The sequence below is a fragment of the Thalassophryne amazonica genome, chromosome 1, assembly GCF_902500255.1.
Source record: "Thalassophryne amazonica chromosome 1, fThaAma1.1, whole genome shotgun sequence".
In the NCBI taxonomy this organism is placed as follows: domain Eukaryota; kingdom Metazoa; phylum Chordata; class Actinopteri; order Batrachoidiformes; family Batrachoididae; genus Thalassophryne; species Thalassophryne amazonica.
In genome coordinates this window covers 134,803,385-135,091,742 of record NC_047103.1, presented here as the reverse complement: position 1 = coordinate 135,091,742, position 288,358 = coordinate 134,803,385, and the positions used below count along the sequence as shown (strand labels likewise).

At 42.3% G+C, this 288,358-nt stretch overlaps 3 protein-coding genes across 5 annotated transcripts; 2 read left to right on the top strand and 1 right to left on the bottom strand.

The window, feature by feature from the left end:
* Positions 1-69,247: 69,247 nt before the first annotated feature.
* Positions 69,248-99,446, top strand: stoml2 (stomatin (EPB72)-like 2). The gene is made up of 10 exons (XM_034175171.1): positions 69,248-69,415; positions 74,300-74,449; positions 74,579-74,678; positions 74,795-74,853; positions 85,185-85,286; positions 85,594-85,728; positions 87,027-87,171; positions 89,969-90,048; positions 90,142-90,270; positions 98,974-99,446. Exons 1-10 carry the CDS (start codon positions 69,374-69,376, stop codon positions 99,061-99,063), a joined length of 1,032 nt encoding a protein of 343 aa, XP_034031062.1. The 5' UTR covers positions 69,248-69,373; the 3' UTR covers positions 99,064-99,446.
* A 25,210-nt stretch (positions 99,447-124,656) lies between these two features.
* On the top strand, positions 124,657-191,621 carry LOC117514608 (vascular endothelial growth factor C-like). Of its 2 annotated transcripts, none has more exons than XM_034175159.1 (8): positions 124,657-125,509; positions 151,549-151,777; positions 156,094-156,275; positions 160,572-160,702; positions 160,775-160,884; positions 161,044-161,178; positions 168,917-169,118; positions 190,843-191,621. In XM_034175159.1, exons 1-8 carry the CDS (start codon positions 125,408-125,410, stop codon positions 190,952-190,954), a joined length of 1,203 nt encoding a protein of 400 aa, XP_034031050.1. In that variant the 5' UTR covers positions 124,657-125,407; the 3' UTR covers positions 190,955-191,621. The 2 variants fall into 2 exon arrangements, with proteins under 2 accessions (XP_034031050.1, XP_034031041.1); XM_034175150.1 differs by having other exon boundaries at positions 160,772-160,884.
* Positions 191,622-195,084: 3,463 nt separating this feature from the next.
* Positions 195,085-267,046, bottom strand: LOC117514596. 2 transcript variants are annotated; one of them, XM_034175137.1, is made up of 11 exons: positions 266,873-267,046; positions 259,337-259,482; positions 232,716-232,797; positions 232,350-232,485; positions 213,941-214,143; positions 213,671-213,807; positions 211,993-212,134; positions 210,355-210,636; positions 202,619-204,031; positions 198,847-202,549; positions 195,085-196,278 (listed from the first exon to the last, which is right to left on the bottom strand). In XM_034175137.1, exons 1-11 carry the CDS (start codon positions 267,038-267,040, stop codon positions 196,268-196,270), a joined length of 6,423 nt encoding a protein of 2,140 aa, XP_034031028.1. In that variant the 5' UTR covers positions 267,041-267,046; the 3' UTR covers positions 195,085-196,267. The 2 variants fall into 2 exon arrangements, with proteins under 2 accessions (XP_034031028.1, XP_034031021.1); XM_034175130.1 differs by having other exon boundaries at positions 198,847-204,031.
* Positions 267,047-288,358: the final 21,312 nt, after the last annotated feature.

Sequence of the window (288,358 nt, the reverse complement as noted above, 5' to 3'; positions counted from 1 at the left end):
GCGTCTTCCTCCACCCCGCCAGGCTGTTAATTCACTTTTTGTTTATATTTGCACTTGAAATAAATCTGTTATGTTCTTTGGAACCACTCTCTGTTTCTTTAGCGCTGGGTCCTTGTCAGACCCTGGTTCGCTCCTCTAACCTGCGTCCCAACATAACAAAAACTACAGAGTCCGACATTGTTTTTGCAAAGTTACACACCGATTCAATATTAATTTTAGTGATCTCCGATTGGCGTAACCGGGTGTCATTACTGCCGACATGAATTACAATCTTACCAAATTTACGCTTAGCCTTAGCCAGCAGTTTCAAATTTACTTCAGTGTCGCCTGCTCTGGCCCCCGGAAGACATTTGACTATGGTTGCTGGTGTCGCTAACATCACATTTCTCAAAACAGAGTCGCCAATAACCAGAGTTTGATCCTCGGGGGGGGGGGGGGGGGTCGCCGAGTGGGGAAAAATGGTTAGAGATGTGAACGGGTTGGTAGTGTACAGGGGGCTTGTGTTTAGGACTACACTTCCTCCTCACAGTCACCCAGCCGGCTCTCCACAAGTTATTTTATACTCACTCGACTGGTAAGCACTGAAAGCCGAGATAGACATGTCCCAACTTGTCCTCTAACACTCCGAAACGGAGGTGTTCCTTTGTCTCGCTTCATCAGCGAATCGGTCGTGACGCGCGAAGCCTCCGCGTGGCTTTCCATGACAGAATCTCTTGTTAAAAGTGAAATCTGTCGGAAAATGGCTGATGTCCAGGTCTTGTGATAACCAGAGAAAGAGCACACGACGGTCTCGTATCCACAGAGCCATCAGCTTAGAAATGATCCAGTGGTTTGTGCCACATCGTCGCATCATCGCAGCTCGCAGCGCGGCGCACCGACCGTCCTTAAAGGGGTCCTTAAAGCTGTAGTTAAAGTCCTTATTCTCTGTGAAGCCCGTAAAATTTTCACTGAAAGCCAGATAAATTTTTCCAATGGTTTCCAGGTGCCAGTCTCTAACAGCTTCTGAAAAAATTCTGATGGAAAAAAAGTCCTTTTCATTCCGCCATTTCCAGACAATGAAAATCCGATGAGGGGGTGGGACCACTCCTTCCACAAGGCGTGCTCACAGGCGAATGACGTCACCGACAGGCGTGGAAAAACTCACGCATGCGCACGAAGGTTCAAGCAGGTCTGACGTAAAAGCATATGAATGAAATCCACATAGTTTTAAAAAAAATAAAAAGGACCGTTAACTTATTGACAGACCACGTATTTCCACTTAGTTTGGGGAGTCCATCTCTTATAGTTCTGCTGGACAAACTTTATCCCATTAACTATTATATTTATAAGACATCAGCATTACAACAACAAATGTTGGGCAATTATTTTGATTAATATTATTGGCATTTGACTTATGTCTAAAACAGGTTAACTTGTTTATGTTCATAATGATTAGACATACCGGTAAAATGCACTGTATTGCAAATGCATACAGGGTCATTTACATTGATCTGAACAATATTTACGCCTTTATGGTGCCAAATCGTAATCACATTCTCGTGGGAGAGGCCGAGATTTTGTTGTCAGTGTAAACAAGCGTTTGCCGGTGATGGAGTGGACAAGCAACAAGCAACTTGTTTGCAACATTGCATCATTATGGAGGTGATTTCAACCGAAATATGTATTTTGGTGTTTAACGAAGATAATTGTGAGTCTTTAATGTGAGTTTTATAAAAAAAAAAAAAAAGCATGTTGCTGTTAGGGTTGCGTGTCGCGAACCAGTTCTTGTCAGGTCCCTGTTGTGTGGGCCGCCAGAAGAGGAGGTACTGCTGGCCCACCACCAGAGGGCGCCCTGCCTGAAGTGCGGGCTTCAGGCACGAGAGGGCGCTGCCGCCATGGACACAGCCGGGGGTGACAGCTGTCGCTCATTACCTCTTGACAGCTGTCACCCATCTACTCAACATCATCTCACTCCATAAAGACCAGACGTCATCTCCACCTCGTTGCCAAGATATCATACTTCATTGGAGGTAATATCCTCAGCCGTTTTGTAATTGTAATATTTGTATATTGTGAGTGTTTGCAGGAGTACCAGTTCCTCCGTCGGTGGAAGCTGTGAGAGCGCTGAAGGCACTCTTTTCCCCTGAAGAATCCACAGTACTCTGCAAGTTATTGAGTGAGAGGTGGAGGTGGCATTCCCACCGTTGTTGTTACTGGGTGTACACACACCCACACTTGACTGTCTTTGTTCTTCGCCAGCAGTACCAGATCCGACAGTCGGGGACGGTGATCACCTGGGAATTCGGGACTTGGCGGCTCCAGTATTCACCAGGTTCTGGGGCGGCGGAAATCGTGTGGTTCCGGCTCTTCTTAGGACAGACGTCTTCTATCCTCGAGCCTGCCCACACGTCACCTTTGTGTATTGACTGTTATGATATTCTGAGATTGTCTGTATGTTCGTTGTGCACATTCACAACATTAAATTGTTATATTTTGGCTCATCTATTGACCGTTCATTTGCGCCCCCTGTTGTGGGTCCGTGTCACTACACTTTCCCAACAGGATATCTCGGCCAGCGTCATGGACTCCGAGGGGCGTCACCCGGTTGTTGAACGACCAATGGGAGAGCAGGGAGCGCAGGCGTCTGCAGGAGACGTGATTGGTGAGCTGCAGCACATTCTCACCGCCTTTACGGCTCGGTTGGATCAAATGACTGAGCAAAACATCCTCCTGAACCGCAGGGTGGAGGCTCTCTCCGCACAGATGGCGGCGAGCGCTCAGGGCGCTGCTGCAGCTCGTCCTCCTGCCGACCCTGTGCGGGATATGAACGTTCCAGTGGTGGTTCAACAACCCCTCCCACCATCCCCTGAAGCATACATAAGCCCTCCTGAGCCGTAAGGAGGTTGTGTGGAGACGTGCGCGGATTTTCTTATGCAGTGTTCGCTCGTCTTCGCACAACGTCCCGTCATGTACACGTCAGATGCTAGTAAAATAGCTTATGTGATTGCTCTGCTTCGGGGTAAAGCACGCGCCTGGGCTACGGCGCTCTGGGAACAGAACTCACGGTTGTTATCAGCATACACTGGGTTTGTGGGGGAGTTCAGAACAGTGTTTGATCACCCTAACAGAGGAGAGACCGCTTCAACCGTGCTGCTGTCAATGAGACAGGGACGCGAGAGCGCAGCCGCTTATGCAGTCAACTTCCGCATCGCGGCTGCGAGGTCCGGCTGGAATAACGTTGCGCTCCGCGCCGCCTTCATAAACGGACTGTCGTTGGTTCTGAAGGAGCAGCTGGTAGCTAAGGAGGAACCGCGGGATTTAGATGGGCTTATCGATCTCGTTATACGGTTAGACAATCGGTTGGAGGAACGCCGTCGGGAGCGAGGCGAAGGACGTGACCGGATACGCGCCGCCCCTCTCCCTTCCGGGTTCGAAAAGGGGCCGCCCTCCCCACGCTCCACAGCCGCAGCGCTTTGTGGGGCAACAGCTCCCCCTGCTGACGTTGTTAGGGAAACGCACAGGGCCAAAATGGGGAGGCTGATCCGTGGAGAGTGTTTTCTCTGCAGCTCAACTGAGCACACACAGAGAAACTGCCCCAAACGGCCAAAACGACAACACTCGCCCTTAGAGACTGGGCTAAGGGGGGGTCAAAACATTCAAGTGAGACACACACAAATTGCCACACGACTCCCAGTCACAATCCTGAGTGGGGATTTAACCCTTCAAGCCCGAGCACTGGTGGACACGGGGTCAGAAGGGAATCTGCTAGACAGCAGATGGGCAAGGGAGGTAGGGCTCCCTCTGGTGGTGCTTCCTTCGCCGTTGCAGGTGCGGGCACTAGATGGCACCCTCCTCCCTTTACTCACACACAAGACACAACCAGTAACTCTGGTGGTGTCTGGAAACCACCGGGAGGAGATTGAGTTTTTTGTAACTCCTTCTACCTCCCGCGTGATTTTGGGCATCCCATGGATGTTGAAGCACAATCCCCGGATTGATTGGCCATCTGGGGTGGTGGTTCAGTGGAGCGAAACCTGCCATCGGGGGTGTTTAGCATCCTCGGTTCCTCCCGGTTCACAGGCTAAGGAGGAGGTCAAAGTCCCTCCCAATCTGACGGCAGTGCCGGTTGAGTACCACGATCTTGCTGACGTCTTCAGTAAGGATCTGGCACTCACCCTTCCCCCGCACCGTCCGTACGATTGTGCCATTGATTTGGTTCCAGGCGCTGAGTTCCCGTCCAGCAGGCTGTACAACCTCTCACGACCTGAGCGCGAATCAATGGAGACCTACATCCGGGACTCATTAGCTGCCGGGCTGATCCGGAACTCCACCTCCCCGATGGGGGCAGGTTTCTTTTTTGTGGGCAAGAAAGATGGCGGACTTCGTCCATGTATTGATTACAGGGGGCTGAATGAGATTACGGTTCGCAACCAATACCCGTTGCCATTGTTAGATTCCGTGTTCACCCCCCTGCATGGAGCCAAAATCTTTACTAAGCTGGATCTTAGAAATGCGTATCACCTGGTTCGGATCCGGAAGGGAGACGAATGGAAGACGGCATTTAACACCCCATTAGGTCACTTTGAGTACCTGGTCATGCCGTTCGGCCTCACCAACGCCCCCGTGACGTTCCAAGCCTTGGTTAACGACGTCTTGCGGGACTTCCAGCACCGATTCATCTTCGTATATCTGGACGATATTCTCATCTTTTCTCCGGATCCTGAGACCCATGTCCAGCATGTACGTCAGGTCCCGCAGCGGTTGTTAGAGAACCGACTGTTTGTGAAGGGCGAGAAGTGCGAGTTTCACCGCACGTCTTTGTCCTTCCTGGGGTTTATCATCTCCTCTAACTCCGTCGCCCCTGATCCGGCCAAGGTTGCGGCGGTGAGAGAATGGCCCCAACCAACAAGCCGTAGGAAGCTGCAACAGTTCCTCGGCTTCGCTAATTTCTATAGGAGGTTCATTAAGGGCTACAGTCAGGTAGTTAGCCCCCTGACAGCCCTGACCTCTCCAAAAGTCCCCTTCACCTGGTCGGATCGGTGCGAAGCCGCGTTCAAGGAGTTGAAACGACGGTTCTCTACTGCGCCAGTTTTGGTGCAGCCCGACCCTAGCCGCCAGTTCATGGTTGAAGTGGACGCCTCTGACTCAGGGATAGGAGCCGTGCTGTCCCAGAGCGGAGAGACCGATAAGGTACTTCACCCGTGTGCCTACTTTTCACGCAGGTTGACCCCGGCTGAACGGAACTATGACGTTGGCAATCGAGAACTCCTTGCGGTGAAAGAGGCTCTTGAGGAGTGGAGACACCTGTTGGAGGGAGCGTCTGTGCCATTCACGGTTTTCACTGACCATCAGAACCTGGAGTATATCAGGACCGCCAAGCGGCTGAACCCCAGGCAAGCCCGCTGGTCACTGTTCTTCGGGCGTTTTGACTTCCGGATCACCTATCGCCCCGGGACCAAGAACCAGAGGTCGGATGCCTTGTCCCGGGTACACAAAGAGGAGGTCAAAACTGCACTGTCGGATCCACCGGAGCCCATCCTGCCTGAGTCCACTATCGTGGCCACCCTCACCTGGGACGTGGAGAAGACCGTCCGGGAGGCCCTGGCACGGAGCCCGGACCCAGGAACAGGTCCGAAGAACCGTCTGTACGTCCCACCAGAGGCCAGAGCTGCAGTCTTGGACTTCTGTCACGGTTCCAAGCTCTCCTGTCATCCAGGGGTGCGAAGGACCGTGGCAGTTGTCTGGCAGCGCTTCTGGTGGGCGTCTATGGAGGCAGACGTCCGGGAATATATCCAGGCCTGCACCACCTGTGCCAGGGGCAAGGCAGTACACACAAAGGCCCAAGGACTCCTCCAGCCGCTGCCAGTGCCTCATCGCCCCTGGTCCCACATCGGCCTGGATTTCGTCACGGGCCTCCCGCCATCCCAGGGCAACACCACCATCTTCACGATAGTGGACCGTTTCTCCAAGGCGGCCCACTTCGTGGCCCTCCCGAAGCTCCCAACAGCCCAGGAGACAGCAGACCTCCTGGTCCACCACGTTGTCCGTCTGCATGGGATACCCTCCGACATCGTCTCAGATCGTGGTCCCCAGTTCTCCTCACACGTCTGGAGGAGCTTCTGCAGGGAACTGGGGGCCACCGTGAGCCTCTCGTCCGGGTACCATCCACAGACGAACGGACAGGCAGAGCGGGTCAACCAGGAACTGGAACAGACCCTCCGCTGCGTCACATCTGCGCACCCGACGGCCTGGAGTAACCATCTGGCCTGGATTGAGTATGCGCATAACAGCCAGGTGTCTTCGGCCACCGGCCTCTCCCCATTTGAGGTGTGTTTGGGGTATCAGCCCCCGTTGTTTCCCGTGGTGGAGGGAGAGGTCGGTGTGCCCTCGGTCCAGGCCCACCTGCGGAAGTGCCGTCGGGTGTGGCGCTCCGCCCGCTCTGCCTTATTGAAGGCCCGGACGAGGGCGAAGACCCATGCAGACCGCCGGCGATCCCCGGCCCCTGCTTACCAGCCCGGGCAGGAGGTGTGGCTTTCCACGAAGGACATTCCCCTCCAGGTGGACTCCCCGAAACTCCAGGACAGGTACATTGGCCCCTTCAAGATCCTCAAAGTCCTCAGTCCTGCAGCAGTGAAGCTCCAACTCCCGGCTTCACTGCGGATCCATCCGGTTTTCCACGTGTCACGTATCACACCTCACCCCTCTGTGCTCCCGGACCGGCGCCCCCTCCTGCTCGGATCATCGACGGGGGGCCGGCTTGGACGGTGTGCCGGCTCCTGGACGTCCGTCGGATGGGTCGGGGGTTCCAGTACTTGGTGGACTGGGAGGGGTATGGACCCGAAGAATGCTCCTGGGTGAAGAGGAGCTTCATCCTGGATCCGGCCCTCCTGGCCGACTTTTACCGCCGACACCCCGACAAACCTGGTCGGGCGCCAGGAGGCGCCCGTTGAGGGGGGGGTCCTGTTGTGTGGGCCGCCAGAAGAGGAGGTACTGCTGGCCCACCACCAGAGGGCGCCCTGCCTGAAGTGCGGGCTTCAGGCACGAGAGGGCGCTGCCGCCATGGACACAGCCGGGGGTGACAGCTGTCGCTCATTACCTCTTGACAGCTGTCACCCATCTACTCAACATCATCTCACTCCATAAAGACCAGACGTCATCTCCACCTCGTTGCCGAGATATCATACTTCATTGGAGGTAATATCCTCAGCCGTTTTGTAATTGTAATATTTGTATATTGTGAGTGTTTGCAGGAGTACCAGTTCCTCCGTCGGTGGAAGCTGTGAGAGCGCTGAAGGCACTCTTTTCCCCTGAGGAATCCACAGTACTCTGCAAGTTATTGAGTGAGAGGTGGAGGTGGCATTCCCACCATTGTTGTTACTGGGTGTACACACACCCACACTTGACTGTCTTTGTTCTTCGCCAGCAGTACCAGATCCGACAGTCGGTGACGGTGATCACCTGGGAATTCGGGACTTGGCGGCTCCAGTATTCACCAGGTTCTGGGGCGGCGGAAATCGTGTGGTTCCGGCTCTTCTTAGGACAGACGTCTTCTATCCTTGAGCCTGCCCACACGTCACCTTTGTGTATTGACTGTTATGATATTCTGAGATTGTCTGTATGTTCGTTGTGCACATTCACAACATTAAATTGTTATATTTTGGCTCATCTATTGACCGTTCATTTGCGCCCCCTGTTGTGGGTCCGTGTCACTACACTTTCCCAACAGTCCCCTTAAGAAATTATTTGATCCATCGACATCAATAGCCTTTTTGCTTAACAATTCAGACGAGATCCCATGGAATCTCGCAGGAACTCAGTGGCAAGCTCACACTCAAATAGTAAGTGCCAATGTATCAGTCACAGTGAAACAGGAAATGTTCAAATGTCAAACACTTCCTGGCATGGGTGGAGCTAGAGCAGAGGCCGGGGTTTCACTGGACTTTCCTGAAATCTGATTGGACACATATGATTGACATGTCACAACACCACACATCTGGTTGAAAGAGCTGCATTTTCAAATCAGTGAGTCACATTGACTGCTAGGTTCCTCCTGTCCAGTAGTTTGTGCTGTGTACCACAAAAAAGTTCTAATCCACCTTAGAAGAAAAATGTTTGCTCGATTTGAACTGAACACGTCGTTTGAACTATGGACGTCTAATCACACCAAACTTATATTGGTGAGTAAACGTACGTATTTTATGCCAGAAATGAGGTCCAGGTGTTGGGTAAGTGTAGGGACATGGACCCACAACAGGGGGCGTAAAGGAACTGGACAATGGATGAGCCAATAAATAACAATTTACTGTTGTAAATGTGCACAACGGAATACAGACAGAACCAGAATTTGGATTACAGAAAATTACACGAAGGTGACGTGTGGGCAGGCTCGAGGATAGGAGAGCACCGTCCAGAGAAGAGCCGGACCCCACACGATTTCCACTGGCACCGGATCTGGAAACACACTGGAGACGCCAAGTCCTGAGTCCCCAGGTGGCCACCGTCTTCAGCTGCCGGATCTGGTACTGCTGGCAGGATACAGAGAAAACAGCTTGAGGTGAGTGTGTGAAGACACACCCAGTAAACAGTCAGCACACAGAAATATTTCTCTCCAGGTGGGCACGACACCTCCACCTCCAACACAGTAAGAGACTGAGGGCTACTTAGTTTGACGTGCGTCACTCGTCACGTTTCCCCAAACTTAGCGTCCCGCTATCAGTAGGCTCCTCAGGAACTCCTGCAACAACTCAGAGAGTTACGTGTTTTCTTTAACAGAACAACAACGGCTGAGAGTTTACCTATAGGTAGACGGTATCTCGGCAGTGAGGTGGAGATGTCTGGCTTTTATGGGATGGTTGATGATGATGAGTAGTGATGAGTGACAGCTGTCACTCCGGTGGCTCCTGCGTGGCGGCAGCGCCCTCTCGTGCCCGAAGCCCGCACTTCGGACAGGGCGCCCTCTGGTGGTGGGCCAGCAGTACCTCCTCTTCTGGCGGCCCACACAACACCAGGTTGTTAAAAGCAGCATTTCTCCTTTAATTCAGGTTGGCTTATGTACACATCTTTAAACTAACATGCTCTGTTGGCTTATTAGTGCAGCAGATAACTGAAACAATCCTTCAAATGGTGATGCAAGTGTCATATTCAGCACAAATACAGCTGGAGCAAAATTAATGGTGCAGTTTTAACTTTTGACCCCTGTAAAAACTGAAACCGACCTTTGTCACCATTCTTGCTGCTTTTACCTCATAACTCCATAACATTCAGTCACAGATTGTCCAAACTGTACCTTTTTTGGAATCTTTATGATCAGGCAAATAAAGTGGTGTAGTTTTCTATGATTGGAGCATCTTTTTGACCCCTGTGTAATTCTTCAATTGACCCCTACCTGGCTGTCTATTGAAAATTCAAGTGGCCAATCAGTTGTTTTTTTTTATTTTTTTATAAGAGTTCATGTCTGTGGATTATTTGTGCCAAATTTGATGTTTGTATCACCATTTGAGGATTCCACTCTAAATATTCTCTTATCTGCTGCACTATATATGAGATTTAAGATGCTGCTCCTCAGTGTTTCTCAATTGCCCTCAAAAGTATTGGAACACTTGGTATTTCACACATTTTGTTTATTCCATTTCAAACACGTTTTTTTTTTTTTTTTCTCAAAAATTATCTTCCTTAACTCAAACTGAAAGCAAATCTCTACAACTTGATATAAATGAATAAAAAATATGAAATCCAGCTTCCTGATGAAGTGGTGCAGAGGAGGATTTTCTTAAAAAAGACCTGAAAGTTCAGCTACAATTTGCCAGAATGTACATTTGAGATGGAAGCCTAGATTTGATGTTTTGGTGAAATAAACTTTTGTATTTCTTCATAATTGATGTAAATAAAGTCCAAGACATATTCAGTGACTTGGAAATGTTCATGTTTCCATCCCCTGACTTGTCTAAAGAAAACTGGCAATAAAACTGATTATTATTTACAGGTTTTATCAAGTTTTAGAGATTTGCTTTCAGTTTGAGTTTGAGGAAGAAAATTTTAGAATTTTTTTTTCTTGTATTTAAAATGGCATAAACAAATTAAAATGTGTGAAATTCCAAGTGTTCCAATACTTTTGGAGGGTACAGTATCCTAACCTTATGATGAGTGCAACATGAGTGTGGTATTATTACTGTTTTGTTAAAGAATGTTTAATTTTCACTGTTGCTGCACTTTGTGTCAAATCATAGTCATGTCATATATCAAATCGATATGAAAATTCAGTAAGGTATATATATTTAAAAAAAAAAAAAGAGAGAGAGAGAGAGAGCGAGAGAAAGAGAGAGAGAAGAGCCACTTAGGTGCCTGGTCTTGAGAACCAGGGATGGTAGTTGAAAAGCTTTTTTATCCCATGGGAACTCTCCCTACCCACCTAAGCGGCTGAAGAATATGGACAGCATGTATATAAGTGACGTTTACATGACAATTTATATGACAATATTGAGATACGATAATTTGGCCATATTGTACAGCCCTACTGTCAGCTAACTGAAAACTTTGAGTATTAATTTACATCTACATTAAAAAAATGCTTAAAGTGGCAGGGGGTTTAGAGGGCTGTAATTAGGGGGGGTCAGCTGAAAAGCAAAAAAAGAAAAATGCTTAAAAAGGTGGAGAGTATGGGGGGCAGAGCCCCTCCAGAAACTAAAAGGTTTTAGTCATGCTCATGCTCCCAAGAACCATTTTACTGAAAAAAGTCTGAAGGACCTAAAGGACATGGTTAGATGGCGAGGAGCTTTTCCAAGTATGTGAGAAGCAAATAAAGAAAAATGCTTAAAAAGGTGAGGGGTCTGGGGTGGTGGAGGTTTTGCTGTACTAATGCTCCCCGAAGTATTTACTCAAAATAAGTCTGAAGAACGTAAATGACATGGTGAGATGCTGATGAGCTTCACTCGTTCATGTCCGCAACATATGCATATTAATTAAAAACAGGACAGATGCTAATGTGTTAGCCTGTCTATGGCATTTTCAATGGTAAAGTTAGCATTAAGCTGAGCCATTATCAAGCCTCCCTCCCCAGCGCGCAAAGGATTCTGGGATACTCTAAACCCGTGAATATATCCTACATCTGGTTATATTTATGAAGATATTCAGAGTGAAAAGTAGAAGTAGTGTGATGTGATATGACTGAACAAAGAGTAATGGTTATGTTTTCTACACTCTATGTGTAGACCTTTTTTGTTTGTTTGTTTTGTTTTGTTGCTGGATGAGGATGTGATTCAGATTCTGAACCCTGGAGGTTCAAACCCAGACATCATCTTTCTTCACTCTGACACAGGAAAGAACCAAACATAAAAAACTACCCGGGTAGTCGTAGTGATCACACAGATGCATGAAGCACAACTGAACTGAACCCTGAGGAAGGGACACTTATTTTTTTATATATTTTATTTTTCTGTGAAAGAGCTCTATAATGTGTTTTACACTGGAAAGGTTCTATTGTTGTGGGACAATAAATTGTCAATTTCCAACTCCATGATCTCTTATCGACTAAATTAGGGATCAATCTCTCCAAACCTAGAAAGAATGTAGAGATCCATAGTGTGTCACTTCTAGGCAGACCAGACGCTACACTATATTAGTCGAAAACACTGAATTTGACATTGGAAGAACGACAGGTTACTGGAGCAGGAAGACAAGAGGAGGAAATTTAGGTGGAAAACCAAGCAAAAGTTAGCATTAGCCTTGGAGTGGGAGCATACCCCCATTGTCAGTTCATATATTTAAATAATTCTATAGCAGTAGCCTGACCAACACGAGATGCTCCTCACTGTCCTATACACAAATGCAAAACATGTTTCAAAAATAGTTATTATTCAAAACATAATTTTGTCAGACTGGCAGTCTAACATGGCAGGCGTTACTGGGTACGGGTGGGGGAGCATAAGGTGTGCCATGTGTGGGCATTACACCTCTATACTCCCCCCAAGCGAGGAGTCCACCAAAGTAACTGTTTTGGAGGGTCTGCAGGGAGCACAGCCTCGGGGCTGCTGCAGTCTCTCCAGTCACAGCCGCCTCCTTCTGCATCAGCGGTGAGTTCATGTGTCCCTCTGCAGCCGCCACCTGAAGAAGGAACGAGTGAGAGAAAAGAAAGGAGAAAGAACAGGACAGAGGGTGAGGGATCACTGCTCAGACAATGATCTCAGACGTAGCTAAAAAGAACTGAGTAAGAATAAAACATAAAACACAAACACGCAGGAATGTTGTGATATTTGATGAGACTTGAACACTTTACCTTGTCTGCCACAGAGTTGTGCAGCTGCTGGGGACAGTTGGACATTCTGATCTCCACCTGCTGGATCTGGATCCCCCAGTCCTCTGTGGTGGCCTCCAGAGTGGACTGAGAAGACACAACAACATGTCCATGTTTACATGCAGGAGACACGCCCACTAATGGAGTCGTACTACCAACACTACAGTATAGAGAAGAATGAGAGGGGAGCTGATTCTAGACCACTAGATCCTGAACAAGACGTCTGACAGCAGAACCTCCTCACACTGGTTCATCATCAGAGAGTCTAAAAGCTGGTGTACCTGTATGATGGAGGTGACCTCTTCCTGCTCTGACAGGATGTCACGCAGGCTCACTGTGCTCAGGACCTTCCTCACAGCAGTCTGAGCCAACAGCCGGATCGCCACGTGCACGTCGCTGACGTTAGTCACACACCTGGCAGCGTTCTGGACCCGGTAGCAGATCACACCATCAGTCCACACCCGGACAAGATCTTCAGTCACAACCTGAAAGCAGCAGAGCAACAACAGCTGTTTTCTTCATGATCTGGACGTGAATCGAGGAAACAATTATTTTCTTTAACAATATGAAACAAAATGTTTTGAATTTTACTGTCAAAAGTCACAAACTGATGCATATATTTTGAAAGAAAAATGTGTTTGACGTGAGAAATTGTAAAGACGTCCAGCTGAGATCCAGATGTGGTTAACTGTTGTATGTGCAGGTGCACTGTGCGCTCTAATGAGTGCTGCTCTAGTTTGAATGTGCTTTAAAAGTCTCAGACTGTGACACACACACTATGTTGAGTGTAAGTGGACGTGTGTGTCGTACCTCCTGTGGTGGGATGTTGAAGGTGATGGTGCGGACGTCGACTCTCATCAACGTGTCCGTCCACGGCAGGACGAAGACCAACCCTGTGACATCACAAGAAGACAAACTAAAGCCGCCGCAAACAAACACAGTAATGATGAAGCTTCTGCATGAATGTTTAAGAAACACTTCCAACCTGGTCCTCTGTTTCCTCCTCGCCAAACGCGTCCCAGGCGATAGATCACGGCCCGCTCATACATGTGAATGACCTGTGCACAGAGAGAAACCACATCAGTGCTCACAAGTCAGTCTGTTCTTTATCTACGTTTATCCTGGAAGTGGACAGTGAGAGATGTTCAATCAGCTCATTTTCATAAAAAAAAAAAAAAAAAGCTTTGATCACTTACAATCTTTATTATTAAAATACATTTAATCAAACACAAAAACATATAAGTAAAGAAACTATAGAGGATTAATGTGCAGAGCTGTAGAATTTAAAAAAACAGAATAAATATGAAGTCAGCCTCAATAAGTGACGTGATCAGACCAGCAGTTTGTCCTGCAGCCTGACGACTGCTTATTGACTGTCAATAATCTAAATATCAGCTGCAAATGATCAACAACTGACCTTAAAGCACCTCCATATGGAGAGGGGCAGAGTGAACAGCAACATGAGGTAGGAGAGAAACACCAAGAACCAATCACAGCAGCTCAAGACGCCATCAGGACTCTGCAAGACTGAAGGAAGGAAAATTCATTGACAGAACAAAATTAGTTCAACTCATTCAGCTCATCTGTGGAAATCAATTCAAGGAGTGATTTCATTAAAGACAATTAGAAACAGCAGCACACAAAACACATTCACTTTATTATTCAAGAAAAATAAACATTTTGACACTGCCTTCTTTTTGGGGGGGAGGTGGGGTAAAGAAAACTATATTTTTGAAAAGTTTATTCTGTAAGCATTCATGTTATGGAGGTTTACTACTGTGTCTGGTTCAGTAGAGGTGTGATCACGGAGTGTGCAACAGTCAGAATGCAAGGATGAAGCTGGATGACTCTTGACTGTATTTATTGTAGTTTGTTACAGGATATATGCGTGTGTATGTGTGTGGTTCTGTAAACAAAGAAATAAACAGAATATTAGAAATATAATATAAACTAGGACTGCAAGCAGTCATATATGGGCCCTCATTCCGCGCAACCGCCTACCCAGGCCAGTGGGTGCCATTGTGACTACATGTGGGCATGTGCATGCAGGGGCAACCAGTCATCACACAGTTAAAATTTTAAACAAATCACACAATGCATCAAGGAGTTATGACATGTTGATTGTTCATCCACTAGGGGGCGCTCAGTGTACAAACAGAGGGGCTGGGTGTGTTCAGGGGCCAACCGTCATCATACATGTGAAGTTTCAAGTCAATCAGGCAAAGCATGAAGGAGTTATCATGACTTGATGTTTAATGGCATGTTTTAGAAGTGGAAGGAAGTTGATGGTGTTAAGTATGTGACATCAGTACCTGTTTAAGTATAATGTTCCATGGCGAAGGGTCAAAATGGCGGCGCCATAGCGGCCACACCCTTCGACATTAAAGAAAAACTTTCGATAACTTTTGGTCAGTATCGTCTGTGGGTGATGTGGAAGAAATTTGAAGTGCACTGGACAAAATCCCTCGGAGGAGTTCCTTCAAATACAACATGTGGAAATCACGCCAAAATGACAGGAAAATTCAAAATGGCCGACTTCCTGTTTGGAGCAGACCCATGGTGCAAGAGACTTTTTTGTACGTCTATGCAAGTCACACGTGTACCAATTTTCATCTCCCTACTCCAAAAAAACCCCTATGTGGAGGGGTTTTTGAAAGATTCAAGGGGGCGCTATTGAGACATTTTGCCCTGCCCATGGGCGACGTCCCTATGACGTGTAAGAGGTTGTCGTGCTCGACCTGTGTATCAATTTTCATGATGATGTGACAAAATTAAAGCTGTCAAAAGGAAGAACGTAATTTCATGGTGAATGGTCAATATTCGGCACGCCGCCACACGGACACCGTTACTCGTAACTTCACGGCGTTCATCGCCTACATTCACCAATTTGTTCTGCATGTTTTAGAAGTGGAATGAAGTTGATTGGGTTAAGTATGTGACATCAGGACCTCTTAAAGTAAAAATAGGACCTTTCCCACCACCACCGGGGGGTGCTATGTCGCAGATGGGAACTTAAGATATGTAGACGTTCGGGGCAGAGCCCTCATCATGTCCAGCAAGTTTGAAGGATCTACGATGAAGTATGTGGGTGTGACAGCCGTTCGAAGTGAAATGGCGTGCTCCGAAAAGCTCGCCAAAGTTTGACGACCCCTAGCAGTCACACCTTTTGACTTAATTAGAATCTTTTGCTAACTTTTGATCACCATTGTGTTGTGATGATTTTGACCAAATTTGAAGACGATAGGATGAAATTCCTAGGACGAGTTCGTTCAAATGTAAGTAGTGGAAAAGGTAAAAAATGGCAAACATTTGCTCAAAATCGAAAATTAAATCAAAATGGCCGACTTCCTGTCGCTATTTCACCATGACAGTAAGAGACTTTTTCGTGCTTCCTGGCATGGTAAATATGTGTACCGAATTTCGTGAGGCTACGACGAAAAAAGCCCAATGCGGAGGGGTTTTTGAACATTTCTAGGGGGCGCTATTTCGCTATTTTTCTGCAACCATGTGCGACGCCCCCAAAATATCGAATTTCGGATCCGGCCGAACGACTTTGGAAAGTTTGGTGAGTTTTTGAGCATGGAAAGAGCCCAAAATTTCGATTTCAAAAGTGGCAATAATAATAATAATAATAATAATAATAATAATAATAATAATAATAATAAACAGCGCAATTACTATAGGGTCCTCATAGAACGTTGCCTACTCTGGCCCTAATTACAATCTGTACATAAATGATATAACATCACAAAACGTTCTAATGGTAATGCAAGAATATAATAATAAAACTCTAAACCAATAATAATAAAGTTCAGCCACTTTACGGCCACTTGAAAAGGGGGTAGGCCTCAAAGTCTCCACTACTAATGGGCTATTAGCTAATAATAAAACAAACAACACTCATATACATCCCAAAACACTCATAAACGTACATAATTACTACTTCTATACATAAATCAACTTTACACGTCAGAAACCCCCAAAACTATGTCTAAATAATATTAAAAGGCACACGGAGAAAACGGAGAATAGCTTAGCATTAGCGCTAAAGCTAACATAGGTATAAACACAGATTACACACCCCAGAATGACCTAAACCGTTCACATAGCACACTGAACCCAACAAAGACACCCACCTATCTCAAGGACGCACACAATAACATACAACTTCTTGCTGAGGAGACATGCAACCACCTCTGATGCACAGGTAACACTGAATAACTCCGTGCACTGTTCTCTGCTCTTAAAACGGCCACGCCACCTAGTGATCAGACTAAGTACTGCATCCTAATATAACTGCAATGCAGTCCTGCCTTCATAACACAGCCGCCCCCAAATTTGTGCCAGCAAGTTTGAAGCATGAAGAGTCACTGTCCATCTTGCTCTGGCACCGCAGGGAGTCAAATGAGGCGACTCACGGGTCTTACATAAGTCCAGTCTCTCACTTTGATCTCGGCCGAGCGGATCAATCCATCAGCACCTGAAAAAACTTTGCTGATCTGTCCCACAGGCCACGATGCTCTGGGGAGTTGAGGGTCCACTATCATTACCACCATACCAACTTGAAGAGATGATGTGTCCTTCTGCCACTTGGACCTAGTCTGTAGAGTGGGCAGGTAGTGGTGCACAAATTGTGTCCAAAAACGGTCTGCTAGAACTTGGCAGGTCCTCCCGTGTCGAAGTCCGATCAACTCCGAATCATGGTACATCACTTGCAGAAGAGAAGGGTCTAGCCGCCCCATCAGCAGCAAATTTGGGGTGACGGGGTCTGGGTCTGCCAGGTCGGAAGATACATATCCCAAAGGTTTCAAGTTGAGGACTCCTTCAACCTCGATCAGCACAGTTTTGAGAACTTCAGAGCTAACAACTTGGGAGCCCAGGCTGGATGATAAAGCAACCTTTACAGAACGGATCTCCCGGTCCCAGGACCCACCGAAGTGGGGAGCACTAGGTGGATTGTACCAAAATTTAATCTGGTACTCTGCTAGCTGGGCCTGTAAAGAAAGATGCAGGGCATTGAAAGCCTCCTGTAGTTCTCGATGACCACCCCGAAAGTTGGTGCCCTGGTCGCAAAGTATCTCTGCAGGTTTTCCATGGCGTGACACAAATCTTCTCAAGGCCATCAGAAAGGAGTCAGAGTTGATGCTGGACATCACCTCGATATGGACAGCTTGAGTTGTTAAGCATTTGAAGAGCAGGCCCCAGCGCTTCTCATGTCTCCGTCCAACTTTCACCTGCATGGGGCCGAAACAATCAGTGCCAGTAGAGTAAAATGGTGGTTGTTGTAATCGGAGGTGGGAGAGAGGGAGGTCAGCCATCTTCAGGTTGACTGGCTGGGCTCTTCACCTCTGGCACTCTGGACAAGAGCGTTATTCTCTCCTAATGGCTTCATGGCCTCATAGAATCCAAAATCTCCTTCTCAGCTCTGCAAATACTCTTTCTGCCCCTGGATGTTTCAGTTCGTAGTCTGTATGCTTGATAAGTAGCCGGGTCACAGGATGTTTGGGCTCCAGAACTACAGGGTACTTGACATCAGCTTCCAGGCCCTGGCAGCGTTTGAGTTTGCCACCTACTCTCAGGAGTTGTATAGATTGGTCGAACTCAGGGGCCAATGTGTAAAGGCGACTGTTTGCAGACACAGGATTCCCTACTGAGAGGCACTCGATTTCTTTGGGGAAACTATCTCTCTGGGCAGCTCTGAGGATGCAAAGTTCTGCCTCTTTATAATCGTCTGATGAGGGGCTGTCTCCATAAGCACCGGCCGCCCCGTGAAAGCACCTGGCTGTCTCTTGCAGAAGGTCACCAAAGCTATCAAACTGACTGACGTCCGGCATGGGGTCAGTGCTCAGGGATATGGCCAGGCAGGTTGTAGACTTTCGATGTTCTTCTCTGAAGTCTTTACACAGGAGAACTGGGTGTTCTGGCCATTGTTGTGGTGGCAGATGTAGGAATGGTGGTCCACAGGCCCACCGGGACTGACTGGTGAGCTCTTGTTGAAGACACGTATCTCCAGGCATGACTGTCTGTAAGCTCTTGGATCTCTGCAATCCGAGTACCCATGAACACCTTGAACTGGCAGGAATCTGACTGGATCCAAGTCAGAACTGTCGTGGAGTCAGTCCACAGCACAACTCTGCACAGCGGGAGTGTGAGCTCTCTGGTAAGCACACTGGCAAGTTGTGCTCCAGTTAAAGCTGCACATAGCTCTAGTCGGGGCATGGATAGTTGACGTTTGGGAGCCACTCTGGAACGTGCTGTTAAGAATGTTACTTCCACATGCCCTTCAGAATTTTCTGTGCGTACGTATCCTACGCTGCCATATGCTGATTGAGAGGCGTCACAAAATATGTGCACCTCTCTCTTGGATTCAGAACTGTCCAGGGCTGGGCTGACATAGCAACGTGACAGACTGATCTTGTCCATTCGTTGCAGCTCTGCTTCCCACTGTTTCCAAGAATTGAGAAGGTCACCTGGCAGCAAGGGGTTGTCCCACTCACGTTTCTTGTCCCACAGCTACTGGATGAGTACTTTGGCTCTTGCGGTGAATGGGATGAGGAACCCTAGGGGGTCGTATTGCCTGGCCAATACTCTGTAAATGTTCCTCATGGTGGGAGGGCTGCTCTCAAAGTGCTTGGACTTATAGTGCAGGGTGTCGGAGTGGCACAACCAGCAGAGACCCAAAGTGAGCTCTTGAGGGTCCATGTCAGTGTGGTTGAGCCATTGCTCGCTGCTCTCTGATCACAGCTCCTTAGGGAAATGGCTGACAAGGTCTGGTTTGCTGCTGGCCCACTGTCGCAGCTCAAATCCTCCATCTTTCAACAGCTCACTTAGCTTGTCCATAGTGTCTTTGACCACGTCTGTGGAGGAGAAGCTCTGCAACCAATTATCCACATAGAAATGCTGCTCAATGGGGGAGCACAGGTCATTCCCCACTTGACTGTGGTCATGGACATGTGTCTGGAGGGCGTAGATGGTGCAGCATGGTGAACATGTAGTCCCAAACGGAAGCACTTGCCACTCATATACTTTGGGGGGAGTGTCTCTCTTGAGGTCGCGCCAGAGGAAGCGCAACAGGGGGCGATCTTTGGGCAGCAGTCTCACTTGGTGGAACATCCCCTTGATGTCGCTGGTGACGAGAATGGCGTGCTCTCTAAAATGAAGCAGGACACCAAGAAGGGAGGCGCCTAGATTGGGGCCGGGCAGCAGCAGCTCGTTTTGTAAGTGAAGGAGCAATTAAACACAATGCGGTTCTTTCCATTGTGTGTGACAATATGGTGAGGGATGAACCAGGATTCAGTAGAGGCCCTCACCTGCTCATCACCGACTTCTGTAACATAGCCTGCTGCCACCAATTTAGTCATCTCTGCCCTGTAAGCTGCTGCTCTCTCTGGATCTTTAATGAGGCATCTCTCAGTACTGCGCAGACTGGGGAGGACTGCTTCCGGTGTCACGGACAGTGTAGGCATATTGTTGACTCGAAGAAGGGGAGTGGCATATCTGTTCACACCGTTTACTTGCACTCGGGTGGTCTTGGCTTCTAAAAGACTCATAGCGTGCTTCTCTTCCAGGGACCGCGTGACCACCTTCTCATTTCTGTAAGGCAGAACGTCAAGTTGCCATAACTTCTCCTCATGACTGAAGAACTCTGTCTGGGGGGAGGCAGTGGAGAGAAACAAGCATTGCTGAGGCTGGCTATGCTGCCGAATAGAAGTGACAGGTCCGGTTTTAACTGCAGCAGGGCCTCCTGGTGGACCCAGAAGCACGGGTTGGATGGGTGTGATTAAGTGGGGACAGTCAGAGCCAATTAACAGCAGTGGCTGGGCATTAGTGAATGACTGTAGCGGTAGCTTTCTCAAATGTCTATACTTCTGCTGAAGTGCTGCCACAGGGTAAGAGTGCTCAGCTAAGCCTAGGTCATCTGCAGTGAAGGCATGTTCAACGGTGAATGTCTTACTTGGCTGATTAGCTGGCAAAACCTTAACTTTAACTGATGCACCATGTAATGTTCTCACTCCTTGTCTCACAGTGCGCAGTGAGAGACTCTCAGGGGTCCCCTTTAACTGTAGTCTCTGGGTGGCTTCTTGGAGCAGGATAGTCCTCTCAGATCCGTCGTCAAGTATAGCGAATGTCTCGAGAGTGTGCTCACCATTCCGCAGCAGGACTTTGCTAATCTTAAGGAGGACCTGGTTGCACCCTGTTCTCCGATCTAGATATAGAACATCTGTGGACGCCTTGGGTTCAAGCTCAGCAGGCCTCTGGTTAACTGGTGGGGCTGCGGCAGCTCTCATATTGACTTCATGCAGGGCTTCAAGATGCTTACCTCTGCATGTCTTGCATTGCACTTTAAGTCGACACTGAGCAGCTTGATGGCCCCGCCCGCAACGCCAGCAGCGGTTGTTCGACTTAATCCAGCTGGTCTTCTGCTCCTTAGACAGCTGCTTGAAGTTGACACACTGATCTAGGAAGTGCAGGGTGTTAGTGCAGTAAGGGCAGTATGCTCTGGGCTTGTCTTGACCCTCTGGAGTGGGAGGGACCAGTGTCTCGTGGGGAGTGTTGTCTGTTGTCGCACCAAGCAGTACTGTAGTCGACCTCTTGGTAGCTCTCTTATCTCTCTTAGGGTTACTTCTGTCTCTTGTGCTCTCCTCAGCTCTATCCAATCTATCTCCACCCTCTTGAATGACCAGCTCATACTCCAGCCACTCTGCAAAGTGTCTCAATGAAGGCACACCACTATGCTGGGGATAGAGGTAGCGACGGAAGGCGGCACGTACGTCAGAAACCCCCAAAACTATGTCTAAATAATATTAAAAGGCACATGGAGAAAACGGAGAATAGCTTAGCATTAGCGCTAAAGCTAACATAGGTATAAACACAGAATACACACCCCAGAATGACCTAAACCGTTCACATAGCACACTGAACCCAACAATGACACCCACCTGTCTCAAGGACGCACACAATAACATACAACTTCTTGCTGAGGGGACATGCAACCACCTCTGATGCACAGGTAACACTGAATAACTCCGTGCACTGTTCTCTGCTCTTAAAACGGCCAAGCCACTAAGTGGTCAGACTAAGTACTTCATCCTAATATAACTACAATGCAGTCCTGCCTTCATAACAATTCAGAAAACCAGTGTTTTCATTTACCTTGATAACTATCTGGCCACCATGTTGGATGTTCAAAATGGTGACAACTGAAGTGGTTGGAGGTTTTGTGATCACTGCTGTGTGTTTGCATGTTTGTATACATGATTACTCAAAATATAGATCACAAAGATGTTCACAAGTCATGTTTTGCAAGTCCAAGTCAAGTCTCAAGTCTCTGACCATCTGGTGGGTCCTGAACACCACATTATTAAATCTTATTAAAATTCTGAATTCAAACCTGTATGATTGTGCATCCACCTACGGAGGTCTTGACCCCCTGTAATGGTTCAATCTGACTCTGTATTTGGACCATTTTTTGTGACTGTTCATGATCAAATTTTATTTCAGTATTTTTCAAGTAAGACACTTGTTTGTTTAACCTGAACATGACCAGCAGAACTGGTACCTTCATCATCATCATCATCATCATAACCTTCATTAATGTTATGACTTTTTCTTGTTGTCCATTAAAGGTGCACTCTGATTGGCTAGTGGTTCCTCCTGTTTGACCTTAATGATGGGCAGAGGACAGGTTTTCTGTGTGTCCAAGTGAACCTCGTTATCTCACGCAAGTCGGGGTCCACAAAATTGATCTACAATTTATCTGAAACCGCGAGTTAATGAGGTTGACAAAAACATACAGTAGTGTTTATACAGTAGACTAAATTTTTGGGGTCTACAAATCGACCGTGAGTAAAGCCAAAACCCGAGTAACGGAGTTCACCTGTATTCATCTATGTACAATGACAAAAAATACATTTTTTATTATTGTTTAAATTATCATTATTATTATTTAATAGAATCAGCGTGCTGTTTTTTGCTTACATTTGGATTATATCTTAATTTCATGTTCTAACCAATAGGCTTCCGGCCCCACAGGGCTTGGACCCCTAAATTTCATCTGTGTTGTCGGGACAGACAACACTGGACACTTTTCATGAAAATTATGTTAAAGCTGTTCCACACACCCAGTATAATGATGTTTGTAGTTTTACCAAACGGAGCAGACATTTACAGGCTTTATGGCTTCGACAGTCTAAATAAAAAGGATCTGACCAGGGGCGGTCCTGGAGGCGGGCCGTCCAGGCAGCTGCCCGGGGCGGCATCGCGGAGGGGGGGGGGGGGGGGGGGTGGGGCGGCACGACCGTGCTGAAAAAAAAAAAAAACGGTCAAAAAAAAAAAACCCGGGGTGGGGGGGTTGTCATGACGGGGGAGGGGGTTCGTGGTTACGTTATGGCAGAGCGGCACCCCCACCTTCCCCCCCCCGTCCCATGGTGGCTTTCCTCTCACTCATTCCCGCAGCTTCACGGTGCTTTAAACAGTGTGGACACAGAGTTCAATAGTGAAGCAAAGACTGCAGCGAAACGAGACGAGTCATTGGAGAAATGCTGGGCTTTGTCCCGCCCATCGGACGCTCAGCGTGTCTGGGGGTCTATGGGGCAGTGGGCTGGCCTCGGCTGGCCTGGACGCTCAGCTTCTGCATGATGATTGGATGATCTGTCTGAGGCTGAATCCCTTTTGATTGACAGCGAAAGGAGCGAATCAGTGATCTTTTGGTGTAAACATCCGTGGGAGCATTTTTGAATTTTCATTCTGTTCTGAGTTGAACCGGAGACTTTCCTAATTCTCTTTCTTTGTTAAAAACGACTAGCGACAAATCGAGCTTCTATTTCTGGTGGGGTTTTTTGTAGCTGCTTGTGTTTGGAGACTGACTTCTATCACTCTTTCTGACATCTATCACAGTTTCTGTCCCTACCGAGCAGCGGGTGCTACTGAGCTCCTCCACCGTCACAAAGCACTCACAGGCGGACACAGTTCACACTAGCCTCGCGCCAGTCCCAGCTAGCGAGCTAGCTAGGTAGCAAGCTGCACATAATGGCAGACAATTTGAATGTTGTGGACCGGATTTTGGTGAAGCCATTTGATAGTCTTCCTTACGAAGAAGCCATGGCTGCTGTCATGGCTTCAGCTCTCAATGGTTTGCAGGCCAAAGTTAAAGCAATTGCCCCCAGTGCAATGTTTGTGTATTGCTATGCACACAGACTGAATCTGGTTCTGTCTCAGGGGGCTAAATGCTTATCTGAGTGCACAATATTTTTTGCATCACTCTCTGGGTTTGCCACATTTTTCTCAAAATCCACAAAGAGGATGTCTTTTCTTGAGTCTGCAGGCTGCTCAAGGTTGCCCAGAAATGCTCCTACTCGATGGAATTTCACATCACGGATAGTGAGCACTGTGGCAAACAATTATGATGCCCTCCTGCAAACTTTTGAGATGATCATTGCAGATAAGTCCATGGATGATGACACATTAGACAGTGCCAATTTCTTTTTGTTTGTTATTGCAGTAGTCATTAAAACCGGAAATTTGTTCTTGAAAATAGCTGTTGTGAGTTCATTTGTGGGATTGTGGGTGTTCTGGACGAAGTTAGTGTTTTCATGGGTGGTGGGGCGGAGGTGGTGGCCACGTTAGTGTGTGTGTGTGGGGGGGGGGGGGGAGGCGGGCACGCAGGGGGTTTCGCCCAGGGAGTAAATCTCTAAAACTCTATGACCGCCACTGGATCTGACACAGCTCTGAGACTTTACTCTCTGCTGTAAAAGAGGCGAAGCGAAATGAAGCAATGCTTCATATGTGCCGGACTCAGCTAATACACACTTCATATACCGAGCTGCGAATCAGTTTCTGCTGCAGCAGAGAGACTTGACAGACAGCAATTCTAAATAGAAGGAAATCAATCTATAAACTCATATTGAGCACATAAGGTTTATATGTGCAGTCATTTTTCATCAAAGGAGTCACTGATGCTGTTCACGAGTTTCGAACCTTGAGTGCGAGTCAAGTCTCAAGACATTAAGGGCGAGTTGCAAGTCAAAGTCAGAAACTCGAGTCCCTATTTCTGAGACAGACAGACAGACAGACAGACAGACAGGTTAATAACGAGCTACACAGCTGTTGGTTCAAAAACTTGCAATAACTCCACTTATCTTGGTCATCATCAATAAGAAGACATACACACATTACATACATAGATTACTATGTAAATTACTATGTAATCTATGTATGTAATGTGTAGGTAGGTAGGTAGGTATTATACACTCAACAAAAATATAAATGCAACACTTTTGGTTTTGCACACCTTTCAGAGTGGCCTTTTATTGTGGACAGTCTAAGGCACACCTGTGCACTAATCATGGTGTCTAATCAGCATCTTGATATGGCACACCTGTGAGGTGGGATGGATTATCTCAGCAAAGGAGAAGTGCTCACTATCACAGATTTAGACTGGTTTGTGAACAATATTTGAGGGAAATGGTGATATTGTGTATGTGGAAAAAGTTTTAGATCTTTGAGTTCATCTCATACAAAATGGGAGCAAAACCAAAAGTGTTGCGTTTATATTTTTGTTGAGTGTATTACAATACATACTACATATTATATACATGGTTATTAGTTTCATATTACATTACATACTTACATATCACAATACATACATATTACATTTAAGAGTTACATATTACAGTACATATTACATTGCTAGTTACATATTACAATACATACTACATATTACATTTAAGAGTTACATATTACAATACATATTACATTGCTAGTTACATATTACAATACATACTACATATTATATACATGGTTATTAGTTTCATATTACATTACATACTTACATATCACAATACATAATACATATTACATTTAAGAGTTACATATTACATTGCTAGTTACATATTACAATACATTCTACATATACACAAGTACAATACATGTTACATTGCATAGTTACATGTTACAATACCTACTACATATTACATTACCTACTTACATATTACAATACATGTTAATATTACATTACAAAGTTACATATTACAATACATACTACATGTTACTTTATGTAGCTTTATGTTTACTACTTTATGTAACTTTATGTAGCTATATATGACAATACATACTACATACTACTGCCGATCGTGACTCTGCCATCGTTCACCCTGTGGGGTGATCGGCGGTGGTCAGTTCCATTTGGATGACACAGGATTGCTGCCAACAGCTGAGGGTGATCAGGCCTGACTGCTTCATATTTGGACCGGTGTCATCATCCAGGGCCAAGACTCGGCAGTGGGAGATCTACTGACAAATGAAATGAAGTTGACCACACAAGATAAAATTTGTTGGGTTCATCCTGTGTGCAATGAAACAGAAGTCAAAGTAAATGTCAGGATCACTGCGTTTGTTTTCTTTTTGCTATTTTCCATATCATCTCAACTTTTTCTACTTTGGGGTTTTATGGGCTAATATTCTTTTTTCTGAATAGAATGGCTTGTTTTAAATTTAAAAAGTGAAATGTTGCCTGTATATATGTGATGATGCAATCTGAACATTTGATCTCAACATCATCTTATTTTTGTCTTTCCCTTTGTCCGTCTGTGATGCCACACTGGGACATGCTGAGGAACGCTTCTCCTTCACAGACCACCTCGTCAGCTCCATCTTGCTGCAGCGTGAACAGTTTTGTTGAGGACAACCTGGTGTTCCATGAGGATGCACTGAGCAGCATCTGGAAAGTGACTCCGAGACTCAGAGTTTAGTCTTATTGACAGCAAGGAAGACTTCATATCCTGCGGTGGTGCTGTGGATCTGTTTCAGCTGTTCATGGACAAGAGACTGTCCAAACATCAAAACAATCCAAACATTTTGGAGAAACACTGTGACCCAGGAGAGGCTGAAGAGACAAAAAGCTGCTGACTGAGACGACTGACTTCAGTCAGAAAGTCAGTGAAAAGTTTCCCAGAAAAAAAGAAAGGAGATCAAAGTTCCAGCAGCCAGTGAACAAATGTCCCAGTTGTTGTATTTGTGCTTATTTAAGATTTGTGTTGCAGAATGTTTCAGCAGCATTAAAGTATTTATGTTGATTTTACATTTGTGTGTGTGTGTGTGTGTGTGTGTGTGTGTGTGTGTGTGTGTGTGTGTGTGTGTGTGTGTGTGTGTGTGTGTGTGTGTGTGTTTGGCTTCTGTCCCGTGAAGTTCTTCAGATAGTTTGATTTGTTGCTCAAGGTGGAGAAAAACTGTCTGTATTATTTTGTGCTCTGGCTGAAAGTGCTGAAAATGATAAACCAGCTGCCCTTGTTTTCAGTCCCTGATGAATGTCTGTATTGTAATATGGACTATTGATGACAGAAGCATCATGGATCATCTCTTTTGAATGTGCATTTTAATGTTTTGCATCTCAGGTTTCTTTATATCAAAGATTTTCTTCTTATTTGTCTCAAAAGATGAGCAGGTGTGGCCCAGTGGGAGGGGCTTAGCTCCTCCAAAGGTTCCTGCTGTGAAGGCTTCATGCTGTGAGACTCAGAGGCTGAAAATGTAAAGTCACACTGTTTTTCTGTTTGTTTGTTTGTTTGTTTGTTTACACTAATGGATCTGAACTGGCTTGTCGTCTTTGTACAGCTACGTTTTAACCCACACACAGTCCAGTGTTTTTTTCAGCTTTGTTACGCTGACTCAAGGACAGAGTGTGACACTGACCCTCACAGAACCAGACAATAACTCCACATGTTCCATCAGAGTAAATCTTGTTCCTTGATGATCTTGACTGCTTAGATCATATCAGATGTTTATCTTGTCTGGTCAAGAGTTTTAAGTTTACAGGAGACAGACGATCTGGATCAGGGAGATGAGGACATGAACCAGTCTCATAGCCCGGTGTTGCTTTGATCTGTGACAGAAGATCTCAATCCTTGACACTGGGTGACCAGAAGATCGAAGCCTAATGTGGAAACCTTGATCCAGAACCAGGAGTGTGTTTCATGGCTCCTACTGTAATATTGGTCTCACTAACCTGTGTCTGGATATGTTATGCTAAACCTAAACACATGCTATTTATTTATTTGTTTTCTGAAGCTTTATGCAAGTTTAATGAACACTCTGATCCAGCAGGTGGCAGTATACATCTTGAATCCTTCATGAATCCAAGATACAGTGCCCTCTCTGGGAAGTACACTGAGCAAACCGCTGATCCACAATGAACAAAACCATGCTGAGTGATTGTTTCTCAAATTTCTGTAAAATTAAGAAAAAGTCATATTTTATTGAACTAATTAATTTTCGTACAACAGAGCATTTCAACTTTATATGACCTTTGAATTAAAATCAAACTTTTCACTTGTGTCTTTGTTAATTATGATTTGAATTAACAAAAGCATCCAAGTCACTGGTTTCCACAACCCAACACACAGTGCAAAGAAATTCTTATTTGAATGTCTTCTTCACAAACAAGATGAATAACAAGCAGCACAGCATCACAGTAAGGTCAATAATTCTGTCTGCTGGCATGAAAGTGACCATAAAGTGAAAAAGTGGAGTGCAGAGGGATTGTGCAGACTGCTGTGAGTTTGTTGGGAGGGAACAAAGTATAAAAGCAATATTGCGTCTAATTGTGTGAAATACTTTGTACACTGTATTGGTCTTACTTCATTATCAAATATTTAATTTCTCAAAGTGATTCACAGACATGAACATTCTGCAACTGTTTGTCATGAAAAATCAATGATAGTTATTTCAGCACTTTTGATAATGTAAATTAAAATGTTGAGCAGTAATTTAATGTCCTAGCAGAAATGGAGAGTTCAGATATATCTGAGGTCTGTTTGACTTTATTTTGCAAAGCGTGTTTATAAAGGCTTCAATCTTTACTAAAGAACTGAATTACATTTGTAAATATGAATGAATTTGACTTTAGGTTTGTTTTGTAATTATCTACATCTGTATGTGTTTCAACAGAACAGTATGGCATCACAGCACGACCAAGGTACCTTACCAATATGGCCGCCAATCTCGCGCTGGCTCCTGGGTCCCTCTCTGGAAAACAAAAAACAAAAAAACGTTTGGGTGTCTTACGTCATCGCGTCGTATCATAGCAACAGCGCCACATCGTGTTTGGATCAAGGATCTGCAGGAGACGTTAGTTGAGGGAAAGTTGGTCTTAAATTCAGTCTGAAATTGTTTTTGAGAAGTAGACAGCTTTATTTCTGTGACCTGATCAGGTAAGAACATTTGTATGTTTTTATGTATCTATTTTTAGCTAACTGCTTTTAAGATAACATCACTTGTAAGTTAATCTTTAAAGTTCAGAAAACTTCACTTTGCCCAAATCATGGCTTTGCTGAACTAATAAATGTTTTAAAGCAGTTCATTGTAGATCTGCATGCTAAATGTCTGTGACAAATGTGACAAGTTTGTCTGTGACAAACTCTTTAACAACGGTTAGCAGAAGTGTTTGTTTTAATATAGTTAAGGGTTTTTTGTTTGCTTGTCTGCTTGTTTTAGCAATACATACTACATATTACATTACATAGTTACATATTACAATACATACTACATATTACATGACATAGTTACATATTACAATACAACATATTACATTACATAGTTACATATTACAATACATACAACATATTACATTACATAGTTACATATTACAATACATACTACATATTACATTACATAGTTACATATTACAATACATACAACATATTACATTACATAGTTACATATTACAATACTACATATTACATTGCATAGTTACATATTACATTACATAGTTACATACGAGGTCTTTTAGAAAAGTATCCGACCTTATTATTTTTTTCAAAAACCATATGGATTTGAATCACGTGTGATTACATCAGACATGCTTGAACCCTCGTGGGTATGCGAGAGTTTTTTCACGCCTGTCGGTTACGTCATTCGCCTGTGGGCAGTCTTGGAGTGAGGAGTCACCCACCCTCTCGTCGTTTTTTTCATTGTTTAGGAATGGCTCAGAGACTGCTGCTTTGTTTGATCAAAATTTTTTCAAAACTGTAAGGCACAACTGAGTGGACACCATTCGATAAATTCAGCTGGTTTTCGGTAAAAATTTTAACGGCTGATGAGAGATTTTGGTCTGGTAGTGTCGCTTTAAGGACGGTCCACGGTGCCTGACGGCGATCTGCGCTGCGAGGCGGCAGCGTCTCACCGTTTCAAGTTGAAAACTTCCACATTTCAGGCTCTGTTGATCCAGGAAGTCATCAGAGAACAGAGAACTTTCAGAAGAAGTCGGCATGAGGAGTTTATTCGGACATTCCATTGTTAACAGACATTTTGTAATGAAAGAACGTGCGGGCAGAGTCGCATGTCGGGCCGGACCCGACCGCGGGGGGTCGTGACAGGAAAAACACCTCCGTTGGAAACCTTAACGGGCAAGTTCGAACATGCCCAAGCTGTTAAACAATTTCTCAGTTACTCACTTGTTGAAAGCCATCAAAAGCCGCCTGAATTTTACAAATGGTTTTCAACACGGAGGTGTTTTTCCTGTCGCGGCGCACACAGATTCGTAGAGTCATTGTTGTGTGGGCCGCTGAAGAGGAGGTACTGCTGGCCCACCACCACCAGAGGGCGCCCTGCCTGGAGTGCGGGCTCCAGGCACCAGAGGGCGCTGCCGCCTCACAGGAGCAGCCAGGGTGACAGCTGTCACCCATCACCTGCGACAGCTGTCATCAATCACCGGATCTGCAGGGATATATCAGCAGGACGGCATCTCCACCTCATTGCCGAGATATCGCACTACCAAGGAGGTAACGAACTCAGCCAATCATTCTGTTGATTAAAACCTTAATACCTTGTTGCTTGTGTATAGGACAGCTGAAGACTGTGTTGGACGTTATTGGATAAGTACTCACATTCCTACACTGCAGTATTGTATCTGACGAGAGGTGGAGGTGGTGTTTCCACCCTACGTGTTGCTGGGTGCAGCCGCACCCACATCTGACTGTTTCTGTTCCTTGCCAGCAGTACCGGATCCGACGAGCGGAGGCAGTGGCCACCTGGGAGTTCGGGACTTGGCGGCTCCAGTATTCCCGGGGTTCGGTGGCGGTGGAAATCGGGTGGTTCCGGTTCGACTTGGACAGACGTCTCCTACCTTCGAGCCTGCCCACACGACACCATTGGAATTCGGCTTGTTCCCGAAATTGTAATCAGTTGTGTTTGTTGTGCAAGTTTCACAACAGTAAAGCTTTGTTATTTGACTTTCTTCATTGTCCGTTCATTTGCGCCCCCTGTTGTGGGTCCGTGTTCCTACACTTTCACAACAGTCATCACGGAAACGACTCGGCGAATTTGCGCACACGTCTTTCATTAAAAAATGTCCTTAAACAGTGGAATGTCCGCATAAAGTCCTCATGCCGGCCTCTTCTGAATCTTCTCTGTTCTCTCACAACGTCCTGGGTGAATGTTTTCAGGTTGAAACAGGCCGACGACGGCGCCTGGAAGCACTGCACGACGTCCTGCTCCGTGGGAAGTCCTTACAGCGACAGAAACACCCCATAATCTCTCATCAGCCGTTAAACTTTTCACCGAAAACCAGCTTAATTTCTCGAATAGTGTCCACTCGGATATTCCTTACAGGTCCAGAAAAAATTTTGATAAAGCAACGCGCCGTCTCGAGAAGCGTGTGAAACAAAGGAATTCAGCCGAGAGGGCGGGACCACATCTCGCTCAAGGCCTGCCCACAGGGAAATGACGTCACCGACACACGTGAAAAAACTCACGCATGCGCACGAGGGTTCAAGCATGATTGGTGTAATCGCATGTCATTCAAATCCATATAGTTAAAAAAAATAATAAAAGGGTCGGTTTATTATCTAAGAGACCTCGTATTACATTACATACGACATATTACATTGCACAGTTACATATTACCTTACATAGTTACATATTACATTACATACTACATATTACATTGCATAGTTACATATTACATTACATAGTTACATCTTACATTACATACGACATATTGCATTGCATAGTTACATGTTACCATGCATACTACATATTACATTACATAGTTACATATTACATTGCATACGACACATTACATAGTTACATATTACAATACATACTGCATATTACCATACATAGTACATATTACATTACATACTTTGTTTGTTTTAGCTTGTTCACTGTTAAAGAATAAGAATTATTTTTAAAAAAATCCTGGCTTGATTAGTCGTTAGTCCTGAAGATGTGCACTAGGAATTTATGCCCAAAATATTCAGTTTCTCCACATGAAAAAAATGTTTTTAAGACTTCTTGTTTTTTGTTTTTTTTTAGATTTGGACAATGCTACCAGGCAACTGTTGTAAAATACACATTTGATCCAGAGCTTCTGAAAATACATTAATTCTGTGATTCAAGAGATTCCCAGAAAGCAATCTGTTTATTTTATGATGTAAACCAAATCTCTGTTGCTTTGATTCTGTAAAATAAAGTAATCTGGCAAAGATTAATCATACTGTGACAGATGTCGCAGATAAATTCTACCGCTGGAGAAAATCACTGTTATAAATAGGACAAATTCTGGAAGCTCTGGAAACCAATAAGCACAAACAAAATTGTTATGGACTAATTGTATATTTCTATCTAAAGACACTTTACTATCTCAAAGGCCCAGGATTACAGCTATATTTAAAAGACAAAGAACTCTTAAGCAGCATGAAAGTGTCTTCATCACAGACACCACTTTAATTAAATTGATAAACATTTTTGAAAATACTCTGTAGTGCCATAATAAATCATTTAGTCAAATCAAGTCAAATCAAAAGCAGTATTTTTGCAATGTTCAGAGATTGCAACACTTCATTTTTATACATTAAATCATTTCTGTAATTGCTTTTAATAATAAATAAATATTTGCACGCTGTTTTCACTTTGCAATTTGAGGAGTGACATTTACAAAAAAATAAATCATACATGTGATTAATTTAGATTAATTAATCACAATGCTTATAATTGATTACAATATTTTTAAAATTATATAAACCTGTGTAACTAATGAAGTTGCTGTTAAGTCAGTGTTTGTGGAAATCATTTCACAGAATTAACTTTTAGTTTGATGATAGCTGTGTTGTGTGGGCCGCTGAAGAGGAGGTACTGCTGGCCCACCACCACCAGAGGGCGCCCCGCCTGGAGTGCGGGCTCCAGGCACCAGAGGGCGCTGCCGCCTCACAGGAGCAGCCAAGGTGACAGCCGTCACCTATCAACTGAGACAGCTGACATCCATCAGCGGAGGGGTATATCAGCTGGACGGCATCTCCACCTCATTGCCGAGATATCGCTCTACCAAGGAGGTAATATACTCAGCCAATTGTGTTGTCTTCTTGACATAATACCTTGTTGCTTTTGCGCAGATAGCGAGTGGAACAGCAGGAGACTGTATTGGACCTTATTGATAAGTACACACATTCCTGCACTAACTAGTGTTTTCCTGACGAGAGGTGAAGGTGGTTTTTCCACCCTACGTGTTGCTGGGTGCAGCCGCACCCACATCTGACTGTTTCTGTTCCTCGCCAGCAGTACTGGATCCGACGAGCGGAGGCAGTGGCCACCTGGGAGTTCGGGACTTGGCGGCTCCAGTATTCCCAGGGTTCGGTGGCAGAGGAAATCGGGTGGTTCCGGTTCGACTCGGACAGACGTCTCCTATCGTCGAGCCTGCCCACACGACACCATTGGAATTGGTTTATTTCCACAATTGTGATCTGTTGTGTTTGTTGTGCGTGTTCACAACAGTAAAGCCTTGTTATTTGACTTTCTTCATTGTCCGTTCATTTGCGCCCCCTGTTGTGGGTCCGTGTTCCTCACTTTCCCCAACAGGATATCTCGGCCAGCGTCATGGATCCCGAGGGGCGTCAACCGGCTGTTGAACGGCCAGTGGAAGAACAGGGCGCACAGGCGTCCGCGGGAGGGGTGATCGGTGAGTTGCAGCGGATCCTCACCGCTTTCACGACTCGGTTGGATTTGATGACCGAGCAGAACGTCCTCCTGAACCGCAGGGTGGAGGCTCTCGCCGCGCAGGTAGAAGCGCGCCCTCCGGGCGCCGCTGCGGCTCTCCCTCCCGTCGACCCTGTGCGTAACAGTGACGTTCCACTGGTCGTTCAACGACCCCTCCCACCTTCCCCTGAAGCATACATAAGCCCCCCAGAGCCGTACGGAGGCTGTGTGGAGATGTGCGCGGATTTCCTTATGCAATGTTCGCTTGTCTTCGCACAGCGTCCCGTCATGTACGCGACTGACGCTAGCAAAGTAGCTTATGTGATAAATCTGCTTCGTGGTGAGGCACGCGCTTGGGCTACAGCGCTCTGGGAGCAAAATTCACGGCTCCTTCAGACATATGATGGGTTTGTGAGGGAGTTCAGAACAGTGTTCGATCACCCTAATAGAGGAGAGACCGCTTCAGCCGTGCTGCTGTCAATGAGACAGGGGTGCCGGAGCGCAGCTGCCTATGCAGTCGACTTCCGCATCGCGGCTGCGAGGTCCGGCTGGAATAGCACTGCCCTCCGCGCCGCCTTTGTAAACGGACTGTCGTTGGTCCTCAAGGAGCACCTGGTGGCTAAGGACGAACCGCGGGATTTAGATGGGCTCATCGATCTTGTCATACGATTAGACAATCGGTTAGAAGAGCGCCGTCGGGAACGAGACGAAGGGCGTGGCCGGGCACGCGTCGTCCCTCTCCCTTCCGGTTCCGACCGCATTCCGCCCTCCCCACGCTCCACGGCCCCTGCGCTCCGTGCGGTTACAGCCCCCCCTGCTGATGAAGCTATGGACACGAGTAGGGCAACATTTAGGGCACCGGTTACACAAAGGAGGCTGGCCCACGGGGCGTGTTTTGTTTGTGGCTCGATTGAGCATCAATTAAGAGACTGCCCCGAGCGGTTAAACACCAACGCCCGCCCCTAGAAACTGGGCTAGGGGTGGGCCGAGACATTCACGTGGGACACACCCACATCGCCACACGACTCCCAGTTACCATCCTGTATGAGGATTTAACCCTGAAGGCCCCAGCACTGGTGGACACGGGCTCAGAAGGGAATTTGCTAGACAGCAAATGGGCCAGGGAGATAGGGTTCCCTCTGGTGGCGCTTACCTCGCCTGTGCAGGTACGGGCGCTAGATGGCTCCCTACTCCCTCCAATCACTCACAAGACACCACCAGTAACTCTGGTGGTGTCGGGGAATCACCGGGAGGAGATCGAGTTTTTTGTGACTCCGGCCACCTCCCGTGTGATTTTAGGGTTCCCTTGGATGTTGAAACACAATCCCCGGATCGATTGGCCGTCCGGGGTAGTGGTTCAGTGGAGCGAGACCTGCCATCGGGTATGTTTAGGTTCCTCGGTTCCTCCCGGTTCCCAGGCCAGGGAGGAGGTCAGAGCCCCGCCCAATCTAGGGACGGTTCCGGTGCAGTACCATGACCTTGCGGAGGTGTTCAGCAAGGATCTGGCGCTCACCCTTCCCCCGCACCTCCCGTATGATTGTGCCATTGATTTGGTTCCAGGTGTTGAGTTCCCGTCCAGTAGGCTGTACAACCTCTCACGACCTGAACGCGAATCAATGGAGACCTACATCCGGGACTCTTTGGCTGCCGGGTTGATCCGGAATTCCACCTCCCCGATGGGTGCGGGTTTCTTTTTTGTGGGGAAAAAGGATGGCGGATTACGTCCATGCATCGATTACAGGGGGCTGAACGAAATCACGGTTCGTAACCGATACCCCTTACCATTGTTGGATTCGGTGTTCACGCCCCTGCATGGAGCTAAGATATTCACCAAGCTTGATCTTAGGAATGCGTATCATCTGGTTCGGATCTGGAAGGGAGACGAGTGGAAGACGGCATTTAACACCCCGTTAGGTCATTTTGAGTACCTGGTCATGCCGTTCGGTCTTACAAACACTCCCGCGACGTTCCAAGCATTGGTTAATGATGTCTTGCGGGATTTCCTGCACCGATTCGTCTTTGTATATCTTGACGACATACTCATCTTTTCTCCGGATCCTGAGACCCATGTTCGACATGTACGTCAGGTCCTGCAGCGGTTATTGGAGAACCGGCTGTTTGTTAAGGGCGAGAAGTGTGAGTTTCACCGCACCTCTTTGTCCTTCCTGGGGTTCATCATCTCCCCCAACTCCGTCGCTCCTGATCCGGCCAAGGTTGCGGCGGTGAGAGACTGGCCCCAACCCACAAGCCGTAGGAAGCTGCAACAGTTCCTCGGCTTCGCTAATTTCTACAGGAGGTTCATTAAGGGCTACAGTCAGGTAGCTAGCCCCCTGACAGCCCTGACCTCGCCAAAAGTTCCCTTCACCTGGTCGGATCGTTGCGATGCCGCGTTCAAGGAGTTGAAACGGCGCTTCTCGTCTGCACCCGTTCTGGTGCAGCCCGATCCTAGTCGCCAGTTAGTGGTTGAAGTGGACGCCTCGGACTCAGGGATAGGAGCCGTGCTGTCCCAGAGCGGGAAGACCGATAAGGTCCTTCACCCGTGTGCCTATTTTTCCCGCAGGTTGACCCCGGCCGAACGGAACTATGACATCGGCAATCGAGAACTCCTTGCGGTGAAAGAGGCTCTTGAGGAGTGGAGACATCTGTTGGAGGGAACGTCCGTGCCGTTCACGGTTTTCACTGACCACCGGAACCTGGAGTATATCAGGACCGCCAAGCGGCTGAATCCCAGGCAAGCCCGCTGGTCACTGTTCTTCTGCCGTTTTGACTTCTGGATCACCTACCGTCCCCGGACCAAAAATCAAAGATCGGATGCTTTGTCCCGGGTACATGAAGACGAAGTCAGAACGGAGTCGTCGGATCCCCCGGATCCCATCATCCCGGAGTCCACTATCGTGGCCACCCTCACCTGGGACGTGGAGAAGACCGTCCGGGAGGCCCTGGCATGAAGCCCGGACCCCGGAACCGGGCCGAAGAACAGGCTCTACGTCCCACCAGAAGCAAGGGCTGCGGTCCTGGACTTCTGTCACGGTTCTAAGCTCTCCTGTCATCCTGGGGTGCGAAGAACCGTGGCAGTCATCCGGCAGCGCTTCTGGTGGGCATCCCTGGAGACCGACGTCCGGGATTATATCCAGGCCTGTACCACCTGCGCCAGGGGCAAAGCTGACCACCGCAAGTCCTCGGGATTGCTACAGCCGTTGCCCGTGCCTCATCGCCCCTGGTCTCACATCGGCCTGGATTTTGTCACGGGCCTCCCGCTGTCCCAGGGAAACACCGTCATCCTCACGATAGTGGACCGATTCTCCAAGGCGGCCCACTTCGTGGCCCTCCCGAAGCTCCCAACGGCCCAGGAGACAGCGGACCTCCTGGTCCACCACGTCGTCCAGCTGCATGGGATACCATCAGACATCGTCTCCGATCACGGTCCCCAGTTCTCCTCGCACGTCTGGAGGAGCTTTTGCCGGGAACTGGGGGCCACGGTCAGTCTCTCGTCCGGGTATCACCCCCAAACCAACGGACAAGCAGAACGGGCCAATCAAGAGATGGAGCAGACACTACGTTGTGTGACAGCCGCGCACCCGGCGGCCTGGAGTACTCATCTGGCCTGGATCGAGTACGCCCACAACAGTCAAGTGTCGTCAGCCACCGGCCTCTCCCCTTTTGAGGTGTGTTTGGGGTATCAGCCCCCATTGTTTCCGGTGGTTGAGCGAGAGGTCGGTGTGCCCTCGGTCCAGGCCCACCTGCAGAAGTGCCGTCGGGTGTGGCGTGCCGCCCGTTCTGCTTTGTTGAGGGCCCGGACGAGGGCTAAGACCCATGCAGACCGACGGCGGACCCCGGCCCCTACGTATCGTCCCGGGCAGGAAGTGTGGTTGTCCACCAAGGACATTCCACTGCAAGTGGCCTCCCCAAAATTGAAAGATCAATACATAGGACCATACAAAATCCTCAAAATCGTCAATCCCGCCACAGTGAGGCTTCAGCTTCCGGCCTCACTGCGGATCCATCCTGTGTTCCATGTGTCAAAACTCAAACTGCATCACACCTCGCCCCTCTGTACTCCCGGTCCGGCACCACCTCCTGCCCGGATCATCGATGGCGAGCCGGCTTGGACTGTGCGCCGGCTTCTGGATGTCCGACGGATGGGCCGGGGCTTTCAATACCTGGTGGACTGGGAGGGGTACGGCCTCGAAGAACGCTCCTGGGTGAAGAAGAGCTTCATCCTGGACCCGGCCCTCCTGGCTGACTTCTACCGCCGCCACCCGGACAAGCCCGGTCGGGCGCCAGGAGGCGCCCGTTGAGGGGGGGGTCCTGTTGTGTGGGCCGCTGAAGAGGAGGTACTGCTGGCCCACCACCACCAGAGGGCGCCCCGCCTGGAGTGCGGGCTCCAGGCACCAGAGGGCGCTGCCGCCTCACAGGAGCAGCCAAGGTGACAGCCGTCACCTATCAACTGAGACAGCTGACATCCATCAGCGGAGGGGTATATCAGCTGGACGGCATCTCCACCTCATTGCCGAGATATCGCTCTACCAAGGAGGTAATATACTCAGCCAATTGTGTTGTCTTCTTGACATAATACCTTGTTGCTTTTGCGCAGATAGCGAGTGGAACAGCAGGAGACTGTATTGGACCTTATTGATAAGTACACACATTCCTGCACTAACTAGTGTTTTCCTGACGAGAGGTGGAGGTGGTTTTTCCACCCTACGTGTTGCTGGGTGCAGCCGCACCCACATCTGACTGTTTCTGTTCCTTGCCAGCAGTACCGGATCCGACGAGCGGAGGCAGTGGCCACCTGGGAGTTCGGGACTTGGCGGCTCCAGTATTCCCGGGGTTTGGTGGCAGAGGAAATCGGGTGGTTCCGGTTCGACTCGGACAGACGGCTCCTATCGTCGAGCCTGCCCACACGACACCATTGGAATTGGTTTATTTCCACAATTGTGATCTGTTGTGTTTGTTGTGCGTGTTCACAACAGTAAAGCCTTGTTATTTGACTTTCTTCATTGTCCGTTCATTTGCGCCCCCTGTTGTGGGTCCGTGTTCCTCACTTTCCCCAACAAGCTGGGGGATCTCATGTTATAATTACAATAATGTTTTACAGCGAACTGATCCACTGAATAATATCATCCCTAAATGCACACCAAACGGCAAATGTCAGCTCTCCGCGGTTTTGCTGTGATCAAAGTCGTACACATGCATGCACACAGATGCCACTTGGCTATTATAATACAGATATGATGCACACTTCATATTTCATCATTATTTTTTTACATTTAATGCAATTTCTTACATATCAACATACAGTATATCTTGTTATATGTTATTTGGGAGGTGATGGTCTTCAGTTAACTGTTGGGCTTCAGACCAGAGGATCCGTGGTTCAAAACCCGGCCAGACCAGAAAATCACTAAGGTCTCTTGGGTAAGGTTCTTAATTGCTCGTTGCTCCCGGTGCATCGTGACCCCCTTGCATGGCAGCACTCTGACATTGTTGTGTGAGTGCATATGTGTGAATTGGTGAATGTAAGGCATCATTGTAAAAGTGCTTTGATCTTCTGATGCAGATGGAAAAGCACCATATAAATGCAGTCCATTTTCTGTATTAGTCATAAATAATGTTAAAAAATAATTCATATGGGATGGATGCAGCGTTTGCTGCTGTGCTGAAAAATCTGTTCACAGTTTCTTTAATCTGAGCCTCAGTGAGCTGATCAGACACTTTAACACCGTGAGGCAGAGTGTAAATGTAAACTAACACACAGTAACTTTAATCTGAGCCTCATCGAGCTGATCAGACACTTTAACACCGTGAGACCGCGTGTAAATGTAAACTAACACACAGTAACTTTAATCTGAGCCTCATCGAGCTGATCAGACACTTTAACACAGGGGAATTCATGGTTTCAGCCATAGATGCGTGAGTGACGACAAAAGAGTCAGGATGTGTGTTTGTGTGTGCAAATCACTGTTTCTTCTGTTTGATGGAAAACTTCCTGGAGCTGAAAGAATTTGTCAAACAACATAAAAACAGTCACTGACTGTTTTGTTAATTGATGAATTATTTATTCAGAAATAATTCCAAACGGTTAAATGTTCCTTCATGTGAGCATTTGTTCATTTTTGTTTGATTTGAAATGGTTGGAGCAGATTTAATTTGTTCACACTGACGACAGACAGATTTAAACTCTAAAACAGCAGCAGAATGTCTTCAAGGGGCTTTAATGTGCTCCTTTATCTGCTTTCTGGAGACCAGAGACCCAGATGTTTGTCAGCAGTCAGTAGTTCTGCTCTGATTCTGCACAAACACACAGACAGAAATCGTCGAGGTCGTCACATCAAATGTCACGTGTTCGCTCGTCGTCACATTCAGTCAAACCATCATCTGATGCTATGAAAGTGGATCTGATGACGAGTGTGGGATAAAACGTGTGTGTGTGTGTGTCTGCAGTGAGGCGTACAGATGTAAGAAGGAGAGGCCCCCGTTCCTTCCACAGGAACCACCCACCACCAAAAAGAAGGAGGAGCCGATACCTGAGGTCGTCTGTTGTCCCGTCTGTCAGGAGCTGCTTCGAGAGGCCGTGATCGCTCCGTGCTGTGGAAACAGCTTCTGTGACCAATGTGAGTGTGTGCAGCACAACACACTGGTCCTCATGCACGCACACACACACGCACACACACACACGCACACACACACACACACACACGTTCACAGTGAAACACAAACAAGCACCTCGATCTCTGTCTCATAAAAGTTGATTTCCTTCGCTCTCTTTGCTGTTATTCCAGTGAACAACACAAACAAAGTTTTCTTTGGTGAAGTTACTTTTATAATGTACCCACGTTCACACTGTCTGTTTTTTTCATATGAACCTCCGTCTCTGTGTGATTTTTCTTTTTTTACCCCTTTATTTGTGTCTTGGACTTGAGGTTTTGTGTCTTGATTCCAACCATCGATTTTGATTTCATCCACTCGATGGCGGATGATTTATTTCTTGTGTTGATCTTTATTCTGTAAAGTAGTGACTTCAGTTTTACTGCCTCAAGATGGTGTAGAACTACAAATATTTGGGTGTGGTCTTTGATAATAAACTTTGCTTTGAACCTCATGTTGATCTTATCTCCAAAAAGGTTGAGCAAAGATTGTTCTTTTTAAGGAAGATGAGAACCTTCCAGGTTTCTTCTGAGATGATGACTTTTATAGAAGTTTTATTGCATCGGTTTTGACTTTTTGTATTGTTGCATGGTTTGGAAATTTGAATTGTTCCAATAAGAGTCGTCTTGGCAGTCTTGTCAAAACTGCTGGAAAAATCTCAGGAAGTCAGCAGGCCGGGGTAATGTCTGTTTATAACAGACAGGTCCTCAGAAAGGCTAATGCTATTCTGGATTGTCCTAATCACCCACTGAAAAAAGAGTTTGCGCTTCTGCCCTCAGGCCGTTGTTTTAGGGCTCCTATGAGGAGGACTAAAAGATTTTAGGTCTCGTTTATCCCCAGTGCAATTTCATTACTTAATGGCAATTAGCCTTTGATGTTCTTGTATGTTGTACTACTATTGCTTATTTGCCCATCCACATATTGCACTTTTGCAATACTTTGTTTTGGCATGGATTCTGGATTGAATATTTGACATTGTATGGGTATTGTTTTTATTATTTTTATTATGTTTGATTTTAGACTTTTAATTGGGTCTTATTTTCACTGTTAATATTGTTATCTTTGTGTACCTTGTCCTTTGTGTGCTCCTGCTGCAACACTAATTTCCCTTTACGGGACAATAAAGAAATTCTGATTCTGATTCAATGTTTTGTCGTGATAAATATCTCACTATTTGTTTGTGATTTAATTAGATTTCTCACTTTAATAAGTCTCAATTTGTCACTTTTTAATTTGCCTGTTTTTTTTATTCACATCAGGTTTTCCATCCTGAGATATTCTGTCAGAACAAATTCATAGTATGGAAATGTTTTTTTTTTCTCTCAATTTGGTAGGTCACATGACAGTCGCTTTGGCATTGTATACTCTACTAATTTAAGAATATAGATGAATGAGATTAATTTCTCTGCGATATATTTCAGATTTCTTTCAACTTGGTCCAGAAATTATTGAATAATTTTACTTTAACCCTGGCTAGTGGCTGTTTAATATAATTTGATATTTTCGCAGAGAAGCGCTCCATAAAAGTGGAGTCACAGGTGTGTTAAGAGGAGTCTTTAATATTAATATTTTTAATATGATGCGAGCGTACGAAGCTCTTTTACCCCTGATTATTTCCCATCTTTAACTTCATAATGAAATGAATTAAGGATCAGACTAGTATCTGGTATCGTGACAGACAGTGTGTTTGACAAACTGATGGTATTATTTTCTGTCTGCACTGGGATGAACAAATTCATTCAAATCTATTATATAAATAGTCTGACCTTCTGTATTTGTTTTGACAAATATTGGTTGTACAAATGTGGGACTGAGTTTAAATAAATGTAACAGCACAGTCACAGCACGGAAAATACAGATTTATGGTGACCCTCTCTCTTGTAAACATTGATCATGTCCATTGATTTTTATTTATGTCTGGTTATTAAATGCTAACCAAGACGGCGGCGCTCTGGGAATAGCCAGTGAATGAGCAGATCACCCCGGTCCGCCATCTAGTGAGTAAATAGAAATCGATGATTCCAACACTGGAGCTCAAACACACACAACATACGAATTCATCATCATTTTCTGCCGAGTCATTGAAAGTCACCAAACCAAAAACAGTTTGCATGAAAATAATCAATCAATCAATCAATCAATTTTTTTTATATAGCGCCAAATCACAACAAACAGTTGCCCCAAGGCGCTTTATATTGTAAGGCAAGGCCATACAATAATTATGTAAAACCCCAACGGTCAAAACGACCCCCTGTGAGCAAGCACAAATACCGGCATCACTGAAAGCAGCCAAAGATAACGATACGTCTTTGGGATGGTTATGAGTAATTTTTTCTCTAATAGTTAAAATTTTGTTAGCAAAGAAAGTCATGAAGTCATTACTAGTTAAAGTTAATGGAATACTCAGCTCAATAGAGCTCTGACTCTTTGTCAGCCTGGCTACAGTGCTGAAAAGAAACCTGGGGTTGTTCTTATTTTCTTCAATTAGTGATGAGTAGAAAGATGTCCTAGCTTTACGGAGGGCTTTTTTATAGAGCAACAGACTCTTTTTCCAGGCTAAGTGAAGATCTTCTAAATTAGTGAGACGCCATTTCCTCTCCAACTTACGGGTTATCTGCTTTAAGCTACGAGTTTGTGAGTTATACCACGGAGTCAGACACTTCTGATTTAAAGCTCTCTTTTTCAGAGGAGCTACAGCATCCAAAGTTGTCTTCAATGAGGATGTAAAACTATTGACAAGATACTCTATCTCCCTTACAGAGTTTAGGTAGCTACTCTGCACTGTGTTGGTATATGGCATTAGAGAACATAAAGAAGGAATCATATCCTTAAACCTAGTTACAGCGCTTTCTGAAAGACTTCTAGTGTAATGAAACTTATTCCCCACTGCTGGGTAGTCCATCAGAGTAAATGTAAATGTTATTAAGAAATGATCAGACAGAAGGGAGTTTTCAGGGAATACTGTTAAGTCTTCTATTTCCATACCATAAGTCAGAACAAGATCTAAGATATGATTAAAGTGGTGGGTGGACTCATTTACTTTTTGAGCAAAGCCAATAGAGTCTAATAATAGATTAAATGCAGTGTTGAGGCTGTCATTCTCAGCATCTGTGTGGATGTTAAAATCGCCCACTATAATTATCTTATCTGAGCTAAGCACTAAGTCAGACAAAAGGTCTGAAAATTCACAGAGAAACTCACAGTAACGACCAGGTGGACGATAGATAATAACAAATAAAACTGGTTTTTGGGACTTCCAATTTGGATGGACAAGACTAAGAGACAAGCTTTCAAATGAATTAAAGCTCTGTCTGGGTTTTTGATTAATTAATAAGCTGGAATGGAAGATTGCTGCTAATCCTCCGCCCCGGCCCGTGCTACGAGCATTCTGACAGTTAGTGTGACTCGGGGGTGTTGACTCATTTAAACTAACATATTCATCCTGCTGTAACCAGGTTTCTGTAAGGCAGAATAAATCAATATGTTGATCAATTATTATATCATTTACTAACAGGGACTTAGAAGAGAGAGACCTAATGTTTAACAGACCACATTTAACTGTTTTAGTCTGTGGTGCAGTTGAAGGTGCTATATTATTTTTTCTTTTTGAATTTTTATGCTTAAATAGATTTTTGCTGGTTATTGGTAGTCTGGGAGCAGGCACCGTCTCTACGGGGATGGGGTAATGAGGGGATGGCAGGGGGAGAGAAGCTGCAGAGAGGTGTGTAAGACTACAACTCTGCTTCCTGGTCCCAACCCTGGATAGTCACGGTTTGGAGGATTTAAGAAAATTGGCCAGATTTCTAGAAATGAGAGCTGCTCCATCCAAAGTGGGATGGATGCCGTCTCTCCTAACAAGACCAGGTTTTCCCCAGAAGCTTTGCCAATTATCTATGAAGCCCACCTCATTTTTTGGACACCACTCAGACAGCCAGCAATTCAAGGAGAACATGCGGCTAAACATGTCACTCCCGGTCCGATTGGGGAGGGGCCCAGAGAAAACTACAGAGTCCGACATTGTTTTTGCAAAGTTACACACCGATTTAATGTTAATTTTAGTGACCTCCGATTGGCATAACCGGGTATCATTACTGCCGACGTGAATTACAATCTTACCAAATTTACGCTTAGCCTTAGCCAGCAGTTTCAAATTTCCTTCAATGTCGCCTGCTCTGGCCCCCGGAAGACAATTGACTATGGTTGCTGGTGTCGCTAACTTCACATTTCTCAAAACAGAGTCACCAATAACCAGAGTTTGATCCTCGGCGGGTGTGTCGTCGAGTGGGGAAAAACGGTTAGAGATGTGAACGGGTTGACGGTGTACACAGGGCTTCTGTTTAGAGCTACGCTTCCTCCTCACAGTCACCCAGTCGGCCTGCTTTCCCGGCTGCTCGGGATCTGCCAGGGGGGAACTAACGGAGCAATAATGGAGCAGTAAAAGCTGCTGATGTCATGTGTGGTGTGAAAATCAGCACTTTGATGTGTCTTTGACTTCAGACACTCTTTGATCCTCAGTGTACTCAAGAGTCGTCACACTTGAGACTTCAGCTGGAACTTTTTCTTTTTCCTCCTTTGCAGGTATCAGTGACATTCTCCTTGATTCGGAGCAGCATGAGTGTCCAGCCTGTCACACGTCGGTCTCTCCCCTTGACTTGAAGGTGAACGTGTGCGTGCGAGAGGTGAGTGCTCGATGTATCCACAGGCACTTTCTGTCTGTGTTTACATGATGCTTTTAATGTGATTCTGAATCTGAAATCAGACTTTGGGTTTCCCATGGACACATCTGTTCTCTGTGTGCACGCGTGACAACACGTGTTATTAGTGCGATTAGATCTCATTTGGGATGTTTTTATTCCACATGATATAAAAACAAAAAGAAGTGAACATTCTCAAGCTTTAAAAATGCTGTTTAGTAAAAATGTTCTTTGAAATATACATCCATGTGTTTGAGTCAAACATTAACATCTGATGTTTGCAGTTTGACAAACATTAATGATCTTAATTTATCTTGAATGAATGATAATGAATAAGATGCAGGAGTTTGCTGAAGTGAGCTGCTTCGTCACACTGACAGTGATTCCAGTTTGTCAGCGACGTGCACACTGAGTCACTTCAGGCAGTCTGAGCAGACAGAATAGAATCAACTTTATTGTGTTGTGAAAGTGCAGTGACACGGACCCACAACAGGGGGCGCAAATGAACGGTCAATAGATGAGCCAAAAAAGTAACAATTTAATGTTGTGAAGGTGCACAACGAATACACAGACAATCTCAGAATCTGATAACAGTCAATCCACAAAGGTGTCGTGTGGGCAGGCTCGAGGATAGAAGACGTCTGTCCTGAGAAGAGCCGAAACCACACGATTTCCGCCGCCACCGAACCTGGCGAATACTGGAGCCGCCAAGTCCCGAATTCCCAGGTGATCACCGTCCCCGACTGTCGGATCTGGTACTGCTGGCGAAGAGCAAAGACAGTCAAGTGTGGGTGTGTGTACACCCCGTAACAACAACGGTGGGAATGCCACCTCCACCTCTAACACACTCGTGCAGCTCCTGTCTCAAACACTTATCTGACGGGACGTAGGACGAAACAGTCGCGACCCACGCCGGTCCTCTGGTTGACAGCTGCAACACAATAGCTCTTGGAATCAATTAATACAGGCAGAGAAAGTTACCTCCATAGAAGTACGATATCTCGGCGATGAGGTGGAGATGACGTCTGGGTTTTATGGAGTGAGATGATGAAGAATGAGTGACAGCTGTCAGGAAATAATGAGAGACAGCTGTCACTCCCGGCTGTGTCCGTGGCGGCAGCGCCCTCTCGTGCCTGAAGCCCGCACTTCAGGCAGGGCGCCCTCTGGTGGTGGGCCAGCAGTACCTCCTCTTCTGGCGGCCCACACAACATATTGTCTGTGTCAAAAAGGTCACAGAAATTCTTCTTCAACTGGCTCATAAAAACACGTAAAATACTCATACAAAAATTCACTGTACACTGTAAAAATAATAATTAAAAAAAAGATCAGATGTGACAGATGTGGTGTGGTGGAACCAGGGCCTGTTAGCGCTTTTTACTGCACCTGATTGTTCATGTGAAGCTTCATTTGTCTGATCAGTGTTTCAGCTTCATTATAGAAATGCACTGACACCTTTCTCTTTGTTGTCCTTCTGTCTCCTCACAGCTCGTGAACAGTTACATTAGTGGCGCAGGATATTTCAAACGCTACACCTCCATGACAACATGAACCATCAAAAAAAAAAAAAAAAAAAAAAACTATTTTATGATTGTTTTTATATAAATAGTATATGAATAATGTGTACATATAAGAAAAGCACTTTTATAACTTTATGATGTGTGTTTCACTGTTGTTTTCTAATAAATTTTAAGAAATAACTAAAATGTGTTTTTTTTTTTCATCTGATTCAAATACATCTGCAGCTAAGTGGATTTTTTTTTTTTTTTTTTTAACAAAATGTCACAGTGACCTTTGACTAGGGCTTAAAGACCATAGATTTAGGCTTCAGCAGACGCTGACCAGGAAACTGTCACAAACACAGTTTGCAGAGTTTGGTCATCTTTGTGCCAGGTACCATCCTGACACCCACAGACGTCTACAATGTGACACAATGTTAGAATGACATCAGTTTAAAATCAGGCTTCTGTATGTAAAAAAAAATCTCAAAGAATGACCTTTAAAATCAGTGAAAACTCATTTCTACAATGTGACTTGAATTAAATTAAAATATCAAAGCCAAAATTATGGATTGCATAAGTAATCACAAAAAATAAATCTTCACTTTGACAGCCAGTTTTCTTCAGACAAGTAGGGATGAATATAAGAACCTTTCCAAGTCACTGAATGTGTCTTGAACTTCATTTCCATCAGTCATTAAGAAATACAAACAGGGTGGTACTGTGTGGTAATTCTGTGTCAAGTAGGTAGTTCACAAAAACTGAGTGACTGCAGGAAGGAGATGAGTGAGGAAAGCCAGCAAGACACCCAGACAAATGAAGAAGTTCTGGGCTTCTGTCACTGCAACTGGAAAAACTGTACCGTGCAAGTTTGCATTTTTTGCATCAGCACACTCAGCTCCATAGTGGAGAGGAGCAGAGAAGAAGGATTTTCATTCAACAAAACAGATCAAATCTGGGCTCACAGTTCCCATGTGCCTTCTGCCACAGTGGAGCTGAACTTTCAAGTCTTTTTTTTCAAGAAAATCCTCAAACTGCTTCATCATGATGTATAATTGGTGGTGCACAATGCAAGTTGAGTTCTCACAGCTGTGTTGTGATGCAGAACACCATCATCATCCAGTGTAAGTCTCCCTCAGTCACATAACAGTTTTCTGGTTTACACACAGAATGATGTCAGCTGGAGGCGTCAGGGTTTGTCACCAGACACCAAACATTCAGTCACAACACACTGATCCTCTGTTTGGACCAGACGGATCTCTACAGGAGGGACGGGCTGATGTTCTAATTTAATCACTGCACACGGGGTCAACAGAACCATGGACCAGGTGATGTTGGAGTTGTGCACCTCCACAGACTATACTGTAGCGCACAGATCCAGAAGAAAGTTCTTCTCTACACGGCTTCATTATCGTCTCAATATCAGCAGGCGTTCAGGAATAGACTTCCAACGTCCACATTCTCTCTGCCTGGATGCTCCTTAACAGTGATGTGAAAATCTGACAGTTTGCACACAAGTGAGCTGATTATTGTCCGTGTTCACAGTGCAAGAGGAGCCAAACAGATCCTCTAAAGGTTTCACATATAGCCTGCTTAAGAGTGAGGAATTCTTATTTACCAGAATGAAAGCGGGAGTTCTACCAAGAAGACACAGTGACACTTTATTATTTTTTGAGAGATCTGCTGAAAAAAGTTATGATCTATGTTACAGGAGTGAACTGTAAACTTCTGTTAAAAAAAAGTTAATGTTGCTTCAAATGTACTAGAAAGCTGGTTTATTGGGGAAATATTGAAGTACAAATTGTCAGTGTGTCATCTGTTAAAGTACCTTGTGGGTCCAGGACCATAGTGTGTCTGCTGACCCCTCAAACTTAGAAACTGGTCATAAACACAACTGAGTGTAATGTTCATCTGAAGTGGGTCATAATCTTTAATGAAAATTCATTACAATCTAATGCTGAATTCTGGTTTCAGCATCCATGTGCATACAGTTGTGCTCAAAAAGTTTACATACCCTGACAGTTTTTTTTTTTGTTGTTGTTTGTTTTTTTTGTGGGTCGGGGCATTTTTAAGAGAATATGAATATCACATTCATGCTCTGCTTTTATTGAACTTGCTGTCTGCTTCACTTGGAACGGACGGGGCACAGGTGTCTTTGTCTTCACTCCTGAGGAAAAAAGACGCCAAAGGAAAGACACCATAATATTTTGAAATGTAACTGAAATTAACATCCTTTGATGACATGAACAGGATGCCTGCAGTTCAACAGATGTACCAGGAGGGGGCGTGGACAGCGCCACAGACAGAATGACTGCAGACGTACGTAATAAATCTGTCTTTCAGAATAAACCATCTCACACTTTCAGGTGAGGCACTGCATTGTGGGAGAGGTGAGAGGTCGTCTGACCCAAACACAGCGTGAGCAGCGCTATTTAAATCCAAGTAATTTCTCTCTGTTTATCAGTATTTTGTTGCAATTCCAGATCCAATAGCGTATCTTGAAGTTGCTGCATTTAAAACGCTCGTAGTTGGATCTCGGTGCTTTTAACTGAGTGTACCACGGGGACCTGTTAGGGAAAAATAACCTTTTCTCAAAACACAGAAAATCTCAGGTTTCCCCCATGAGTCTGTGGGCAGTGCAAGAGAACACAGAACAGCAATAATTTGAATTCAAGTTAATCCTACCAGTTTATGTCATCAAAAATCATTCATCTTTGCGCAAAAATGGGTTCAGAATGCATACACATCTTTAATAACGCCACAAAACTGATACCTACAGCACTGCGCAGCAAAATGAACACTTCTTTTCAAACTCGCAGTCCAGAAATCTGTCTGGGCGGGGCACCCAGTCCCACACATCCTCGGTCTGAGCACAAACATGTAATAATGTAACTCCATGGTAGAAATTAAGTCCATAAAGCAGGCGTTGCTAATCCTTAATCATCCAACATTGTGATGGACACTGATCAGATCATCACCCTGGGTGCAGAGGTTGCCAGCACATACACCCCCACTCTGCCTTTGCGGCGAGTGTAACTAATTAATGTAGATCAGTTGTTAAAGAATCACACTCTTCTTGTTACTTTTAGCTTCGTATGAGCACTGGTCCATGTTCAGTTCAGTTCACAGAGACGTAATTATGTTTCTCCAAACACTTTTAAGGTTTGCTTCAGATAAGAAATAACCCAGTCATTGTTTTCTCTCTGGAAGTAAAATTCTTTCACACAGTCAAAGTATGAAATCACTCACATTTTACAGAAGCAGCAATTAATTTTGAACAATACAGTCATTCAACTGTACATTACTGATCAGCATAGTTCAAAGATAAATGTACAAACCATTTGATTATAAACAGAGGCAACAGCAATATTATTTGCAGTACACATCTTGACCTCATGACCTTTGAACATATCATGAAACATCATGTCAGGCATTAGTCATGACTTTATTAAAAATGGTCAATGTCTGACATGTTTTAAACCAACATGTTACACCCTAGTAAGCATATGTTATTTATGAAAACCTTAAAACAAAACACTTTACTGATTTGAGAGTCAACACATCTGTCAGCAGTTCAACATGTTCAATACAACTGATCATAAGCACATCATTCAATCATTAATCATTAAACTGTATAATACTGTATCATTTCAAAACCATCATAAATCAATTGAACACCTATCAAAGCACAGGCATACACATTTTCATTCATTTGACATCATGATAAAACCCTTAAACACATTATGGCACAAGAATACACTCTATTCAACTTCATTCAATACAATATCTAGTTCATTTAAACCTGCATGGTGTACATACTTCTAAACATTTGTTACTTTTTGAAAATACTGAATACAAAACCTTTTATTCAGTTTGGTAACTTTTAGCATTGTTAGCATGCAAAGCTAATTATGAGTAAAATAGCATATATTTTAATTTATTCTTTACAATCCAAAGCATTTTTTAGGGCTTTATTAGAGCAAAACAGAACAACGGAATACAGTGACAACTCTCAGTATCTATAACAATGAATCAGGTGTAATAATGAAGTGATTATGAACCTCCAAAGAAAATACAGTCATTTCCTCAATGAGTTGGGTGGATTGTATAAATTATAATGCAGTCTGAAGCGTTTATTTTGAAAATGACAGTGTTTAAAGTGGGTCACCTGGATATCCCAGCCAGGAATAATGGAATAGGATTGTGGTTCTATTTTGTGGGTTTTCTTCTCTTAACTGGGGTCATCGTTAAGAGGGACGGCCGGGGGCTAGAGGTGAAATTATTGGACCAAGAATGTTTTCATTAATCAGGAACAAAAGTCGGAGGTTCGAAGACGAGCAGATACCGTCGTAGTTCCCATTATAAGGGATGACAACTAGCGATCCTGCGATGTTGTTCCCAGGACCCGTGGGCAGCGTCCTCGAAGACGGGTGGAAACGGAAGGACACCACCAGGAGCCTGCGGATTAAATCAAATCAAATCAATTTTATTTATATAGTGCCAAATCACAACAAACAGTTGCCCCAAGGCGCTTTATATTGTAAGGCAAGGCCATACAATAATTACAGAAAAACCCCAACAGTCAAAACGACCCCCTGTGAGCAAGCACTTGGCAACAGTGGGAAGGAAAAACTCCCTTTTAACAGGAAGAAACCTCCAGCAGAACCAGGCTCAGGGAGGGGCAGTCTTCTGCTGGGACTGGTTGGGGCTGAGGGAGAGAACCAGGAAAAAGACATGCTGTGGAGGGGAGCAGAGATCAATCACTAATGATTAAATGCAGAGTGGTGCATACAGAGCAAAAAGAGAAAGAAACACTCAGTGCATCATGGGAACCCCCCAGCAGTCTAAGTCTATAGCAGCATAACTAAGGGATGGTTCAAGGTCACCCGATCCAGCCCTAACTATAAGCTTTAGCAAAAAGGAAAGTTTTAAGTCTAATCTTAAAAGTAGAGAGGGTGTCTGTCTCCCTGATCCGAATTGGGAGCTGGTTCCACAGGAGAGGAGCCTGAAAGCTGAAGGCTCTGCCTCCCATTCTACTCTTACAAACCCTAGGAACTACAAGTAAGCCTGCAGTCTGAGAGCGAAGCGCTCTATTGGGGTGATGTGGTACTATGAGGTCCCTAAGATAAGATGGGACCTGATTATTCAAAACCTTATAAGTAAGAAGAAGAATTTTAAATTCTATTCTAGAATTAACAGGAAGCCAATGAAGAGAGGCCAATATGGGTGAGATATGCTCTCTCCTTCTAGTCCCCATTAGTACTCTAGCTGCAGCATTTTGAATTAACTGAAGGCTTTTCAGGGAACTTTTAGGACAACCTGATAATAATGAATTACAATAGTCCAGCCTAGAGGAAATAAATGCATGAATTAGTTTTTCAGCATCACTCTGAGACAAGACCTTTCTAATTTTAGAGATATTGCATAAATGCAAAAAAGCAGTCCTACATATTTGTTTAATATGCGCATTGAATGACATATCCTGATCAAAAATGACTCCAAGATTTCTCACAGTATTACTAGAGGTCAGGGTAATGCCATCCAGAGTAAGGATCTGGTTAGACACCATGTTTCTACGATTTGTGGGGCCAAGTACAATAACTTCAGTTTTATCTGAGTTTAAAAGCAGGAAATTAGAGGTCATCCATGTCTTTATGTCTGTAAGACAATCCTGCAGTTTAGCTAATTGGTGTGTGTCCTCTGGCTTCATGGATAGATAAAGCTGGGTATCATCTGCGTAACAATGAAAATTTAAGCAATGCCGTCTAATAATATTGCCTAAGGGAAGCATGTATAAAGTGAATAAAATTGGTCCTAGCACAGAACCTTGTGGAACTCCATAATTAACCTTAGTCTGTGAAGAAGATTCCCCATTTACATGAACAAATTGTAATCTATTAGATAAATATGATTCAAACCACCGCAGCGCAGTGCCTTTAATACCTATGGCATGCTCTAATCTCTGTAATAAAATTTTATGGTCAACAGTATCAAAAGCAGCACTGAGGTCTAACAGAACACGCACAGAGATGAGTCCACTGTCTGAGGCCATAAGAAGATTATTTGTAACCTTCACTAATGCTGTTTCTGTACTATGATGAAGTCTAAAACCTGACTGAAACTCTTCAAATAGACCATTCCTCTGCAGATGATCAGTTAGCTGTTTTACAACTACCCTTTCAAGAATTTTTGAGAGAAAAGGAAGGTTGGAGATTGGCCTATAATTAGCTAAGATAGCTGGGTCAAGTGATGGCTTTTTAAGTAATGGTTTAATTACTGCCACCTTAAAAGCCTGTGGTACATAGCCAACTAATAAAGATAGATTGATCATATTTAAGATCGAAGCATTAAATAATGGTAGGGCTTCCTTGAGCAGCCTGGTAGGAATGGGGTCTAATAGACATGTTGATGGTTTGGATGAAGTAACTAATGAAAATAACTCAGACAGAACAATTGGAGAGAAAGAGTCTAACCAAATACCGGCATCACTGAAAGCAGGCAAAGATAACGATACGTTTTTGGGATGGTTATGAGTAATTTTTTCTCTAATAGTTAAAATTTTATTAGCAAAGAAAGTCATGAAGTCATTACTAGTTAAAGTTAAAGGAATACTCGGCTCAATAGACCTCTGACTCTTTGTCAGCCTGGCTACAGTGCTGAAAAGAAACCTGGGGTTCTTATTTTCTTCAATTAGTGATGAGTAGTAAGATGTCCTAGCTTTATGGAGGGCTTTTTTATAGAGCAACAGACTCTTTTTCCAGGCTAAGTGAAGATCTTCTAAATTAGTGAGACGCCATTTCCTCTCCAACTTACGGGTTATCTGCTTTAAGCTACGAGTTTGTGAGTTATACCATGGAGTCAGACACTTCTGATTTAAAGCTCTCTTTTTCAGAGGAGCTACAGCATCCAAAGTTGTCTTCAATGAGGATGTAAAACTATTGACAAGATACTCTATCTCCCTTACAGAGTTTAGGTAGCTACTCTGCACTGTGTTGGTATATGGCATTAGAGAACATAAAGAAGGAATCATATCCTTAAACCTAGTTACAGCGCTTTCTGAAAGACTTCTAGTGTAATGAAACTTATTCCCCACTGCTGGGTAGTCCATCAGAGTAAATGTAAATGTTATTAAGAAATGATCAGACAGAAGGGAGTTTTCAGGGAATACTGTTAAGTCTTCTATTTCCATACCATAAGTCAGAACAAGATCTAAGATATGATTAAAGTGGTTATCTGCTTTAAGCTGCGAGTTTGTGAGTTATACCACGGAGTCAGGCACTTCTGATTTAAAGCTCTCTTTTTCAGAGGAGCTACAGCATCCAAAGTTGTCTTCAATGAGGATGTAAAACTATTGACGAGATACTCTATCTCACTTACAGAGTTTAGGTAGCTACTCTGCACTGTGTTGGCCCTTACCAAAAAATTGTACTGATAAGTATATAAAAAGTAAACTGGAAGTATACTTGAAACATACTTGCATGTACTACTTTTTGGTAAGGGGGTATATGGCATTAGAGAACATAAAGAAGGAATCATATCCTTAAACCTAGTTACAGCGCTTTTTGAAAGACTTCTAGTGTAATGAAACTTGTTCCCCACTGCTGGGTAGTCCATCAGAGTAAATGTAAATGTTATTAAGAAATGATCAGACAGAAGGGAGTTTTCAGGGAATACTATTAAGTCTTCAATTTCCATACCATAAGTCAGAACAAGATCTAAGATATGATTAAATTCGGACCATAAATGTTGACAATTGTGATTGGGTTATTGTTAATGGAAATGTTGAAGATAATGAAATGCCCTTCTGGATCTGTAATTGTTGTGTTAAGACTAAAATGAATTTTTTTATTTAGTAGGATACATACTCCTCTTTGTTTTGAATTACATGGAGAAGAAAAGGAATTGGTAAATTATGAGTTTTTTAAACTATGTTGATTTGAATGGGTGAGGTGTGTTTCTTGTAAGAGACAGATGTCTGCATGAATGCTGTATAAATAATTTAGAACTTTAATTTTCTTTGCCGGAGAGCCAACCCCCCGAATGTTCCATGTTACAAATTTAAGCTGCATAATTTATTTTTATGGTAATCTGGAATGCTATGTGTGTGTGAGGGAGAAAAAAAATGGAGATATCCACAGACATACAACAACAAAAACAATAACATGAACAAATAAAACAAGAGAAACGACATAAGCGAGCAATGAGATACGTGCATGGTATATACAGTGTGATAAGCGTGGTGCAAATAGATTTAGCTTCTGGGTAGAAAGAGTACGAAAGAAAACACAGGTGGTAATGTAATGTTAGTAAAGCCAGGGTGTAATGTTTTTGTCTCTAAACAGTTGTCCGTCAATGTACAATTTGTCAACTGTGATGACTGCTTTTTTACCTTGCTTCATCATGTCCCTGCGTATGGGAAATAACTGCTTGCGTCTGCGAATGATCTCTTGCGGGTATTGGTCATTAAGTCCGTAATGGGTCCCGTTCAGCTGTCTGCCTTGCCTTTGGACTAATTCTTTTTGTTTGAAATGTTCAAACTTCACGATAATGGGCCGGGGTCGGGTGGAGTTGGGGAGCTTGTGTCCTAAACGGTGCACACGGTGGAAAGTGATGTTGTTGACAGTATCTAGTGGGAGTTTGAGTTCTTTAATCATGAAGTCTTTTACTAGTTTTTCGGGGTCGTCGATGTGTGGGTCCTGAATGCCCGTGAAAATCAAGTTGTCCCTCATACTGCGTGCTTGTAGATCCAGGACAGTTTCATTCATAGTTTTATTTTCGGTCGTGAGAGTTGCGAGCTGGGTTGAAACAGTGGAGAGTTGGTTTGTGAGCGAGGTGACGGTGGTTTGTAGTGATGCATTTTCCTTAGTGAGAGATTCAATTTGATGTTGACTGTATTCTAAACTGCGGCGAAGTTCTTGGAACTCTTTATGTAGGAGTTCAATCAGCTCGACTCTTGAGTCCAGAGAAGATAATCGCTCCTTTATAGATAGTAAAAGGTTCGTCATTTCTGGGCTGTCCGATGGTTTAGCAGGAGAACACTGAGGTGAAAGATCAGATAATGATGAAGCGGATTCTACCGTGCGTGGTTTTTTAGCCTTTTGAGTACGTCCCATGATGCAGAGTTTGTTGAAATATTCGTCAATGTAATCCTCCAGGTGCTCTAGTCCTGTATTGTAATCCAGATTGTGTAAAATGGTACAGAATCGGATGAAAAGAAGAGAATAAGAACTTGATGGGAGAAAAAAAGTTTGTTGCTGTTTAGCTAGCAGCAGCGCACCGCTCGTTGTTTAGCTAGCAGCAGTGCTGTTTCATTTCAGCGCCGAAACACCTAATTTCTGCTTCAAACTGCACTCCAGTAATCATCTATCTCAGTGACAGATATCTGAAGCCTCTGTACAACAATCACCTCCTCATAGAATCAGCCTTATTTCATCATAAAAGGTGGCAGAAGCAATCGGAGCGCCGCGGCTAAACAAGCTTCTAGCTGATGTTTTTATTAGTTTTTATTCAAAACATAATTTTGTCAGACTGGCAGTCTAACATGGCAGGCGTTACTGGGTACGGGTGGGGGAGCATAAGGTGTGCCATGTGTGGGCATTGCACCTCTATACTCCCCCCGAGCAAGGAGTCCACCAAAGAAACTGTTTTGGAGGGTCTGCAGGTAGCGCAGCCTCGGGGCTGCTGCAGTCTCTCCAGTCACAGCCGCCTCCTTCTGCATCAGCGGTGAGTTCATGTGTCCCTCTGCAGCTGCCACCTGAAGAAGAGGTGAATGAGAGAAAAGAAAGGAGAAAGAACAGGACAGAGGGTGAGGGATCACTGCTCAGACAATGATCTCAGACATGTGGCTAAAAAGAACTGAGTAAGAATAAAACATAAAACACAAACCTATACGGCCGCATCTTCAATGTTCAAAATGGAGACTCCTAAAATAGGTGGAGATTTTGTGATCACTGCTGTTGTCTGCATGTTTGTTTGTTTGTATACATGATTACTCAAAATCAAGGTCACTGCAGGGATTTTGGACCCCATAAAAAGAAATCTTACTGGGCCGCTCCCCATATTATTTTGTCAGTATTATAATTGTATTAGGGGACTCTCTGGGCCCCTGTGTTATGAGTCGACGCGGGTTGAGGAGCGGACCTGCGTCAGACAGGACCCAGCGCTAAAAATAACCAGAAAGCGGTTCCAAACAGAAACTATTTATTATTCACCTGTGCTTAAAAGTGTAAAAACATAAAAACAACGTCCCTCTGGTGGAGTGATTCGTGGCTCGCTCTCCAGCGCCCGCAAGGATTAAAGCCGGCGCTGCTGGACTTCCTACCACCGCCAAACACCCCCCAGGTGGACACGACAAACTGATTCTCTGTGAAGCAAAGAGAAGGTGAGGTAAGTCAACAGATACAACTATATCTTCCAATAAACACACGCTATCAGCAACACACTCAGGTCAGTGTCCTTTTTTTACTTTATGCAAATGAGCAGCTTCTCACAACAAGTGGAGGATCACTTATCCTTCACGCCACAGCAGTGAGAAGCAAACTGCACAATTCTCTTCACAATTCCAGTATACTGTGTAACAAAACACCAAGTTACTATCAACAATTACTTAAACACTTAATTACCTTTAGTGTGTGCTGACAGCATGTGTCCTCACCCCTCCCTGCCTCACGGGCTCGATGTGTCAAAACCCAGGCGCGGTCCTCAGCGTCTCACAAACGAACGTCACAAGGTCGAGTTCCCGGCAGTTCTGCTCAAATCACACATGACTTAAATGCAGAACGCCATCCAATTATCTGCTTCAGCTGCAAGTCGTCCAGGTTGCACGTGAGCACCAATCACAGGTGCTTTCCATGATGTTGATGAGGGTGAAGACTCTTCAGCCAGCACCTTCTTCACAGACAAATCAGCCCTCATGCCACCTGGAGAGCAAAGAAAAGAAAAGAACACCAAAACATCCAACCACGCCCCCCCAACACACAACACCCTGTCAATCATGGGCACGAAGAATTCTTCTTATTCTTCTCTCTTCAGCACCCCTGCTCAAAATATAGGTCACAACGAAAGAATGACAGCCAGATAGACCAGAGATGTTCACAAGTCCAAGTCGAGTCTCAAGTTTCTTGCCATCTGGGATGTGCTGAACACGACCTTGTTAAATCTTATTAAAATTCTGAATTCAAACCTGTACGATTGCACATTTATCTCGGGAGGTAAGACACTTGTTTGTTTAACCTGAACATGACCAGCAGAACTGGTACCTTCATCAACATCATCATCATCATCATCATAACCTTCAGATTAATAATGTTATGACTTTTTCTTGTTGTCCATTAAAGGTTCACTCTGATTGGCTAGTGGTTCCTTCTGTTTGACCTTCATGATGGGCAGAGGACAGGTTTTGTGTTGTGTCCAGGTGAACATCGTTAACTCACGTAAGTTGGGGTCCACAAAATTGATCTGCGATTTATCTGAAACCGCGAGTTAATGAGGTTGACCAAAACCATACAGGAGTGTTTAAACAAATCGACCGTGAGTAAAGCCAAAACACGAGATAATGGAGTTCACCTGTATTCATCTATGTACCATGACAACAAATTAAATTCCCATTATTGTTTTAATTGTCATCAATATTATTATTATTATTATTATTATTATAAATTAATTAGAATCAGCGTGCTGTTTTTGTTACATTTGGATTATCTCTTTATTTCATGTTCTAACCAATAGGCTTCCAACTGCACAGGGCTTGGACCCCTAAATTTCGTCTGCGCCCCCGCGACAGACAACACTGGACACTTTTAATGAAAATTATGTTAAAGCTGTTCCACACACCCAGTATAACGACACTCAGAATTTGTAGCGTTACCAAAAGGAGCAGATGGTTACAGGCTTTATGGCTTCGACAGTCTAAATAAAAATGATCTGACACAGCTCTGAGACTTTACTCTCTGCTGAAAGTGAAATGAAGCGAAATGAAGCAATGCTTCATATGAGCCGGACTCGGCTAATAAACGCTTCATATACCGAGCTGCAAATCATTTTCTTTTGCAGCAGAAGGACTTGTTGGAAAGCAATTCTAAATTGACGGAAATCAATCTATAAACTGAGATCGAGCACATAAGGTTTATATGTACAGTTGTTTTTAATCAAAGGAGTCGCTAATGCTGTTCATTAAGAGACATTAAGAGTGAGTCGCAAGTCAAGTTTGAAGTCACTATTTGTGTGACTTAAATGGAAGTCTGAAATCGAGTCCTCTGTGAGACAGACAGACAGACAGACAGACAGGTTAATAACTGGAGCTCCACACCTGTTGATTGAAAAACTTGCAATACCTCCACTTATCCAGCAGATGGTCTCCACAAGCACTATGAACCGTCACATGGTGAACCCAAAATAACTGTCAAACTTCTAGAAAGCCTAAAATATGACCATTTTATACATTGTGAACCAGTCTCACTAAACTGGCCTCTGCTCAGGTTAAATGTGTGGATTACCTGTCTGATGTTTTTGTCGTCTCATTTTTTCACTTTCTTCTGTGTCGTAGAGTTCCACAACTGTAAACATTTTTGCTGAAAGTGAACCTCCTGCTTCCTGCTGACAGAATGAACTCCTTTCCCTGATCTTACATCTGATGTCAAGTCTTCAGCAGCTTTGACAACTGAGCAAGCTTTGTGCTTTATGTCACAAAGCTATGATGTCATAAAGCTTTGATGTTTGAAACATTTTGCTGCTTCACTCAGATTGTAGTTGACAGGGTTTATCTTTGCCTCAGGATAAGTTTTAGTGTTTTGCAAGCACACATGAACATAATCCTGAACACAATCCATCAATGAAGGAAAAAAAATGTTTTCATGAATTTGGAAACATTGGGTTTTCTGATTACTTTCACAATAAACTTTCACAAAATTAATGCTTTTCTTAATCCCCCAAAAAGCAAATGAAATTATCAGGAAATTTGAGAAATGTTTGCCTGTTTGTTCCCTTCCCCCTCCCAAGTCCTTTGGACAAACCACCAAACATATGTAGAGAACAGTTACAACCAGAATTACGCTTCAAGTGTTTGTTTTGGCAAAGGTCACGGATATTTGCTTAAAAAGTCAAAAATATGATTTTCAATCCCATGTCCACCAACCGGGGCACACAAACAGAGCTGTTATAAAATTGCCCCGGCAACACCAGAATCACCAAGAAGTGCCATTTAACTTGCAGTACCTCCACTTATCCAACAGATGGTGTCCACAAGCACCATGAACCCTCAACCACTCACTCATCCTCAACAGCTCAACAGCTTACTCTGATTAAGGGTTGCGGGGGGGGGGCTAGAGCCTATCCCAGCAGTCATGGTGCGTGAGGTGAGGTACACCCTGGACAGGACGTCAGTCTGTCACAGGGCCACATATAGACAAACAAACACATTCACAGCTGCACACACACCTACAGACAATTTCAAAGTACAAGTATCCAATGCACCTAACCTGCATGTGTTTGGATGTGAGAGGAAGCAGGGGGAACATGCAAACGCTACACAGAAAGGCTACACAGATAAGGGATTCTATCACCCGCAAAGTTAGGTTACAGGTGCCGGCTGATGTTAAATGTATTCCTGGGGCCAGAGCTCCCGACATTGCTTCCCATCTTAGGGTGCTGACACTGCAGAAGGGTAGACAGACTAAGGAACATGACATGAGATACAGTCACATAGTTATTCACGTTGGCACCAATGATGTCAGGATGAAGCACTCAGAGATCACAAAAATGGACATAAAGAGGACTTGTGACCTTGCCAGAAAGATGTGTCGGCATTGATTAATCGTCTCTGGTCCCCTCTCCTCCCAGACTAAGGATGAGGTGTTTAGCAGGCTGACATCCTTAAATAGGTGGCTGGTGCAATTTTGTAGACACCGAGGCTTTGGTTTTATTGATAACTAGCTGGGGTACCGGGCGCTGCCTGGGTTAACCTGTTTTAGACATAAGCCAAGTGCCAATCATTTTAATCAAAACAATTACCCAACATTTGTTTTTGTAATGCTGATGTCTTATAAATATAATAGTTAATGGACTAAAGTTTGTCCAGCAGAACTATAAGAGGTGGACTCCCCAAACTAAGTGGAAATACTTGGTTAAAAGACAAACACATTTGAAGTCCTTCATGCAGACTTTGTTTTGCAATCAAATTCATAACAAAATTACACACAAAAGGTAAGTAACAGTAAATGTAAATATCAATGAATCACAATTGAGGTAGTGGTGTATTTCACTGTTTTTACATTGCAATTTTACAAACATAAAATGAATGTATTCAGACAGGAAGGCAAACTGGGTTGTACAGGACAGTCAGGTGCTTAACAGTTGAGAACATAAAGTAGCTGAAAAAAGGGATTAAATAAACAGAGATGGCCAACACATATACAGGGCTGGAAAAATTTGAATATGGGTGGTCATACCCACAGCCGACTATTTTGGTGTAATTTTCAATTCAACTTTTTAAAAAATGGTACCAGTTTGTTCCCCATGTCATGAGGATACAGAATATATATAGTTTATAGGGCTACATATTATAGTTTGGGAGTTTATCCCGGACAGAGAGACAGTTGTAGCCCTTTATGTATACTCAACAAAAATATAAACGCAACACTTTTGGTTTTGCTCCCATTTTGTATGAGATGAACTCAAAGATCTAAAACTTTTTCCACATACACAATATCACCATTTCCCTCAAATATTGTTCACAAACCAGTCGAAATCTGTGATAGTGAGCACTTCTCCTTTGCTGAGATAATCCATCCCACCTCACAGGTGTGCCATATCAGGATGCTGATTAGACACCATGATTAGTGCACAGGTGTGTCTTAGACTGCCCACAATAAAAGGCCACTCTGAAAGGTGCAGTTTTGTTTTATTGGGGGGGATACCAGTCAGTATCTGGTGTGACCACCATTTGCCTCATGCAGTGCAACACATCTCCTTCGCATAGAGTTGATCAGGTTGTCAATTGTGGCCTGTGGAATGTTGGTCCACTCCTCTTCAATGGCTGTGCGAAGTTGCTGCATATTGGCAGGAACTGGTACACACTGTCGTATACGCCGGTCCAGAGCATCCCAAACATGCTCAATGGGTGACATGTCCGGTGAGTATGCCGGCCATGCAAGAACTGGGACATTTTCAGCTTCCAAGAATTGTGTACAGATCCTTGCAACATGGGGCCGTGCATTATCCTGCTGCAACATGAGGTGATATTCTTGGATGTATGGCACAACAATGGGCCTCAGGATCTCGTCACGGTATCTCTGTGCATTCACAATGCCATCAATAAAATGCACCTGTGTTCTTCGTCCATAACAGACGCCTGCCCATACCATAACCCCACCGCCACCATGGGCCACTCGATCCACAACATTGACATCAGAAAATCGCTCACCCACACGACGCCACACATGCTGTCTGCCATCTGCCCTGAACAGTGTGAACCGGGATTCATCCGTGAAGAGAACACCTCTCCAACGTGCCAAACACCAGCAAATGTGAGCATTTGCCCACTCAAGTCGGTTACGACGACAAACTGGAGTCAGGTCGAGACCCCGATGAGGACGACGAGCATGCAGATGAGCTTCCCTGAGACAGTTTCTGACAGTTTGTGCAGAAATTCTTTGGTTATGCAAACCGATTGTTTCAGCAGCTGTCCGAGTGGCTGGTCTCAGACGATCTTGGAGGTGAACATGCTGGATGTGGAGGTCCTGGGCTGGTGTGGTTACACGTGGTCTGCGGTTGTGAGGCTGGTTGGATGTACTGCCAAATTCTCTGAAACGCCTTTGGAGATGGCTTATGGTAGAGAAATTAACATTCAATACACGAGTAACAGCTCTGGTTGACATTCCTGCTGTCAGCATGCCAATTGCACGCTCCCTCAAATCTTGCGACATCTGTGGCATTGTGCTGTGTGATAAAACTGCACCTTTCAAAGTGGCCTTTTATTGTGGGCAGTCTAAGGCACACCTGTGCACTAATCATGGTGTCTAATCAGCATCTTGATATGGCACACCTGTGAGGTGGGATGGATTATCTCAGCAAAGGAGAAGTGCTCACTATCACAGATTTAGACTGGTTTGTGAACAATATTTGAGGGAAATGGTGATATTGTGTATGTGGAAAAAGTTTTAGATCTTTGAGTTCATCTCATACGAAATGGGAGCAAAACCAAAAGTGTTGCGTTTATATTTTTGTTGAGTGTACTTCCAGGCATCTTATATATGCTACTCTGGAATCACCCCTGAATCCAAACAGTCCAACTCTCAACCCCACTGAGGTTCTTAGTCTGGGTCTCATAAGATCACTGTCCCCAAAATCATTGTTGATTAATGAGGACGGCCCACCGGCATACACATTTAGTCACATCCCTCGTTATGAGAAGCAAGGCGGGGGTTTTGCTTTTATTTATAAATCTAGGTTTAGCATATTAGCTGTTGGGGATCACAAATATAACTCGTTTGAGCATCTGATTCTCCGCTCTGTCCACAATGCTTCGTATTGGCAAGGTCGGAAGAATAAAAATCAGCAGTATTATTTTGTCACAGATCCACCTCGACCCCAAGTGTAAAACAAGGGAGCAGTCAAAGGGACTTACTGTAAAGGCCCCCCGGCCCATACTCTGAATTCTTAGATGAATTTGGTGTGTCCATCTCTAACGTGTCAACTAGTGCAGATAGGCATGCTAACGAAACTTGTAACATCTACAAAAAGCACAACCTGCTTATTTGATTCTATATCAACAGAACTGTTTAAGGACCTGTGGCCCACTATTGGTCTGACTGTGCTGGAAATTATTAATCTCTCATTAACTTCTGGATCTGTTCCTAAATGTTTCAAATTTGCAGTAATTAAACCATTACTTAAGAAATCTAATCTTGACCCTCGTGTATTGAAGAACTATAGACCAACATCAAATTGATCATTTTGCTCTAAAATTCTGGAAAAAAGTGGTTTCATGGCAGCTCGTGGACCACCTTACTTAGAATAGTCTTTTTGAGCCGCTGCAGTCTGCTTTTAGAAAATGTCATTCCACAGAGACAGCTCTCACTAAAGTGGTGAATGATCTTCTGCTTGCAATGGATTCGGACACCACTACGGTTCTGATGCTGTTTGATCTCAGTGCTGTGTTTGATACCGTGGATCATCATATTCTACTCAATAGGCTGCAGAATCATTTTGGGATTACTGAGAGTGCCCTTGTGTTGACGCCATACCTGACCAGTCATTCTCACTGTGTTTTATACAGTAACACTACCTCTAACCTTAGTGACATGAAATTTGGGGTTCCACAGGGGTCTGTCTTAGGCTTCCTGCTTTTCTCCCTTTATATAGCACCCCTTGGGCGCATATTGCGGCGTTTTGGAATTACCTTTCACTGCTATGCTGATGATACTCAGTTATGCATGCCGATAACTGCTGGTAATCTCATGCACATAAAATTCTTAGAAGATTTCCTTGCATCAGTGAGAAGCTGGATGTCTAGTAACTTCCTATTTTTAAACTTTGATAAGACTGAAATGATGGTTCTTGGTCCATTGAGACATCTGCATCAATTTGACCAGTTAATGCTTAGCTGAGGCCTGTGTGTCATACATCACACTGACAAAGGGAGGAACTTTGGGGTAATTTTTGATCCTACATTGCCCTTTGACCTCCACATTCGAGATATTACGAGGACTGCTTTCTTCCACCTGCTAAATATAACAAAGATTCATCCCATCCTGTCTATGGCTGATGTTGAGACCCTGATTCATGCATTTGTCTCTTCTCGATTGGACGACTGCAATGTTCTATTTTCTGGTTTTCCGCGGTCCAGCATTAGGGGTCTCCAAATGGTTCAAAATGCTGCTGCCAGACTTTCGACACAAAACAGAAAGTTTGACCACATTCCACCCATTTTTGCATCTCTTCACTGGCTTCCTGTCCCTGTGAGATCAGATTTTAAGCTTCTGCTACTAGCCTATAAAATTGTTCATGGACTGGCACCTCCCTACTTAGCTGACTTAATTAAACCCTATGTACCAGCCTGGGCTTTGTGTTCTCAGGGTGCAGGATTACTTTGTGTCCCTTGGATGAATAAACAGTCTGCAGGTCAAACAGCTTTCTCTTATCGTGCCCCTGTTCTGTGAAATGATCTCCCTGAGTCAATTTCAAGTTCAGACTTAAGACACACTTATTTTCCCTTTTGCATGGCTTTTATTCGTAAAGAGAATGGACTGCGGCCTCAACTTTATCTAAATTATGGGTCTTTTAGTGAAGCTTATAGGGCTCGTGGCCAGCAATCACCTTAGTATTTCTTTTTTTTCTTCCTGTTGCTTCGTGCTGACAAATTGTACTGTATTTCTCTGATTCTGATTCTTTGCCTGATTCTTTTTTTCTCTCTGTTTGAGGTGCGGCTCCATCCAGAGATGGGTGTGGTGTCTGTTTCTGAAACCCTCCTGTCCTGTGCACCGGCAACATTTCCTGTATATTCGTTTTGTAAATTGTTTTGGAATTTGTGTCGGGAGCATGGCCCAAGCAGAGGGTCACCCCTTTGAATCTGGTCTGCTTGACGTTTCTTTCCCAGAAGGAGTTTTTCTTTACCGCTGTTGCCTGTGTGCTTGCTCTGGGGGTTGGTACCTTACTTGTGTGACGCGCCTTGAGGCAACTTTGTTGTGATTTGGCACTATATAAATGAAATAAATTGAATTAAATTGAAATTGAATTTGATGTCATAATGCTTTGATGTTTGAACCGCTTTACTACTTCATTGAATTTATAATCTCATCACTCACTCATCTTCAACCGCTTATCCAGGATTGGGTCACAGGGGCAACAGCTGCAGTAGTGGACACCAGACTTCCCTTTCCGAGGGCACATTGACCACCTCTGACTGGGGGATCCTGAGGCAATTCCAGGCCAGTGTGAAGATATAATCTCTCAACCTAGTCCTGGGTCTTGCCCGGGGTCAGCTGTATATATTAGATCATAACCAGCTCCGCTATGTACAGCTACAGTCATTAAGCAATCAACACCAAACTTGCTATGCTGACTGTGGGCACCAAGGGGGAGGTCACTGGGGCCTTTAGGTTGAAAGCATACGTACGCAAACACACACACACGGTCAGCCTTATTTATTTGTTCAAAACCTGCTCCACTATGCACAGCCACAGTAATTAAGCAAGCAACACCAAACTTGCTATTGTGACTGGGGCACCAAGGGGGAGCTCACTGGGGCCCTTAGGTTGAAAGCATACATGCGCGAACACACACACACACACACACACACACACACACACACACACACACACACACACACACACACACACACACACACACACACACATACTTATATATTAGATCACAACCTGTTCACTGGAGCCCTTATTTTCATAGTTCATGTGGTACTCAGGTCAGGTAGCAAGCATTACACTTTACTTACTCAGGGTTGTCAACTTTGGGAATTTGGCTGGAGGGAAACTCTGTGCGCACATAGTGTGCATGAAAATTTTTAGTAACCCAAATAAAAGAAAAACAAAAACAGTTCTCGTTTCTTAATAAAAATAATAATAGAAGGGATATTCTGTTTGATTTTTCTCTCCATCCTCCTTCCTTTTTCTGAAATGTTTCAACAAGCTTATCTGCAGGCATGGGAGAGACAAATAAAGAAAATGCTTAAAATGGCTGGAGGTGAAGAGGGCCATGACTGGGGGGTCTGGGGGTTTTGCCTCCCAGAAGCTGAAGGGTTTTAGCCATGCTAATGCTCCCCAGAACCATTTTCTGCAGTGAATTTGCAAGGAGAGATAGGCAGGGTTTGCCTTTTAGAATAAATAGTTGTGTGCCTTAAGGGCACCAAAATCTGAAGAGTTTGGTACCCCTCAGAAAAGTTCGGTACCAAACCTACCGCTACGCAGCATAGCGGCAAAGCAACTAGGGGGGTCTGAGGGTATGCCCCCCACAAAATTTTGATATAAAAGGATGCAAATTGTGCATTCTGGTGATATCTGGGGCAGATTTGGCTTGAAATTATGGAAGAACAAAAAACAAAAGAGATCCGCACAGCCAGTTAGCTCCCAAACAAGCCTTTAATAACACACCAAAGGTGACGTTTCGGGCCTCGCCCTTCATCAGACAGGATGAAATTATGGAAGGGAATTTTTGTGTTTTTGGAGTAATATTTTCTGAAATTTCGAAATTTTCTAACCTTGTCAGAAGCTGAGATGACCCCATGCCAATATGCACAGGCAGATTGGCATGGGGTCATCTCAGCTGCCGATGTTTTATTAAACATCCAGCCCATTAACAATCATGGCTGCCATGAGTGTTGATTACACTTGTTGTGATTACAGAAAATCTATTAGCAGTCATCATGGTTATCTGCCATTCTCTGCAGCACTTCAAGGTGTTCTTCCTCAGAATCAGAATTAAGCTCAGAATCTAAGGCAGCTCTTCCCTCAAAAACTCTGTCGTAATTGTGTTTATAAACCATTCACCATTTGCTTTTATTATACATCTGTGTAGTTAATAAATAAAATAATCTTCACGGATGATTTGCTTGCGCGCGCACGTAGAGAAATATAAACAACTCTCCGCTGGCTGCTGTTCGCTCTTCCCTCAAAAACGCTCCATTTGATCTGTGTATAATAAAATGCGGCATTACAAACAGAGAACATTTTTTGATGACGTTTTGTGTATGTGTCAGTCTCAGAAAGTCAAATTCTGCACAAATTTTGTCCAAATTTGATAGATTTCTGTACAGTTATGAAATAAAAAAGGTGGATTCCAGTCGGGAATGCAAGTCTAAAGAGTTGTGTGCCAGCCCCCAAAGTAGGGTGCCACGGGTTCCCGGGTAACCGCTAAAATCGAACCCTGGAGATAGGGAAGATGGAGGCAGCGGATTATCTAAGTCTTTGCAAGCTGGGCAAAATCTGTCTTCATATGACGCCAACGTCTGTGCCGTGTGAGTCTTCTCTCCAAAACTGAAGAGAAGGAACAGACTCAAGCCTAACACCACTGAAATGACCTTGTTTTTAAATAAAAAAAAACCTTTTTAGTAGGGGTGGTGGCCAAGTGGTTAATGCGCTTGGTTTCAGTTCAGAAGGCTCTGGGTTAAAATCCCACCCCTGCCACATTTCTCCATGTAATGTGGAGTTGTGTCAGGAAGGGCATCCAGCATAAAAACCTGTGCCAATTCAACATGCAGATCCACCTTGGATTTGCTGTGGCAACCCCGAGTGCAAACAAGGGAGCAGCCGAAGGGACTTACTTTACTTTTTTGTCCCCAAATCCCCTTTAATTTGTACAACTATGGTCATAACATTTTGTGCTAGTTGCACAAGCATTTCTCAGTTCATATCTCTATTGCATACAGTATTTTATGATGGCACAATCAAATTATAACACAAATATTTATTGTCTTTAAACAAAAATATAGTCAAAAATTTCAAGTTGCACATAGAGCCTTTATTATTTAACATACATAACAGTGCCTGTTTCATTCTTCCATAAGTGCGATGTTAAAGATTGGCCAGCAGATGTCATCATATTTAATTGTATCTGACGCTTCACTGAACCATTATAGTACAATTGCTTCATATTGATTCAGGGGTTCAAAACGCTTCGGTTTCAGATAGACTTAAAATCATGAATACTTGCTAACCAGGCCATTAATGTACAACATGCCCCCCCGCCACCTCAACATGAAAATGATAAGCCGTTTTGCCAGTACTCACTTTATAGTCACCTTTTCTTGACTTCACTGAACAGAAATACTTGTTTCATAAAAAATTTAATAAAAACATCTTTCTTGACCTCATATTTAACTGGCAGCACTGTAACGGTAAAACTTACAATTTCTGACCAACACTGTTTATGAATGTAACTACTAAATTCCTTCTAACATTTAAATTCTTTCTAAACATTTTACTTGTTAAAATTATTATAATAATAACTATTATTGGTAATAGTAATGGCAATAGTATGAAAAAATGTCTTCAAAAGTGGACTTTTAATCTAGAGCTGTTGTGGGGACAGCCCCCCCCCCGCCGCCACACCATACCCCTTTTCTGGCTGGATTCCCATATGGTTTGTTGTCTGAGAAAGATGAATGGATAACATTCATTTATTCAGAAAACATGGCCAGATTGACCAGCGTTTTTTTTTTGTTTTTTTTTTACGTTATGTCATCCTCAGAAAGAGACTTTAGGTACATTTGGGTGGTTAAAAAAAAAAAAGCATTAGTATTTATAATGCGTCGCAGATCAGCTGTTTTTAGTGAGGAGACATAACGGCACAGTTTTAAAGAAAAAAAAAGCGTAAAAATGTCTTTGTAAAACTATAGCTTTGAGCGTCACCGCGCTTTGACAGACAATTGCGCTGCTGAACAGCAGATGAAAAGCTGGCAGCTCACTGAAAGTGGGCCGATTTTAATGCTGCGATCGACTCAATACAAATCGTAACACACAGTGACTTGGAGAAGTAATTTTAATCTGATTAGGGTTAGTCTCCTCTCTTTTCATTAATTAACAATGCACTGTGGTCTGGTCAAATCTCGTCATCAACAGAAAATTAATGGGAGAAATTTTTATTTTGGCATGATATTTCTTGCTTCTGCATAAGAGCATGAGATTGATGCTGAAAGTGAGTGTCACGCTAGATGCATGAGAGTTGGCAACCCTGGAACTTACTAGGTAGTAACTGCTGGCTAGGGTGCACTTTAATTGCAATCCGAATGGGCCAGCGCACGCCGCATGCAAGTTAAGGTGCGTGTTTTTCAATTAAAATGTACTTGCTGTGTACGCCATGCCAGAGCATTGCAGTGATATGACATGCTATCACCTTTTATCATCATAAACCTGTCTCATGAATGTCAGAAATTGCTCTATGAAAATGAATGACAGCATATACACAAAGTGAAATATACAAGGACATGGCCAAAATTCTTCTTTATTACCAGTGCGTAGAACGAGTAACTCAGCTAATATTTTATAATTTGAGAAAAGCAAGCACCATTCGAAGCTGTGGTAATTTATTCACCAAACATAAAAAAGACACTTTAAGAATGAAAGAAAAAGGTACAAGTTAAATTTATGTGTCCATCTTTGCTCTTGGGTGAAGCAACATGGCGGGCAAGTACTTCCGGTGACTTCAAGTCAATGCGGATTGTTATCGATTCAGTATCCGCGGTGGAACCTTTTCGAACACATTCCAAACGTATCGGTCTTGTGTGTTAAGATTGCTGTTTGTGCATCCTGTCAGTAACTCAGATTAGTGTATAATTTAAAAACGTTTTGTCAGAAAACATGCTGAGAACGTTGTGTCGGGCTGGCGGCTCCCTTTTGCAGGTAAATGCTGTGGTTATCGAAGCGTTAGCGTTCACATTTATTTTTCTATGCTAGTTTAGCTTAGCAACATGTTTAGGGAGCACAAGGCAGGTAACGAGACAAATTTATTTACGTTATTGAACTATTACTCGTAAAACTGTCACCAGTTTTCGGTATTTGTATTTGTAAATTAGTAAATGTTACTTGTTGAAGCCAAACACTTGGTCATTTTTTTTAATGAATGAGTTGATTACAAACTGACTAATGAAGGTGACTTTTACAAATGTGATGACAGTTAGTGAAGTTTAATGTAACTGCTAACTATAACGGTGTTCTTGTAATGTTGATAAAATTGCGCATAATATTTCAGTGTTGCTACATACTTATGGGTTGGGGCGGACTTTACATCGAGCGCCCTCTGGTGGCCATTTGTGGCCAATGAGAACATAGCCGAGCTCAATACAAATACATGTAACTTGATCACTTTTCAAAGGGGTCAGACTCGTCAATAAAGTCAATTTAATGTACAATGGTTCATTTCAGATCAGCTTGGTGTATAAATCTCATTGTTCCAGGCAGTGATAGCTGTCGGGCTGGCTGTTAGCAACAAAACAAAACCAGCTTCTTTCAATAGACAGTCAGTGTAACCCGAACTTGTTTTCATCAGGCGGCGAGTTGCGAAAGTACGAATTCTCGCCTTCAGATTTGCCACTTCGCCGGAAGTGACTGCATCTGCTCCAAGACATAGATACATAATCTTCAAGTGCTTATCTGGATTCGGTCACGGGGGCAACTAGCCTTTCCTGGGCCACATTAACCATCTCTGATGGGGGGATACCGAGGAGTTCCCAGACTAGTTTGGAGAAATAATCTCTCCACCTAGTCCTTGGTCTTCCCCAGGATCTCCTACCAGATGGACATGCCTGGAACACCTCCCTAGGGATATGCCCAGGGGGCATCCTTACTAGATGCCCGAAGAACCTCAGCCAGCTCCTTTTAATGCGAAGGAGCAGCGGCTGTACTCCGAGCTGCACTGGGATGACCGAGCTTCTCACCTTATCTCTAAGGGAGACACCAGCCACCCTCCTGAGGAAACCCATTTCAGCCGCTTGTATCCGCTGTCGCAGGATTTCTTTCTTGCATTTTTAGGCCTCTCAGAAATCAACATTAGGTCATCACATTGTGCATGATATTTTTTAGTAATTGAGCATTTACAATTACAAATGTATGGCCTTTGGGTTTTTTAAGATTTAAGTTATAAAAGAGTTTTCTTTGGCACACTATAATGTTATTTATTTACCGTTAAATAGCGGATTCACAATAAAACATTGCCATTATTATTAAAATTTGCATGGTTAGGAAAAAATTAATAAGTAGTTCTCCTGAAGGGAAACAGAAGGCCTAGCGACCCATACAGTCTATGATAGCGACCATAGTGATGTCAAAAAGAATATAGTGCCAAGAGATGACACTGTGATGTATTTTACACAATAGCCAGTGGCAGCACTATGGAACCTCTGCCACCATTTGGGCTGCTGATGATAACACCAGCGTTCAGTACACTGTAATTTAACATACATTTTTTTTGTTTTGATGGATCATTGTTGGGGTTTGTTTTCATCAGAAGCAGAATCCTGAAGACACAATGGATAGCCATGGTGAACGCTGTAATCATTGGGAGTAATTAAATAGTTACAGAAAAGAGTTTCAGCTCTTAAAATAAGTGATTTATTTTCTGCTTGTTGGCGGCAGAGATATGCACCCGGAGCAAACACAGAGCAACTTCTTTAAAAACACTGCGGTTATTCATAAGCAATTCCACGTTAAGGAATGAAAGTACTTCCAGACATCTTATTTGGATAAGGTTTTGTCAAACTGTGGTTTTACTCAGAGAAACAACACCAACAGGTCAGATTACAAAACTTAATTTACTCTGTGTGCTGCCAACAGGTCTGCTTCACATGATGTAAACTTTGTTTTTGTTCATATATATATAAAATCTAACAGCAATTCTTCCTGTTTGCTGGCCAGGGATTGCTTAGAATCGAAATAAAGACAATGTCAGGTTGACAGAAATAACTGCAGTTCAGAAAACGCGCAGTAATGACCAACGCGAAGCAATGCAAAATAAAGCTTTAGTAGTTTGTGAAACCATATAACACCTCTGAAGTGATATGAGACATCTTATGGATGTTAACGTGCATGCCCCGTGTACGCATATCATGCGAGGTCAAAGGTAATTTCCGATAAATTCAAAACCTCATGCATGCGCACACATACACACACACACACACTTCCTTCTGGAGATGGTGTTAAAAGGAAAATAAAATGATCATTCATGGAATCCCCAAGGCAAGCCGTTACAAAAAATTATAATGTGCAAACTAAATTTTGCCAGTTTTGTGAAAATATGAAAAGCCATTTAGCTTTAAATTTGTTAATTTTTAGGTTGAATGTTCCTTTCGCACCATACCTTTGTGACTACATGCAGAAATTGTTCTGCTATAAACAAAATTTACATTCATTTTACACTTCTGTGACATGTTTCACATTTTTATTGGAAAATAACAGCATTGCAAGCTATTTTAAATTATTCCCATAAAATTTATTTTGCACAATTAACTGCATCCTTCTGCATGATGAAGTTCTCGCTGTAGTTCCCTGTCACTACTTTTACCTTAATTTGAAGGCTGGTTCATGCATTTCCAAGATTTATCACCAGTCAACAAGTCGATTTATTTCTCTTGCACAGCCACACTGAGCAGTTCAACTTAACAAAATATTTTCAGAAAGGAGTTGCATCATCTGCAAAGGGGCAAAGAGGAGAATTGTTGATGCCATTTTTCTCTGCATTTGGTCAAACACCCGTTGCTGACTGCATTAAGAGCCACAACATTCAACCAAAACAATTGGATGCAAGCGTATGACAAATTAAACAGTTTTTGCTCTTGTAGACATATTGTATTTGACCATAATGCCTCCAAAAATGTTTTTGCTCTGCAGACATTTGTTGATGAGACACTCTCCATTCTCAATGCATTTGTTTAGTTAAAACTCAGTTTATTAAAATTCCTCAATAAAATTAAATTTAACATTTTCCCTGGTGTATTTGTGTTGGTGAGATTTATTTTTTATTATCTCATCAGAATATATATATATATATATAATCAGAAAACTCATTGAACCATGGGTAGATGAGAACACCCCTCCCCCCGCCCATGTTGCATGTATACAGCACCACTATGAAGTTTAAATTAAACAATCATTTTGCTTGCAATGGTTATTAATATATCCCATGAATCTTTCAGGAATCTTCCAGCCATTTACAGCATGTTGTACTGTTTCTCCGGTCACAGCCAGAGAAGCCTGTAACTCTTTCAGAGTTGTTTAATGGTCTTGGTGGCTTCCCTTGTTAGTCTCCTTCACATACATTCAGTCTGTAAAGACTTAGTGAACTTTTGTGTTAATAATCTGATATTGTATGAGTCACAAAGAGCTAGAGTAAACTGCTTCCTGTCACCACTGAACAGAGAAAAATCTCTGTTCACCGTGCCCCTTTTTCTCTGAGCAGAGAAAAATATCTGTTCAGACCTAAATGTATGCATGTTTACCTCGCTAAATGCAATTGAACACCTTAAAACTCCTAAACATTTTTTTTAAATATAATAGTTAAGCTTACCTTAGCCTAGCTATCTTCCTTCTTGCTGTTGTGGTTGGCCCATGCATTCCAAAGAAGTGGTGCGCTGAGTAGTGTGAAACTTAGGTTATTTCCTCTCATTATTCAAGAGTGTGGTGTTTCAGTTTGGGAGTATGATTTATTCATTTCACTCATTTTCTAACATCCTGATCCTTATTGAGATCTTTTTTCTTTTTTTCCCTCTGTTTTGTCATCCAACTTAATTACTGCCACCTTCTGCTAAAGGGTCTGACAGTACCTATTTCAGATCATTTATACGGGAACATCTTGTCACATGTACAGACATTACCATCTTGTGGCCCTAGATAATAATGCAGTATTTATTCATACGCAAGTTGCTTCAAAATATAAGTTGCAGGACCAGTGAAACAAGTTTTTTTTTTTTTTTTAAAGACGTTACTTTTAGTCCAGAAAATACAGTAACCTCCCTTCTTCCAAGTAACAGAAGTATTCCTTAAATTTCACAGTTTAACATGGGTTATATTTTCTTAGTTTGCATATTATTTTATTTTTGTACACTTTCTTCCAAACAAGGTTCCCAGGTTCAAGAGCACCCATGCCCATGTAGTGTGGAGTTGAATCAGGAAAAGCATGTGATGGAAAATTTGTGCCAAATCAACATACAGATCCAAAGGATAACATTTAACTTTATTACAGAATTTAAAATGAAAGATGTTTTTGTTTATTTTTGACCTCTCACAGCCCACCTGCTGTGGCCCACACTTTGGGAATCACTGTTGTAGAGATTTATTTGAAGTCATAAAGTCATTATTTCTGAAAGGATTAAGTGCTGATAGTTTCTTTGAGCACCGACAATATCATTTAATTTAAACTTAAATTCTGTTATTTGACATTAAAATAATAAATATAAGGCTTGTCAGTTCATCTACAACATTATGAATTTTATATGCACAGCATAATATCCAGCCATGTATTTTCTAGACCTGCTTACTTCAGTCAAGAGTCAGAGAGCCTCTCCCAGCAATAGGGTGTGAGGCATGGTACACCCTAGACAGGACGCCAGTGTGTTGTAGGGCCGTACACAGTATTATATTAAAAAAAAAAAAAAAGTGAACTTGATCCTTGAACACTGTTCAGTTTCCAGAAGTCACTTTTTTGGCAAACGTCTATACATGCATTGGTGGTGTTTTACAGCCATTCATTTCAAACCATCACACCTAAAAACAGTGTGATTTGTTTGTGCACAGTCTCAGCGTGCCATGCCCAGGTTGTGGATGACACCTTGCCAGCAGCGGTGGGCTTCCCGCTTACCCATGAACACCGTGATCCTGTTCGTACCACAGCAGGAAGCCTGGGTGGTTGAGAGAATGGGTCGCTTTCACCGCATCTTAGAACCGGTAAAATTTTTCAACCTTTGGAGGCTACAAATGCTCTTTCTGAAATTCTGGCAGGAAAACAGGAAGTAGTACTCCTGACATAATTGAATTCTACACATTTACATTCTGTTTTTAACCATTTTTTCATAGGGGCTGAACATCCTTATTCCCCTTCTGGACCGAATTCGATATGTGCAAAGCCTTAAGGAGATTGTCATCGACATCCCTGAGCAGTCAGCAGTGTCTCTCGGTCAGTGCCCTTAACTATTGTTGCATTTGAAGAAAAAGTTGGACGCCTGAATTCCTAGTTTACTTTTATTGAAGTAATAATCTTCAGAGACTCACAGATGTTTGTGGTTTGTTCAGATAATGTGACCCTGCAAATTGATGGAGTCCTTTATTTGAGAATCCTGAATCCTTTTAAGGTATGTGGTTCATAATTGTATCTATTTTAAGTTGCAGTGTGCATTTAGGGGTATTTCTTTGCAGAAACAAATTGATGACGGAGCCACCGTGTTGATACAGCAGCCCAACAGAGGCTCCGTCTCTCACATTTTCCAGCACAACCAAAAACTGAAGATGAAAGAAGAGGAATCGGTTGTTGATCCTCTAAACACTGTCTCCTGGTTGGATGTTAAACAGCTTGAGAACCCTCTTTAATGAGGGCTTATGCATGTTGCTTATCATAAGAGAAGGCAAGGGAGCATGAATCCCTGTCACCAGAGAAGTGAAAACGTGAAAGGAAACTAAATTATGAAGGACGCTGTCATAATGCAATCTGTAGCCTCACATCCAAATGACACTAAATTCTACCAACTGTAGCTGCTCATCATTTGCTTTCCCTCGTTAATAGTACTAGGACCATTATAACACAGATAACACATACACTGGTGACATTTTGTTTCATAATTGGGTCTTTTTTTGGACCTTTAACTACAGTCGGCACCAATCAAGACCTGGAGCTGAGATTGTTCTGCGCTTGTGATTTTCACATTTCACAGCGCTTCACTTTTTCCACATTTTGTTATGTTACAGCCTTATTCCAAAATAGATTAAATTAATTTTTTCCCTCAAAATTCTACACACAGTCCTCCATAGTGACAGTATGAAAAACGTTTTTTAAGATTTTTGCATATTTGTGTCAGCCGGATCCCGTCAGATCTCAGAAGCTAAGCAGTGTTCGGCCTGGTTAGTACTTGGATGGTGTTCTTCAGAACACCAAGGGCTGTGTGTGTTTCTCCATGTAAAAACTGGAGTTGCATCAGGAAGGCCATTTGGTGTAAAGCTTGTGCCAAATACCAATGCAGATCTGGCTGTATCCACTGTGGTGACTCCGAACAACTGGGAGCAGCCAAAAGGACTAATTGGAGTCTACCTGGAGTAAATTCAGTTGATTGGACATGATTTGGAAAGACACATACCTGTCTACATATAAGGTCCCACAGTTGACATTACATGTCGGAGCACAAACCAAGTATGAAGTCAAAGGAATTGTGTGTAGACCTCCAAGACAGGATTGTCTTGCGGCACAAATCTGGGGAAGGATACAGAAACATTTCTGCTGCTTTGAAGGTCCCAATGATCACAGTGGTCTCCATCATCCATAAATGGAAGAAGTTTGGATCCACCAGGACTCTTTCTAGAGGTGGCCCATCTCTTTAAACGCGATCGGGGAGAAGGGCCTTAGTCAGGGAGGTGACCAAGAACCCAGTGGCCACTCTGTCAGAGTTCCAGCATTCCTCTGTGGAGAGAGGAGAAACTTCCAGAAGCAGAACCATCTCTGCAGCAATCCACCAATCAGGCCTTTATGGTAGAGTGGCCAGACAGAAGCCACTCCTTAGTAAAAGGCAAATGGCAGCCCACCTGGAGTTTGCCAAAAGACACCTGAAGGACTCTGACCATGAGAAGCAAAATTCTCTGGTCTGATGAGACAAAGATTGAACTCTCTGATGGAATGTGAGGCATCATTTTTGGGGGAAAGCAGGCACCATTCCTACAGTGAAGCATGGTGATGGCAGCATCATGCTGTGGGGATGTTTTTCAGGAGCAGGACCTGGGAGACTACTCCGGATTAGGGATGGGTATCGAGAACCGGTTCCTTTCGGGTATCGTTAAGAAATGATTCAATCCACCGACATCAATAACCTTTTTACTTAACGATTCCCTTATCAGTCCTTCAGAGTGGCCGTTATTTTTGGGAGTGTTTGTCAGGAAAATTATAATTTCTCTACATTGTAATCAACTTTTCTGCAGCGCGGCTTTGCTTTGAACCTTGAACCAATCGAAGCAGTGATTCGCAGATCGAAGCAGGGCTTCGATCATTGCTTCGTTGATTCATTTTTTCTTACGCTCCCCCCCCCCCCCCCCCCCCAAAAAAAAAACCCTACCTGTTATGGTCTTCTGAAACAGTTGATAGATGTATTTTATAACTTAAAAACGGGACCGATGCTAACACGTTAGCATGTCTATGGCATTTTTAATGTTAAAGTTAGCATTAAGCAGTTGCATCTGTCAAGTGTTTGTTGTCGTAAGAGTCAAATGTATTACAAATTGTAATATTTTTTTTAAATTTATTTTTGTTTATAATTAATAGCAAGCACAACAATAATAGTAATAACTAATCTAATGATTATATACAATTTCAGAGAAAGAGGCAAAAAGAACCTGAATAAAAACACAACAGAAAATATAAAACCAACTAACAATGAACATACATAAATAAATAAATACATACATACAGAAAGAAAGAAATAAGTGTTTCCTGTGAACACCTAATGACTCTTACACCTCCACTTCATCCCTGTCTTATTTAAGTTTAATGACAGTTTGTTTCGGTCAAACCATATTTTCAATTTGTTAATTTCTTCATTGATTTCCTCCAGAACTATCTGCCAAACTAGAAAACTGCTGCATCCTAGTAAGAGCAGAATACTACTGGAATGAATTTGAATAAGGAAAGTTGGGGTTTTTTTTTCTCACCAAAATGAATGCTGCACTCACTGCAGTTTATTGTCTGGAATAGTCCCAGATTGCATTTCAGAGCTTCTAGAATTCAAACATTTTTGTGCACGTGGTGTTGGGGGGTAATTTTGATTTTGTACACTTTTTGATCATGTATGGCCGAGGGTGCAGCTCCTTTCTTTTGTTTTCGGGTGGGTTGCCAGGTCTGCACTTTATAGGACAGCTTGTTATGAACAGTGTTGCCACAGTTACTCTGAAAAAGTAATCCAGTTACTTATAAAAAGTAAAATAAAGACATCTTTCTTGACCTCATGCTTAACTGTTGATAGCACTGAAACAGTAAAACTTGCAATTTCGAACTTACATTGTTTATAAATATAATTATTAAATTCTTTCTAGCATTTTTCTAATATTTAAATTCTCTCTAAATATTTTAGTTGTTGAGATTATCATTATTATTATTATAAGCAGTGATGCCGGTTACTTTAATCTGGCCGCTTTTTTCAGTAATGAGTTATCTAACGCGTTAATCTTTCCAAATCAGTAATCAGATTAAAATTACTTCTCCATGTCACTGTGCGTTACTATTATTTTTGCATTGTGGGTCGATCGCAGCATTTAAACCTGGTCTGTGGGCAGGGGGTCGGAGTTAGACTGAACTGCTCACTTTCAGCAAGCAGCGAGCTTTTCAGCCGCTGTTTTCTGCAGCAGCTACAACTTGTCCTCATTTCTCAAAGCGCGGTGACAATAGCACACCTGCACTGAGATTTACAAAGGTGTTTTTATGGTTTTCTCCCCTTTATTTAGAACTCTGAGCTGAGCCTCTCCATGTCTGCTCGCTAAAAACAGTTGATCCACCGTGATGCGGCAACACTCACACTTTTTCCCCTCAAATGCGCATAAACTCTCTTTCTGAGGGTGACGTAAAAACATGATAAAACGTTCTTACTTGTAAATCTGGTCATGTTTTATGCATAAATAAACATTATCCATTCTCTGTGCTCAAACGCCAGACCAGGGGTGAATCCAGGCAGAAAGGGGGTTTGGGGCGGGGCAGGGGTGCCTCCCCCCACCACACACACACACAACACCCATAGATTAAAGGTCCAGTTTTTAAGCCTTTTTTTACTACTAAAAATAATAATTTCTTCAACAAATAAAATGTTTTGACAGAATTTAAATGTTAGAAAGAATTTAATAGTTACATTCATTAACAATGTAGGTTAGAAATTGTTTTACTGTTACAGTGCTGTCAGTAGTTAAATATGAGGACAAGAACAATGTCCTTTTCTTTTTATAAAACAAGGGTTTATTTTCATTGAAGTCAAGAAAGGGTGACTACAAAGTGAGTATTGGCAAAACAGGTTTTCATTTTCATGTTGAGGTAGCAGAGGGTTGTTGTCGGTAGCTGCTGAAAGTAACTAAAAAGTAACTTGTAATCTAATTTAGTTACTTTTACAATTGAGTAATCAATCAATCAATCAATTTTTTTATATAGCGCCAAATCACAACAAACAGTTGCCCCAAGGCGCTTTATATTGTAAGGCAAGGCCATACAATAATTATGTAAAACCCCAACGGTCAAAACGACCCCCTGTGAGCAAGCACTTGGCTACAGTGGGAAGGAAAAACTCCCTTTTAACAGGAAGAAACCTCCAGCAGAACCAGGATCAGGGAGGGGCAGTCTTCTGCTGGGACTGGTTGGGGCTGAGGGAGAGAACCAGGAAAAAGACATGCTGTGGAGGGGAGCAGAGATCGATCACTAATGATTAAATGCAGAGTGGTGCATACAGAGCAAAAAGAGAAAGAAACAGTGCATCATGGGAACCCCCAGGCAGTCTACATCTATAGCAGCATAACTAAGGGATGGTTCAGGGTAACCTGATCCAGCCCTAACTATAAGCTTTAGCAAAAAGGAAAGTTTTAAGCCTAATCTTAAAAGTAGAGAGGGTGTCTGTCTCCCTGATCTGAATTGGGAGCTGGTTCCACAGGAGAGGAGCCTGAAAGCTGAAGGCTCTGCCTCCCATTCTACTCTTACAAACCCTAGGAACTACAAGTAAGCCTGCAGTCTGAGAGCGAAGCGCTCTATTGGGGTGATATGGTACTACGAGGTCCCTAAGATAAGATGGGACCTGGTTATTCAAAACCTTATAAGTAAGAAGAAGAATTTTAAATTCTATTCTAGAATTAACAGGAAGCCAATGAAGAGAGGCCAATATGGGTGAGATATGCTCTCTCCTTCTAGTCCCCGTCAGTACTCTAGCTGCAGCATTTTGAATTAACTGAAGGCTTTTCAGGGAACTTTTAGGACAACCTGATAATAATGAATTACAATAGTCCAGCCTAGAGGAAATAAATGCATGAATTAGTTTTTCAGCATCACTCTGAGACAAGACCTTTCTGATTTTAGAGATATTGCATCAATGCAAAAAAGCAGTCCTACATATTTGTTTAATATGCGCTTTGAATGACATATCCTGATCAAAAATGACTCCAAGATTTCTCACAGTATTACTAGAGGTCAGGGTAATGCCATCCAGAGTAAGGATCTGGTTAGACACCATGTTTCTAAGATTTGTGGGGCCAAGTACAATAACTTCAGTTTTGTCTGAGTTTAAAAGCAGGAAATTAGAGGTCATCCATGTCTTTATGTCTGTAAGACAATCCTGCAGTTTAGCTAATTGGTGTGTGTCCTCTGGCTTCATGGATAGATAAAGCTGGGTATCATCTGCGTAACAATGAAAATTTAAGCAATACCATCTAATAATACTGCCTAAGGGAAGCATGTATAAAGTGAATAAAATTGGTCCTAGCACAGAACCTTGTGGAACTCCATAATTAACTTTAGTCTGTGAAGAAGATTCCCCATTTACATGAACAAATTGTAATCTATTAGACAAATATGATTCAAACCACCGCAGCGCAGCGCAGTGCCTTTAATACCTATGGCATGCTCTAATCTCTGTAATAAAATTTTATGGTCAACAGTATCAAAAGCAGCACTGAGGTCTAACAGAACAAGCACAGAGATGAGTCCACTGTCCGAGGCCATAAGAAGATCATTTGTAACCTTCACTAATGCTGTTTCTGTACTATGATGAATTCTAAAACCTGACTGAAACTCTTCAAATAGACCATTCCTCTGCAGATGATCAGTTAGCTGTTTTACAACTACCCTTTCAAGAATTCTTGAGAGAAAAGGAAGGTTGGAGATTGGCCTATAATTAGCTAAGATAGCTGGGTCAAGTGATGGCTTTTTAAGTAATGGTTTAATTACTGCCACCTTAAAAGCCTGTGGTACATAGCCAACTAACAAAGATAGATTGATCATATTTAAGATTGAAGCATTAAATAATGGTAGGGCTTCCTTGAGCAGCCTGGTAGGAATGGGGTCTAATAAACATGTTGATGGTTTGGATGAAGTAACTAATGAAGATAACTCAGACAGAACAATCAGAGAGAAAGAGTCTATCAAATACCGGCATCACTGAAAGCAGCCAAAGATAACGATACGTCTTTGGGATGGTTATGAGTAATTTTTTCTCTAATAGTTAAAATTTTGTTAGCAAAGAAAGTCATGAAGTCATTGCTAGTTAAAGTTAATGGAATACTCAGCTCAATAGAGCTCTGACTCTTTGTCAGCATGGCTACAGTGCTGAAAAGAAACCTGGGGTTGTTCTTATTTTCTTCAATTAGTGATGAGTAGAAAGATGTCCTAGCTTTACGGAGGGCTTTTTTATAGAGCAACAGACTCTTTTTCCAGGCTAAGTGAAGATCTTCTAAATTAGTGAGACGCCATTTCCTCTCCAACTTACGGGTTATCTGCTTTAAGCTACGAGTTTGTGAGTTATACCACGGAGTCAGGCACTTCTGATTTAAAGCTCTCTTTTTTAGAGGAGCTACAGCATCCAAAGTTGTCTTCAATGAGGATGTAAAACTATTGACGAGATACTCTATCTCACTTACAGAGTTTAGGTAGCTACTCTGCACTGTGTTGGTATATGGCATTAGAGAACATAAAGAAGGAATCATATCCTTAAACCTAGTTACAGCGCTTTCTGAAAGACTTCTAGTGTAATGAAACTTATTCCCCACTGCTGGGTAGTCCATCAGAGTAAATGTAAATGTTATTAAGAAATGATCAGACAGAAGGGAGTTTTCAGGGAATACTGTTAAGTCTTCTATTTCCATACCATAATTCAGAACAAGATCTAAGATATGATTAAAGTGGTGGGTGGACTCATTTACTTTTTGAGCAAAGCCAATAGAGTCTAATAATAGATTAAATGCAGTGTTGAGGCTGTCATTCTCAGCATCTGTGTGGATGTTAAAATCGCCCACTATAATTATCTTATCTGAGCTAAGCACCAAGTCAGACAAAAGGTCTGAAAATTCACAGAGAAACTCACAGTAACGACCAGGTGGACGATAGATAATAACAAATAAAACTGGTTTTTGGGACTTCCAATTTGGATGGACAAGACTAAGAGTCAAGCTTTCAAATGAATTAAAGCTCTGTCTGGGTTTTTGATTAATTAATAAGCTGGAATGGAAGATTGCTGCCAATCCTCCGCCTCGGCCCGTGCTACGAGCATTCTGACAGTTAGTGTGACTCGGGGGTGTTGACTCATTTAAACTAACATATACATCCTGCTGTAACCAGGTTTCTGTAAGGCAGAATAAATCAATATGTTGATCAATTATTATATCATTTACCAACAGGGACTTAGAAGAGAGAGACCTAATGTTTAATAGACCACATTTAACTGTTTTAGTCTGTGGTGCAGTTGAAGGTGCTATATTATTTTTTCTTTTTTAATTTTTATGCTTAAATAGATTTTTGCTGGTTATTGGTAGTCTGGGAGCAGGCACCGTCTCTACGGGGATGGGGTAATGAGGGGATGGCAGGGGGAGAGAAGCTGCAGAGAGGTGTGTAAGACTACAACTCTGCTTCCTGGTCCCAACCCTGGATAGTCACGGTTTGGAGGATTTAAGAAAATTGGCCAGATTTCTAGAAATGAGAGCTGCTCCATCCAAAGTGGGATGGATGCCGTCTCTCCTAACAAGACCAGGTTTTCCCCAGAAGCTTTGCCAATTATCTATGAAGCCCACCTCATTTTTTGGACACCACTCAGACAGCCAGCAATTCAAGGAGAACATGCGGCTAAACATGTCACTCCCGGTCTGATTGGGGAGGGGCCCAGAGAAAACTACAGAGTCCGACATTGTTTTTGCAAAGTTACACACCGATTTAATGTTAATTTTAGTGACCTCCGATTGGCGTAACCGGGTGTCATTACTGCCGGCGTGAATTACAATCTTACCAAATTTACGCTTAGCCTTAGCCAGCAGTTTCAAATTTCCTTCAATGTCGCCTGCTCTGGCCCCCGGAAGACAATTGACTATGGTTGCTGGTGTCGCTAACTTCACATTTCTCAAAACAGAGTCGCCAATAACCAGAGTTTCATCCTCAGCGGGTGTGTCGTCGAGTGGGGAAAAACGGTTAGAGATGTGAACAGGTTGGCGGTGTACACGGGGCTTCTGTTTAGGGCTACGCTTCCTCCTCACAGTCACCCAGTCGGCCTGCTTTCCCGGCTGCTCGGGATCTGCCAGAGGGAAACTAACGGTGCCTAAGCTACCATGGTCCGCACCGACTACAGGGGCCTGGCTAGCTGTAGAATTTTCCACGGTGCGGAGCTGAGTCTCCAATTCGCCCAGCCTGGCCTCCAAAGCTACGAATAAGCTACACTTATTACAAGTACCGTTACTGCTAAAGGAGGCAGAGGAATAACTAAACATTTCACACCCAGAGCAGAAAAGTGCGGGAGAGACAGGAGAAGCCGCCATGCTAAATCGGCTAAGAGCTAGTAGCTACGCTAAGCTAGCGGATTCCTAAAAACACGCAAAGTGAATAATGTGTAAATAATTTAGAGGTGATTCAGCAGGAGTGCTTTAGTTAAGGCACGTAAAGATTATACTGGGAAACAAATCGTAATCTAGATAACTAGATCAATCTAACTGCGCAGATTAAACAGCTAACAGATACAGAAAAACACCGCTGTGCTCCGGAACAGGAAGTGATACAATACCGCAGTGAGAGCCAACCACCAGTAGAGCAGTAATTGGATTACTTTTTCAAAGTAACTGTGTCAACACTGATTATAAGTAGTATTAGTAGTTGTAGTAAGAAAAAAAAAAGGCTTAAAAACTGGACCTATGGGTGTTGTGTGGGAGGCGCATCCCTTCCCCGCCCCACACCCCCTGTCCACCTGGATTTGCCCCTGATTTGGCGTTTGAGCACAAAAAATAGCTACCGTTTATTTATGCAGAAAACGAGCAGATTTACAGGTAAGAAAGTTTTATCGCGTTTTTATGTCATGTCATCGTCAGAAAGAATGCAGTGCGCGTTTAACATGTCCGCATCTGCTGGCCTGGGGTGTCCAGCTGGCCCCGCGTGCATATCCGGCCCAACTCATTCTGTGAGCATTGCGCAGCAGGACAGACACCACTTCATGTGGAACATGGCTGACGTGGGTGATGTGACATTCAGATCACCTGCTGTGTGTTCACATGATCTGATGGTCCATTTCACCTGGGACAGCCTGTCATTGTGCATGCTGTGCGCTTGCTCCAGCCTGTTGCAAGAGCGCTATATGTTTTTATGTATTTCCGTGTGAGGACAGCAAGCATGCACTCATGTCATTGTGGACAGTTGTAAGGTCATGTTCTTCAAAACACAGTACATGTTCTGCAGCTGTGACGTCCAGCAACAGAGATCTCAACAGCTGCTGTTGTTGGCAGACACACCCCCCTGTCCGTTCAGCGCACAGACCAAAGTGTCACACTCTGTTTCTGTGTTATGTAGTCATTCAATTTAGTTATTTAGCATGTAATTGTGTATGTAGTTATTGTAGTACTTATTTATATACCTACACCACATTTTCTAAGTGCTCTGCAAGTGGTATTGTATGTTCGTGTGTAGTGCCTGGAATTTGGCCAACACCTGCTCGAATGGGCTCTCACGGGGCACTCTCTGTCTTTCGGCCACTGGTGTATACGAATGGTTGTAGCGGCAGGTGTACAAGGCCTTAAAGGCGACTCAGATTTTTCATGAATGGCATGCAATTCCTCCTTCGTGCGCTAGTCGGCTTCAATCGGGTTATGTCTGAAGGGGCCCTTAGGGAAAATCCCACTCTTTAAAAAAAAAAAAACACTTTTGAAATTCATACCATTAGTGTCATGCCTGAATTTGAATTGGGCAAAAGCAGTTAATTGCCACTGCATGTTCTGTGTGAAAAATAAATTGATAAATAATTTAAAAAGTGTTGTTGCTGTTAAAAAATAATGTAGCACCTATATTTAAATAATGTGTCAACCAGTTGTCACAGGATTTGCATTGAAGAAAGGTAATGAAAAATTGTCGACAAAATATGAGGATAAAAACTAAAATTGGATACGTTGTAGTTTACCACTGTTGCCTACGTGCTTGCTCATGGCAGTGGGTAAGGTTAGAATTTTACCCTTCTGAAGTGCATTGGGGCACCTTATGTTGTGATTTTGTGCTATAAAAAGATTTCATTAAAATTCAGTTTGTTTGTGACTGAAATCAGTTTGTTGTGGGGGAGCAGGGGCTCCAAGATACAGCGTGTGTATTGATCATAGTGAAACTGAAAACAAAGTTTATAAATGAATCCTTCTATAAATCATGTACAATCATTATTCTGTCATATGTTAACCAGAAGGTGGCGCCAAGCACAGTATTGTTGGGAAAACCTCCTCAGTTGTGTCTCTGCAGGCCAGTTATGGGGTAGAGGATCCAGAATATGCTGTGACCCAGCTGGCACAAACCACAATGCGCTCAGAACTTGGCAAACTGACGCTGGATAAAGTGTTCAGGGTAAGTACCCACGTGTGACAGAGTAATGTAACTAGAGCGGCACTGAAAGTGCACTTTTCTCTGCCAACTGATTGAATTCTGACAGTTTACCTGAAACCTTTGTGATGTCATGCAGTAAGAAAGTTGCACAAAGATATCAACTTTTTTTAGGCAACTGTTCCCTGATATATCGCCACTGAATGTGATTTCAGTCAATCCATGAATGTTTGAAATTCTGTTTGAAGACAAATGAATATCATCTGCCTTTGTGTGTCAATGGAATTAATGACAAATCCCCTATAAACATCTGTCCTCTGTCCTTTTGCAGGAAAGGGAGTCTCTTAATTCCAATATTGTCCATGCCATCAATCAGGCATCAGACGACTGGGGAATTCGCTGCCTGCGCTACGAAATTAAAGATATACAAGTTCCTCCTCGAGTTAAAGAATCGATGCAGATGCAGGTAAAGACGCAAGTCTGACTGTGAGCAACACATCAGTACTCAGAAGTGTTGGAAACAAATCTGTAAACAGAAAAAATTAGAGAACAAACCTTCATTAGCCGAGTCCGACATGCACCATTACGAAGAAACACGTAATTTAGCAGCAAATGGAAAGCTCTCACGAATGAGTGACACCACCCCTTTTTGCATGACAAGATTTCAGTGTCAGGCAGGCAGCTCGTAATCACTGTCTGTCACAGAGGAAAGTGCAGGATGTTGAAATAAAGACAATCTGTGACACAAATGCAAGGTCTGTCCACCCCTCTCGTCGCATTTTTATTGCAAATAAATGTCTGAATGATTTGGAGCTTTGCTGCAACAAATTTTTCCAGAAACTGTGAGAGACCTCCAGGTGGACACCATTCGGAAAATTCATATGGCTTTCAGCGATGATTTTATGGGGATTACACAGATTAAGGAGTGCTCCAGCCGGTTTAAAGACCGCCCACAGCGTCTGAGAGCGCGGCCCACTCCAAGCGCCGATTGACAGGCTGACACCTCGCTGAAACAACCAGATCATTTCCAACGTGAAGGCTTTATTGATCCGGGACATCGTCTGACTTCCACAAAAAAAGGCAGAAGGCGTGGACATCAGCACTTTTTCGGCACATTCCACTGTTACAGGAGTTTTTTCATGGAAAAAGGAGCGGAGGGATGCGCCACGGAACCGCTCATGGCGTGGGACAAAAGCACCTCCGTGTTGGTCTCACAGGACGGCTTTCAGATGGCTTTCGGTGGCTTTTCAGTCGTGTGACTATCCGAGAAATTGTGCATGAGCTGGACATGCCAGAACATGCCGAATGGTGTCTCTCACAGTTTCTGGAAAAATTTGATGCAGCAAAGCTCCAAATCGTTCAGACATTTATTCGCAATAAAAATCTCACGAGGGGGGTGGACCACTGCTCACACAAAGCCTGCTCACAGGCGAATGACGCAACCGACAGGCGTGAAAAAACTCACGCATGCGCACGAAGGTTCAAGCTTGGCTGATGCAATCACGTGATTCAAATCCATATAGTTTTTGCAAAAAATAAAAAGGTCATATACTTTTCTAACAGACCTCGTACATGTGAAGTGGAATAAAAATGAAAAAAAAACACACCTCCTACCTGCAGTGCAAACACTGAGCTCCACACACACGCGCTATTAAAAAAATAAAAAGCCTACAATCTGACAAAGAATAAATGAGTGCTCCCCAAATATGGAACGTTGTTCTGTTTCCATCTTGTGATGTAAAACTTTTTTGATTTCCCTGGTAGGTGGAGGCAGAGCGTAAGAAGAGAGCCACCGTTCTGGAGTCTGAGGGTTCTCGGGAAGCAGCAATCAATGTCGCAGAGGGTCGCAAGCAGTCGCAAATCCTGGCTTCAGAGGGCCAGAAAGCTGAGCAGATAAACAAAGCAGCAGGTCAGATCCGTTTTTCACTTAATTGTTACATCACCCGCAATTTGAAGTCTGGTTGTGTTGCTGAAGAGGAGTTGGCAGGTCGTCATAACACCATATCCACATCGAACACAGTGTCTCAGCTCATCTGGTCCGGTCACACAAGTGCACCTGTCATCCATGAAGGTAGCAACTTTCAGAGATGTTCACGGTGGGGATCGAACACATCGAATGTGGGATTGGGTCATGCCAGCTTCATGGGAAAACTATGATGTTGACAGTAAAACATCGCAATGAACTTTGCAGTCTTTAAAATGTCTTCTCATAAATTAAATAATTAATATGCATTTACAGTGCGTCCAGAGAGTATTCACAGCGGTTCACTTTATCCACATTTTGTTATGTTAGAGCCTTATTCCATAATGGATTAAATTCATTTTTTTTTTTCCTCAAAATTCTACACTCAACACCCCATAATGAAAATGTGATCCTTTATTTATTTATTTAGATTTTTGCAAATTCATTTAAAAAAAAAAACTCCAAGATATCATATGTACGTAAGTATTCACAGCATTTGACATGAAGCTCAAAATTGAGCTCAGGTGCATCATGTTTCAACTGATCATCCTTGAGATGTTTTTTGCAGCTTAATTGGAGTCCACCTGGTGAAAATTCAGTTAATTGGACATGATTTGGAAAAGCACACACCTGTCTACATATAAGGTCCCACAGTTGACTGTGCATGTCAAAACACAAATCAAGCATGAAGTCACAGGAATTCTCTGTAGACTTCTGAGACAGGATTGTCTTGAGGCACAAATCTGGGGAAGGCTACAGAAATATTTTTGCTGCTTTGAAGGCTCCAGTGAGCACAGTGGCCTCCATCATCTGTAAATGAAAGAAGTTCGGATCCACCAGGACTCTTGCTAGAGCTGACCACCTATCTAAACTGAGCAATCGGGGGAGAAGGGCCGTAGTCAGGGAGGTGACCATAAATCTGATGGTCACTCTGTCAGAGCTCCGGCATTCCTCTGTGGAGAGAGAAGAACCTTCCAGAAGGACCACCATCTCTGCAGCAATCCACCAATCAGGCCTGTATGTGGCCAGACAGAAGACACTCCTTTGTAAAAGGCACATGCAGCCCACCTGGAGTTTTCCAAAAGGCACCTGAAGGACTCTCAGACCATGAGAAACAAAGTTCTCTGGTCTGGTGAGACAAAGATTGAAGTCTTGAGCATGAATGCTAGGTGTCATGTTTGGAGAAAACCAGGCACCATCCCTACAGTGAAGCGTGGTGGCAGCATCATGCTGTCTGGATGTTTTTCAGTGGCAGGAACTGGGAGACTAGTCTGGATTGAGGGAAAGATGAATGCAGCAATGTGCAGAGACATCAAATCAAATCAATTTTATTTATATAGCGCCAAATCACAACAACAGTTGCCCCAAGGCGCTTTATATTGCAAGGCAAAAGCCATACAATAATTACAGAAAAAACCCCCATGGTCAAAACGACCCCCTATGAGCAAGCACTTGGCGACAGTGGGAAGGAAAAACTCCCTTTTAACAGGAAGAAACCTCCAGCAGAACCAGGCTCAGGGAGGGGCAGTCTTCTGCTGGGACTGGTTGAGGCTGAGGGGAGAGAATCAGGAAAAAGACATGCTATGGAAGAGAGCAGAAATGAATCACTAGTGATTAAATGCAGAGTGGTGCATACAGAGCAAAAAGAGAAAGAAACAGTGCATCATGGGAACCCCCCAGCAGTCTAAGTCTATAGCAGCATAACTAAGGGATGGTTCAGGGTCACCTGATCCAGCTCTAAGTATAGATGGATGGATGAAAACATGCTCCAGAGCACTCTTGACCTCAGACTGGGGTGACGGTTCATCTTTCAGGAGGACATGGACCCGAGGCACACAGCCAAGATATCAAAGGAGTGGCTTCAAGACAACTCTGTCTTTGCGTGGCCCAGCGTGAGCCCAGACCTGAATCAGATTGATCATCCCTGGAGAGATCTGAAAATGGCTGTGCACCGATGCTCCCCATCCAACCTGATGGAGCATGAGATGTGCTGCAATAGGTGCACCAAGCTTGTGGCATCATATTCAAGAAAACATGAGGCTGTAGTTGTGATTCTTAGTTTTTTATTTTTAACAAATTTGCAAAAATAATAAAAGTATTTCATGTTGTCATTATGGGGTTCTGTGAGTGGAATGTTGAGGGGGAAACAATGAATTTACTCCATTTTGGAATAAGGCTGTAACATAACAAAATGTGGAAAAGTTAAGCGCTATGAATATTTTACAGATGCATTTGCCAATACTCATGTAATAATTTCCTTTAATGGGCCAAATAACTGCATGTCCGCTGATTTTAACAAGCAGCTATCACCTGATTGTGTTGTGAACGCCTAATCACCGTTCATCAAGTTAGGAAAAGTCCAAATAGGTGCTGTCTTGTGTGCGTGTGTGTGTATATATATATGTATATATATATATATAATAAGCCTAATTGGTGCTGGGGATTCCCTGTAGGTCATTTGGCGCCTCCTGGCTGTAAGTAGTCTGTTACATACATGTAATGGATTTTTTCAGTTTATACATATAGCAGATTTAAATTATAGCAGACAAAATTCACTAGTCCACCAGAATCCATTATATGCGAGTTTTACTGTGTGTGTGTGTGTGTGTGTGTGTTCAGTCAGCCAGCGATAATGGACAATAAATTCATCCAACTGCCAACCCGAATCTAAAGTGTGTGTGTCACAGGTGTGAAAGTGTAAAATATTGTCATCTGATTGTTCAGGTGGTTTTGTGTTGTCCAGGTGAGGCCCAGGCTGTGCTGGCTGTAGCCGAGGCCAAAGCCAAGGCCATTCGTCTGTTGTCTGAAGCTCTGACTGAAAAGGTATAAAGTAGATTTTATCGTCTGATCTCATCACTCTCCTGTTGTTGACACTAAACAGTGTGTGGGGGATTTTTATTTTTTTTTTCCTGACAGAATGGTAACGCTGCAGCTTCCCTGAGTGTTGCTGAACAGTACGTGTCTGCTTTTTCCAACCTTGCTAAAGAGTCCAACACGGTCATCCTGCCCTCCAACACTGGAGACATTAGTGGAATGGTCACACAGGTGAGTGTCCTGGCTGATAATTTGTCTCAGTGTGAGTGGCAGCATCGTGAGTCTGACGAATCGTAAGCTGTCATAGAAATCTCACGCTGTGTGATCAGCTCGACTGGTTTGTGCTATGTGCTGCATCCACAAGACCATGGTGGGGCCACGCACTAAGACATGAAATTATGAAAGTGACAGATGTCCAGATCGGGTATTTTTGCCCCCAGTCCCAATTGGAGTCATTCAGTATTGAGTGTCTGCCGATATGGAGTCCCGATCTGATAACTTGTATTTTCCATTGTTGTTGTCGAGCCCACCTCCCCCATGTCAGACTCCTGGGTCTCTGAGTCCGCGTCACAACAACTCGAAGGCTAAAGCCTAGTTTACACATAGACGGTTTTGTCGGCGGGCAGTACGTAGACCGAAGTTCGCTGTAGTGCCGGCTGTTTTCGCGGTGGAAAGGAGCGAAGCATTTCGCAGGCGCTTTGGCCGCCGTACTATCTGCAAATACGCTGATAAAACACCGCTAAATCTGCCGAATAAAGCGGCGTTTTGACGCTGTAGCATCCGGCACACGTCAGGCATCGGGGGTTAATACCCATTTCTATCCTTTACAATCGCAGGTTAAAGCCTAGTTTACACATAGACGGTTTTGTCGGCGGGTAGTACGTAGACTGAAGTTCGTGGTAGTTCCAGCTGTTTTCGCGGTGGAAAGGGGCGGAGCATTTCGCCGGCATTTTGGCCGCCGTACTATCCGCAAATACGCGGATAAAACGCTGCTAAATCCGCCGAATAAAGCAGCGTTTCGACGCCGTAGCATCCGGCACATGTCAGGCAATGGGGGTTAATACCCAGTTCTGTCCTTTACAATCGCAGGTAATGTCGCGCGTGAGAATGGCGGTGTTCTGCTGACGCCGATAATGCCCTGTGTACCACTGGATTTATCCAGGCAAATCCTGCATTACTCCAGGAACTTTTGCATATAGGCACCGCCCCAGAGTATAATAGGCTGAAGCAGCAGGAATACATGCCTCTGTCACTGCAGGGGGAGGGAGATCATCCTCAGCCTTTTATTCTCCTTCCTTTTACCCTCCTCAACGTTTTGCTCCATCTCCACCACAGGGCTACCCTCTGCTTCTGAACCAGACCTCTTGGTAAGTCCTTGCCGCTGCCAATTTTCTTTTAGGAGTCATACTGGAGCTTCTCTACAAAAATATCTGGAGCTGGCTGCGAGTGAGAGGCCTGCATGCAGCGCGCTAGTGTTTTTATATTGACCACTGCCTATCGGCCGTTTGGAACACCGTTAACCGGGAGGTGGCGTTTAGAACGGCGTACTGTCCGCTAGCGCCGCCGTTTTGTCTGCATCTGTCGCCGGTGAGGACGCCGATGTGGGCTCTATCGCCGTTTTACATGCCGTTGATTAGGGATACAACTCCAGCCACCAATTACGGAGATGTAAACTGGCACTACAGGAAGGGGCAGGATGAAACGGCGATTAAAAAGTATCAAACGCCGTTGTTCGCATTGTCTCCGTCGTCACGCGAATTCTCCGGGAGCGCTTCTGGAATTATTAGACATGTTGAATAATTTTTTTTCAACGTTTCCCAGTAAAGCCGGAACTAAGCCACGCTCCCTAGTGCCGGCGTTAACGGCGTGTGATCCTTAAGACAGCCAAAAACTCTTCCGGGACGCTTCCGGGAGCTCTTACCGTCTATGTGTAAATGGGGCTTAAGGCCACAGCGGCCGAGGCTAAGTATTCTACAAAAAACATCGTTGTTGCTGCGGCCCGTTCCCATAGACTAATGCGTAATTTCAAAACACAGCCAAGTGAGTTGGATGCGGCCTTATAAAGTCTGTAGCGTACTTCTGTGACAATGTGTTGGCATCACAGACATTAATACATTACCCGGGCAAACGAATATAATAATGCTTGCCTAGTGATCAATTTTTGCCTCATCAGACCAGAGAAGTTTGTTTCTTGTGGTCTGAGAGTCCTTCAGGTGCCTTTTGGCAAACGCCAGGCAGGCTGCCATGTGCCTTTTACAAAGGAGTTGCTTCCGTCTGGCCACTCTATCATACAGGCCTGATTGGTGGATTCCTGCAGAGATAGTTGTCCTTCTGGAAGGTTCTCCTCTCTCCACAGAGGAATGCTGGAGCTCTGACAGAGTGACCATCAGGTCCTTGGTCATCTCCCTGACTAAGGCCCTTCTCTCCCAATTGCCAAGTTTAGATTGGCGGCCAGGTGGCTCCCAATTTCTTCCATTTATGGATGATGGAGGCCACTGTGCTCATTGGGACAGCAGAAATGTTTCATGTAACCTTCCCCAAATTTGTGCCTCCAGACAATCCTGTTTCGGAGGTCGACAGCACTGTCAACTGTGGGACCCTATACGTAGACAGGTGTGTGTCCTTCCAAATCATGTCCAGTCAACTGAATTTACCCCAGGTGGACTCCAGTTAAGCTGTAGAAACATCTCAAAGATGATCAGTGGAAACAAGGATGCACCTGAGCTCAATTTTGATCTTCGTGGCAAAGACTGAATTCTTACGTACATGAGATTTTATTTTTTTTTTAATGGATTTGTGAAAATCTCAAACTTTTTTCACTTGGTCATTGTGGGGTATTGTGTGTAGAATTCTGAGGGGAACAAATAGGGTTGGGTATCGAGAACCGGTTCTTTCCGGGTATTAAGAAATTATTCGATCCACCAATATCAATAGTCTTTTTGCTCAACAATTCCCTTATTGGTTCTTCAGAGCGGCCGTTGTTTTTGAGGGTGTTTGTTGGGAAAATGATCATTCCTGTACATTGATTACAGACTCTGGAGTGCCTCTGTAATCAACCATTTCTGCAGCACGACCCCACTTTGAAGCGTGAACCAATGAAGCAATGCTTCGATCCACTGGCTTGTTGGTTCGTTGATTCGCTGCTCTTCAGAAGCCATAAGTCCGCTTCTTAACCCCTCTCAAAGCCATTAAAATATGTTAATCGTGACTTTTGTGTGGATTAATGTTACTCACTGGGACTCTTGTCTTGTTGCAGTCAAGAAACAAGAATCGTCCTCCATTCTGTTTGCACAGCTCCAAATGCTGTGCGGCTCTCTGCCGAGACAGAATCCGGTCAGAATTAATAACTTCAAAATGAATTCCAAACGCTGTAATGCAGACAATAAACTACAATAGACTAAAACTTTTTTTCTTCCCAAAATGAGACGTCCTGCATTCTTTCTGAATTACATCCCGACATGCAGCACAGCCAGCTGCAAGAGTTCAGCTCAGTATGGAAAGGCATTCATGCCAATAATGTTTGAAAGGAAATGCTTTTGACAATAACTACAGATTTTGTTTATTTCTATTTATGTCCAGAGATCAAGGATCCACCTTGTAGAGTTTATTATGTCCACAGTTTAAGGATCCAGTGACCATTTTCACATTTATTTACTTTAGGACTCAATAAAATGTTGTTGACATAGAAAACCTGTAAAGCCTATTTAGTACACATAAAATTGACAAAAGGTATCAATAAGCGGAATCAATAATGGTATCGATAAAGTCTTGTCAGTAGCCATCCCTCGGAACAAATGAATTTTATCCATTTTGGAACTGTAACATAACAAAAGGTGGAAAAAGTAAAGTGCTGTGAATACTTTCCAGATGCACGGTACGTGTAAAAGTATTCTGACAGACACTTTTTTTGTTTGGTGTAAGATTTGTTAAGTATGTAAGATTTATTTATATAGCACTCTGCATCATACTGGGGAGTTTGTCTGTGTAAGGCCCTAAAAGTTAAAACTAAAATTTTAAAATGAATTCTAAAATTTACCGTCAGCCAAAGATGAGAGGCCAAAACTGGAGTGATGCGAGCTCTTCTGTTCATACCAGTTAAGTCTCCCAGCAGCATTCTGCACAGTCTGAAGCCATTCCAAAGCTGATTTGTTCAGACAAGTAAAAGGTTCATTACAATATTCAGCATGTGAAGAGACAAAAGCATGAATAATCATCTCCAGTTCAGTCTTTGGCACCAGCAGTCTGAGTTTTGAAATATTCCTCAATTGAACAAAGCTGTTTTGAATGATGTTCAAAGGACATTGAACAGTCAAAACAACACCCAAATTTCTAACCCCCTAAGATGATGGTAAAATGCTTGATCTGATGGCTGCAACCTTGTTGACAAAAAAGTGCAGAAAGTCATTGGATTGCATTTTTGTGTACACAATAAATAACTGGAAAAACAATACTATTAATTGTATCAAACAAGACTGTAGGGTTTTTCTTAATTAAAGTGATAATGCAGCAGTTCTGGCATTTTTATGTAATTTTTAGTGAAGTGATAAATTCTTTAAGATGCAACTTATGAACCTCAAGCTTGGTATCCGACCTCGATTTCTATTTACTCACTAGATGGAGGACCAGGGCGATCTGCTCATTCACTAGCTATTGCCAGAGCGCCGCCATCTTGGTTAGTGTCTGACAACCAGACATAAATAGAAATCAATGTGGACATGATCAATGTTTTCAAGAGAGTTTCACCATAAATCTGTTACTGTGCCATTACATTTATTCAAACTCCATCCCATATTTGTACAGCCAATTGTTAAAACATAGAAATACAGAAGAGAATCAGACTATTTATATAATAGACTTGAATGAATCTTAGTCCCAGTCCAGATGTTGTGAAGCAAAATAGAAAATTATACCATCAGTTTGTCAAACACACTGCCGCAACACGAGATACTAGTCTGATTCTTAATTAATTTCATTATGAAGTTAAGTTAAAGATGGGAAATAATCAGGAGTAAAAGTAAGAGCTTCGCACGCTCGCATCATACCGATCATTGTCAATCCATTTTATTTTTCAGTGTCAATCCATTTTCTTTCTGGTGTAAGTTTTGTTTGTTGTTGTTTTGTGTGTGTGTGTGTGTGTGCTGAATAAACTCATTCATTCATTCATATATTTTCAGTTAAGTAATTTATGGATTTCAGTTTCATTCATACATCAAGCAAGAATGGGAAAGAATTCCACCTACAAAGCTTCAACAATTAGTGTCCTCTGTTCCCAAACACTTATTGAGTGTTGTTAGAAGGAAAGGTGATGTAACACAGTGGTAAACATACTACTGTCCCAGCTTTTTTGAAATGTGTTGCAGGCATCCATTTCAAAATGAGCAAATATTTGCACAAAAACAGTAAAGTTTATCAGTTTGAAGTGATACATTCACCTCTGTATGTTTATATTGATGTTGCAGAATAAACTCAATTACTCAACACAAAAAAAATCATTTTTAACCTTTTATTCAGAGATTTTAGTAATTTCCCCAGATCATTAATCTTACATATAATACACACTTTTGAAAGCTCACTCCACAATTCATTATTATTTATTTTTTATTTATTTAACCAGCTGATAATCTTTTGTCAGCTTGTCTCAGCACCTGAACGCTGAAGAAAACAGCATTTTCGGATCACTTTAACCCAAGTTTAAGTCAGTGCATCATAGATTTCTATTTAATGTCTGATGACGGGAAATAACACAAAGCAAGATGGCGGCTGCTGGCAACAGCTCACAGGCTGCATCCGCCATCTAGTGGATTAAACAGAAATTGATGGTAGCTGTTCATTTTTACAGCATTTTCCCCTAAAATTACAAATATTTCTATTTATACAAGGACAAAGCTTTGTTTCAAAACTGCTACTATATCCGTGATAGCTTTTTAAGTTTTCCCACTGATTGTTGAAGGACATAAGTATCAACATCATTATATTTTAATAAAGCAAAGCAGAACTGTCTATCTAGGAGGAAGGGGATCCAAATACAGTGAGTGACAAATTAAAAAAAAAATGTAGCTGTGATCACTTACATGTACATCCTCCACTCATATTATTTCTATTTAAATCCAGGGAAAACACAAGATCCAAAGTGTGACCCTTCATATGTGAGGCCCCAAAACATGCTGCCTGAAGTTCAAAGACACGCTTAATCATGAGGAGCTCAGCAGCCATAACACAGGACGCATCATCAATGTGAAACTTAAAAACGCCAAATATTAAAACCTTCTCCAGTTTAATAATTAAAGACTAAAGTTGATCAATTCAGCTTAATAAGATTCTGGCCAGGCCAGGAGGATAGTAAAATAAAATGCTGTTGCAACACCTCTGAAGTGGTTTACAATATGTCTTACGGAGATGTGAGCATGCACGCTCCGGGAACGCCCATCAAGGGACAAAGCCAAGTGCTCGTCACCCTTGTTTGTAGTTAATGTGACCGTAGTTTTAATGATTTATATGAATTAAAATATAGGCTTGTTGCGTGTTTAAAGAGTATTTAGTTGCTTGTAAAACGTGCACTGTGGCTCTGTGGTGAAACAGGAGGCAGGAGTCTGTTGGGCACGCTGGCACCGTGCATCTAAAGTGGAGCAGACGTAGTGCGCATGCACTTGTTTAATGATTCTGATGCCTTGATTAGGTTTGTACTGATCAGATCTGGGCGTCCCTTTTTAATAAAATAAAAATAAAAAGTGTCTAAAATACAGTCATGTATGTTAATTTTATAGTAACAGCATACGTTTAGTAGATGGATTACAGTGAGGAAAATAAGTATTTGAACATCCTGCGATTTTGCAAGTTCTCCCACTTAGAAGTCATGGAGGGTTCTGAAATTTTCGTCTTAGGTGCATGTCCACTGTGAGAGACATACGGTAATCTTAAAAAAAATCCAGAAATCACAATGTATGATTTTTTTATTTTTATTTATTTATTTATTTTTTAATAATTTATTTGTATGTTACTGCTGCAAATAAGTATTTGAACACCTGTGAAAATCAATGTTAATATTTGGTACCGTAGCCTTTGTTTGCAATTACAGAGGTCAAATGTTTCCTGTAGTTTTTCACCAGGTTTTCACACACTGCAGCAGGGATTTGGGTCCACTCCACCATACTGATATTCTTCAAATCTTTCAGGTTTGGAGTTTCAGCTCCCTCCACAGATTTTCTATTGAGTTCAGGTCTGGAGACTGGCCAGGCCACTCCAGGACCTTGAAATGCTTCTTACGGAGCCCCTCCTTAAATGCCCTGGCTGTGTGTTTGGGGTCATTGTCATGCTGGAAGACCCAGCCATGACCCATCTTCAATGCTCTTACTGAGGGAAGGAGGTTGTTTGCCAAAATCTCACAATACATGACCCCATCCATCATCCCTTCAATACGGTGCAGTCGTCCTGTCCCCTTTGCAGAAGAGCACCCCCAGAGTATGACGTTTCCACCCCTATGCTTCACGGTTGGGATGGTTTTCTTGGGGTTGTTCTCATCCTCTAAACATGGTAAGTGGCATTGATTCCAAAAAGCTCTGTGGAAAAACTACAGGAAACTTTTGACCTCTGTAATTACAAACAAAGGCTACTGTACCAAATATTAACATTAATTTTCACAGGTGTTCAAATACTTATTTGCAGCAGTAACATACAAATAAATTATTAAAAAATCATACATTGTGATTTCCGGATTTTTTTTTTTTTTTTTTTTTTTTTTTTTTATAGATTATGTCTCTCACAGTGGACATGCACCTAAGATGAAAATTTCAGACCCCTCCATGATTTCTAAGTGGGAGAACTTGCAAAACCACAGGGTGTTCAAATACGTATTTTCCTCACTGTATGTTTAAATTGTGCTGATTAGAAGATGATGATGAGGATGTCTTCAGCTCTTATACAAGACTCTCAGGGTTAATAGAGTGTTGACATTTTCGCATGACTAAGCGTGAGTTCCCACCTACAGTGTGGGCATGGCAGCGTGAATTGCCTATATGTCCAAAAGCATGCGAGGAGCGGTGGTGGCAGGTTATTCCACAGGGCGCTGTTGTACTATGATCGCCCACGATCCAAAAAAGTGCTCAAACAGGATGAAACGCCTTAATCTGTCTTGCCTCCTAACAGGCTGCTTAATAAAGTTCAGATGTGGCAACGCGCCTGAAAACGAAAAAGAACTGCGCCCTCGGACAGAAGTTCAGCTGCTTTCACTGCGAATTTTACAGTTTCTAAACAATTGAAAAATACTGAGTTGGTGTTTTCTTTTCATGACGATTGGAGCAGGACACTTTCATGTGTTTGATGCATGAACGGAACATCATGTTTTTATAGCGTTCTGCAATCTCCTTGCAATCTCCTTGACAGCGCTGCTGTGATTTTTTTTTTTTTTTTTTTTTTTGAGCTTTCATCCCCAAACAGCGATCATTTGTGTGATGGTCACATCTGGGACACATTTAAGGGACTTTGTCCACCTTTCTTTGGGCAAGTTACAGGCATTTGTGGCACTATTATCCATGGATTTAGTCATATTTGTGTATTTACACAGGTTGCACGCCCTCCTTAGCGACACGTTCCACTGAATCCCATGCATGTTGCCCTTCTTTGTTCCACTGCAGCATACGTCTGTTTATTCCACAGCAAAGACACACACAGTGAATTCCTGCTGTGGACACGCATGACTGTGAGAGAAAAGAAATCTTGATATGTGATGATCAGCAGTGATTGCAGCACGTGGAATCATTATGCAACATCCACCCAGATAACTCGCAGTGTGAAAGCCTCATCTGCAATTTCTTTTACGATTGTGGTCATTATTTTGGCAGTGTTCAGTAAAACTGTAATATTTCTAATGTTTCAATTTGTAACATGAGACTAGCAGAGACTGTTTGATGTCTTGTTGTGTTTTTTTTCTGTCCTCAGGCCATGACCATTTACAACACGCTGTCCAAGCAGAAGCCCAAAGCTGAAAGCGTGATGACGCACGAACCCGACGAATTTTCAGCACAGTAACTCTGAGTGTCCTTACTGCTCTGAACTCCAGCAGACCATAAATAGATGATTTCTGCGTCAAGAGTTTTACCCCGTTACTGTCTGGCACAAAAGACACTATCTCCTGCAGAGCGTCCAGACAGAAGGACAGACTGAGACAAAACTTGATAACTGGCAGAGACGCTGAGAGTGGAACTGGATCTGGTGTCAGGCTGGCATCGTTCTTGACCTAAATCCACAGTCCTCTAAATGTTATCTGTGAAAACTGACATTTGTCCTCAGCGTGTTGTGCTAAAATATTAAAGGACTGTTCAGCTCCTGAAAACTGTCACCTTCCTTCACTCTGAAGTTTCATGGCTGAACATTTAAAACCCACCTCTGCATCATTTTACCATTATTTTGTCAGAAAGGGCCTTCATTAAATCAAAACACACTAAGTACATTATTATTCAACATTATTTGTAACTTTATAAATGGTGTCTGCTTCAGGTTATACGATGCTATGCAAACGTTTTAGGCACCGTCAAGTTTTGATCCCTGTTTTTTCTTTTCTTCAAGGAATCAACAGAAGTGTACATGAACGTTAAAATGTACACGCTTTGATATTTAAAAAAAATTTTTAAAAATTAAGTGGCAAAGATCCTTTTTTAAACAAATCTTGGAATTTATTTTTATATTAATTGTACAACACAAGACAGTTGCCAGTGATCTGTGATGCCGTGCTACTTGTCAGGTGATTCAAAATTGTGTCACGTCTGAGTAATTTACATTGTGCGTATCACCAGCACACCAGCATCACACAGAACCAGACAGGAAGTAACGCTGGCTTGATGGTAAATCTGATATGGATGTGTGGTTCAGGACTTGTCAGTAACAAAAGCCTTCCTGATGCAATACCAAGCCTTTGTGCGCTGTTATGGAATCTTGGGAATGTTTAAAACCGCAAAGTTGCCATGTTGATGAAGCTCACATTTTTCCCAAGGAAATGGGTACACTTTAAGTTGTAGCTCGGGATGGCCTCTTTTTCTAACTCTTCTATCAAATGTTGCAAATGCCCGTAGTCCACATGTCCAGAAATCCACAATCGTGTTCGCCCTGGACAGGTCGGCAGTCTGTTGCAGAGCAGAGAGAAAACTTCACAGCTCGCCTATGGTCTATTTCAGAGTTTCCATTTCACCTAACCTTCATGTGCGTAGAATCTGGAGCACCTGGAGGGAACCCACCTAAAATGGGGAGAATGTGCAACCTCCATACAGAAAGGACCGGATCAGATTCAAACCTGAAACCTCCTCACTGTGAGCTTCAGAAAACTGCAGCTAAATTTATCACTTCAAATACTTGTTTGTGCCACTGATATCAATCGGTTACTGTTGAAGCAACAGATAATTACTGCTCTGGCTGTTTAGTTTTACCAATTACATCCGCAGGTGCTTGGGACACCTTCAGAATTTTCATGGGCTCTCGGAAGCTTCCCTGTATACAGTCCTGTAGTTATGACTAAATAAGAGATTGGAGGCCTCATCTACATAGACTTGTGTGGATTTCTTGAAACATGGCATATGCTAAAACCCAGAAACTCGTACGCACAAAAAATCTGTGCGTACGCATGTTTCCAAGCACGTTCCTGTTGTACATCCCAATCAACATGAAATTGAGTGCACATGCAGAAGATCACACCTCCATTAAATATGCAAATTTATTTAAATAGACCCTGGGACCTGGGATTCCCCTCTCTGTCAGATCCACATCAGCAAAGAAAAATCATACCAAGTGTGAGATATAGATGAATGGAAAGGAAGTAGAGACATGCAGAGATGTTTTATTTGGTACCCTGTCAACTGGAATAAACATCAATTGGAAAAGAAGGGACTGGGAGCGTGTGTGTGAGGTCGTAAATGTGTGGGCTCACAGCAGTGCACACGCAGTGAAGTTAAATAAAGCAAGAGCAATCAGATTTCTGATGTCTACCAATACAAATCTGGATCACCTCCAAAATTCAGTGGGGTCTTCCATGCTCCAATATCTGTGTTGCAAATTTTGTCAGAATCTGTGAAGTAGTTTGAAGTAATCCTTCAAAGCCTATGTAAAGGGAAATCTTGATCCTGATCCAGATACAGAGCATCTCCAAAATTAAGTGGAGCCTTCCATGGCCTAATATCTATCTGTGGTGCAAAATTGGTGAGAATCCGTGAAGTAGTTTTGACATCCTGCTAACTAATCCTTCAGCCTATATAAATTGAAACTTGATGCAGAATCCAAATCTGGATCCAGATTCTTCTTTGTCTTTCGGCTGTTCCCGTTAGGGGTCGCCACAGCAGATCAATAGTTTCCATCTCACCCTGTCCTCTGTATCTTCCTCTGTCACACCAACCACCTGCATGTCCTCCTTCAACACATCCATAAACCTCCTCTTTGGCCTCCCTCATCTCCTGCCTGGTGGCTCCATCCTCAGCATCCTTCTCCCTATATACCCTGGGTCCCTCCTCTGCACATGTCCAAACCATCTCAATCGCGCCTCTCTGGCTTTGTCTCCAAACCGTCCCACCTGAGCTGTCCCTCTATGTTCATTCCTAATCTTGTCCATTCTTGTTACTCCCAAAGAGAATCTCGACATCTTCAGCTCTGCCACCTCCAGCTCTGCCTCCTGTCTTTTTGTTAGTGCCACTGTCTCTAAACCATACAACATAGCTGGTCTCACTACTGTCTTGTAAACTTTGCCCTTCACTCTTGCTGATATTCTTCGGTCGCAAATCACTCCTTTCTCCACCCACACCACCCTGCCTGCACTCTCTTCTTCACCTCTTTACCACACTCTCCATTACTTTGAACAGTTGACCCCAAATATTTAAACTCATCTACTTTCACCACTTCTCCTTGTAACCGCACTATTCCACTGGGCTCCCTCCCATTCACACACATGTACTCAGTCTTGCTTCTACTGACTTTCATTCCCTTCTCTCCAAAGCATATCTCCACCTCTCCAGACTAGACTCAACTTGCTCTCTACTCTCACTACAGATCACAATGTCATCTGCAAACATCATAGTCCATGGGGACTCCTGTCTGATCTCATCTGTCAACCTGTCCATAACCACTGCAAACAAGAAAGGACTCAGAGCTGATCCTTAGTGTAATCCCACCTCCACCTTGAATGAGTGTCATTCCAACTGCGCATCTCACCGCTGTCACACTATTCTTGTACATGTCCTGCACTACCCTAACATACTTCTCTGCCACTCCAGACTTCCTCATACAATACCACAGCTCTTCTCTTGGCACCCTGTCGTAAGCTTTTTCTGAGTCCACAAACACACAATGTAACTCTTTCTGGCCTTCTCTGTACTTCTCCAACAGTATTCTCAGAGCAAACATTGCATCTGTAGTGCTTTTTCTCGGCATGAAACCATATTGCTTTCTAAGCCTAGCTTCTACTACTCTTTCCCATAATTTCATGCTGTGGCTGATCAACTTTATGCCTCTGTAGTTACTGCAGCTCTGCACATCACCTTTGTTCTTGAAAATAGGAATCAGCACACTTCATCTCCACTCCTCAGGCATCCTCTCACTTTCCAACATTTTATTAAACAATCTGGTTAGAAACTCTACTGCCATCTCTCCTAGACATTTCCATGCCTCCACTGGAATGTCATCTGGACCAACTGCCTTTCCACTCTTCATCCTCTTCATAGCAGCCCTCACTTCTTCCTTACTAATCTCTTGTACTTCCTGATTTACTCTCACCACATCATCCAGCCTTTTCTCTCGCTCATTTTCTTTATTCATCAGCTCTTCAAAATATTCCCTCCACCTTCTCAGCACACACTCCTCACTTGTCAGCACATTACCATGTGCATCTTTTACCACCCTAACCTGCTGCACATCCTTTCCAGCTCTGTCCCTTTGTCTGGCCAATCGGTACAAGTCCTTTTCTCCTTCCTTACTATTCAACTTCTTGTACAGCTCGCAATATGCCTTTTCCTTTGCTTTTGCCACTTCTCTTTTCACCTTACACCGCATCTCCTTGTACTCCCGTCTACTTTCTTCATCTCTACGACTATCCCAAAACTTTTTCGCCAACCTTTTTCTCCTTATGCTTTCCTGGACCTCTTCATTCCACCACCAAGTCTCCTTGTCTTCCTTCCACTGTCCAGATGTCATACCCAGTACTGTCCTAGCTGTCTCCCTCACCACATCTGCAGTACTTTTCCAGTTGTCCAAAATTGCTTCCCCTCCAACCAGTACTTCTCTCACCTGCTCGCTAAATTTCACACAACGGTCTTCCTCCTTCAGCTCCCACCATCTGATCCTTTGTTGAGCTCTCACTCTCTTCTTCTTCTTTACCTCTAAATTCATCCTACAAACAACCATCCTATGCTGTCTAACGACACTCTCTCCTGCCACCACCTTACAGTCTCTGATTTCCTTTAGCTTGCATCTCCTATAAAGAATGTAGTCTACCTGTGTGCACCTTCCTCTACTCTTATGTTACCCTGTGCTCCTCCCTTTTCTTAAAGTAGGTATTCACCACAGCCATTTCCATCCTTTTTGCAAAATCAACTACAATCTATCCTTCCCCAGTCCTATCCTTGATACCATATCTACCCATTACTTCCTCATCACCTCTGTTCCCTTCACCAACATGGCCATTGAAGTCCACTCTTATCACCACTCTTTCATGCTTGGGCACACTCTTCACCACCTCATCTAACACACTCCATAAATCGTCTTTCTCCATCTCACAACCTACCTGTGGGGCATATGCACTGATGATATTCATCATCACCCCTTCAATTTCCAACTTCACACTCATCACCCTGTCAGACACTCGCTTAACCTCCAACACACTTTTAACATACTCTTCCTTTAAAATGACCCCAACACCATTTCTCTTCCTGTCCTCACCATTGGTACAACAACTTGTACCCACCGCCGATGCTCCTGCTCTTACTTCCCTTCCACTTGGTCTCTTGCACACACAGTATGTCTACCTTTCTCCTCTCCATCATGTCAGCCAGCTCTCTCCCTTTATCAGTCATACTACCAACATTCAAAGTCCCTACTCTCATTTCCACCCTTCTAGTTTTCTTCTTCTCCCGTTGTTTGTGGAAACGTTCTCCTCCTCTTCTTCGTCATCTTCGCCCAGCAGTAGCCCAATTTCCACCGGCACCCTGTTGGGGATCAGCACCAGTGGCGGACGTTGTTAACCCAGGCCGCAACCGATCCGGTATGGAAATTCGATTCTTAGTCTGCATAGTTGGGTTGGCTTGTTTTACGCCAGATGCCCTTCCTGACGCAACCCTCCTCATTTATCCGGGTTTGGGACCGGCACTCAGAATGTACTGGCTGCACACCCCATGTGGCTGAGTTAAATCTGGATCCAGATCACCGCCAAAATTTAATGGGTTCTTCCATGGCCTAATGTGCATCCGTGGTGAAAATTCTGTCACAATTTGTGCAGTAGTTTGGATGTAATCCTGCTAACAGACAAATAAATAAACGCTGATAATTTTATTGCATCCTTGGCAGACATAATGAGTTGTGCCGCGGTCGATAGTACGTGACATTCACATCTTTACACACGTGTTTATTGACAAATACTGAACACGGAGACAATTGGGTCCTTCTTAAGAAGCACTGCAACTCTAGTTTCACCATCTAGAAACAAGAAATAATAATAACAAAAACATATCTGAATGTGTATATGCCCAAATGTCCCTGTGCTGGTTTTCAGTCAGAAGAGTTACATGAACAAACTTTTTACTCACCAAACAGCCACCCATTGCGCACCGTGCCAGCCTCTGTTCCCAACCCAGTGCATTTGCGCATCACATATGATTTGAACATTGATGGAATGAAAATGTTCCCTTTTAACAAAAACAAATTCATCATGTGATGGTGCCTTTATAGGACTATGTGTGCAGTCAATAGGTCCGATTATATTGGGGAACTCAGCTCTCACTGAAAATTGCTTTTTAATGTTGGGATGTGATGTACCTGGATAACGTTCAGATGATTGCGTTACACACAGGGTTCCACACACTCCTGACAGATCAGCTAGCTCCCACTGGAATGCCCCTCTTGCCAGGATGCCCAGCGTGGTCAGCACCTCTGTGGGCACAGACAACCCCTGGCTCCTCAGCATATTGACTCTGCACTGGCCAGTAACAGTGGCCTTGGTAAACGAAATCAGCTTATAAGCCAATTATCCTCATTTGCATGTAAACTCTCGCGTTCCCTGAATACTCACTCACTTTGGATGGACACCATTTGCAAGGTCGTCCAACAATGCTAATGCAGCTATTGCTAATACAATTTTCTTTATCGCTTTGCGCATGCCTTTATATCCACCCATATAATTGTGGGTGTGTTACATGTGGGTGCGTTAATTGTTCATAAGTGTGTCTCTGATGTGCACATCACTTTGATGACTTCTTGTTTTCACGTTGTTAATAGTTTCTCAGCATCACCTCTACGTGTCTGCAGTGAACAATAGCTGTAGAAACGTGCATACGCCAGCCATGAACTTGGCGTGGGGCACCACACATTTTCACGGTCATTTCATGTTTGATGCATCTGAACGTTAGCGTACAGATGGATATATGCCACGTTTTTGCACGTGCGCAGGCTTTGTACTTGAGGCCCCTGAAGCTTTCATTTTGTAATCTTCAGGGATCAACACTGGGTTTAGGATTGTGTAAAATTTGTAAGTTTGAATCAGTTTTCTGGATTTCTTTTAGAAACAGTACAACTGTCTGGTTTCTCCAGTGTAATAATTGTAATTCAAGTTGGCTTCAGATAGAAAATTAAAACACACACTCACCTTCAACTGCTTAGTCCAATTAAGGGTCGCGGGAGGCTGGAGCCTATCCCAGCAGTCACAGTGCATGAGGCGGGGTACACCCAGGAAAATTACCCCCAAAATAACCGTTTATGTAAGAAATAGCCTTTTATGTCAGACCATAAGGTGTTGTACCATGTGGTTACCTATCTTTTGTGTGTAACTTTGTTATAAATGGGTGATTCTTTAACTACGGGCACTATTGGCCTTGTAAATGTAATTTCCACCACACCATTGCCTTACAATATAAGCGCCTTGGGGCAACTGTTTGTTGTGATTTGGCGCTATATACATGTGCTCTGATGTCACTGTTTATCTCCATAGAAACTACCCAAACAATCTTTCATACAAACTGTTTAAAGGGACATTACAGTGTTGTGGTGGAAATTACGGCAATAGTGTGGGACAACTACATTTGTTTAAAAAAATCACAACAGTTGTATGACATTGAATACCCCAATTATGTTTTGATTGTTTTACTGATATTTTATTCAGAGATATTTTAAAACATTAGAAAAAATGTTTCTTTACCATTCATTTTTATCATTGAAGATCAAAAGTCTAGGTGTGGGACAAGCACAAAATGGCAATATTTGCATATAATGATGCTGAAAAAGTCATCATAGACTACTAGAACAAATTTCTTAACACACTTTCATTGTAAAGATAACTATAAAAGTGTGAAATTTCCCCATTTTTCTGTTTTTTATACAATATGATCAAAGGACATAAGTGCCCGTAGTCTAAGAATCACCCAAATTTGATTGCAAAACAAATTCTGCATGAAGGACTTCAAATGTGTTTGTCTATTAACCAAGTATTTCCACTTAGTTTGGGGAGTCCACCTCTTATTCTTCTGCTGGACAAAATTTAGCCCATTAAATATTACATTTGTAAAACATCAGCATTACTAAAACAAATGTTGGGCAATTGTTTTGATTAAAATATTGGCATTTGGCTTATGTCTAAAGCAGGTTAACCTGGGCAGCGCCGGGTACCCCAGCTAGTACAATTATAAAACTGACAAAATATATAGGGGAGCCCAGTAAGATTTCTTTTCATGGGGCCCAAAATCCGTGGCGGCGCCCCTGACTACAGCTACAGGTTGTGTGGTGGAGAATGTATTTGGAATCTTGTCTCAAAGGTAATTATATATATATATATATATATATATATATATATATATATATATATATAATTTTTATTACAGAAACAAGACAACTCCAAAAGGATGGGATGGATTTTCCTCAAACTTGATGTGAATATTACTTGGACAGATATCTAAATGTGACTAGATTTTGGTGTATGTAGGTCAAAGGTCAAGGAAAACATGGTCAAAATGTATATATCTCAACAACCAAAAATCCCAGATGGATGAGCCAAAGCATATATTGATCAGCAAAATATTTGTGGTTGGTATGAATAACTTAATGAAACTCATACACTGTGAAAATTATTGACATATGTATATATTTACTTGTCGATTTATATCATGGTTTCCATGTGCATGGTATGCATCAGACCTGTGATGCCTTTCATTTTTCCCAGTAACATATTATTGATCCTGTTCCAAGTACATCGATCCTGATGGTTGACCTTTGATCTTAATAGATGATCCTTGATCCTTGGTCACAGTAGTAGTTTTGGGTAAGCGTACAGTACCACCCACCTCTAATCCACCCTTACAGTCATTCCTACTGTACTCTTACCCAAAACTATAAATATGACTAAATAAGCTCAAAAGTACCAGCGCAAGTGGACCAGTGTACAAACGGATTCTAATTAATTAATCACCATCTTTAGGGCTGCATGAGTTGATGACAAAGTCATTGTAATTGCAAAAAGGTAAAGGGACGGTCTTATTCTGTTTCTGCAACTGTCAAAGCACGATGAGCAAAAGTACTGGGAACTGCATCTGAATGTTTATTCAGCAACTAAAATCAGAAAACAAATTGATGGTATTGCTCTGTGTTGTGGCAATTTTCACTTTGCACTGAAGGATTGATGCTATAATTTTGTAAGAGGGATAATCCTGGACCAGTGAGTGGGAGTGGTTATGTGGGGTAAAATGAACATCTTTTTAAGTAATTAGAGTGGGTAAAATAGGTCTTAAACACGTCACCATTTTTCTCAGTAAACATATTTCTAAAGGTGCTATTGACATGAAATTTTCACCAGATGTCAGTAACAATGCATGTATTCCACACATACAAGAATCCAAAACAAATAAGCACAGGAATTAAGTTATGTGTAATAAAAGGGAATGACACAGGAAAAAGTATTGAACACACTTACTGAAGTTTATTTAATATTTTGTACAAAAGTTTGAGTGTGTGAATAGGTGTTTTATACAGGTAACAAGTTCAAACAGGTGCAATTAATACAGGTAAAGAGTGCAGAATAAGAGGACTTCTTAAAAATTAACAGGTCTGTGAGATCCAGAATTCTTGCTGCTTGGTAGGGGGTCAAATACTTATTTTATGCAATAAAATTCAAAGTAATTATTTAAAAATCATACAATGTGATTTTCTGGATTTTTTTTTTTTTTTTTTAGATTCTGTCTCTCACAGTTGAAGTGTACCTGTGATAAAAAATTACAGACCTCTCCATTCTTTGTAGATGGGAAAACGTGCAAAACTGACAGGGGGTCAAATACTTATTTTCCCCACTGTATGTATATGAAGTTTCTCCATGCCGTATGCTGAAAAACAGCTCCACAACATAATGTTCTCACCTCTTCACTGTTGGTTTGGTGTTTTGTGACTGATGTACAGTGCCCTTTATGGTGTGTATTATAACATCTAAAGTGTTCAGTTTTGGTCTCATCTGACCAGATTATATTCTCCCAGTATTTCACAGGCTTGTCTAAATATTGTGCAGTAAACTTTAAATGTGCTTCAACATGGTTTTTCTCCAGTAATGGAGTCTTGTGTGGTGAGCGTGCATATAGGCCATAGCGGTTCAGTGCATTGCTTATTGTTTTCTTTGAAACAATTGTTCATTTGCTCTCCACAAGTGTTCTTGGCTCTTGGACAACTCTTCTGATAATTCTTTTCGCTGCTCTGTCAGAAATCTTGTGAGGAGCACCTGGCCATGGCCCGCTTATGGTGAAATAATGTTATTTCCACTTGTGGATTATGACCCCACAGTGCTCACTGAAACATTCAGAAGTTTAGGAATCATTCTGTAACCAATGACATCAGTGCGTTTGCAACAATAAGGTTGCGAAGATCTTGAGACAGTCCTTTGCTTTTTGTCATAAGATGTTTCTTGTGTGACTCCTTGGTAATGAGAACTATTTTTATAGGCACAGCAGTGTGTGTGGATGAACCAGCTGCATGCACGTGCAGCACTTTGATCAGCTGTTATCCCGGCTGGATTGAAAGGTGCAGGAAGCAATCAGATCACTGGAGGCCTGTAAAAGCATCAGACACATCACTGTATTATGTTACTGATTCATATGTAATGATTTCTGACACATATCTGTTAAAAAGGGAAATAAATAAACCACCTCATGTGTCAGAGGATGTATCTGTAATATCATGTTGTCATGGCTGTTAGTCCCCGTCCAGACGGCCACACTGCACGTAACTGTGGCTCTGAGATGCACTGACTCGCTATGACACACTGTGTATTCGGTTTGAATGTGCAATGTTCACATCTCGTGCACATAATAATTGCATGCCACAGACTTTGCACATTACAGTATTTCCTTTGCGCGCCCTGAACAGGATGCATGGGGGGAGGGGAGTCCTACTCGTTGGGGGCACAATCGAGCATGCTGGCAGGATTTGACATGCCTGATCCATTTCGAGGTTCACTTGAATGCGATCAGAATGCCCCGAATACAGTCAGACTGCGGTATGACTGCCCTTCAACAGCTGTTCAAATATTCCCCATTTTGAATGCAGAGTCGTGTGCATGTTCTCTAGATTTGTGTTGGCTGTGCAAATTTGGCCAATTTTGTTAAGTGCCACACGAATGCTGTACAAGGAATTTGAATGCAGCTTGATTACAGCTCGATACACATGAATGACGTTCGAATGTCCATTCGTGCTCATTCGTGTTCTTGTGTGACGGGGAGGATGGCCAAAAACTTCAGCCAGGATTCGTCGTGCTCGAACAATGTGTACGGTCCCTCAAACGCAGTCCAAATGGTTTGAATTGTGTACAAACTGCTGGACGTATGTCATACCACATTCGTACAGCAATGAGAATGCGGTACGACTGCAACTCCACCGCCATTCAAATGTTTTCCAACATGAGCGCAACACAAATGTAGAGTGTATGTGCCGACTGCTGTAAGAATGCTGTACGAGGTGTTCGAGTGTAGCTCGAATCTTCATTTGTACAGCATTTGGGCTCATTCGTGCTCCAGTGTGACAGGGGTATAATTGATGTTTATGGCAGGATCATTTCTGGACACATTCATACAGTTATGAGACTTCAAGAATTTGTAGCATGAAATAAACACTGAACTGTAATTTAAGGAACATTAAAAAATAATTTTTCCAAAATCTGACCTTTTAATAATTGATCAAGATTCCAGTATGGACTATGATCAGTTGGAAGTTAAAGCTTGAATTAAAAACCCCATTAATCATTATGATTAAAACTATAATTTCTGTCACATTTAGCTGCCACCTCTCTTCCTTTAGTGCTTGTTGCTGCACACTGACAACTACTGCAGATGACATTGAGGCTGTTGTAGCCCAAACAGCAAACATATCAGGTATTTTGACATATTTGGTGACCTTGAATTTTAATCCTTTTAGCCTGTAATTTGGCCACACCTCCTTGAGGTCTGGTTTGTACTTTCTGACACCGGCCAACCTGATTCATGCCTAGACGTCTATGTCTGAGTCAGTCACAATGGCACCTGGCACAAGAAACAATGCAGAAGGGTTGGGACCTTGTAGGCTAACTCCTCGGCCCCACAGACTCCGGTTTTGTTACAGTGTCATTGCAGTCAATCGGATCCGCTATAACATGGTAGCTACAGGACCCCATAAAGAGAACTGCAGTCTTTCCGGCCTAGTTATTGGTCTTGGGCAGGAGTGGGCAATAGCTCAGCAGGTGGTTTTACCGATGAGCTCCTCCCCTCAATCTAATAATCAAGTTTTGATCATCTCTGAAATCACCTACTAAGTAGCAAGGAAAACCTGCCCCCTTTGGTCATTCATGTGCTTTTTCTTGCAGATTCAACTTGGGCCTGCAAGGATTTCAACATGTTAAAAATCCCCATTTCCACAAGGAAGTGCATTGCCAATGGTTCAATGGGTGTGGCTTCCACACAACAGGTAAGCAAAGAAAGACAAGGAATTTCACTATAAAGCTAATATTTCAAGATAGCAGCCAAAACAAAGGAGCACTTGAAACTGTCACAGGAGAAAGCAAGACATTGCTCAGTGCATCCAGAAAATACAGTTTTATGACAAAACACCACAGGACGACGGAAATAGGAGAAGTTAGTTGAGTTCAATGGGAATGGCTTGAGAGGTTTCTGGAACTATTTCCTGATGGTACATTTGTCCACATGGAAAGCAAACATGGTGTTCACATGATCTGATCTGATCTTTGGTGGAGAATAGCTGGTCTCCAGTTGGTATTCCACCTTTCAATCATTGTGCAACCAGACTGAGTGGTTACTGCAATAATTCTGGAAGCATCCTTTGAAAAACAAAGTACCTTACTCAAACTTCTTGGACAAATTCCTGAATTAGAGTTTCATAGTAGCCATATATAGAGCTCTGAACATTCATGTCCTGACCCATAATCTTCTTGTCATCTGCTTCTGCGCATGATGATTGTTCCGCCTCTGGCTGAGGAGAACTCCCATACGAGCAAGAGCCATACTCATCACACTCTTCAGCTTGATTTTTATTGTCAAAGATTTGTTAATCTGGGTCCTGGGTCTGATTGCGGTCTCAGTCTTCCTGCACTTCCATATCAACAATGTGATGGTCTTCTTTGTCTAAAGGTGCCCTGACACTTGCAGTTCGTCGTGATGATCCCAAACCACTATGTTCCCAGCTGGACGCTGTGCTTTGTTCCACTGGATGCCACGTGTTGTGCGCTGGACGCTGTGTAAATAAAATAATTATTTCGTAGTGGATTAATCATTTTTTCTCAGAGTTTGATGTTGAAAACACCTCTAATGGCTTCCAGAATCACAGAGGAGCGCTCCAGCAGCAGCTTTTTTTCCCCTCTATCTCTCATGCACTGAACGAGGTGGAGAAAGCATTTGGAATGGTCTAAAAAGGTAATTATTTGCCATGTTTATATTGTAATAGCTTGGTAAAACAGTTGCACGTTCGTTCGTTCTTGTGAGCAGCTGTAAAAGTACATTTATGATAGAATTTAACATCTTGTTATAATCATTCAGACAAGCTGCGCTCTGATGTGATGCGCTGATGCAATCACTCGCATTCACACACTGTGTTTTTTAATTGTGTAATATTCATGTAAAGTTCACATACGAGGTCTGTTAGAAAAGTATCCGACCTTATTATTCTTTTGAAAAACCATATGGATTTGAATCACGTGTGATTGCGTCAGACAAGCTTGAACCCTCATGCGCATGCGTGAGTTTTTTCATGCCTGTTGGTTGCGTCATTCGCCTGTGAGCAGGCTTTGAGTGAGGTGTGGGCCACCCCTTTCGTCTATTTTTTATTGCAAATAAATGTCTGAATGATTTACAGCTTTGCTGCATCAATTTTTTTCCAGAAACTGTGAGAGACCTCCAGGTAGACACCGTGGACATTCCTGTGCTAGTCAGACGACATACCGGATCAAGACAGCGTCCAGTTTAAAAATGAACGGCACATTTCACTGTTACAGGAGTTTTTGTCATGGAAAGAGAAGCTGCTCCACCACGCGTCACGGTGCAGCCGCTCGGCGCAAAGCAACGCCGTGATGAAGCCTCACGGGACATGTTCTGGCATGTCCAGCTCATGCACAATCACAATCGGATATTCACACGACTGGAAAGCCAGAATCCGTCTGAAATCCACCTGAAAGCTGTCCTGAGAGACCAACACCGAGGTGGTTTTGTCCCGCGTAATGAATGGAGCCGTGGCGCGTCCCTCCGCTTTTCTTTCCATGAAAAAAACTCCTGTAACAGTGGAATGTGCCGGAAAAAGTGCTGATGTCCACATCTTCTGCCTTTTTGTGAAAGTCAGACGAGGTCCCGGATCAACAAAGCTTTCACGTTGGAAATGATGTGGTTGTTCCAGCGGGGTGTCAGCCTGTCGATGGGGGCTGGGAGCGCGCCGCAGTTGTGGGCAGTCCTTAAAGCGGCAGTAACACCCCGTAATCTGTTTAATCCCCATAAAATTGTCCCTGAAAGCCATATTAATGCGTGATGGAGATTTTGAACATTTCAAAATTTTCTTTGCGCACTTGCACAAAGCTGCACACAGTTTACAATGGTTTACAATGAGTTTGAGATGAGTTTACACTCGTGCACGTCAGAGTGTGTGCAAGTGCACAGTGTCAGGGGGCCTTAACCCTACAATCACATTAACTACAAACAATGGAGACAAGCAGCTGGCTTTGTCTCTTGATGGGCGTTGTTAGGGCGTGCATGCTACATCTCTGTAAAATGTCTGGTAAATCACTTCAGAGGTGTTATCTGGTTACAAAAACTCCGGCTACAGAAAGTTAAAGCACTACCATGTGTTGCTTCTACCTGTGGACCTACGTAAAACAGGTGATCTCAATAATGAGCTCATGAACCTGCCTGAAGAGTGGAACTAATTACAATCAGCTGGTTTATAGATGGAACAAATTTGTGTTTGGACTTTTACTTTCTGAAGCCGGCGTTTTCCACCTCTGCATAAACAGCAGTTTAAGGTTTAAAAGTGTTTATTTCTCACTATCTTTTATAAAATATATGAGAAACCGATTTATGCAGAAATGGAGCTGTTTTGGAGCATTTTTCGCCATTTTGGATAAATTTGTTCACGCAAACAACCAACCATTGTAACGCTGTCTATATACTCGAATTGGCAGTCACATGTTGCATTGCTCAGTGTCTGCATAAAATAGACTTCAAGTCTATTTTCCCACCTAGCTGGTGGCCGAGTGAGTTTCTTGCCGCTGCAAAACGTTTCACTCTCATTGAAAATGAATGGCAAGTTCCTTGCCAAGGGGTCTTTAATTGTTTTGAGGCTGTGACTTTGTCACCGTTAGAGGATGTGGTGGTCCATATAAAACCATCAGGTTCCCCTCGTGATGTGGTTCCTCCCCACTTCTTTAAAGACATTTTTCCTACCTGAGGGCAATCGGTTCTGACCATTATAAATAGCATCCTGTCCTGTGGTGTTGTCCCTGTAAACTTCAATCACACTGTAATTCAACCTCTGGTCTTGATAGCACAGTTTTAGCAAATTTCAGACCAATCTCCAAGCTGCCATTTGCCTCTAAAATGTCTATGCACAACTAAAAACTTTCCTTGATGAACACAACATCATGGAGGTTTTTCAGTCTAGTTTTAAAACACTGCATAGCACAGAAACTGCCCTTTTAAAAAAATTTCATGACATTTTAATGGAAAATGATAGTGGCAACTATGTTGTTCTTGTCTTGCCTGACTTGACTGCTGCCTTTGACACTGTAGACCAAAGTATTTTGTTACATCATCTGTAGCAGCTAGTGGGCATTGGTGGTAGTGCTCTGGACTGGTTCAGGTCCTTCTTAGCAGATGGTCTGGGGGTTTGTGAATCCTCCTCCACTCCACTCTTACACCGGGTCCCACAGGGTTCAATTTTAGGACATTTGCTTTTCTCCCCTGTATACGAGTATCCCTCGTATGCTTCCCCTCGGCTCTATCCTCAGAAGACATGGTGTCATGTTTCATTCTTATGCTGATGACAGGCAGATATGTCTCCCTGAGGAAAAGTGATGCCTTTTCTCTCAAACCACTGCTGTCATGTCTTGAGGATATTAAGGCCTGCATGGCCCTAAATTTCCTAAAATTTAATGATAAGAAAACAGAGGTGAATGTGTTTGGCCCTAGTGGCTCCTGTGTACCCTCCCCTGTTGATTTGGGTCCTTTGGCAGCTTATGCAAAGAGTACTGTTACTAATTTAGGTTTTAAGATGGACAGCGATTTTAAATTGGGTCGCCAAATTAGTGCAGTAGTTAGGTCAAGTTTCTTTCACCTTAGGCAGCTTAGGCTACTGCAATGCACTTTATTTTGGAGTTAGTCAGTCCTCCCTTGCACGTCTCCAGTTGGTTCAGAACGCTGCCGCTCGTCTGCTAACTGGCGTACAAAAGAGGGAGCACATTACACCTTTCCTTGCCTCCTTCCACTGGCTACCTGTGCACTTTTTAGTTCATTTTAAGATTCTTTTATTTGTTTATAAATCTTTAAATGGCCTTGCTCCACCCTACCTCTCTGAGCTTCTTCACCCCTACGCCCTGCACGGTGCCTCCGGTCAGCTGATCAGCTGCCAAGCAAATGCTCAGAGGGGATTGATCATTTTCTGTTGCAGCTCCAATAATTTGGAATGATCTGCCTTATATTTAAATTCCGTTTTTATTCACTGGCTTTTAACACAATATGAGACTTGCTCTGTTTTAGTTGTTTTTGGTTTATTGCTGTTTTTATTGTTGTTGGGTTCCTTTGTTGTTTTTATGACCTTCATGTACAGCACTTTGTTTCAGTTTTGACTGTTCGAAAGTGCTCTATAAATAAAGTTAAGTCAAGTTGAGTTGAGTTGAGTTTCTCTCTGTTGCTTGTAATGTGACTGTACCTTTAGCTTTCCCTATCAAGATCTTGAGACTACTTTAAGTCAGTATTGAACACACTGAGCTGACTTGGGTCATTGACTCGTCTGATGGTTGACCGTTGGCTCGGTGTGTCTCCTTTTAACTCTATAATTCCGTATGTATCATGTTTTATACTGTACATACATGTCATGGATCAGGCACTATAGGGTTAAAAATTTGGACAGCTTTCATGTTGATAATGTTTTGATTCTAAGTGTTGCCACCAGGGGGCTGAGTCTCTGAAACATTGTATATGCAATAACTTGACAAAGACTGTATCTAGGTGAAACTTTGTACACACAGTCCCCCTCACTAAGACCACAGACAAGTTCAACATTGGGCATGTTTCGGGTCTAATTATGGTCACCAGAGGGCTGAGTCCCTGACACCTGCCATAGGTGATTGTACCACAAGGACTTCATAGAGCCTAGTAAAACTTGTTGTAGATTATAGCTTGTTAAATCCTTGCACAAGGTCAAGCTTGGTCTCAACAACACAGGTTGGTATCAGTATTACCCTTGTTCCCCCAGAATTTAGCACAAGATCAGATCTGATTTTCTTTGATTATCAGTGGATAAAATTATCCTCAGACTGTGAATGAATCTTATTTATCTTTCATTTTTCCTTGGTTTTTTTTTCTCATTAGTGTGACCGTAGGACCTTTGTGGCTGGGACGGCGATAGGATCGAACCCGGACGGCTCGCACTAAAGACCATTCCTCTACCAGGTCAGCCAAAGGGGAATTCCCCGTTAGCCAAGCTAGGGGGAACATCTTTTCAATCAGGACCTGGGACCTTCATCCCACTACATATCTCCCCACGATTTTTGACTTTGTCCCGAAGTCACAGGTGCATTTAAGCATGTTCTGTGACTACCCACATCCTGTTCATAACGCCAGATTGTGACCGTAGGACCTTTATGGCCAGGACGGCAGTGGGTTCGAACCCGGACGGCTCACACTAAAGACCATTCCTCTACCAGATCAGCCAAAGGGGAATTCCCCGTTAGCCAAGCTAGCGGGAACGTCTTTTCAATCAGGTGATAGCTGCTTGTAAAAATCAGTGGGCATGCACAGTTACTTGGCCCATTAAAGGAAATTTTTACATGAGTATTGGCAAATGCATCTGGAAAGTATTCACAGCGCTTCACTTTTTCCACATTTTGTTATATTACAGCCTTATTCCATAATGGAGTAGGGTCATTGTCCTGCTGAAAGATGAAGCTGAGGTCAAGAGCGCTCTAGAGGTTTTCATCCAGGATGTCTCTGTACATTGCTGCATTCATCTTTCCCTCAATCCTGACGAGACTCCCAGTTCCTGCTGCTGAAAAACATCCCCACAGCATGATTCTGCCACCACCATGTTTCACTGTAGGGATGGTGCCTGGTTTATTCCAAACATGATGCCTGGCATTCATGCCAAAGAATTGAATCTTTGTCGCATCAGACCAGGGAATTTTGTTTGTCATGGTCTGAGAGTCCTTTAGGAGCCATTTGGCAAACTCCAGGTGGGCTGCCATGTACCTTTTACTAACGAGTGACTTCCATCTGACAACTCTACCATACAGGCCTGATTGGTGGATTGCTGTGGAGATGGTTGTCCTTCTGGAAGGTTCGCTTCTGTCCACAGAGGAATGCTGGATCTCTCACAGAGTGACCATCGGGTTCTTGGTCACCTCCCTGACTAAGACCCTTCTCCCCTGATCGCTCAGTTTAGACAGGCGGCCAGCTCTAGGAGTCCTGGTGGAGCTGAACTTCTTCCCTTTATGGATGATGGAGGACACTGTGCTCATTGGGACCTTCAAAACATCACAAATGTTTCAGTATCCTTCTCCAGATTTGTGCCTCAATACAATCCTGTCTCAGAGGTCTATAGACAATTCCTCTGACTTCATGCTTGGTTTGTGCTCTAACATTTACTGTAAACTGTGGGACCTCATATGTAGATAGGTGCGTGTCTTTCCAAATCATGTCCAATCAACTGAATTTACCCCAGGTGGACTCAAATTAAGCTGTAGAAATATCTCAAAGGTGATCAGTGGAAACAGAGGCACCTGAGCTCAGTTTTGAACTTCATAACAAAGGCTGTGCATACTTATGTATGTGTGATTTTTTTTTTTTTTTTATAAATTTGCAAAAATCTCAAAAAACTTTGTTCAGATTGTCATTATGGGGTATTGTGTGTAGAATTTTGAGAGGGGAAAAATCAATTTCATCCATTTTGGAATAAGGCTGTAACATAGCAAAAAGTGAAGTGCTGTGAATACTTTCCAGATGCACTGTATGGTGAGAATGTGGGAAATCTCTGATGGCGATCATAGATTTGACTTTTTTTTTTCTGATAGCGTTCTTTTATTCATTCCCTGTAATAAATATCCAGTTTGCATTTCTTGCAGCAGCTTTTTAAACCAAATCAACAGAGCCAGTCATTTTGATTTTTTGGGTTGGGTTGGAGTCACAGCATGATACTGCACAGCATAACGTAGTAAACCTCCCCTTCTGTTCTGTATTATTCTGGGAGCGTTCAGCTCACATGATGAAATGGAGAAAGCAATGACTGGAATGTAGAATTTGGTTGTTGGGATTTCAACACATAAAGCGTATGGCAAGCACACACTTGCCACTGTGCACAAATGCAGGAGCAGAGGGGTGTCTTTAATCCTTAAAAAAAAAAAAACAAGGCTGGTGGTGACTGGCCCAGAAATCGGATGTTTTCTCATGTGATGATTTGCAAGACACACCTCTTTCCCGCTTACTGTCGGTGCCTGTTTGATGCCGCCTCTCCTCTTTATGTCCTGACTCACACCCTGTACGTTTCCATGTAATTTACTTTACAGCCGTCTAACTGCTTGGCCCTGCAAAGAAAAAAGAAGACAGTTTATACAAACGTGTTTCCGCTGTGGTCCAATTTGTGGTGAGTCAGTATTGTGGCAACGCCAACACAACTCAAAAGAACACTTCAAGTAGCTCAGTGTGAAGGTCAGTGAAAAGCACATCACAGGCGATGGATGCAAAAACATTTCGGAGGATTGAATGCTTCTTGGAGTCTATCTAAGTCAAAGATGGAGCTGGTTCTAAGCCTGTTCGCTCATCTCACATCCAAAAGCTATGCAGCTCAAATTTTGGGGACAGCCACAGGAAAAACATGTTTCTATGCAACTCCAAATTTAGTGCTAACTTCAAGCAGGTACCAGAAGCAAAACTTGTTGCTATGTAACTCTAATTTCATGGCCAGCTAGAAGCAAAATGTGTTTCTATGCAACTCCAAATTTTGTGGAAGCAGGATCAAAAAGCAGCAGGAACTGGAAGCAAAGTTTGTCTCTATGCAAATCAAATTTCATGGCCAACCAGAAGCAAAATGTGTCTCTATGCAACTTCAAATTTTGTGGATAACTGGAAGCAGGAAGTATGTGTGTGTGTGTGTGTGTGTGTGTGTGTGTGTATATATATATATATATATATCATTTAGACATTATGAATAAAAGCCAGTGTGATTTGGTTAAAGGTAAAGTTTGTGGTTTTTACTTGAGCTGTCCCACAATGGCGTGTTTAATGCGGTGAACGTTATTACAGGCAGAAACGGGGCTGAGAGAAAGCAGCTCATTTAAAAAGGGCTCTCAGAGCTGCACTTAGCTGAAATCACACATTCATCACTGTTCACTGATGCCGCACACAGAAGAAGCTTCTTCATTTTTTCCTGTCAGACTGAGCAAAGTATCAACAGCAGCTGCTGGCATTAAGACAGATTACAAAAGCGGAAGGACAACGATGTCAAGACAGCAGATGAGAAAAAGATGTGAGAAAAAGGAAGAGGAGATAAAAAAAAAAGTCCAAATTGTGGGAGTGTAATCTTTTTTGAACAGATAATGTTTAAAAAGTGAGGTTGAGAAACCCCAAAGTAAATTTCAAAGCTCCTATGTGTTGGATTTATCAGCACTTATTAGCATAAATGAATTTAGCATCCATGGCCACCCGTTTGTTACCTGCAACAACAAATCAATGTGTCTTCAGAAACTCTGAGCCCTTCATGGGAGCAGGCAGTGCCCTAAGCAATTTGGTGCCCTCGGCAAGATTTTTATTGGCATCCCCAGTAAAGAGTGAAGAGCAAAACTACAACTCCAATTCCAGTGAAGTTGGGACACTGTGTAAAATGTAAATAAAAACAGAATACAATGATTTGCAAATCCTCTTCAACCTATTTTCAATTGAATACACCACAAAGACAAGATATTTAATGATCAAGTGATAAACTTTATTGTTTTTGTGCAAATATCTGCTCATTTTTAAATGGATGCCTGCAACACATTTCAAAAAGCTGTGACAGGGGCAACAATGCTCAAAAGACACCTGTTTGGAACATTCCACAGGTGAACAGGTTAATTGGAAACAGGTGAGTGTCATGATTGGATATAAAAGGAGCATCCCCAAAAGGCTCAGCTGTTCACAAGCAAAGATGGGGTGAGGATCACCACTTTGTGAACAACTGCATGAAAAAATTGTCCAACAGTTTAAAAACAATGTTTCTCAACATTCATTTGGAAGGAATTTGGGGATTCCATCATCTACAGTCTATAATATAATCAGAAGACTCAGAGAATCTGGAGAACTTTTTACATGTAAGCGGCAAGGCTGAAAACCAACAATGAATGCCCCTGACCTTGAATCCCTCAGGTAGCACTGCATTAAAATCCGACATCATTGTGTAAAGGATCTTACCACTTGGGCTCAGGAACACTTCAGAAGACCATTGTCAGTTAACACAGTTCATCGCTACATCTACAAGTGCAAGTTAAAACTCTACCATGCAAAACAAAAGCCATACATCAACAACATCCAGAAACGCCGCCGCCTTCTCTGGGCGCGAGCTCATTTGGAATGGACAGACGCAAAGTGGAAAAATGTGCTGTGGTCTGATGAGTCCACATTTCAAATTGTTTTTGGAAATCATGGATGTCATGTCCTCCGGACAAAAGAGGAAAAAGACCATCCAGATTGTTACCAGTGCAAAGTTCAAAAGCCAGCATCTGTGATGGTATGGGGGTATGTTAGTGCCCATGGCATGGACAACTTACACATCTGTGATGGCACCATCAATGCTGAAAGGTATATCCAGGTTTTGGAGCAACACATGCTGCCATCCAAGCAACCTCTTTTTCAGGGACGTTCCTGCTTATTTCAGCAAGACAATGCCAAGCCACATTCTGCACGTGTTACAACAGCGTGGCTTCGTAGTAAAAGAGTGCGGGTACTAGACTGGCCTGCCTGCAGTCCAGACCTGTCACCCATTGAAAATGTGTGGTGCATTATGAAGCACAAAATACGACAATGGAGACCCCGGACTGTTGAACAACTGAAGTCATACATCAAGCAAGAATGGGAAAGAATTCCACCTCCTGCGGGGTCTATTGGAGGCTGGATTGGCGGACAGTGAGAGGACGACGGTCTTCGTCTCTCACTCCATCGAGGAAGGAGACCAGCAGGAGCTGCACGGGTGACATTGTATCTGGAGGTGGAGGTTCTCCCTCCCGGAGGAACTACTCAGGGAACGATTACTGGGTGTGTCTTCACACACCCACCATTAACTGTTTCTGTTTCTGCCAGCAGTACCTGGTCTGACAGCTGGAGACGGTGGCCACCTGGGAACCAGGACGTGGCGGCTCCCGTGTTCTTCAGATCCGTTGGCGGTGGAAGCCATGTGGGATCCGGCTCTTCTCTGGACAGACGTCTTCTATCCTCGAGCCTGCCCACACGTCACCTTGTGTATGATTGACTGTACTCCTCAACTGCAATTGTCTGTATTCCGTTGTGCAATTCACAACATTAAATTGTTACTTTTTGGCTCATCCATTGTCCGTTCATTACCGCCCCCTGTTGTGGGTCCGTGTCACTACACCTTCCCAACAACCACATGACATTTCAATAAAAATGCAAACAGCCACTGACATTGACATTCAATGCATGTTAAAACGACGGGCACAAACTCCGCTCAAAGCCTCTACCAACTATTCCCACCCCAACAAAACAGTTTATTTTGGGTAGATCATTTTAGATGAACCTCACCCCAAAATGCCTCAGGAATTAGCAAACCATGGATACTAGCTCCCTGATGCAATGCAACGGAAAAAAATAATTCATATTATTTTTACTGTACCTCTGTCTTGGTCCTGTTTTTCCTCTTCTCTGTTTTTCCTCCCCTGGGCAGCAGACAGTTTGGACCATTTTGACATTGTTGCTGTGCCGTAATAATGTAATGACCCAGAAGGGCTCATCACACACTTTAGAAGGGGACGACGAGGAAACTATTATCGTCATTATTATTTAATAGTCTTTGCTATGCAGCTAAATCAATATGGACTTATATTTATTTATTATTAAAAGATAAATAGTATTAACTAGTTTTACTATAAGAATAGTGAAAGTTGACTTTTTTCCCTCATTTGTGGCGCTCCCTGGATGGACAGTGCACTTAGCAATTGCCTATATTGCCTATAGGCTGGGCCGGCCCTGGGAGCAGGTCACCTCATAGAGCCACCATGTTGCTACAGGAGCTCAAAAAAGACATGAATTGCTCTGCCTTTCACATTTTGCAACACATCCTAATGACTGAAGAAAAAGAAGATTAATCAGTGGTTGCGCCAATGTACACTGTCTGCTTGTTGCTAACAAGGCTAACAAGTTTGAAATAGAGGATCATACCAATTGCTTATCACAAGAGACAGCAAAGAAAATTAATCTCAGATCCATGAAGGGAAACAAAATTAGAACCGGCAACGGCATAATTCAGCCTGTAGCCTCACCACATGATGACACTAAATCCTACACACATACATAAATAATGGAGGTGAGTGACATTACCTTTAACATTGTATAAAAGGAGCCAGACATCATCATTCAAACGCTAGTTTCAATTTTACTCCACAGTATGTGATAATCCAACAGCACTTACATATACGAGGGCTGTCAATAAAGTATAGGTCCTTTTTATTTTTTTCAAAAACTATATGGATTTCATTCATATGTTTTTACGTCAGACATGCTTGAACCCTCGTGCGCATGCGTGAGTTTTTCCACGCCTGTCGGTGACGTCATTCGCCTGTGAGCACTCCTTGTGGGAGGAGTCGTCCAGCCCCTCGTCGGAATTCCTTTGTCTGAGAAGTTGCTGAGAGACTGGCGCTTTGTTTGATCAAAATTTTTTCTAAACCTGTGAGACACATCGAAGTGGACACGGTTTGAAAAATTAAGCTGGTTTTCAGTGAAAATTTTAACGGCTGATGAGAGATTTTGAGTTGATTCTGTCGCTTTAAGGACTTCCCACGGTGCGAGACGTCGCTCAGCGCTCTCAGCCGCCGTCGTCAGCCTGTTCAAGCTGAAAACCTCCACATTTCAGGCTCTATTGATCCAGGACGTCGTGAGAGAACAGAGAAGTTTCAGAAGAAGTCGGTTTCAGCATTTTATCCGGATATTCCACTGTTAAAGGAGATTTTTTTAATGAAAGACGTGCGGACGGGTCCGCGCGTCGGGACGCAGCCGGCGCGGTGCGGCGGCACAGGAAAAACACCTCCGTGTTGATAACCATTTGTAAAATCCAGGCGGCTTTTGATGGCTTTCAGTGGAGTGAGTATATGAGAAATTGTTTAACAGCAGGACATGTTCCAACTTGTCCTTAAGGCTTCCAACAGAGGTGTTTTTCCTGTGGCGGAGCGGCTGCGTCCCGACGCGCGGACCCGTCCGCACGTCTTTCATTAAAAAAATCTCCTTTAACAGTGGAATATCCGGATAAAATGCTGAAACCGACTTCTTCTGAAACTTCTCTGTTCTCTCACGACGTCCTGGATCAATAGAGCCTGAAATGTGGAGGTTTTAAGCTTGAAACAGGCTGACGACGGCGGCTGAGAGCGCTGAGCGACGTCTCGCACCGTGGGAAGTCCTTAAAGCGACAATCACCTCAAAATCTCTCATCAGCCGTTAAAATTTTCACTGAAAACCAGCTTAATTTTTCGAACCGTGTCCACTTCGATGTGTCTCACAGGTTTAGAAAAAATTTTGATCAAACAAAGCGCCAGTCTCTCAGCAACTTTTCAGACAAAGGAATTCCGACGAGGGGCTGGACGACTCCTCCCACAAGGAGTGCTCACAGGCGAATGACGTCACCGACAGGCGTGGAAAAACTCACGTATGCGCACGAGGGTTCAAGCATGTCTGACGTAAAAACATATGAATGAAATCCATATAGTTTTTGAAAAAAATAAAAAGGACCTATACTTTATTGACAGACCTCGTAATTAAGAGTTATTTATCACTGCAGCTAGCTAATATTCTGCAAGTCATTAGGCCACACAGGAAGCCATATTACAATTTGTTGCCAAAAATAGTCTGTCAACAATGAAATTAAAAAAAAAAAGGATCCAAAATATCAGCTGTTTCTGTGTCTGTCTCTTTAAATGGAAAGGAGCTGCTGTTCACCGTGTCCTCCTGCTGTGGAAAAGGGGTTCAACATCAACACAACGGCTCAAAGGTCTGTTTGTGTCCTACAGAGAAAGCAGGAGTCCACATACAGAGTTCTGTGACATGTGTCACAAAAGTGTAAAACAAGCTGTTTTTAGCTGTAAATTTATTATATCACAGGGAAAATGCTATATGCACTAACAAAACTGTGTAACTGAGGATACAACACAGAACATACAACCACATTTCATATTAAAATTTACATGACAAAAAAGTTTTGTAAAATATGGCCCCTTTAATTTTAACTTGGGGGGGGGGGGGGGGGGGGGGGCTACTGGAGTGCCAGTCAGTGTTCCTACACCGCTGTGTGGTGTTAGAATGTGTCAGTGCCTGAGCAGATACTGCAGGCTACAATTTCAGGGAAGGGAGAAAAAAAAATGCGTGCCAACATAATTGTATTGCGACGCACAAATCGTCTTTCTCAGATCCTTCACTCCACCCACAAGATAAAATCCCTCCATTCTTGCACTTTTTCCTCATTCACTCCACAAGAGGCAAAATGACTCTTCTGTTTGGACAGACAAAGCAGGATCTCCGTTTGAACTTCATTTGGGAACCGGATTTGGAATAAGCTCTTCCTCACCGAGACTCTTTGTCTCACGGACAGACAGAGAAGTTGTGACAGATTTAGAAAAGTCAGAAGAAGGAGAGAGAGAGAGAGAGAGGGAGGGAGGGAGAGGGGGCCTCTGCCTGAAGGCTTCTGTGGAAGAAACAAGAGACAGATAAAGAGACAGTGATAATCTGAGAGAGACAGAGGGAGGGGAGAGCACAGCTGGTGTGTGAAAAGAGGAATATAAAGATAGAAACACCAAGGAGGTGAAGGGAAAGGAGACAAACCAGGCTGGAAAGAAGACAGGGACGAATTCTGTGTGGAGGACAAAAGATCTGAGAGAAAGCTCGGTTATTCCAGGAGTTCAGATGACTGCGGCATCCCGGAGAAGCACCTGACATCTGTGAGACAGAACAGAGTTACAGCAAGAGGAGAGGAAGGAGATCCTCTGAGGTGGAAAAAACAAAACCATCTAATCATCATGTTTTATTCAACCGACTTCCCAAATTCAAACAGCCTGCTCCCAGAGAGCCACTTCGTCCCCGGAATAGAATGAAGACAGGAGCAAAGAGATCCTTTCAGAGTCGGTGACACCGTCCTCATCGCCTCCTGTCAGCCTCACTCTGCATCCCGCTGTAAACTCGGTAGCCTCCCCTGTCCTGACGTCTCTCCATCACCTCCTCCTCTCCATCTCCTCACTATGTGGAGACCAGCTTTGCTCCTATGGATTCTTAGTGTCAGTAATTTGTGCTCAGGACAGGATTACATGGACTTTTACCAAACTGGAGACATGGGCAGTCAGGTGAGATGCATTTCTGGATCATCTGTAGATATGGCACATCTTAACAGGTTAGACCAAACCAAAAAAGAAAAAGGTCATAGAGACGAATGCAGGCGGATGAAAATTTATTTTCAGCTTCACTTGAAATCACAGGTCTGATCCTTTTGTTAGCTTCAGGGGAGCAGAGGTCTGTGCAGTCTTTTAAAATCTCATCCACTTCCTGAGATGTTATTATTATATGTTATATGTTATATGTATTAGATGTTGTCATTATTACATCATTTTAGATGATAAACTCTGGTGTGGATTTGCACATTGACCTGTGACCCTGACATGACCTGGTTTGCAAGAGGACAGTTCACAGAGTTTGTTCACGAACTTTGAGTTTGCTCTTTATGTTTTGAAGATATCACTGTAAATAGTGAACTATGACCACTGATTTGACCTTTGACCTATGATCTTGACATGACCTGTATTATGAAAGAACACTCCACAGAGTTTGTCCACCAAGTTTGATTGAAATTGCTTTTTGTGTTTTGAAGATATCGCTGCAAACAGACAGACAGACTTTACCGGTAGAATCGCCTCTTTCTGCTTTGCATCAAAGCTAAAACATAAAAAAACAAAAACCACTGAATGGTTTCACTCCCATCATGCTAACTCCTGCACATCATCAGTGTGTGTTATGAGTACATTTATTTATCCAAATGTTCTTTGCTGCGCAAAATGTCATATCAATCAATTGAACTGTTAATCCTTTGACACAAAAGTGATTGACACAGTCAGACATTTAATTAATTTACAAAGAGGAGGGAAAAGGCAAGTTTCGACTTATTACATTTTCAAATAACCTGTTGTTTTTTTGTTTGTTTGTTTTGCACCAGTATATACCAATAAAACCCCCAATACAAACTGCTTTTAAATATGTTTAAACTGAACTAAACCGGTTCAGTTTGAACTGGTTGCAAGTTGAGCAAAAGTTCAAACTGAGCTACATTCTATACTGAGCAAAACATTCAGCATGATGTTTGGGAAACGTTATTCTTCCACATGTGTAAATACTTAGTTACAAATCCAACTCTAAAGTACAAGCCTAGTTTTCCTCAGTCTGTTTCACAAACCAGTTTGGTGCAGACTAGGCATGTGAATTTCATCATTCGATACGATTTGAGACACATCTCAATACACTACCAGCCATACGATGCATACAGCGATACATGACGATACATGATGATACTGGCGATATGATTTGCCCCTGTTCCCAATTCGATGCAATTTTATATGTATTTGATGGCAATTCAATTCCTCACAATGCAATACGATGCAATTTGGTGCAATACGATGCGATTCAACATGATGCAAAGAAATTATACCAAAAATTTCAATAGAAAATAAGAAGCTGCAATTCAGTATGGTACTATGGCATTCTTCTTCTTCTTACAATCTGTGGCAGTGTCAATACTGTTTAGCAGCAAGGCATTCTTTACAAACGACCTGTGTCTTGTCAAGTTTCCTATCTTTTTAAACATCAATTCACACTGAATGAATCGATACACTCACATCGTGCACATTTGTATCTAGATACCAATTCATATTGATTCATCTCCACATGCCTAGTGCAGACAGATTCCAGACTTGTGGTGTCCTCTGGTTTGTGTGGTGGCCACGGTAGCAGCACAGAAGTGACGACTGAATTAAGACCTAACTTATTTATTAAGCATGCTCATATTAACTAAGGTATTTATTTCTACCTTAATTAATAGTTTGAAAAGATAATGAACACCCTTAATAGTAAATGTGTTTGTCTGGCGTCTTTGCACCCAGCTCACTTACTCTGCGTGGACAAGCTCTCCACAGCGGCTTCTGTCCAGCAGCCACCCTGCACTCCGCAGTCAGTTCAGGTTTTTGCTACAGGTGAAAATCCACATACAGTCCGCTGTGGTGAACACAAAGTCAGTCTCTTCCATTAAAAATGTAGTAACAGCAGCTTTTTCTGCATTCTTGGCGTTCATTGCTGTCTGTTCACAGCGACACCACCAAAACAACACTTCCTTACTTGTGACTTGTGTCTGTCACACTATGACGTACTGAGGAATAAAAGTGGAGGTATAAAAATTTGATATCCTTTTGTGTCCATTCGTGAATAAGTCATTTTCTCATTCATTAAATGTGTTCCTTGTACAATGATGTACGGCGAGTCCATCAGAAAGTTTTGTGCATGCTCAAAACTTTGGGTGGACATCAGACAGAGAGCTGTCCCGGTGGTTGCAAATTTATTTCCCACTTTGTCCTGTATGTGATTGTTACTTCCACAATCCTCATGCATTCATATGCTGTGGCTGTTTCATGCTTCAGACTGGGCTTCTGATTGGCCAAAGCTCCAGTGTGCAATGTGAATTCAGCACAAGGGGAGAGAGGACAGTTCCTAATGCAGCAACATGCAGCGCAACTGTGTGAATTTTTATCTGCATGTCAGAGTTACCTGCTGGATTCTCTTGGTGAGAAGGCACTGCAGCGAGAGAAGCTGTTTGCTGTCCTCGCCGTTTAAACTGCACTGAACTGCGGCACAGTGAGAAGATGCTATCAGTGCACAAATGTAGTGAGCGAGACAGATTCTAGCCACATTTGTGTATGAATCCCAAATCAAATATGTGTCTTGAAACCAGGAAAATCATTCATCTGAATGCAGCTCTTTGTTTTGACAGTGGAAATGTGATGTCCTCCATCCTTCAGAGCCCCAAATCCACTGGAGACCGACAGATTAAGTGATAAATGCCACCGGACACATTATTTCAATCTGTTACTCGTCAGTATACTCAATCAGTCACAGCGTCACAACATCTTTATAGGCTGGCGTGTCAGCCCGCCACACCTCCCACCACTTGTCATTCAGTGCTGACCCTGCCCAAACTTGCTTAAATCCCACCTACAGCTACACAAACCCCACCTTAAGTTCCACACACACACATAACATCCCTCCCCCATAAAGAAAAAGAAAGAAAAGAACACCCACCTTTTTTCTTTTTCCATTTTTTTACACCATCTATTTACATATGTACATTTTTAATTTATGTAAAAAAAAAAAACATCTGCTGCTAAAATAAATCAAACATTTGTCTTTATTCTAAACAAAATCACTACAAGTGTGCAAACTGAACAGGGGATGGATTAGTGAGATTCTCATGGCTCCCCAGCCGAGATGTTATCATTTCTGGCTACTTGCTGCACAACCAAACCGTACTGCTGTAGAACTAGTGCAAACCTCAACACCCTTTGGGTTGATGTTTTGAATTTAGCCAAAAAAGACAAGTGATCGTGATCAGTGTACATCACAACTCCACCAGGACCAGTCCCAAACTTCCACCATTGACACACATCCACAGCAAATGTAAGAAGTACATCAAAGTTAAGAGTGCACAGCACAGGTTCACACACCAAAATGGCCTTCACCCCTCCAAAAGCACACTCACAGGTTTCCGTCCACATAAACTCAACATCTTTCTTCAAGAGGTTAGTCAGCGGCTCTGTAACCCCTACAAAATTAGGAATGAACCTCCTGTCAAACCTGCACACACCAACACTCTCATAAGTTCTCATTTATTTCTTGGTACTGGAAGATCAAGAATGACCTCCACTTTGGCAAGATGGGGCATCACCTTTCCTTGCCCAATCTCATGCCCTAGATATGTCACTTGCCCTTTTCCAAATTCACACTGGCAAATTCACAACCAGATGTAGTGTTTGTAACCTCTCAATGAGATGATGCAAATGTTTAAAGTGCTCTCCCCAAGAGTCACTGTGCACAACCACATCATCAGCATACATGACTACAAATCTGGAGCCATTTATTACAGTGTTCATCATCTGCTGAAAAGTAGCAGGAGCATTTATCATGCTAACTGGAAGAACACTGCACACATAAAGTTCATTAGGCCTCACAGAAGGGGTCCTTTCCCTGGCACATGGGGTCAGAGGCACCAGCCAATAACCCTTCAGTAAATCCAACTTTGTCACAATCTCAGCTCTGTCAGTCCTTGTCTGTGCAGTCTTCCAATCTGGGAATCTGGGAATGGGAAAAGTGTCAGCCTTAGTCACCTGGTTCACTTTTCTCTAGTCAATACAATGTCTGGAAATATTATCAGGCAGAGGTGGGAGTAAGTCACCATCAAGTCACTCTCAAGTCATGAATCAGCAAGTCCCAAGTCAAGTCTGAAGTCATAATGGCCACCAATTGTTTGCAAGTTGACATGAGACTTGACTTGGGACTAGCTGATTGATAACTTGAAAATGACTTAACAGTGACTTCGTCCCACCTCTGTTATCAGGTTTTGGGACAATCAGTGGAGACCTCCATTCACACTGCCCATGTTCTGTTAATCCTAAATCCAAGATATGAGACAACTCTTCCATTAAATACTGCAAAACAACAACCAAATGCTTTCACATAATGAAATTAAAAATGCAGATGTCAAATATTCCCTGTGACAGTATGGTGTGGTATGGTAAATCTATCTGAAGCAGGCAATTGTCAGAAATTGAGTGAGGGAAGTCACCAAGACATCCATGACAATTCTGAAGGAACTATAGGTTTCTGTTGTGGTGATTTGTGAAATTGGGCAACATTAAGCTGGGGCAACAGTGGTTATACAGCTTCATGATGGAATGGAACATATAAAGTTTTTTTTAAGATGTGAAATTTCAGTTACAATTTACCAGAAGACACATGGGAGACTTAAGCCTAGATCTGAAGTGTTTTCTTGTAACAAAGTATTTTTCTGTGTCACTCCACCACAAAGCTTCAGTTGGTGATGAAAGAGATGAACCACTGCAGTATGCCCAGGTTCTCCAGTTCTTTGGAGCTGTCCTTGTGGCTTCCCTCACTTGCCTCCGTCCATCACATTCATTCAGGTTTTGAGAACTGCCAACTCCACGCAGCCTTCCCAGTACAGTACCATCTATATTATAATAGCCAAGTGGCCTCTGTGTGTGTGTGTGTGTGTGTGTGTGTGTGTGTGTGTGTGTGTGTGTGTGTGTGTGTGTGTGTGTGTGTGTGTGTGTGTGTGTGTGTGTGTGTGTGTGTGTGTGTGTGTGTGTGTGTGTGTGTGTGTGTGTGTGTGTGTGTGTGGCTTTGATTGTGGAAAAAGTTTGGAGAGCTGACATGTGCCCTTTGGTATGCTTATGTATTTTGGGTCAAGGATGAACTTGCGAAAACGGAAAGTTGTGATAGGACAATTTTTTTTTTTTTTTTGAGAAATTTGCGATTTTAGCTAAGCAGTAAACATTGGATGTTGTGCAATGTACCATGGGAGTTTGGGGTTTTAAATGTTGTTATTGTGGTTCAGGTTAGTTTAACAGTGCTGTTAGTGTTATTGATTTAGATGTTTTTGTAGTTTAATTGGTCAGTTTAGTTAAGTGTCATGTTGCTGGTACCCTGAGTGAAAATGTGTACTGGACTTGATTTCTTCCATCACCATCTCTGTTTATGTCTAAAACAGAACCACCTGCTTGTGGCAGAATGAGAAAAAGACAATAACCTGTGTGTGTGTGTGTGTGTGTGTGTAAAACTTCGATCACATACATACCGAGGACAGCTGACATTTGCCGTTTGGTATGCTTATGTATCTTGGGTCAAGGATGAATGCTGTGAAAACAGAACCTTGATAGGACTAATATTTTTGAAGAAAGTACTAGTCCGTGGGCTAGGGTGGGTTACCGTGCACACACCCCCGCCCAGGACTCATCGCCATTGGTGTTTTTTTGATGCCCTAGGGCAGGGGTGGGCATCGAGGGCCGAGACACTGCAGGTTTTCCATGTAACCAATCACCTCAGCAGGTGGGTTGCTGATGAGCTTCTGCTCTGAACATAAACACCTGGTTGTCAATGAAATCACCTGCTGAGATACCTGATCATTAATGAAATCACCTGCTGAGGCGATTGGTTGCACGGAAAACCTGCAGTGTCTCGGCCCTTTATGGCACATGATTGCTCTAGGGTATATAACAGAAGACTAAAGACGTTAACAGTGAAAATTTTGGGATGCAACCACCCTTCTGATAGAAAGGGTGGGTTACCGTGCACCCCCCCCCCCAGGACTCATTGCCATTGGTGTTTTTTGATGATCTAGGGCATATAAAAGAAGACTAAAGACGTTAACAGTGAAAATTTTGGGATGCAACCACCCTTCTGATAGAAATTCTAGAGTAACCCTCAAGAGATTACCCAAAAATGCAAAAATGTGTGTTTTTTAAACCTAACATTGTAGCTTCCTCATACCTTTATTGTTAACAGCAGGAAAAAAATGTTGATTTGCCTCTATGTGGACACCTTTTGGAGGTACAAAACAACAAACTAAATTTAAAAATCTCATCTACTTAAGACACAGTAGCTGTTTTACAAAATACTGTCTATTCGTTAACTTATAGTTGCAGTTTTGACAAAAATATAACCCAAAAGTTTTTTGGCAGCTACTTGTACCTACAATTTGGGATTTTATTGACTTTAGGTCTTGAGTACAATGTCTTGGGAACAATTTAAGCCATCAATGACTTTCCTGTGATGTATTTTGACACATTTACAGCCAATATGCAAACCACACCCCCATTCTGGTTTTTACAGTAAACTATTATCATATCACAAATAAGCCTATTTAGGTGAATTCTGGTATAAACGTTTTATTATTGCTGTTCTGATCACTTTATAAATGACAAAACCATTCAAATGAAAAGCATTTATCAACTAATTAAATATGGCTGCTATGTAAATACAGATTATTTATTATATTGACAATAGCTTTTAATAGACAGAGGTTCTGTGTATGCAATATCAGATGTTTTACATCCTGACAATAGAGCATTGTGTTTGCATCTCTTACTCTAAACACTATGCTGCCCACAATTAAAGTGAATACAGCTGCATAAAAGGTTACTGAACAAAATGCTATGTTAACGATAAAAAAATCATAAACATAATTATTATACAGTAGTTACACATATGAATAAAAGCATGACTTGGGCAAAACTAGATTAATCATAAAGAGCTTCTTCAAAGTCATCATATGCCTCTTCTTGTGCCTGGTCAATATCTTCATCAGAGTCACTAGTGTTTTCATCAATATAAATGTCTACAAGACTTTTTGGCAGTATTTCCTCATCAGTCCACAGAAGCTCCAAATGCCCATCTTTCATCTCCCAGCTGTTTGCTTCAGAAGGGGTTGGTAATTCAGGCAATGAAATGTGTGACTTTTTCCAAATGCCAACTTGGTTGTTTACCCCCTTTACATGCTGCCACAGGCTACTTTGGCAGGGAGGAAGTGAGCCTCTGTGGACTGATGAGGAAATACTGCTAAAAAGTGTTGTAGACATTTATATTGATGAAAACACTACTGACTCTGATGAAGATATTGACCAGGCACAAGAAGAGGCATATGATGAGTTTATGATTAATGTAGTTTTGCCCAAGACATGCAAAGTGTGAGTGCATGCATGATTTTATTTAGTAAGTTCAATGTAAGTACAATCCCAATTGCAATGAATTTGGGATGTTGTGTAAAATGCAAATAAATACAGAATCCAATGATTTGCAAATCCTCTTCAACCTATATTCAATTGAATACATCACAAAGACAAGATATTTAATGTTCAAACTGATAAACTTTATTGTTTTTGTGCAAATATTTGCTCATTTTGAAATGGATGCCTGCAACATGTTTCAAAAAAGCTGGGACAGTGGTATGTTTACCGCTGTGTTATATCACCTTTCCTTCTAACAATACTCAATAAGCATTTGGGAACTGAAGACACAAATTGTTGAAGCTTTGTAGGAGGAATTCCTTCCCATTCTTGTTGATGTACGACTTCAGTTGTTCAACAGTCCGGGGTCTCCCTTGTTGTATTTTGTGCTTCATAATGTACCACATTTTCAATGGGCAACAGGTCTGGACTGCAGGCAGGCCAGTCTAGTACCTGCACTCTTTTACTAAGAAGCCACACTGTTGTAACACGTGCAGAATGTGGCTCGGCATGAAATAAGCAGGGACGTTCCTGAAAAAGACGCTGCTTGGATGGCAGCATGTGTTGCTGTAAAACCTGGATGTACCTTTCAGCATTGATGGTGCCATCACAGATGTGTAAGTTGTCCGTTCCATGGGCACTAACACACCCCCATACCATCACAGATGCTGGCTTTTGAACTTTGTGCTGGTAACAATCTGGATGGGCTTTGTCCTCTTTTGTCCGGAGGACACGACGTCCATGATTTCTAAAAACAATATGAAATGTGTACTCATCAGACCACAGCACACTTTTCCACTTTGTGTCTGTCCATTTCAAATGAGCTCAGACCCAGAGAAGGCGGCAGTGTTTCTGGATGTTGTTGATGTATGGCTTTCACTTTGCATGGTAGAGTTTTACCTTGCACTTGTAGATGTAGTGATGAACTGTGTTAACTGACAATGGTTTTCTGAAGTGTTCCTGAGCCCACACAGTAAGATCCTTTACACAATGATATCAGTATTTAATGCAGTGCCGCCTGAGGGATCGAAGGTCATGGGCATTCAATGTTGGTTTTTAGCCTTGCTGCTTACGTGTATAAAGTTCTCCAGATTCTCTGAATCTTCTGATTTTATTATGGACTGTAGATGATAGAATCCCTAAATTATTTGCAAGTGAATGTTGAGAAATATTGTTCTTAAACTGTTGGACTATTTTTTCACGCAGTTGTTCACAAAGTGGTGATCCTCGCCCCATCTTTGCTTGTGAATGGCTGAGCCTTTTGGGGATGCCCCTTTTATACCCAATCATGACACTCACCTGTTTCCAGTTAGGTGTTCTTTGAGCATTCATCAACTTTCTCAGTCTTTTTTTGAAATGTGTTACATGCATCCATTTCAAAATAAGAAAATATGGGCACAAAAAACAACAAAGGTTATCAGTTTGAACATTAAATATCTCCTCTCTGTGGTGTATTCAATTGAATATAGGTTGAAGAGGATTTGCAAATCATTGTATTCTGTTTTTATTTACATTTTACACAATGTCCCAACTTCATTGGAATTGGGGTTGTATATAATATAATTGTAAATACATTAAAATACATGGATGACACAAGAAAGTGAAAACACTTATTTCCATTGTGACCCATTTAAAAAATCAAATGACAAAATAGAAGAAAAAATAAAATAAGAATAATTATAATAATAAAAATAAAAATAATAATAATAGTGTTTGTATATATAACAAGAACTTAAACAATTTGTAAATACATTAAAACAGTAAATTAACATGAAACAAATTATGTAATTAACAGGAAAAAAAGGCTAAGGCTAATTGCTAAGGTCTAATGTTCTACAACATTCTGGACTCACACACCATTCCAACGCATTGTAGAAACTTCACACAATTTTTTAGCACCCTTGAAAAATGTCAGCTATCTGTTTTATAAACACTACCTAATCTTGAGCCCATGAATCCCCACGGGCAATACGCTAGTATGGTTTATATTTCTTAAAGATGCATGTAAATGAACTTGGAAATGTTCATGTATCTATTCACTGACATGTTGAAAGACCATTGGCTGTAAAAGTGATCATTTACTGTAAATTCATGAAGGATTGCAAATAACTGTGTCATGTGTATATTCTATATCTGTACACAGGACATTTTGCAGTTAAGTGGATTCATGAGTACACGGTCCTAAACCAAATAGTGTTAACTCTTACGGTGGTGTTAATACTATGGTAGAGTTTATTTTACACTGTGACAGAGTTCATGCAACGCTCTCTTGAATGGGACAATATGCACTCACTGCAGTTATTTAATGTTGCATGATTTACTGCCCCCCCGACCACCACCACTATATGAAATCATTTTTTGTTGTATTTCAAGCACTTTGGACACATTATTTATAACAACTAGATTGTTTCACTTGCTTTTATTTCTGAACATATTTTAAATTCACTGGTGCCAATATAGCCAGGAAGGACTGTCGTGGAGGAAATCACTTTATGACATCATTGTTTGTTTGGAAAGAAAATCTGCAGGCTGTTGGCCCGCCCCTCGGCACATGTTTAATAACTGTAATGTTGAAATATAAGGTCACTTCAGGTGGTTTCACTTTGTTCTGATTTACTGTAAATGATGACTGTGAACCTGCTGGGAAGTAATTTGGAATCAAGTTTCAAGTTCCTTTGGATTGTGAAGGACACAGTTTTCTGTAGAAGTCAGTCTACAGATTGAGAGGTCTTGGCAAGCAGCCGCTGCGTCTGTGAATCATGTTGCTGTGTTTGACATTACAAAGGCATTGGTTTACTGCCTGGAGTTAAATTTCCACCAATTCACACATCGTGTTGTTTAGCAGCAGTGACGTCATTCAGTCTTTATACTTTAACACGCTTCAAAAAGCATATTTACACCTAACTTCACACATTGACTAATGCATGAGGGGGTGTGCACGTGTGTGTGCGCCAGCTGTAGCTAAACGATAAACACGCCCCAAAACACTGGAAGAATGACTGACCATTCATCCATCATGACATCATCGTACCACAACGATGACCTCAGGTCATGTGATCTTATAAAAAAAAAAAAAAAAACAGAAGATTTTAAAAAAAAGCAGGGAGACACTGAAAGAAAGACGGCTAAATACTGCATAGATTTAAAAAAAAATCAAATATTCATAATTTTCATGTTGTGATGTTTGTCTTTATAAATCAGTCACTTTAAGACTTTTTTCTTGTAATATTTTGACTTCACTGCACAGGCTTCAGCTTCAACAGGGTGTGATCAGATGGGAAAGTATTGATTAACAAAAAACAGACACACAAACTGTGAAGTGCAATAAGACCAAAGTTTATCATCATTGTATCTGGTCAAACGCACTGGAACACGAGGGGAACTCTGCAGCTAAAACCTGAGTGGAACCTGCTCCCTTTGGTTTTGGGTTTTCTTTCATTTGTCTCAGAGGCCTACATTATAAAATAAAGTCAAACTCAGGGCCCTTAGAGAGTGCCTGGGCCTTGGTGGAGGCCCAGGCACCTTCTGGATATCTCACAAGGTGAAAGTGCGATGGGTGGGGGTGGGGGGGGCACTGTTTCGACAATGTACAAATAACATCAGTGGAGCATGTTGGAAGAATAGTTATGAAATGATCGCAGATGCATAAAATCTTGTTCTCTACGGGGTTTCACTGAAATCTGTAAATGTGTTTTTGAGATATCCTTTAGATAAACGGAAAAAAAAAACGTATCAGATAAGCTTAAAGGCATCGACCCTGTGCACCGTGTGTGTGTGTGTATGAATGTGAGGAATCACTGTTAATCACTTTGGCCATAAAAACCACTATATAAATGCAGTATGTTTACAATTTAAAATATACATGACTTTTACATGACTTTGTTATGAACTCATTCATATCAAATAATCACCAGCATTTTGCTAACCTCATCCATCCAGGCTTCTTGATTGTTGTGATGTTGTAGCAGGCACGAGCACACACACGTGCACATGCATAGGTGTTGTTCAGACATAATTCACCAAGTCAAATGTCACTCACTTAAAATTACACTGTGTTTCTTGCCTTACACATGTTGATGAACCAAACCTGCATATGTTAAACCTGTTCACACATAAATGTCCGTCACTGTGTTCCTCACCTGACATGTTAATAAGCCAAGGTACACATGTTTTCCTGGCAAGTCCCCTGTCAGGCAATGATCTACTGATTGTTTCCAAAGATGATAATGTGTATGCAAACCTTGATCACTCACTGCATTGTGCCAAGCGCAGACAACTGTCTGCACCTGCTGTTTATGGAATCAGCCAGCCCAGCCCTTTGTGTTTCACTGACAAGCCCCTTTTGAGGTAGGAAGGCGGGCTGAGCCCTATATACGTTTGTGTGTCTGGAAAGTTTTCCGTTTTATTACTTTTGTGTGAATAAAGGACACGCCATGCGTGTTAGACTACAGAAATTGTCTCTCCTCTTTTCACCTGACTTGATTTGTACACTGGTAACCCCGATGTCTGCTTTTCAGCATTTTTGAAGAGCATTCTGACATGACCATGACAGCAAATGTAGCGTTGTTGAAACTCCCCGAGTTTCGTGAGTTGTCAGCTGCAGCCTGGTTCGCCCAAACCGAGGCGAAGTTTGTACTGCAGGACTTCACCATAGATGATACGGGGTACTATTACGTCATGTCGGCCCTCAGCAGCTCCACAGCAACAAGACTGCTCACTCTCCTGCAGAATCCCCCAGCATCAGATAAATATGCGACCCTCAAGGCTGAACTCCTAAAAACTTTTGAACTGTCCAATGCTGAAAAGGCCAGCAGGCTCTTTTCCCTGCACAGGCTGGGGGACAGCAAACCGTCCAAGCTCATGGACAGAATGCTACAGCTCTTGGGGAAACACAGGCTGGAGTTCCTTTTCACCCACCTATTCCTGCAGCAACTCCCTCCCGAGGTGTGTGCAGCTCTGGCCAACACCACCGCCATGAGCTGTCGGGGGAGATGGATAAATTCTTCCTTGCCGGCCAACACCACGACATGACCACAGCAGCACTCACCCTTGCCCACATGCCCGCCCTAGTCCACACATCGGAAGCAGCACTCATGGCGATGGCACCTATCCCACCCCAACAGCATTCTCAAACCGGCTTCTGCTTCTACCACACTACATTCGGCACAAAAGCCAGGTGCTGCCACTCACCCTACACCTTCAAGCACAAGGAAAACGTCAGGGCCGGCAATCTGTAGTAGCCATGAGTGTCAGCTGCACCAACAGGCTGCTATTAATCCAAGATACCATCTCCAGCCGACAGTTCCTGTGCAACACCGACGTACGATGGAGCATCCTGCCCGCTTCCAAACTGGACATTCTGGCAGATGGAGTGGGCCCGCACCTGGCAGCCCCATAAGTGCGTGACATGTCGACTTGTGCTTTGGGGGACAGAGCTTTAGCTGGGACTTCATCACACCCAAGGTCACCTTCCCCCTCCTGGACGCAGACTTTTTCTCCATGTATGGACTGCTGGTGGACGTCAAGAACTGCAGTCTGATCGATGCGACCACTTTTTCCTCTTACAGCTGCACCCTCAGCAGCATGGACTCCATCAGGTTGTCCAGCGTGTTGTCGTGGGTAGACGTGTTGTCACAGGCATGCGTGTTCCACCGGCTGCTCTGGGAATTCCTCACACTCACGCAACCAACATTCTCAACCTCTGCTGCCAAGCACGGAGTGGAGCACCGCATTGCCACCACGGGCCCACCAATGCATGTCTCGACCCAGCAAAGCACAGCATCACCAAAGCAGAGTTCGACAGTATGGAATGCCTTGGCATTACACACTGCTCCGACAGCCTGTGGACGTCACCCCTCCACATGGTGCCCAAGCTCAGCGGTGGGTGGCACCCATGTGGTGATTACGGCCGAATCAACGACACCCCAGTGCCGAACTGCTACCCCATGCCCCACATCCAGGACTTTTCAGTGCACCTGGTGCATTGCATCTTCTCAAAGGTGGACCTCATCCGTGGATACCACCAAGTGCCGGTCCACCCACAAGATGCCCCAAAACTGCAGTGATCACCCGCTTTGGACTGTTCCTGAGAATGACGTTTGGCCTCAGAAACGCTGCCCACTCCTTCCAGTGCCTCACAGACTCCATGCTACATGACGTGCCATTCCTGTTCATCTACCTGAAGAACATCCTAGTGGCCAGTTCCTCCTAAATGGAGCACTTGTCCCACCTGTGGAAACTTTTTGAATGCCTCAGCCTGCATGGAATAATCATCAACCCCGCTAAGTGTCAGTTTGGGTTGACCCCAATGACTTTCTGAGGCACAGAGTCACAAAAGATGGAACTGTGCTCCTCCCATCTATGGTGGAAGTGGTTCTGAATTGCCCATGGCCAACCACGGTGCGAGCCCTGTGGGAGTTCTTGTGAATGGTGAACTTTTACCACTACTTCATCCCCAAAGCTGCCACAGTCATGCAGCCCTTATATGAGGCACTAAAGGGGAAAGCTCCCGGACACATGGTGGACTGGTCAGTGGAGAGAGACACAGCATTCCAAGACAGGTTTGGCTTTCGCAACAATGCTGGCCCACCCATCACTGGATGCCCTATATCCATCACCACAGATGCATCTGACTATGCTGTGGGCGCAGTACATGAGCAATGGCAACTGCTCACTTTCTTGCTCTTGCTCTCACTTGCTCGCCCTGCACCTCACCATCCAACACTTCCGCACGCTACTGAAGGGCCAGCGGTTTAAAGCTTTCATTGACCACAAGCCACTAACTTTTCCCATGGCCAAAGGCAGTTCACCTACATCTCAGACTTCACTACAGACATCCAGCACATTGCCAGCAAGACAAACTCCATCACGGACTGCCTTTTCTGAGCCTTTACGGCCACTGTCCATCTTAACCTGGACTACACCCCCATGGCGACCGATCAGACTGCAGACCCAGAGGTGCAGGCACTCAGGTCTGCAGCCACCGGGTTACAGCTGATGGACATCACCTTTGGTGAGGCATCACCTGGCTGCTGTGTGATGTCTCCACAGGACAGCGACAACCTGTCATCTCTGCCACATGGAAGAGGCATGTCTTTGAGGCCGTGCACAGCCTTTCCTATCTGGGAAGGAAACCATCACAAAGGCTGGTGGCAGCCAAGTTCATCTGGCATAGGTTCAAAAAAGATGTTAGAGCCTGCAGGCAGCCTCATATGGCAACTGCCAGCACTCCATGGTCCACAGACACGTCAAAGGCCCCCTCCCCGACTCACTACCTGGACCCCTCCCCCTCCTCTGGTTTCACGCTCCTCCTCACCATGGTGGACAGAACCACCCAGTGAGGATGTCAGTGGTATGGCCGGACACCACAGCCCCCTGGTTTGTGGCCTGCCATAGGAGCATGCTTCAGGACAAACTGAAGCTTTTTGCACCCATGCCGACTTCACAGCATGGCCCTCCACTTTCCTACATGCCCCTATGCCTGAACTGCGATTTAATTCCTCATGATGCTCACAGAGGACCGCTACATCCCCCTTATGGTGGCCCTTTTAGCGTATTGGAAACAGGGGACAAAAACTTTGTGATCAACATCGCTGGCAAAGCGGAACGCATTTTGCTGGACCGCCTCAAACCGGACCACCAGCATCTGCACAGGTCCACAGAGCTGGCTCATCCACTTCCACTTGGCTGCCTGCAGAACCAGCCCAGCTGCCCAACCCGCACATCGAAAACTCCTCTACGCAGCCCCCTTTGATACCCGGTACAACTGAGCCGCTGTGGCTAGATTATACACTCCCCCTCCCCCTCAATGATTTATCTTTTCCTGTCTTCCTTTTTACTGTTCTTCCCTATGGTGAATTCTGGGAGGGCTTGTGTAGCACACACACACATGCACGTGCACACTCAAGGTGTTGTTCGGACATAATTCACCAAGTCAGATCACCTGGTCCACTCTAGGTGAAACCTGTTCACACATAAATGTCAGCCACTTCCAATTACGATGTGTCTCCTGCCTTACACATGTCGATGAACCAAACCTGCATATGTTAAACCAGTTCACACGTAAATGTCCACCACACTAGGTTACACTGTGCTCCTTGACTGACATGTTAATGAGCCAAGGAGCACATCTGTTTTCCCAGCAGGTCTCCTGCCAGGTGATGTTCTATTGATTGCTTCCAAAGATGTCTCCAAAATGTAGGCAAACTTTGATCACTCCCTGCATTGTGCCAAGTGCAGACAACTGCCTGCACCTGCTGTTTATGTCATGCCCTTTGTGTTTCACTGCCAAGCCCCTGCAGGGCAGGAAGCCAGGCCAAGCCCTATATAAGTTTGTGTGTCTGGAAAGTTTTCAGTTTTTTACTTTTGTGTGAATAAAGGGCACATATGCATTTTAGACTGTAGAAATGGTCTCTCCTCATTTCGTCCGACTAAATTTCTACAATGTATATTGAAAAAAAAGCCCTTGCAGACCATGTTGTCTTTGACTTTAACCTTTGACGAAACTACTCCAAAATATAATCACCTCCAGATATTTATCCAAGTAATATTCCCACCAGGTTTGAAGAAAATCTGTCCAGCCGTTTTTGATTTACTTTACACACAGACATACTCTCTAGTGTAAACAAGCTTTTGAGTCGTTCTGCAAACAGATGTATGATGAGGGTAAAAACATAAACTACTTGATGCTGGTATTTTAAAAAAAATAGTTTTTTTTGTTGGTTTTTTTTTGTAATCACGATGAGTACTCGTTTGTATAAAGGCTTTTATTTTGGAAAAAGGAGAAGTGCATAAGTGTGCAGTAAATCCACAACGGAAGAAAAGCTTCAGGGAGACAATCAGCAGTGTAGCCAGAACATGACGGGGGAGGTGGAGAACGACATGATAACAATGAGAGAAATGGAATGGGAGTGAGACAGAGAGAGAGAGAGAGAGAGAAATGGCATTGAACTAGAAAAAAAGATCTGGTTTGTGTTTCAGTAATACCAGCTGTGCCAGTCTGCCCTCTCTCAGCTTGCGAATACAAACTCATTTCTTTTGGCTTCTTTCTCACTTTGAGTTCCTGTAGAAGATCTTATATAATAAAGAAAAAGTGCTTAATATGTGACAAAGTGGCCGCTGACATTCAGTTCTCCTCTAATGATTTTTATTAAACCAGCCGGTTATATAATTCATCTCTGAGAGGCTTCCATTGAAACGGCCAAAAATCATTAAAGAGTGACTCAGAAGGAATGCATTGTAGGGCGTTCTCTGCAAAGTGCTGCTTCACACAGTGAAATGCCCGGCAACATAAATATACTCAACAAAAATATAAACGCAACACTTTTGGTTTTGCTCCCATTTTGTATGAGATTAACTCAACGATCTAAAACTTTTTCCACATACACAATATCACCATTTCCCTCAAATACTGTGCACAAACCAGTCTAAATCTGTGATATTGAGCACTTCTCCTTTGCTGAGATAATCCATCCCACCTCACAGGTGTGCCATATCAAGATGCTGATTAGACACCATGATTAGTGCACAGGTGTGCCTTAGACTGCCCACAATAAAAGGCCACTCTGAAAGGTGCAGTTTTGTTTTATTGGGGGGGATACCAGTCAGTATCTGGTGTGACCACCATTTGCCTCATGCAGTGCAACACATCTCCTTCGCATCATCCGTGAAGAGAACACCTCTCCAACGTGCCAAACGGCAGCAAATGTGAGCATTTGCCCACTCAAATCGGTTACAACGACGAACTGGAGTCAGGTCGAGACCCCGATGAGGACGACGAGCATGCAGATGAGCTTCCCTGAGACAGTTTCTGACAGTTTGTGCAGAAATTCTTTGGTTATGCAAACCGATTGTTCCAGTAGCTGTCCGAGTGGATGGTCTCAGATGATCTTGGAGGTGAACATGCTGGATGTGGAGGTCCTGGGCTGGTGTAGTTACACGTGGTCTGCAGTTGTGAGGCTGGTTGGATGTACTGCCAAATTCTCTGAAACGCCTTTGGAGACGGCTTATGGTAGAAAAATGAACATTCAATACACGAGCAACAGTTCTGGTTGACATTCCTGCTGTCAGCATGCCAATTGCACGCTCCCTCAAATCTTGCGACATCTGTGGCATTGTGCTGTGTGATAAAACTGCACCTTTCAGAGTGGCCTTTTATTGTGGGCAGTCTAAGGCACACCTGTGCACTAATCATGGTGTCTAATCAGCATCTTGATATGGCACACCTGTGAGGTGGGATGGATTATCTCAACAAAGGAGAAGTGCTCACTATCACAGATTCAGACTGGTTTGTGAACAATATTTGAGAGAAATGGTAATATTGTATATGTGGAAAAAGTTTTAGATCTTTGAGTTCATCTCATACAAAATGGGAGCAAAACCAAAAGTGTTGCGTTTATATTTTTGTTGAGTGTATATACAACCCCAATTCCAATGAAGTTGGGACGCTGTGTAAAATGTAAATAAAAACAGAATTCAATGATTTGTAAATCCTCTTCAACCTATATTCAATTGAATACACCCCAAAGACAAGAAATTTAATGTTCAAACTGACAAACTTTATTGTTTTTGTGCAAATATTTGCGCATTTTGAAATTTATGCCTGCAAATGTTTCAAAAAAAAGCTGGGACAGTGGTATGTTTACCACTGTGATACATCACCTTTCCTTCTAGCAACACTCAATAAGCGTTTGGGAACTGAGGACTGCAGGCAGGCCAGTCTAGTACCTGCACTCTTTTACTACAAAGGCACGCTGTTGTAATGTGCAGAATGTGGCTTGGCATTGTCTTGCTGGAATAAGCAGGGACGTCCCTGAAAAAGACGTTGCTTGGATGTCAGCATGTATTGCTACAAAACCTGGATGTACCTTTCAGCATTGATGGTGCCATCAAAGATGTGTAAGTTGCCCATGCCATCACAGATGCTGGCTTTTGAACTTTGCACTGTTAACAATCTGAATGGTCTTTTTCCTCTTTTGTCCAGAGGACACGACGTCCATGATTTCCAAAAACAATTTGAAATGTGGACTCATCAGACCACAGCACACTTTTCCACTCTGTGTCTGTCAATTTCAAATGAGTTCTGGCCCAGAGAAGGCGGTGGCGTTTCTGGATGTTGTTGATGTATGGCTTTTGCTTTACATGGTAGAGTTTTAACTTCCACTTGTAGATGTAGCGACAAACTGTGTTAACTGACAATGGTGTGTTAACCGACAAACTGTGTTAACCAACAATGTCGGTTTTTAATCCAGTACCGCCTGAGGGATCGAAGGTCACGGGTATTCAATGTTGGTTTTTGGCCTTGCCGCTTACGTGTAGAAAGTTCTCCAGATTCTCTGAATATTCTGCTTATATTATGGACTGTAGATGATGGAATCCCTAAATTCCTTGCAATTGAACATTGAGAAACATTGTTCTTAAACTGTTGGACTATTTTTTTCAGGCAATTGTTCAAAAAGTGGTGATCCTCGGCCCATCTTTCTTGTGAATGGCTGAGACTTTTGGGGATGCTCCTTTTATACGCAATCATGACACTCACAATTAGTGTCCTCACTTCCGCTTATTGAGTGTTGTTTGAAAGAAAGGTGATGTAACACAGTGGTACACATACCACTGTCCCAGCTTTTTTGAAACATGTTGCAGGCATCCATTTCAAAATGAGCAAATATTTGTAAACAATAAAAGTTTATCAGTTTGAACATTAAATATGTATTCAATTGAATATCAGTTGAAGGGGATTTCCAAATCACTGAATTCTGTTTTATTTACATTTTACACAATGTCTCAACTTCATGGGAATTGGGGTTTTATATATATATATATATATATATATATATATATATATATATGCACTGAGGCACCCTCAGTGCAAGAAGGAACGATACCACAGGTCGTTCCTCCCTGCTGCTGTCAGACTGTACAATAACACTGTGAAATAACCACATGCAATATGTCCAGAAATCACGTGCAATGACAACTCGTTTACAAATCCTAGCACTAATGTCACCTTATCGCATCTAAATTCCACTTCACATATTGTGAATATATATATATATATATATATATATATATATATTCTATTTCTACCTCATTCTCCTATCTTATTGTATTATTACAAGAATCATTAATATTGCCTATCCTTGCACACGCTGTTTGATGCACATTTTCCTCCACTCGCACCCATCTTGTGTGTCTTTTTTTAAGAGCTGAAGTAACGTGAATTTCTCCACTGTGAGATCAATAAAGTCTTATCATATATATATATATATATATATATATATATATATATATATATATATATATATACACGAGGTCTGTTAGAAAAGTATCCGACCTTATTATTTTTTTCGAATTTGAATCACGTGATTGCATCAGCCAAGCTTGAACCTTCGTGGGCATGTGTGAGTTTTTTCATGCCTGTCGGTTGCGTCATTCCCCTGTGAGCAGCCTTTGAGTGAGGAGTGGTCCAGCCCTCTCCTCTTTTTTTTCATTGTTTAGGAATGGCTCAGAGACTGCCGCTTTGCTTGATCAAAATTTTTTCAGAAAATGTGAGGCACATCCAAGTGGACACCATTTGAGAAATTCAGATGGTTTTCAGTGAAAATTTTATGGGCTTCAGAGAGATTAAGTAGTGTTACTATCGCTTTAAGGATGGCCCACAGTGGCTGTTGGCGCGCCGCGCTCCGAACTGTGATCGACAGGCTGAACGACCATTTCATTTCTAAATGGATGGCATGTGTGGATCCGTGACCATCGTGTGCAATTTCTCTGGTTATCACAAGAGCTGGACATCAACCATTTTCCGGCACATTTCACTTTTAACAAGAGATTTTGTCATGGAAAGCCGAGCGGAGGCTTTGCGCAACACGACTGATTTGCTGATGGAGCGAGACAAAACCACCTCCGTGTTGGTCTCACAGGACGGCTTTGAGATGGCGTTCAGACAGCTGTCGGTGGTTTTTTCCATCGAGTGATTATCCGAGAAATTGTGGATTAGCCTGGACATGCCAGAACATGTCCTGTGAGGCTTCATCACGGCGTTGCTTTGCGCCATGCGGCACCGCCGCGACGCGCGGAATTCCTCCGCACGTCTGTCTCAATGTGCCGAAAAAGTGCTGATGTCCACGTCTTTTCACAATTCCTGTGCTAGTCAGACGACATCCCGGATAAAACACAGCGTCCAGTTTGGAAATGAACGGCACATTCCACTGTTACAGGAGTTTTTTGTCATGGAAAGAGGAGCGGAGGCTTCGCGCGTCACAGGGTGCCGCATGGCGCAAAGCAACGCCGTGATGAAGCCTCACAGGACATGTTCTCAGAGCGCGGCGCACCATCAGCCACTGTGGGCCGTCCTTAAAGCGATAGTAACACTACTTAATCTCTCTGAAGCCCATAAAATTTTCACAGAAAACCATCTGAATTTCTCGAATGGTGTCCACTTGGATGTGCCTCACATTTTCTGAAAAAATTTTGATCAAGCAAAGCGGCAGTCTCTGAGCCATTCCTAAACAATGAAAAAAACGACGAGAGGGGTGGACCACTCCTCACTCAAAGCCTGCTCACAGGCGAATGACGCAAGCGACAGGCGTGAAAAAACTCACGCATGTGCACGAAGGTTCAAGCTTGGCTGATGCAATCACATGTGATTCAAATCCATATGGTTTTTGAAAAAAATAAAAAGGTCGGATACTTTTCTAACAGACCTCGTATATATATATATATATATATATATATATATATATATATATATATATATATATATATATATATATATATATATATAAAATGCCATAACTTAAGAAAGCTTTATTTGTTTGTTTGTTTTGACATCAAATGTACTCAAGCTTAATCAAAGTCATTTGAATTTCTGAGGTCCTGGGGTGGGGGGGGGAGTCATGATAATTAAGATGCCTGGGTACACCACTAGTAAATTATGTGGAAGGAAGAGGGTAGACTGTAGCATCTTGCTAATGTTTTCTGAATGTTTAAGAAGTAGCAACTAGCTACAGTGTGACATCAGATAAAATCAACGGATCCTGTCATCTGAGCCAACCAATTCAGTCAATGTATGAGTGTAGCCCAAGAGGTCATCTTATTAAAATATATTTTCTAATATTCGCACCTGGAGAAACCTTGTAATTAGGGAATAACCCTGTTATGTCTGATTTGTGGACGTTCGTGCTGGTTATACGGTCGCAAATTGAGCTTTATGGTAAAACAGATATTTGCAACTCTACGATAAGAGGAGGAACAGCCGCAAATCATCAGACACATTCTAATGCGATTCCATCATCTGCACAGTTTATTTTTCTGTAGGTAATTTGGTCGGCGAGGCCTACCTTGAGGCAGCGTCACTCCAACAGTGGCCAGGACGCTGAGTAATCCATCAAATGTGAAAATCCATTAAATGTGAAATGCTAATTCTGTATCAGAATCCACATAAATACCTTCGTATGGTAGCTTAAATTCACCTATTTCGGGGGCAGCGGCAGTAGGCAACTTTCTCTCGCTCTCAGCTAACAGCACTAGCAGCTTGCAGCACATGCAACCTGTGTTCTGTCGAATTGTGCATCTCATTGCATAAATCAGCAGTTCAGCATCCTACAATATTGCGCATGCATGCGGAGGACAGTAATGACATTCAAGGAATGGCATCTCATCACAACACTGGTCAGGGCGCAGAGTAATACATTCAAATGTGAAACGGTCAGATAGTTTGCCACCGTTACCTCGATATTATACGGTCTGAATTGTCACACGATTAACCAATTAGATTTGTGGAAAACTGGCAACTCGTTGTTCAGACATTTATGTTATGTGTCGGACGCAGGACGGAGAACCGACCAGCGTTTGAAGGACCCAGTATGAAATAAGCAGAGCACGGTACAAAGGATAACAAAATTTAATAACATAACAGTGATGTGCAAAAGTATAACAAATTAGTGCGCGGACTGGCGAGGTGGATATACGGTGCGCTCCCGGCTGCACAAACGGTCCAGAGCCAGAAACAGTTCAGACCCAAGGACCCCGCCGACACCCCCCAGGTGGCCGCGACAAACCGAGTCTGTGAAAGAAGAAATCATCATGTGAGTCCACACTCCACACACAGAGAGACCACTCAAAGGTGTACATAAACAGCAAACACTTCCTGGCTTAATCACTAATCAGCTTCCCACCCTGCAGGCATGGAACACCCCGTTCACATTATCACTGCAGTGGAAGCTGATTAAACGACTAACATAACAGTTCAATATAATAAGGTGTGAGGGACACCACATTTACTGACTGTACAAATGTTAGTCACAAAATCTGACCTACCTCAGGAAGTGTGCTGACGAGCGTGAGACCTCACCCCCTCCTCTTTCACAGACCATGGCATCAAACCTGGACATTCTCTGCATCCATAATGATGAGATGGCTCTCAAGACGACGATCTCACCCGTCTGGTCACAAGGTCGAGTCTCTGGCAAATACACACTGTGTACTCCAGACTTAAATGCCACCATGCTCCAATCCATGTAGATGCACCACAGCTGTGAGTCCTGACGAGCTGCACATGATCAGCCTCAGGTGATCAGGGTGAGGTCCTGATAACTCAGTCACACAGCCACTCAGTCCTAAACGCGTGCCACCTGGAAGGAAAAACAAAAGACAGAAAACAGAAGACAAACAAAAGCCAGCCAGGCACGCCAGGCACCCCAGCCACAACAATTTATGAGAAAGGGTGTGGCTTCATAATTCAAAGACTGACTCCCAAATGTGGTTACAGGTGGGATATGGAACACCAGTAGTAGCGCCAGGGTGAGGGCAGCTCTGTGGTGGTGGTCTTGATCCTGCGCAAGGAAGCAATGTCGATGACCTTCCATAGTTGTTGTTGGCTTCTTGGTCAAGAAGGTAACACTTAATTATAATGTAGCTATCCAGCTTGTTGAATACACTTTAATTTCTTATCTTAAGAGGTTCAGAATTATAGGTCAAAGGATAAATGCCATAGTTACCTTGTGTCTAACTTTTGTCTTAAATTATTGTATAACTCGTGCAAGGAAGCTAAAGTGAACATTTGCCTGACATCAATAGTTGACTGATATTTGGTCAAGACCCCCAATAGTCATTGTGTAGGTCAGACTCTGGACAGAAAGCTATTGTGTTGGCAACAGGGCAGGTTTTTTTTTTTAAGTGTGTCCTAAATAAATGCGTTTTGTCATCATTTGGAAGGAACAACATTGGTCTTAGTGGTCACCAAGACCCTGCAATAGGCATCAAAACAAAATCATATGAAAAAAATAAAAATCCCAAACTTTCTTGAAAATTTCTTTTCATGATAAATTGATGAAAGAATACCAGCAAGTTATGTTACAGGATGCTAACCTGTCCCAAAATCCTCACTTGTATCAATCAGAACACAGAGTTTCACACACACACTTGATTGTTACCGCCACCAACAAAGTTGGGCGGAGGTTATGGATTGTTTTTTTTTTTTTTTGTATTTTACATCATATCTTAATCAAACATGCCCCGATCATTCTCATACTTGAAATTGAGGCGCAGGACATTTGAATTTTAGATTGAAAAGCCTATTTGGTGTACATTTTGCATTATATCTCAATCAAAAGTGCCTCAGTCACTGTCATTTGTGACAATGAGGTGCAAACTGGCACGCTCAATGAATAGACGTTTGATCCGCATCTGATCCGTATTACAGATTTTTAGCGGATATTTGATTTAACATTGAAAAGCCCTTGTGATCTTTATTTTGTATTATATTTTAGCTTATGAAAATCCACTTGTAACAGGACTTTGACCTTGAAAATTTTTTCCCAAGGTAAAAATTTGTGGAATTGGAAACTAGTGTTGGCGGAGGTTTGCGCCCTGCAAGCACAGTGCTGTAGTTTAGTAGTTTTTGTGGTGTTAATTACAGAGATTTTGTAGATGCACAGCTTTTCCATTTCCAGGTAGCTTCACCACAAAATGTATTTGTCTGATGAAGGTCAGTTAAATGCTTTTCCCTACCACATAAAGTTTATTTCCTACTTCTGTCCCCTTGTCTAGACTGGTCCCAAAATGTAATATTTCTCATTTTTATGAAAATCAGTTCAATCATTTGGAGCCATTCTGCTTTTAAGAATCAAAGAGAGAAAACAAAGTTGAGAAGCTGTTAAGCAGAAGTAAAATTAAAAAATGAAAAAGGTCAAATGAGACAGACTTTCTAGTTTATATACACACTTGAATGCAACAGCGTGTGTGTGTGTGAGTGGGACGGCACGTGTAACCACAATAACTGACAGTAGCCAACAGCAACATGTTTGGACACATTGACAGGCGAGGTATTCACTGTTTACCTTTTTAAAAGAGGCAGCAGTTACTGAGTCTCTAACGTCACTTTAAACAGGTCCAGGCTCTAATAAAAACATACAATATTTGAATTACATCCAGGAGCACGTTTCTGTTTTGAGTTTATTCTCGCACTTCCTAACTGTCCTTCTTGATTAATTAACTAGAGTGCACTCTTTAGAGGGCAAACCTCTGCCGTTAATTCTGAACTTTGATCAGGATCAATGACCTTTGATTCTGATTCTGACCTTTCTTCTTAAGCAGTGGCCTTTGCTGAACTTTGGTCCTGAAAATTGAGATTTGTGCCAGATTGCTCAACTTTGATTGTAATCTTTCATGCTAATTGCTGACATTTGATCCAGCTCACTGACGTTTGATACTGATTGCTCCCATTTGATCCAGATTACTGAATTTTGACCCTGATTACTGACCTTTGAACTTGAATACTGACATTTAGCCTTGCTTTTTGATCCTAAGCATTGACCTTTGATCCTGATTGCTCACATTTCATGCTGATCTTTGATCCTAAGCGTGGACCTTTCATCCACATTACTGGATCTTGGATCCTGATTGTTACAGGTTAATGATAGTGTGGCACAGTAATGATATTCTTTAAGACATAAAAAAAATCAGCTGGGAGACCTGAGCCTACATTCGATTTTTGTAATGAATATCTTGCTCTGTTCCCCTCCACGTGTGACTGGTGGTACAAAAAAAGGTTCACAGTAGACTCTTTTACCACTCACAGCCACAGAAGGCCATGACACCTTCAGAGCTGTCGTTGTCTTGGTGGCTTCCCTCACTAGTTTCCTTCTTCCACGATCACTTGTTCTTTGTTGTTGTTTGTTTTTTAGAGTGACCTACTCCAGACAGATTTACCATGGAGTGCCATACTGTTTGCGTTTACTTTTTGAAGTAAATGGAATCAACACATATTGATTGACATGGGAATGCTAATGTATCAGCCCCCTGACTTGTCTAAAGAAAACTGGCTATAAAAGCAATGATTTGTATTAACAATGATCTTTATATAGTTTGTCAATTACTTATTGGCTCTGAAATTGGACAGACTGTGTAAAAATGACTGTAATTCTTAAGCAGTTGATTGAATAAAAGCAACACCACATCTTGTTTCATTTCAACAGAGGCAATAAAACAAGAAGCAGCACTGTCCAAATACCTCTGGACCTGACTGTAGCTCACATCTCTCTGCTGTCTCTCAGGCTCCGGAATTCTCAAATGACCAGCCCAGTTTGCAGACAGTGACGAGTGTGGATCAGCTGTTGGAGCTTTTATACCCTGAATACAGTTTGCTTCAGCACTGCCTGCAGAGGAAAGCCTGGCAGGATGCATCGTCCTCTTCACCGCTTCCTCCGCTTCACACCAATGACGACGACCTGTGGGCTCAGCTTAGAGAGGAGCCACTTCACAAAGCCGATGGGAATTTCGGAGGTAGAAATTTTTAACCTAATTTAAAATGCCACTGAAAATCTGCAGATAACGAGCAACAGAAGGGCATCAAAGACAGCACGTTACTCCAGTATGTCAGGTTTCTAGATGTTTACACTTCGTAGCACAACAAATCTAAAGTGGATTCTCTTTCCAGGATTTCTCAGAGCAGGATGATTTTTTTTTTTTTTCATGATTTATATGCATAGATTCTCTCCCCAGCTGATCACTTCCTTGTTTCTTTACATTACAATTTTCCCATTAAAGTCTGGTGTTCATCAGGGATATGTTCTGGCTCCTTCACTGTTCAGTGCTTGCATGGACTAGATGTTGGGTAGCCTTGTGGAAACATGTGGCCTTTGTTGGGAAGGAAAGTTACACTGACCTTGACTTCTTCTTGGATGCTGTGATTTTTATGGAATCAATAATTACCTTCTGTAGGTTCTCAGTCATACAGGTGAAGAACAGAAGCTTCTTGAAGTTTGGTCGAGGGAACTAGACTTTCTTGTTTAGCTGGGAAATGTTTTGTCATTCATCTGCCACTGATGTAGCCACTTAGATAAGTGGCAAATTGTTTCCCAGCTAAACAAGAAGTCCAATTGCCTCAGCTAAACTTCAGGAAGTGCCCAATAGATACCTTGAGTGTCTGGGTTTGCGATTGTCCTGGATCAAGACAAAGATCCATGCTTTGAATAAGAGACTTACACTAACAAGTGACCTAAGGTGAGGACTGGATGTCTTTAGCACTAGCTCTCTTAGGGAGATCCTTGGGCACTGCTGGAATGACTTTGTGTCAAACGAGTGATGACTTACGGCGACTCAGATGTAACATTTTGGCCATGTGGTGTGTTTCTTGGTCATGATGATCAAGCACATTCGTGCCTCAGTGTGGAGGATCCCAGGGTCTACAGACGGTTACTGTCTAGAGGTGGGAATGGGCTGGTTGTCTGCCTGGGTAGGTGTCATCCAGGACCCAAGGCCATTCTGTGGTGTGGTGGATGCAGTAGTGTAAGTAATGCATGGCACCATCTTATGCTCCCAGACCTGTACTGAACAACAGAAGCCAAAGTGATCTAATCTTCCAAATGTATTTCATCCCTAAAAAACTAGAAGAACAATCAGTAGCTCTGGCTTTGCCTTTCTGTTATTTATTTATTTATTGTTTAATTTCACAGGTCCACCCATTTATTTCGATCCACACTTAATTGTAATATACACTACATAGTCCAGTCTAGGTCCCTTTACTGGTAGTTTTACTAACTATGAGTGGGTTCTTTTGTTGCTGCCAGAGGTATTTCATGACTGTACAATAGCATAATACAGAAAGGAAATACAAATGATAGGGACAATTCATATTAAAATTAAGAAGATACAACCAGTCCAAAAAATATACGCTCAGCAGATCACTTGAGAGGTAGTGGGCCATGTACTGTAGGAAAACTATGCCTGGTTTAACAAATACTTTAAAAGAATCTCATCTCCAACTCTGTTCTTCTTACCTTCTTACCACCTCCACACAGTACTAGATCCTAGATACTCACTGTATGCAAATATATTCACAACACCTACAGTAGTGTTCAGAATAATAGTAGTCCTATGTGACTAAAAAGATTAATCCAGGTTTTGAGTATATTTCTTATTGTTACATGGGAAACAAGGTACCAGTAGATTCTCACAAATCCAAGACCAAGCATTCATGATATGCACACTCTTAAGACTATGAAATTGGGCTATTAGTAAAAAAAAAAAAGTAGAAAAGGGGGTATTCACAACAATAGTAGCATCTCCTGTTGACACTACAAAATCAAAACTATTATGTTCAAACTGCTTTTTTAGCAATCCTGTGAATCACTAAACTAGTATTTAGTTGTATAACCACAGTTTTTCATGATTTCTTCACATCTGCGAGGCATTAATTTTTTTGGCTTGGAACCAAGATTTTGCTCGTTTACTAGTGTGCTTGGGGTCATTGTCTTGTTGAAACACCCATTTCAAGGGCATGTCCTCTTCAGCATAAGGCAACATGACCTCTTCAAGTATTTTGACATATCCAAACTGATCCATGATACCTGGTATGTGATATACAGGCCCAACACCATTGTAGGAGAAACATGCCCATATCATGATGCTTGCACCACCATGCTTCACTGTCTTCACTGTGAACTGTGGCTTGAATTCAGAGTTTGGGGGTCGTCTCACAAACTGTCTGCGGCCCTTGGACCCAAAAAGAACAATTTTACTCTCATCAGTCCACAAAATATTCCTTAGTTTCTCTTTAGGCCAGTTGATGTGTTCTTTGGCAAATTATAACCTCTTCTGCACATGTGTTTTATTTAAGAGAGGGACTCTGCGGGGGATTCTTGCAAATACATTAGCTTCACACAGGCGTCTTCTAACTGTCACAGCACTTACAGGTAACTCCAGACTGTCTTTGATCATCCTGGAGCTGATCAATGGGTGAGCCTTTGCCATTCTGGTTATTCTTCTATCCATTTTAATGGTTGTGTTCCGTTTTCTTCCACGCGTCTCTGTTTTTTTTTGTCCATTTTAAAGCATTGGAGATCATTGTAGATGAACAGCCTATAATTTTTTGCACCTGCGTATAAGTTTTCCCCTCTCCAATCAACTTTTTAATCAAACTACGCTGTTCTTCTGAACAATGTCTTGAACGTCCCATTTTCCTCAGGCTTTCAAAGAGAAAACATGTTCAACAGGTGCTGGCTTCATCCTTAAATAGGGGACACCTGATTCACACCTGTTTGTTCCACAAAATTGGCAAACTCACTGATTGAATGCCACACTACTATTATTGTGAACACCCCCTTTTCTACTTTTTTTTTTTTTACTAATAGCCCAATTTCATAGTCTTAAGTGTGCATATCATGAATGCTCTTGGATTTGTGAGAATCTACTGAATCTACTGGTACCTTGTTTCCCATGTAACAATAAGAAATATACTCAAAACCTGGATTAACCTTTTTAGTCACATAGCACTACTATTATTCTGAACACTACTATACAAGAAAAGCAGTATGACTTCTAGTCCTGCATTTTAGCATAGAGGAGACAAAACAGCTGGAATTAGAGTAACACTTGGTAACAGAGAATGCTGCTTCCATAAGTTTGATCTCGACTATTTCAAGCAGGTACCCATGAGCGTTTTAGGTTATGGGGATATTTATTGCAGATTCTGCACAGTACTACCACACTCATGGCCAAAATTGGACCAAGACATGACCTAAGTACTATGTACTTCCAAGACATCTGTCAATGTTTATACAAAATAACTCAGAAGAGATTTGATCTAATTTTGACCAAACGTGGTGGAATTAATGAGGGTCATACAAGGAAAAGTGACTGATCTTGGAAAAGGAAATGTGTTAAAAGTCAAAGTTAAAGGCCAAGGTCAATGATTTGGTCCAATAGGGGTCCTATCAGGATATTCAGAATTGCCGCGTTGAGAAATTGGTTAAAGAATCATGTATCACCATTGTCTTGGTAACATAACTTTTGATCTTGGGTGACCTTGAAAGATCAAACTCAAAGTCAGAACTGTTTTATGATCAGATGTCAAGTCCACCATTTGTTGTGATAATGCTGAATCACAAATAATTAATTTGCATGACTCAGTGCAGAATATGAGAGATACAGATGTTGCACTCTGTGACTGTTGAATAATTGACTGTAAAGAGGGGGAAAAAGCATTAAAAGAAAGAAAAAAGAGATTTAAGAAACAGAACCAACTTAATGGTTCTGGTTGTCTTGGTGGCTTCCCTCAATGTTTTGTGTTGTGCACACAGACAGCCAGACACACAGATGTGATTACAGTACAGGGTACATTGTTATGATTGGTAGTTATAGAACCCCAAACGCAGGCAGTAACCACGTGACACAGGTAAGAAGTGATTTTATTTACCAAAAAATGAATTCAAGCCCAAAAACAGGAACCAGTCCATACTGTCATAGGCGTGGCCGGAGAATTGGCATTGGGAGTAACACAGGTGACGCAGACATGTCTATACACACACAGACAAGATGACAGACAAGGCGAAGATAAAAACTACTAAGAAACCCAAATGAATCTGACTAAAAAACAGATTATTCAACACAAGACTAGTGAGTATAAACTAAAGCAGAACTCAATAATGGCAAAAGAATGAAACCAAAGCAAAAGGACCAAAAACGACCAAAAAGCTACAACATTCAACACACAGGACACTAGACAGGGACAAGGGGTGAAACACAACATGTACAGACTTCAGGCCAATCTGTTTTCAAATGTGCCACATTAAAAAGTGTCTCGTTCATTTGATTTTCAGTCATCCTGGAGGAGATCAAGCGAACCGCCTGTCGGCCCAGAGAGGTGTGTGTGGAGGTGGCCAAAGAGTCGACCAGCGAGCTTTACCTCCCTCGCTGTGTGGCGCTGCACCGCTGCGGGGGCTGTTGCAACAGCGAAGCCTCGTATTGCACCAACACAAGTTACACGCTTGTCAACAAGACAGTACGTGGCGCCGCTTTAAGTGATTCAGACATTCTTAAAGCTACAGTGTGTAGGATTTAGAGGCGTTTATTGGCATTCATTAATGTATGATTACCTGAAACAATGAATTGATGTGCTTTCATGAGCTTAGAATGACATGTCTACATACATGAGGACGGACCTCCTCATCGAGGCCGCCATGTTGATACTATAGCCAAAATTATGCTTTTTGCATTTTGCAGTGTGGCCAGAAGAGGGATGAAAAAAGAAGATGAATCAGTGATTGTTCACCATCTGCTGGTTGCTAGATCAGGCTAACAAGTTTGAGAACCCTTGTTTTTAAATTCCCACTAACAAAGTAGCAGAAAACATAAAGGGAAACAAAATTGTGACTGGCAAGGGTATAATGCAGTCTGCAACCTCACCACTAGATGTCACTAAATCCTACATACTGTAGCTTTAAACTGTACTTATACATATTTGATGTAATGGGCTTTGATATAGGCGATTCCGCAGTGCCACAGTTTTTGTCGTTTTGCCTCTGTGCTTAGAGTGTATACTTTCATTTTTAATTCAAGGGGCTGAACAAAAAATATCACTTTTACTATTTAGGAATTAGAGAGATTTCTATACGTAGCACCTCCATTTTTAGAGACCAAAAGTAATTGGGCAAACTAAATATCCACTTGAAGTACAAGCTGTTTGTCGACCTGCTCTGCATCACTGCCTGATGCCCCTCCACTGGTGCCTTAGTGTTCTCCACAGTGTACTACTCTTTAGGAGGCCGGCCAACACCTTGGTACAGGGTCAGTAGCTGGGAACCACCAATCCTAAATGTTTCTCTCCTTTTTCCTGTACATCTCCCGGCGGTGGTGCAATGGCAAACACAGCTCCTGCTAATCCCAGGTCACATAGCAGACCTGAAGCAACTCTACCATCCAAGAGAACTTGTGGCAACATCACCATGGACTGACATTGTGATGTGGTCTGTGGTCAGTAAAGCTGTCCTGTTGGTGGAGCTCACGGTGCCAACGGGAAGATGGACTGGAGGCAGCCCATGAGCAGAAGTGGGAATAGTCCTCAGACCTGGCAGCTGAGTGCAGGGAGGCTGGCACGTCTCTGGACAGACCTGACAAACTGGAGTTTACTGCTTGGCTGGAACAGGAGGCCTGCTCCTGGCATCCTGCCTGTGCACTTCAAGGAGCTCAGCCAGCTTCCTCTGTACTTGGTTGTGACTCCATCTGCAGCGCCCTTGAGACAATGCCGATAGGAAATAGAATACAAATCATCACTTTTACTACCAGTTTTAGAGAAGAGAATAGAGCCTTTATTGTCATTGCACATATACATACAACAAAACTTGTCCTCTGCATTTAACCCATCCTAATGACAGTTAGACGCAATCTAACCACTAGGAGCAGTGGGCAGCCACAGTCCAGCACCCGGGGACCAACTCCAGATGTAGAGACGCTGCCTTGGTCAGTGGCAGAGAAAGGAGCAGACCCTAAATAAGCATGTTTTTGATTGCGGGAGGAATCCGGAGTGCCTGGAGGAAACCCACGCAGACACAGGGAGAACATGCAAACTCCACACAGAAAGGCCGGGAAATGATCCTATGACCTTTGTGCTGTGAGGCACCAGTGCTAACCACTAATCCACCGTGTCACCCAGCGGAGAAGTCAGGGGATGGATGAACAAAGATATCCAAGTCAATGAATATGTCTTGGACTTCATTTATATCAATCAACAAGAAATGTACTGTGTGGTAAATCTGTCTGGAGTACGCAGTCCTCAAAAATCTGAGGGACCGTTCAAGAAGTCAACTAGTGAGGGAAGCCACCAAGACATGCCAGACAACTGTGAAGGAGTTATAGGCTTATGCAGCTGTGACTGGAGACTCTGTGGACAGTGCAACTTTTGTATAGCCAGTAACAGCTTCATGGTGGAGTGACAAAGAGAAGGATCCACAAAAATCAGTCAAATCCAGGATCAAGTCTCCCATGTGCCTTCTATCAATCTGTAGCTGAAATAGTAAGTAAGTAGTAAGTAATGTTTATTTATATAGCACTTTTCACAGACAAGAGAGGTTCACAAAGTGCTTCACAAAAGGCATACAGAAATAAAAATTTGTTGAAAAATACAATTTACATCACAATAAAATAACACTAAGACACACACACACACACACACACACACACACACACACACACACACACACACACACACACACACACACACACACACACACACACACACACACACACACACACACACACACAGTGGTCATAAAACAGCCCTCTCACTACTGTGGTTTGAATGCCTGGAGAAACAGATGGGTTTTAAGTTTGCTCTTAAAACATCAACAGAGTCCAGTGAACAAAGAGACAAAGGGAGATCCAGAGCCTCGGCACAATGGCCTGGAAAGAGCGATCTCCTCTGGTCTTAAAGTGGGTATGAGGGACCCTCAGAAGGCTCTGATCCACTGACCTCAGGCTCTGAGAGGGAGTGTAGGGACATAACAGGTCTCTAATGTAGGAGGGAGCCTGGCCATGCAAAGTTCTAAAAGTCAACACCAGGATTTTAAAATGGAAACGAAAAGACACTGGGAGCCAATGAAGAGACTTTAAAATAGGAGAAATATGAGTCCTTCTGTTTGAGTGAGACAGCAGCCTTGCTGCAGAATTTTGGACCTGTTGCAGACGGGACAGCTCCTTTTTGTTTAAATCAGAAAACAAACTGTTGCAGTAGTCAAAACGAGAAGATATCACTTCTCATTAAGAAATTCATCTCAACACAAGTCCACAATGGAGCTGTGATTGGTGACAGTTAAAAGTTGCTCGATGCACAGTTTCTCCAGTCACAGCCACAGAGGCCTCGAATAGTGCAGCAGAGGAATCCTTCAAATCCGGTTACAAGCACCAAAGTTTGACTGTGTATACCTTTTGGTACATATTTTGGAAAAATAACTTTAGCCATTTGAATTTTCAATAGTGGGCCAAGTCGGGGTCAATTGAAGAACTGCATAGGGGTCAAAAAATGTTCCAATCATATTGAAAGCTATACCACATTATGTGTCTGATCACAAAGATTCCAAAAAGGTCTAGTTTGGACTATCTGTGACTGAATTATTCTGGAGTTATGGGATAAAAACAGCAAGCAAGGCGACAAAGGTCACCTTCAGTTTGTACAGGGGTCAAAAGTTAAAGTTGCTCCAATGATGGTAAAACATGATGCAAATTATTGGTCGAGTTAGTAGGATTTTAAAAAGGAATAGTTTTCACAGTGTGTTTTGCTTAGTTATCATGTTACGAGGTAACATGATAACTAAGCAAAACACACGTCATAGAATCCAATGGACGTCGACATTGTTTGACCTTTACTTTGGAGACCAAACATTCAACACAGTCAGAACTATTCCATTTGTTAATCCTATTAGTTCAACCAATAATTTGCACCACGTTTTACCAAAACTGGAGCAACTTTAACTTTTGACCCCTGTACAAACTGAAACTGACCTGTCACCATTCTTGCTGTTTTTACCCCATAACTCCAGAACATTCAGTTCTAGATAGTCCAAACTATACGTTTTTGGAATTATTGTCATCAGATAAACAATGTGGTATCACTTTCAATATGATTGGAATATTTTTTTAATTTTGACCCTATGCAATTCTTCAACTGACCCCTACTTGTCCCCCTATTGAAAATTCATATGGCTAAAGTTATTTTTCTACAATATGTCCCAAAAGGTATACACAGTCAAATTTTGGTGCTTGTAACCGGATTTGAATGATTCTTACAGTTATCTGCTGTACTATAACTCCTTCACAGTTGTCTGCTTGTCTTGGTGGCTTTCCTCACTAGTTGTCTTCTTGCACAGTCTCTCATTTTTTTTGAGGGCTGCCTAACCCAGACACATTTACCATACGGCACCACATTGCTGCTCTTAATTAAGGATGGGGTTGGATAATGGATGACTGATTGTGGAATAATATACAGCGAATCATATTTGTGTCAACAAACATCCTCAATGCAAAGCATCATAAAACACTGTGAATTAACTGCTATTAGAAAAAAATAACTCATCCTCATTAATATGCAAATACATTCACCAAACAATCCTGATCAGCTCACCTCCTCCTCAGGGGGCAAAGTGTCTGCTGCGTATTGTTAGTCAGTCATCTCTTTGACAAGAAGAATCAATTCCCTCTACCAAATCAGCTCCACTCCTCCTCGGGGTCTACCGCTGGTGGGAGGATCGAGAATATAATTATGTCCTTGTCGACCCTTGCTGACCTTTGTTTCTCCTCTGTGCAGCTGGTGGAATTCACCCCGAGCAGGACAGTGAACTCTATCGTCATGGTAACCTTTGTCAACCACACCTCATGTGACTGCATGTCCAAACGGCCGGTCCACTCCATCATAAGACGCGCCGCAGTGGATGACCTGTGAGTGGAGAGTCGCGACTCCGCGGTTTTTGCCTGGCTGCTGCTGCGATAACGGCTTTGTGTCCTCAGCAGGTGTTCGCCTCCAGACGATTCCTGTCTTGCAGGGTTATTATGGGACCCAGTGAGCTGTGTGTGTGTGCCTGCAGACACCATTGACCATGCAGGCGCAGGCGCAGACGCAGGTAAATTAACCCCTCAGGTAAAGTGTAAAAATGGCAGATTAAAAATGATTCTCTCTGTTTTTGTGCTTCATTTGTTGGACTAATTGATTCGATCATGACTGTTAACTCTGGGCCTAAATCTGTTTTCTTTCATCCTTCCTCACCACATGTGGGTTCCAGAGGTGCAAAATCCAGGGCTGCTGGCTCTGTGTGGACCCAACAGGGTTTTGGACGAGTCCACTTGTGAGTGTGTTTGTCGTAACGGACTCACCCAGGCCAACTGTGAGCCGGGCTGGAAACTGGATCACAACACCTGTAAGGAGGCTTTCGATGTTTGAAAATAACTCTCAGTACTTTTTATTTATTTATTTATTTTTCAGAAAAGCCTGAACCATTGTCTGGAAGAACTGGGCCAGGAATTTTGGGGTGATCAAAAGAAAGAACAAAATAATAGAAACAGAGAAAGAGAGTTCTCAAAAGAAGTTAGTGCTCATCTAAAAAGAACATATTTTACACTTTAATGCTCAACTTCTCTGTGTTTTATTAAAGTACTTTGTCTGTAAGTGACATCACAAGAAAAAAAAAAGGCATCAAAGGTCTGATGTAGAGTGCTTTAATTGAGAGAGTGGCAACAGGACAAATTAAAAAAAATTAGTCACGTGACTCCTGGTGCCATCTTGTTTCCAAAATAGTGTTTGTTGTTTATCTATCTGCATGGAAATCCAGTTATTTTATTTATTTATTCGCTGAAAATGCCGGGTTGTTGTGCATTTGGATGTACAAATAGACACAACAAGGGCTTCAAGATGTACAGATTCCCTTCAGATCCAAACAGAAGAAAAAACTGGGAAAATAAAGTCAGCCGTGTGGGATGGAAGCGACATCACTGACTATGTTTACATGCCGTTAATATTCAGGTTAAGGTCAATATTCCAGTTTCTGAATCATTAGGAATAACCCGTTTACATGCTTAAGCAGACAAGAGTGACTCCTGTGTACATGGTCATTGGTATCATTTGGAATATCCCCATCTAAACAGCGACGCACGTCTTCCACCAGTGCTTGATTTGGTCTGGCGTTCATGCAAATCCTGCTTTGTGTAAAACCCCTCACTACACACTTTATACAACCCCTGGCAAAAATTATGGAATCACCGGCCTCGGAGGATGTTCATTCAGTTGTTTAATTTTTTAGAAAAAAAGCAGATCACAGACATGACACAAAACTAAAGTCATTTCAAATGGCAGCTTTCTGGCTTTAAGAAACACTATAAGAAATCAGGAAAAAAAAATTGTGGCAGTCAGTAACAGTTACTTTTTTAGACCAAGCAGAGGAAAAAAATATGGAATCACTCAATTCTGAGGAAAAAATTATGGAATCATGAAAAACAAAAGAACGCTCCAACACATCACTAGTATTTTGTTGCACCACCTCTGGCTTTTATAACAGCTTGCAGTCTCTGAGGCATGGACTTAATGAGTGACAAACAGTACTCTTCATCAATCTGGCTCCAACTTTCTCTGATTGCTGTTGCCAGATCAGCTTTGCAGGTTGGAGCCTTGTCATGGACCATTTTCTTCAACTTCCACCAAAGATTTTCATTTGGATTAAGATCCGGACTATTTGCAGGCCATGACATTGACCCTATGTGTCTTTTTGCAAGGAATGTTTTCACAGTTTTTGTTCTATGGCAAGATGCATTATCATCTTGAAAAATGATTTCATCATCCCCAAACATCCTTTCAATTGATGGGATAAGAAAATTGTCCAAGATATCAACGTAAACTTGTGCATTTATTGATGATGTAATGACAGCCATCTCCCCAGTGCCTTTACCTGACATGCAGCCCCATATCATCAATGACTGTGGAAATTTACAAGTTCTCTTCAGGCAGTCATCTTTATAAATCTCATTGGAAAGGCACCAAACAAAAGTTCCAGCATCATCACCTTGCCCAATGCAGATTCGAGATTCATCACTGAATATGACTTTCATCCAGTCATCCACAGTCCACGATTGCTTTTCCTTAGCCCATTGTAACCTTGTTTTTTTCTGTTTAGGTGTTAATGATGGCTTTCGTTTAGCTTTTCTGTATGTAAATCCCATTTCCTTTAGGCAGTTTCTTACAGTTCGATCACAGACGTTGACTCCAGTTTCCTCCTATTCGTTCCTCATTTGTTTTGTTGTGCATTTTCAATTTTTGAGACATATTGCTTTAAGTTTTCTGTCTTGACGCTTTGATGTGTTCCTCGATCTACCAGTATGTTTGCCTTTAACAACCTTCCCATGTTGTTTGTATTTGGTCCAGAGTTTAGACACAGCTGACTGTGAACAACCAACATCTTTTGTAACATTGCGTGATGATTTACCCTCTTTTAAGAGTTTGATAATCCTCTCCTTTGTTTCAATTGACATCTCTCGTGTTGGAGCCATGATTCATGTCAGTGCACTTGGTGCAACAGCTCTCCAAGGTGTGATCACGCCTTTTTAGATGCAGACTAATGAGCAGATCTGATTTGATGCAGGTGTTAGCTTTGGGGATGAAAATGTACAGGGTGATTCCATAATTTATTCCTCAGAATTGAGTGAGTCCATATTTTATTCCCTCTGTTTGGTCTAAAAAAGTAACCATTACTGACTGCCACAATTTTTTTTCTTGATTTCTTACAGTGTTTCTTAAAGCCAGAAAGTTGCCATTTGAAATAACTTTAGTTTTGTGTCATGTCTGTGATCTGCTTTTTTTCTACAAAATTAAACAACTGAATGAGCATCCTCCGAGGCTGGTGATTCCATAATTTTTGCCAGGGGTTGTACACTTTTCTCAAACAGGCATTAACATCATCTCACTTTTCTCTCCTGTGTAAACACTCTCTTTTTTCTTCTGGGCGAGAAGATTATAAACAGACACACACAGAACACAATGTGCATGCTCTCCCTTCACTCACTGCCTCCAGTGGTACTGATGCGGGACCCACAAAGAATCCAAGTCATGGCCACGGAGCTCTGTGGCTTCGGTATACTGAGACCCTGCGGCGCTGTGGATTTTTCCGCAAATGCCGGAGCGCTCTGCATCAAAACAGCAAGTGTAGTCTCTGGAAGTGTAGCCAGAGTTGGCGCAGCTCCGCACAGCAGAGAGGGGGGTGGTGTGAATGGCCTTCTGCGGTGTTTACCGAGCCTGCAGACTCAGTAAGCGCATTCGAGTCAGTGAGAGCAATCGCAGTGATGCCGACCGGTGCCGCGACCGGCCCGCCTGATAAGGACGCAGAACACAATGCGCTGTTTATGTCTGCTCCTGTGGCGTCCGGTGTGTGGCACGCTCCACATACAAGTAGTTGCTGTACTCAAAAGACCAAGATTCTTTGCAGATAGGACATGCGCAGAACACAAAATAATGTTCCTTTCTATGGAGATATCCAGATGCGCGTTTATATGACCTGATATTCGGGTTAGAAAAGGAGTAATCCAGGGGTCTTATTCGGGTTTTTAAAAACCGGAATATGAGCATATTCGGGTTTTTGTGGGTGTTTACATGGCCGTGCACAAACGGGTTGTTGCTAATATTCCGGTTATGAAAGGGTTATGAAAGGGTTATTGGCTGCATGTAAGCTTTGAGAGGTAAATTTATTGTTTAGTCCCATGTACAGTAAAACTCACCCAAACTGTCATCATATAAACCAGAGATTCGCAGTCACGGACAAAAAAGGCCCAAAGTTTTTATATAGTTTTCCATGTAATAAACACTGTATATAACAGATTTTGTACAACGGATTTTCACTCACATCGGATAAAATGTCCCATCCAATCGCAATGTATTTCCATTAAAAACCCCGAGCAGTCTGGACGTGCACAGTAACAGAGGTACAAACTAAGGTTCAGCTCTGACACTCGTCGATTTGAGTAAAGTGGGACCAGAGTCATTGCAGTGATTAAAAGCGCGACTATTCACAAACCCAGTTCCAGTGAAGTTGGGATGTTGTGTAAAATCTAAATGAAAACACAATACAATGATTTTCCAATCCTCTTCAACCTATATTCAATTGAATACAGTGGTCCCTCGTTTATCGCGGGAGTTACGTTCTAAAAATAACCCGCGATAAACGAAATCCGTGAAGTAGTCAGCGCTATTTTTTGCAATTATTATAGATGTTTTAAGGCTCTAAAACTCCTCACTACACACTTTATACACTTTTCTCAAACAGGCATTAACATTTTTTCACTTTTCTCTCCTGTGTAAACACTCTCTTTTTTCTTCTGGGTGAGAAAATTATAAACAGACACACGCAGAACACAATGCGCATGCTCTCCCTTCACTCACTGCCTCCGGAGGTACGGATGCGGGACCCGCAAAGAATCCAAGTCCTCTCTCGGTAGCCATGGAGCTCTGCGGCTGTGGTCAACATCCGCATCAAAACAGTGAGCGTAGTCTCTGGACCTGTTGCCAGATTTGGCGCAGTTCTGCACAGCAGACAGGAGGGCGGTGTGAGTGGCCCGCTGCTGCATTTACCGAGCCCGCAGAAAGCGCATCAGAGGCAGTGAGAGCAATCATGATGATGCTGACCGGTGTCACGACCGGCCCGCCTGATAAGGACGCAGAACACAATGCACTGTTAAAAAAAAAAGCATGCAAAATTGCACAAAAAAAAAATCCGCGAAACTGCGAGGCCACGAAAGGTGAACCGCGTTATAGCGAGGGACCACTGTACACCACAAAGACAAGATATTTCATGTTCAAACTGATAAACTTTATTGTTTTTGTGCAAATATTTGCTCATTTTGAAATGTTTTCCTGCAACACGTTTCAAAAAAGCTGGGACAGTGGTATGTTTACCGCTGTGTTACATCACCTTTCATTCTAACAACACTCAATAAGTGTTTGGGAACTGAGGACACTCATGATTGGGTATAAAAGGAGCATCCCCAAAAGTTTCAGCTGTTCACAAGCAAAGACGGGGTGAGGATCACCACTTTGTGAACAATTGCATGAAAAAATAGTCCAACAGTTTAAGAACAATGTTTCTCAACATTCAATTGCAAGGAATTTAGGGATTCCATCATTTACAGTCCATGATATAATCAGAAGATTCAGAGGATCTGGAGAACTTACTACATGTAAGCGGCAAGGCCGAAAACCAACAGTGAATGCCCGTGACCTTCGAATCCTTAGGCGGAACTGCATTAAAAACCGACATCATTGTGTAAAGGATCTTACCATGTGGGCTCAGGAATACTTTAGAAAACCACTGTCAGTTAACACAGTTCGTCACTACATCTACAAGTGCAAGTTAAAACTCTACCATGCAAAGTGAAAGCCATACATCAACAACATCCAGAAACACTGCCACCTTCTCTGGGCCTGAGCTCATTTGAAATGGACAGACGCAAAGTGGAAAAGTGTGCTGTGGTCTGATGAGTCCACATTTCAAATTGTTTTTGGAAATCATGGATGTTGTGTCCTCCGGACAAAAGAGGAAAGAGACCATCCAGATTGTTACCAGCGCAAAGTTCAAAAGCCAGCATCTGTGATGGTCTGGGGGAGTGTTAGTGCTCATGGCATGGGCAACTTACACATCTGTGATGGCACCATCAATGCTGAAAGGTACATCCAGATTTTGGAGCAACACATGCTGCCATCCAAGCAACGTCTTTTTCAGGGGCGTCCCTGCTTATTTCAGCAAGACAATGCCAAGCCACATTCTGCACGTGTTACAACAGCGTGGCTTCGTAGTAAAAGAGTGCAGGTACTAGACTGGCCTGCCTGCAGTCCAGACCTGTCACGCATTGAAAATGTGTGGCGCATTATGAAGCACAAAATACAACAACGGAGACCCCGGACTGTTGAACAACTGAAGTCGTACATCGAGCAAAAACAACGTTTATCAGTTTGAACATTAAATATCTTGTCTTTGTGGTGTATTCAATTGAATATAGGTTGAAGAGGATTTGCAAATTACTGTATTCAGTTTTTAATTACATTTTGCACAATGTCCCAACTTAATTGTAATTGGAGTTGTATTTTAAAAACAGAACTTTAAAGCTGTCACGCACGTCATTACATGATACGGAGTTACAGAGCTACAGCTGCATAAATCAGGTTTCTTACCTGGATGTGTTGCTGTATGTGGTTAAATCATTTACAAAAATGTTGAAAACATTAAAGGTTCATTCAGTAGTTCAGCGCAGTTGGGACCAAAATGGTGCCATGTTCTGAGTTGATGCCACTTTCTCAATTCAGGCACACTAGTCTGATGCACATCCTGCATGCACTACATACCACAATATAAATGTGCAGGTACATATACATATGTGTGTAATGGTGTTTTTGTTTTGAGGATGTATGACTTCATCATATGATGTCTGTGTCACTTCATTGTCATTTACACCAATCAATCACAAATATTTAGTGATCAGTATATACTTTAGATCATCCATCTAAGGCCTAGATGGATGATCAACGATTCTAGGCTTTTTGGTTGTTCAGATATATCATTAAAAGAGTTTTTTTTTTTTTTTTGGATGTTTTCTTGACTTTGATGCTTTCTGACCAAATTATTCCAAAGTCTAATCACCTCCAAGTATCAATCCAAGTAATATTCCCACCATGTTTGATGCATTTGGGCTTCTTGGTTGTTTAGCTCTTCAGAAAAATGTTATTTTTGGACCATGTTTTCCTTGCCCTTTGATCAAACTACTCCAAATCAAATCACTTCATGTTTTATATCCAGGCAGTATTTCCACCAAATTTGATCCATCTAGGTTTTTGGGTTGTTGAGATACACACAAAAAAAAGTTGTTTTGTTTTCTTTTTGCCTTCCTTTTTTCCACAACTTTTTCCTTGAGCTTGAACTTGGCCCTTAACCACATCAATCACTTCTAGATACCGTTGTGCTGGAAAGTTTACATACTCTGGCAGAATTTTCAGGGGGGGGGCATTTTTCAGAGAATATGAATGATAACACCAAAACCTTTGTTTTTCACTCATGGTTATTGGTTGTGTGAAGCAATTTATTGTCAAACAACCATGTTTACTCTTTTTAAATCATAACGACAATAGAAACTAACAAAATGACCCTGATCAAAAGTTTACATACTCCTGTTAATACAGTGTGTTGCCCCCTTTAACATCAACGACAGCTTGGAGTCTTTTGTGGTGGTTGTGGAGGAGGCTGGTAAAACTGCCACTGAATGTCTTGGACTTTATTTACATCAATTATGAAGAAATACAAACAGTATTGCACTCTGTGGTAAATCTGCATGGAGGAGACAGTTCTCAAAAACTGAGTGACTGTGCAAGAAGACAACTAGTGAGGGAAGCCACCAAGACAAGTACGCAACCCAGAAGAAGTTATAGGCTTATGTGGCTGTGATTTGAGAAATTGTGCACAGTGCAAGCTTTTCTTCATACACGGTATTAAGAACAGGAGTATGTAAATGTTTGATCAAAGCTGTATATATCCAAGCAGTGTTCCCACCAAGTTTGAAGGAACTCTGCTCAGCCATTTTTATTTATCTTGTCCACAGATGCACATACTCTCTCACATATAAGACCCTAGGGTTCCAGCAGGGTCAAATGAGGCCAAGGTCATGTGTTTGTGTGCCTACACTTCCCAGGTCCTTTTTGCTAATTTCTACCAAACTTGGTATGTTGATGAAGGTTGGCTCCAAAACTACCATTAAAAAAATTCAATTTGACAAAAGTCAAGGTTAACCCGATTTAGACTAAACGTGGCATACACTTAGGGGGATGCCAGAAATATCTTGGCACAGTCAGCCAAAGCTCAGGCATTTGTTGGAAAGTCAAGGTCACTGGGGTCAAATGTCAGATTGTCATTACTGTCTTCATGCCAATTACATTAGTTTTGATAAAGATTTTTCCAAGATTGTTTTTTTCTGTGCACACAGGATTATTTCTCTCACATTTTAAGTTGGTGTGCTTTTGTTTTGAGCCATCCAAGGCACAACTGTGCAATAATTATGCTGTATAATCAGCATCTTGATATGCCACATGTGCCAGGCTGATGGATGATTTTAAACTGCTGCTGTTTTTTGTTGAAGGTGAATGCCAGTGTGAAGGTCACGGAGACGGAAAGCAGTGTCCGTCTGGACAGCGGTGGGATGAGGAGCTGTGTGGCTGTGTGTGCGATGTAGACTGTCCTGGGAATCAACCACTCAACCCCGATGCCTGCCTGTGTCAGTGCAGAGAGACTCCTCAGTCGTGTCTGCTGCAGGGCAAAAGGTTTAACCAAAACACCTGCAGGTACAAAACGGCGGGAAGGCCTGAAGCTTCGAGTGGCTAAACAGCACCAGATAGAGCCAAGGTTACTGTTAGATATGACGAGGAAGTCACAGTTCTTTCAAAATACACCAACAGATGTAACCTCAAGTGGCCTTGGAAGTCAAAATGAAGGTTAAAACTTTTGCTTAGTTGAAGCAAAGAACAATCAATGACTTGTAACTTCTGATTCATAGATCCATAGTTACTTGTGGGCATGTATAGGAAAGACATATTATACCATCTGTTTTGACCTTGAAGGTTAAACTCAAGGTTACTTGAACACTGATTGAATAGTTAAATGGTGTCAGATAGTTACTCACTCATCTTAACCTGCATGTCTTTGGATGTGGGAGGAAGCCAGAGCACCCGGAGAGAACTCTTCCAGACACAGGGAGAACATGCAAACTCCACACAGAAAGGCCACAGGTGGGAATCGAACACATGACCTTCTTGCTGTGAGGCAACAATGCAAACCACTAAGCCACCGTGCTGCCCCAGATACTTAGTATTAGATATAAGTAATATGTCACATGATCTTTCAAAATATACTAACATATATGACCTTGATTGACCTTGGAGGTCAAAATCATGATTAAAATTTTGGTCCAATGCGAATAAATAGGAGGACAACTTTCAAAGGCTTGGAAGTCATGAATCAAAAGCATCAGGGTCATTCCATCTGAAATCACCCAGTTTTGAAAAAAAAAATTCCCAGGTCACCTCTCAGCTTTATTCTGTCAATTTTATGTGATAATCACATTCCAGTGTTCAGGTGAAATGCCAAATATTAGGTCTGTAGCTTGAAAAATTTTGAAGTTACAGCCATTGGAAATTTATGTGAATTTTTCACATATCATGAAAACGGTGTTTTCTACCAAATTTGCATGTTAAAAATGAGCTTCCTATATGCTTCGCAGCTTTGAAACTGCTTATGCCAGGCTAACTTGTGGTGTAGAGTTGGGAAATTGTGTCAGTTGTGGTGTATCTAGTGTGATCTGCCTTCAACAAAGGCCTCAGAATGGCAGAAAACACAAAATTGTATATGTTGTTCGTATCTTTGATTAGTTCAGAATCAAAGATATATATGTACCAGCTATGGCTATGGGAGCTTTATGTATGATGGTTTGTGATATAATGGAAACATATCTACATATTGAAATGACATACCAGGTTGTTTTAGTTCCATAGTCATATGTTGGCTTTCAGAACATGACATCATATTTGCCCTTGACTGAACTTTAAGTCAAATTCAAGGTCAGTCAAATACTGATTGCTAATTGTGGTTAAACAGTTCCAGATATGCCCATAATTCCTATTACACTTGAATTAAAAGTCAAATGTGGGTTCTATTGCATTTGATTTTGAAGGCTGCAATACAGGTTTCAAAGTTTGGGTCATTTATAATGTTTAAACTGTGCCAGATAGTCCCATGGTTACTGTATTAGACATGACAATTAAGTCATATGTGGACTTATAATATGCAACTTCTAATTTCACCTTGAGTGACCTTGGACATATTCAAGGTCAGACCCAGATTGCTGTAATTAAGCAGAACATACTTTCACCATTGATGCAGTATCCCCACGGTCTCTGAATTCAGTAGAGTGTCACAAACTAGATTTTGATTAAAACTTTAGATTGAACTTTCACACCTGTCAGCTCCATCTTGTCAGTATGGGGCAGGTTTACTAATCAGGGCAAACTGACATGAGGTTACAGTTTTTAAAAGTTTGCATAATCTACAAAGAATGCACCAATTCAAGAACACAAGTTCCTTTTGCAACCTCCAGTCAGAAAAAGACTGGGACAGTGCAGAAATTCTTACATTTACTTTGATTACTATTTCATTGCAGACAGTATGAACCCAAACTTTTCATGTTTTGTGGGGTCAGCTTCAGTACTATACATCCATCCCTGCATTTCCAGCCTGCAAGTAACACATTCCAAAAAAAAAAAACTAAAAAAAAAAAACATTGGGATGGAGGAAATTTAAGGTTAGAAAATAAATAATCAAACAGGTGATGTCAACAGGTACTTATAATCATGATTTGGCATAAAGGTAGTATCCACAAAAGACTGAGTCTTTGAGGAGCAAAGGTAGACATGGGATCTCCAGTTTGTTATCAGATACATCAGAAAATGATTGAAATGTTTAAAAAACAATGCTCTTCAAATAAAGATTGGAAGGGAATTGTACATTTCTCCTTCTACAGTGAATAATATCATTAAATAATTAATGGAATCTGGAGGAATTTCAGTGCATAAAGGACAAGGTCACAAGCCTAAGATGAATACCCATGATCTCCGACCCCTCAGACAACACTGCATCAAGAACCTTCATTCATCAATAACTGATATAACCATATGGCCAAGGGATTACTTATGGAGGGCCTACAGGATGTAGCTACATTCACAAATGCCACTTAAACATTACTGTGAAAAAAGAACCCTAATGTTAACCTTGTCCAGGAGAGGTGTTTACTTCTGTCCTCTGAGGAATCTGGGCTGGACCATTACACAGAGGAAATGTGTATTGTGGTCAAGATGAATCAGCACTCTATATGTTCTTTGGAAGAGAAGGGCAACATATCCTCTGGACCAAGGACAAAAAGGACCATTCAGACTGTTATCAGCAACGTGTCCAGAATCGAGGGTCTGTCATGGTATGGGGTTGTGTCGATGTCCTTGGCAAAGATATTTTACTTTTCTGTGGTGGCAGCATGAATGGAGACTGAGATTTTAGAGTGACATGCTGCCATCAAGACAACATTTGTTCCAGTGACGCCCACACATTTCTTTAATAAGACAACACAAAACCACATTCTGCACACATTACAAAAGCTTGACTGCTGAAGAAAACGATACATGTGCTGGACTGGCCTGCCTGCAGTCTTGATCTGTCCCCAGTAGAGATTGTTTGGAGAATTTTCAAACGAAACATGCAATAACGGCAACCTGTTGCACATAGTAAGACATATTTACAGGAAGAATGGGACAAAATGTCTTTTAGGTGTTGTGAGAAGGAATGGCAACATTTCAAAGTTGTAAGTGCTTTAGTATCCCAATTTGTTTTTGTTTATATTATATATATATATATATATATATATATATATATATATATTACACACACACATATACGAGGTCTATTAGATAAGAAACCGACACTTTTTTTTTAACTATATGGATTTGAATGACGTGCGATTACACCAATCATGCTTGAACCCTCGTGCGCATGCGTGAGTTTTTTCACGCAGCGTGTCGGTGATGTCATTTCCCTGTGGGCAGGCCTTGAGTGAGATGTGGTTCAGCCCTCTCGGCTGAATTCCTTTGTTTCACACGCTGCTCAAGACGGCACGCGTTGCTTTATCAAAATTTTTTCTGGACCTGTGAGGAATATCCGAGTGGACACTATTCGAGAAATTTAGCTGGTTTTCGGTGAAAGGTTTAACGGCTGATGAGAGATTATGGGGTGTTTCTGTCGCTGTAAGGACTTCCCACGGAGTGGGACGTCGCGCAGCGCTTCCAGGCGCCGTCGTCGGCCTGTTTTGACCTGAAAACATCCTAATTTAAGGCTTAATTCACCCAGGACGTTGTGAGAGAACAGAGAAGATTCAGAAGAGGCCGGCATGAGGACTTTATGCGGACATTCCACTGTTTAAGGACAATTTTTAATGAAAGATGTGCCCGCAAATTCGCCGAGTCGTTTCCGTGACGACTCGGCTAATCTGTGTGCGCCGCGACAGGAAAAACACCTCCGTGTTGAAAACCATTTGTAAAATTCAGGCGGCTTTTGATGGCTTTCAACAAGTGAGTAACTGAGAAATTGTTTAACAGCTTGGGCATGTTCCAACTTGTCCGTTAAGGTTTCCAATGGAGGTGTTTTTCCTGTCGCGACCCCCCGCGGTCGGGTCCGGCCCGACATGCGACTCTGCCCGCACGTTCTTTCATTACAAAATGTCCGTTAACAATGGAATGTCCAAATAAACTCCTCATGCCGACTTCTTCTGAAAGTTCTCTGACGACTTACTGGGTCAACAGAGCCTGAAATGTGGAAGTTTTCAACTTGAAACGGCGAGACGCTGCCGCCTCGAAGCGCAGATCACCATCAGGCACCGTGGGCCGTCCTTAAAGCGACACTACCAGACCAAAATCTCTCATCAGCCGTTAAAATTTTTTACCGAAAACCAGCTGAATTTATTGAATGGTGTCCACTCAGTTGTGCCTTACAGTTTTTGAAAAAATTTTTATCAAACAAAGCAGCAGTCTCTGAGCCATTCCTAAACAATGAAAAAACGACGAGAGGGTGGACGACTCCTCACTCAAAGACTGCCCACAGGCGAATGACGTAACCGACAGGCGTGAAAAAACTCTCGCATGCCCACGAGGGTTCAAGCATGTCTGATGTAATCACACGTGATTCAAATCCATATGGTTTTTGAAAAAAATAATAAGGTCGGATACTTTTCTAACAGACCTCATATATATATATATATGTCCATTCAGGGATGAATGTATATTAACACATGAAACAAACTTGACCTAACGAAACATGAAATATTTTGGGCCCATACTGTCTGCAATGAAGTAGAAGTCAAAGTAAAGGTAAGAATCACTGCAGGTTGTGTTTTTGTTTGTTTATATGTACATTTTCTATCACATCCCAACTTTTTCTAAATTTGGGTTGTAATAATGAGCAACAAAATCTACCAAGAGCAGCACAAATTAGTGCAGCATTTCTAACAAGCATCTGATAAGGGTAATTTAGTACCAACAGACACAGATTTGTACAACAACCAGGTCCAAATCATTACCCAAACTACAGTACCGCACTCAGAGATCGCAAATCTCTGCCAACACTAGGTTCCAGTTGCACAAACTTTTACTTCTGAAAAAAGTTTCAAGGTCAAAGTCCTGTTAGAAGTGGCTTTTCATAAGCTAAAAAGTAATACAAAATAAGGGCTTTTCAATGTTAAAAAGAATCAAATATCCGCTAAATCCATAATACGGATTAGATGTGGATCAAAGTTGGTCTATTCATTGAGAGTGCCAGTTTGCACTTCATTGTTACAAATGAGAGTGACTGAGGCACTTTTGATTTTGATATAATGCTAAATGTATATCAAAAGGGCTAAAATTAAATTCAAATGTTCACAAAATCCACAATCTGGATCAGATCCATCAGATCCATATCAAACTTTGTCAGGCGATAGTGAGTGCTAGTCTGCACCTCTCTTTCAAATATGAGGATGACTGGGGCATGTTTAATTAAGATATAATGGTAAATACACATTAAATGGGGGTTTCAATGTTAAATACAAATATCCACAAAATCCACAATCTGGATCAGATCCGGATCACACTTTGTCGATAAAGGATACCATCCTACATAACACTGTCAAATATGAAATAAATTTTATCTTTTTTAACAGCGTTATGGATTTTTTAAAGTTAGTTAAATGTTAAAGATAGGGATTTTTCCAATTTTCCAAGATGCTTCCTAACTTTGGCCTTTTGTCCAATGACCTTGAAAATTGAATCACTTCTTGCCTATCAGGATATGAATCTTCAGTAAAAAAAAAAATAAATAAATTATAAAGATATATAAAAATTGTGGGCTCCAGGCTGTTCCCAAACAGACAAATGGGCAATAACATTACCTCCTACAACTTCATTGGTGGAGGTAAACATGACTGAGGAGCACCCAATTCTTTTTTGTAAAATGTTATTAATGATGTATGCTGCACAATCATTCCACTCTAGCAAAAAAACAAAAAACAAACAAACAAAAAAACTGTTTAAAGACATCATTAAAAGCCCAAAATTACCATGACATTCATGCCCATGAGTGTATGTAAACATCCGACCACAACTGTATCCAACACTACACTTCTATGCCACTCCTAACTTCTTCATAGAACACTATGACTCCTCTCTCAACATTGTATTGTAAGTTTTCTCCATAAACAATCCATAAATCCTAAACAACCGTGTGTAGATTTTATGTCAGGGTTCCACTTTTGTTTTTTCCTGCTATATGAAGTCAATTTTGTTGTCATTCAGTAACTTGTGACATTTTCTTACATATTTTGTCACTCACAATTTGCATTTACTTCTGAATATAACTTAAATTCTTTTTTTTTATTTTTTATTTAGCAGTACCAGAACAGTGTCGGGACAATACTCAACTTATGTCCAGAAAAGACTAAAAATTATGGATCCAGTCTTAATTAACTTCACTGTTTCCATGTTCACATCATACAGAATTGTTACTATGCAACTGGTCATGGTTTCAGTGTTTGTGCTGACTTTATGTCTAATCTTTTCCCTACATTTATGTGGGAGAAAAAAGCGCCCCTAGTGGTGGGATACTAGAATGATTTATGGATTGAGTTTGGATCTTAATCTATATTATAATAGCCAAGTGGCCTCTGTGTGTGTGTGTGTGTGTGTGTGTGTGTGTGTGTGTGTGTGTGTGTGTGTGTGTGTGTGTGTGTGTGTGTGTGTGTGTGTGTGTGTGTTACAAGAATTAGCAGTGTCAGTTAACTCAATCAAATCATGGAACCAAATTTGCACTCTAAATGGAACCAAACTACTCTAAATGCAATGCAACACAAATGGGACAAATTAATCCATGTCATGTGACATACAAAGCACCAATCAAATGACAAGGATCCACTCAGCTGTTTTATATATATATATATATATATATATATATATATATATACATACATATACACACACACCCCAAGCAAAAATCTAAATGCAACACTTTTGTTTTTGCTCCCACTTTTCAGGAGCTGAACTCAAAGATGTAAAACATTTTTTATACACACAAAATGCTTATTTCTCTCAAATATTGTTCAGAAATCTCTCTAAATCTGTTAGTGACCAATTCTCCTTTGCCGAGCTATTCCATCCCACTTCATAGGTGTGGCATATCAAGATGCTGATTAGACAGCATGATTATTACACAGGTGTGCCTTAGGCTGGCCACAATAAAAGGCCACTCTAAAATGTTCAGTTGTATCCAATTAAACTGACAGAGAGCTGTTCAGTTTAGTTGGTGCACCAAAGCGCACCGGCGCCAAGGTGACATTAGGTCTACTGATGGTGCATCTGTTACTAAGGCAATATGCTGACTATTATTGTATGGCCTTGCCTTACAATATAAAGCGCCTTGGGGCAACTGTTTGTTGTGATTTGGCGCTATATAAAAAAAAAAAATTGATTGAAAATTGATTGAATTGACTATATGTTTTAATACCAACACCCAAAAACACCAGTTACGAGTGGTGGGAGTGGTGCCTGGGAGTCAGGCAACGACAAAATGATGGCAACATTTGGGGCTGCCCTATAAGAGCTTTATACACTCAACAAAAATATAAATGCAACACTTTTGGTTTTGCTCCCATTTTGTATGAGATGAACTCAAAGATCTAAAACTTTTTCCACATACACAATATCACCATTTCCCTCAAATATTGTTCACAAACCAGTCTAAATCTGTGATAGTGAGCACTTCTCCTTTGCTGAGATAATCCATCCCACCTCACAGGTGTGCCATACCAAGATGCTGATTAGACACCATGATTAGTGCACAGGTGTGCCTTAGACTGCCCACAATAAAAGGCCACTCTGAAAGGTGCAGTTTTGTTTTATTGGGGGGGGGATACCAGTCAGTATCTGGTGTGACCACCATTTGCCTCATGCAGTGCAACACATCTCCTTCGCATAGAGTTGATCAGGTTGTCAATTGTGGCCTGTGGAATGTTGGTCCACTCCTCTTCAATGGCTGTGCGAAGTTGCTGGATATTGGCAGGAACTGGTACATGCTGTCGTATACGCCGGTCCAGAGCATCCCAAACATGCTCAATGGGTGACATGTCCGGTGAGTATGCCGGCCATGCAAGAACTGGGACATTTTCAGCTTCCAAGAATTGTGTACAGATCCTTGCAACATGGGGCCGTGCATTATCCTGCTGCAACATGAGGTGATGTTCTTGGATGTATGGCACAACAATGGGCCTCAGGATCTCATCACGGTATCTCTGTGCATTCAAAATGCCATCAATAAAATGCACCTGTGTTATTCGTCCATAACAGACGCCTGCCCATACCATAACCCCACCGCCACCATGGGCCACTCGATCCACAACACTGACATCAGAAAACCGCTCACCCACACGACGCCACACACGCTGTCTGCCATCTGCCCTGAACAGTGTGAACCGGGATTCATCCATGAAGAGAACACCTCTCCAACGTGCCAAACGCCAGCGAATGTGAGCATTTGCCCACTCAAGTCGGTTACAACGACGAACTGGAGTCAGTTCGAGACCCCAATGAGGACAACGAGCATGCAGATGAGCTTCCCTGATACGGTTTCTGACAGTGCAGAAATTCTTTGGTTATGCAAACCGATTGTTTCAGCAGCTGTCCGAGTGGCTGGTCTCAGACGATCTTGGAGGTGAACATGCTGGATGTGGAGGTCCTGGGCTGGTGTGGTTAAACGTGAACTGCGGTTGTGAGGCTGGTTGGATGTACTGCCAAATTCTCTGAAACGTCTTTGGAGACGGCTTATGGTAGAGAAATGAACATTCAATACACGAGCAACAGCTCTGGTTGACATTCCTGCTGTCAACATGCCAATTGCACGCTCCCTCAAATCTTGCAACATCTGTGGCATTGTGCTGTGTGATAAAACTGCACCTTTCAGAGTGGCCTTTTATTGTGGGCAGTCTAAGGCACACCTGTGCACTAATCATGGTGTCTAATCAGCATCTTGATATGGCACACCTGTGAGGTGGGATGGATTATCTCAGCAAAGGAGAAGTGCTCACTATCACAGATTTAGACTGGTTTGTGAACAATATTTGAGGGAAATGGTGATATTGTGTATGTGGAAAAAGTTTTAGATCTTTGAGTTCATCTCATACAAAATGGGAGCAAAACCAAAAGTGTTGCGTTTATATTTTTGTTGAGTGTATATATATATATTATATATATACACACACACACATTGTTGTACAGTCTATCACTTGACTGAGTGCCTTTCTAGTTCTGCCAGTGATGCAAAAGGTGTTACATCACAAAGGATGAAGAAGCTATAGAAAACTCAGAACCTGGAGAGAGAGAGAAAGACAGTTAGGGGGAGAGGAAACACAGCTAAGAACTCTCAATGGACTTGTCACGCATTCCACACTTGGAAAAGAAAAACTTGTTTCCAGCTGACCTTTTTTGGATATTGCGTGTTCTAAACATTCGACCACTTCCTCAGCTGAGTGCGGTTTGCGTGCATGTCGAGGTTCCCACAGGCTGCTTTTGAAAGATCGACCTCCCTGTGATCTTAGAGGCCTGAAGAGAGAAAATGAACTTGATGACAGTGAGCAGACAGACCAAAAAAATAAAAAATAAATAAAAACCCCTGCAGAAGCAGACACAAGCAGCAAAAAAAATTGCTGCCGTATGTAACAGTGGTGTTACACATGTGGGAAACTTCACTGAAATTCAGTCAAGTGGTCTGATGCTTTTTATGTGTAAGAGAATACTGATTCTAATCCAATTACATGTGTTCCGCGAATCTGATTGGTTAATCGTGTGAGATTTCCGACCATAAAATATTGGTTTGATGGTGGCAAAATATTCGACCGTTTCACATTTGATGTATTCCTCCGCGACTTGTCTGCTTTGCTACGCAGGTGTCAGTAATGGCGCTGTTGCTGCAGTACGCTTCACTGACCGAATTACTTACAGAAAACTAAACCGTGCAAACGATGGAATTGGATAAGAATGGGAATAACCCCCTTGTGTCTGATGATTTGCGGACATTAATGCTGGATTACGTTCGCAAATAGCTGTTTTACCGTAAAACTCAGAGTTACAGTGCATCAAAAAGTCAAGTCAAGAGTAGGAGCATGCACTGTTGTTCAAGACACCACAGAACTGCCTTGTGTCCTGGATGGCAGCCACCCAGGCAGACAAATGATCCATCCTCACCTCTCAAAGCAACCATCATTTTTGCAACTGCCAGGTCAAGCATGGGCATCCCGTTGACCTTCTCCAGCCACTGGGGTCCTCAACACTAATGCACCTGCGTGCTGGATCACGCCACAAGAAACCTGGCCAAAAAAACATAGCTGATACTCCTTCACAGCGCAAGTGATACTCCTCATCTGTGTCTCTCTAAGTAACCATTAGTTTGACACAAAGTATTCCAGTAGTACCCACGGGTCCTTGGACCTGTTACCAAAGACATACATTTGTCACCTTAGATAAATTGTTAGCGTCAAAGTCTCACAACCATCCAATAAGACATGCAGCAGCAGGACCAGAAACACTTGGACCTTTGCCCTCCTGCAAAGATATCTCCATCACCAGCCACCTCACGACTCCATAAGCTCTTTCCAGGTGTTTGTTGATCTCAAACACAGAGGACCCACAGACATGAATGTCACCACCATGATAAATATACTTACTGTCTCTACAAGTTCAACACTTGTAGATACTGTATTTAGATAAAAAAAAAATTCAAATTTTCTTTAAACAAGTCTTTTTTAACTTCCTTAGATATCGGTTTTTGCAGTGTAGACGTCAATATTTGCCTTCTTGGCAGGAAGCTAGATTGTAAAGGTCAGTGAACAACAAGTAGCTGAAACTTAATCCTAATAAGAAGGATCCTTGCGATGACCTGCCTCAGTACAGAGAGCAGTGTGATAATCCTATGGTTGTTGCAACCCAAGCAATCCCCCTTTCCTTTCCACAGTGAAACAGCACGCCCTTTTTTCAAGTCCTTAGAGATAAGAACTCAACCTGAAGTTCCAGCTTTTAAGTGATTCAAACTCCAGCACTGCCCTTGAATCTACATTATCTGACATTATCAAACCACTTTGTGAGGTAACACAAATGTATTACTAAGGCCGAGACTATATAGGGTGCACCTGGAAAGTATTCACAGCACTTCAGTTATTCCACATTTTGTTATGTTATTTCACAATGGATGAAATTAATTTTTTCTTCAAAATTCATTCTACACACAATACCCCATAATGACAATGTGAAAATGTTTTTTGAGATTTCTGCAAATTTACATATATATCATGGTAAAAAGACTTTTTACCATGAAGCTCAAAATTGAGCTCAGGTGCAACCTGTTTCCACTGATTATAATTGAAATGTTTCTACAGCTTAACTGGAAAAACTCAGTTAAGCTGTTAAACTGCATTTACCTGAGGTAAATTCAGTTAATCAGACATGATTAGGAAAGGCACATAAAAGCACATGTACATAAGAATTCATACCCTTTGCTCAATACTTTGTTGATGCACCTTTGGCAGCGATTAAAGCCTCAAGTCTTCTGGAATATGATGCCACAAGCTTGACGCACCTATCTTTGGGCAGATTTGCCCCAACTTCTGTGGGGTAGACAGGTGTACACCTGTCTACATATAAGATCCCACAGTTGATAGTGCATGTCAGAGCACAAACCAAGCATGAAGTCAAATTGTCTGTAGACCTCCAAGACAGGACTGTCTCAAGGCACAAATCTGGGGAAGGGTACAGAAACATTTCTGCTGCTTTGAAGGTCCCAATGAGCAGAGTGGCCACCATCATCTGTAAATGAAAGAAGTTCAGATCCACCAGGACTCTTGCTAGAGCTGACCACCTATCTAAACTGAGCGATCGGGGAGAAGGGCCTTACTCAGGGAGGTGACCAAGAACCCAATGGTCACTTTGTCAGAGCTCCAGCATTCCTCTGTGGAGAGAGGAGAACCTTCGAGAAGGACAACCATCTCTGCAGCAATACACCAATCAGGCCTGTATGGTAGAATTGCCAGACAGAAGCCACTCCTTAGTAAAAGGCACATGGCAGCCCACCTGGAGTTTGCCAAAAGGCACCTGAAGGACTCTCAAACCATGAGAAACAAAATTCTCTGGTCTGATGAGACAAAGATTGAACTCTCTGGTGTAAATGCCAGGCATCGTGTTTGGGGGAAAGGTACCATCCCTACAGTGAAGCAAGGTGGTGGCAGCATCATGCTGTGGGGATGTTTTTCAGCAAGAGGAACTGGGAGACTAGTCAGGATTGAGGGAAAGATGAATGCAGCAATGTGCAGAGCCATCCCGGATGAAAACCTGCTCCAGAGCGCTCTTGACCTCAGACTGGGGTGACGGTTCATCTTTCAGCAGGACAATGACCCTAAGCACACAGTCAAGCTATCAAAGGAGTGACTTCAGGACAACTCCGTAAATGTCCTTGAGTGGCCCAGCCAGAGCCCAGACCTGAATCCAACTGAACATCTCTGGAGAGATCTGAAAATGGCTGTGCACCAATGTTCTCCATCTATCCTGATGGAGCTTATGAGTTGCTGCAAAGAGGAATGGGCACAACTGCCCAAAGATAGGTGCTCCAATGTTCATGCTGTCATTATGTGGTGTTGTGAGCAGAATGTTGAGGGGGAAAAATTTTACTCCATTCTGGAATAAGGCTGTAACATAAAATATGTAAAAAGTGAAGTGCTGTGAATACTTTCCAGGTGCACTATAACCTTGTTTACACTGATTCCTTGTTTATCTTGACAAGGTTAAACTTCATACACAAGGTCACCTCACTAAGAACTGAGATAAGGTTGGCACTGGGTGCATTTTGATTGTAATTCAGGTCACAAAAGGGCAAAGGCTCTGTAACCACGATACAGAATGAATAAAGGTGAAACTTGCTACTTTAGATTATGCTTGCAGTGGCTTAGTGATTGGGTTGGTGGCTTCACAGTGAGAAGGTCCCAGGTTCATTTCCAGTCTGGTTCTTTCTGTGTGGAGCTTGTGTGGGTTCCCTCCGGGTGCTTCTCCTTCCTCCCACTTCCAAAGACATGCAGGTTAGGTGAGTTAGTGACTAAATTAACTGTAGGTGTGAGTGAGAGTGCATCAACCCTTTGATAGCCTGGTTTCCTGTCCAAGGTGTACCTCGCCTTTCACTCAATGACTGCTCAGATAGACTCCAGCACCCCCATGACCCTTAACTGGAACAAGCAGATTTAGAAAATGGATGGATGGATGGAAGACCTTGGGTTTGGTGACACAGTTTGGGATAACTACTGCCCTTTTTAAAACAAAATTAAAAACGCAAACACATTTTTTCTGCCACTTTTTTCCACTTTTTGTTTTTGCACTTTTTTGGATCAAGATCTTTCGACTGGAGGGATTTCCGGTGGTGCCACTTTGAAGATGGCAGCCTAAAGTTTCAGCTCCTGACTGAACTCTCACTTAAATCCACAACATTTACAACTAAAGTGTTTTTCAGTAAATAACAATGTCAGGGGAAAAGAAAGGGGTCTTAGAAGTAACAAAATGGACATTGACACAGAAGATGCAGGCTGTAGCGACAAGGCTATGCTAGCAGAAATGGTCACATTAGCCTCCATCCGCAACACTGTCAACGAAACCATGGTTAAAGCCATGTCTGGACTACAAAATAATATTTCCAAACAGTTAACAGATTTCAACCAGAAGTTGGAGGAAACTGCGGGAAAAAATAGAGGCTACTTTAAAGAGACTAGGCGAAGCCGAGCAGCACATCGGAGAGGTGGATACATTTGACGTGGAGGTGCAGAAGGTTTTTACCCAGATGCAGAAAACCCAGCTGGAATGGAAATCAAAGATTACTGAGCTTGAGGGATGCTCACATTCAGATTTATGGTTTGAAGGAGGGAGCTGAGGGGACCTCAATGTTTTGCTTTGTGGAGAACTTTATAAAAACTGAACTGAGCAAAAGCACCGGCCTGAATGAACTGGGTAGTGAACACGCACACAGAGAAGCCAGACCTAAACTGCCGAGACTGCTCCCCCAAGATCGACAGGAGAAGATCATCAGTGTGGCATGGAGGAAAAAAAAATCATCCTTTATGGGAAAAGGGCTACCGCGTGCTGGGTAATCGGGAGAGTTGTGAGTTTTCCCAGTGGGCTGGTCCAACCTGGGGCCGTTGTGAGGGGTGTTAATATATATGAATACATATATGACCACCACTGTTAGGCTACACAGCAAGACACTTGGGCTGCTGTATCTTAAAGAGAAGACATTAAGTGTTATAAATGTTTTACAATCATGAAAATCCACAAGAAAATAACTTAAGACTGCTTATCTTTTCCAAAGCCTAAGGTAGGGACATACATTACACGTTTAACACCCCTATGCATTCATTACAGTTGGTTCAGTCCAATCAAGCCAGGTGCGCCCAGATGGGACTTGCGCTACTAGCAAGTATAGGAGGAGTGGCCCGTGAATGAAAAGATGGACAGAAAAAAGCCAGGTGGAGCTGAAAAAGCTAGATTAAGAAAAAGAAAAACTTTGGAGAAAGATGCTGCCAAGTGTGCAAAGCTCACAGATATTTTTTCAAGAAGACAGAGCGAAGAGGTAAATGGTAAATAGGGCCGGGCATAACAGGCTACGTGCCTGTTGATGCCCGGATGTCAGCCGTATCAACATTTGTAGTACAGTACCACCAGTTTTTGAACGTACAATGTGAGCAGTCAGATCACATCAGAGCATCGGGCCGTACAGTGTGAGTCCATGAATCGTGCGCTCTGAACTTTTAAACCCTGCGGTTTTGTCGCACAGTTTGAGCTGGAGCCAAGTACAACGATTGAAAATATTGTAGTGTTTGCCCAGCTTAACTAACTTTTACTTTCTATTATAAGCCACCCAATTTTCACAGTCAGTCAGCACATAAATACCACAGCAGAACTCTTATTATCTCTGTGCGCTGGTGGTTTGTGGGCCGGTTGGATATGAAACTCCCGGGCTGAAAAATGTTCCCAGCACGCCCCTGGAAAAGGGTATTTTTCGACCATGACTATGCAAAGGTGTGATGGTATAAAGGAGGGAATAGATATCAATCAAGAAAGTTCTGAAAGAAAAAGGAATCAGATTCCACACACCAACGACTAACATGCGTGTTTTCCTGGAGTCTGGGACTGTCACATATGAGAGCGCAGACCAAGCTGCCCAGGATCTACGAGCAAGGCCTCTTGATACCACCGAGACCTGAGGGGGTGACGGAGAGAAGCACCGCGAACAGGCCCCTGCTGGGAGAAGGTGAAGTGCAAACGGCACAGAGCCAGAGGTGAATATCAGCAAAGGAGCCAAGACAAGCTCCGTGAATTTAACCGGCTGGCCGGAATGGACAACAAGGGCGGTTAATCCATTCTTTTCCCCTGTTTGTTTACCTGAAACAGGGCAGTGATGGTAAGCTGCATATGACAAAGACGGACAAAGATACCAGAATCCTTCCTTATTTTATTTCCACCCTTAACCCTAACTGTTAACATTGTTTGAACACTACTAGCATACAGAGGACATTAACTGATTCAATCTGGCCAGTTGTAATTTAAGAACGAGGTAGTCAGTCTACTCTACAGAGTCTGAGTGACAGTCACTCACACAAACGACCTGAAGGGGCACCACCACCCTGTGGTCAGAACACCCCCCCTACACAAGAGGCCCACGGAGAGCCTCTTCGATCGAACCCCAGTTTTTATTTACTGTTTTGTTTTTTTCATTGTTGCAGCCGTTCTGTACTCATCGTGGATTGTGAGCGTGGATTGTGAGGTCTGAGAACTCCGGTCTATATGTGCATAACAACAAGTTTGAGGTTGTCACTCTTAATGTAAATGGTTTGACTCGTCCTATAAAGAGGACTAAATTACTTTGCAATGATAGTTTCATGAATACCCTTAATAAACCCATATGTATGTACCATTAAAGCCTACAATAGTTTATCATTAACAAATCGTGTCTGCCTGTTTAAAGTACCTTCATCTCAAGACCTTCATACACCCAAGCAATTTTGAACTATGGTGTATCACATACAATCAGTACGATATATTTACATCAACCTACGTCAATGTTCAGTCCAAGGCTTTGCCTTAGTTATATTATCTAAGGTAAAGAGGGAAAAGATACAAATTATATTTTGGCATGAGACTCACTTAAGCCAAGAGCATGAAAAAATAAAGAAAATGGATTTTAGACACACTTACTGTTCATTGTTCAAAACAGGCCACAAAAGGGGTGGGGCTATACTGACGCCAAACTCTGTTCATTTTGAGCTTCTGTCAGAAACCCAAGATAAAGAGGGCAGGTTCATCATGGTGAGTGGTAGGTTAGATGATAAAGAAGCGACTTTGTGAAATGTTTATGCGCCTCCAGGTAGCAACAGGGTGTTCTTTAAAAAATATTTGAACTAACTGCATTCCAAACTGCTGGAGTTTTGATTTGCGAAGGTGACTTTAACATGATTTTAAATCCAAAGCTGGACATGACTAATCAAAAAAGGAAAATCACCAATATTGAAAGATGGTTTAACAGAAGAGTCCAGGATCTTTGCTTGAGAGATGTCTCGAGAGATTTTTCACAACTAGGTTAGACAGTATACATTTTACTCAAATCCACATGATGCCTACTCAAGGACTGATTATTTACTTATGCTTAATTCAGACTCCGAGAGACACAGGTTAAAAGAATGTGTAGGTCAGAGGGACATATCAGATCACTTCTCTGTCCAGTTAAAATTACACTTAAATCGTGGATATAAAACAACAACATGGAGATTAAATAACCCTGGGTTAAAGGAAAAACCAACAAATGAACTAAAAGTGTACTTAGAGGGTAATGATGATGGGAATGTGAACCCAGTGATACCGTGGGATGCCGCCAAGGCAGTTCTGGTTGGGGGGGGGGAATTACATCAGAAACCGCTTTTGTCAAAAAAGTAAAAACTCAAGGACTCCTAGAACTGCTAAAACAACAACACAGTAAAAACAAGGATCCACAATTATTTCAGCAAATGAGACCAGTTAAACAAGAAATTGATAAGCTATATTGCAACAATGTGCAGAAAAAAGCAAAGATTTATTAAGACATATTATGAGGGAGGCTCTAAAGCCTCCAAGATATGAACCTGGAGGCTGAGAAAACAGCAAATACAAAATACAGTCTATAAAATGAAATATTCCATTACTAAAAAGATAACATACAAACTAGAGGGAATACAAATAGCATTTGAGAAATATTACCAGGCTTTCTACACCCAACCTACAACATCTGATGCCTGCAAGGTTGAAGAATTCCTGGACCAGCTGGACCTGCCCTCTCTTGGCAAAATACAAAATGATAAACTAATTAAATGAACATCTTCTAGAGAAATTGAGATGGTAATCTCCTCCCTGAAGTCCGGTAAGTCTCCAGGGACTGACGGATTTCCAGGAGAATGGTACAAGTCACTTAGAGAGTAATTAGTACCATTATTACAAAAGACCTTCAATTAAACCTTGAAGGAGGGAGTTCTTCCCCCATCTTGGAAGGAGGCCATAATCTCAGTAATTCCAAAAGAGGGTAAGGATTTAACAGAATGCGGAGCATATAGAACCATTAATGTCCTGAACCAGGACTATAAAATTTTTGCAGCTATTCCAACAAAACGAATGGAAGAGATGATGTCCTTCCTGATCGATGACAACCAATCTGGTTTATATGGAATATATATAAAATGAAAAACTTGGAGCAATTTTACTGAGTATGGATGCAGACAAAGCATTCAACTCTGTGGGGTGGCAGTTCCTCTATAAAGTTATGGAAAAATTTGGTTTCCAAGAGAAGCGTAGTACACTCAACAAAAATATAAATGCAACACTTTTGGTTTTGCACCCATTTTGTATGAGATGAACTCAAAGATCTAAAACTTTTTCCACATACACAATATCACCATTTCCCTCAAATATTGTTCACAAACCAGTCTAAATCTGTGATAGTGAGCACTTCTCCTTTGCTGAGATAATCCATCCCACCTCACAGGTGTGCCATACCAAGATGCTGATTAGACACCATGATTAGTGCACAGGTGTGCCTTAGACTGCCCACAATAAAAGGCCACTCTGAAAGGTGCAGTTTTGTTTTATTGGGGGGGATACCATTCAGTATCTGGTGTGGCCACCATTTGCCTCATGCAGTGCAACACATCTCCTTCACATAGAGTTGATCAGGTTGTCAATTGTGGCCTGTGGAATGTTGGTCCACTCCTCTTCAATGGCTGTTCGAAGTTGCTGGATATTGGCAGGAACTGGTACACGCTGTCGTATACGCCAGTCCAGAGCATCCCAAACATGCTCAATGGGTGACATGTCCGGTGAGTATGCCGGCCATGCAAGAACTGGGACATTTTCAGCTTCCAAGAATTGTGTACAGATCCTTGCAACATGGGGCTGTGCATTATCCTGCTGCAACATGAGGTGATGTTCTTGGATGTATGGCACAACAATGGACCTCAGGATCTCATCACGGTATCTCTGTGCATTCAAAATGCCATCAATAAAATGCACCTGTGTTCTTCGTCCATAACAGATGCCTGCCCATCCCATAACCCCACCGCCACCATGGGCCACTCGATCCACAACATTGACATCAGAAAACCGCTCACCCACACGACGCCACACACGCTGTCTGCCATCTGCCCTGAACAGTGTGAACCGGGATTCATCCGTGAAGAGAACACCTCTCCAACGTGCCAAATGCCAGTGAATGTGAGCATTTGCCCACTCAAGTCGGGTCCGACGACGAACTGGAGTCAGGTCGAGACCCCGATGAGGACGACGAGCATGCAGATGAGCTTCCCTGAGACGGTTTCTGACAGTTTGTGCAGAAATTCTTTGGTTATGCAAACCAATTGTTTCAGCAGCTGTCCAAGTGGCTGGTCTCAGACGATCTTGGAGGTGAACATGCTGGATGTGGAGGTCCTGGGCTGGTGTGGTTACACGTGGTCTGCGGTTGTGAGGCTGGTTGGATGTACTGCCAAATTCTCTGAAACGCCTTTGGAGACGGCTTATGGTAGAGAAATGAACATTCAGTACACGAGCAACAGCTCTGGTTGACATTCCTGCTGTCAGCATGCCAATTGCACGCTCCCTCAAATCTTGCGACATCTGTGGCATTGTGCTGTGTGATAAAACTGCACCTTTCAGAGTGGCCTTTTGTTGTGGGCAGTCTAAGGCACACCTGTGCACTAATCATGGTGTCTAATCAGCATCTTGATATGGCACACCTGTGAGGTGGGATGGATTATCTCAGCAAAGGAGAAGTGCTCACTATCACAGATTTAGACTGGTTTGTGAACAATATTTGAGGGAAATGGTGATATTGTGTATGTGGAAAAAGTTTTAGATCTTTGAGTTCATCTCATACAAAATGGGAGCAAAACCAAAAGTGTTGCGTTTATATTTTTGTTGAGTGTAATAGCATCAAAACATTATATACATCACCTATGGCCAGAACACCTACAACGCGGCTGTCACCAGGGCTGCCCGGCCAGGACATTGCTCTTCCATCTATTTACTGAGCCACTCGCTCAAGCCTTTAGACAAGACCTAGAGCTAGAAGGTATCGTAATAAGAGAGACAGAGTACAAAATATGCCTTTATGCAGACAACGCTTTAGTCAGCCACAAGAACCTGGAGTCTGAAGTTCCTAGACTAATGGATTTGTTGCAGACATATGGAGCCTTGTCAGGCTATACTCTCAGTATTGACAAGACACAAGCTTTGATGTTCAACTTTACTCCATCTCCAGGTCTTAAAAATAAGTATAGGTTTAATTGGAACTCAGCTTCTATTAAATATTTAGGTGTGACAGTAACAAAAGACATATCTCAGCTGTATTCTGAAAATTATACACATATTAATACACACACAAAAAAGGACCTTGATAGATGGGTCCCTCTGCCCCTGGATCTGCGCAACAGAATAATGGTGACAAAAACAAATATTTTGCCCAGGCTACTTAACTGTTTCAGTCCTTACCCATTCATATCCCAGACAATCAATCTAGAGAGTGGGACAAGGAATGGCAAAGCCCCTAGAGTGAGATACAGAACTCTGCAGCTGCTGAAACACGGTGGAGGGATGGGCTTACTGAACCTCAAAGACAATTATTTAGCAGTACAGAAGAGGCCAGTCATGCTCTGGTGTAATCAATAATATGTTTGAAAATGGAAAGCCATGGAGCTGTCGCTGTTAGATAGGCCTCTGCAGGAAACTGCTAGGATGTCCACTGACTGCCAAACAATATGATATCCCAAGCCAGTGGCAGTGGGTTAGGTCTTCTATAGATATTTGGTCCAGTATAGTAAAGCAACCTGACATTCAGAAAGGAATCAGAATCTTAAAGTGGCCAATATATGATATTATTTGCTATGGAGGGTGGAGGGTTCATTCAGTGGGAGAGACAAGGTCTCACAGCACTCTGCCTAGTGATCAATAACAGGGAACCTTCAGATTTTAAAACCATGTCAAACAGATGTGGCTTTGCTTGAGAGGAGTTTTACAGGTACTTCCAGTTTGGGCACCCTTGATAATTTTCATGATTTTCTTTTATTAAACATTGGTTGTCCGGATCAGAAATTTCAGTTAAATATATCAAATCGTCACCTTCTTAAAATAATGGCCTAAGTCATGTGACTTAGGCCATTATTTTAAGAAGGTGACAATATATAACAGACAAACACACTGATATTTGAGAAGTGAAATGAAGGTTCTAGTATTTACATAAAGTGTGCAATAATTATTTAAACAAAATTAGGGGAGGTGATGGTCTAGTGATCTAGTGGTTAAGACATTGGACTTGAGACCAGAAGATCCTCGGTTCAAATCCCAGCCTGACTGGAAAATCACTAAGGGCCCTTGGGCAAGGTCTTTAATCCCCTATTGCTCCCGGTGTGTAGTGAGCGCCGTTATTTGTAAAGCGCTTTGAGCATCTGATGCAGATGGAAAATCGCTATATAAATGCAGTCCATTTAAGTTCTATTCTTAAACTCCTCTGGGACAGTGTTCATGGCAACGTCAGAAAAGTCCTGTGTTACAATACCGAATGTTACAATACTTGCATGTCATTTTATTTGGGGGATATGGACCTAAGCTTACCTAAAGGTGACTGATATCTCCTAAAAATGTTTATGGCAGCGAGTTAAAAAGGCGATAACAAGGCGATGGCCCTTGGGGAACCTCCTACTATCGACCAATGGGCAGCAATAATCACAAACTTCCAGCATGTGGAACGCATGACTTTCAGTTGAAGACTCCAAAAGGATAAATACGATGTTCTCTGGGAAAAATGGGACACGTATCTCACAACAAGAGGTGATAACCTCTTTTGTTTTTGATTTATGGTCTACAAAAACAATATTCTTATTTTAAAGTCTCCAGTACTGTGCTCCTGTCCTCTCAACCGTTGCTGTTCTCACTACTGTTTTACACTTGTTATTGTATGTACTTGTGTCTTGTTTAGTTACTGTCTGTAAAATGCTCTTTGAAAACATTGAAAAATAAAGTATATCTTAAAAAAAAAAAAAGATCTTTCGACTAGCACAGTAGTGGGAGTAGTAGTTGTTTCTGACCTTAGGGCTATTCTTTTTAGTTTGATTGAATCTGATCACAGGTGGCGGCACACAGAACATACATGCTGTGATTTTGAAGACTAGCGTTCCCAGAACTGGGTGTATTCTTCTCATCTCTTGCACTCACAGACACGCAAACGCTTTTGATACACGCACAAGTAGAACTTGGATCAGAGTTTATCCAAAAGGGATCTGCAGAATCAAGAGTATTCACGCCAAGTCCAAAACACACGCTCACCCTTTCTTTTTCTTGTCTTTTTCCTTGTGTTCAGCTGCTACAGGTTGCCTTGCAGGAAGCCCAGGCCTGTGTGCCAGGCTGGCTTTTACTACAGCCGCCAAGTCTGCCAGTGTATTCCCAACTACATGAGGCCCGAATGGAATTAACAAATCAGAGGCTGGCAGAGGAGAAGAAATGGGCGTCGGTGGTATGCAGACTGCGTGTCGGGGTTGTAATCACAGCTGCTATTTTCAGGCTTTTATCCTCAAGCTTGAAATTCCTGCACAAGGTGGATGGGAAATGTCCTTTTAACAGCAGGAAAGTGGGACTACGCCACAAATGGCACCTGGAGATGATTTGTGAAAATGTCCCAAAGGATTGGGAGACCTACTGACACACACACAAAAAACAAACAAAGGCCATCCATGTGCAACACAATGAGGGAACGTGGACTTGAATTTGAAACAGTGGAATGACTGAACAGCAACATGGACTTTTACCTATTTATAACATGTGCTGGAACCAACCAATCTCATCAGAACACCTTTAAAATATAAAACTGAACCAATCAGACTCAAGCCTGTGTTGGAGAAACCAGCTCATTGCTCCAGAGGCAAAAAGGGAACAACTGAGCAGAAAGTGGAAGTTTTTAAATAATAAAAACTTCAGCCAGTTTCATGGTGTATAGAAATAATGTAAAGCTTCATAAATGTTTATTGAGATCATTTAATGTGATGTTTGGGGTCTTAAGTTTCCTGTTGTGGTTGGAGTGAGTGAGAGAAAAAAAAAATCTGAGACACAGGCAGCAGCCATCACAAACTGAATGCATCTGTAGCTGCTTCACGGACGACAGGTGGTCTGCTTATGCTTGTTCCAGCTTGTAATAATTTTAATTCATTCATTTTCTTTACCTGCGTATTCCAGTTAAGGGGAGTCAGCTGGAGCCTATACAAGTGTCACAGGGTGAGAGGTGGGGTACACCCTGGACAGGCCGCCAGTCCCTCACAGGGCCACATATAGACAGACACATCCTTACTCTCAACTACGGACAATTTAAAGTACAGTCCACCTTACCTGCATGTCTATGGAAGTGGGAGGCAGCCGGAGGGAACCCACACAAACATGGAGAGAAATGCAAACTCCACACAGAAAGGACCAGGTGGGAAGCCATCTCAGGATCTTCTTGCTGTGAGGCAACAGTGCAAACCATTAATTTAGCTTGATAATTTGTTTTAAAAGAAGCTGCTTTAGTCAGCACGTTCCTTCACCTTGAATGAGTGGAGTCAGCGGAGGTCAGATAAATTATAATCATCATAACAAAAAGTGCATTCTCAAGAGCACACACATCCCCCTTTCAGCATGATTACTGATCTCTGATCCCAACCTTTACTCTTTCTTCCTGCTCAGTGCCGTTAAGTTTTCTTATATGAAATTCTGTTCCACTCCACTAAGAAGCTAAGCAACTGGTGATGTATCAGGCACGTGTCACTATGCCACTTCTCCAGTCACAGAAACGTATAACTCCTTTACAGTTGTCATGGGTGTTTTGGTGGCTTTCGTCACGATAGTCTCCTCCTTGCACTTTTTGAGAATTGGCAACTCCAGAATGATCATAGTTTGTTTTTCTTAACCAATCTAAATGAACTCTAAGGCATTTTAAGTGTTTTGGAAATGTTCATGTATTCCATCCTGACTTGTTTCAAGAAAATTGTCTGGAAAAATGTTGATTTATGTACATAATATTCCTTATATGGTTTTTTGTTTCTCTACTTACTTGGGGCTGTGAAAATAGAGGGACTCTGTATTAAAAGTAGCTGTAATTCCTAAATGGTTAATGTGATATTTTTGTTAAATCCATTGAATTAAAGCTCAAAGTACACTACAAGCACATCAGGATCATTTCATTTCAACTACATGTTGTCCAGAGGCAACATTACATTTTATGTCACTATCCAAAAAGTTATGTACCTGACTACAACAGAATGGCAAAGCAAAACCTGATTAAACTTGAGCACCATGCTCATAGAGCGCAAACCTCCACCAACACTAGTTTCCAATTCCACAAAATTTTACCTGTTTACCTGTTAGAAGTGGCTTTTCATGAGCTAAATGAGATGTGATCAAATCAAATGTCAGAAGTATGTATTTAGTTAATTTGTGCACTTTAATCAAAGGTTTTTTGTGGTGGCAGGCTTTTTTTTCTACTTTTTCCAATTTTCCCTTTCTTTTTCAGATAATTTTCACAGAACATTGGTTATCTTTGCTATGCACAATTTGTCATTACTTTTTGACACTTGGTTTCCGACTGATAACTAACTGGAAGAAAGATAAACAGGCATAAAATTGGAATCTCCATCCAATTTTGGTGTAGGTAAATCCATAACAAAAACAAGTGATTGTGGACATTTGTATATTAAATTCAAATGTCCACAAAATTCACAATCTGAATCAGATCCGAACTGTCAGGCAATAGTGTCAGTCTGCACCTCACTATCAAATGAGTGATTGTAGCACGTTTGATTAAGATATAATGTAAAATATACATTAAAAGGGGTTTTCAATGTTAAACGGCCACAAAATCTGTAATCTGGATCAGACTTTGTCAGTCGATAAAGGATACAATCCGACATGACGGTCTCAAATGTTAAAGAAATTCAATCTTTTTTGAGTTACGAATTTTTGAAAATTAGAGATTTTTCCAATTTACCAAGATTTTTTCCTGACTTTGCCCTTCAGCCTTGAAAATTTAATCAGTTCTTGCCTATCGGGATATGAATCTTCAGAAAACATTTCAGAACATATGAAAAATTGTGGCCTTCAGACTGTTCACAAACAAACAAACAGGAGTGATAACATAACCTTCAACTTTGTTGGAGGTAACAATGAATAGAACGCACGACTAAGAAAGTTTCTGTCTGCCCTGCAATTCAGTGACCGTGAACTTGAAACACTTTTCCAGCACATACCGAAACCTTTGCAAAATGTGTTTCCTTATATTGTTCCCAAAGGAAAAGCATGCACACAGCCTCCTTACAGCACCAACTGTTTGTTGCCCCCACTGGTGTTGAAACATTACAAAACAAGTAGATGAACTGGGATCAGATCAATTTATAAGCAATGAAATAAGCAAAAGTTGTTTTACAGGTTCCTTGCTCATTTGCCTTTTAACCTCTTACTAACCTTGAGTTTGACTTTAAAATGGCAAATAATGAACTGATTACACGTGGCTAACTTTGATGCACATCGATTAATTGAAGAATCAATTTGGTTTTGCATGTTACCAGACATGCCTTCCAACTGCTGAACACAGCACAAGGCATGCACATGTACAAGCAGGTATGTTGCTCGTTTCTGTACACCCCTGCCTCTTTAGGTGAGGAGGCATAACAGGCATTGGACTACCATATATAGACCAGGGTTTGATTCCTGGTGCCCAATCTGAGACTCATCCACTTTATCCAGGGATAAGCACCAAGCCAATAGGTCTGTTTAGGACACTTTCCTTCTTCCATTTCTTTCTCAACACCACTTGTCAATGTAGTGCAGCATATAACACTAGAGGAATCCTTCAAATAGTGAATCACCAAATTCAGCACAAATACTCCTTGGACATTACTCTTTTGGGGAAAAACCCCAAAACAAACAACAACAAAAAAAAAAAAAAACAAACTGGCCACTTCAATTTTCAATAGGCGGCCAGGTGGGGGTCAACTGAATAATTCCACAGGGGTCAAAAAAAAAAAAAAAAAAAAAAGCTCCAATCAATATTGAAAACTATATTGCCTTATTTGTCTAAACATAAATATTCCAAAAAGGTATAGTTTGGACAATCTGTGACTGAATGTTATGGCATTATAGGATAAAAACAGCAAAAATGGTGACAGGTCAATTTCAGTTTGCACAGAAGGTCAAAAATTAAAGTTGCTTCCATTTTGATAAAAAGTGATGCAGGTTATTGGTTAATAGGGTTTTAAAAAGGAATAGTTTGCACCGTGTGTCACAATTAATTATCACGTTACAGCGTAACATATCATATACTATAGAATCCAGTGGACGGCAACATTATTTGAGCTTTACTTTGGAGACCAAACATTCAAGTCAAAACTATTCCATTTATTAATACTATTAATTAAACCAAGTATTTGTGCTGAATTTCGTGCTTGCATCACAATTTAAAGGATTGTTCCAGTTATTTGCTCCACTAATGAAACTTATTTCACTTTAAGATGAAAGTAAGCTTTTAATTTTTCCTCCTTTTTTGTCTGTTAACATAGCTTGTGTGTGTATAAAAAGCAGAAATTGATTGGAAATATGTTTTATTTTATACTTCAACAACAAAATATAAACCCAGCCTTCAACACCCATATTATATAATAACCAGTCAAATTCTTTCAATATTTACACAAGGTAGAAATTAAACAAAATAAATATAACCTGCTGCTGCTCATTAAAAGCCAGGGAATCCAGCCGTCACCGTTGAGGGTAGTAGCTCAAATCCACCTCTGCTCCCCTGAAGAAACCCTAAAAGATCTAATTTCTCTGAGAATTCTGTAGCTTTGTGTACATGGACAAGATAAAACCTGATTAATACATCCAGAAAAACAATCATACACTGGTATGCTTTGTATATGGTATTGGTTCAAGCAGATACTGATAAAAGTGTTTTATGAATATTAATATACACTGAATGTGTTCAGTTCTGAATACGTGACTCCCGCCTGTAGAACACAATATTTAGCAAGTGGGCCCTCTGCTGGTCAATCACAGCGAGGACAAAGGGTTAAAAAAAAAGAGCAGTGCAGAATAAAACAGGAATCTTTACATTAGGAATATTATTATTTTAATAACTAATTTACATACAAACTTCTCAAAGAGAAACCGGTGTAGCGGTCACCCGACCTGAGTCTTAACTAAAATATGTTACCTTGGCATATAAACAAAACATAATGAAAAACCCCATGCTTCCATGTCCATTACTTCACCGTCAGGTCGGAGTTTAAGAACAAAAGATGTGAACAAGTGAGGAAAGTTCTTCCTATAAGAACTGTGCAAAAAGCAAACACTGTAATCTTATGGCTCACTGATGTGTAAAAGGTGAATCTGACCACAGCAGTCTGGCGTTTGTTTTTCACAGCTTGCAAAAGTCCAGTCTCTCTTTCACAAAGCTTAATCCTCCTTAACCAGTTCCAGTAACTGGTTCCAGAGCAGGCACTTCAGTTCTTGCAGTTCTTCCAACAGTCTGACTGGGATTCAGCTCTCTAGCCTTCTTCTGATTGGTGGTATTGTGTTGTGTGGCCGTTGCACGGCTCTGAATTACAGGCACATGAGAGCAGGTAGAGTCTTCACAGTTTCCAGCTTCATCTGGTAGCACGTGGTCCACAACGTGCACGTCTTTGCCCAAACGCAAACAAATCTGCTGAAGGATCAGAGTTCTGTGCAGGACCACAGACATCCAAAATACACTGTGAATGTGTATGGACTCAACTGTTGGCTGGAAAAAGAAACAACACTGTTAGATTAGAGTTAATGTGGCCATTTCCAAAATTAAAATTTATGTTTCATTTACAATCTTAAAAAATAAATAAAATAAAATAAAATAAAAAAACAAATAGGCTCAACCAAAGTTTTTCAATTTCAATTTCAATTTATTTTCATTTATATAGCGCCAAATCACAACAGAGTTGTCTCAAGGCGCGTCACACAGGTAAGGTCTAACCTTACCAACCCCCAGAGCAACAGTGGTAAGGAAAAACTCCCTCTGAGGAAGAAACCTCAAGCAGACCAGACTCAAAGGGGTGACCCTCTGCTTGGGCCATGCTACAGACATAAATTACAGAACAATTCACGGACGAATATACAAGAAATGCTATTGGCGCACAGGACAGGAGGATTTCCAACACGAATACAACTCCCATCTCTGGATGGAGCTGCACCTTAAACAGAGAAAAACAATCAGGCATCAGAAAGACAAAAAAAAAAAAGTATAATTTGCCAGCATTAATCAACAAGAAAAAACAGAGAAATACTAAGGTGATTGCCGGCCACTAGCCCTAAACTTCACTAAAAGACCCAGAATTTAGGTAAAGTTGAGGCCGCAGCCCGCTCCAATTACTAATAAATGAATTAAAAGTGTAAAAAGCGTAAAACAAAACTGTACCAGTATGCTAGCCATATGAAAGGGAAAATAAGTGTGTCTTAAGTCTGGACTTGAAAGGCAAAAACAAATAGTGCACCCCCTAGGGTGGTACCTAACTACCTACAATGGGGAAAATAAGTATTTGACCCCGTCAGTTTTGCAGGTTTTCCCACCGACAAAGAATGGAGAGGTCTGTAATTTTTATCGTAGGTACACTTCAACTGTGAGAGACAGAATCTAAAAAAAAAAGAAAGAAAAAAAAATCCAGAAAATCACATTGTATGATTTTTAAATAATTAATTTGCATTTAAGTGCAGGAAATAAGTATCTGACCCCCTACCAACCAGCAAGAATTCTGGCTCTCACATACCTGTTAATTTTTCTTTAAGAAGCCCTCTTATTCTGCACTCTTTATCTGTATTAATTGCACCTGTTTGAACTTGTTACCTGTATAAAAGACACCTGTTCACACACTCAATCACACTCCAACCTGTCCACCATAGCCAAGACCAAAGAGCTGTCTAAGGACACCAGGGACAAAACTGTAGACCTGCACAAGGCTGGGATGGACTACAGGACAACAGGCAAGCAGCTTGTTAGAAGACAACAACTGTTATGATTATTTATATTTGAAAGTGGAAGAAACACAAGATGACTCTCAATCTCCCTCAGTCTGGGATTCCACGCAAGATCTCACTTTGTGGGCTAAGGATGATTCTGAGAAAGCTCAGGTCATTGACAGGAGGACCTGGTCAATGACCTGAAGAGAGCTGGGACCACAGTCACAAAGATTACATTAGTAAGATATGATGCTGTCATGGTTTAAAGTCCTGCAGGGCAGCAAGGTCCCCCTGCTCAAGCCAGCACATGTCCAGGCCCGTTTGAAGTTCACCAGTGACCATCTGGATGATCCAGAGGAGGCATGGGAGAAGGTCATGTGGTCAGATGAGACCAGAATAGAGCTTTTTGGAATCAACTCCACTTACCATGTTTAGAGGATGAGAACAACCCCAAGAAACCCATCCCAACAGTGAAGCATGGGGGTGGAAACATCATACTCTGGAGGTGCTCTTCTGCAAAGGGGACAGGACGACTGCACCGTATTGAAGGGAGGATGGATGGGGTCATGTATTGCGAGATTTTGGCAAACAACCTCCTTCCCTCAGCAAGAGCATTGAAGATTGGTCATGGCTGGGTCTTCCAGCATGACAATGACCCCAAACATACAGCCAGGGCAACTAAGGAGGGGCTGCATAAGAAGCATTTCAAGGTCCTGGAGTGGCCTGGCCAGTCTCCAAACCTGAATTCAATAGACAATCTTTGGAGGGAGCTGAAACTCCAAACCTGAAAGATTTGGAGAAGATCTGTACGGAGGAGTGGACCAAAATCCATGTTGCAGTGTGTGAAAACTTGGTCAAGAACTAGAGGAATCGTCTGAATGGCAGACAAATGTTTCTGTACCAATTTTAAGCTCTGTTTTTCTGGGAGGTCAAATACTTATTTTATGCAATACAATGCAAATTAATTATTTAAAAATCATACAATGTGATTTACTGGATTTTTTTTTTTTAGATTCTGTCTCTCACAATTGAAGTGTACCTACGATAAAAATTACAGACCTCTCCATCTTTGTAGGTGGGAAAACCTGCAAAACTAACAGGGGGTCAAATACTTATTTTCCCCACTGTATATGCAACAGGGAGAATTACGGAGTGGTGTGCCTGCTGGAGAGGAGGACTCTGCTCCTAACCTGGCCAGGTAACCACTGCTTGGGGGAAAACAGTTCACTTTCCACTTGTATTGTTTGTTTAACTGGGATGTTGGAGGTTGCATGGCTAAAAAGGCTTTTAACAATCCAGTTTGTGCTGATCAATAACTGAACAAAAATTTACCATAAAAACGACTGAACAGATGTAAACTCACCATCGTCATCAGAGTCAAAGCCAAACAGGCTGGAGCAGCTCTGGAGCTGGAGATGACTCTGCAGCTCGGTTGTACTGTTGAAACAAGCAAAGCAGTTGGCACACCGGTGTCTCTGTGGCAGCGCGGTGGCACATCCTCGAGAGGACTCGGGAAACATTGTCATCTCTTTCCTTCGTTTGGGCATGCTGATGTATTTCTCATCAAGGTATGCTGTGGGTGGGACTCGCCTGTACGGCGTCTTTCTGTACTCGGACAGTTTGTCTTTGCATGATGGGGCAAGGTTTGCGTCTCCTTTTGTGCTACTCGCCGTTACTGAGGAACCAGAGCTGTTAACAGTGACAACCGGTGCTTCCTGTACAGCTTTTCTGTCCTCAACTACACTGTTGTTTGCTGCTGCTTTGGCTTCAGTGACTTGATGGACTTCAGTTTTTGACTTGACTGGCTTTTCTGAAGTAGGACAGTTTTTCTTGACAGACTTTGTGTTACTTGTTTTATCAAATTCTTTGTGCTTCTTATTTGTATTCCTGGACTTTGGAGTGGTTTGGGGAATCTTTTCTTTCGAGAGTTTTTTGCCAACTTGAGAATGCTTTGATTTTACAGTAGCTACTTTCTGCACTTTCTCCACACAGGCAGCAGGGGGCATCACGTCACTTAGGGTGCTAACAGTGGGAGCAGACACGGTCTCACAGGAGCTCTTGGATGTTGACTCTGATGTTTCTTGCTGTGCTATCCCTGGATCAGCATCGTTCTCCGCCGTTCTGATCTGACGTGAGCCCTTTTCCTCGACTATCTTTTTATGAACGTCTTTGTGCTTCTCATTTGGCTCGTCAGAGTTTGAAGAAACACCCTGCACATCTTTAATTTTATCAGGACATTTTTTCATGACATGAGACTTCAACTTCACTCTTGTGAAGTTCTTCTGTGTTTCTTTGGAGGTAGTGGGTGGAGCTTTCTTAGAGGAACCAGGACCGTTTTTCTCCTTTAACTTTTCAGTATCACAGCTCGCCACAACAACCGCTTTTGTCTCCACTTGCTGGCCTTCAGAGTCTGACTTGGCAGGTCTTTTTGAGGCTGAGGACTTGTTGACACGGTTTGTGTCTGCTCTGCTTCTTGTAATGCGCTGCTTCATATGCAATGCTTGTTTCCTATCTGCATTTAATGTTTGGGTTTTGTCTGAGGGGGCGACACGTGTAGGCTTCCTCTGTTGAATGTGACTCTTCTTAATCTGCTTGCTCACAGATTTGCACGGTGACTTCTCAGTTACTGTCTTAACACTGGCAGCAGTTTTAATTACTTCCTTCACCCACTGACTCCTTTCTACTTTCAGTTTTAATGTCTTTCCCATTTGAGGAGAGCTTGTGGGAAGCTGGTCCTGGCTGTTCCGAGTCTTCCGTTCGTCGATGCTCTCATTTATACTTTTGGTGGCATTTCCATCAAGCATAGCCTTCTTTAATTTTGTTGATCCACGAGGACGGCCTCTTTTTCTCGGCCCATCTGTATTTACTGGAACCTGCTTTTTCTGTAATGTGTGCCTTAATTTGCGGCGGGGTTTCAACAGAGTCATTGTGAAGAATTTCTGAGTTTGGGAAACGGTCAGATTTGTCCTCATTTCTCCCCTTTTTCTTAATTTCAGCCTTAATCTAAGAATGCGAGGAGTTTGACGTGCAGAAGTGCCCTTGTTTGACTGATTTTTTATTACACATGAATCCTCTCTTTCACTTCTTGCTTTCAGCTGTTGTTTCAGTTTTGGTTTTTTGAGAGTGCTGAGGGGAAGAGCATCAAATGGATTCCCTTTGGAGTCATTCATAGTCTGACTTCTTAGAGCAGTTTTTACACCCAGAGTCTTATCTACTGTCGTGATAGCAGCAGCATTGTTTGTTTTTAAATCGTGTTTCTTCACAGACTGTGTGCTTTGAAATCTGTCTCCGTTCTGAAAATGTGATTTGTTTACCGTTTTAGTGCGCTTGGAAGCATAGTGCTCTTTCTCATGAAGATTCAGTGCCCAGAGACATATAAATAGTTTTGGACAACCAGGAAGGCAGCACACTGCCTGCAGTGGACAGTGCTTTCTGGCATGACGTCTCATTTCATTTCCAGTTTTGAACCTAGCAGTACACCCCTGATGAAGGCAGGGATGCCGAGGAAAGAGTCTGTGTCTTTCAACATGGTGCTGGAAATGTTGGAAACTCCACAAAACCCGCATGCAGATACCACATTTATTGTTTGCTACACTGAAGGCCAATTCCAGAGTTCTGGCATCACCATAGTGATCTTCTAGAGCGTGGTATAGGAATGAAACACGGCTTCGTGATTGCAACGTATACCAAGTGCAGCCATCCATAGGACAGCAAAGTGTCTCCCGTGTCTCTGTATTATTCTCTTCAGCTTTACCAGTTTGTTTTGTGGCTCCTTTCAGGTCTCGAAGACACAATGTGTCTTGCCATTTCTTTTTAGTGGAAAAGCTCAGACGGTTCTTTTCCTGAACTGGTGTTGAAGAGTTTCTTTGTATGTCAGCACCATTAAGCATTATCGGATTTACAACTCCAACGCTTTTTCTTTGCTTGTGAGAGACTTTCCGATGGACATCTGACGTCTGTGTTACTGTCTCAGGCTTAGTTTTGTTTTTGCCAATATGCCCATTTAGTTTGTGCAACTGAGATTTCCTGGTAAACCTCTTTAACATTTTTTGTCTCTTCTGCTCTAAAAACTGTCTGCCTACCAGCTTCTTATTAGATCTCAATTCTCTGGATTTATGTGGGCTTTGAACTGGAATACTCTGAGATGTGGGAGAAATAATTTTTCTCGGTCTCCCTCTACCACAATGAAATGAAGACTGGTTTGTGTTCACGTTGACAGAGGTCTTGGCTATAGATATTTTAGGTGCAGATGTTTTGGACTCAGATACTTTGTGTTTAGTCTGCAAGACTGGATTTTCTTGGATCTTGTTTCCCACTGAATCTTTGCTCTTCTTTAGCTTCTCTATGTGATCAGATAGGTGCATCATAGCAAGGAGATCATCCTTGAACATCGTCCCACAGAACATGCACTCATCCTTACGGTAATGGAACATTGCATGTGCTACTACACGTCTACCCTTAAAACTCTTTTTACAGAAGATGCAGCAGTACTCCAGCTTTGATTCCTCTGATTCCTGTGTGCTTTCCATAGAGCTGCTGCTCTCGGGTGTGTCTACAGAAATATCATTAGTTTTCTCATCTACCTGACTTCTAATAACACCTGCACCTTCCCCATGTTCTGATAAAGAGCAGCTAGAGGTAGTCAGTTTCCTGTGAGGTAACTTAACTTTTCTTTGAATAACCGTTTCTATGTTCTCAGAGACAATGTCCTTTGCAGCCAGCTCCTTATGGTTGTTCAGCTCTTCACCAAGAATGCCTGGTACAATTTCGGTAACCATCTCTGTTACCAAAGTCAGAGCTGATATATCATCTATACCATCTGAACCTCCAGGTGCATCAGTTGCTGATGCGTCACACTGGGAGACCGTGTCCTCTCCAGACACTTTTTCTTGCTGAACATCTGCAAGAGATACTGTGCTTCCTGAATGACTTTTGACTTCATTTTTAGAAGACACGTGTCCTTTTGATTCTTCAGATAAAACCTCTCTGGCTGTGGTGATATCACAAGGTGTGCTGACAGTCTTCTCTAAAACATTCATTACTTTGGAAGACAATGGAACAAGTGACTCTTCTTGAGGTCCTGCCATTCTCTGGATGACAAGATTTGCGGCACTTTTAGACACAGAGAACGGTGAATCGAGTTGCTGTTGCTCAATGTCTCCATTTGGAGACTTCCCATCACTATGAATGTTATCTTGTGAAACATGGTACATACTGGAAACTTGAGACACTCCCATGTGAATAATGTTGCCCTTTGAAGTTTCTGACTGTGTCCCTGAACCCTCCAACAATGAGGATTGGGATGCAATGCTGACTTTCACCTCAACATCAGGTATTTCAAAGAGATCTTTTGATGAAGCGATGAACTGTGAAAACTCCACCGCAGATTCAGCTTGATGGGCTTTTTCGTAGAGCGCTACTCTTTCTGAGATACTTTCTGCTGTTTGAGGGACCATGTCTGAATGCTGAATTTCTGCCTTTTTAGTTGGTGCTAGTTTTTGTGGAGTCATACCTTTCACCTCAGTCTTGGGTGGACTTCCCTGGACAGAGGATCGTGTGATTGTGGACACGGAAACTTGAATGTTTGAACCAACACCTTTCTGCCGCCGAGCATAACAGTGTAACTGATGAACAAACATGGTTGGATCCCGCGCTCTAAGAATTACTTCATTACGATGTACAACCTTCACAGGCTGTGATGCGGGAGAAAGTTTGACTGTAGGTTTGTACAGAAGTATCTGAGGACACCCCGCCTGCCTGCTGCAAACATCATCAGTAAACGTACCCACCACTTCATTGTCTGGCAAGGAAAGCTCAAGAACTACTTCAGAAGGTGAAACTGGATTAAAACAGTCTACAGAACTGTCGTTTTGCTCTTCGTCATTCTCCTTAGACTTCAGATATGACGTTTTGTGTTTTGCATTGTTGTTGAGTTGAACAGATTCAGACTTCTTTGTGGCACAGGATCGAAGTGGCTTTTGACTACAATAAGATTTCATCTCCCCCCTTCTGACTTTTGAGTGAGCATCGTTTTCTTCAAGGTTTCCAGAATCTTCCAGAAGCCACTTGGGTCTTCTGATCTTGCGTTTTGGTCGTGTCTTTTCAGAGAGCCGGGTAGTGCGTCGTTGTTCTCCATTCCCATACTGCCAAGATAAACTGTCCCGTATTTTGCCAAGTTGCCAAAAGGAACGCCTCAGTGATTCAGGCCGTGAACCTTGAAAGCCTTTCCTCTTTTCTGTTTGTTCAACAGTTTGATGTGTTTTGCCCTGGCTAACCTTGAGTCTTTTGGGTGCCAGGTCAGCTCCATCGTCTTTGTGGTGTCTCTTCTTTGCAGCTTCTGGAGATTCCATTTTAGCTCTTTTCTGACATACTGAAATACTTGAAAGGCAAGTGGGTTCTTTGGTGCAATAGTTCGGGACCCATTTTTCCTCCATAATTTCTTCTAAGGCAGCACTAACCACTTTCTCATTCATCAGCTTCAAACAGTTGGTCCGCAAAGCAATGAGGTTCCAGAACTCTGGGTCAAAATACAAGTCCTTCTTTAGCACCTAAAGACAAATTTAACACATTAAGTCACCCAGGACAATAAGGAACTCTGTAGGCATAAATTTCTACAAAAGCAAAACACAATGTTTAGGACGCAAGTGCACAAAACAAACATACACAGAGACCTTAAATTGGATCCATAAAGGGTGGGGAGAGTGCAGGTTGTCATTCCATTCACAGACTCCACCAGATGATTTGAATGAACAACAGTTGAATCTGTGTTTCCAATGAAAACCTGTACCCACCCCACCCAGTTTTAATTCAGTTAGCCCCCTAGTGCAGGAATTAAAGCAACAAACAAACAAAAACTTCTGGTCAAATCATAAGATGTTCACATCTACCTTTTTATAGAAACCCTTTTGTGATCGTGTCCAGGATTTAAGGTAAAACAAGGTGGACACAGCTAAGAAAACAATCATAATAAACAGAAATGTTTTAAAAAACAAAAGTTTAAATGCAAGGTGTGTTTGTTTCTCCTGGTCAAAAAATTGATTTGCTCTTCATAATTAGAATAGGTTAAAAAATAAAATAAAATCACCGGCAAACAGAAAAAATAAACATGAGCCATTTTCTCTTATTCCAGACATGTAACAGGGTGAGGTCATAAGAGGTCAGACTGCCAGTGCCAACAATGAAGAGGGTGTGGGAGGGGGTACAGGGGACTGCCCTGTGAAAATTTTTTGAAAATGAGGTACCAAATGGTGCATTCTGATCACAATTTTGAGGATGAATAGAATAAAAAGTCTGTATTTGCTCACAAAAAGTTTTTTCTATTTAACATATATTTAGACATAGTGAGGGTCATGGTAGCTAGTGTGCCTTAAGTGAGAGCACGGCGTCAACTCAGAACGGGGCTATTTTGGATTTAACTGCGCTGAACTACTGAATGAACCTTTAATGTTTTCAACATTTTTTTAAAATCATTTAACCACATACAGCAACACATCCAGGTAGAGGTACTATCAAAATAAATATAAAAATAGTTAAGCTATCAAATTTACAATTAATAATGATTTATTTAATTAATTTAAAGCCTGATTTATGCAGCTGCAGCTCTGTAACTGTCATTCAATGATGTGCGTGACAGTTTTAAAGTTCTCTATCTCTGGTTTGTGCTTCATTATGGACTAATTTGACACTCAACAAGCTTTTGTTTCTATAATCATCACCTCCAAATCAAAGGTTAACTGTACATTTTCCTCTTTTACTGACTTTGTGCTGTAAATGTTTCGACTTTTCTGATCCATTTGTAATCAGCGTGCGCAGTGCAAAAACTATAATATGATGCCAGAGAAAGGAGTACAGAGCCACCATCGACAGCATCCTGACGTACTGCATCACAGCGTAGTACAGGGGGTGCTCAGCAGCAGACAGGAGAGCGCTGCAAAGGGTGATCAAAATGGCCCAGAGGATCACTGGTTGCTCTCTGCCCAGCCTGGAAGACATTGCCAGCTCTCGCTACCTCAGCAGAGCTGCCAGCATCAGCAAAGACACATCCCACCCCAGAAACCACCTGTTTGACCTACTACCTTCCGTCCGACGGTATAGGTCAATCAAAACTAGGACAAACAGACTCAAGGACAGCTTTCTTCCCAGAGCGATCACTGCACTGAACAATAACAAACCACTTTAATCTGCACTTTTCAAGTTTCTTGTGCAATATTTGTAAATCATGTGCAATTTTCCCATGCAATATGATTCCACAGTTGTATATAATTCTCGTTTTACATTTTACTTGGTTCACATTTTATTTTATCTTATGTTTATATTAGTTGTACATATACTCTGAACAATTTACCGTTAAGTTTCACTATCCTTATTTGGCTAAAAATTACTCGCACCACAGAAAGCACCTTCTTGGAGTTGCTCTCAAATCTCGTAATGCAAATTACAATGACAATAAAGGCGATTCTGATTCTGAAAAGGAGAAAAGTGTCAAATCAAAGCCTTTTGTGTCTGATTTAACAGGTGCACGTCCAGGCTGCCAGTCTGAGTCTGAGCACGGTGAGAAAAAAAATAAACGTTCGGACTTTTAATCAGGGAAATGACTCCGGTCACACAAATGTTGAGTGTCAGAGGTGAACTTTAATTTGTACCCCTGTTATGTGCATGTCCAGACTGCTCGAAGTTTTTAATGAACGCTATATTGGAAGAAAGATGGCACCAGGATTCACGTGACCATTTTGTTTTTTCCGACTCGTCATGTCGCCACTCTCTCAATTAAGACACACTAGTGGTAGCAGCAAAAAAATTGGACTCATTTCCATTACAATAACTTTCCATTCATGACATAGCAGTCAAGCCACAGGTAGGACACAATTATGCAAAATCTGAAACTGCACAGCAATGCACAGTAAACTGATTGAACAATATTCAATGAAACTTATTTGAACTGATATTCAATAGCAGAATAAATTTGTCATTCATAACTGTATAGATTCAAAACAGTGAGGTTCGAGATGATATGAGGTAAAATAATCAATTTTAAAATTGCATGCCAGCACTGCTGTGTCATGTATCCGTGAGAATGAAACACCTTAGATTGAACTAGGCTATTATTGAGCCAATATGACACCTGAACCACTTGGGTTCAAAGAACTGACAGCTTAGTTGTGTGAAGCGCCTTGAGGCAACTTTGTTGTGATGTGGCACTATATAAATGAAGGGAAGTTGTTTTGTTGACTGCACGGACTTTTGGGCGACTCTTGGTTTCACTGTTTTGTTGTGGTCATTGAGGCACTGTTTTCCACATGAAGCGTACTTCGAGTGGTCCTGACACCAGACGCATTCAGCTTCCTTGAGCTTCCTGACGTAGTCTGAGAAATAATCTCTGAGCTCGTCCTTTTCCTCCATCCATGACCTTTTAACCATTTTTTGAGGATGTCATCAGTCAACGCAATGTTATCATGAATTCATCGTGCGTAAAAGACCGAAATTTCACTTTTGTTCAGAATACCGGTTAAATAACATTTCATCCAACTTATGAAACATGGCACGTTTCAAAAACTACCTGAGCCCACACACTCAAACCGTCTTGAAAATGCTGCGGTAAGAGCCACAACTTACTGCAATTTAAGTTAAATAGGATGCAAATGTCATATTTTGTTACTTTGTTATTAGGGCTGCCACAACTAGTCGACTAGTCATGACAACATCGACTAATGAAACCGTCGACAACTAATTTAGTAGTCGACGAGTCGTTTATTTTATTTAAGTCTTTGATTTTCTCTCAATTCATAGTTTTAGGCAGCGAGCCGTCCTGCCGTCATTTGGACGTTCAAACTTGGATAAGACGGCCGATTAAAACAGTGGCCATCTTGTCCAAAGCCGTCGAAAATGCGCAGTTTACCGGAGGAGCTGTGTGTGTATGTGTGTGTGCACGTGCGCGGAGTCAACTCGCTGCAGACGGCGAACAGAGGCACGCAACGTTACATTCTGCTGAGAACCATCAGTGCACATGACACAGTGAGCGCGGAGCAGAGAGAGAGGATTTTAACCCGAGTGAACATGTTAAAAATAACAACAAAAAAAACGTGGAACTGCCTTTACTTTTCTCTGCTCTTTCTCTCCCGGTGTTTTTCTGATGGCACCGTCCTGTTCACACCATGTGCACGTCGTATACTGAATTTATGAGATCATGAGATGAAATCAATGGTCAAATATCCTTAAAAAATCCTTAAAAAATGAGAATATATAAATGAACTGAGGAAAAATTACGCATTCACGGGTTAAAACCCTGCTGTGGAGAAGCTGCAGTGATGTTCAGAGGCACAGATCACAAAAAGCAGGTGAGAACTCTGAACTTTAACAGCTGTTATTTTCCAAAGGTATTGATTTGTTCAATCTTAAGCTTAATGTAGTGTTCAAGCACAAAACGTGACTGATGCGGAGAAAAAAATTACTTAATCACACTAAAATGAACTGCAGACAGAATAAAAATACAAGCTGCTGATTTTTGTTATTTTTCAAAGTTATTATAAGCTGCAGCTATATGTTTTAATTATTTCAAAGTGAGTTACCTCTTATTTTATTCCGATTTATTCATACAAAAAATATGGGGAGTCAAATCAGCCTGCATTGTTTTGTTCAGTTTATATCAAAGTTTTCCTGCACGTCTGTGTATTTTTTCATTCTTTATAAGAGTTTGGTGTTTGCATTTGCTCCACAAAGTTTTAAAACACAATAAAATGTTCACACTTTTCTCTCTAGCAGTTCTGTAATTTCAGAAATGCAACAGAAATAACCACAAATCAGAAAAAGTTGAGACTATAAGTAAAATGAAGATAAAACTAAAAATGTTGCACTATTCCCAGTTTCTCCACTCACAGAAGTCAAAAGTTCTTCCAGAGTTGTGTCTTGGTGGCTTCCCTCACTTTTCTCCTTCCAGCATGGATTTTGAGAACTGCCTACCTGACACAGATTTACTATAAAGTACCACACTGTTTGTATTTCTGAATGATTGATGTAAATGAAGTCTAAGAAATGGTCACCGATTTGGAAATGTTCATGTTTTCATCCCGACGTTTCTTGGAAAATGCTGCAGGCCTTAAATTAGGAAATTATGTATGATCTGACTAGTCGACTAATCACAAAAATAATCGTTGACTAGTCCTTCAAATAGGGCTCCCACAAATAGTCATTTGTGGGAGCCCTATTTGTTATACAGTAAAACTCACCTAAACCATCATCATATTAACCGGATACTCACACTCACTGGACAAAAGCAAAAGTCCCAAAGCTTTTGTTTGGTTTTCCATGTAATAAATGCCGTACATACCGGATTTTGTATAATGGATTTTCACTCACATTGTCCTGTCCCATTGCAATATATTTCTATTAAAAACCCCTCACATGTACCAGACAGAGCAGTCTGGACATGCACAGTCACAACAGAGGTACGAAATGAAGTTCAGCACAGACACTGGCCGATTCAAGGAAAGTGGGTGCCGTATTTCCTTGATTAAAAGCCTGGGCGTTTAGTTTTTTTCAAACTGTGTTCAGATCCGGAACCTAAATGAGGCAGGCCTTAATTCAAGGCCGGTGATTATTAACAAAATGCTGCTTGCTGCCTAAACTGTAATATGGTGTTAAGTTTCACACGGATATCTCTGGGTGTGGCGAACCAAACCATTTTAGATCAAAGAGCTCTGCGTGGCTGCGAATCCTCCCCGTAGCCTGACGTGCACCTGCTTTAACTACACAGACTGTAAGGGCTATGATGTCACTTTTACGTTTTCACTCCACCGATTACATTTCGATCATGAATCAAATATGTTTGGCAGAAAAGTCCACCAATATGACCAACTTCACAACACAGAGTCAGAAAAAGCCGCTCAAATGACTTGCAATTCATGAAGGGAAATTACAGGCACCATACCATTGGTTTGGAGGTTGATGATTGCATAAAGAAGCTTGCTGGAGATTGTTGAGGGACAAACTGATCCAGAAAAGTGGCCTGTGGCCTTCTGTGTGAAATTTGCGTGTTCTCCCCATGTTTGCGTGGAATTCCTCGGGGTGCTCCGGCTTCCTCCCATATCCAAAGACGTTAGGTGGATTAGAAACTTTAAATTATACGTAGGTGTGCATGTGGGTGTGAATGTGGTTCATCTTTATGTGGCCCTGTGACAGACCGGCGTCCTGTGCAGGGTGTACCCCCCCAGACACACACACGCCCTATGACTGCTGGAATAGGCTCCACCCCCCGTGACCCATAACTGGAGTAAGCTGTTGAACATGAACCCCCCCTCCCTTCCTGTAGCAGCAGTCAGAGAGAGAGAGAGAGAGACAGGCACAGAGAGAGAGAGAGAAAGAAGGTGCATTAGAGAATCTGGTTCATTTATCCTAAAACAGTTGATCAGAAAAACGCTTCTACTGTCGCAGGAACATCACTGAAATATGTTGTTTTTTTCCCCTCGATTTCATTCTCAATGTGGTTGAAAATTAACTTGCCAAGTCGGGCAAGTGAACGGTGTAAAGCACTGGTCCGTTAGCACTGTTCACATGCCAGTGTTGAGCAGGAAAGCATTACTGTCGGGCTCTGCCATATATGGCCTTTTGACAGCCCAACTGACAATGGAAATCCGTCGTAGCGATGGAGAACTTTACCCTCCTAGTGTAGTGTTAAAACTAGACTGTAGTGTGTATTTAACTCATATTTCCTTTGTCTTGGTTCTGACTGCTATACAATAGGCCAGACCATATTGGGTCTAAAACAACATGATACACCAGTTCTGCAAAACTCTACAATGGTACAAACAAAACGATGTATTATAAACAAAAACTATATATTCTCTTTGTCTCGAACAAATGTAACAAAGTGCTGTACCTGCAAGGTTTCAAAGCGAACGTGATTGCCAATGGGGCTGTGCTCTGCATGGTACTCCTGATCAGGATGCATGTAGAGAAGGTAGACCATCTTGTAGGTCTCAACAGTGCGTTCCAAAAAGAAGACGAGAAGAGCACATGCCCGGCAAACCTCCAAGTCATTTGGCAGAAGGCTGGCAATGGTTTTGTAGATTAGGGATTTGGTGATGACATCACAGGGAAGGCAAGACTCCAGAGCATTAGCACAAAGCTCCACACAAAACTGGATCCCATCTTCACCCAGCTAGACACAAACACAAAGGGTTTAACTCAGTGTAAGATTTTCATGTCTAGGATGCCACCCCCCCCCAACACACACACACACACACACACACACACACACACACACACACACACACACACACACACACACACACACACACACACACACACACACACACACACACACACACACACACACAACATGACTGACAACAGTTTTCCAATCTCTAAAATCAAATGCTGATTAGGATTGGGGGGACAAAAAAAAAAAAAAAAATTAACACGTATTTAAAATAAAGAGTAGAACAACACAAACAAGAGCAAGGCGATCAGAGACAGCAGTCTTCACCCCATTCACACAACTAGTGGAATATAACAATTAACATAACCATTTTATTAAATGATCTGTGATTTTATATAATTTCCTGTATTAAAAAAAAAAAAAAAAAGTCAACACATGTAATGACTCTTCCCACAACATATCACACACAATGGTCAACTCCTACTTCCTCACTGATGTGTCATCAGCCAGTACAGCCACTCAAGGACATTCACATAGTTGTCCTGAAGCCACTCCTTTGATATCTTGGCTGTGTGCTTCAGGTCACTGTCCTGCTGAAAGTTGAATCGTCGCCCCAGTCTGAGGTCAAGAGCGCTCTAGAGCAGGTTTTCATCTAGGATGTCTCTCGACATTGCCGCATTCATCTTTCTCTCAATCCTGACTAGTCTCCCAGTTCCTGCTGCTGAAAAACATTCCCACAGCATGATGCTGCTACCACCATGCTTCACTGTAGGGATGGTGCTTGGTTTCCTCAAAACATGACACCTGGCATTGACCCCAAAGAGTTCAATCTTTGTCTGGTCAATCTTTGTTGTCCTTTAGGTGCCTTTTGGCAAACTCCAGGTGGGCTGCCATGTGCCTTTTAATAAGGCTGTGAATACTAACCTACATGCGATTTCTTTTTTTTTTTTAATAAATTTGCAAAATTCTCAAAAAACATTTTTCACATTGTCATTATGGGATATTGTGTGTAGAATTTGTAGGGGAAAAAATTAATTTCACCCATTGTGGAATAAGACTAACATAAAAAAATGTGGGAAAAGTGTAGCACTGTGGATACTTTCTGCATGCATTGTATGTATGTCTTTGTTGTAGATACTAAAACATGTTAACGCATGTATGCATATGTATGTTGTTGAGGAGGGGCTGTGTGCCTGCCTGACTGCAGCAGTACTGAAGTGCTGTGCTTACTGGAGGAAGTAAAGATGGCACTGCTGCAAATGAATGTCATTCAGTCATTTTCTCAATTCTGCATCACTTATTTGCACCCAAAATTCTTGTTACCCGACAAATTAAAAATGTACATTAACGCCTTACCTCTTGCAGTATGGCTCTGATGAATGGGAATACTGAATTAATACTGGCCGCAGATAACATCAGCTGATGACTTTCTTCCAATAAAGCTTGTTTAGATGTATTCAACCGGCTGTGAAGCTTAGTCCATATGAAAACAAGATCCCTGCAAACAACACACGAGTTGAGAATTGATCCCCATGCTTATTTTAAATAGTGCAAGAATGCACATTATAAATGGAATACTATGTTAAAGTTCACTTATTAGAAACCTTAAAGTAAATCTGAGTTTTTGCAATAAGAAAAACTCCTTCCACAAGCCTTGAAATTAAAGTACATGCCTCTGGTAAATGAAAAGCCAAATGAGATGACTATTCTAAATAAAGATTTATCAAAATATTGATGTATTACATTTTAATTTTGGTGCCATATGCCCTGAGAAATTAAGTCATAAACATGGGGAAATTAGCATGATTTCATCTTCCGCTGATAAATGCTCAATTGTCTCTTTTTCCCATGCTCTGCCAGGAGCCATGACCTGGACACCGGATTGGCGATCAATCATGGAGAAAATTTTTTATCCCTGTGTTTTTAAATGTGACACAAAGACTGAGAGAAAGTGACTGCTTTTGCAATCTTAACAGCAGAGCCATGACATGGACACCAGACCAGCTCCCAGCTGTTTAATGGCGGTACCTTAAAGCCCCAGACACAACCCATCGTGCGTTTTTTTTTCGCCGTACGTTTTCTGCGGATGCCATGGCCACTACGTTTTTGTGAAAACGTACGGAGGCAGTAGCAAGAGGAGGGAGGGAGTACGTTCAACGCACGTCTCTAGGAGTGTAATGATAAAGAGAGTTGACAATAAAGCAGTGTGTGTGTGTGTGTGTGTGTATGTGTGGGGTCGCTTTTCTTTTTTATGAGCGGGACCGGAGCGGCAGGTGTTTTTCGGCATCGGCGATGCATGAGCATGTCCAGCCTGCAGCGGTCAGTTGTACGAGTGTTTACTTGCCTCGAAAAGTTACAGCTAGTTATCAGACTGAAGCTGTGGAGTGTGTGTTGCTGACGTTTGGAAATAAAGTCCAAGTTCAAGTTAGAAGCTGCGTCGTGCAGGCAAATCTGTCGGCCTCCATAGTATGTGGTGAGTGCCGTAATCCGTACTGCCTACCTACGGATTTGGTTATTTCAATAATAATTGAACAAAAATGTGCAGCTTTGAATCCGTACTGAGGCAGTACTCACAACGTGCGTCATCTGTACTGCTGGTGAATCCGCAGCCTGACCGCAGCGAACGTTCTGCATGCACTAAAACCTCTACGGCGTGTCTGCGTGCTACTAAATTCGTACTGAGGCAGTACTTACGACGTACGGATCTCCAAATTTAGCCCATGTTTTTGCAAGTAGACTGCATGCACGTGCAAGCACGGCGGGTTGTGACCACGGCTTAACTGATCAATGATTGTGGACAATCGGCAATTGGATTTTTATTAAGCATCATATGTCATACAATCTGGAGGTTTTGAAAGGAGATAACGACTTTACATACAGAGCCGTGTGGAACTGGAGCAGGAATGAAATTCTATTTGGATATATCAGGGCCCACACAAGTTAAAGACTTGGAAGAAATGATTTAGAATCTGGTATATAATTTTTTAAAAGATAGTGTTGACTGGAGTGAGATATGACCTTTAGATTGACTTACCATAAATGGTTCATATCTCCTGTGCTGAGTTGGTGGGAAAGGAAAACTCTACTAAGGCCAAGAAGAAACTCACTGCTTTCCTCAAACTCCAAACTACATATGATGTGCACAGCATCTTCGCCGTTAATGTCAACCACCTAAAACATCCAAACAATATCTTAGTCCAGCTGTCCGGTGGCAATGTGGCAAAAACAGGTTTGTAAACCAAAGCCATAATCCAAGCCACTGCAAATGCATTCATCTTCCCCAAACTACACTCACTTAACTCACCTCTTTGTGAAGACGGTCATGCTGTGCAGTTTTGTAAAGCCATGTTAGGTACACCTGGAGGAAGAACAAGTGTTGCCCTGCTCTGGGATGATAAGCGCAACACTTAGCCAGGGCCACAGCTTCATCCAAACGTTCACAGGCTAAAAGGTAGCGTACCCGCAACTCAAAGAACACTGGCAGCTCTGAGTCAATGTACCTGTCCACTGTAAGAAATTCAGGGGGGGGGGAAAATGAGAGATTTTAGATTGTTCTGATGCAGCAAACACCACAAGGATTAATAATACTGTATTAATATTAATAATTATTATATTAATAATACTGATAATAATGTTACTTTTTTATAGCTTTCTTTTCTACCCCATTAATACTTCTGTTCGTTTTTCAGTTGAACTGCTGTGAATTTTAAGTAATTTTTACTCCTGTGTAAAATCTTAGGAGCGGCTAGCATTTTCGCTAGCGGTTAGCTTGCGTTAGCTATTTCTGACCCTTGTCATCATTTTTTTCATTTCATTTTTTTACACTCCTGTTAATTAATTATGTGTTTAGTGTATTTTATAACTGCTGCTTTTTTACCTGTTTAATACTTCTGTTAGTTTTTCAGTGTAACTGCTGTAAATTTTAATTCATTTATCTGCGTCTGTGAGAGCCTTAGGAGTGGTTAGCTTATCCATTATTGGTTAGCTCGTGTTTGCTTGGCTACATTTTTGAATTTCTTAGTGCACAAAGTACACTACTAATTCTACTTTACACCCTCCGTAAATTCTGCGTGATGTTGAAAGATAGGGTGGCTCTCTTAGAGAGCCATGTCCGTAAGTTAGAGCAGCTTCTTAGTGCAGTGGAGTTAGATGTTACGGGCACTCCAGATGAGGTTAGTGTTGGGCCGGCTAGCGAGCCCATTAGCATCAGCTTAGAAACGCCGGCTGTGGAGGACGGCTTTCGGACTGTGGCTAGGTGGAGGAAGTCCCGTAGGGCTTGGTGCCCGGTTGTGGTACCCCGATCACACTCGCCAGTGTGAAATGTGAATCGGTTCTCCCCCTTGGATTTGCCAGATGTGAATTCTCTTGAGTCCACGAGTGACTTCCACTCCTGTCTACAGGCAGAAACACCGGACTTTAGTGATAGGGGATTCTATCACCCGCAAAGTCAGGTTACACACGCCGGCTGACGTTAAATGTATTCCTGGGGCCAGAGCTCCCGACATTGCATCTCATCTTGGGGTGCTGACGCTGCAGAAGGGAAGACAGATGAAGAAACATGACATGAGATATAGTCACATAGTTATTCACGTTGGCGCCAATGATATCAGGATGAAGCACTCAGAGATCACAAAAATGGACATAGAGAGGACTTGTGACCTTGCCAGAAAGATGTGTCAGCATCGATTAATAGTCTCTGGTCCCCTCCCCTCCTGGGGTACTGATGAGGCATTTAGCAGGCTGACATCATTAAATAGGTGGCTGGCGCAGTTTTGGAGACAGCAAGGGTTTAGCTTTATTGATAACTGTCCTTCGTTCTGGGGCCGCCGTGGCCTGCTGATGCCAGACGGCCTCCACCCTACTGGGGAAGGCGCCGCCATCTTGTCTGTGAACATAGATAGAGCTCTACAGGGTGGGTAACATTAGGAATCTACAGCAGGCCACGGAGCAGGTGATTAGAGACCCTGCAAGGCTTATGACAAATGTGGATGTGGAATCCATTAGCTTAGCGGGGAAATTAGTGAAGAAAATCCACTATAGTGATAGTGCAGTTTATCTGCCAGGGAGGGAATTTCAACAAGTTGAGACTGAGGTCCTTAGACTGGGTCTCATTAACATAAGATCACTGTCCTCAAAATCATTGTTGATTAATTATTTAATTATTGATCATCACTTAGATATGATTGGTATATGTGAAACCTGGCTTAAAACTACAGCTGTCCTCCCCTTAAATGAAGCCTGCCCACCAGCATATACATTTAGTCACGTCCCTCATGATGCAAAGCAAGGCAGGGGTGTAGCTCTTATTTATAAATCAAGGTTTAGCTTATTAGCTGTTGAGGGTCACAAATATAACTCATTTAAGCATCTGATTCTCCACTCTGCCCAGGATATTACGCATTGCCAAGGTCAGAAGAATAAAAATCAGCCGTATTACTTTGTCACTGTATATAGGCCTCCGGGCCCATATTCTGAATTCTTAGATGAATTTGGTGCGTTCATTTCTAACTTGTCAACAGGAGCAGATAACATTCTGCTCATTGGTGACTTTAACGTTCATATAAATAAGCCTTCTGATCCCCTCTGAAAATCATTTATGGAAATTGTGGATGCATTAGGATTTCGGCAATGCATTCGGGATTCGACACACATTAGTGGAAATACCCTGGATCTGGTTCTCACATGTGGTATTCCTGTCACGAATATTAACATCATGCCTCTTACATCAGTGGTGTCTGATCACTCACTTATTAAGTTTACAGTTTCACTGCCGTGTTTAGTGGAACAACAACCTTATTTATCATTACGGTGATGCATCAACTCCTCAACTAAGACTGAACTAGAAGCTAGACTACCTGATGTCTTAGCCTCACTTTTGACAAATACCCAGTCATTAGACAGACTTGTGGATAGTTTAAACTCAGTGCTCACAACGACACTCGACATGATTGCACCACCTGTGTTGAAACCGCGCTCCCCCAAATCGCAGTCATCTTGGTTCAATGATTACCTGCGTGACCTCAAGCATAAAGCAAAAGGTCTAAAACGGAAATGGCGTCGTTCAAAATGAGAGGTATTCCACCTTGCGTGGCGTGATGCTATCTTAGACTATAAGCATGCATTATTGGCCACAAAGCGGACCTATTACTCTGATTTGATCAACAAAAATAAGCATAACTCAAAGTTCTTGTTTGACACTTATTCATGGACAACCACCTGTAGTTCGCTCTCATTTTACAGCACAAGATTTCTTGGATTACTTTGAGAAGAAAATAGATGACATTAGGTTGAACATATCCCAACATGCCTTAACCCAGCCACTACACCCTGCTATTGAGGTGGGCACCACTACTGAGGTATTACCTAGATTTACAGAATTTGATGGTATCTCTCTAGACATGCTGACGAAACTCGTAAAGTCAACAAAAAGCACAACCTGTTTATTTGATCCTACAACCCCTGGCAATAATTATGGAATCACCGGCCTCGGAGGATGTTCATTCAGTTGTTTAATTTTGTAGAAAAAAAAGCAGATCACAGACATGACACAAAACTAAAGTCATTTCAAATGGCAACTTTCTGGCTTTAAGAAACACCATAAGAAATCAGGAAAAATAATTGTGGCAGTCAGTAACAGTTACTTTTTTAGACCAAGCAGAGGGAAAAAAATATGGAATCACTCAATTCTGAGGAATAAATTATGGAATCACCCTGTAAATTTTCATCCCCAAAACTAACACCTGCATCAAATCAGATCTGCTCGTTAGTCTGCATCTAAAAAGCAGTGATCACACCTTGGAGAGCTGTTGCACCAAGTGGACTGACATGAATCATGGCTCCAACACGAGAGATGTCAATTGAAACAAAGGAGAGGATTATCAAACTCTTAAAAGAGGGTAAATCATCATGCAATGTTGCAAAAGATGTTGGTTGTTCAGAGTCAGCTGTGTCTAAACTCTGGACCAAATACAAACAACATGGGAAGGTTGTTAAAGGCAAACATACTGGTAGACCAAGGAAGACATCAAAGCGTCAATACAGAAAACGTAAAGCAATGTCTCAAAAATCGAAAAATGCACAACAAAACAAATGAGGAACAAATGGGAGGAAACTGGAGTCAACGTCTGTGACCGAACTGTAAGAAACCGCCTAAAGGAAATGGAATTTACATACAGAAAAGCTAAACGAAAGCCATCATTAACACCTAAACAGAAAAAAACAAGGTTACAATGGGATAAGGAAAAGCAATCGTGGACTGTGGATGACTGGATGAAAGTCATATTCAGTGATGAATCTCGAATTTGCATTGGGCAAGGTGATGATGCTGGAACTTTTGTTTGGTGCCATTCCAATGAGATTTATAAAGATGACTGCCTGAAGAGAACATGTAAATTTCCACAGTCATTGATGATATGGGGCTGCATGTCAGGTAAAGGCACTGGGGAGATGGCTGTCATTACATTATCAATAAATGCACAAGTTTACGTTGATATTTTGGACACTTTTCTTATCCCATCAATTGAAAGGATGTTTGGGGATGATGAAATCATTTTTCAAGATGATAATGCATCTTGCCATACAGCAAAAACTGTGAAAACATTCCTTGCAAAAAGACACATAGGGTCAATGTCATGGCCTGCAAATAGTCCGGATCTTAATCCAGTTGAAAATCTTTGGTGGAAGTTGAAGAAAATGGTCCATGACAAGGCTCCAACCTGCAAAGCTGATCTGGCAACAGCAATCAGAGAAAGTTGGAGCCAGACTGATGAAGAGTACTGTTTGTCACTCATTAAGTCCATGCCTCAGAGACTGCAAGCTGTTATAAAAGCCAGAGGTGGTGCAACAAAATACTAGTGATGTGTTGGAGCGTTCTTTTGTTTTTCATGATTCCGTAATTTTTTCCTCAGAATTGAGTGAATCCATATTTTTTTTCCCTCTGCTTGGTCTAAAAAATGAACCGTTACTGACTGCCACAATTTTTTTTCCTGATTTCTTATTGTATTTCTTAAAGCCAGAAAGTTGGCATTTGAAATGACTTTAGTTTTGTGTCATGTCTGTGATCTGCTTTTTTCTACAAAATTAAACAACTGAATGAACATCCTCTGAGGCCGGTGATTCCATAATTTTTGCCAGGGGTTGTATACCAACAAAACTGTTTAAGGACCTGTGGCCCACTCTTGGGCCAATTGTGTTGGAAATTATTAATCTTTCTTTAACTTCTAGATCGGTTCCTAAATGTTTCAAATCTGCAGTGATTAAACCATTACTTAAGAAACCTAATCTTGACCCTAGTGTATTGAAAAACTATCGGCCGATATAAAATCTATCACTTTGCTCTAAAATTCTGGAAAAAGCGGTGTCACAGCAGCTTGTAGACTATCTTACTGAGAATAATCTCTTTGAGCCACTGCAGTCTGCTTTTAGAAAATATCATTTCAGAGATGGCTCTCACTAAAGTGGTGAATGATCTTCTGCTTAGAATGGATTCAGACACCACTACGGTTCTGTTGCTGTTAGATCTCAGTGCTGCATTCGATACAGTGGATCATCATATTCTACTTGATAGGCTGGAAAATCATTTTGGGATTACTGGAGTGCCCTTGCATGGCTGACGTCATAACTGAACAGTCGTTCTCACTGTGTTTTGTACAGTAACACTATCTCTAACCTTAGTGACATGAAATTTGGGGTTCCTCGGGGGTCTGTCTTAGGCCCCCTGCTTTTCTCCCTTTATATAGCACTGCTTGGGCACATATTGCGGCGTTTTGAGATTACCTTTCACTGCTATGCAGATGATACTCAGTTATATATGCCGATAACTGCTGGTAATCTCGTTCACATAAAATCCTTAGAAGATTGCTTTGCAGCAGTGAGAAGTTGGATGTCTAGAAACGTCCTACTTTTAAACTCTGAAAAGACTGAAATGATGGTTCTTGGTCCAGTGAGACATCGGCATCAATTTGACTAGTTAACACTTAGCCTAGGCTCGTGTGTCATACATCACACTGACAAAGTGAGGAACCTTGGGGTAATTTTTGATCCTTCGTTGTCCTTTGGTCTCCATATTAATTATTAATTAAATATTAAATATTAATTCATTATTATTATAATATTACTAGGACTGCTTTCTTACACATGCGAAATATAGCTAAGATTTGTCCCATCCTGTCTATGGCTGATGCTGAGACCCTGATCCATGCGTTCATCTCTTCTAGATTGGACTACTGCAATGTTCTATTTCTGGTTTATCGCAGTCTAGCAAATGTCTTGTAAATGGCCACATTAACTCTAATCTAACAGTGCTGTTTGTTTTTCCAGCCAACAGTTGAGTCCATAAACATTCAGAGTGTATTTTGGATGTCTGTGGTCCTGCACAGAACTCTGATCCTTCAGCAGATTTGTTTGCGATTGGGCAAAGACGTGCACGTTGTGGACCATGTGCTACCAGATGAAGCTGGAAACTGTGAAGACTCTACCTGATCTCATGTGCCTGTAATTCAGAGCCGTGCAACGGCCACACAACACAAAACCGCCAATCAGAAGAAGGCTAGAGAGCTGAATCCCAGTCAGGTCACTGTGATGCATGCACACAATGGCTAAGCTAATGCACGTTGTACTTCTATCAGAATAATTAAGAGTGTGCATTATTTTAATGGTGAAACTTTGTTACACTGCTGATTTGCTCTAAATTGCAGAAAACATGGCACATGACATCCATTCTCTTCTTGTGCGCATGCACTTTCCTGGTAATTTCACTTTAAGTTCAGGGCGATGAAGACTAAATTAATGTATAGGGATAAAATGGAACGGAAGTATGGTAGTGGTGATGTACAGGCACCCTGGAGGGAAATAAGATCCATGTCTTCTTTAGTTACTCAGAGAGATAACCGTATTGACAGGGAACCTCTTAAAATCGGAGGAATCAATCAATGTGATCTCCCAAATATGTTTAATGTTTTTATCCTTGCTTTGAAAAACAAGCCTTTTACAGAAGCATCTCCCTGTTTAGAGTCTCTTAGTCCTGAGTCTGATGTTGTTCTTGACCAGGAATGTCATAAATATTCTGAGGGGTATAAACTTTAAGAAAGGCCCCTGATCCACATAACATCTGTGGGCGCACATTACAACACTGTGCACAGTTTAGTGATGTACTTCAGCATATTTTCCAAATGTCTCAATTCTCACCAAATCCCTGTTAGCTGGAAATCTTCTACAGTGATCCCAGTCCCAAAGATGAGTAAACCAAAGCAACCTAGAAATTTTAGACGTGTCACTTTAACATCATTAATAATGAAAAGCTTTTGGAGAATTGTGAAAAATCCTATTCTGGAAACAGTGAACGGAGGTCTTGATACACTTCAATTTGCTTGCCAGGCAGGCAGAGGGGTGGAGGATGCAAAGCTTTTTATTCTCAACTCCCTGTATAAACATCTTAAGAAGTCACATGCACATGCCAGACTCTTTTTTTGTGGACTTTTCGCCAGCATTTAATACGATGCAGCCATATCTTTTACAACGTCAATTCCAATGAAATTGGAACATTGTGTGAAATGTATATAAAAACAGAATACAATGATTTGCAAATCCTCTTCAACCTATATTCAACTGAATACACCACAAAGACAAGACATTTAATGTTCAAACTGATAAACTTTGTTTCTTTTGCAAATATTTATTCTTTTTGAAATGGATGCCGGCAACTCATTTCAAAAAAGGTGGGACAGGGGCAACAAAAGAATGGGAATGTTGATGACTGCTCAAAGACCACCTGTTTGGAACATTCCACAGGTGAACAGGTTAATTGGAAACAGGTGAGTGTCATGACTGACTATAAAAGGAGCATCCCCAAAAGGCTCAGCCGTTCACAAGCAAAAATGGGGTGAGGATCACCACTTTGTGAACAACTGCATGAAAAAACAGTTGAACAGTTTAAGAACAATGTTTCTGTTGTGTGGGCCGCTGAAGAGGAGGTACTGCTGGCCCACCACCACCAGAGGGCGCCCTGCCTGGAGTGCGGGCTCCAGGCACCAGAGGGCGCTGCCGCATCATGGGAGTAGCCTGGGTGACAGCTGTCACCCATCACCAGACACAGCTGTTCTACTCAGCACCGAGGTATATCAGGAGGACGGCGTCTCCACCTCAGTGCCGAGATATCGCCTAAGACCAAGGTAGTATTCTCTGCAGTTATACATTGCATCATCAGCTAAGACTGTTAAAACCTTTTTCAGGACTGGTGACTACTGAAAACCTCATTCTTTGGATAAGTACTCACCTTCCTGCTATACTTTGCCAAGAGGTGGAGGCGGCTTCTCCCCTCTCTGTTACTGGGTGCGTTCATCCACTCCTGTGTGTTGTTGCTCTCTCCTGCCAGCAGTACCGGATCCGACGAGCGGAGGCAGTGGCCACCTGGGAATTCGGGACTTGGCGGTTCCAGTATTTCCAGGGTTCGGTGGCAGAGGAGATCTGGGTAGTTCCGGTTCGACTGAGACAGACGTCTCCTACCTTCGAGCCTGCCCACACGACACCAGCGGATTCGACCCCAAATTGTGTTTGTTGTATTACTCGTGCTTGTTTCAGTAGTAAATCTTGTTATTTACTCTCTCCATTGTCCGTTCATTGCGCCCCCTGTTGTGGGTCCGTGTTCCTACACTTTCACAACAGGATATCTCGGCCAGCGTCATGGATCCCGAGGGGCGTCAACCGGCTGTTGAACGGCCAATGGAAGACCAAGGCGCGGCGGAGGCTTCGGGAGGGGTAATCGGTGAGTTGCAGCGGATCCTCACCGCTTTCACCTCTCGGATCGACTTAATGACCGAGCAGCACGTTCTCCTAAACCGCAGGGTGGAGGCTCTCGCCGCACAAGTGGAGGCGCGCCCTTCGGGCGCCGCTGCGGCTCTCCCTCCCGAGGACCCTGCGTGCGAAAGTAACGTTCCACTGGTCGTTCAACGGTCCCTCCCTCCATCCCCAGAAGCATACATAAGCCCTCCAGAACCGTACGGAGGCTGTGTGGAGACGTGCGCGGACTTTCTTATGCAGTGTTCGCTCGTCTTCGCTCAGCGTCCCGTGATGTACGCGACTGATGCTAGCAAAGTAGCTTATGTGATAAATCTGCTTCGCGGGGAGGCACGTGCTTGGGCTACAGTGCTCTGGGAGCAGAACTCACGGCTCCTTCATACATACGATGGGTTTGTACGGGAGCTCAGAACGGTGTTCGATCATCCCAACAGAGGAGAGTCCGCTTCAACCGCACTACTGTCCATACGACAGGGACGTCGGAGCGCAGCTGCCTATGCAGTCGCCTTCCGCATCACGGCGGCGAGATCCGGCTGGAATAGCACTGCCCTCCGCGCTGCCTTTGTAAACGGACTGCCTCTGGTCCTAAAAGAGCACCTGGTGGCTAAGGACGAACCGCGGGATTTAGATGGGCTCATCGATCTAGTCATACGACTCGACAACCGGTTAGAAGAACGCCGCCGTCGTCCCTCTCCCTTCCGGGTCCGATCGAGCTCCGCCATCCCCACGCTCCTCTGTTCCTGCGCTCCGTGCGCCTATGGCTCCCCCTGCTGACGAAGCTATGGACACGAGCAGGGCAACATTTAGGGCACCTGGAGCACAAAGGAGGCGGGCCCACGGAGCTTGTTATGTTTGTGGCTCGAGTGAGCATATGGCAAACGACTGCCCCGAGCGGTTAAACTCCAACGCCCGCCCCTAGAGACTGGGCCAGGGGTGGGCCAAAACATTCACGTGGGACACACCCACATTGCTACACGACTCCCAGTCACGATCCTTTATGAGGATTCAACCCTGAAGGCCCCAGCACTGGTGGACACGGGCTCTGAGGGGAATCTGCTTGACAGTAGATGGGCCAGGGAGATAGGGCTCCCTCTGGTGGCTCTTACCTCGCCTGTGCAGGTTCGGGCGCTAGATGGCTCCCTACTCCCACCAATCACACATAAGACACCTCCAGTAACTCTGGTGGTGTCAGGTAACCACCGGGAGGTGATCGAGTTCTTCGTGACTCAGGCCACCTCCCGTGTGGTTTTAGGGTTTCCATAGATGCTAAAGCACAATCCCCGGATTGATTGGCCGTCCGGGGTAGTGGTTCAGTGGAGCGAAACCTGCCATCGGGAGTGTCTAGGTTCCTCGGTTCCTCCCGGCTCCCAAGCTAAGGAGGAGGTCCGAGTCCCGCCCAATCTGAAGGCGGTGCCAGCGGAGTACCATGACCTCGCTGATGTGTTCAGCAAGGATCTGGCTCTCACGCTTCCTCCTCACCGCCCGTACGATTGTGCCATTGATTTGGTTCCAGGCAGTGAGTTTCCGTCCAGTAGGCTGTACAACCTCTCACGGCCGGAGCGTGAATCAATGGAGACCTACATCCGGGACTCATTAGCTGCCGGGTTGATCCGGAATTCCACCTCTCCGATGGGTGCTGGTTTCTATTTTGTGGGTAAAAGGATGGCGGGCTTCGTCCATGCATTGACTATAGGGGGTTGAACGAAATCACGGTTCGCAATCGATACCCGTTGCCCCTGTTGGATTCGGTGTTCACCCCCTTGCATGGAGCCAATATCTTCACCAAACTTGATCTTAGGAATGCCTATCATTTGGTTCGGATCCGGAAGGGAGACGAATGGAAGACGGCATTTAACACCCCGTTGGGCCATTTTGAGTACCTGGTCATGCCGTTCGGTCTCACTAACGCTCCCGCAACCTTCCAAGCGTTGGTAAACGATGTCCTGCGGGACTTCCTGCACCGGTTCGTCTTCGTGTATCTGGACGATATACTCATCTTTTCCCCGGATCCTGAGACTCATGTCCGGCATGTCCGTCAGGTCCTGCAGCGGTTGTTGGAGAACCGCCTGTTTGTGAAGGGCAAGAAGTGTGAGTTCCACCGCACTTCTTTGTCCTTCCTGGGGTTTATCATCTCCTCTAACTCCGTCGCCCCGGACCCGGCCAAGGTTGCGGCGGTGAGAGATTGGCCCCAACCTACAAGCCGTAGGAAGCTGCAACAGTTCCTCGGTTTTGCTAATTTTTATAGGAGGTTCATCAAGGGCTATAGTCAGGTAGTTAGCCCCCTGACAGCCCTGACCTCTCCAAAAGTTCCCTTCACCTGGTCGGACCGGTGCGAGGCCGCGTTCAAGGAGTTGAAACGGCGCTTCTCGTCTGCACCAGTTCTGGTGCAGCCCGATCCTAGCCGCCAGTTAGTGGTTGAAGTGGATGCCTCGGACTCAGGGATACGAGCGGTGCTCTCCCAGAGCGGGAAGACCGATAAGGTCCTTCACCCGTGTGCCTATTTTTCTCGCAGGTTGACCCCCGCTGAACGGAATTATGACGTCGGCAATCGGGAACTCCTTGCTGTGAAAGAGGCCCTCGAAGAGTGGAGACATCTGTTGGAGGGAACAGCCGTGCCATTCACGGTTTTCACTGACCATCGGAACCTGGAGTACATCAGAACCGCCAAGCGTCTGAACCCCAGGCAAGCCCGCTGGTCACTGTTCTTTGGCCGTTTTGACTTCCGGATTACCTACCGTCCCGGGACCAAGAATCAGAGATCGGATGCATTGTCCCGGGTGCACGAAGATGAGGTCAAAACGGAACCGTCGGATCCCCCGGATCCCATCATCCCGGAGTCCGCTATCGTGGCCGCCCTCACCTGGGACGTGGAGAAGACCGTCCGGGAGGCCCTGACCCGTGTCCCGGACCCCGGAAACGGACCAAAAAACAGACTATACGTCCCACCAGAGGCTAGAGCTGCAGTCCTGGACTTCTGTCATGGTTCTAAGCTCTCCTGTCACCCAGGGGTGCGAAGGACCGTGGCAGTCGTCCGGCAACGCTTCTGGTGGGCATCCCTGGAGACCGACGTCCGGGACTACGTCCAGGCCTGTACCACCTGCGCCAGGGGCAAGGCCGACCATAGGAAGACCTCAGGGCAGCTACAGCCATTGCCCGTGCCTCATCGCCCCTGGTCCCACATCGGCCTGGACTTCGTCACGGGTCTCCCGCCGTCCCAGGGAAACACCGTCGTCTTCACGATAGTGGACCGTTTCTCCAAGGCGGCCCACTTCGTGGCCCTCCCGAAGCTCCCTACGGCCCAGGAGACAGCGGACCTCCTGGTCCACCACGTCGTCCGTCTGCATGGCATACCATCAGACATCGTCTCCGATCGCGGTCCCCAGTTCACCTCACATATCTGGAGGAGCTTCTGCCGGGAACTGGGGGCCACGGTCAGCCTCTCGTCTGGGTACCACCCCCAGACCAACGGGCAGGCAGAGCGGGCGAATCAAGAACTGGAGCAGACACTTCGCTGTGTGACAGCCGCGCACCCGACGGCCTGGAGTACCCACCTGGCCTGGATCGAGTACGCCCACAACAGCCAAGTGTCATCAGCCACCGGCCTCTCCCCGTTTGAGGTGTGCTTGGGGTATCAGCCCCCCTTGTTTCCGGTGGTTGAGGGAGAGGTCGGTGTGCCCTCGGTCCAGGCCCACCTACGGAAGTGCCGTCGGGTGTGGCGGGCCGCCCGCTCTGCCTTGTTGCAGGCCCGGACGAGGGCGAAGAAACATGCAGACCGGCGGCGAGCCCCGGCCCCCAAGTATCGTCCTGGGCAGGAGGTCTGGTTGTCCACGAAGGACATTCCCCTACAGGTTGATTCTCCAAAACTGCAAGAACGGTACATCGGACCTTATAAGATCCTCAAGGTCATCAACCCCGCCGCAGTGAGGCTCCAGCTTCCGGCCTCACTGCGGATCCATCCAGTCTTCCATGTTTCCCGGATCAAGCCTCTTCACACCTCACCCCTCTGCACCCCGGGTCCGGCGCCGCCTCCTGCCCGGATCATCGACGGAGCACCGGCTTGGACTGTCCGCCGGCTCCTTGACGTCCGTCGGATGGGCCGGGGTTTTCAGTATCTGGTGGACTGGGAGGGGTACGGCCCCGAGGAGCGCTCCTGGGTGAAGAAGGGCTTCATCCTGGACCCGGCCCTCCTGGCCGACTTCTACCGACGCCATCCGGACAAGCCCGGTCGTGCGCCAGGAGGCGCCCGTTGGGGGGGGGTCCTGTTGTGTGGGCCGCTGAAGAGGAGGTACTGCTGGCCCACCACCACCAGAGGGCGCCCTGCCTGGAGTGCGGGCTCCAGGCACCAGAGGGCGCTGCCGCATCATGGGAGTAGCCTGGGTGACAGCTGTCACCCATCACCAGACACAGCTGTTCTACTCAGCACCGAGGTATATCAGGAGGACGGCGTCTCCACCTCAGTGCCGAGATATCGCCTAAGACCAAGGTAGTATTCTCTGCAGTTATACATTGCATCATCAGCTAAGACTGTTAAAACCTTTTTCAGGACTGGTGACTACTGAAAACCTCATTCTTTGGATAAGTACTCACCTTCCTGCTATACTTTGCCAAGAGGTGGAGGCGGCTTCTCCCCTCTCTGTTACTGGGTGCGTTCATCCACTCCTGTGTGTTGTTGCTCTCTCCTGCCAGCAGTACCGGATCCGACGAGCGGAGGCAGTGGCCACCTGGGAATTCGGGACTTGGCGGTTCCAGTATTTCCAGGGTTCGGTGGCAGAGGAGATCTGGGTGGTTCCGGTTCGACTGAGACAGACGTCTCCTACCTTCGAGCCTGCCCACACGACACCAGCGGATTCGACCCCAAATTGTGTTTGTTGTATTACTCGTGCTTGTTTCAGTAGTAAATCTTGTTATTTACTCTCTCCATTGTCCGTTCATTGCGCCCCCTGTTGTGGGTCCGTGTTCCTACACTTTCACAACAGTTTCTCAACGTTCAATTGCGAGGAATTTAGGGATTCCATCATCTACAGTCCATAATATAATCAGAAGATTCAGAGAATCTGGAGAACTTTCTACACATACGCGGTAAGGCTGAAAACCAACAGTGAATGCCGTGACCTTCGATCTCTCAGGCGGCACTGCATTAAAAACCAACATTATTGTGAAAAGGATCTTACCGTGTGGGCTCAGAAACACTTCAGAAAACCATTGTCAGTCAACACAGTTCGTCACTACATCTACAAGTGCAAGTTAAAACTCTACCATGCAAAGTGAAAGCCATACATCAACAACATCCAGAAACGCCGCCGCCTTCTCTGGGCCCGAGCTCATTTGAAATGGACAGACACAAAGTGGAAAAGTGTGCTGTGGTCTGATGAATCCACATTTCAAATTGTTTTTGGAAATCATGGACATAAGAGGAAAAAGACCATCCAGATTGTTACCAGCGCAAAGTTCAAAAGCCAGCATCTGTGATGGTATGGGGGTGTGTTAGTGCCTTTGGCATGGGCAACTTACACATCTGTGATGGCACCAATGCTGAAAGGTACATCCAGGTTTTGGAGCAACACATTCTGCCATCCAAGCAACGTCTTTTTCAGGGACGTCCCTGCTTATTTCAGCAAGACAATGCCAAGCCACATTCTGCACGTGTTACAACAGCGTGGCTTCGTAGTAGAAGAGTGCGGGTACTAGACTGGCCTGCCTGCAGTCCAGACAGGTGGGTGTCCTCCCCCCCCCCCCACACCTTTCTTTACACACACAGCGCTGAACTGGCAGCTGCTCTGTGCACTGTCTCCACCAGTTTGTCAGGAGAGAAGCTGTAGCTCTTCTCCACAGAAATCTTTATTAAAAAGCAAAAAAAAAAAATTATACACTTTGAAGAGAAACAAGAGTACACAGGGTAGTATGGCAAATGAAATTTTATATTAAGTACATTACATTTCAAAAAGTGAGGGTACAGGGCCCACTACAATATGTTGGGCCCCGGGGCCACCCTCATGAAGTCTGTTTCTGATTGTTTGGTCAGAGACATTCACACCAGTGGCTGACTGGAGGTTATTTTGTAGGGCTGTGGCAGTGCAGTGCTCATCCTGTTCCTCCTAAACAGCTTATTTCTGGACAAATTTGTTTCTCACATATTTTGTAAACAATGATGAGAAATAAACACTTCTAAATCTAAAAACACTATATTTGAAACCAGATAACACTTCTGAAGTGACTTACTAGACATCTTACGGATGTCAGCGTGTATGCCCCGTATACGCACCACACGAGATCAAAGGCAACTTCCGGTAATTTCAAAACCTCATGCATGCACACATGCACTTTTTCCTTGCAGACAGCATTAAAATGGGAGTAAAGTAGTTGTTATGGAATTCCAACCAAGTAAATATGTTCTATTCATTAAAATGAGCTGTAGTTTTGCAACGTGTTTAAAAAATAAACCAATATTAAAATGCTTGGATTTCAGTAGAAACTAAATTTTGTCTTTTTTGTGACATTTGAAAGGCTGTACAGCTTTATTCCCAAAGTTGGTCCCAGTGTGTTGTGAGCACCTTGCATGACAGCATCCTGACATCAGTGTCACTGTTTGTGTGAATGTGAGGCATCAATGTGAAGCACTTTGACCACAAAACATTCTATAAATGCAAACCACTTACTACTATTTGACCTGCACATTTTCTATTTCTACTTGCTGTATGCACAGATGAATGGCTCACTAAGGTGTCAATTAGCTCTTGAATGGCTACACAAACCTGAATTACATCATGTGGAAGAATTCATGGACAGGTGCAGTGCATCCAGAAAGTACTCACCTTTTTCACATTTTGTTGTGTTACAGCCTTACTCCAAAATGGATGAAATTCATGTTTTCCCTCAAAGTTCTACAAACAAGACCTCATAATGACATGGCCAAAAAGGGATTTTTTTTTTTTGTTTTGTTTTGTTTTTTTTTTTTTTAGATTTTTGCAAATTTATTTAATTTTTTTTATGTAAGAAATCACATGTACATAAGTATTCACAGCCTTTGCCATGAAGCTCAAAATTGAGCTCAGGTGCATTCTGTTTCCACTGATCATCCTTGAGATGTTTCTACAGTTTTGAAAAGAAAGGTAGAGAGAGAAAGAGAGAAAGACAGTGCTATCTAGCTAGTGTGGTGGTGTTTTTGCTTTGTTTTTGTTAATGTCCGCTATTGTGAGCCCGCCCACGCTTCAACACGGTACTGTGCGCCACTTCACATCTCTCTGTTGTTCTTCTGGAGCTAAAAATACTGCAAGATCATTGCTTCATTTTATCATACTGGACTAATTATATGAGGACTGTTTCACTGTGTCGCATCGTTTCATAAAAGCTTTCTCTCTCTCTCTCTCTCTCTCTCTGTGACAGAGAGAGAGAGAGAGGTTTTATTTTGAGGAGGCTGAGTCTCCATAAAATAAAACTGCTCTCTTTCCTCTATCAGTCTCCTTAAAATAAAATAAGAGAGAGAGGTTGTATTTTGAGGAGTCTGAGTGTCCTTAAAATAAAACCGCTCTCTCTCCTCTATAGGACTCCTTAAAATAAAATGAAAGCTCTCTCTCTCTCTCTCTCTCTGTCTCTCTCTCTCTCTCTCTCTCTCACACATCAGAGCTGTGACTCTTTACAATAAACGCGCGCTCGCTCCATGTCGGTGCGCTCATCAAAGGCCCTGATCGATCAGTTTTATCAAAGCTGAAAAGAGCTGTGACTCTAAAATAAACGCACACTCCCTGCATAAAAAATAATAAATAATAATAATGTTAAATGACTGTTTTTGAGACGCACCACACCATGCAGTAGAGAACAGAGCGCACTTCCACAGAGGCAGAAAATAGCACTGAAACTGGTGCGGCATGGCACACGCGACTGTGTGCACATTAAAACGCGAACACACACAGCTGCAAGTATGAACGAACACTGTTAAAGGCTTAGTACGCGCGTATTTCGGGCGTATTTAAATGAAACAACGCCGCAATGAGCAGCTCTATAAATACGCCACTGTGACAGGCCCTTAAGCCTCTCTCGCTCTCACTTGTAAAGTGCTGTTTACGCATTTGAATGAAGGGGGGGGCGTGTTAACAGGGTCTCAAACTGTGAAGATAGGTTGTTTAAGCCCCTTTCACACCGGGGGTGCTCCCAGTTGCGCCGTGTGTCATTATGACGCCGCCGCGTGGAAGCAACTCAGTGCTGAGACGATGCAGCTCAGCGCCACAACAGTGCGAGGGGCGCAAAGGAGGAAGCAAGTCGGGCGCCGAAATATTAAACCTGTTTAATTTTTTTGGCGTCCTTTGCTCGATGCAGAAAGGAAGGGGTTCCAGCGCAAGTCGGGGCAAAGAGGCGTTACCCGGCGTGACTCAGAGCCAATTTATGATTCCTGCTGTGTTCCATTGTTCCCGCAGTATAAATCATGCAGGATTGTTGTTATACAGGGTACTTAATGCAGTAAAAACTACATGCTGAAGAAAAAAAAAATACAGAATGATTGCCAGAAATATCCAGTAAAAAGTCCGGACATCTCTAGTCCACTCATGGACATTCGTTCACGCACGCACATGTGAATTAAAAGAAAAAAAAAAAAGTCTGGCTGCAGGCATTAGTTCCTTGTTCCCTGCTCAAACTCTCACATCACAGTTTAAAAAAGGACAAAAGAGGACATAAGTCCTGAGACAGGACATGTCAACATCAAGTAGAACTCCAGACATCTCCACATTTGCTTGACGGTTCGCTCGCACGCGTGCGCACGCATTTCGCGGTCAAAGGAGGAAAGAAAAGAAAAGAAAAAATTGTCTGCAGGCAGTTAGTTCCTTTCTCTCCAGACTCTCGATCACAGTTAAAAAAGGACATAAGTCCAGGACATGTCAACACCAAGTAGAACTCCAGACATCTTCACATTTGCTTAAGGACGGTTCGTGCGCGCGTGTCTCGCGGTCAAGGGAGGAAAGATAAACTATAACAGAACTCAAAGCGCAGCCCTGCAGCTCAGCACAACAACAAGTAGAAGAGAAGTCAGAGTGCACAGTCTGTCTGCAGCCAAACTGTGCACTCTGACTTCTCTGTGCAGAGAACCTGCAGGCTGCGTTCTCACCTCCTCTCTGCCCCCTGCTGCGCGCACCTGACGCAGAAATTCCTGCGTCGTCATGACGCCACATGGAGCAACTGGGAGCAGCCCCGGTGTGAAAGGGGCTTTACAGTGCAGGAACACATTCCAAAAGGGAGTCAAACTCCATGGAAATAAAAAGTTTGTGTGTAAGCCTTTGTGTAATAGCAGACAGAAATTGCTTTGAGATGTGGCATAAAGACAACAAAACACATAGACCATTTTGTAAATATTGTTTAAAATGTGCATTTATGTTTATTGTTAGAACATTTATTTTGTAAATTTTTCTGTGCAAGGTCCAAACTACCTTTATAACGTGTCAAAATATTTATTATAGTTTGCTGTATGTTTTGAATAAATGTGTGTGAAAATTATTTCCGCTTTATTTTTTCTTTTCTTATTTGTGATTGTAAACATTTATTACACTTAGAAAACACAACTATAGCATATATTTTCTGAAAGTACAGGTTGTCCTGAAAAAGATAGACATACCACTTGATTGTGGAATGCAGGGTGAGCTTTTAACAGCAATAATAAAACATTTATGCCAGGCGAGTGAACTGTCCAAAAAATGCCCTCGGACCCCAGAGGGTTAATAAATTTGCAAAACTTAAAAAAAAAAAAACTTTTTAATGTTGTCATTATGGGGTGTTGTGGGTAACATTTTGAGGGAAAAAATGAATTAATTCCATTTTGGAATAAGGCTGTAACATAAAAAAAATGTGGAAAAAGTGAAGCACTGTGGCTACTTTCCAGATGCACGCTGTGTATGGGTGCATACCACTGGGTGCATACACATTTATCATGTTACCTTCATCCTGAGGTAAACTGGACTCGGTGAGGACAGCCTGTAAGGTGGAATTGGCCCAAGGTCCCCCATCTTTAACTAAATGCTCCACTTGAAGTAAGTGAACATTCCGATGCCTTTCAAGGGTCAAATAACATTCCTGGAAAGGCAGAAAACAATGAGTGGCTACTGTCAGAAAACAGTAGTAAGAGAATGGTACAACTCCTTATTACAAATCCCTGAATAGTTTAATATATATGATAAAGTACTGAAATGTGTGCAAAATGTAAGGTCCTCTTGTGATGCTCCTTGGGATCTTGAATGAATAACAAACACTTTAACATTTGTGATTTTTCATTCAGAAACATAAGTAAGATCTATTAACTGCACCTGAAATGTAGCAATGAATTGCTTTAACAGGTCCTGGTTCAAGTCCTTCTGCTGAAAAAACAGCAGTAACTCAAACACACTCCTGTGGACAGATAGGGAAAAAAATCTATTAGCTCCTATACAATACTTTCAACCACAATTTGAACTGAAAATGAAATAGCAAAACTTTCTTTAAAGCTAGGGTAGGTAACTCTGTTCAGAAACACTTTTTGTTATATTGGGTGAAATGGTGCATCTGTCCTAACAGTCGTCAATACATTATGTATTCAGAAAAAGGAACGAAAAAAATAATCAGATGTCTGTAGCAACTGCAGGATCAATAAAACTCCGACCAATATAAGCCTCGTGGTCCACGCTCAAAAAACCAATCAGATGCCTTCATGTCTAGTTCTTCCTGCTCGCGTCACCAGGCTCAACGCCTCCCTCTGTCCCTCCCTCCTCCACGCGTGCACACTCATCTTGTTTCACGGAAGTAGTTCACATCGGTACAATGGCAGAGGGAATACAGCCAAAACTACCACTTCCACTGGATTGTGTCATGTCGGATTAATCATTTTCTCTGCAAACTGGCCATTGAAAACGGCTGCAATCACTTCCTGAATCACACAGGACCGCTCCAGCTTCATCTGTTCACGCTCGCACACACGCGCACCTAACAAGCTGCAGAAAGCATTTTGAGCTGTCTAAAAAGGTAATTACTTGTCATATTTACACTGTCATGGCTTGGTAAAACAGTTGTGTGTTCTTTCCTTCTTGTGTGCAGCTGTTAAAGTATGTTTATAACAGATTTAACTTCTTGTTATAATGTTCAGACGAGCTGCGCTCTGATGCGATCCGCTGACGTCACCACTCGCTCTGTTCAATTATTCTTTACTCCACTTGACGAGCTAAGTGTTCAAAAAAAATCTTTCATGCATAAATGTCGTGCTACGTGGCGCAATCTAAACGCCAACATGATGTACAGTTCATCCAGTGGACTAAAGAAGAATTGAACAGAGTGAGTGGTGAGACCTTTAGTCGGCTCTCCTCTGCCCCGCTGAATCCCACAGTCAGATGCACATTCAAGTTTGTGGGGGCGTGGCTTTGGACAGATCACTGACAGGGTAGGGGGAGGGGGTGGAACCTAGAGGAGGTGCTACATTCATTTTACTAGCTCTCCAGGACATCCAACTCTAGCTTTAAGTGTTAATGGGGCTATTCCACAGAGTGCCATTCCTTCCTGTTTAATCCCGAATAGCAAATCAGGGCACGTTTTGAAGCATCGTAACTTCATGATCCATCTTTGGCAATCTCGAACAACCTTGGTATACGTAGTAGTTACTGCTATCATCCGCATCATATTTGAAATTCAGGGTCAAATTTTTGAACTGTTCAAAAATTTCATCCCAATTCACAAATTCCTCACTAGCGCGTAGAAATGTACGGGTGTTTGTAGTCTTAACAGCTTCAATCATGTGAGAACATCTTTAAAATGGGGTATTCCTCGTGTGTACTGCTTGAAATTTGCTTGATTGTGCTCCATCAGAGCAAATATTTGTAACTGAAACAGTGTTTGTTGCAGTTGCAGCCAAGGGCACAGCTCATTACTTTAGTTTTCAGGCAGGTTTTTAGGTCTGCACTTTATAAGCCAGCCAGATCCCAGGTCTGCATTTTGTAAGACAGCCTGTTAGGAGGCTAGCCAGATTACGCAGTTTCATCCCATTTTTGCACTTTTTTGGATTGTGGGCGATCGTAGTAGAACAGCGCCCTGTGGAATAGGGGTGCAACGTCACATCACCAAAAGCGAGCCTTTATGTTAAATGAGCAGTGTGATGACAGAGGTAGACCCTATGAATATACAATCTATTTACCACAGTTAACAGTAGGGATGTCTCAATAAGAGTCTTTCGTCCCTGATCCTGACCAGAGCCATTTAATATAATCTGCTCATTCTGAGACCCGATCTGATACTTTCCTAGATATTACACTTTTACAAACACACTACAAGGACATTAAATTCATTCATTCTTTTTCCATAATACAGGGCATGGAACCAATCAGAGTAGTCATAGGGAAAGAGGCAGGGTACACACTGGACAGGACGCCGGTCCATTGCAGGGCTACATAGAGAGACAAACAGAAACACACTCTCATTCACACCTACGGTTAATTTTAAAGCTTCCAATTCAGCTGCACGAGCTCTGTGAAGCTGACCCCCCATCCACGTAAAAAATCTAAGCAAACACGCTGAGTGATTAGTGCTTCGTTTGTGCAGATTTGTGCCATTAAAATTTTCATTTGTGCTGCTTTAGTTTCTGAGATATTAAGATTTTTATTTTTGAGTGAAGACATCATCATCATGCATCAATGAACAAGACTGGTCTATTTTTTTAGTGCTTCATTTGTGCTGGTTTGTGCCGTTAAAATTTTCATTTGTGCTGCTTTCATTTCTGACATATTAGAGATATTTTTTAGGTCATTCAGAGGTCACCATCCCCCTAGCTTGCTCCAAAATTAACCAGACTGGTCTATTTTTTTAGTGCTTTCTTTGTGCTGGTTTGTGCCATTAAAATTTTTCTTTGTGCTGCTTTAGTTTCTGATTTATTAAGAGTTTTATTTTTGAGTGGTGATGTCATCATCCCCCCAGCTTGCGCCGAAATCAATGGTGCTAAATAAAATAATGGCTTGTTTATGTCAAATGCAATGGAAATCAGCAGTTAGGCTTCATTATTTTTGAACTAGGCCATATCGGTCTCCATCGGAGCCAGTTGCATCAAAACACACTTGCATGAGATGTCTTGGACAATGTCTTGCATACATGCAGCTGAGTTTGACTCCAGTAGTGACACAAAAACTTATCCAGTCCAATATCTCTAATGCTACCACTGTGAGGTGCACTATATTTTAATAATGCAAAGATAATAATAGGATCTTTGTCCGCTATTTCCAGATCATTTTTCTGTTATTTGGCTTTCTGCAGGGTGGCCAAATTAGGTAGGTGGCTTGGCTCAGGATCGCCAACATCCACTGCTGCTTTTGCTGACCTCCATACACCTGGTTCCATCCTGCCTTCACACAGCTCTTTTGCAATCTGCTCACGCAGGTTTCCAGAAATGACCCGCTTGGAACGGCCAGTGTGCAGGGAGATATCTGTATTTAGTATGTGACACTGGAGCATCATTGGGCTATTGGGTCATTTCAAAATGCCCATGACACTCCTTAGAGTAACTGCTAATCTCTGTGTAATTATTGGTGACAGTTGGATAGACCTTGGCTCTTTGGAACACAAATGTGCATGTGTGTTTTATGTTCTTCCAAATCAGGTCATTTATGACATGAGTCCAAATACCAGGCTTCAAAACTGTGTATTCCCTTTTCTGAGATGGAGAAAACTTGTCTTTGTATTCAACTTTCTCAGGAATGAATTTAACCCATTCCTCAAAAGGTACTTCAAGCTGAAAAGCTGACACTTTTTGTCCAGGGGAAATGCAACCTGAGTCTAACTCCGTGTCAACAGTACTTTCAGGATCACTTCCCTGATCACTGAATTCCAAAGTTGACCAAATGTTGTGTATGTTCAACTTCACAAAAGTGTACAGGGCCTTTGCAGAAATCTTGCCTTCCAGCTGCTGACTCAGCTCTGTCCAGACATCAGCAGCTGGAGTGGCTATTTTGACATTTTTGACAATGGCCTCTTTTGAAGTACAGAGAAATGCAAGAACTGAATCCCTGTCAACTGATGGCTTTCGGGCATCTAGTTAAAGAATAATAATAATAACAATAATACTAAAAATAAATAATTAGCACTGATCAAAAAATTAATTCTGGCCTATATAATCTGCTTGGAGACACAAAACCGATCAGTCTCCAGCAATCGACACACAAATACCTGGGTCTTTTGTGCATTTGCAAATAAAAGTATTACCTGTTGAATTTTGAAAATGTTAGCTATATCATGTCAGCTATGTTATCATGTTAGCTGTATCATGTGCCAACTGTACTTTAACTAAAACCTCTGTATTAGATAAGTCCACTTACTTTGTCTTGAAATCCGATTTAACTGAGGGTTATAAAAATACCACTGAGACAGAAAAATTGTGTAAAAGTCATTGAATTTTTTTTTTTTTTTTTTAAAGAATACGTGTTGATTCGCTGTGAAAGATGTTTGTGAATTCTTCATAAAGAATTCAGGACATCTCATTTTGGGAGGAAAAAAACATTTTAGTCGACTGTGGTTTCTTCTCTGTATTACAACGTTTGTAAGAGGTGTCATTTTATTTAAAGCGGCGATTCGTTTTGAAGTTATTAATAATTCTGACTTTTGGAGCTGTGCCAACAGAAAGGAGGATGATTCTCGTTTCTTGAGTGCAAAAAGACAAGAGCCCCAGTTAGTGACTTTAATATGCATAAAAGTGACTCACTATATTTTAATGGCTTTAAGAGGGGTTAAGAAGCAGACTTGCCACTTCTAAAGAGCTGCAAATCAAAGAACCACAAGCCAGTGGGTCAAAGCATTGCTTCACTGGTTCATACTTCAAAGTGGGGTTGCGCTGCAGAAACAGTTGTTTACAGAGCTGCTACAGGGTCTGGAATCAAGGTAGAAAAATGATCAATTTCCCGACAAACGCACCCAAAAACAACGGCCGCTCTGAAGGACTGATAAGGGAATCGTTAAGCAAGAAGACTATTAATATTAATGGATCGAATCATTTCTTAACGATACTCAAAAAGAACCGGTTCTCGATACCCAACCCTAGTTGTTTTTGAGGGTGTGGAATGGGAAAAATTTCAATTTTGATTGTGGACCCACTGGTTCTGATTTAGAAGCAGCGAGTCCACAATTTATTCATCAACCTATATCAAAGCCATGTAATGGCCCAGTCACACGACACTTAACGAAGGGCAACGAAGCCCAAACAAAGCAAGAAATCTAGACTTTCGTTGGCATCATTTAACCTTCGCTCAGCTTTGTTCCTGCAGCTGGCGCTTCGTCAGGATTTTTAAACTGTTGAAAAATCTGAACGAAGGGCAACGAAAACCTCAATTCGTCAGCATTTCATTTTGCTGTCTTTCTTGACATTTTTTTTAATAGTTTGCTTAGTTTTTGTTACGTTAGCGTTTAGCTTGACTTCATTGGAGCAGCTGAATGTTTTCACACAGTGCAGAAGCCATTTCTGAGCGCTGCTGCTACTGCCGCTGTGTTTATGACCGTCGGAAATTAGAGAGCAAACTCAGCCTGTTTTCTTGGATTTTTTTATCTGGGTTGGGGGGAAGGGGGGATGTCAGCTTCAATAGGCTCAGGCACCTTATATAGGGAAGAAGTAATCTTTTTTGTGGATACAGTTAATTATTTTGCTACAAGCAACTGCTGAATTTGAAACAACAAAAAGTTGTGCAATTACCGACGGTACTTGAATGCAGCGTCAGCAGCAGCTCCTGCATGCGCTTATTAATTTTTATTAAATATAAAAATATGAGTGTAGGAATGACAATCCAGCCCTTATGTACGTGTGGCAACAGGTAGATGATTCAGATGATTATATAAAGAGCTGTTCTGGAAGACAGAATTCACGTTGTGGATCAGTGATCAGCTGGTGGAATAACTACATGGGGAGTCAATGCGCATTCACACAGACTGATCAATTTACTGCTCTGATATATTCATTCATCTTTACACTTATATTTATTCCTTTGGACAGTTTTCTGTTATAAATCAATATATACGTAATATGTAATATAGTAACGTAATACAGTGATAGAGCAGTCACCACGGCACACCAGAGTTTTTTTTTTTTGTCGTCAGACAGTGAGGATTCTGATGATGGAGATGATCCCTCTTTTGTTGTGGACGAGGAACCAGAGCAGGTGGACCCACCGATGTGCACACAGATCTCCACAGCTTCTGTTCGCAGTTTCTCCAGGACTCTATGAGCTGCATCCCAGCGCCGAGTCCTGGAACTCAGAGATGCAGACAAACATTGCTCCAGCTGTGGCTCCAGACGCGTTTCGTTTGAAGCGTCGAGATCAACGTTAGCAACGGTTTTGTTTAGTTCCTCTTTCGTCCCTTTTGCACTCTTGCTTCGCACGCTATTCAGTGATAAAGTTCTTTCATCCACCTTTTCTCAATGAATTTTGACTTTTTTACTTTTTTCCCTTCGCTCAGGAATCGTCGTATGCCATGTGACTGGGTCATAAAGATGTCAGTCATGACTCGCCGTTTCTGCTGATTAAAGTCTCTAAACGGGACTCTTTTTCTGCCGTTGCGGGCAGGAGCAAGAATTGTCCACCACCTCACACAGACACTTTTTATTTGTTCGTCATTAATGTGCATTTTTTGTGGGGCAGCCAATGACGCGGTTCTGTGCCATGGCCTGGAACATTAATATCTCCTGCTTCTCTGGTTACTTTAGTTTAGTTACTTTTCCTCATGAAAATAATAATAAAAATTTTACTATCCTCCGCTCCGTGTGTGTGTGTGTGTTGTGGGATTTGCTGCGGCTGTCTGCCGAATAAAGGTGGAAAGACGGATTATTCCGGACTCAATAACTTCAAAGCGAATGACCGTTTTAAATCAAACGACACATCTTTCCAACATGTGTAAAACAGACAGCATACTACAACTACAACCGACCAAATCAGTTTTTCCCCAAAATGAGATGTCCTCCGTTCTGTCGGGGAGAACTTATCCTGGTGTCACAGTCTCAGCACTCTCATCTGAGCACAGCTGCACTGCAGGCATGACTATCGCACGGGAGACTGGGGCCAAAGTAACTTTTTACATTTATATCCCTCTGAAACATTATTGCGTGCATTTTGAGGGCTAAATTTTGTTAAGTAAAGCCACAGTTTTTTTTTATATTTCTTACAGCCTTATTTTAAAGCCAAAAGAAATTAGGCATCATGGAACATGGAAGAGTGTAGAAATGTGTGTCACTGCACAGGAGCATCAGAACTGAATTCATACACAGCAGTTTAGTGTAGAAAATCCTTACAATTTTTTTTTTTACTTCAAGATTTATTTCTGATTACTCTACATTTTGAAGTTAAAAAAAAAAAAAAAACTAAAGAAGGCCCTTTATAAGTCCATAAAGCAAAAGCTTCAGCGGGGTCAAAGCCTAAGCAGTCCCCAAACCCCAGCTTCTTAAGGTGATTTTTCCATCCCATTACGCTGAGAAAAAAATTCATGCTCAGAGCCCTGTGTATGAGGCAAGACTGGGTTATTACTAGGGATGGATATTGATAAGATTTTATTGATATCGATGCCATTATCAATTCTGCTTATCGAGCCGATTCCTTATCAATTACCTTATCGATACCTCTTGTGAATTTTCTGTACTAAAAGTAGGCTTTACAGGTTTTCTATGTCAACACAACATTTTAAATTGGTCACTGGATCCTTGATCTCTGGACATAAATAAAAATAAATAAAATCTGTAGTTTTTGTCAAAAGCATTTCCTTTCAGACATTCTGGCATGAATGTCTCTGAGCTGAGCCCAGCCGGCTGCTGCATGTCAGCGCAGGACATCTCGTTTTGGGAGGAAAAAACGTTTTGATCGATTGCAGTTTGTTTGTATTCCAACATTTGTAAAGAGGTGTCAACTGATTTAAACGGTGTTTTGCTTTGAATTTATTCATTCCGACTGGACTCTATCGTTCTAACTTGACTCGGCAGAGAGCCACGCAGCGTTTGGAGCTGTGTGAACAGAACGGAGGATGATTCTCGTTTCTTTCTCGCAACAAGACAGGAGTCCCAGTTTGTAACTTTAATCCCCACAAAAGTGACTCACGATTGACATATTCATGGATGAAAGTGGTGAAAAACAAAAAAGCTGTAACCCAAAATGGGGGAGGTGATAGTCTAGTGGTTAAGGTGTTTGGCTTGAGTCCAGAAGATCATGGGTTCAAATCCCCGCCTGACTGGAAAATCACTAAGGGCCCTTGGGCAAGGTCTCTAATCCCCTATTGCTCCCGCATTTATATAGCACTTTTCCATCTGTATCAGACGCTCAAAGAGCTATATAAATGCAGTCCATTTCCCCCAAATCACCCCCCCCCCCCACCTCCCGCACGAAAATGTTTGAATTCTAGAAGCTCTGAAATGCAATCTGGGACTATTCCACACAATAAACTGCAGTGAGTGCAGCATACATTTTGATGTGAAAACCCCCCCCCAACTTTACAAATTCAAATTCATTCCAGTAGTATTCTGCTCTTACAAGGATGCAGCAGTTTTTTTTAGCTTGACAGATAGTTCTGGAGGAAATCACTGAAGAAATTAACAAATTGAAAATATGGTTTGACCGAAACTTGATAGGCTAGAAAACTGTTTCGGGATTACTGGAACTGCTCTTGCATGGCTGACGTCTTCTCTGTCTGGTTGTTCCCACTGTGTTTTGTGCAACGACACTACCTCTGACTTTAGGGGCATGAAGTTCGGGGTTCCGCAGGGATCCATTTTGGGTCCCCTGCTTTTTTCCCTGTATATGGCATCCCTTGGGAACATTCTGCGGCGTTTTGGGGATGCTTTTCATTGCTATGCTGATGACACTCAGTTGTATATGCCGATAGCTGCTGGAAATCCTGTCCACATAAAATCTTTACAGGACTGTCTCGCAGCAGTGAGAAGTTGGATGTCTAGCAACTTTCTACTTTTGAACTATGATAAGACTGAAATGATGGTTCTTGGTCCAGCAAGACATCGGCATCAATTTGATCAGCTAGCACTTAGCCTAGGTTCATCATACTGACAAAGTGAGGAACCTTGGGGTAATTTTTGATCCTACGTTGTCCTTTGACCTCCATATTAGGGACACTACGAGGACTGCTTTCTTTCATCTAAGAAATATAGCAAAGATTCGTCCCATCCTGTCTATGGCTGATGCTGAGACTCATGCGTTTGTCTCTTCTAGATTGGACTATTGTAATGCTTTGTTTTCTGGCTTACCACAGTCCAGCATCAGGGGTCTTCAACTGGTTCAAAATGATGCTGCCAGACTTCTGACACGAAGCAGAAGGTTTGATCATATTACGCCTGTTCTGGAATCCCTTCACTGGCTTCCGGTCTCCTTGAGATCGGATTTTAAGGTGTGACTATTGGCCTATAAAATTGTTCACGGACTGCCGCCCCCCTATCTGGCCGGCCTGGTTGAGTCCTATATGCCGGCAAGGGCTCTGCGTTCACAGGGTGCGGGACTATTGTGTGTCCCAAGGGTGAAGAAAAGGTCAGCGGGTTACAGAGCTTTTTATCACCGCGCCCCAGCTCTGTGGAATGATCTGCCTGCGCTAATACGACAGTCGGACTCTGTGGAGACTTTTAAAGCCAGGTTGAAGACACATCTGTTCTCCCTGTTTTATCATTAGTATTTTATATGAGTCTTTTTTTTATTTGTTTTATTTATTTTACTTCTTTTACCTTTTATGATTTTTTTTTTGTGTGTGTGTTTTAATCTTATTTCATTTTATTCTGCTTTTAAATGTTTGTGAAGCGTCTTGAGGCGATTACTCGTGATTTGGCGCTATATAAATTAAAAAATTATTATTATAACAAATTGTCATTAAACTTTAATAAATCAGGGATGAAGTGGAGATGTAAGAGTCACTAGGTGTTCACAGGAAACAGTTATTTATTTCTATATTTACTTATGTTCATTGTTAGTTGGTTTTATCTTTTCTGTTGTGTTTTGTTTCATCAGGTTCTTTTTGTCTCTTTCTTTAAAACTGTACTGTAGCATTATTAGTTATTATGAGTTATTATTACTATTAGTTATTGCTATTATTATTAATATATGAATAAAAATTTTAAAAATACAATATTACAATTGAATACATTTGACTCTTTTATAACAAACACTGAGCCATTAATTATTATACAGAAAACATGCACACAAACATGCTGAGCTGCAAACAGATTAATGCTAACTTTAACACTGAAAATGCCATAGACATGCTAACGCGTTAGCATCTGTCCCATTTTTAAGATACAAAATACATCTATCAACTGTTTCAGAAGAGCATAACATGTCGGTTTAACATAAAAAAAGGTAAATATTACTCACAGACATATGCTCTTTAGGATTTTAGCGGGGAAAATTAAGATAAAGAGAAAGAAAACAGTGAATCATCGAAGCGGCAAATCGAAGCACTGCTTCGATCTGCAAATCACTGCTTTGATTGGTTCAAGTTTCAAAGCAAAGCCGTGCTGCAGAAAAGTCGATTACAGACCCGCTGCAGGGTGTGTAATCAATGTAGAGAAATGATCATTTTCTTGACAAACGCCTCCAAAAACAACAGCGACTCTGAAGGACCAATAAGGGAATTGTTAAGCAAAAAGGTTATCGAACCATTTCTTAATGATACCCAAAAGGAACCGGTTCTCAATACCCATCCCTAGTTATTACAGAAGAAATAATAAGGTGATCTGCTGGGGGGTTCCCATGATGCACTGTTTCTTTCTCTTTTTGCTCTGTATGCACCACTCTGCATTTAATCATTAGTGATCAATCTCTGCTCCCCTCCACAGCATGTCTTTTTCCTGGTTCTCTCCCTCAGCCCCAACCAGTCCAGCAGACTGCCCCTCCCTGAGCCTGGTTCTGCTGGAGGTTTCTTCCTGTTAAAAGGGAGTTTTTCCTTCCCACTGTAGCCAAGTGCTTGCTCACAGGGGGTCGTTTTGACCGTTGGGGTTTTACATAATTATTGTATGGCCTTGCCTTACAATATAAAGTGCCTTGGGGCAACTGTTTGTTGTGATTTGGCGCTATATAAAAAAATTGATTGATTGATTGATTGATCGACGGCCACTAGCCCTAAGCTTCAATAAAAGACCCAGACTTGAAATAAAGTTGAGGCCGCCAATACAAAATGTTGTCATTTTCATGATGCTCAAGTATAGAACCTGAGTGATAGGAATCTTGTTCAGTTTCAAACATTGTGGAATAGATGTGTCAGAAGAATTTTAGATCTTCCATGTACGATGCATTGTATTTTATTACCAGGTCTTCACAGATTTTGTGGTCTTGAGCAAATATATTGCCAATTTTTTTTTAAACGGTCACTTTGTTGTTAAACTTAGACAATGTCAAGGTAAATGCCATGGCAAAGTAAGGTTTTAATAGATGGTAATAGTATATTAAATTCAAATCTGTCTGTTATAGCAAAATCACCTGACTGCGAAGGTGTTTTTATAACAAATAGAGGAACTCCTCTCTGTATTATATATTACATCGGAATGGTGCCAATCCAATCCAATACTGGTATTAGCTTCCGACAACAACATGATCATTTGTGTCAACAGTGACTTTAGCGCTACACGCTCGTTAAATAATCATCTTCACCACACAGCCTCAGTGAAACAGTGAAGTGTGAAAAACAGATTCAGAATGTTTTAATCCAGGTTTCATCTTTAAAAAAAGCATGTTTGACAATCAAATCAGTCAAGGTTCTAGTCTAGTTCAAACAAAAAAAATTAGGGGTTATATTATAAAAAAAAAAACAACAACAAAAAAAGCAATGCAATCCCACTCAAGTATGTTGAAAAAACAAAACTGTCAAGATGACAGAAAAACTCTGCCTTCTTCACAGGATTAAAGGTACTGTGGGTCATTTTTGAAGGAGAGTGTAAATGGTATGTCCATCAAATATTAGTGCTTTTAACCTTTCAACGCTATTTATGACCTTTTCAACATTATTTTATTAACTTACACTTTGACAGAAACATGCAAAAAAGAACTAGGGCATTATAAATATTACAAACAATGTTATTTTTTTGACAAACCCCACCAGGGCTGTAACTGAACTTTCAGGTCTTCTTTAGAATAAAATCCTCCTCCTCCTTTTTTTTTTTTTTGCCAGCTTGCACTCGGCTGAGACGGACGCATTTTCTCTTCTCTCCCTCCCTCCTTATCTTTCCTGCTTCTGTGGCATGTTGTCTGTGAGGCTCCAGTTTTTGCTCTTCTGAAAAAAGTGACAACAATGGATTTGTTAAAGTGGTCTCTGAACGCAACTGACACTAATTTTTCTACAAGACATTCGGGGGCGGAGGACCTGACCTGTCCTGCCGGGACGCATGTGATGGGCTACGTGATGTACTCGTGGAGGAGATGGCAGGTCATGTGCCTTTACACGCTGTCTGTGGAGGACGTCGAAGATGTGTATCTATTTGGCTTGGGAGTGACCGGCTTTCTGCTGCGTGGCGCGGGCACAGCGCTGGTTTACTGGAAAATTAAAAAAGTGGAGGCTGTTTTGATTGGGCCGTCCAGATTGCCCCACTTGATTGATTCGATTGGAAGGACAGTGACTGCTCAGTCGGCGGGTGTTAACCGCACGTTGGAAACCATCTCTGGGACGATTGCAGCGCTGGGAAACCGCCTTGACCGTCAGTAAATGACCACATCTCCTTTCTACATTCAGATGCATTGAGAGCCACTTTGTTCTCAGAACTGTGGAATCTTTCAGGCGTCTGCTAATGAGACATTCATTTGGCTTCCCCAAGACAGCTGCACTTCAAGGCCGTTGCGATAAAAAACCTCCAAGAAGATTAAACACTCAAGCCTCGCTTCCCTGGTTTCCCCCTCCCTCAGCTTCTCCAGCTCTGACGTTGACTGTGAACAGTGGACTGCTCAGAGCTGAACCCCCTCCCTTCCAGGATTCAGTCATGGCCATTGTTTAGCGCCAAAAAGGGCTGCTACCGGAGTGTTCTGATAAACTGGACTTTCAAATCTCGGCTATCGTCCTGTGTTCTTGTTTGTCTGTGTGTTTACTGTTCTCTGTGCTGATAAGAGTTTTTTCCTCATTGTTGTGGCTTCTCGAAGGCAGCGAGCTTGAGGGTTTTTTTCCTCTTCCTTACCTTGTGTGTGCTTTTTTATATGTGTTTATGTACCAGGCCGGCTTATGTCTGTTACGTCTGTGCTGTTTGTCTTTGGGTCGGTCATGGTTTGCTCAGCCCTGCTGTAACCTAAAGCAGGGACGTACATCTAGAGCTGGTCCCCGGGCGCCTAATGGCGCCTTCTGCTCCTAACTGGCAATTACGATGGGTTTAATGCAGTAGACACAATTCATTGTGCAGGGAACATGTTCCTTTGTGCATATGACAATAAAATTATTTTGAATCCTACGCCACTTCACCATGAAGCTGTATAACTGGGGATATCCTTATATAAAGTCAACAATAATGACGATAATAATATTAAAGCAAACAGAGCTCTGGTATCGGAATAGTATCGGTATCGGCAGATATCCAAATTCAGGTGTCAGGATCGGAAATGAAAAAATGTGGATTGGTGCATCCCTAGTTTGACATCTGATAAACTCAGATTTATGTTGTTACAAATATGTATAAATGAGTGTTTTTTTAAATGTTTTATGCTTTTAGTTATGTAATACTTGATTTTATTTTATTACTGATATGCTCCTCGCTTTTAAAGTACATCATGTAAATGTTTCGAGTGTATGTGTGCGAATAAGCATATAAGACATTTCAAGGTAATAGTGACTGAACAAGGACTCTGATGAAGATGTAATCTGTACATCAAAACGTTAGTCTCTTAGTCGCTAGTCTGTTTTCCACCTTTAAAAAACTTTTTGCACAAACCTCTGAGTTGCACCAGTGGTTCTCCTTTTCTACAAGTCTGTCCTAACCTGTTTGCATCGGATTTTTGTGCTTGGTAGAAGAGTGGAGAACTTTTCCCTTTTTTGCAGTGATTGAACAACTTTTTAGTAGTTCAAATATATTGATTTTCATTATTATTATTATATCAGGGCTCGACATAGCCACTTGCCTGCTGGCCTGGAGCCGATTTGGCCCACTTTCGGGCCACTACAATTTATCAAATGATGGCCCGCTCGGGCCACTACAAAAATATGCAAAATTCTATTTATTTTACCATATTTTGGGGCAGCAAAGTCGAATTTCTTCACATCTCCGTGTCATCAAACTTCACCAAGTCCGCCATGTTTGTTATGGTCTTCTTCTTTGTTTGTTTTGGTCTCGCACCACGGACCACATCTCGCATCTCGGGTTGGGTATCGTTAAGAAATGATTCGATCCATCAATATCAATAGTCGTTTTGCTTAATGATTCCCTTATCAGTCCTTCAGAGCGGCCATTGTTTTTGAAGGTCTTTGTCAGGAAAGTGATCATTTCTCCACGATGATTGCAGACCCTGCAGCGGGTCTGTAATCAACTGCTTCTGCAGAGCGACTACACTTTGAAGCATGAACCAACAAAGCAATGGTTTGATCCGCTGGGTCGTTGGACTTTATCTTAATTTTTCCCCGCTAAAACCCTAAAGAGGGTATGCCTGTGAGTAATATATACCCTTTTATGTAAAACCGACCTGTTATGGTCTTCTGAAACAGTTGATAGATGTATTTTATAACTTAAAAACGGGACCGATGCTAACGCGTTAGCATGTCTATGGCATTTTCAATGTTAAAGTTAGCATCAGCTGGTGGCATTTCAGCACGTTTGTGTGCATTTGTTTTCTGTATAATAATTAATGGCTCAGGGCTTGTTGTCGTAAAATAGTCAAATGTATTAAAAATTGTAATTTTAATTTATATATTAATAATAATAATAGCAACAACAACAGCAATAATAGTAATAATAACTCTTCAGAAGCGGCAAGTCCGCTTCTTAACTCCTCTCAAAGCCATTAAAATATGTCAATCGTGATTGTGAGTCACTTTTGTGCAGATTAAAGTCGCTAAGTGGGATCTTGTCTTGTGACATTCAAGAAATGAGAATCGTCCTCCGTTCCGTTGGCACAGCTCCAAACGCTGCGCGGCTCTCTGCCGAGACACAGTCCGGTTGGAATTAATAGCTTCAAAACAAATTGCCGCTTTAAATAAAATTACACCTCTTTCCAAACGCTGTAATACAGAAAATAAACTACAATCGACTAGGGAATCGATAAGGAATCGGATTGATAAGCGGAATCAGCAATACCCACGTTCCATGCTCCCGCAGAATCTCACGCATACTGAAATGTATGTTGTCGATGCGTGGAGCATGCGTTTGGCCGTTTCCGTCACCGATCTTCGACAATATTCGTTAGCATCTTTAAATGCGCGGGAAGCTGCAAGAAACAAGTACAAGACGAATAAGATGCAAATAAGATGCAAATCTAACAGAACGCTTTGAAATTCGAATTGAAATATGTTTAGACTACAACCACCCAAACCCGGACAACAACCAGGAAAGAGTTTTGCTAAAGGAACTGGCCAGAAGAGGAAGCTTAGTGATGATGAGTTAAGGGAGAGAGACAGGCTATATGAAAGAAGAGGAAGAGAGATTTTGTCCCGACCTGGCCACAGAAATGGCCGTGGCTTTCTCATGACGAAGAGAAGAATGAGGTTTTCTGCCAAATCTGCAGGGCCTATCCATCGTATGCTGACAAGTAAGTAAAGTATATGGTTGGTCCTGGGAGACCCTGGCTGTTTTGAAGCTAGTTTAAGTCTAACCAGCTTGCCTTTGTGGAAACCCCACGGTGACAACATTTGCAAAAGAGCCAAGAATATACTTTTTTTAATTTTAAGATCTATAACTCCAATCCAGACAAGGCATACTTTTTAGTTTTGATATGGACCTACATCTGTATTTTACATTTCTGACTGTGAGTTAGCCAACTCTGATGGTTGCTTAAAAAATGCCCTCTAAATTTTATGGGAGTCACTTTATTTTTTTACACTTGAGAATGCCCTCTGATAAATTCTATTTTTTTTTAACTTCATGGTCCATAGACTATTTTATGTTTTTTTCTGGATCAGTTTATATTATATAGACAGTTTTATTTGCAGGATTTCAAGGTGGAATATCATGAACTCTCACACACAAAACCATGGGGCAATGCTCCAACACTGTGGGCCACTAACATCTAAATTCTACTGGCCGTGTGGGCCAGTGGGACAAATTGGTTTATGTCAAACCCTGTTATATGCAAAAAATATCTTCACAAGGGGTATGTCACCACAGCGAACAGAGGGGGCATTCCAACCCCTCACCCTTCTGACTACACACCTAACAGTCTCTGAGAGCAGGAAGAAAACAGCCATGATGAGGAAAAATTCTTCATTTATGTGTAAAGTGCTATTTGATTGGCAGATAAGAATTCAGGGGTGTCGGAAAAAATTGATTTACATCCGAATCGCGATTCTTATTTATTACGATTCTGAAATGATCCAAAATGTCCAAGAATTGATTTTTAAAAAGCATTTTTTAAAACATTTTCTTGCTTACCTCGCTGCATGTACTGTTTGTCAGGCAAACGGGGGGGGGGGGGGGGGGGGGGGGAGTCCGGCGTGCTTCAAACACTCGTGAGCTGCACTCGTGAGCTGCAGAGTTTAGTGACTGTAGCTTAGCATGGCAGATGAAGAGCTAATTAAGCCAGCACCGTCTTTGCTGGAGGCAAATGTTTGGGTGCATTTTGGATTTTATTATTTGCTGCATAAGAAAGAGCTTGACATGACTTATGCAGTGTGCAAAATCTGCAAAATGAAAGTCATGTACTTCGGAAACACTTCAAATCCGCAAGCCACATGTTACGTCATCACCCGGAGCTAAAAGAGGAGAGCAGCGGTCTCTGCCGACTACTGACCAGCTGACTTCGCTAAACTGCCAGCCAACTCAGAACGAGCAAAGCAGGTAAGTAAATTTACATCTAGAATCACTTAATTAACCTTGTAAAGCTGCATTTTCTTAAACATAAACATTTTTAAGTAATATAACTATTTCGCAGAGCTCTTTGAATTGAAAATCGATTCTGAATCGAATCATCACCCCAAGAATCGGAATCAAATTGAATCGTGAGTTGTTGAATGACTCACATCCCTGTAAGAATTACTGCACATCTGTCAGAAACAGATTTGTTGTATATCTGAAGCAAAGGAGACTGAAATGTGTTTTTAAAATGCACTAACTGCAGCACCACAGGGCAGCACTGACTGGCAGAGCACTGCCATCAGCACCATGTCAGATTTTTCCTGCACACAGAAACGTGAGGAGGCCACCTAAGTAAAATTTTGTGCAGCAGCTGGTGATGTCACCACAGCAGCTCATTGTCACAGTGACATCTACTGGCCAAATAATTTGTAGCACAATACTATATAATATATGATTATAAGTAATTTCTTTTGGCTTCTCCTGCAAGTACTCTACTGGTGGGTGGCTCTCACTGCGGTATTGTATCACTTCCTGTTCCGGAGCACAGCGGTGTTTTGCTGTATCTGTTAGCTGTTTAATCTGCGCAATTAGATTAAATTGATCTAGTTAACTAGATAACGATTTGTTTCACAGTGTAATCTTCACGTGCCTTAACTAAAGCACTCCCTCTGCTGAATCACCTCTAAATTATTTACACATTATTCACTTTGTGTGTTTTTAGGAATCCGCTAGCTTAGCGCAGCTATTAGCTCTTAGCCGGTTTAGCATGGCAGCTTCTCCTGTCTCTCCTGCACTTTTCTGCTCTGGGTGTGAAATGTTTAGTTGTTCCTCGGCCTCCTTTAGCAGTAATGGTACTTGTAATAAGTGTAGCTTATTCGTAGCTTTGGAAGCCAGGCTGGGCGAATTGGAGACTCGGCTCCGCACCGTGGAAAATTCTACAGCTAGCCAGGCCCCTGTAGTCGGTGCGGACCAAGGTAGCTTAGCCGCCGTTAGTTCCCTTCCAGCAGATCCCGAGCAGCCGGGAAAGCAGGCCGACTGGGTGACTGTGAGGAGGAAGCGTAGCCCTAAACAGAAGCCCGTGTACACCGCCAACCCGTTCACATTTCTAACCGTTTTTCCCCACTCGGCGACACACCCACCGAGGATCAAACTCTGGTTATTGGCGACTCTGTTTTGAGAAATGTGAAGTTAGCGACACCAGCAACCATACTCAATTGTCTTCCGGGGGCCAGAGCAGGCGACATTGAAGGAAATTTGAAACTGCTGGCTAAGGCTAAGCGTAAATTTGGTAAGATTGTAATTCAAGTCGGCAGTAATGACACCCGGTTACGCCAATCGGAGGTCACTAAAATTAACATTGAATCGGTGTGTAACTTTGCAAAAACAATGTCGGACTCTAGTTTTCTCTGGGCCCCTCCCCAGTCGGACCGGGAGTGACATGTTTAGCCGCATGTTCTCCCTGAATTGCTGGCTGTCTGAGTGGTGTCCAAAAAATGAGGTGGGCTTCATAGATAATTAGAAAAGCTTCTGGGGAAAACCTGGTCTTGTTAGGAGAGACGGCATCCATCCCACTTTGGATGGAGCAGCTCTCATTTCTAGAAATCTGGCCAATTTTCTTAAATCCTGCAAACCGTGACTATCCAGGGTTGGGACCAGGAAGCAGAGTTGTAGTCTTACACACCTCTCTGCAGCTTCTCTCCCCCTGCCATCCCCTCATTACCCCATCCCCGTAGAGACGGTGCCTGCTCCCAGACCACCAATAACCAGTAAAAATCTATTTCAATCAATCAATCAATCAATTTTTTTTTTATATAGCGCCAAATCACAACAAACAGTTGCCCCAAGGCGCTTTATATTGTAAGGCAAGGCCATACAATAATGATGTAAAACCCCAACGGTCAAAACGACCCCCTGTGAGCAAGCACTTGGCTACAGTGGGAAGGAAAAACTCCCTTTTAACAGGAAGAAACCTCCAGCAGAACCAGGCTCAGGGAGGGGCAGTCTTCTGCTGGGACTGGTTGGGGCTGAGGGAGAGAACCAGGAAAAAGACATGCTGTGGAGGGGAGCAGAGATCGATCACTAATGATTAAATGCAGAGTGGTGCATACAGAGCAAAAAGAGAAAGAAACAGTGCATCATGGGAACCCCCCAGCAGTCTACGTCTATAGCAGCATAACTAAGGGATGGTTCAGGGTCACCTGATCCAGCCCTAACTATAAGCTTTAGCAAAAAGGAAAGTTTTAAGCCTAATCTTAAAAGTAGAGAGGGTGTCTGTCTCCCTGATCTGAATTTGGAGCTGGTTCCACAGGAGAGGAGCCTGAAAGCTGAAGGCTCTGCCTCCCATTCTACTCTTACAAACCCTAGGAACTACAAGTAAGCCTGCAGTCTGAGAGCGAAGCGCTCTATTGGGGTGATATGGTACTACGAGGTCCCTAAGATAAGATGGGACCTGATTATTCAAAACCTTATAAGTAAGAAGAAGAATTTTAAATTCTATTCTAGAATTAACAGGAAGCCAATGAAGAGAGGCCAATATGGGTGAGATATGCTCTCTCCTTCTAGTCCCCGTCAGCACTCTAGCTGCAGCATTTTGAATTAACTGAAGGCTTTTTAGGGAACTTTTAGGACAACCTGATAATAATGAATTACAATAGTCCAGCCTAGAGGAAATAAATGCATGAATTAGTTTTTCAGCATCACTCTGAGACAAGACCTTTCTGATTTTAGAGATATTGCGTAAATGCAAAAAAGCAGTCCTACATATTTGTTTAATATGCGCTTTGAATGACATATCCTGATCAAAAATGACTCCAAGATTTCTCACAGTATTACTAGAGGTCAGGGTAATGCCATCCAGAGTAAGGATCTGGTTAGACACCATGTTTCTAAGATTTGTGGGGCCAAGTACAATAACTTCAGTTTTATCTGAGTTTAAAAGCAGGAAATTAGAGGTCATCCATGTCTTTATGTCTGTAAGACAATCCTGCAGTTTAGCTAATTGGTGTGTGTCGTCTGGCTTCATGGATAGATAAAGCTGGGTATCATCTGCGTAACAATGAAAATTTAAGCAATACCGTCTAATAATACTGCCTAAGGGAAGCATATATAAAGTGAATAAAATTGGTCCTAGCACAGAACCTTGTGGAACTCCATAATTAACTTTAGTCTGTGAAGAAGATTCCCCATTTACATGAACAAATTGTAATCTATTAGACAAATATGATTCAAACCACCGCAGCGCAGTGCCTTTAATACCTATGGCATGCTCTAATCTCTGTAATAAAATTTTATGGTCAACAGTATCAAAAGCAGCACTGAGGTCTAACAGAACAAGCACAGAGATGAGTCCACTGTCCGAGGCCATAAGAAGATCATTTGTAACCTTCACTAATGCTGTTTCTGTACTATGATGAATTCTAAAACCTGACTGAAACTCTTCAAATAGACCATTCCTCTGCAGATGATCAGTTAGCTGTTTTACAACTACCCTTTCAAGAATTTTTGAGAGAAAAGGAAGGTTGGAGATTGGCCTATAATTAGCTAAGATAGCTGGGTCAAGTGATGGCTTTTTAAGTAATGGTTTAATTACTGCCACCTTAAAAGCCTGTGGTACATAGCCAACTAACAAAGATAGATTGATCATATTTAAGATCTAAGCATTAAATAATGGTAGGGCTTCCTTGAGCAGCCTGGTAGGAATGGGGTCTAATAAACATGTTGATGGTTTGGATGAAGTAACTAATGAAAATAACTCAGACAGAACAATCGGAGAGAAAGAGTCTAACCAAATACCGGCATCACTGAAAGCAGCCAAAGATAACGATACGTCTTTGGGATGGTTATGAGTATTTTTTTCTCTAATAGTTAAAATTTTGTTAGCAAAGAAAGTCATGAACTCATTACTAGTTAAAGTTAATGGAATACTCAGCTCAATAGAGCTCTGACTCTTTGTCAGCCTGGCTACAGTGCTGAAAAGAAACCTGGGGTTGTTCTTATTTTCTTCAATTAGTGATGAGTAGAAAGATGTCCTAGCTTTACGGAGGGCTTTTTTATAGAGCAACAGACTCTTTTCCAGGCTAAGTGAAGATCTTCTAAATTAGTGAGACGCCATTTCCTCTCCAACTTACGGGTTATCTGCTTTAAGCTACGAGTTTGAGAGTTATACCATGGAGTCAGACACTTCTGATTTAAAGCTCTCTTTTCAGAGGAGCTACAGCATCCAAAGCTGTCTTCAATGAGGATGTAAAACTATTGACGAGATACTCTATCTCCCTTACAGAGTTTAGGTAGCTATTCTGCACTGTGTTGTTATATGGCATTAGAGAACATAAAGAAGGAATCATATCCTTAAACCTAGTTACAGCGCTTTCTGAAAGACTTCTAGTGTAATGAAACTTATTCCCTACTGCTGGGTAGTCCATCAGAGTAAATGTAAATGTTATTAAAAAATGATCAGACAGAAGGGAGTTTTCAGGGAATACTGTTAAGTCTTCTATTTCCATACCATAAGTCAGAACAAGATCTAAGATATGATTAAAGTGGTGGGTGGACTCATTTACTTTTTGAGCAAAGCCAATAGAGTCTAATAATAGATTAAATGCAGTGTTGAGGCTGTCATTCTCAGCATCTGTGTGGATGTTAAAATCGCCCACTATAATTATCTTATCTGAGCTAAGCACTAAGTCAGACAAAAGGTCTGAAAATTCACAGAGAAACTCACAGTAACGACCAGGTGGACGATAGATAATAACAAATAAAACTGGTTTTTGGGACTTCCAATTTGGATGGACAAGACTAAGAGACAAGCTTTCAAATGAATTAAAGCTCTGTCTGGGTTTTTGATTAATTAATAAGCTGGAATGGAAGATTGCTGCTAATCCACCGCCCCGGCCCGTGCTACGAGCATTCTGACAGTTAGTGTGACTCGGGGGTGTTGACTCATTTAAACTAACATATTCATCCTGCTGTAACCAGGTTTCTGTTAGGCAGAATAAATCAATATGTTGATCAATTATTATATCATTTACCAACAGGGACTTAGAAGAGAGAGACCTAATGTTTAATAGACCACATTTAACTGTTTTAGTCTGTGGTGCAGTTGAAGGTGCTATATTATTTTTTCTTTTTGAATTTTTATGCTTAAATAGATTTTTGCTGGTTATTGGTAGTCTGGGAGCAGGCACCGTCTCTACGGGGATGGGGTAATGAGGGGATGGCAGGGGGAGTGAAGCTGCAGAGAGGTGTGTAAGACTACAACTCTGCTTCCTGGTCCCAACCCTGGATAGTCACGGTTTGGAGGATTTAAGAAAATTAGCCAGATTTCTAGAAATGAGAGCTGCTCCATCCAAAGTGGGATGGATGCCGTCTCTCCTAACAAGACCAGGTTTTCCCCAGAAGCTTTGCCAATTATCTATGAAGCCCACCTCATTTTTTGGACACCACTCAGACAGCCAGCAATTCAAGGAGAACATGCGGCTAAACATGTCACTCCCGGTCTGATTGGGGAGGGGCCCAGAGAAAACTACAGAGTCCGACATTGTTTTTGCAAAGTTACACACCGATTTAATGTTAATTTTAGTGACCTCCGATTGGCGTAACCGGGTGTCATTACTGCCGACGTGAATTACAATCTTACCAAATTTACGCTTAGCCTTAACCAGCAGTTTCAAATTTCCTTCAATGTCGCCTGCTCTGGCCCCCGGAAGACAATTGACAATGGTTGCTGGTGTCGCTAACTTCACATTTCTCAAAACAGAGTCGCCAATAACCAGAGTTTGATCCTCGGCGGGTGTGTCGTCGAGTGGGGAAAAACGGTTAGAAATGTACACTACACTTATTACAAGTACCATTACTGCTAAAGGAGGCCGAGGAATAACTAAACATTTCACACCCAGAGCAGAAAAGTGCGGGAGAGACAGGAGAAGCCGCCATGCTAAATCGGCTAAGAGCTAGTAGCTACGCTAAGCTAGCGGATTCCTAAAAACACGCAAAGTGAATAATGTGTAAATAATTTAGAGGTGATTCAGCAGAAGGAGTGCTTTAGTTAAGGCACGTAAAGATTACACTGGGAAACAAATCGCAATCTAGATAACTAGATCAATCTAACTGCGCAGATTAAACAGCTAACAGATACAGAAAAACACAGCTGTGCTCCGGAACAGGAAGTGATACAATACCGCAGTGAGAGCCAACCACCAGTAGAGGCAAGCCTATTTAAGCATAAAAATTCAAAAAGAAAAAAATAATATAGCACCTTCAACTGCACCACAGACTAAAACAGTTAAAGGTGGTCTATTAAACATTAGGTCTCTCTCTTCTAAGTCCCTGTTAGTAAATGATATAATAATTGATCAACATATTGATTTATTCTGCCTTACAGAAACCTGGTTACAGCAGGATGAATATGTTAGTTTAAATGAGTCAACACCTTCGAGTCACACTAACTGCCAGAATGTTCGTAGCACGGGCCGAGGCGGAGGATTAGCAGCAATCTTCCATTCCAGCTTATTAATGAATCAAAAACCCAGACAGAGCTTTAATTCGTTTGAAAGCTTGACTCTTAGTCTTGTCCATCCAAATTGGAAGTCCCAAAAACCAGTTTTATTTGTTATTATCTATCGTCCACCTGGTCGTTACTGTGAGTTTCTCTGTGAATTTTCAGACCTTTTGTCTGACTTAGTGCTTAGCTCAGATAAGATAATTATAGTGGGCGATTTTAACATCCACACAGATGCTGAGAATGACAGCCTCAACACTGCATTTAATCTATTATTAGACTCAATTGGCTTTGCTCAAAATGTAAATGAGTCCACCCACCACTTTAATCATATCTTAGAGCTTGTTCTGACTTATGGTATGGAAATTGAAGACTTAACAGTATTCCCCGAAAACTCCCTTCTGTCTGATCATTTCTTAATAACATTTACATTTACTCTAATGGACTACCCAGCAGTGGGGAATAAGTTTCATAACAGTAGAAGTCTTTCAGAAAGTGCTGTAACTAGGTTTAAGGATATGATTCCTTCTTTATGTTCTCCAATGCCATATACCAACACAGGGCAGAGAAGCTAACTAAACTCTGTGAGTGAGATAGATTATCTCGTCAATAGTTTTATATCCTCATTGAGGACAACTTTGGATGCTGTAGCTCCTCTGAAAAAGAGAGCCTTAAATCAGAAGTGCCTGACTCTGTGGTATAACTCACAAACTCGCAGCTTAAAGCAGATAACCCGTAAGTTGGAGAGGAAATGGCGTCTCACTAATTTAGAAGATCTTCACTTAGCCTGGAAAAAGAGTCTGTTGCTCTATAAAAAAGCCCTCCGTAAAGCTAGGACATCTTACTACTCATCACTAATTCAAGAAAATAAGAACAACCCCAAGTTTCTTTTCAGCACTGTTGCCAGGCTGACAAAGAGTCAGAGCTCTATTGAGCCAAGTATTCCTTTAACTTTAACTAGTAATGACTTCATGACTTTCTTTGTTAATAAAATTTTAACTATTAGAGAAAAAATTACTCATAACCATCCCAAAGACATATCGTTCTCTTTGGCTGCTTTCAGTGATGCCGGTATTTGGTTAGACTCTTTCTCTCCGATTGTTCTGTCTGAGTTATTTTCATTAGCTACTTCCTCCAAACCATCAACATGTCTATTAGACCCCATTCCTACCAGGCTGCTCAAGGAAGCCCTACCATTAATTAATGCTTCGATCTTAAATATGATCAATCTATCTTTATTAGTTGGCTATGTACCACAGGTTTTTAAGGTGGCAGTAATTAAACCATTACGTAAAAAGCCATCACTTGACCCAGCTATGTTAGCTAATTATAGGCCAATCTCCAACCCTCCTTTTCTCTCAAAAATTCTTGAAAGGGTAGTTGTAAAACAGCTAACTGATCATCTGCAGAGGAATGGTCTATTTGAAGAGTTTCAGTCAGGGTTTAGAATTCATCATAGTACAGAAACAGCATTAGCGAAGGTTACAAATGATCTTCTTATGGCCTCAGACAGTGGACTCCTCTCTGTGCTTGTTCTGTTAGACCTTAGTGCTGCTTTTGATACTGTTGACCATAAAATTTTATTACAGAGATTAGAGCACACCATAGGTATTAAAGGCACTGCGGTGGTTTGAATCATATTTATCTAATAGATTACAATTTGTTCATGTAAATAGGGAATCTTCTTCACAGACTAAGGTTAATTATGGAGTTCCACAAGGTTCTGTGCTAGGACCAATTTTATTCACTTTATACATGCTTCCCTTAGGCAGTATTATTAGACAGCATTGCTTAAATTTTCATTGTTACGCAGATGATACCCAGCTTTATCTATCCATGAAGTCAGAGGACACACACCAATTAGCTAAACTGCAGGATTGTCTTACAGACATAAAGACATGGATGACCTCTAATTTCGGAATCAGGGAGACAGACACCCTCTCTACTTTTAAGATTAGGCTTAAAACTTTCCTTTTGCTAAAGCTTATAGTTAGGGCTGGATCAGGTGACCCTGAACCATCCCTTAGTTATGCTGCTATAGACTTAGACTGCTGGGGGGTTCCAATGATGCACTGAGTGTTTCTTTCTCTTTTTGCTCTGTATGCACCACTCTGCATTTAATCATTAGTGATTGATCTCTGCTCCCCTCCACAGCATGTCTTTTTCCTGGTTCTCTCCCTCAGCCCCAACCAGTCCCAGCAGAAGACTGCCCCTCCCTGAGCCTGGTTCTGCTGGAGGTTTCTTCCTGTTAAAAGCGCCTTGGGGCAACTGTTTGTTGTGATTTGGCGCTATATAAATAAAATTGATTTGATTTGAAGTAATAAAACACACACACACAAAGCAAGAATGATGCACACTGTGGATGCTATGTGTGACTAAAACAGACGTGCTGTGTATTTACTGCAAAGGAGAGGAATAATGTGCTTTCAAAATATGCATGCCTCTGTGGTAAAGCGCTGACTGTGGATTCGCTCCACTGGGAAAGCACATTTGAAACGGTTCAAAAGGAAAAGAATGCCTTGATCTGGCCCAATTCCAGTCATTGCAATTGGATCAGGACATCCCTAACGGACTCCTCTATGTAAAGGTAGGAAGCACTGTTATGAAGTTATGAAAATCTAAACTTGGGAGGTCCTGGAACTTGTACTCCCGTGTGACTTATATCCTCAAAAAAGTCATGTCTTTGTTACTAATAACAGTAATTATAATAACAATTTAGATAGGGATTCTCCAGGAATAAAAGCACTACAGTATTTTCCAGAGTATAAGTCGCACCTGTTAAAAGTGCCTCTTGCAGAGGAAAAATCCATATATAGGTCACACTAGAGCTTAAGTCACACTTTATGCATTATCAGCTCTTTATTTTTTTGTGTTCTACAGTAGAGTTCCTTTATTATTGTCATTTATTCTTTTATTATTAGACTTTATTTAATTTAGTGCTTTGATTCCTGGAAAAGTCCCATTACACAGTTGTAATATGTTATAATTAATTTTATCAACAATAAATGTGTGATTTTTTTGGGGGGGGGGGGGGGGGGGGGGGGTATGTAAGTCGCAGAAGCTCACAAACCAGTACAATAAGTAAATAAAAAAAGATGATATACTCCAGAATAAACGCCAATAATAAAATAATAAATCCCAATAATAAAAAGTACATGACAACAATGCACAAACACACCACATTAAAAAAGAGCTGATAATACAGGAAAAAAGGTATAACATTTTCCCCCTCTTCAAGAGGCATTTTCTTTTCTTTTACTCTTTTTTCTTTTTTTTTTTTTGGATGGGGACAACGTATTCTCTGGTGTGACTTAGGTTCCAAAAAATATGGTAATTTTTCTTCAGGGGAAGATAAAGCCCAAGGAAAGTCATTTATGTTGGGAGTTATAATATTCTTCAGCATGAAAAAAACTATGTTGTTTAAATTCAGTTGGCTGTTAATTCTACAGAGCGCAAATGAGCAGTTTAATCTGGAATGTCTTTGTACTTACAAGGCCAGGCTGCTGAGTGTGTGGAGCGCATGATCACAGTTGAACGTAAAAGAAGACGATGCTTGAGTGAAGTAACAGAGCGCTATCTCCAGGATCCTGAGCTGAGGCAGCGGCACATGCCAGTGAGAGGTGTACTGTTCCACCAACTGCACAGAGAAAGAAAAAATAAAGTCAGAAGCATTATGACAAGACTGGCCACCATCTTGCATTACTTTGTATGACAAACTACAGTATGTTAACACTAAATGTAAACACTGCAATCGAGTGCAACAAGTGTGAGGCACAGCCAGGTGGCATTCATGCAATGTTTCACAAGTAATTTCATTTTTCAATAGTATTCACAAATGAGAACCAAAAGAGAAATGAAAGCTGCTGTCCAGCTCCCTAACTAAAACAATAATTACCACCCTGGGTTCAGGATTGTGTCTATAAAAATTTGAATGAATGAGTCATTGAAAAGGGTCATGAGACATACTGGAAATTTAAGTAATAACTGATAAATAAAATGATGGAAAATTTGACATTTTGGTTGTTTTCTAAAATTTTCTGTGAAATAGTACAATATTTTATCGGAAGGCTTTTCAATTTACATCTTCTAAGAAAGCAATCAAACTTTGAAGAAAGATAATCACACATTCATGTTAAGGACTCAAAACAGGTTAAATTCAGGTGGCAACACTCAAACCTGACCCAACCCAGTGTCACTGACCAAATGGTCCCCCCTAAAAATCGGTCTGCCCTGCCTTCACTGCCTATGCGTCATTTCTGTGCGTCAGCCGCGGTTCACCGATTATCACCTCGTTTCTGCTTAAAACTGCACTCCAGTCATCATCTACCTGAGCGACAGATTATCTGAAGCTTTTGTACAACAATAATTTAACATAAATTCAGGATTATTTCATAATAAAAGATGGAGGAAGCCATCAGAGCACCGCAGCCAGATGAGCTGCTAGCTGCTGCGTTCACAATGCCTCCGTCATTACAAAGCGTCGTTCACCGACGACTGCTTTGTTTCTGCTTAAAACGGCCTTGTTTCTGTTTAAAACTGACTTTAGAATGATTTAAGAGGTTTTAATTGTCCTCTGATGGTTAATAATCACATTATTCCATTTGGGTGTAGGGACTCTGTCTCAGACGAGCTACTAGCTGCCTGCGGTCACTGCTCCTCCGTCATTTCAAAGCGTCACTCACCAATTATCTCCTCGTTTCTGCTTAAAACTGCCTTGTTTCCGCTTAAAACTGACTTCAGAATGATTTAAGAGGTTTTACTTTGTCATTTGATGGTTAATAATTATTCCCTTTGATCGCTTTGGGTGTAGGGACTCAGTCTCAGATGAGCTGGTGGTTCCAAATGACGCATGCGCAGTGAAGGCAGGGTAGACCAATTTTTACGGGGGGATCGTTCGGTCTGCAACACCGGAAGTCATAAATCTTGCATTTCCTTGACTGGTTGCTTGAGGCTAGCTCCAAAACAGAGCATTTTCCCATAAGCCTCCATGTGAAAATGTCCAACTTTAGCACAGCAATAAAACATGTTTACAGCCTGGTACAAAAAACTGTTTTGGTCTGTGTAGAGTTTCCTCCTCCATGACTGTACAGGGGTGAACTTTTTTACAGCTTCCTAGTTTAAGACATTTTAAGTCATAAAGTGCTTTCTAATTGTGGGTGTGGTTGCTCTGAGTGACAGCTGCTGATTGCAGCGCAGAGACTCCTGTCGTAGCCTCTGACCACAGCTCAGAGACCATTGGCAGCGGCCACTCGCTGTTCTGCTGTTGCGGCATCCCAACAGATCATCGAAGATGTCCCTGTTGCAATATTCACGCTGGGTGAAATGCTTGTCTTATTTAATGTTGTTGCTGATGGTGTTAGCACATTTAGCAACTGCCAGTTAGGTCCACATAATGCAAGATTACTGAGGAAATATGTGGCTTATATCTAGGGTTGGGTATCGAGAACCAATTCTTTTCGGGTATCATTAAGAAATGATTCTATCCACCGACATCAATAGCTTTTTTGCTTAATGATTCCCTTATCCGTCCTTCAGAGTGGCCGTTGTTTTTGGGGGCGTTTGTCAGGAAAATGATCATGTTTCTACGTTGATTACAGAACCCTTGCAGAGTCTGCAGCGCGGATCTTCTTTGAAGCTTGAAGCAATGAAGCATTGATACGACCAGCTGCTTTGTTGGTTCTTTGTTTTATTTCGCTTTATCTTAATGTTTTTCCCCACTAAAACCCCAAAGAGCACATGTCTGTGAGTAATATTTACCTTTATGTTAAACCGACCTGTTACGGTCTTCTGAAACAGTTAATAGATTATTTTATGACTTAAAAACGGGACCAATGCTAACGCGTTAGCATGTCTATTACATTTCTATGTTAAAGTTAGCATTAAGCTGTTCGCATCTCAGCATGTTTGTGTGCATATGTTTTCTGTATAATAATTAATGGCTCAGCGTTTGTTGTCGTAAAAGAGTCACATGTATTACAAATTGTAATTTTTTAATTTTTTGTTTATATATTAATAATAATAATAGCAACAACAACAATAATGCTAATAATAATAATGCTACAATACAATTTTAGAGAAAGAGACAAAAAGAACCTGATTAAAAAAAATAGAAAATATAAAACCAACTAACAATGAACATAAATAAATATAGAAATAAATAAGAGTTTCCTGTGAACACCGAGTGACTCTTATATCTCCACTTCATCCCTGTTTTATTTAAGTTTAATGACAATTTGTTTTGGTCAAACCATATTTTCAATTAGTTAATTTCTTCAGTGATTTCCTCCAGAACTATCTGCCAAGCTAGAAAACTGCTGCATCTTAGTAAAGGCAGAATACTACTGGAATGAATTTGAATAAGGAAAGTTGGGTTTTTTCTCACCAAAATGGGTGCTGCACTCACTGCAATTTATTGTCTGGAATAGTCCCAGATTGCATTTCAGAGCTTCTAGAATTCAAACATTTTCGTGCAGGTGATGTTGGGGGGTAATTTTGGGTTTCATCTTTTTTTGTTTTTCACCACCATATGTAAATCGTGAGTCACTTTTGTGCAAATTAAAGTCACTAACTGGGACCCCTGTTTTTGGATTCCATCTCTTATCATTCACGTTGGGATGAATTTACTGTGCACCATGCCGTTTTTTTTTTTTTTGTTTTTTTTTTCGTTTGTATGTTGCATGTGGAGCCAGACTGCCTTCAAAATTTAGTCAATTTAAATTTGTTTTACTTTTGCACAAATGACGATAGTTAATACCACAGTGTATAGATTTTAAATCATTGTACAAAGTGTGACTATTCGGTTAACTTCCCATCCATGAAATTTTACACTAATTCATAGAAAACATCAACTTTTGTCAAAAGATGGTGGCGTTTTTCTGTCTAAACTCGAAAGCGGACTGATATCATTTGAGGACAGCGACTCCACACAAACACGGATTCGTTTTTAAATTCATATTTCTGTAGAAAAAGGCAAATTACACCATTTCTTTAATGCTTCCAAAGTTTCTGGATTAAACAATCCCATCACTGGCTTCATCTAGCTGTTTTACTCTATTCAATTTAGACATAGCAGGTCAGGGGGGAGAAAGGCCCCGTCTTCCTACACAGATCATTAAACTGGAGGGACACAGTCTGGTGACATGAGATGAAATGTCCGTGACTTATGGAAACAAATACACGTCTATAATCATACTCTGCAACGTCATACCGTGTATTCTGTGTGCAGTTCTATGAACGGAACAGTCACGTGTGTACCGTACGGTTCAATACAAATGTATTATGACATGCCTACTACAGTGCCATATCATAAGAGTGATACCTGTGTTAGGGATTTGTCCACAACAAACATGGTATTTTGTGCAATTGTCATCTGTTAATTTTGGGTAATGCGGTTTGACACTGCCCCCTGTTGTTTGGTTAAACACACCTGACTTAGTTAATTAGCAGCGGGTGGAGCAGGGAGTTGGACAACATGAAGAGCAGGAGACCTCTAGGACAAGGGTTGGAATGCTGTTGATGTTTGTCATAAATCATTTTCTTCTTCACTAATAATTATATTAACTCAAACTCCAGCATAACATGCAAGGTTACAATTTTCAAAACTGTATCACTACTACTACTATATGTTTAGAGTACTTGTCATAATTACTGAATTTTATAAAACTTGGACATGCTGGTCCTGAAAAGTGCAAGAATTGAGGGAAAATCCAGGAGAAAATGTTATTGCTTTCCTTAGGTTTGCAAAAGAGGATGTTATTTTTAAAGGAACCAAACTGGCCTTTTTGAAATTTAGCTCAACTCATATGGTTCATAGCATGTTTTCTCATCTATTGCAACCTATTCAGGGTGTCAGAGTATTACATTTCAAAACTTTCCAAAATAAGGACCATCCTATCCTGGATACAGTTAATTCTGATGCACTACGTATCAACACTAGAAACCTAGTTGGGACAGAAAACATGCTCCTAGTAAACAAGATGTCTCTGGCATGTATTTTTAGATGCCAGTGCAAATTAATGTGGGAAGAAAGATAATTATGCAAACATGGGTCTAAATATGAATCAGAATCATATTTCAGAAGAGTGACATAAGCGAGCCATGGGGGGAAAAACTGGAAGATTTTGGCAAGGGGTGAAGTCCCGAAGCCCCTGGCTGGTGGTCTGAGGGTTCTTCCCCAGAAAAAAAAAAATTTAAATCTGAGATGCATTTTCAGGTCTATTTAACCCCCCCCCCCCCAAAAAAAATCACTTTTTTTGTGAGGTCAGGTCAATTTTTCCACCCCAGAGAAAAGTGTTAACATTTGACTTCAGCAACTTGTGCTTTTGGGTCAGTGCATCTCAGATCACCCCCCAAAAATTGTATTTTTAAACCTTAACCCCTTCAATTTATACAAAATTTAGTACATAGGTAATTCTTGGCCAGAAAAGCCAGAATTTCAAATTTCATCTTTCTCGGACCAGTGGTTTTCAAGATAGCGCAATTTCAATTTTTCACTTTTTTTGTGAAAAAGGATTTGTGAAACTGTTGTAACTCAGCAACCACCGGTCTGATTTTGCAAAACAAGGTATTTCTGTAAAGGAGAGAACACAGTGTATCTAAATCTTGCTTGCATCTGTTTGTCCATTTGGGTATTTTTGAGTTGGATGACCCTTTGTCCTATATTTTGACCTTGAAATTGACACTGTGGGACACGTCCAACCTCTTTGACACCATTATGAAAAATGTAGCCCTATGTGTCAACTACAGCATATAAAAAATTGGAGGGCTTTCTCGGTAGGTGAGCAAGTGCTTATTTCATGCATGAAAATGCAAATTAGTTATTTTAAATCATACGTGATTTTCTGATTATTGTTTTTTAGATTCTGTCTCTCACAGTTGAAGTGACCCTACGATAAAAATTACAAACCTCTCCATTCTTTGTAGGTTGGAAAACATGCAAAAATGAGTCTATCAATGTACTTCACTCTATATTTCACACACACACACACACACACACACACACACACACACACACACACACACACACACACACACACACACACACACACACACACACACACACATTTCAATTCCATTATTCTTGAGAAATAAAGGTTCACTATCATTTAAAAGTATGTACCTGCATTTTTATGCTATATTATAATTTCATCAATAGCATAAAATCGTGTTAAAATGACATCAATGATAATGTTGTGATATTAAAGGATTATTAACTGAGTGGGAGCACGGTACGGAAAAATATCAGACCGAGGTGTTGACAGTACAGACAGACGAAGTGAGGTTAATAATTTGTAAATTATATGGCTATTATATATAGATAAACACGCAAACGTACGGTATTGCCTGAATATGAAAGCTGCTGACACTTTCTGGACTTATAGTCAGACCTGTTCGCTTCACCTCCATGAACAACTTGCTTAAAAGATGGTCAGGTTAGCTAGTAAGCTTTCAATCTGTGTGTTTTTCCTCGATGCTGTTTAGATATTTATGGAGTATATTCATGTCCGACTTCGTTTTTCTAATCATGTTTTTAGTTTTCTGGTTTGTACCAAATGTGATACGCGATCTGGACCGACTGTCATGGGAACAGTGTGATATGGGAAAATATCAGACCGCAAATCATCCAATCACAGCATATGTGATTGTTATATGCATCATTCGGTGACGCTGGCCAGCATTTTATTAAACACCACCTTGATGAAATCACACAATAAATGGGCTTGCTTGCAGTTAAAAAAGAATAATAATAAAAACTCACACTAAATTCACCATGTTTTAAGGATAAGCAGTAAATAAACAAAGGTCAATAGTAACTTGAAAACATAGTATTAAAGATGGAAAAGATTTTAATGGGCACCTGTAATAACGTCAAACACAGGTTGAGATTCATAAGTTCATCGCTGGAAATGATTCAATTCTATCAAAATATAAAGACTATTATTGTTTTGGAAACATAAAAATGGACCCTCAAACTTGGTTAAAACAACAGTAATAATGGCTACTTTTAGATTTGACAAACAACTACATTTTAAGAGCCTTCTTATGACGTACTTGGCTGCAAAGCTTACACTGAATGACCTCTGCTTTACTGAAATATTTGTTCATTTATTGCAAGTCATGTCATCATTGCAATACTGAACAGTGATATCTCATCACAGATTTCCTCATATTGTGGATGCCTAATTTAAAGCACATCTACTAAGCCATGATCTTTGCAGCAAAAATAAATAAAACTACTTTGATTTGTAAAAAAGAGCAGCAGACGCTTTTTGAAAATACACACACACACAAACATATATGCAGCACCTCACAAAACTGAGGCTGTATCATACTATTAGTAACTACACATAAGCCTTACCTGGTAACAAGTGATGTATAACAATGAGTAGTGCTTAGTAAACGATGTTTAGGAGTTCTAAAACGTATGAACTACATATTAAGGTCTACAATAGTGGTAGATATGATGGTATGATTCTATAGATCATGCTAATAACACAATAATAATAATACATAATAACAATAATAATACATGCCCTGCTGCTGTTAGCAGGAATATTAGCCACATTTCAAGTTCAAGTTTTCGCCTCATTTTCAATAACGCTTTGATCTTTTAAGATGGCAACTTCATACAATAGTTAACAACTTACTGGTTAAACACTTGCCACCGTTATTCCTGTCGATGTTTTTGTGAATGTTACGCATTAGCTCGGCTAACTTGTAAGCAAAATTATGTACTAGCTGAATCGTTCAAAGCAGTCAGCTCTATCAAAATGTAACCAATTTTAATTGTTATATGAGTCAGACGTGTTACTAATGTCAGCCTGCTTTACTAGAACACTATGTTGAGACATGATACGGTCCTGCATGTGTTTTAACAGCACAACTCGTTTTTGACAGTTGCTAATGAGCCTATGTGCTAACGTTAGCCGTGTCAGGGCCATTTCTGGGGGAGGGGAGTCGGCTAGCAGCAAATGCTAATCTTACCTTCGACAACAAACCTGTATGCAACTTTACGCACGACTCCTTACCTGACAAAAGTCTGTGCAGAATGGTTTACTATCAGCTCGCAATTCATCACTTGAGTAACGACCCAACAAACTCTGTAATTGTTTCTCAAGCTCCTCTAAATCAGACAAACTGCCATCATCCGCCATACTGCCTGTGTAACCTCGCTCGTAGCTCCTACTGCTACACATTCACATCGGCACGGTGAAGCCACGAGCCACCGCCGGCGCTGATTGGACGCAGCCAGTGGGGTTTGCTCCTTTTCTACCGCAGCGTGCACCAGAGAGAAGGGAAGCAAGGGCGGGTTACTGCAAAATAATTGAAAAATAATGCACCGCCTACAAGGTGTTAACGGTGTTATATGCGCACCAAACCACATGGCTGACACAAACACCGCACTTTGGATAATTACATTCATGTTTAACAGCAGTGGATAAAAGCACCATAGTGTCTTTTTTTTTCTTTTTCTTTTTTTTTTTTTTTTTTTACGAGAAAATGACGCTGGCAAAAAAAAACACAACACAATCTTATCTTTGACTAAAAATACCAAAGCATTAATTTCATAATTGCATAAAAAGCATGATGAAGTTTATTGTATACGTGCAGTCATAGACAGATGTAGGTTTTCGAATTACAGCTTTACTTAGCTGCTTTGGCTCAATTCTCAACAATGGGCATTTACCCACATGTGACTACTTCTGCACTCACATCATGTTATTTTCACCAGCATGTTTCTGTGCGTATGTAGACAAAGTAACTAAAAAAACGATTGGATGAATTGTCTTCAAACTTGGTGGGAATATTACTCAGATACATATTTAAAGGTGAAAAGATGGAATAAAATCCTCTTTAATTATTGAATGTCAATTGTTTGTTGAGCCTGAAATAGCCATGTTATTATGTTTCTTGTTATGTTTATTATGCTTATATTAATATGCTTATTATGCTAACTCGTCATTCTCTTAATACAGTGCATCCAGAAAGTATTCACAGCACTTCACGTTTTTCACATTTTATGTTACAGCCTTATTCCAATATGGATGAAATTAATTTTTCCTTCAAAATTCTACATGCAATACCCCATAATGATAATGTGAAAAGGGTTTTGTTGAGATATTTGCAGATTTATTAAAAACTAGAGCACCACGCTTGTAGAGCGCAAATCTCTGTCAATACTAGTTCCAATTCCACAAATTTGTACCTTGCAAAAAAAATTTCAAGGTCAAAGTTCTGTTAGAAGTGGGCTTTCATAAGCTAAATTAGATGTGATCAAATGTCTGGAATTTGTAATTAGTTCATTGTAGAAATTGAGCCAGGCGAAATAAAGAGAGACAATTTCTACATTTCAACAATGCACAGTGTGTCACTTTATTTGCTGAAATGCACGACTGGCTGGTTTCACACACTGCAGGGGGCAGAGCTCTGCCTACTCCTGTCGACCGAATACACGCTATTGAGACAGCTTTGAGAACAATCAATCAGACGTCGCTCGGCAAGGGAGCTGCCGAGGAATGCAATATAACCACCTATGGCGGACATTTACGTGTGGACTAGGTTTACTGGACATACAATGTAACCACAGGTGGTGATGTGACTTGCGCCACATAGGTCCCCTCAGAATTCACCATAAGGAATGACAACAAAAAGGAAAACGTCACTGAGGGGGCAGGTGAATAATCTGGTCACTACAGCTCCTTCGTATGGGGGCGTCAGAGGCGCTGTGGCATAAAGGAGCAATAGATGGCACCATGGGTGGCTGGGTCAGTTAGGCGGGCGGCCCCATGGAGGGCAACGGGGCAGCTCCGTGGGCCTGTCCAGATCCAGGTAGGCCGGCTTGAGGCAGTCCATTGAAATACGTTCAGCTTTGCCACCGATGCCGACCACAAAGTTGTTGTCCCCTGTTTCCATTACTCAAAAGGGCCGTCCTAAGGAGGGTGTAACGATCCTCTGTGAGCGTCATGATGAAGAAAAACCATCCGCAGATTGCAGGCTTGGGGGCATGTAGGAAGGTGGGAGGCCATGCTGTGAAGTAGGCAGTGGCAGCTGGCTCATAGGGGGCGCTCAGGTGCTGCCCTCCCAGATGTGGAGGGGAAAAATTATAAAATATATATATTTTTAAAAAGTATTATCAATGTCAGTTAGTTTTACTTAATAGTATGTGCCTACATGTAATCTGAATGATTAAAACAACATTTCCACCAACTGACTCCCATTCAACAGTGTAGTTCCACCAAAAGAACGTATTGTTCCTCTTCTTGGGCGCTCTCTCAAAGAGCCCGTTGAAGTGCAGCGAAATGACCAATTGTGTATGGTTGCGATAAGGAAAAATAATAAGTATTTGGCCAGTCAGCATCGCCAAATTTAATGGGTTTGGTCACTCCTGAAAGTGCTGTTGTTTTTGGCAGAAGCAAAAACCCCACAGATGTTTGGCTTATTTATTTTTTGTGTCCGTGTGTTTTGCTGGAGTAAGTTGAAGAACTTTGGGACAGTTTTTGGGAGGTGAGGGGGGAACCTGGGATAAAGAAGCAACCACAAACTGCCGCACACTGGCTGTGCTGACATAGGCGGCTCAGAGTTTGGTAGGTGGAAAAGAAGCAGCACGACGTCAACTAAAACGAGTTCCCATCCACACTTCTTACAAATGGAGCCAAATCTGTTTGAGTTACAGTTTCGCTGCCGTTTACAGTTTCATTGCTGTGTTTAGTGGAACAACCTTATGTGACCGTAGGATCTTTGTCGCCGGGACAGCGGTGGGATCGAACCCTAGACTGCTCACACTAAAGACTATCCCTCTACCAGGTCAGCCAAAGGGGAATTCCCTGTTAGCCAAGCCAGCAGGAACGTCTTTTCAATCCGGACTTCATCTTACAACACTTATCACTACAGTGATGGATCAACTCCTCAACTAAGACTGAACTTGAAGCTATACTGCGTGATGTCTTAGCTTCACACTTGGCAAATAGTCAGTAGACAGACTTGTGGATAGTTTAAACTCAGTGCTCAAAACTACACTCAACATGATTGCGCCAACCTGTGTTAAAACCGTGCTCCCCCAAAACACAGTCACCTTGTTTCAATGATTACCTGCGTGGCCTCAAGCATAAGGCCAGAGCTCTAGAACGGAAATGGCATAGTTCAAAATTAGAAGTATTCCACCTTGCGTGGCGTGATGCTATCTTAGACTATAAGCATGCATTACTGGCTACAAACTGTACCTATTACTCTGATTTGATGAACAAAAACACGCTGTTATGTGTAGGACACAGTCGGAGCACCGACCCAGCACGAAATAAGCAGAGCACGGTTCAAAAGATAACAGAATTTAATAATCATAATAAGTGCAGTGATAAACAACCAAAAATGTCCGCGGTCTGGTGAGGTGAAAACACGGCGCGCTCTCAGCAGCGCAAACGGTCCGGAGCCACAGCAGTTCAGACCCAGGGACCCCGCCGACACCCCCCCAGGTGGCCGCGACAAACCGAGTCTGTGAAGAAAGAAAACATGAGGTGAGTCCAACACTCTCCACCCAGAGAGACACAGCTCAAAGGTGCACGCAATCAGCAAACACTTCCTGGCTTAAATATATATCAGCTTCTCACCCTGCAGGCACGGAACAACTCAGTTCAAATCTCCACTGCAGCAGAAGCTGATTAGACAATTAGCATAACGTGACAGCTCACTAACACAAGGTGTGAGGGACACCAAATCCACTGTCATTACTTCATAAAAGTCACCAAAACCAAATTACCTCAGGAAGTGTGCTGAACAGCGTGAGACCTCACCCAATCCTCCCTCACAGACTGTGGCGTCAAACCTGGAGCGGTCTCTGCGGCCGTAATGGTGAGATTGTTCTCCTGACGTCGATCTCACATGTCTGCTCACAAGGTCGAGTCTCTGGCAATCACACACTGTGCATTCAAGGTTTAAATGCGGCAATCTCTGATCAAGACAAAATACACCACAGCTGTGAGCCCTGATGACCTGCACGTGAAAACAAGCCTCAGGTGTTCAGGGTGAGGTCCTGATGCTCAGCCACTCAGTCCTGAATGCATACCACCTGGTGGGAGAAACAGAAAACAAAAACCAAGCCAGCCAAACACCCCAGCACACAACACAAGCATAACTCAAAGTTCTAGTTCAACACAGTGGCAGCACTTATTCATGGACAACCACCTGTAGTTCACTCTCTTTTTACAGCACAAGATTTCCTGGATTACTTTGGGAAGAAAATAGAAGACATTAGGTTAAACATATCCTAGCATGCTTCAACCCAGCCACTACACCAGCGGTGGGCAATTAATTTTTACAAGGGGCCACATAGGGAACCTGAATTATGTCCGAGGGCCACACCATCGATAACTCGGCTGTATCCATTACAAATTTTACAAATAATTACCTATTTAATAGCTTTTATGGGTAATTTTTATTCTTGTAATAATATGTAAATATTTAAATATACCTAAATAAGCCTCTCTAATGATTTGCAACACACAAGCTTGACATTTTTAATGTATGTAATAATAATGACAGACCTCATGAGGGCCGGACAGAGACATGCAAAGGGCCGCATGTGGCCCCCGGGCCGCAGTTTGCCCAGGTCTGCACTACACCCTGCTATTGAGGTGGGCACCATTACTGAGGTATTACCTAGATTTACAGAATTTGAGAGTATCTCTCTAGGCGTGCTGACGAAACTCATAACATCAACAAAAAGCACAACCTGTTTATTTGATCCTATACCAACAAAACTGTTTAAGGACCTGTGGCCCACTCTTGGGCCGACTGTGCTGGAAATTATTAATCTTTCTTTAACTTCTGGATCTGTTCCTAAATATTTCAAATCTGCAGTGATTAAACCATTACTTAAGAAACCTAATCTTGACCGTAGTGTATTGAAAAACTATTGATATCAAATCTGTCATTCTGCTCTAAAATTCTGGAAAAAGTGCTTTCACGGCAGCTCGTGGACTATCTTAGTGAGAATAATCTCTTTGAGCCACTGTAGTCTGCTTTTAGAAAATATTCCACAGAGACGGCTCTCACTAAAGTGGTGAATGATCTTCTGCTTGCAATGAATTCGGACACCACTACGGTTATAGTGCTGCATTTGATACCGTGGATCATCCTATTCTACTTGATAGGCTGGAAAACCACTTTGGGATTACTGGGAGTGCCCTTGCATGGTTGACGTCATATCTGACCAGTCGTTCTCCCTGTGTTTTGTACAATAACACTACCTCTAACTTTAGTGACATGAAATTTGGGGATCCACAGGGGTCTGTCTTAGGCTCCCTGCTTTTCTCCCTTTATATAGCACGCCTTGGGCACATATTGCAGCGTTTTGGGATTACCTTTCACTGCTATGCTGATGATAGTCAGTTATACATGCTGATAACTGCTGGTAATCTCATTCACATAAAATCCTTAGAAGATTGCCTTGCATCAGTGAGAAGTTGGATGTCTAGAAACTTCCTACTTTTAAACTCTGATAAGACTGAAATGATGGTTCTTGGTCCAGTGAGACATCTGCATCAATTTGACCAGTTAACGCTTAGCCTAGGCTCGTGTGTCATACATCACACTAACAACGTGAGGAACCTTGGGGTAATTTTTGATCCTACATTGTCCTTTGACTTCCACATTAGAAATATTATGAGGACTGCTTTCTTCCACCTGAGAAATATAGCGAATATTCATCCCATCCTGTCTATGGCTGATGCTGAGACCCTGATCCATGCATTTATCTCTTCTAGATTGGACTACTGCAGTGTTCTATTTTCTAGTTTTCCACAGTCCAGCATTAGGGCTCTCCAATTGGTTCAAAATGCTGCAGCCAGACTTTTGACACGAAGCAGAAAGTTCGACCACATTACACCCATTTTGGCATCCCTTCACCGGCTTCCTGTCCCAGTGAGATCAGATTTTAAGGTTCTGGTACTAGTCTATAAAACTGTTCACGGACTGGCACATCCCTACCTAGCTGACCTAATTATACTGGCCCGGCTTTGCGTTCTCAAGGTGCAGGGCTACTTGTGTCCCTAGGGTGAATAAGAAGTCTGCAGGTCACAGAGCTTTCTCTTATCGTGCCCCTGTTCTGTGGATGATCTCCCTGCATCAATAAACAGACTTTCAAGTCCAGACTTAAGACGCACTTATTTTCCCTTTTGTATGGCTAGCATACTGGCATAGTATAGTTCTACGCATTTTACTCTTTTAATTCATTTTATTAGGAAACAGAGTGTGCCACGGCCTCAACTTTACCTAAATTCTGGGTCTTTTAGTGAAGCTTAGGGCTAGTGGCCGGCGATCACCGTAGTATTTCCTGTTTTTCTTGTTGTTTAATGCTGCAAATTATACTGTTTTTCTTGTCTTTCTGATGACTGATTCTGTTTTTTTTCTCTCTGTTTAAGGTGCAGCTCCATCCAGAGATGAGTGTGGTAATTGTGCTGGAGTCCCTCCTGTCCTGTGCAACAACAGCTTTTCCTGTATGTTCGTTGTGAATTGTTCTGTAATTTATGTCTGTAGCATGGCCCAGGCAGAGGGTCACCCCTTTGAGTCTGGTCTGCTTGAGGTTTCTTCCTCAGAGGGAGTTTTTCCTTACCACTGTTGCGCTGGGGGTTGGTAAGGTTAGACCTTACTTGTGTGAAGCGCCTTGAGGCAACTCTGTTGTGATTTGGCGCTATATAAATGAAAACAAATTGAAATTGAAATTGTTAGGGGTGGGACAACTGTCGAAATGGGGACAAGGTGTGAGGATATGGAGAAAAGTTTTCTGGATTGAATCTCGGCTCTGGATTTGACTGTTTGGGAGCAACCGGGAGCACTCTCGATCGCTCCTCTCGATTTTGGCCTCTCTCTCTCTCTCTCTCTCACACACACACACACACACCACCTCTCTCTCTTTTCATACAATCACTCAGTCCCTCAGATCCCCTATCCTCTTAGAACCCCCCCAACTCATTCATTCATTCACACACACACACACACACACACAACACACACACACACACACACACACACACACACACACACACACACACACACACACACACACACACACACACACACACACCAGATCAGCTCTCTCTCTTTTCATACAATCACTCAGTCCCTCAGATCCCCACTCCTCTTAGAACCCCCCCAACTCATTCATTCACACACACACACACACACACACACACACACACACACACACACACACACACACACACACACACACACACACACACCACACACACACACACACACACACACACACACCACCTCTCTCTCTGAACATTGTCGTATGTGAGGAATTTTTTTCCATACTTTGAAAGAGTCTAAATTTGGTGATATTTTCTATTCTGTTGAGGTCGGTGTCACTGTGAAACCCGTGATCTGTTTGGCTGAAGATAATGGCAGTGCAGTACAGTTTGGTGTACACTGTGTGTGTTTGGTGTCATATGGTGAAATGTTCCTTGCTAAAGAACTTGAGTGTTGTATTGTATTTGATAATGTTCCTTTCCAAAGTATAAATGAGGCCTAATATAGCTGTAAATCAGGGGTGGGCAACTTGTTCCAGAAAGGGCCAAGAGGGTGCAGGTTTTCTTTGCAGCCACTGACTCCACCAGGTGATTTCACTGATTAACATCACTTTGAGCAGATGGAATCAGTTACATCAGTGAAATCACCTGGTGGAGTCAGTGGCTGCAAAGAAAACCTGCACCCTCTTGGCCCTTTCTGGAACAAGTTGCCCACCCCTAATGGTTTAATTTATCTGTGAAACTGCTGATTTTGAGAGTGACATTCAATGATTATTGTGGAATTGTTGCCATTTTCTGATTGTTCATTTGAATGCCTGTACTGGACTAGGCAGGGTAATCTATTGGCACACCAGCCGCCACTGGAAGATTGATGGATACAACATGTTTTATGCAAATAGAACAAGTAAAGAGGGAGGAGGTGTAGGCCTTTATGTTGATGATCATTTCAAATGTAAAGTTGTTAAACAAAAAGCAGTTACTATTAAAAAAAGTGATGGAAATGCTTACCTTAGAAATCATAAATGAAAGGAGTAAAAATATTTTGGTTGGTTGTGTGTATAGAGCACCAGGGTCTTTCATAGAACTATTTACAAACAAAATTCATGAGATGATTGACCAAATTAATAACAAATCATTAATTCTGTGTGGTGATTTTGATATAGATTTAGGGAATCCCAAAACATCAAGTGACTTATGAGAAGTCTGGATCTATACCCTGTGATAACTAAACCCACAAGGGTGACTACACATAGTGAAACTATAATCGATAATATATTTGCGAATATACAGGGTAAATTAATTAGTGGTATTCTTATGACAGATGTACGTGATCACCTCCCTGTATTTATCATTCATGAGAAACCGTGTTGTGACATTGTGCAAAATAAAACCACTATATTTCTAAGAGATAAATCCAGCGAGGTATAGCCTTGCTGGATTTGAGGCCTTCAGAGAAGATCTCAAGAAACAGAACTGGGAAGATGTATACACAGATAATGTCAATAGTGCTTACAATACTTTCATATCTACACTGACTGATTTATATGACAAAAATTGTAAAATACTGTTAACAATCCATGGATGACTAATGGGCTCAAAAATGCCTGCAGGAAAAAAAAGTCCACTTCAGCGGAAGTGGACTTTGTATACAGCTTCAATACCAGAGGGCTACTGCTTTCGACACCAGAGGGCAGGCTTCACTGGCCAGTGGTCAGGCACATGGTGCCACAGTGACTCAACAGCAGCAGCCACAGCATAGACGTGGTCAATCAAACTGCATTGTTCCCTGATATATTTGTGGGAACAATGCAGAGTCTCCTTAACACTTATGTTAAGGAGACTCTGGAGATACTTTGTTCATCTATATCTGTGCATGTTCATGTTCTAGTGTGTTGGTTTGTGGACAAGTTTCAATCTTGTGGTATTGGTTTTGTAGTATATTATACTTAGTACACAGTAAAATCACCAGTGTTAAATTAACACTAACAGTGAACATATGGTCCCACTCTGACCAGAGTGGGACCATATGTACTGGTGATTTTACTGTGTAGCATTAGATTAGATTTGTGTTGTCTCTTGTCTGCTGATTTCTATTTATATACACTGTGTTCCCTTGTCACTAGACTGATTTGCATATAATCTTGAAAGTGTTAGGTAGCAAGATAGTTGAATCTCAGTGCCCTCTAGCATTTAGGTTTAGTTGTGTTCATTGCTTCAGTTGTGGAGTGACTTCCTCTTGTTAGTACTTTCTCTTGTTGCATACTTCAGTGGTGATCAAAACATTTTGACTGTTCTCTATAGTTGTATTTAGGTAACAGTCTCTGTTGTCTTGAATTGAAAAATGGAGGCCTTAGGCAGCATGAAATAAGATTCTTCAGTGGATGATGATGTCTGCATCATTTGTCAGGACTGCACTAAAGTAAATCTTGTTCAGGGTAGTGACAAAGGAAGGGCTACACTGCAGGATAGTGCAAGAGTCCGTCAAAAACTCAAAGATATGGAGAACAAAGTCACAACTGAGAGGATATTCTCGAGACGTCTCGAGAATGGCATAGATCCTGTTACAGTTGGTTCACCAACAAAACAAATCTTAGGAGACTAGAGAAAAGGTCAATGTCTCAAGACACAGAGGAAGCCATTGCAGGTCCCTCCGCTGCTCAAGCTGCAAGACTCAGAAGTGCCTCAAGTAGTTTCAAATGGGCTTTTTGCATATTCTGCCAGGAGGAGAAGGCTGACAAGACTCTGCACAATGTTGAGACCACCACGATAAATGAAAAGATACTGAAGGCCGCAGAGTTTGATCGTGATCTGCACATTGCTCTTGCTGGTTGTGGTGATCTCATGGCAGCAGAAGCAAAATATTAGAACAGTTTTGACCTTTAGAGACATGCATATTTTTTCCAAGAAATGTGTTTCATTTCAAACTATCATTCTTTTTTACTTAATTTTGCTCATTTGCTTGCCTTGTTCAAATCAAAGATGACTTACTTCTTTTGCGGTAACAATACCAGGCAGTCACTAAATTAATTAATTTTTTTGCTAATTATAGGGTGAAGGAGTAGGGATACAGCTTTCTAACAACAATATTTAAATTGAGCAGTCAAATTACATAAAATATAATTGTATTTCTCATCCAAAGCAAATAGCACCACACTCCTGACAAACTTGATGAAGCGGGCAGCCATTTTGTGTTATACAAATTAGGGGGTGAAGGGGCAAAGATACAGCTTGCCAACAACAATATTTGAACTCGACAGGTCAAAATGCATAGGAATCAGTCTGCCGTATGCTTTTAACAGAAAATGCCTTGGGCACATTAAATAAGCTTCTTTTATGAAAATGGAACCTCACTATTTGTCATCGCATTTGCTGTCATGATTGTGTCGGAATGCCCTTCAAAAATGTTGAAAGACAGACGTCTGGGGTTACCAGTATAGAAATTGAGCCAGGAAAAATAAAGAGACAACAAAGCATAGCGTGTCACTTATTTGCTGAAAGCACACTGAAACAACATTCACAAACCTATAGGTGGCTCGGCCGTCTCCTTTCTTCCGCAGGTGTCCTAACAACATCAAAGGACTGGAACGGCTGTTTCACACACAGCATTGTGCGTGTGTCACACATCATGCACCTGAATCAAAATTTATTTTGGGTGTTGTCAGGTTTTTTTTTTTCCCACTTTTTCGGTTTCTGAGTTCTTTTTTAGATAATTTTCACAGAACATTTATTTATTGCTTTATTTATTGCAATTTATTGCTTTTTTTAGCACTTAGTTTTCCAGCTGATAACTGGAAGACAGACAAATGGGCATAAAATTGGGAACCTCCATCAATTTTGTGGTGTAGGTAATCCATAACCTAAAAATTGAGAGTGACTGAGGGCACTTTTGATTGAGAAGATAATGTAAAATATACATGAAATGGGGTTTTCAATGGTTAAATTTAAAGAGCCCAAAAATTTGTAATCTGGATCAGATCTATTCAAACTTGACAGTCAATAAAGGATAGTGCACTACATAATACTTTTTTTACAGAGTTATGAATATTTGAAAATTTGTTAAATGTTAAAGATAGGGATTTTCCAGTTTTCTAAGATTTTCCTGACTAGTACCTTTGACCTATGACCAATGAAAATTGAATCAGTTCTTGCCTATCAGGATAGAGGTAGAGTGGCCAGACGGAAGCCACTCCTTAGTAAAAGGCACATGGCAGCTGACCTGGAGTTTGCCAAAAAAGCACCTGAAGGACTCTCAGTCCATTAGCAACAAAATTTGATGGTCTGATGACACAAGATTGAACACTTTCATGTGAATGCCAGGCATCATGTGTGGAGGAAACCAGGCACCATCCCTACAGTGTAGCATGGTGGTGGCAGCATCATGCTTGTGACTATGTTTTTCAGAAACAGGTACTGGGAGACAATCAGGAGGGAGGGAAAGATGAATGCAGCAATGTACAGAGACATCCTGGATAAAAACCTGCTCCAAAGCACTCCTTGAACCTCAGACTGGGGTGACGGTTCATCTTTCAGCAGGACCATGGCCCTAAGCACCCGCCAAGATATCAAAGGAGTGGCTTCAGAACAACATCTGTGAATGTCCTTGAGTAGCCAGCCAGAACTTATACCTGAATCCCATTGAACATCTCTGGAGAGATCTGAAAATGGCTGTTCACCGACTCTCACCATCCAAGCTGATGGAGCTTGAAAGGTGCTGCAACAAGGAATGGGCAAAACTGTCCAATGATAGGTGCACCAAGCTTGTGGCATCATATTGAAGACATGAGGCTGTAATTGCTGCCAGAAGGTATAATCAACATAGTATTGAGTAAAGGATGTGATAGTTTTGGACATGTGATTTCTTAGTTTTTATTATGTCCGCCAAGGACTTAATAAAAATCATCAACATTTATTTGTCTGTCTGTCTTGTCAAAACTACTGCACAAATTTATGATGCAATTTTCACCACAGATTAGGTATAAGGCCATGGAAGAACCCATTAATTTTGGAGGTGATCCATAATCCGGATCTGGAGCCGGAGTATAGATCAAGTTTCTCTTTATAAAGGCTTTGAAGGATTACTGTTAGCAGGATTACATCAAACTACTGCACAGGTTTGATGAAATTTTAAACACATATTAGGCCATGGAAGACTCCATTAAATTTTGGGAGGTGTTCTGCATCCGGTTTCGGATCAAGATTTCACTTTATATACGCTTTGAAGCATTACTTAAAACTACTGAGTACAATTGGAGGAAAAAAAATGACTTAATTTTGGAATAAGTTGTAACATTAATATAAAATGTGGAAAAAGTGAAGTGCTGTGAATACTTTGCAGATGCACCGTAAAAACGTCTTCAAGCAGTGGTACAGGAAAAGAACTGCGAAAATAAGGGCTCCAGTGAGCAGGTCGTGATCTAATATATAAGGCTGACTGTGTGTGTGTGTTCGCGCGCGTGCACTTTAAACCTAAGGGCCCCAGTGACCTCCCACTTGGTGCCCCCAATCACCATACAAAGCTTGGTGTCGATTGCTCCGGGTTCAAATCCCACCCCTGCCACATTTCTCCACGTAATTATATATATATATATATATATATTATATATATATATATATATAGAATAGCTGAGTTACAAGGGTCCACCTCGTAATCCGGATCCCCTCCAAAATTCAGTGGAGTCTTCCGTGCCCTAATATCTGTCTGTTGAATTGTCTTATTTATCAGTTTTTTGTCAGTGTTGAGTCTGTTTGCAGAATAAATTCATTCAGTTCATTCATTCATTGTATCTGTGGTTCAGATTTGGTGTGAAGTAGTTTTGTTCAAAAGCATTCAAAGCATATATAAAGTGAAATCTTGATCTAGAATTCAGATTCAGATCCAGATCACCTTCAAAATTTATTGGAGTCTTCCACTGCCTAATATCTATCTGTCTAATAATAATAATATCTATCTATGTATTGTCAGATCCCACTTTTTAGATACACGGCACACGCTCACCCTCCGATGAGGTGTTTTGTGTAAAAAAACCAGTTCTCCGTCTCTGGGGTCCAACCTTCGTGTCTCCACGAGTATTACCCGGCAGGGCTGCACAAAGGCTGTTCAAGCTGGTGGCGAGGAGATTCGTCTAGCTGCTCACTGCCTCCATCCGGACGTCCACCCCGCTGAAGCTGATCTCGCACCCCGGTCGAATAGCCTTCTCAGGAACCAGGATACAAACCGGCCACGCCCGTTAACGGCAGCTCTCCTCTTATGGATCAGGGCTCTTGGAATGTTGCTAGATTTTGAATTTAGTGACTCGTACAGCGAGTCCCCAGGATGTTATTTTCATTAAAAGACCAGACTAACCTTTTAGAGCCTTTTGATGTTGTACACCCAATAAACTTTAACTTTTACACCTTAAGAAGCATCAATAATCCAATGTCCGAGCCTTAACACTTTAACTGCATGCTTGGAAATTTATTGCAGGTTTTGCAAGTGCCAATAACATAATCAAAATAGGTTATATGGTGATAATTTCACAACAGTAATTCAAGTATAACTAGAATAATGATTGGCAGAGATTTTTGTTGTTAATTCAATAATTCTGACTGATCTTACTTCGACTGGGACTGGATTGACTTCTTAATTTTTTCTAGGAGTGAGGGAAGGAGGTTTTCGAGGTTAGGGTCCCCAGCTCAATGAACTTGATTTCCTCTTCATCAGCTATTAGTCGTTAGCTGACCACGATCCTTGTGTGATATTGTAATCCTTCAGGAAGTTAATCCACATAAGAATTTATTCCGTCTTCAATCAACCAAAAGTTGATCTAATCCATTCTGGTATGCTGTGATATTCCTTGAGAGAGAATCGTTGAACATTCCCCACTCAGACCTTAAGGCCAGTGGTTATTCTCCATTGTTCTGCTACTCCGTGACTGGACGGCCTGAGTGGGAGTTGAAATCTCTCTCAAATGATCTTTTATGGCTCCAGTCCTCTCACTCCACGATTCCAATTGCTGCTCACAAGATGGTCAAGTCTTGTGGCAACAGCACCTCTCCCTGGAAGAATAACCCCGTTTCCTGGTGTTTCAACAAGTTATATATGTTCTTGACTCCAATCGTCCTCAGATGATCTTGGTTACCATGGGGACGCTGTTGACTCAAAACCTCCTCCCTTCTCCTTCTGCTTTACTGGAAATCCCCGCAGCCCCTAACCAGTAACTTATTTCTCAAGTTCCTCTTTTCTGTTAACACTTCAGCTTTTCTGAGAATTCATTCTTTTAAATAATTTCTTCAAAATCACATCAATCATATTCAATCATTTCATTACAACTCTCGTTCACATAAAAACAATTCATATGATCATATACAAACATTCTCATTCCTTATTATTCATTTCATATTTTATTAACATTTTAATCATTTGATCAGTTGTTTAACATCAGCTTTTCTTGCCCTGCTTGCAACATCTTCTTCACTTCCTCTTTTTCTCTGACTCTGCACTTTTTATGAAAAACAACTCATATAATCATTCATTGCACTTATTCGTAACATACTTTTTCTAATCAACTCTTAATTTTAACACATTAATACTCCATTTGATCATACTTGTCATGTTAGAATCATTCTTAGACATATTCCCTCGTCTTCACCACCGAGTTCATTCCGTGGGCCTCCCCATTTGTAATGGAAAAGTCCGGTATGACCTCACTTACTCCTGGAAGGTACCAAAAACTGTGCAGTTTAATCCAACAGCATGTATATTAATTCCATGGCTCGTATTATATTCCAAGATGAAAACAAGCTGAAAGCAAGCTTAAAGTCATCTTTCCTGACAGTATCTATCTAAAATTTGGTGAGAATCCACGAAGTCGTGTTGACGTAATCCTTCAAAGCCGATATACAGTGACTCTTGATCCAGAATTGGATCTGGATCACCTCCAAAATTCCGGGGAGTCTTTTGTGTCCTAATATGCATCTGTTGTGCAAACTTGGTGAGAATCCATGAAATAGTTTTGACGTAATCCTTCAAAGCATATACGAAGTGAATCTTGATCCAGAATCCAGATCTAAATCTGGATCACCTCCAAAATTCAGGCGTACCTTTCATGCCGTAATATCTATCTGTTGTGCAAATTTGGTGAGAGTCTGTGAAGTAGGTAGTTTTGACGTAATCCTTCAAAGCATATATAAAGTAAAATCTTGATCCAGAATCACTTGGAAATTCAACTGGGCAATTGTTTTTTTTTTTCAGAAGAATAATGTCTCAGGAGTATTTGTACTGAATTTGATGCTTTTATCACCATTTGCAGGATTCCGCTATATTTGCTTATCTGCTGCACTAATGGGATACAGTTGTGCTCAGCTTGAAGAACATGGTGTTGCTTCCATGTGGACCAACCACAAAAAAAACGGGAGAACAAAGTGTCTGATGTACTGTTCAGTGGGCAGGAATATTCCAATAAGCACACATGGATGAGTGAGACTGATATTATTTGCAAAACCAAGAAGGCCCTTTATTGTCACTGTGCATGTATTTAATCCATCCTATGACCTGTTGCAGGTGAGGATGAATGTACCAGTTTAGACTGGCGTGCAGAGGTTAGTGACAGGACTGGCCTGTTGGCACACTGAAAAGATTCACATAAAAGCAAGCTTAAAAGTGCATCACCCTCATCAATCAATCAATCAATCAATCAATTTATTTTTATATAGCGCCAAATCACAACAAACAGTTGCTCCAAGGCGCTTTATATTGTAAGGCAAGGCCATACAATAATTATGTAAAACCCCAACGGTCAAAACGACCCCCTGTGAGCAAGCACTTGGCTACAGTGGGAAGGAAAAACTCCCTTTTAACAGGAAGAAACCTCCAGCAGAACCAGGCTCAGGGAGGGGCAGTCTTCTGCTGGGACTGGTTGGGGCTGAGGGAGAGAACCAGGAAAAAGACATGCTGTGGAGGGGAGCAAAGATCGATCACTAATAATTAAATGCAGAGTGGTGCATACAGAGCAAAAAGAGAAAGAAACAGTGCATCATGGGAACCCCCCAGCAGTCTACGTCTATAGCAGCATAACTAAGGGATGGTTCAGGGTCACCCGATCCAGCCCTAACTATAAGCTTTAGCAAAAAGGAAAGTTTTAAGCCTAATCTTAAAAGTAGAGAGGGTGTCTGTCTCCCTGATCTGAATTGGGAGCTGGTTCCACAGGAGAGGAGCCTGAAAGCTGAAGGCTCTGCCTCCCATTCTACTCTTACAAACCCTAGGAACTACAAGTAAGCCTGCAGTCTGAGAGCGAAGCGCTCTATTGGGGTGATATGGTACTACGAGGTCCCTAAGATAAGATGGGGACCTGATTATTCAAAACCTTATAAGTAAGAAGAAGAATTTTAAATTCTATTCTAGAATTAACAGGAAGCCAATGAAGAGAGGCCAATATGGGTGAGATATGCTCTCTCCTTCTAGTCCCCGTCGGTACTCTAGCTGCAGCATTTTGAATTAACTGAAGGCTTTTAGGGAACTTTTAGGACAACCTGATAATAATGAATTACAATAGTCCAGCCTAGAGGAATTAAATGCATGAATTAGTTTTTCAGCATCACTCTGAGACAAGACCTTTCTGATTTTACTTGCTTGCCTCTACTGGTGGTTGGCTCTCACTGCGGTATTGTATCACTTCCTGTTCCGGAGCACAGCGGTGTTTTTTCTGTATCTGTTAGCTGTTTAATCTGCGCAGTTAGATTGATCTAGTTATCTAGATTACGATTTGTTTCCCAGTGTAATCTTACGTGCCTTAACTAAAGCACTCCTTCTGCTGAATCACCTCTAAATTATTTACACATTATTCACTTTGCGTGTTTTTAGGAATCCGCTAGCTTAGCGTAGCTACTAGCTCTTAGCCGATTTAGCATGGTGGCTTCTCCTGTCTCTCCCGCACTTTTCTGCTCTGGGTGTGAAATGTTTAGTTATTCCTCGGCCTCCTTTAGCAGTAACGGTACTTGTAATAAGTATAGCTTATTCGTAGCTTTGGAGGCCAGGCTGGGCGAATTGGAGACTCGGCTCCGCACCGTGGAAAATTCTACAGCTAGCCAGGCCCCTGTAGTCGGTGCGGACCAAGGTAGCTTAGCCGCCGTTAGTTACCCCCTGGCAGATCCCGAGCAGCCGGGAAAGCAGGCTGACTGGGTGACTGTGAGGAGGAAGCGTAGCCCTAAACAGAAGCCCTGTGTACACCGCCAACCCGTTCACATCTCTAACCGTTTTTGCCCACTCGACGACACACCCGCCGAGGATCAAACTCTGGTTATTGGCGACTCTGTTTTGCGAAATGTGAAGTTAGCGACACCAGCAACCATAGTCAATTGTCTTCCGGGGGCCAGAGCAGGCGACATTGAAGGAAATTTGAAACTGCTGGCTAAGGCTAAGCGTAAATTTGGTAAGATTGTAATTCACGTCGGCAGTAATGACACCCGGTTACGCCAATCGGAGGTCACTAAAATTAACATTAAATCGGTGTGTAACTTTGCAAAAACAATGTCGGACTCTGTAGTTTTCTCTGGGCCCCTCCCCAATCAGACCGGGAGTGACGTTTAGCTGCATGTTCTCCTTGAATTGCTGGCTGTCTGAGTGGTGTCCAAAAAATGAGGTGGGCTTCATAGATAATTGGCAAAGCTTCTGGGGAAAACCTGGTCTTGTTAGGAGAGACGGCATCCATCCCACTTTGGATGGAGCAGCTCTCATTTCTAGAAATCTGGCCAATTTTCTTAAATCCTCCAAACCGTGACTATCCAGGGTTGGGACCAGGAAGCAGAGTTGTAGTCTTACACACCTCTCTGCAGCTTCTCTCCCCCTGCCATCCCCTCATTACCCCATCCCCGTAGAGACGGTGCCTGCTCCCAGACCACCAATAACCAGTAAAAATCTATTTAAGCATAAAAATTCAAAAAGAAAAAATAATATAGCACCTTCAACTGCACCACAGACTAAAACAGTTAAATGTGGTCTATTAAACATTAGGTCTCTCTCTTCTAAGTCCCTGTTGGTAAATGATATAATAATTGATCAACATATTGATTTATTCTGCCTTACAGAAACCTGGTTACAGCAGGATGAATATGTTAGTTTAAATGAGTCAACACCTCCGAGTCACACTAACTGTCAGAATGCTCGTAGCACGGGCCGGGGCGGAGGATTAGCAGCAATCTTCCATTCCAGCTTATTAATTAATCAAAAACCCAGACAGAGCTTTAATTCATTTGAAAGCTTGACTCTTAGTCTTGTCCATCCAAATTGGAAGTCCCAAAAACCAGTTTTATTTGTTATTATCTATCGTCCACCTGGTCGTTACTGTGAGTTTCTCTGTGAATTTTCAGACCTTTTGTCTGACTTAGTGCTTAGCTCAGATAAGATAATTATAGTGGGCGATTTTAACATCCACACAGATGCTGAGAATGACAGCCTCAGCACTGCATTTAATCTATTATTAGACTCTATTGGCTTTGCTCAAAAAGTAAATGAGTCCACCCACCACTTTAATCATATCTTAGATCTTGTTCTGACTTATGGTATGGAAAAGGAAGACTTAACAGTATTCCCTGAAAACTCCCTTCTGTCTGATCATTTCTTAATAACATTTACATTTACTCTGATGGACTACCTAGCAGTGGGGAATAAGTTTCATTACACTAGAAGTCTTTCAGAAAGCGCTGTAACTAGGTTTAAAGATATGATTCCTTCTTTATGTTCTCTAATGCCATATACCAACACAGTGCAGAGTAGCTACCTAAACTCTGTAAGTGAGATAGAGTATCTCGTCAATAGTTTTACATCCTCATTGAAGACAACTTTGGATGCTGTAGCTCCTCTAAAAAAGAGAGCTTTAAATCAGAAGTGCCTGACTCCGTGGTATAACTCACAAACTCGTAGCTTAAAGCAGATAACCCGTAAGTTGGAGAGGAAATGGCGTCTCACTAATTTAGAAGATCTTCACTTAGCCTGGAAAAAGAGTCTGTTGCTCTATAAAAAAGCCCTCCGTAAAGCTAGGACATCTTTCTACTCATCACTAATTGAAGAAAATAAGAACAACCCCAGGTTTCTTTTCAGCACTGTAGCCAGGCTGACAAAGAGTCAGAGCTCTATTGAGCTGAGTATTCCATTAACTTTAACTAGTAATGACTTCATGACTTTCTTTGCTAACAAAATTTTAACTATTAGAGAAAAAATTACTCATAACCATCCCAAAGACGTATCGTTATCTTTGGCTGCTTTCAGTGATGCCGGTATTTGGTTAGACTCTTTCTCTCCGATTGTTCTGTCTGAGTTATTTTCATTAGTTACTTCATCCAAACCATCAACATGTTTATTAGACCCCATTCCTACCAGGCTGCTCAAGGAAGCCCTACCATTATTTAATGCTTCGATCTTAAATATGATCAATCTATGTTTGTTAGTTGGCTATGTACCACAGGCTTTTAAGGTGGCAGTAATTAAACCATTACTTAAAAAGCCATCACTTGACCCAGCTATCTTAGCTAATTATAGGCCAATCTCCAACCTTCCTTTTCTCTCAAAAATTCTTGAAAGGGTAGTTGTAAAACAGCTAACTGATCATCTGCAGAGGAATGGTCTATTTGAAGAGTTTCAGTCAGGTTTTAGAATTCATCATAGTACAGAAACAGCATTAGTGAAGGTTACAAATGATCTTCTTATGGCCTCGGACAGTGGACTCATCTCTGTGCTTGTTCTGTTAGACCTCAGTGCTGCTTTTGATACTGTTGACCATAAAATTTTTATTACAGAGATTAGAGCATGCCATAGGTATTAAAGGCACTGCGCTGCGGTGGTTTGAATCATATTTGTCTAATAGATTACAATTTGTTCATGTAAATGGGGAATCTTCTTCACAGACTAAAGTTAATTATGGAGTTCCACAAGGTTCTGTGCTAGGACCAATTTTATTCACTTTATACATGCTTCCCTTAGGCAGTATTATTAGACGGTATTGCTTAAATTTTCATTGTTACGCAGATGATACCCAGCTTTATCTATCCATGAAGCCAGAGGACACACACCAATTAGCTAAACTGCAGGATTGTCTTACAGACATAAAGACATGGATGACCTCTAATTTCCTGCTTTTAAACTCAGATAAAACTGAAGTTATTGTACTTGGCCCCACAAATCTTAGAAACATGGTGTCTAACCAGATCCTTACTGTGGATGGCATTACCCTGATCTCTAGTAATACTGTGAGAAATCTTGGAGTCATTTTTGATCAGGATATGTCATTCAAAGCGCATATTAAACAAATATGTAGGACTGCTTTTTTGCATTTACGCAATATCTCTAAAATCAGAAAGGTCTTGTCTCAGAGTGATGCTGAAAAACTAATTCATGCATTTATTTACTCTAGGCTGGACTATTGTAATTCATTATTATCAGGTTGTCCTAAAAGTTCCCTAAAAAGCCTTCAGTTAATTCAAAATGCTGCAGCTAGAGTACTGACGGGGACTAGAAGGAGAGAGCATATCTCACCCATATTGGCCTCTCTTCATTGGCTTCCTGTTAATTCTAGAATAGAATTTAAAATTCTTCTTCTTACTTATAAGGTTTTGAATAATCAGGTCCCATCTTATCTTAGGGACCTCGTAGTACCATATCACCCCAATAGACCGCTTCGCTCTCAGACTGCAGGCTTACTTGTAGTTCCTAGGGTTTGTAAGAGTAGAATGGGAGGCAGAGCCTTCAGCTTTCAGGCTCCTCTCCTGTGGAACCAGCTCCCAATTCAGATCAGGGAGACAGACACCCTCTCTACTTTTAAGATTAGGCTTAAAACTTTCCTTTTTTGCTAAAGCTTATAGTTAGGGCTGGATCAGGTGACCCTGACCCATCCCTTAGTTATGCTGCTATAGACGTAGACTGCTGGGGGGTTCCATGATGCACTTGTTTCTTTCTCTTTTGCTCTGTATGCACCACTCTGCATTTAATCATTAGTGATCGATCTCTGCTCCCCTCCACAGCATGTCTTTTTCCTGGTTCTCTCCCTCAGCCCCAACCAGTCCCAGCCGAGACTGCCCCTCCCTGAGTCTGGTTCTGCTGGAGGTTTCTTCCTGTTAAAAGGGAGTTTTCCTTCCCACTGTAGCAAGTGCTGCTCAAGGGGGTCTTTGACACGTTGGGGTTTTACATAATTAGTGTATGGTCTTGCCTTACAATATAAAGCGCCTTGGGGCAACTGTTTGTTGTGATTTGGCGCTATATAAAAAAATTGATTGATTGATTGATTTAGAGATATGCGTAAATGCAAAAAAGCATTCCTACATATTTGTTTAATATGCGCTTTGAATGACATATCCTGATCAAAAAATGGACTCCAAGATTTCCACAGTATTACTAGAGATCAGGGTAATGCCATCCACAGTAAGGATCTGGTTAGACACCATGTTTCTAAGATTTGTGGGGCCAAGTACAATAACTTCAGTTTTATCTGAGTTTAAAAGCAGGAAATTAGATGTCATCCA

Coding starts and splice junctions, on each gene's coding strand:
- stoml2 (XM_034175171.1), top strand. CDS start 69,374: ATGCTGAGAACGTTGTGTCGGGCTGGCGGCTCCCTTTTGCAG. Junction 74,679..74,794: donor GCAGTCAGCAGTGTCTCTCG/GTCAGTGCCCTT, acceptor TGGTTTGTTCAG/ATAATGTGACCCTGCAAATT. Junction 87,172..89,968: donor GCAGATAAACAAAGCAGCAG/GTCAGATCCGTT, acceptor TGTGTTGTCCAG/GTGAGGCCCAGGCTGTGCTG.
- LOC117514608 (XM_034175150.1), top strand. CDS start 125,408: ATGTGGAGACCAGCTTTGCTCCTATGGATTCTTAGTGTCAGTAATTTG. Junction 151,778..156,093: donor AGCCGATGGGAATTTCGGAG/GTAGAAATTTTT, acceptor TTTGATTTTCAG/TCATCCTGGAGGAGATCAAG. Junction 169,119..190,842: donor TTTAACCAAAACACCTGCAG/GTACAAAACGGC, acceptor CCTTGTGTTCAG/CTGCTACAGGTTGCCTTGCA.
- LOC117514596 (XM_034175130.1), bottom strand. CDS start 267,040: ATGTGTAGCAGTAGGAGCTACGAGCGAGGTTACACAGGCAGTATGGCG. Junction 232,486..232,715: donor AATTCATTGCTACATTTCAG/GTGCAGTTAATA, acceptor CTGCCTTTCCAG/GAATGTTATTTGACCCTTGA. Junction 213,808..213,940: donor ATGACCGTCTTCACAAAGAG/GTGAGTTAAGTG, acceptor TGGATGTTTTAG/GTGGTTGACATTAACGGCGA.